General features: G+C 32.0%; 2 protein-coding genes and 1 non-coding gene across 3 annotated transcripts; 1 reads left to right on the top strand and 2 right to left on the bottom strand.

Moving 5' to 3' along the window:
• Positions 1-5,795: 5,795 nt before the first annotated feature.
• On the bottom strand, positions 5,796-142,978 carry Chat (Choline acetyltransferase). The gene is made up of 11 exons (XM_076387686.1): positions 142,894-142,978; positions 100,833-101,024; positions 33,665-33,837; positions 23,217-23,397; positions 22,232-22,406; positions 20,079-20,308; positions 18,337-18,548; positions 18,120-18,242; positions 16,681-16,867; positions 11,610-11,810; positions 5,796-7,323 (listed from the first exon to the last, which is right to left on the bottom strand). Exons 2-11 carry the CDS (start codon positions 100,974-100,976, stop codon positions 7,114-7,116), a joined length of 1,836 nt encoding a protein of 611 aa, XP_076243801.1. The 5' UTR covers positions 100,977-101,024; positions 142,894-142,978; the 3' UTR covers positions 5,796-7,113.
• On the top strand, positions 54,653-54,725 carry Trnaf-gaa (transfer RNA phenylalanine (anticodon GAA)). The gene has a single exon. It is a non-coding gene; the product is annotated as a tRNA-Phe (tRNA).
• Positions 142,979-174,198: 31,220 nt separating the features above from the next.
• Vacht (Vesicular acetylcholine transporter) lies at positions 174,199-181,214 on the bottom strand. The gene is made up of 2 exons (XM_076387697.1): positions 181,090-181,214; positions 174,199-180,017 (listed from the first exon to the last, which is right to left on the bottom strand). The coding sequence occupies exon 2, from the start codon at positions 179,862-179,864 to the stop codon at positions 178,104-178,106; it is 1,761 nt and encodes a 586-aa protein (XP_076243812.1). The 5' UTR covers positions 179,865-180,017; positions 181,090-181,214; the 3' UTR covers positions 174,199-178,103.
• Positions 181,215-266,923: the final 85,709 nt, after the last annotated feature.

Raw genomic sequence — 266,923 nt, forward strand, 5'->3', positions numbered from 1 at the left:
CTAATGACTCAAAAATTTGTTCTTTTTTTTTTGAGTTAGTGTCACAGATGCAGCAAATGAGTGATACATTCCGAGAAGAGAGTCGAATTGTTTCGCTATCGACAGAGTTGGAGTACTTAGAAGAAGTAGCTTTAGTTACAGTAGTTATTTAGACGTAGAAATATTAGTGATAGACAGATAGAGCTATTATCAACGTTCGCCGGTCCGTTGAGAAAGGCGAATCGCTGACCTACCTAAGAATTGGACAAGAGTTTACTGTGCGGGCGCCAACACACGAACGATTGGCCACGTTTATAATGTGTTGCGACAGACGAGGTCCGTGCGCTAGAAATCTCTTTTCTATTTAACGAGGTTAGTTCTCTACGCGCGTATTCTGTCCCTTTTATTACGTCTATCGTAGATACTGTACGATAAAGCAATATCTCTATTATCAGAGAATCTGACTAATTGAAATTAACATTGTTAAATATAGACACATATTGAAGTATCCATGCTTTGACATGATGACATATTTCTTACAAATAATACATTTCTGGTTTATACATTGCTGATCAGTCATTTTATTGCGGTCTTTAATTAGTGGCCATGTGCTTGCCCTATACGAAATATCTAAGGTATAGGGTAACTGGTGGTACAATAGAACGGAAGGTAATTTTACATATGAAAATAAGTAAAGAAAAAAAGAATCATATTTTTCCGTTTGTGGCTTCGTTTTCGAGAAAATCAAGTTTAAAAGTTCACTGAGTATGCATACATTTAATCAAACTTCAACTCAATGGATTTCACTCGAGTATTTTTCCTCTTGAGTGTCTTATTGAAAAAACATTGCTATTCTACTTAATTTGCTCATATAAATTGCTGGTGTTATATTTTTATGAATGTTGAACAATTAAAAAAAAATTGTTAGAGGGTTTGAAAAATTGAAGCTAGACAATACCGTACAAAATTTCCGTAAAAGTTTAACAAAAAGAATATTCAACAACGTAACGGGGACATCATTTCCAACAATTTGTCAATTATAAATTCATGAAAGGTAATCTTTTTTTTTTAATTTTATCATTCCATCTATTTGATGCAAGTAAAGAAACTGTACTGTTCTGCGTTATCCTGTCATTCTGCATTCAATGTGCGCGTAGACTTATATAATTTTGACGAACTTGCAAACTCAATTTTTTGGAAAACAAAACAATGTTATATCTTTTTTTTGACTTAGTTTTACATGTGAAATTACCTACATACTATCCGGTTGTATCACCAGATACCAAACACCCTGTTTCAGAAAATTCTTATAAATCGCTTTAAAACTTTAAACATTAACTAACCACACATTCTATATTCGATGTTCTGTTCGTGAGAATATCCGTTAATATTTTTATGCTATACGATCATTCGGCAAACGGAGAGCATTTTCTTAAATGACAGTGAACATTTCTCTAGGTCGCTATACTCGCACAAACCTATCAGATCCCTGCGAGATTACTACAAACCATGAATATAAAATGAGAATAGTAAAATGAAAATTTCCATTTGTGCACTTAATTACTGCGTTATGAAATACAATATGTTAAGTACAACTTACTTAGATATCTCTTGTTTAAAAGTCTAAATGATGGTAAAGCTGTATATTAAAAGATATTTTAAGCAATTAAATGAAAAATGAACAAATTTTTTCGTGCGACAGTAATTGCTCGTCAAATACTGAATATAAGAATGTATACTTCGTATCTTACAAGATATCTCACGGAATGGCTTAAGGGTAATACTTTCCATGGGACTTCTCGTGGAACTTGAATGGTACTTATGATTACTTCTGTTTTTAGTTCAGTAAACATAAGTTTTTGACCTGATACGACCGCAATGTGCTAATACAATATGCCTATATGTCTGTAAGTAAATATCGCATAAAATTATTTCGAAATAGTGAAAAATACATGAAACGTGAGACGTTTTATTGCCTCCTTTCGTAAAAAGTGTTACGTAGGAAGTGTGATATTATTTGCATTGTTTTTTTAACAAAAGTGCTTTTATGTTCAAGGGTGTTAAAATGTATAAATAAATTATAGCGGATTTGATGTCCGCAATTAGGAATTTGCAGAAAAAATAAGTTTGAACAATTTCGGCTCCTCAACTTCGAATCCCAAATTAAGTATTTCAGGATAACCATTTTGGCTTTTGCAGTCATTAAATAAACATACAGTGTTCTATAAAACAAAAAAAGATTAATTTCAAGTGACCTTTAAACTTAAAAACAAATATTTAATTAGATATTACAATAAATTCTAAACAAAGTGGGATGATGGTTTCGTCATAATTTCACGTATTTTCTACTATTTAATTGATCCTATCATTTTTGTGACGATTATCTAAAAATATATCTTAATAATAGATAATAGATAATAATAGATAAAATATATATCTTAAATTGGAACATTAAATTTTACATTATACTCGTTATAAATAAACTTTGAACGAGATACATATATACATACTTATAAAGAATAAATATACATAATAGGGTGCCCAATGTAACTTGAGTTCTTCCAATACTTCTTTGTATTTTGATGATACGAAAAGATATCTACAAATTATTTCTTTTAAATAGTAAATATTCTAATGAAGAAATAATTGTTTTCAAGGTTATATTTTTGAGATTTCAAGGTCACCACCATTATTCTTTTAAGTTGAATGTTACAGTTTTATTATTTACAGTGCGTGGCTTGTTTGGTGTGACGCGAGATTTGGGATAAACCACAATTTTAGAAAACCTGTAGGTAATTGAAAATGTATTTTTAAGATTTTTGCCGTTGTTTATGTCATAATTGTTTTATTTAATTAATAGTTGCACCTTACAAAGTTTTTAGGTTTTTGTATTCAAAACCATATGGGAGTTAACATATGATAATAAAAATGTAAAATTTCATTCAGAAGAAATCATGATGATTTTGAAATCTCGGAAAAGATGAATTCAAAAAGGATTATTTTCATAACGATTTTCACCTTTTCGAAGGGAAAAAGTTTATCCTTTAACATCTTTTCGCATTATCAAACGTTATAGAGATATTGATACTCGAGTTAGATGAGACAGTTCATAGTGTATAGAGTAAAGATAACAAAATTGCACATAAACCTATAAATTTGATGCTAATTGTAATAATTACATTCATAAAACTTTGTTCAAATTTAAGGTGATCATAACAATCATGATGAGACAGAATACGATTCTGGGGGATTTTTTTACATGCAGGTAGTAAAATATGCACCTCGTCTAGAAGCGATCAACAATTAAATTTACGCTTGTGAAGCTAAAAACAAACCGAAACTTCGTAGTTTTACAACGTATCAAAAGATGCCGTTAAGGTAACAACTTACGCTAAATTATATGAAATCTATGATAGTTTACAACATTCTGTTAAATCTTCGGCCTAATGTCCCGACATAGACGGCCTCTAAAATGTCCTTTTAAATACCACTAACTAACTTCCGTTACATATACATAAACGTACCATTTGACTAGAATATTTAAAGTGACGAGATTTAAAAACCCGTCAGATCACGAACAGCTTGACGACGCATTACAACTAATAATAATTATTAACAACGTTTGAATTGCTAAGTGCAGCTATTCAACTGTTTTAACCAACAAAACAACAAAATTATTGTTCACTTTCGGCTAGGTCACACGAGCATTGAAAATACGGGTATTACCCTGTACGCTGCAACGTTGTAAAGCAGCTGGCTTTATCATCTTTCCAAGTTTACACGGCCCATCGCCTGCACATTGCCTTTAAGGCCCGATACCACATTTAGAGTGTTAATTACATTCTACTTTTATCGTATTTAGGCAACTACCTTCTAGATCGGTCCATGAGAATCTGAGCCCTTCCGATTCCCGCTAAAATTTCAGAATGCATACGTCATCGCCATCAACATACAGAGCGTTTCATAATAGGTTCCAGAAATTTTAAAGAGTAATTCTAGATGTTAAAATAAAATGAAAATCAAGAATGACAAACTTGCGTTTAACGCTTAGTTTCAGAGTTATTAGTTATGAAAATGTTTAAAATTCGTGTGAAATGTGTCTGACTTCGGACAGATGTGACTTCTACTGTCGATTTGCGCTAGCCAGGTCAGTAGAGTAAGTGCCAAGTCAGACACGAACTTTAGACGTTTCATCAAGAATTGATAACTCTGAAACGAATCCTTAAACGCAATTTTGTCATTCTCGCTTTTTGTTTTATTTTGTCATGTAAGATCACCCTTTAGAATTTCTGACACTTGTTGTCGAACATCCTGTATAAAAACCCTGGACTACGCTGCCTCGTACACTCTTTCATCATTCAGAACCTAAAACGTTACTGTGTATCGTGTATCCGCGACTACTGCATAGTCTCTTTCGACTGTAAAACAGTTTATCTTTGTCTTTATTAATAAAATATATCCATCGTAGCGTTAAGGTGCGAACACATTACTGTTACGTCACGTAAAATCACGTTGCATATTATAGCAAATTTGTTTCATATTATAGCAAAATAGATTTAAAACAAGGGAAAAACATTGGTTTACACTATGGATTTCGTATAGTATGTAACGTGAGTTCACGTGACGTGACAGTAATGTCTTCGCAGTTCGCAGCCTAAATTGTTTCAGAGAACAAGATACACAAGCAATGTTCGTCAAATTTTGTGTGTGCAACGACCATAGATAACAAAATAAATGCTTGTGCGATTGCAGCCACGTCACGATACGACATTCGTTAAATTCAGTGTCCATTATATAATGTCCGTATTTTCAACGCTCGTGCATTCCCAATTCCTGGCCTTCAAAGGAAAGGAACTTCCAGCGCTCGGACGATAACGTTCGAGAATTTTTGTTAACAGGACTAGCATTTCACGATCTGATGATCGATTTATATTGCCTACTACATGCAGCGACTAACGCTTAAACATTTTCGTCTTTGTTAATCGAATTCGGTCGCCGATTACCAGACGAATGTTTGCACGTGCGTTTATTACAAAGGAATAACAAGATCCTAGTATCCACTTTAACTTTAAGGATAGTGTGACCGTCACACAGTTTCTTGTACATATATCGAGTGTTTGCTAGGAACGATAGAGATATTAATAAAGAAGCTTCGTTTAGTTTTTTAGGCTTACGAGTTAACGTAAGTACAGTATGGTCGAATGAAACGCTGCGTTTGAGGGGGAACTTCTTAAAGTAGAAAGTTTTCCCCATAGGGAGAAAACTGTTTCGTGTTCATCCAGCTTAAGTGTCATGTTATCTGTTATCGATGATTTTAATGCGAATTTATTGGATCTAGTGATGGAATCTCGTTAATCGTAATAAAATGGCAGCTATAATAAGAATAGGAGTTTCGGCCTGCATTCATTGGTTAAAATGCAATATTTGAGAAGCAATGCCATCTTTCAACTGATGTATTATTTGTACGTATAGTATTACTTATGCGAAAGAGTAACAAAAGAAATAATCATTATTTATAATGTCCCGGGCATTAATGTGAATAAATGAATAAATATATTCATATTTTGTCAATTCTTTACATCAGAGGTTTGACCATAATTCTACACTCAAATTTTAACTAATACGCATTGTTAGAAAAAGAATTCGTATCGTAATTATATCATGTAAATTTTTAATTAATTTATAATATCAGAAATACGTAACTATACGTGTCGTTTGGAGAAAACCATATAGAATTATATATACAATTTACGATAAATTCATTCTTAAATTACATAAAATTTTTTCCCTGATTTATGTTATCTTTATATGCGTATCTTATCTCTTGATTATAACAATGCAATAAAAAATTTTGCATTACTTTTCGTAAAAAACAATATCGTCTTTAATTTCAACATGATTATCGAGATTCTTCGTAAGGATAGTATTGTTGAGATCTGTTAAAATGTATGTGAAATAATTGATAATGTTTCATGATACTTTATCTAAGAAACACCAAAGCTGGCTGAGCGGTGAGAAGAAACTTTTCACCCAAAGTGGCAAACCTTACCTAAGACAATCTGTGCCCATATGTGCATAGGGAGCAACTTCATTATAAATATGAATAAACCGATGATTTTCTCAAAAACCATCGAAACAACAATCTACTCGCGAACGTGACGAATCTATCGTCGATTTACGTTTGCCCCGTCGTTAACAAATTGACCGTACTAGGAAAGCTTTCGACTACTTTTAATGAAAATAAACTATTCTTACGTGGTGATATGTAATATCGTTACTTAACGAGAGAAACATCCTTCCTATCCTGTCATTTTTTACCTATTTTTGCAGGATGTTAGATTACAGACTCTTGTTGCAGTGTGCTCAACTAGAAGGTATATATATGTACTCAATTATTTTAGAAATGTAACTAAGCAAAATTACGAATCTTGAAAAGATATTAAAATTAATATAATTTATAATATCTCAAAGGGAAAAACATCATTTTTCGTGAATAACAGATTTCAAGCTGGAATGATATAAGTCATACTTTCCAAAAAATGCTTATGCTCCAATCAAAATTTAGAAAATAGATTTTGTATATTTAGCAGGAAAAGTGTGGATTGAAAGAACTTATTTCTTCACCTATAAGAATGTAATAAAACAGAAGCTCATAATACAGATATAAATTGAACTATTTAAGTCTCAAACATTATTAACTCTGTACACTTAACCTTGTGTGGATAGCAAAAGAGTTCTGTAGACTATCATATTGCAATAATCTGTTAGAGTCAAAGGAGTCAAGTTAGGTCCTTTTTTCATACGACTCATTTGTCTAAAATAGCCTGTTCCGAATGATTCAGAAGGTTCTCGATAAGATGTACGCTTCGATATGTGGTTTTCATCCCTTTTTGACCAGAGAGAATAGCAAACCAGCAACGCCTAATAACTTAGCGCATTTGAATTATAGTCAGTGTTGACTATGTCTAATGCAAACAATTTTTTTAAACATTTACTATTCGTATTATGATAAATACTTTCACGAATAAGATCGAGCAGTTTTTCGATCTTCGTTTGATAACATCTTTATAATTCTTACCTCTATGTTTATACTTTCGTTTAAAGCGAGTATTTGGTGTTCAGTTTGTTGTTCGTTTATCGCTGGACAGCGTTCTTCAACATTGATGCCATGTCTCGCAAGCTTTGCTCAAGCGTTTGCGCGAATCGCATTGCGTTTGTTCTGCCATCGCTATGAAAAGCGGATACAGAGAATATGAAGCCGTTGTTTCTGATGTTGTAGGCGCAACCATAGCCATCTGGTACCACTGGTCCGTACCCGACAATCGTGTCGTTCTTTGTAGTCACCTGAAAACAGATATTTGTGTTTTTGTTGTTTTATTGTTTTATTTGGACAATTTTACTAAAATTTCATCAGTTGAAATTTATTGGTTTATTCCCAACACTATGTGTTATGTGATCGTCAACATCATAAAGGTGCGTATAGAAATGCAATGTGTCATTCGAAAATGAATATTCTAATTTTCATCATACTATTTTACGAAAGTACTATCAACGAATTGATAAAGGTATCTCGAGGAAAATAAGCCTAAATAAAACATAAATCGGATTGTTATTAGGGGAGATCGGAGTAAGATGGTTAATGTTAGTTTTTGTTTCTATTGGTAACATAGGCTGATTTTCTTTAGTATGCCATTTATGCATAGGAATTGATAATGTAATTTTGTATGATAAAGTAGATAGAAGATGATGTAAGAAGATAAAGACAATAAACAATGCATATCGTAATATAATGATGAAAGCATTATAAAGATATATGGTTTTCATAAAATCACTCGTTTTAGAGCTCAATTTCACACCAAATGTATTCTGACTAAGTTTACTATCATTTTGTGTATAGTGTAAAAATTAAACATTCTATTTTATCTATATTTTGTATTTTGATTCATAGTATTCACATACAAATTTATAAAAAGATCGATCAACATTTTCTCAAGGAAAACAATAAAAATATACTATTTTTAATATATTTTTTAAACAAAGTGATATTTTGAAAAATTGTTTGTATAGGTGGATTCGTCGTTGAAAAATATGCAACTGTTCCATTTACATCATTTCGCTAGACGCAATAGTTTTCGAGATATTAAACCAAATATGTTTTCCATCCCAACTTTGGGGGGTGGTTTTTACCATTTTAACATAGATACCAGGAGATAAAAGAAATGTGTGTTTAATATTTTTGGCTAATTTACAAACATATCAAGTTTCATAAAAATCGGACATTTACACTTCGGGATGTTCTCTTGTAAGTCGAAATCACATTTAGAAAATATAATTTCGGTCATTGTAATTTGCTGAAGGTATGTGTTATATTCCATTTTGCATATTCGAAGCATTAATACCTATAGTGGCTTAAGAAAGTATTCTAACGTTCGCTATTGAAACCTTAAACAACAAAAATGTACATGAACTTAAATTCTGAAAGGAATGTTATAGCTACTGTTATAAGATAAAAGTATTGAGATTGTTTGTACAAAATTTGAAGTAAATCAGGTAATGTTTGCGAAAGTTGTGAAAGGATGTACTGAAACAGGGTCACGAAAGTATTTGAACGCGCAGAGATCAAGTGAGTAAACAATATTAGATTGCAAAAAATATAAACATTCCTGGGTTCAGTTGATGTAAAGACATCGTATAGTGAGTTTTTTGCTTCTCTGTAAGTAATATTAGTTTGTATAGTGATAATGAGTTCATAAGAAAACGGAAACGCAGCATGTGAAAGGGAATGAATATTAAAAATACACGAAGAGGGAAAGTCTGAAGAGAAATTGCTGAAATTGTAGGAAAATGTGTGTCTACAGTGCATTATATTATACAAACATCAGAAACCGAAGGAATGTTAGCAAATAAGCATCATACAGGCTGGCTAAAAAAGCTGAATAATAGAGAAGAGTGCATTATTATACGCGAAATAAGAAAAAGATCCAAACATTTCGGCTACGAAGCTCGCTCAGATAGCTGCTGATAACTTTAAAAAGGATGTTCTTTCTGAATTATGCCGTAAAATTTTGCGAAACAATAATTTTCATGGTAGAATTTCAAGGAAGAAGCCATTTATTAACAAGAAGAATCAGTCTAAGTGTTTAAAATTTGCGAAAGAATACGATAATAAAAATTATGCTTTTTAGGACAATGTTATTTTCTCTGACGAGAGCAAATTTAATGTATTTAGATCGGATGGATGTCGTTATGTCTGGAGAAAACTCAATTCAGAAATGAAGATTAACAATTTACGTCTTATTTGTAAAGCACGGTGGTGGTTCCATGATGTCGTGTGGATGTATGGCGGCAAACAACATTGGGAATCTTGTTTTTATTGATGGTACTTTGGATAAATATAAATATTTCAACATTCTAAAGAACAATTTAAAAGAAAGTGAGACAAGACTGAGGTTATTGGAAAATTTTTATTTCCAGCAGGACAATAATCCCAAGCACACGGCCGGAATTGTAAAAGAATGGTTATTGTATAATACACCGCATATGTTACATACACCTCCACATTAACTCCATTGAATAATTGTAGGCGAAAATCGGCAGGAGATTAAGAAATTACGACAATAAATTCGAAAAACGTCGAACAAAACGTAAAACAGAAAATTGTAGAAGTTTGGATTCCTATTGAATCTAAAGTGATAAAAAAGCTAGTACACAGAATATAGCAATGCTTTAACATGTTGACTGCCATGTCACCCATATGTGGGTGACAATTTTTACATGATTGTGAATAACGGTAAGTTACATAATCATGAATAATAGTAATATACAGAATTTCAGCGACACTTAGTAAAAGAGACAAAACATTTTAAAATAATCATGAAAATGAATTAAAAACAATTTTCTTTAAAGTTGGAATCACAGCCAAAGTGATAGAATTTTTAATGAAGTTAAAGTGGCAGTTAACGTGTTAAACCAGTAATTGAAGCTAAAGGAGGTACAACTAAGTATTAACATATGTATGTATAACAAATGCCGTTTGATTACTTTCGTGACCCTGTTTTAGTACATTCTTACACTGAATCTTTCATAACTTCTGTAAACAGTAATCGATATACTTCAAATTTTGTATAAACAATCTCGACACTTGTATCTTACAGTAGCTGTAACGTTACTTTCAGTACTTAAGTCTAACGTGTATATTTTTATTGTTTAAGATTTCAATTGGAAGCGCTCGAATATTGTATCAGTGTGGCTTCAGTACCTTTTCAATGAGTTCACACCTTCTGAAGTACCTTAACCTTAAGTACTTAAAATGAATTAAATTGAAGAAGTCTGATATGTATATTTAGTGTTACAAAATAAAGAACACGCTTTAATTTGTCGTTAGTAGAAAAAATAGTAACAAGTACAGTACTTTTACCATCTTTCCTGATTAATATCTTGTTTTAGTGAACAGATAGTGTTTTTAAAAAATACTGCAGCGCAATATTGAGAGTCAAAATTGAGAAAAGCTGCGCTAAACTACAGATTTATCGAAAATATTCTTAATTTTTAACTACTAGGTAAACTCGTAATATTTCATTCAAAATATTTATAAATTCATTTGAATATTGCGATTTTATTGTATCAGTGTCAATTGTTAAACATTTTCAATAAACATTCGTAATGAATATCATGTGCGGTAAATTGTAGAATGTCTCATTTTTAGTATTCTTGAATTTTGAAGCTGTTGCAATGGAGGGAACCCTATAAAACTGCTTCGCCTTTAACAATTTCAGCCAACACTCTTTTCTTCTTTCGTTCACCGTTTCAAGGATCGAGGCTATTATAGTACTTCCGCCCTTGAAATTCGACCTGTGAATTGCCACCCTCGTTGCCGCCTTGAACCCCAAAATGGGCATTTTCCAGACAACTTTCCCCTCGTCACTATTTTCAATTGATATCTTTGCTTCCAGATATAATAAGAATTGCAACTTTAAAAGTTTAATCTACTAATAGAATATTCCATTTGTTGATAGAAAGCGTTTGAACGCATGATTTTAATAGCTCAATTGTCTTATTTGCGAATATTACAATTCTAGGGATATTAGATATTTAAATAAAGTTGAAAATAAGGTAATCAAAATATTCATTTATACCTGTGTAAAGGATGTCTAAAAAGTCTCTATTTTATACACTTCAACGAAAGAAGAATGAAGTTCCAAAGATTTTATTAAAGGAATGTTTTCGTTAATTGTCGTAATATGGGTACTACTAATATTTGTATACAGGATGTTTAGTTACAAGTAGAGGAAAATTTAAGAGAAAATTCTGCATATCAAAATAAAACGACAATCAAGTATAAAAAAATTAAATTTGCTCAAGTATAGAAAATATTGTACATTTCACATCACTTGTATATGTAAACTGACCTTATTGTAATATGCAATTAGGAATCAACTATTTTGACGTTTCATATAATAATAAATGATGATGACGATGATGATGATGATGATGCCGATGATAGCAGACTAGGAACATCGTATACATATATGTATGTATATTCATAATTTATGACATTCGAACGTAGTGTTTAAGATCGTTTAGAAAGGTATAAGAGTTTCAGATGTTAATTGATGATCTTGACCACTGACCTGCGATGTCGAGAGGGCAAAATGATGAACGATCCTATAAGCCTCATCCGTGAAGATATCCGGAACTACTTCTCCAGCTTCTTTCGCGCAATAGTGAAGCCCCATTAAATGGTTGTCAATTCCTTGTCCAGTTATGTTGTCATTCATCTCTTTAGTCTGCCTCTGGACTGCTAAATCGAACAGCTCCTTGATTCTCTCTTGCTGAAAAGTGAAGAAATCCCGATCGTTTCAATTACGTATGACCTAGAATTTCAAGACATGTTGGAGGAAATATTTAGTATGTTTTCGTTTATATGTTAGCTAATGTTAGTATATATCAAGTAGATATTACGCTGGTTATTGACAAAAGAAGCAGATTTATATTTTGGAACAAAAATTGGAATAATAATTGTCCACACTATATAAATTCTGTGAGTATTTATAATAAATATTTCCAGCAGTATAGAATTTTCTGATATGTGTTCAATTAGCATTTTGTAATTGTTTATTCATATATGGAGGGTAAGGTTATGTGAAAGTATATGCTTGCGTGCTTGCATATCTCTATTCGAACTTAAGTAGAAGTGAAGAAAGTGACAATTGTAGAATAAATGTAATCTTCTTTGAGCTCTTAAGCTCTAGACAATATTAATTTTAAGCTTAATCTTACTGGATCGGCATTTTTTGCATTGCCATCGCTTAAAGGCCTTCATTTAATATCGTTTAAATTGTTTACTTTCCTATTTGTTACTGTTATACTAGAATTCAATATATATGTACATAGAAAAAGAGTTGATTATTAGAGAAAACAGTTAACAGTAGATTGCAAAAAATTTAGAAGATAAGAACTCTTAGAATTAATTCCTATTTGAGGAATAGAATGAAGACCAATTCAATGCTACAGAATGTAAAATTAAGAGGGGTTACAAAATTTATATTTCTGAAATTACTTAATAACTACATATTGTAAGTTTTTTACATTAAAGATCTTTGATATTTAATTTGTAAATCGAAACACGTATAGATCGTCAATAAACAATTAACAGAGAATATAATCTCATTTAATTGAGGTAATAAACATTCGCATTTTGTTTAATAAAGATTTAAAATAACAATGAGAATAGGCTAAAACGTTGATTTAGTCTTAAATTGTGACTTAATATTAATTACTGAATATAATCAAATTAACCAGTAAGGGGACATTTCAGATTTCAATCTCATGTTAATCCAGTTAATTAAAGTTCTGTTATAAATGTACTATCACAGTCTTAATTTTACAGTCTGTATCTTTATAATTGGTCAACACAAATATGTTGCAAGACAGTCGATATGGAACAACAGTTTATCTTGCAATGATTAATTATAAAAATTTAAAATCATATGCTTTTCTTTTCACTAACAATAATTCAATTTTAATGCATTATACTAACAATAAGAGAATTATTTTTTTATATCTCCATAAATTATACTTTTTACATTCCTTTGTCACTTCTTCTTCCTTTACTTAAATATGTACAGTTAGTTACAAAAATAGTCAGCCATTTGCATAAGTATTAGTTCGTGTTACACAGCGTTACTTATGGATAACAAAAATACAAAAATTTTTAATTTATAACATTATTATTGAATAACTTCATAAATTTTATAAACCTATGATAAATAAATAAACTAATAATTTTTTATAGGAATGTATCATATCGTTTGATATATTTTTTCTTCAATAACATGTTTTAAGTAGTTTGGTATGTTTACAATTAGATTTTGTAAACGATCGACACTGTTTTTTATTCCTCTATTTAGACGATTTTATCATTTCTCTTTACTCTTTATTATTTCTGTTACCAATTCTACAGTATTAATTATTTTCGTAGGAGTAGTCTTAGGTTTGTAAATATAAAATATAAATCTGTAATGTATTTGAATATTTTTGCAAAATCAAAATATATTTTTCGTCAGTTTATTATCTAGTACTCAAATAATAAATCAACATATTTTTCATTTTTTAGGTATTTACTATTTACATATAGTACTGTAAAAATATATGACTTACAACATCATATAATACAATAATAAAATCGTCTAACAGAGGAAACAAAACAGAATAGACCATAAATTTCTTAAAACCCACTATTGACTAAACGGGCATCCAAATAACGAATTTCTGTTAAAAATTATATTAATTTTTTATCGTGTGTTTATAAGATGGTCAAATATTTTCGTAAATAAATGAAAAGTTCTTGCATTTTCATTATCTATAAATAACCGTGCGTAACATAAAATGCTTTCTTTGTTCGTTGTACGTTAATTGTAAATGCACAGCATTAAAGTTCAATTATACCAGTACTCAAATATTCTTGCAACTATGATATTTTTGTTCACTCTCATATTATTTCGTTCAAACTATTGGAACCATAGAAATTACGATAAAGTCAATGAAGACAGGAAACTATACATACAATGAGAGAGTCAATTTCATTATCGTGCATTTTCAATGAACATGGGGGTAATTGTGGAGAAAGGAACGGCTGGAATAACATTGTGATAAACGAGAAACAACAGCTCGGTTGCCGCGGTTCTTTCCAAACGAGGGTAGACCGTGGATAGAAAGCAAACGGAAAATCCCCACGATACACGCCTGAGGCCACTCGAGGGTCGCGCACAAATACGTACCTACTTGAACGAGAAAGAAGAAACGAACACGACCTGCTCTAATTGATTGCTCTTTTTCGAGGGTTTTTCTTCGCCCATCATTTCTTTGTTTTTCCGACGTGTAGCCCTCTTAGCTCTGGGGATCCGTATGCGTATTTGTACCTATTCTCTTTATTTTTGTTACTTTTACGGCCACGGTACACACAGGGTGTAGTGCGGGATAATCGATTAAACTTTCTACATAGTATAACAACGTAATAAGCCATCCTGACGATGCGTCAGAAGATACTGCACAGGACGTTAAAAAAAGAACATACAGGGGGGACAGTATCCACTACCCAAAATTACAGTGTTATTTTGTCCATGACGAAGAAGAGAAATATTTTGTTGTATATTATATTTATTATTACATGTATGTATATATTATATAAAGTAGCTTTAAGACAGTTTGGAAAACTAATTTTGCATTAATTTAATTTAAAGATGATTTAATATTTTGTGGAACGTTTTCTTTATAGAAAGATTTCTTTTAAGCATGCTGAAAGTTATTTTTTTTTAAGTATATTAAAAATGAGAATTCAAACCATAGTGAAATATTATTTGGATAACAATCTGAAATGTAAAGCACGAATTGAGCAAGAATATGTACATACTTCATCATTGCCCAAAATTAGTGTCGCCATTTTCTTACTCTCTAGACATAAATTTCATTGAACTAAATTGTAAATAAAGATTTAAAAGAATTGAAAGAAAAATACAATGATAATATTTGAAAAAAATAATTTGCAATATGTTCCAATATTTGAAAGTTATTGGGTAGGGATATTCCACAAATTGAAGCGATCGGAGTAAGAAAGACATCAGCAACATTTTAACTAAAATCGAGATATCTACATAGAAACATTCTCAAAGGTGATTGCAAACCGTCTAACAAAAATTGGTAAAGGATAGTAAAAATTGGCGACACTATCGATTTTTAACGTTAGAAATTTTTGTTGCTCAATTGAAATATTTACGTTATTTTGAGTCAATAACGACCTAAGTTACGTACTAAGGTACGTATTGTTCCACAGCATTAAAAACGATATAGCCGATGTCATTGCTCGGATATCGATTGTTTACCGAATGTGAGAAAAAAAAGAAAGTTTTCTGAAAACGCGACAGCTGAAGACCATCTTTAACAAATTGAAATGAGTGTTTGAATTTTTGTAATTGAGTGTTTGAATTACTAAACTGAGAATTGTCACTTTAAAGACGTTTATTTTTAACTATTCTTTACTAATTGTAAGAATAAGTATCTTTTAATTCGTTTAATGTGCACCGCCTATTTTGTGTATTCTAAATCCTTTCCCACGGCGTGCGTATTATTATGTTTGTTCCATTACTTTTCAGATAAACATGATAATTGTTCACAAGCATATTCGTGATTTCAGTTATTCAGCTGTAGTGTTACAGTCCATTGAATTTAATTTTCATATCCTTTGATTTGGAATGCATATTATAACTTTGTTATGCTATTGGAGTTTCTAACTTTTCTGTAATTATACAGTGTTAACAGTTTAACAGTAAACAGTAATTGTATAGTATTAGCAGTTTCAGGACTTGTTTTAATAACTTCACCGTGTCTGGCCTGGCCGTGTCAGACATATTTCATGCAAATTTTAGACGTTTTCTTAACAATTAGTAATTTTTAGGGGATCCAAATTCGAGCATAAAATATCCTGTGACATAATGTCTGATTTATCTGATAATGTCTTCGTTTTGCAATAACAGTACCTTAAAATTAACATATCTAGATGCTAAATTAACAATCAGAGGATTCTACAATTTTACAAATGTATAGAAGTGGAAAAATAGAGTAAAAAAGTCTGAATACATTTTATTGTATCTCTTACGGTTTAACTTTTATAAAACTTTAAAAATTTTCAACCTATTTCCTACGAGCATCTCAGATTTTGAAGGCCGTATAAAAGTTAAACTGTAAGACACGCAACAAAATCTATTAAGACCTTTTTTGCTTTATTTTTGATCTTTAATACATGAATAAAACTGCAGAATTCTCTGGTTATTATTTTAGCATATAGTTATATTAACTTTAAGGCATTATTATTGGAAAACGAAGACAGATCAGGCACTACGTCATAGGACATTTTATGTTCCAATTTGGATTCCCGACCACGCTCTAAAATATCGAAATCTATATTTATTTTACCCTGTGTATTACAACATTAAATTCAAGTTGTAAGTAAAGAAACGTAACAAAACATAGGTATTGATAAATATTTGGGAGTACTTTTAACGTGGAAAGTGATTGTATGTCACAACACAGGGAAAGATTCTGCTATATGTATCTCGTTTATCAAATGTTCAAACTGTGACTAGAAATGACAATCTCTATGAAATACAGCCAAGTTTCAGTTACACTGTAAATGGTGAACTGAACTCTTTTGGTGCCTTCGTCTGGGGCGCTGTTTTGCTGATTCGTTGTTTGACTTTCAGGATCTCCTTGGCACATGGCCTTCGCCCATGCGAGAGCTTCTGGACTGGCCGCCCTGATGCAGTCTACCCTTCCAAGCGCAAATCTTCGAATGCCTGCACTCTCGTAAGTTGCAACTAAGTTTCCATGCAATCTGTGCAAAATGTAGCAACATTGTTAAAGGGAATCACAGTTTGCTGCCAGGGATATCATTTGAGTATTAACCTTAAAGAGCTTTTTTCGTGAAGCATATACTATTCATGTGTTACGAGAAGTCCTGTGGAAAGTATTGTCTCTAAAGAGTTCCTATAAAGCGAGGTATGCCTTGCGACAAGCGGTGGGTTTGATACCACTTGGAATTATTTCAAATTTCTTTGTTTTCTCGAAGAATCAATAAGAGTCAAAACGATTCGAAGTAGTCTGGTTCCATTACTTGTCGTGAGATATGCCTCGAGGCAAGTTTCATCGTATAGAGCCCGCTTAAGGCATTCTACGAGACATCTTGTGAGACACGAATGATATTTAATATCTGTTAAGGGCGAAATTCTAACATTCTTATTTGTTATAACGATTTTAAAGGAGTATAGTATTTTGAATAGGTATTTTAATTCTAATTCTACAAAGGTCTAACTTGACGAATTTCGAATGTATGCACATTGCATTGCTCTTATGGGAAAACTGTCGCAACTTGAAAGCATAACATTCTTAAGAATAATGAAAAGATTATTCCTGTTTGTATAATTAATTAATGATTGCATTACCTAAAATTTATTTAGACATCTATTGTCTAAAATTATAAATGGATTAGATGATATTTTGCACAATTTAATGAAAATTGAAAATATTTTACTTCTAATATATTACAAATTATATTTATGTCATATCACATTCTTTACTGTACATTGTACCCAATTATTCCAATAATTACATTACGATCACCAGAATCGCATTTACTAGAAAACGCATTAGGTGCAAGCTGGAATTAATTTTATATACGGTTACACTTTAAATTTTTACTCCTTACAAACAGCCTAGTGTAGGAAATTTTTTAAAAATAAAATATATTTCTTTGTCTCAGCGTCTTGATACGACAGATGTGTTTATTTTACCTGGGCAAATTCAGTCATTACTCTTTTTTAATTTATTTGAATTGATTTACTATTTTTAGATAAACTTTTTTAAATGCAAATATATATCTTAATATCTAGTTATTTTCAATAACATTAAAAAAAATGCGTATGAATTTGATTAACTGGAATAGATTTATTGTTGAGACCTTATAATGATATTGCTCCTAGGGCTCTCAAAAGTATAAATTCAGTCCTGACAATGAGTTATAATGAAATTAATTTTATGATTACTACAAATGTATCTATTTTTGCTATAAACACAAACTCGACACTCACCTAAAGTGTGTAAATTGCAACGCTAGTTGTATGTACACATCAGGGCTAATTTTACAAGATTTTACAAATTCTTTCGTATAATCTTGGAACCACAGAATACAGAGATCCAAGTCCTCCACCAGCCTAAATGATTAGTTAAACAGGGAAAGAGTCAGTGTTAGAGACAGCTGTATAAAGTCACAAAATAAGAGTTGCAAAATCGTTTAGAGATACTCACGCGTCGAAAGAAGTCATAGCATCTCTGATATAATTGAGACTTTGCTCGGACAAGTGCCACTCAAGTTTCTCTGGCGCAGGCAAATGAGATGGTACTGTATTTTCGTCGGGTGGTGGCATCGCGTCGACCTTTTCTGTTAATTCTTCAAATGCTTTGAAAATTGCTGGTGCTTCTCCGGCTGAATGCTCGTAAGTCAATCCCCACATGCCATCCTTTGACAAGTAAAAGACAGGTAATCAGAAAATTTCACGATGACTTGAGCTCACGATTCATTATCAAACGCAATCGAAACTTCGCAAGTTTCTTACGCGTTACTTCATAGCGATAGTAACTGACGATAATATTAGCAATATAGCGCGACATTTATTGCTTTTATGTATTCGCTAAACGAATTAGAGCGTAGGAAGATCATTTTACTTGCGAGTAGCGTTTAGACAACATCACTAGTTTGATTTTTGATTCTTATTCGTGGATACTTTTTGAATGTTCTGATACAATACTTATTAACTATACTTCCTTGTAGTAAGCTATTCCTGCTTTCACTTAAAGGTATAATTTCGTAAAATACCAAGTTTACTTATGTAGTCACAGGGTTCTAATCATCTTCTCCTTAATAGACATAACCTAAGCTTATTGTTAGTCATAATTCTATCGTAAGCTGTGTATCTATATATAGGCTGTTCCAGAACTGATAGTACAAGTAAGAAGCCAGTAATTCTACATGAAAAAAGGAATCGAAAATACAGAATAAAAGGTTTTGATATCGTATCTTGTTTTTGAGAAAATTGAATTTGAATTAAAGTTAGTTACAGGTGTACATTTTTAGGCGCTTGAAGGGTATGTGGCATAAGGGAATCATTCACGAAAATGCCCCTTCAAAATCTAAATTTGTACTTCGGTACACTCATCTTCAATTAAAATTCAAAGTCAATTTTCTCAAACACGAAGCATGATATAAAAAAATTTATTCTATATTTTCGACTTATTATTTCAGACAGAATTATTTCTTTTCCGCTTATATCATCAGTCCTAAAACACCCTGTATAACAGTTAAGGAAGTACTTTCAAGAGCATTGTACTCACAGCATTTTCTTTGATAGGATATACTAGTCAGTTTCATTCTAAGTTTTATTGTTATTCCTGTTTCGAAAATTTTATTTGTAAAATTAAAAGAATCTACACGTGTGTATTTTATTGAGTTCACAGATTTCCAACAACACCTTTAGATGTTATTAACTGTAGGTATGATTTACTGGTAAGAATTAAGAGATAGTAATCAGAAGATGTAAAATACCTTTTAACCGGCCATATAACACGTACATATATTGCTGTTAGAATAAAAATATGATGCAAACAGAAAGCCATTCACATTTATCTGTGATAGGGTTAGGCTATAATCTTTTTTAATTGCACATCTTTTTAAGCGATTGTTACCTTGTAAGTTTCAATATCATTTATTTCTACGATAAAAACTTGTAATACAGTGCAATATAGAGACGTACATGTTTCTCAAAAGCAGTAAGTATTGATTATTTTCTTACGTATCGTATGTATCGTTGCATATATACTGTAATATTATTGATTAATAGCTTCAAATTTACCATGAAGCTTTAGAAACACTGGATAAAAACGAGTATAGCAAACAGAAATAGTGCTTCGATCATTGAATAGAAGTTGTTACTATAAAAGTTCAATCGATGTCTCAAATCTTCAGGGATATACATATGTGCGTAGATGCATACCTTGCCAAGAATAGCGTGGAAAGTTTTATCGAACCATCGATTTGCACCTAAATGCCTAGAACCGCCACCGTGGAGAGTATGATGAAGCACGTTTGCGTAATCTCGATCTCCAATCCATCGGTCCTCTTTCTTCAAGGGATTATTGAAAGTCGTTGGCAGTATGTCATCGTCGATGCAAACCACGCAAAGGCACCTTTCCAATAACTCCAGATTGTGCCGATTCTGCTCGTCTGCAAAATTTCCATATCTTTATCTTTTTGGGATACTAAGTTCTTGAAGTTCTAAGAACGTGTGCATGTGTCGAGTCAACACATAGTTAAATGTCAGTTTAAAAACCAGGTTATTTATATAAACGATAATGATTAAGATTGTTATTTTTTGACCATCTTTTATGATAAAATGATACGACCTGAAAATCGCCCTATTTAATGTTAATTTTAATCTACATATATAGTAACGACTCTTTTCTGCGTTACAAAATTTTACAGAGAATTCTATGAATATTTTTTAATACTTACGAGGAGCTATCTTACATTTTCATTCATTGATTTCGAGGAAGATTACAAGATTTTGAAACGTCGATAAGTATTTTTATATTTTATGTTCAATCTATTATATATATATTATATATATATTAATGGAAATTTCAGGGAAATGGAGCAATATTTTATTTCCAACATTAACATGAATATGTTAAATTATTCAAATGAATGGGAATTTCTACGAACTTTTTGGAACAGATGAATCATTAGCTAAAAATACGAATCGTTTCTGCTAGCCTTTGAGATATTAATATTGAATTAATTTCCATCACGTTGACACGAATAATCGTCAATGGAGAACGCCACGTATCAATTTTTGGTATTTAATTCTGGAGTGAGGTTTTGTCAAAATCAGTGAGTGATGTTTCAACGTATAAGCGCCTTCAACTTCTACCTTCGTAAAAATGATTAATACAAAATGTTTTGACACTATTGTGTGAGATATGCTAATATTACATATACTTATTCGTTTTGATTTTCAAGCATTAATAGGTTTCTCAAGATAATGCATTTTCAAGATAACTGCTGGTTTGCCGCATAAGCGAGCAGGTCCACCGATAGTCATTAGCTTGTTATACGACGTTCATTCGATTTGCAGACGTAGGTCGCAGGTTCTCGTTGAGTAAGCTTGGGTTAGGGGGCTAATGGGAATATTGCGAATATTGGTGAGCGTAGAACAGCCGGTTAATTATGAAGGTAGGCGGAAGTGGAGGGTAGGTGGTGGCAAGGGTTGCTGGAAAACTCGAAACGAGATTACTGCAGCTGCCTGTTAAATGGCATGAGTCACACTTTCAGCTGCGTGAAGTACAACAATGAATACAAATTGGCCACTTTTTTCTTCGAAACGTAGAAAATAAGCAAATGAAACAATAAAATTCTATTTAATGGAATCGGTGGTGCAAGTTTTTGGATTGTGTGTTCCATAGGGGATGATATAATTAGAATGAAATAAAAAATGTGGATTTTGTTTGTTTTCAACAGTATCAGTTTTCAGCTTTCATTAGAGGCCAATGCATGCATGATTTTGTTGCGATCATAAGTTTTTCTTTGTTTCCCAATTACAAACAACGAATACAGACAAATGAGCACAACGAAATGGTGCGTCAAAATATCGTTCGTGCATCGGGCCTTAGTACGATTTCTTTCATTATGATTAGTGTTGTTTTCTATTTAGTATAGGTATATTTCTAAGCATTTAACTATAGAACATTACATTCACATTTTTCTACTTCAATTTCATCAATGTTTTGAAGGTTCTAAGTCAAAGCTTCTATATAATAGTTTTATAATGACATATATTCTTGTCTTCACATTTTATTCATAGAAGAGGTGTCCTATTGTTCAATGTAACGTCTAACTAGCACCTTGTTAATTTATTATTTTTCAATCTCTTATTCTCTTTATAATTTCATATCCTCTGTTATAGCTTTTATGTTTAATTGGAAAAGGATTCCAAACTATACATTCTCAATTATAAAATCAAACGAACACAATACAAGTTTGCAAATTGAAAAGTTGAAAAAATTGAATTGAATTATATGCAAATTAGTGTCAGTTTAAGTATAAATATTACAGTGAATGGTGTTGCTGAAAACAAGTAGTCGGACATACTTTTGAGCAATTCTTCTCTGGCTTTTGCCCAAGCTGGTCTCTTGGCAGTTGTTAAAATGCCGACAGGCGGAGTTCTAGGATCAGCTTTAGTTTCCATAATCGTTAAAATTTGCTGGACTAGCTCAGATTCGGTGATACGACCTCGGTCAGATGCCCTAACTGGCACGCTGTAAAACTACAAGAAAAGCAGTTGCTTTTATGTCAATGTTTAAAGCAAAACTATGTATTTTTATTTGCTATAAATGAATAATCGCGTAATAACATAATACAGGTTTAATACACTTTTTCTCTGTAAGCTTGTAACTAATCGTATGATTCTTTAGAATCATTTTCTTACTCTTATTTAGTTCTTTACTTGGCAAAAAAAATCAGTTGTTAGCTCATTATCAATATACATATATTACAAGCTACACTGCAGGACTACAAGAGTTTGAAATCACTTGCTAACACTTGGGCAGACTGCACATTGACACGCAGACAGCACAGGTGACGCAATTTGATGTAAAGAAAGAAAATGCGAATAAGTAGAACAAAAGCTAGCATAGTGCAAACATACAATCTACGCTGCTCTATGCTGCGTCTGCGTCTCAATGAGCGCTTGGTCTTATTAAAGCTAAACAGCATTGCAAACTATTTTCTACTTGAAGTTAGTATTTTGAATAGTATTTGCAATTTCTTTATATCAGTACGTACGAAAAAATTCGTACAATCGTTTTGTTATTAGAGAAGTTACGTGTTTAACAAGGCGACCTTCGTTTTCCGTATTTAAAGGGCGATTCCAAATTTTCGGCTACTAATGTATCAATGTGTCGATCTTACAGCAACAGATTCTGTTTTTGATCATAAATTGGTAGCTCACTTTTGTCTTAACAAAGATATATCTAAGTAAGTAAAATTGTATAAAGGTACAATTTGTTTAAACTAAATAATTGTAACATATACGAAATATAATAATAACTTATTAATGAAAGAAATTTTACGATACCTGGTTATGGTGAGCAACGATTATGTGATCGCCTGACGAAGCTCTATCGAGAATGACTTGCTCATCCACGTTTATACCTGGCCGTCGATAAATTCGGAACATTTGATAATGTTGAGCCATACATAGGCTTTGCATATTCTTGCCGTCTTTCGATTTAACTCGTTCCACTTCCAATCCATTTCTGTAACAAGAATGCATCCCACACTTTCATATAAAAGCCATTGAATATTCGATGCTAAACAAGTTCTTTCAGTATTTAAGGTTATCTGGGTTAAATTAAAATTGACAAAGTATTGCTATACAAAAATTTGAAACTAGAATTAGTTTATTTATATCTTGTTAGTATTATAGAGTGTAGCTAAATAATATGTACCTACAAGCTGGCGCGAGAAGATACATTATGAAAAAATAAGAAAGAAATATAGGATGCAACTTTTTTATTGCAGACTTAGTTTCTGAGAAAACCGAGTTTGAAGCTCCACTTATTTACAAACATGATAAGCATTAAACGTCGCTTGATGAACCTTATCGGATAATTAAATTTCCGTTATGTGCTTGTTGTTAAAAGAAGAAATTAAAAATTTACTATACAAGCTATGAAAGTCTCAAATCTCTGATTAAGCTATTGTGTATTATACAATACACTGTATATTATATGCTTAAACGAAAATATTAAATCTATTTGGTCCAGGACAAGCCATCAAATCCTAGCCAACTGTCCCCTGTTCTACAATCAATTTAAAAGACTAAAAAATATAATCAACTTCACTCACGTAAGCGTATCATACTTTCACAGGAAAATTGTCACAAATGAAGAATTTTCAATCTTCATTCAATTGTACAAAGTATCTTTTAATGGGTAGGTACACTATAAAACTATAAAAATTTATCAATATTTATAGTTTTAATCAGTAGATATTTTAGTAAATTTTAACTAATATCATGGTTTATAGTGCAGTAATTAAATAATTATGCAAATAGAAATTTTCTTTTGACTTTTCTTAAGACTGATATGTTTTCGACTTCTGACAATTTTCTTGTACAAATGCGATATAGGTTCTAAATAGATGGCAAAAACAATTATGAATGTGAAAGATTTCTTTTACATACCTATTATTCCTAATCTATAATTGTAAAAAGTATTCAAATTGTCATTTAATATGCAGAAACTGATTTCTAGAAGGATACTTCTGAGTATTCTCTTAAGAAATAGCAGCAACATAAAAAGTCAACCTTAAATCTAATAACTTGTTTCTACATACTATCTACTAAAATAGATTTTTTAATTTGACTGATAGTTATGTATGTTAACGAGATTTTCGTTAATAATTAAAAGTGACTGATTTAGTCTATTCGGGAGCAGGGCAGCAGAAAAACTGTGAGATTGAAGGGGAGTCGTTGAAAAGAGCAGCGCGTTTTAGTGGAACATCTCGATACGAATTTGCGTTAATTCTTGAGAAGAAAGGAGGAAGCATTCCTGCCTCTAGTACTTCCTTCCCAAGCGGATACAGGATGCTGAGGGCTTTCAGCCTCTTCGTGCAGAAGCATCCTTTACGTTTCTCTCGCGACAAGTCTCTTTATGCTCGCGTTCTATGGATCTTAGAACCCGGATTTCCTCGTAGACGTGCTCCCTTGCTAAATTGATTTCGGTGCGGCTTCTTTTTGTCCTCCAACGAATCAGCCACTCGAACCCCGCAGCTCTTCCTTCGAGCGAGACGCATTCGCTTTCTTTTTTGATTATCGAGCTTCGTGTTAGCGATTAGCTTAGTCAGCTCTTCGTCGAGGGTTACACGCGCGTCTTGAAGGAGAATTTCAAGGTGGATTTGGAATCGTTGAAACAATGCATGAAGGACGTTTAATCATTTTTTTCTATATATTCTTCAATTTAAATCTATTTCTTTTTAGGTTTATTGGACGATATTTTTAGTGAAGTCTTTAACGATTTATCTTCATCAATTACAATTTCTAAAGCAAATTTTTCGCATTACTTCCCGAATTGTATGGTTTCAGAAGATTTGCTATAAAGTATATTATTGTTTTGTGCTGGTATTTATAATCAGTGATAATTTAAAAATACATATATTTAAATATATTTATTAACAATTCAAACTTTTTTTTTTTATGAATATCAATAGCTATGACTAATAATAATGGTTCATGATAAAAGTTCTATTGAATGCTAAAGTCTATTATAGGATACAAATATTTTAATCTCTATTAAGATTTTATTATATACTGGGTATTCGATTTTAATGTATAAATGAAAATTACTTGTTAACTACCTACTCTATAAAAAATGTTTCCGGTAGAATTTAAATGGTTTCAAAAGAGATATAATGATGAGTCTACATTATTCACCTGCTCACGAGCACAGCCACTCGCTAGCCTGCCTAGGCCAGCTCTAGAGCGCGTATTTTCCTCTCACGTAAAATGGTGAGGAAGAAAAGGAAAAAAACCAAGAGTGTGACGAATCGAGGGATTGTCCTAGCATCATCTTCCTCATTTTGTATTTTGAGTCTATTCATAAGTTTCAGAAGTGCATATTCGTGACGTTGACTTCGAGTTAAAATCACCAACAGGACTTGCGAGCAAAAATGTATTGTCCCAGCCGGCTGGCAGTTTGGATCATTGAAAGTTAGTTTTTTAAACACAAACATATATGTACTTTTTGTACTCCTCTTATCCCCGTACTTCTCTGTCGACATCTTCTGAGCTTTCAATACTACGAGTATGACCCTTCTCCCATGGCAGTGACAATCTTCAATTAATTATGCAACGCAAATGAGCTATACGGAGTGTAAAAGGTTTGCATGTATGAACGGTTTAACTATTTAATGTAAAGACATATTGTTTTACAGCCATACCTAATTCTGGAAAGAATTTAATAGGCTGAAATGGCTTCTGCAAGTGGGTTGCTGTACCAATTCCTAAAAGCAGTAGGTACTGCAAGATAGGTCTCTCCGAGAGATAGTATCGTTTATCGTATTGATAAATAAATAAACACGACCTTTTCGAACTACCAGTACCATGAAAGTACAGAAAATATCTATGAAAGACCCACCAAGTGTCGAGTAATAAAAGCGGGGCTCCCAGGAGTTAGGGAATCTCCAGAGGGCCTTCATATTTGCAAGTATCATGAACAGCTCGAATGGGCATTCATAGCCGGTGAATGCCTATGGTCTTCGTGGTCTTCGGTGCTCGTGGTCTTCGAGCCTATATTCGCTGATGGGAAGACAAGTGCTCAAAAGTGGGTTTAGGCAGGCTCTGCTCGTGAACAGTCGAATAATGTAGACACACCATAAGATAATATAATTAGTTTTTCTCTAGCTGGTCGTGTAAAAGGCATATGAAGTTCAACTTTTTTTTTTAATAGAATTGTATACTTTTAATGCACTAATGGATCCAGTTCGTTATTTACTACAAAAAAGATATTAAACTATAAAATACATGAAATAACATTCTAGTTGATTTTGTCTGATTGCCCTTTACTCTTTGGAAAAAATTGCCAGTGTCAATTTGGAAAATGTAAATAAGTGTATTAATACGATTTGGTTGATTTACGAGATATTTGTGGTTAAATATCTCGTAAACTAACAATTTTCCGCATTGATATTGTTGCGAGCACCAATACACAGCCATAGCCAACTGGGGCTCGCGAGAAGAAGACGGTCGATTATCGAAAGGGATTGATTGCGATGACAGCTGTCAAGCTGCCAGTCTAGACCGTGAATGCATTACATGTACGCGAAAGTGTCAGACGTTAAAATTGTATATATCTGTGAATAAAGTAGTGTACAAAGTGTAAATGCCTCGTGGTATTCCTTGAGCGACGGTGGGTCGATCGTCGCCGCAACAATATTAATAGTAGATAATGTATTTATTTATTTACGAACAGAGACCCTTTGGTATACAATAATTCATATCTTTACTGACTAATTACTGTGTAATAATAGGGAGTAGTTTACGCTTGGAGGTGTAAAGAGAACAAAAAAGTTTATGCTATCGCTGTATTTGTTTACATTCACGATGATCCTGTTGACGCAGTTATATTGTAGATAATGTGTACGATGAGTTTCTGGCTGGAGAAAATAATTATGTCTTGAAGAAAAGCGGGATACCTGTAGATTGAATAAAGATAGATTGTCAGGACTATTCACAGATCCGTTTAATATCCCATGAGTAAACATTAGGTTATGTATCAGGCGTCTACGTTCAAGAGTTGGCTGATTTAAGCAGTTAAGTACCTGTGAATAGCCATGATCGTTTAGGGACATTGAATTACCTAATACACGAGTAGCTAAGCGTAACAATTTATTTGTACGCGTTCAATAGTGGTAATTAGCACTAGAAAGACGGGAGCTTAGTATATACCTATATTGCCTGAAAGCAGTCAAAATGACTGCATTGTGAAAAAATAACTAATGCGTAAAGAAATTTGTTTAACAGTAATTTTTAATATATTTTATATCACTTACAGTCATATAACAAGTTATTAATAAGTATTAACAATAAAAAAAATGTATTTCACACTCAGAGATCCTCCTTCCCATCTGAATGACGTTACAGCGCGTTCAAAGGGAACAAAGCGCGTGGCCAGGCCTGGCATAAAGATTCGAATAACAAGTACGAATAACAATAACAATAACAATAACTTTAGTTATTGAACAACTGCAACTTATCAAGAATATGTCGAAATCGACAATTTATCATGAACTTGTATGTTATCGAACTGGTCTTTTCCAAGCAGTCAAAATGACTGCTTTTCGGCAATATAGGTATAACACATATATATTCCGGAAGTGAAGGACGGGGGGGGGGGGGGGGGGGGGGGCAACAACAATGATTAATTAACCCATTTATATGTTGTAGAAAAAGTCACAAAATTATAAGAAGCTGTGTCATTATTTAAATCATCATTTTCTTAATTGAAATTCAAAAGCAGTCAAAATGACTTGCTTAGGCAATCTAGTGTTAGATACCTATGCTGTTCCGTTCGGCGAGGCAATCGTTGTTTATTGTTGCCAGATGTGAGAATCCGAGATTCATTTAGACAATTGTCTATTGAGTCGTCCGTTCGAAAGTTCCACATCTGGCAATTCATAAAACAATTTCGTGCTTTCGTCGAGCGGCGTGTTCCTTTCGAGTTATAACCATCGAAGGCTGTATTGCCCCGCAGTCGGTACCGTTACGCCAACTCATCGTCCGTTCGAATTATCGGAGGGTTGACGCCGACTCGCGGGACAATACCGCCATAAAAACATCTGGAAAACACTCGCGTGGGCCCGTTCGAGCCGCGTTATTCCGGGGCTTGTTCTTCCTCCCCAATCTTCGCGAACCTTCGACCTGAGGGAGAGGTTCCTCCACCACCACCGCCGCGGAGTGACCAGGAGGAGCCGTTCCACCCCTATCGGAGCGACTGGGGATCCTCCTTCCTCAGGTCGATAGACAAATCGATTGCGAGCTTTCGTCAACGCCCAAAAACTTTGACACCCCCGAACGCGCGAATCGGGAGAAGAAGAGCTGAGGAGGAATCGAACTCCGGAGACAAAAATCAGTAAACGAAACGAAACGATACGAACGAACAACGAAACGGTTCAACGAAACGAAACGAAACGATTCGAACGAAGACCGAAACGATTCGAACGAATAAGGCTACGATTCAACCGATCAGGAGAAAGACTAACGAGTCATTTAAACATCTCCGAAAAAGTCCCAACCGATTCGTGGGAACGACTCCTCTATCAAGCGTTCGTGATAGAGTTAACTAGTTATTTCAAAATTAATTCCGCGAAATAACGCGTTGATACGAACAACGGTCGGTTCGTCAACATATGCTATGGCAACCAAATAATAGAACAATATTCCGAATGAGGTCTTACCAAGGAGTAATAGAGTAATCTTGGCGTATTAACGTTCCTAAAAAGTTTGGACCTTCTGTAGATGAAACCTAGAGTCTTGAATGCAGTACCGGTACCTTTATTAATGTGAGCAGTGAATGAGAAGTCTGATGACAACATTACACCGAGATCCCTAATGTTGGATTCATATGGTAGAACGCAACCAGAAATGACGTAATTATATTTGTGAGACAATTTGGCATGAGAGAAATGGATAACAAAGCATTAGATTGTTGATATTGCATTGGATAAGTCTATGACTTGCAAGGCTATCTATTGAATGGAATATCTTAAGATCATCTGTAAATAACAGATAGAAGCAATGAGTAAAATAAGTATAAATATCATTGATAAACAAAATAAATTATAAGGGCGCCAGATGTGATCCTTGTAGAACTCCAGATTTGACTACAAATTTTTGGTAAGACATTCTGAATGCTAATTGGTCTATAATTTTTAATGTTAGAGGCATCACCGTTTTTGTGGATGGGACAAATGAGACATATTTTCTATAATTTGGGAAATACACCACATGAAAGAGACTTATGGAATATAATCCACAGAATTTTCCATAGTGGAAAAATACAGAATGTAGCAAGTAAAGGATGTATAGCATCAATTCCAATATTGAAATGAATGTTTAATTTGACAATACAGTCATACATTTCGCCTATATTAATATTAAGATAATTCAGTTCGAGATCAACATTGAAATTGAAATTATATGGGCGAAACCTGAATCATCGTCATAAACCGATTCGAAAAAGTTTGCAAAATTATTGGCTATGGACTTGTCATCGTTTAAAAGGTGTTGCTTATATTTTATATAGGTTGTTAAAAGAAAACGCCCTAGCACTTTCATTTTTCGTTATCTTAATGGGAGCGCGACTCCGAGCAACTGGGTAGCAACCACGACGCTGTACCAACCGTGAGAAATTTTCTTATGTGGAAATTTCTAACGAATCACCACTCATTTTTCGGTCTATATAAACTCCGAGATTTTAGCCCTAACGAATTTAGAACAGTATCGTTACGTTGACAGTCAAGTTCGTCAGAGTTGATTGCTATTCAGTTAGATCGAGCTAAAACTCCCTTTCGAATCTATAGTTTAACCTCATAGAATCCGCAAGTCGGCATAAATTCTAGCTGGCAATTTCTACGACCACTCTGTAAGTCCCTGCATCGCCAGTACGTTAATACCGAGCATTAAGATCATACACGTTAAGCGACAAAACTGCACTATACATCTGTACGTATAGAGTGATTTTAGAATACACTAAAGTATTCATTGCAATTTGACTAGATTGCTTTCAAACCTATAATTACCATAGGCGATTTCATTCGAAGTTGACAGATCCCCATGATATAGCTCAGCAGCTCAAATTGTTTGAATGAATAATTAACAAGCTACGAGACTTACTAACATTTCCTGCGGCTCTCTGATTCCACATCAGATTCGTCCGCATGTCCTTACTTCCAAAGAAAGCTGTATCCAACCTAGTGGCTCCTCGATTTATTCGAGTTCGTCCACGAAAGTTAATCTATGCAGCAGCTATCTGATTTTACATCAGATTCGTCTGCATCCTACAGCTACCTGTAAAGTCAGCTCCGATTTTGCATCAGGTTCGTCTGTTTGAACTTGCCAACCTCCTTAATAGCACCTCAATTTATTTTGAATTCGTCTGTGAAACAGATCTTAGTGATTCTCTGATTTCACATCAGGAGCGTTCACGAAACTCAGACTCCTGCAACTCACTGATCACAGATCAGTTTCGTCCGTAAGCACATCTATCCTCAGAGGCTCTCTGATTTTACATCAGGTTCATTCTCGTCTACAATAATCCCAACGGCTCACTGATCTCGCATCAGTTTCGTCCGTTGTACCAACTAACACTTCAACCACTATATTCTTTGGAAATATGTCTATCCTCACCGGTCTCTCGAGCTGCTCGCGTCCCGTTTCGTAATAGTTGAATTACCAGAATGCCTTAACATTTGATTGGATGTTGTTTCCCATATTATGTACAAAATTGTGCCAACATTGCCTCGAAAGGTAATTACAATCAAATCTGAGCTTACGAAACTGCAAATAATTTAACGTAGAGTTGGAAGATTTATAATTCATATGTGCTACTTTCTTAGCTTTAATTAAAGAAATTAGTTCAGAAAAGAACCAAGATGGGCATTTAGATTTGCGAATTTTTTTATGTGGATCAAAACGGTCAATAGCAGTATTTAGATAGGTATTAAGAATATCAACTGCTTGGTTAGAGGATAGTTCAGACAAAGTTCTATCAAAATCAATTGAGGAAAAAAATTCATCGATGGAAGCGTAATCGGCATGTCACAAATTTTTGACGATGGTAAACGAGGTAAAAAGAGAAGTGCGTTAAAAGTAGATTGAGAAAACAAAAAATGAGAGCACAGAACGTTGTCACTTCGACTTACGCAGAACACTGTCTTTAAACAGTTCGATTTGCGGAGCAAAACAAAGTCACCTTAGACTATAGCTATCAGATTCGAACTGATGACATGTATCGTATTATAATATTCAGTACCTACAGTATGCAGTTATTTTTTCTTTAAATCAGCTGTAACCTAACTTAAACCCTAATATAATATAATAAACAATATTCGAAATTCTTTTGCATATACGTATACTGAAGACTATAGCTAACAATGAATGACAGTAGGGTGCGAAGACACTATTATCACGTCACGTGAACTCACGTTACGTACTACAGGAAACCCACAGTGCAAGCTGAGGTTTATCCATTGTTTTAGGCTTATTTTGCTGTACCTAATACGAAACAAATTTGTTATAATACGTAACGTGATTTCACGTGACGTGACAGTAATCTGTTCTGACCTTGTAGGGGTGTGACTCGCATATTCTAATAACTCGATATTCGAACAGAGCCAAGACTGGCTTTCCGATTTGAACCGAGTACTCCAAGGAACCAAGCAGATCGAAAAAATCAAGTAGCCTAAATTTATTCGAGCGGCTCAAAAGAATTGGGTAACTCCAATTATTTCGAGCGGCTCGAAAGGATTGAACAGCTCGAAAAAGCTAAGCAGCGCAATTCGAGGTTTTATTTTTTATTTTATATATTTGTAATAAGTGGTTTATTCTGTTGATAGAAATATCAATATAAATAAAAAATTTGCAAACATTTACAAATATTTCATAATTATGTATATTTATAATTGGATAAGTATATATTTATATGTATATGTATGTATATATCAATATTTTTTGTTAATAATCGCAAAAGCCGAAAACAACGTTATGAAAGAAGTAGAAAAGCAACTGAAAATTGAAAAAAGAATGTTGTTAGCAAATGTTAATAGAAAAAAAGAATGTTAATAGATAATACATAGGCAGCTCTTCTATTACATCGGAATTCATAGTCAAAAACAAATTAAACGTAGGAAGTAATTGTTAGTAATAATTTGTTACTGCATAACTTTTTTTAATATACAGGATGAGCCACCTAAAGTTTGTACCTCAAATATCTTTATTGTTTTTAAAGATACACCAAATACCCCAAGGACGAAGTTGAAGGGTTAATGGAGCTCACACAATGAACAAAATTTTTGCTTTTTTTGTCATTTTTTTTAGAGATACCTTAATATGTTTACAAATCTCATTCATGATAAACGTATTTTGCTTTTATATTTTAAATCTTGTAGGTTTTCTCTGTCCATGACCTTAAATGACCTTGAATAATTATAGTCACTGAATTCCTAATGAAAGGGACTGTCGTTGTAAGTGTTTAAACAGGGGTGGTTCCATTTTAAAAAACGGAGCTGATCTTGATATCTCTAAAAAAATGACAAAAAGAAACAAAAATTCGTTTGGTATTGTATGAGTTCCATTGAACCATTTAACTTTCTTCTTGAGATATTTGACGTATTTTAAAAAACAACAAAAATATTTGAGGTACAAATGTTAGGTGACTCACCCTGTATAGTGTATATTGTATCTAGGAAAACATCCATTAATATCTGAAACATTTATCACATTTGATATAACAGGTTGTTTGATAATATTCATTCACCTAAAACATGTATGACATACATACGATATCTCAAGCTGTAGCAATCTGAAATTTGCTCGAATATCGAACTGTGCTGCTCAACTTTTTCAAGTTGCTCGATCCTTTCGAGCCATTTCGTTGTTTTGAGTACTCGGCTCTGATCGATTATTTGAACCAAGTAAAACTCGGTTCGCTTTTTCCGTATTAATTTCCCATTTCTCTGGGAAATAGTTCATACCCTCATACATATACATGTATACGTATGGTGAGCGCGATCGCTTTGTAAATAATAACCAAGCAAATTACATATCTACATGATTTTTTAGAATCAAGATGTTCTTTCGTGTAATCCAAACATTCTAATTCTGTATTATTATTACGTCAAAGGTTATTTTGATTTTGTATTTAAAGCAGATATTTCCTTAATATTTCGTGAAAATGTTAAAACTTTACGTTTGCTTGTAAATATGAAATGTAAATTAAAAGTACACGAACATTTAGGTACTCTTACCTATCTAATAATTCTTGGTAGTTAAGCAACTCTGTTAGAAATCTTGCGAGAAATACGGCAGCTTCTTTCTGATTACCAAACTGTTTTGGTCTTGCTGCTAGACCAGGATTGCTGTTGATTGGTAAAGCCAGAGGAACAGAGAGATACATATCATTTAACCACCAGTCGGTTGCCTGTGAACAGAAAATAAGAATAATAGCTATTAATTTAAGTTAATATCACTAAATTATAGAACAAACATGAATAAATTAGTACATTATATTATATATTATACGTTATATTTTGAATTGTTATTTTTTACCTATATATCATGTTTAATTATAAAAATTTCGCTTTTATTTCATATAGTAAGAAAAAGATGAAATTTAATAATTCCATTAATGTTGGTAATATGAAGAAGTCTTGTTAGATCAAATTTGATTAATTTTGAGGAAGACATTATCTGATGTCACTAATTTTTTTATAGGTTCAGATATAAAAGTCAATTTTATTGTTTTAAATTGAATCATATATTTTTTAAAACATTAATCGTTACAGTTCAACTCTTTCTACAAAAACATGCCTACTAAACCACTTACGGCAAAAAGTTATTAGTTCAACAAATATTTTCATTTGAAGAGTGCAAAGTGCTACTGATATACTAATCTACACCTATGCTTTTTAAAGAAATATATATGATGGAAACGCGGGGTAAGATGGGAGTGTTATGAAAAAATTCCTCTAAAATATTACACTTACTGATATCATATCTATAACAAATATTAAATTTAGTTCATGTGATAAATTTAGTTCAACTCATTTCATTATTTTCTATTATTTTGTAGAAGAAAATATTATGTATTATTAGAAACAGCATAAGTATAAGTATATGCAAATATCGCTTCGCCATTTTCAAACTAAAATGTTTTTTAATCTAACAGGTTTTCCTCATAAATGATTTAAGACTTTTTTGTAGTGTTACGTTCCGTAACGATTAAAATTTCTTTCTTTTTCTTTTCCTTTCCCACGAGAAATTATCGTCGTTGCGACGGTTGGTCGCCACCCGATATTTGACGTTAGCATAAAGTAAGTCGCGAACATCTCTCGAATCCTGCAACGAGCTGCCGTTGCAGCAACCCGATATTGACGTCCGGTTAATATGTAGAATCTTTGGACGCCCAGTGGTTCTCCAATAAAATTAATAATAATAAAATTGCCATTCACAACGAATGCATCAACAACACACAGTGTTATGGGCAATCCCTTGTTGATTGCATTCGTTCCCGTTATTTCCATATGAACAATAGTTTTGCGAATATTTCTCAAATCGTTGCCGAAATACTGCCTCATTGGTAAAATTATAATGTTCATCTTTGTATTATTATCCCCTTAATTTTATATTTCATACATATACATATTTTTATATACATATATCCGGAATTACTATTGTGCGAATGAATGCGAGTATGTAAGAATGTAGACTCAAAATTTAGAATGGTTGAGAGCATTACCAAACCTACTGGTTGAGGAGTGCAGAAATCAAAAGAACACGTATACCATGCACACACGTGTGATTTCAGGCGAGCCTCGTGAAAGCGACCGCGACTTGCCGTCAAGTTACAATAATGCAGCATCAGCTTTTTGGTAGCTAGCCCAGCCTGGGTCCCGCCCGAGTGCTCCAAGCCTCGACACTCTTCGTTGACAAGTCGTGAGGTACGCGACGAGGGGCCCGTGGGCTAATTATCCTGTTTTCTATCAGTTTTCTCTCAATAGTTTCGAGTAGAGATTCACTCAAAAGTGCAGTGAGCCGGGAGTGAATAGACTCATAGTCGCACGTAAAATCTCAAATAGTTTTAAAATCTCAAATTGTTTAAAGTTTCAAATAGTTCTAGAATTCAAACAGTTTTTCTTTTTCTTGATTATTTCTTACTATCCTATAATATAGTATTCGGCTTAATAATATAGTAATAATATCTTTAATCGTGTGTGTGTATGTGTGTGTGTGTGTGCAGTTTTCCAGGTGTATTCAGTCTATAGTACTCCAGGTTTTTGGAAATCGAATAAAGATCGGATAAAGTAATTCAGGGAGATATATAAAATTTGTATAAGAAGTAACCAGTAGATTGGTGAGTCCATCATTGTACATTCTTTTCATTTCTTTTATGATTGTAATTCTTTTATTATTATTGTTTTACTTGACTTTCCTGTTTAATGTTCTTTTAAAATGTGTTTATCATCAGAATATATTACCTATCTTAATATTGCAAACGCAATACATTATATTTAATAATCAGACCTTCAAACAAGCCTCCATCCTTCCTCGAACAAGCGTACACTACAGGTCCTGTATAGGATTAGACGAAAACGAAACCACAATAGTAATTAATCTATAATCGAGGGTGAAGTAACTGCTCTACTTCATTGTCGAATGTACTGTTAACGCGCGTAGTGTTTGAGCAGAAAACCAACGCCGACCAACGCGACCGCGCTACGCACGTTACAGTAGAAAATTACGAGATGGATTTGTTGATGTGTTAAAAAATACATAATATTGTATAAAAAAATTAAGTCCATCTTCATATCTTCTTTACACTTCCACCTACAGAAGTAAAATCAACATCATGTTTTATCGAAACTCCAAAGTTAGATACTACAAAATCTGAATATTATAAGGGTATTAATATTTTTCGACAATTCGGCCACTAGTTCACTTCACAAACATGTGTTAACTAAGATTTAAGGGTGCAGTGTGCTGTCTTACAGTCACATAACTTTTACATTGCTGTAATAGTTTTAGTTTTATCCAGAAATCTACCGATAATTACAATACTTAGGCAAAAGAATTCTACGAAAAGTATTTTGCGGCCTTCGAATGAGCTTCTTTGATTCCATTTTTTATTGCTGCATATTTTGCTTCCAGTTGAATCCCAGTGATCAACTTCTTGGTATATAATATACACATATAATACAAATAAGTACCCAAATTTGAGAATTTTATCTGGTCCCCCATAGGAGATATTTTGTCTTAAATTTTGTGAAAATCACGGAAGTTGGAATATTTGAGGCTTTGTAGGTAAAAAAAGGATCGAGCCTTAGACTTAGGGTTGAAGCCAGTTATTTATTGGCAGAACCAGGTTTAGATTTCGATCATTAGAGTTATATTTAAGCAAAACGTATATAGAATAAAAATTGTAGCTTGTTTTTTCATGAAACATAAATTTTTTTCCATGTGTTTATGACCAATAGATATTGAGATATTTTAATTTCCACGAACATTCGAAATCGAAGAAAATAGCGATCGCCATGTTACAAGTAAGATTCCTATGTGTATATAAAAAATGATCAGGTTAAAATAAGCCTAAACATATACAATAAATTAAATTTTCTTAAAATGTGCGAGCAACAACATTGGATCACTTTACTTGGAATAACCCTTATATTACATATTTGTGCTATTATTTCATTGCTAAATTAGATCTATATTTTTTGTTACAGTAAGATGATTTCATTATTGTGTCATAATTTATATTTATATACATTCTATGTTTATAACTATCCACTAATATAGTCACTGTATTACTGTCTTATTCTACTAGTTTTAAACAAAATTACTTAAGTATGTACGCCTTTACAAATTACAGATGTCATAGAAACTACCAAAATAAATACTTAGGAATTTTATTAAGTCATGATATACCTACCTATTACAAATTAAAGATTTGTAATACATTTTTTATTATATATCTAGTTGTGAAGTTTTAGTTGTCGCAATGAATCAGCCCTTGTCACTTCAACTACTTAACGCGACTGTCGACTGGTAACTGTGACTTTCTCAATTTTTTCGGCATATGTTTGATAACGGGAGAACCTGACAGGCACATTTGGTGTAATAAGGATTAAGGATCTAGGGTAGTCACGTGACTTTTCGAGATTGCTTGGTCGTTATCTGCAGCTACAGCTTTCGTTAGAGGAATAGTTTTACCTACAGTGGGAGTAGAAAGTGTTAGTACACTGACTAATTTCGAATAATACATTGTGAAATTGTAATTTATTAACTAATTTTTTATAAACAACGAGTTTGTACATATTCTCAGAAATCTCCAGAACAAATACAGTGCAAAAAAATTAGTTGGTTGAATGATTTGCAAATGTTATCCAGAAAAAAACGAAATATTGTCCGAAATATAAGAGCAATAAGTATTCGTACAGTTCTGATTTCGAACTATCTGCAAGTGAGTTTTTAATGTAAACATCTTACATGATTGTTTACTAGTTATGATTGGCATCGTCAGTATGTTTAGAAACATCAGACAAAGTCGAAACTGTGTACTATTTGAAACTGTCGTTGGAAATGGAACGAAAACGTAGGGAAAGTACGCTAGAAAGAAAAATTATTATTAATTTGCATAATCAGTGCAAAAGTTTATTGGAAATTTCGCGGATTATAAACCGACTTTGCTCAACTATACAAAGTATAGTTGATAGATACGGATTACGAAAGAAGCTGCAAAACAACTCAAAAAGTGGACGTCCGCGTAAAATTAACCAACATACAGAACGAGCGATTATTAGAATGGTAAACCAAGATCCAAGGATAAGTGCAATAAAAATAGCTGAGCACCTTAGAGATAATTTAGATATTGATCTCTTGGTCAGTACTGTACGTAGTTTTTTGAGGAGTCAGGAGTACCTCGGTCAGGTAGACCGTAAAAAATATTTCGTGAGTGACGCAAATAGGAAGAAAAGATTGGAGTTCGCAAATAATAATACCACATCAATGGAGTACTGGAACCGAGTAATTTTTACAGACGAGAGTAAATTTAATATTGTCGGGTTTGATGGGCACTCTACTATATGGAGAAGAAAAAATGAAGAACTGAGACTAGAAAATTTACGACCTACAGTAAAACACAGCGGAGGTTCCGTACTCATTTGGGGTTGCATGAGTGCAGCTGGTGTTGGAAAATTAGAATTTATTGATGGAATAATGAACCACTGGGTTTATATTGACATTTTGAAACGGAATTTATCTGCCAGTGCAGAAAAATGGGCATTAAAGATGATTTTATCTTTATGCACGATAATGATCCAGAGCATACGGCGTACAATACGAGGATGTGGATATTATATGTATAATACGCAAGCATGTATAAAAACTCCACCACAATCTCCTGATATTAACTCCATCGAACACCTATGGGACTACTTGGAACGTCACGTCAGAAAACATCGAATATCCTCTAAAGATTTAAAAATGCTCTTATGGAAGGATGGAATAAGATCCCATTCAGCGTAACAGCGAAATTAGTAAATTCAATGCCAAGAAGAGTCGCAGCAATTATAAAATCAACTTAACTTAAGTGTTTATTTTATTTTTTCGTTGTCAAATAAATATAATTTCCACGTTTTTCTCATGAATTTCTAATGAGTTTTAAAAAATGTAGCAGTTGTACAAATACTTAATGCTCTTATATTTCGGACAATATTTCGTTTTTTTCTGGATAACATTTGCAAATTATTCAACCAACTGATTTTTTGCACTGTATTTGTTCTGGAGACTTCTCAGAATATGTACAAACTCGTTGTTTATACAAAATTAGTTAATATACTATAATTTCACAATATATTACCCGAAATTAGTCGGTGTACGAACATTTTCTACACTCACTGTATAGACATGTGGCCGCCAAATGAATGCAAGATGGATCCGCTGTGTGATTCCCCCTCCACTACACACACTACTACATGAGTCGCATGTATGTGAGTACGGCTCCTCGGGCCACTTCGGATAACTTCGGAAAGTCGAGGGAGAAAGCGAATGTTACTTACTCTCTCACTCTTGAATCGCTGAATTCAACTATTTCAGTTGCCGACAAGCAGCACAAGCCACGAGCCACGCAACCTTCGCGGTTATCCTTATATTTTCACTTTCCGACTTATGATAAAAGGAGATTTTTCGGTCAAATTCAAAATCAAAAGATTTTTGTGACATTTTGAGGGACGAGTTTGAAGATCAAACGATGACATTCTATAAAATATTTTGTGCCAATACGCATGTTTTATGAACAATTAAAACAAGTCTATAGACATGTTTAAAAGATAGTAGATTTCTCAAGGAAGACGGTTCGATAACCGCAGATGATCGTTTCTTCGTAAGTGGCAAACCTTGGTTTTGATATCTAGCATGGAAAATTTATTTTCTCTTTTTTTTAAATATTTAAATTATTGTATGTAACGTTATTTTATAAGTATTGTAATTTTTTTTATACCAAGTTTCATTTATAAATACGTATGTGATAAATATATTTCAATTCTTCTCTACAATGAGTACATATCGTGTGTACATACGAAGTTCAAACATATCAGTTATATATGGATTTATAAATAAAAATTTGTATATAAAAATTATAGTATTTATGAAGTAATGTTACATGCAATTTAAATATTTTAACAGAAGTTCTTTCCAGACTGTGTATCGTATCTAGAACATGTCATTGGTTGTATCAGTACTTATCGTGACGTTGGCACTCCTTATTTTTCCATATACATACCAGATGAATCTTTAAATTCAATTTTCTCAGAAGTTAAGCATCTTATAAAAAATGGCATTCTTTATTTTCAGTGTATTGTCACATGTAGAATCGCCTCCTTGGTTGTATCATGTTGTACATAAAGTTGTTTTAATTTAATTGTTCATAAAAAATACGCATTGTTACGAGATATTCCACAAAATGTCATTGTTTAATCTTTAGACCCATTCCTCAAAATTTCATAAAAATTTTTGGGGATCTCACTGAAGAGTCTTTTTCCGAGTCGGAAAGTGAAGATATCTAGGATATCGAAAAGATCGCGTGTGACTTGTGCCGTTTGCCGATGACTTGAAGCTAGTGGTTTCAAGTTTCTTTCCGAAGCTGTCCAAAGCTGTCCGAAGTGGTCCGGAGCGCCGAGCCCATCTACTGTTCATGCCACAGTGCCACAACAATTTCTCTCGAAGCGACTTTTCACGGAACTTCTTGTAAGTAAGATATGAATGATACACGCGGCTCGTGCAATAGTAAATGTAGTGGAGGAGGATATTCTTAATAACTCGCGTGCCAAATCTGGGCATCACGGGCCTCGTAATTAGGCGGCGTCTGTAGTGGAGAAAAATCTCTAGCTTACGTAAAAATGCGTCGATTTTATGGTTTTGAATTGTCAGTTTTTGCTTTACTTTGAATACTCATATCACCGAACATCATCAGAATCTGACTAAATCATAATTCGATCAGTCTTGATTGAGCCTTCCTCTATCGAATGAGCCCTTTCCCAGCTCAAAATCTTCTAATACAAGGATGAAAAGTACATACCCGTAAACTCATGTTTTTGCTTAATTTTGTTGGTAATGTCTCTGCTCTGACATATCTAATCCTAGGCCCTTAATATTACTTAGTATTATGTAAATATAGAAAGGTATCACATAAGTAAGCATGATATGCCAGTCAGTGTTAATGATTATATTTGACTTTTCCACGTAAAAATGAAAGAAAATTATAATGTATAGATATATCAATTTAGTATTATTTTTTTTTCAATTCCGAACGTTTAGGAATCTAATATTTTTTAGTGTAATTATTTTTGGAATGCATGGTACGTGAACGAGGTATATGAAAATGAAAGCGTCGCGCTCGATCGAGTTCCATTCTTTAATCCGTATTTAATGATGCGGCGCTGTAATCCCTGTTGCGTTTTATAAAAACTGTCACAGCTGCCTTGTGTGATCTGCAATTACCTACTATGGAATTTCTATTAGCATTCCCAACGGATTTTAATTATTACGAATAATCTTACAATAATATAGGATGGTTTATATAAAGTGTTACGATTTATTTTCTCTAAAACGATTGTAGATATTGACATGTTGTTTCTTTTTTTAATTAAACAGTTGACAGGTCCCAATTATTTAGGGTACAACAATTTTGTTGATTGGTGCTCTTTAAAGTCCAAAAGATACTCTGTCTCATTTTTTTAAATAGAACTACATATTCAGTTTTTATTATTTTGATAGCTGCCATCGACCCTAATAAGCTATTAATAATTGATACTAATATTTACATGGAACATTGTGTTCTAGTTTGCATAATTAAAGGATGATTTATTCAAGAAAAGCTTCAGAATAGCTTCAAAAAATATTCTTTGAAAATTGTTTTATTAAACGTTCACAGTGTTGTTTACCCAGTTGCAAGCATTTATTCATTTTATTTACAAAATTAATTTTTATTTTATTTATCGCAGAATAAAATGTTTGTTATTATTAAAACTATTTTGTCATTTGCTTGCAAAATTTAAGGAATGGTTCAATGTTAATTAGATTGCAATTGGCCTTAATTTCCAGTTTAATTAGTAAGTTTCTTGACTTTCATTGTTAGGACAGCTAAATGTTTCTGATTATTGCTGCTGTTTTTGTTATTATTTTGTTTTCATTCTAATATGTTGTTATAAGACAAAAATAAGTTTTAGCATAAGAAAGTAATTTTATAAAGTGAGCGTTCTTCAGCTCAAAGTGTTGAGTACCTTCATTGTCGTCTTTATAAAAAAGAATGTTTTCTAAAAATTCAGATAAGAATAAGTACTCTTAACTTTTAGAACAGGAAACTATTATTAAGACCGTTACATGTAGAATTTAACCGTCACTAATTGTAAGTAATTTTAGTACTTCATTTCATTAAAATGTTTACAATTCCTATTTTTCATGACAAACAGTTTGTAGCAAAAGTAAGTTGGTAATTTCTGCATTAACTAATGTAATCTGATATAGTATACGATTCTGAGTCATGGATTTAAGTATAATATTTTTTAAAACCTAACAAAAAATTCGAATATATATTATGAAATCGTGCAACAATCTGTCTGTTGTTGGAGTATATAAGATGTTTAATAACAGGTATTACAAATTCTAAGGAATTTTTTTTTTAGATACTAAAATATTAAGAATGAGGAAATGTCGTATAAGGCTTCATTATGAAGTTATTAATTATTGCAGAAATGCCTAAAATTCATGTAAAATGTGTTTGAATTGAGACTTATTCTACTGTTAGCGTGTATTAGTCAAGTATACATACATATAGTTAAGTCACACACAGCGAAGTTAGTAGAATAAGTCTCGAGTCACACACATTTCACCAGAATTATCAGTGAATGTATATAATTATTAGGCGTAGAAATTAATTTGGTGCCTTTAAATTAAATCAATTATAACTGTGGTCATCTTTTTTCGTGAAGGTATTCGGAAATGACCTGAAAGGTGGAACAAAGTTATCGAAAGTAATGAAGAATATCTTGAACACTGAACTTTGTATCGTTTTTTATTACACGATAAAACTTTAAAAAGACACCGAATTAGTTTCTACATCTAATAATATTTAATAATTATAATAATTGTAGTGGCATGACCATGTGGTGTGTGGGGCAGGGGCCCTTGAATGTGGGTAGACGTGGTTGAACCGCGTGGCGCGCAGATCGCGAAAAAAGGAAGCGACGCGAAACGGGAAGAACGGCGGCGGCGTCGCGAGGAGAATCGACACGTTTTCTTACGAATAAAATCCTGACTACGGTTACTTATTTTTCTAATGGTTGCCTAATCCACTACATAATATAATTATAAGTCAGAAAATTACCTCTTAAATTTCTGACATCTGTAGTCAAACACTCTATATACATGTACTAAATTTTGTCTGACCATATTGGATATTTTACGAACTTGTCTATTCATATTTTAAAGAACTTTAGAGTCTGAAACTATAAACTCAAAGAAAACATTTTTACCAAGAATTGTCAGTCGTCACAAGTCTGGAATGTAATGTGTTTGAATTGATACACGGCGTTATACAGGATGTTTTCAAATATGTTGAATATTTTTATTGAATAAGTTCTAGACACAAAGACAATAAAAAAAGTTCAAACGTGCACATGTCCGAAAACGCTTAGGTTTTTAGTTACATGCTATTTCGTACTGCATAAAACACTGGACTAATATTTGTTTGTACGGTGTGCTATCTCCTAAAGATCCTACTAGGCTCATTGCCAGATATATTCCAGCATTTTAAATGAGTGGAGCATGTATCTTAAAGGGGGCATCACTAAAACCTATTCTCCGAAAGTGTCCCACGTTTTTGTTATTTTTTACGCGTTTTGAATGTTGCGCTGTACGCAATGCATTACAAAAGTAAGCATTTTCGAGCAAATGTACTTATAAGCTTCTTTCATTGTCTATGTATGTAGATCCACCGTCCAAAAATTTCCCGCATTTTCTGATTCATTCTGTATAACGATCAGCATTTTACTACTTACTGACAATCATATTTGTCAGAACGAAACTGTTTCAGTGTCACTTCGTATTTAAGCGCATTATACATACTCATATCGATGACATAATATCAGGGCTTGAGAACTGTTATAATATCGATTTCGGTACTTCAAACAGTTACGAAGAATTTTATTATGGTTCTACGTCAGAACTCATATCGGTTTTATAACCGTTATTTTTTCGGTTCTATATACAGTTCTGTATATCAGTTCGAAACAGTTATAGAATCAATTTTCGTATCGATTTTATTACGATAAATGAAATCATAACATGCTAGGGGTTACGACTCTAGATGTAGATTAATATACATATACATAAGTGTATTTCTTAGAAAACTATTATAAACAATAGGTAGATGTATACATATATGTTACACATATGTTACATATGTATGTTGTAATATGTCGTTAAGGAAACAACACGACGTGATACGGTATTTACGTTAGTGTTCTATGTGAAGAAAGCTCAAACACTACAAATGAAATATGCTATAGTAACTAAACCAAAGAGACGGTTGGAAGGGAAGAAGGCGAGCTAAGAGTTCGTGCAGTTCGAGCTAAGATGTCATGCAGCACGCACATCCACGCACACACACACGCGCCCGCGCGCGTTGTGTATTAAGCCATCGATATGTATGAACTAACCTTATCTGGTGTTTGGATAATCGAATCACTACTGCAATAACGATTGAGGTATCAAAGTAGCACGCGAAACCTTTTTTTAAAACACTTCTGGGTTATTGAGAGAGACACCCGCAGAGAAAGCATGCATGATTCAGTATCATGTACCTACGCAGGTATATGTATATATGTAATGGATTAGGTTTTCTTTGGAAATGCCTATAGTTAGAACGACTTGGAATACGAGTATTTCTAGAACTCTGGTCGGTGTTATTATACTTGCACAGATCCTAGGGGGATAAATTTGAAATGGGAGCGATCGAAAGTTTCGTCACGTCACAGATGAATACTTACGCGAATAAAGTTTATATCTAATGTATTTCTTTATTCGAACTTTGAGGAGTTCCGACCGGTTCTGAGAGACTTTAATGACCACTCACCATTTTCAAATCATTCTTTTTGTTACCGAATAAGTAAATATGTTCTTCGTGCATTTCTTATTTTATTTTAGCTACATAAGTGTATCTCAGAACTATAGATGTGTAGGCGTAGGTGTAACGCCTTGCTATTACACAGTGTACGCTTACCGCAGTCATTATTCTTTCGTGCTTTGTATTACTATACTCCATGATTCGAAGCTGAATGAGGAAGTTAATTATAAACTTTCGAGCAATGTCAGAGATAGTATTTATAACGACACTTCCAACACTTTGTTAGTACATAGATTGTTCAGGTTCGCCTGCACATGTATATATTTCTCGAAAGTGATCGTTTAACTACCCATTTCTAAAAGTAATTGTAAGTTCTTTAATCTAAGGTTTGATAAATGTCTCCTCTGTATAAAAGGCACAGATCTGCTAATTACATTTGGACAAAAGTACTGATACTTTTAGCTCTCATACTTAGGATTACGCACTTTCATTGACCGTCACATAGTTTTTAAGTAGATACGTTTCTCAATGTGTTTCCTATATAAGATTACATTTTCAAAACAAGTTTGATTATAATTGCAATACTAACTAAGCTAAAATAATGTAAATATTTCGATTAGTAAAGAGTAGTCATACAAATATGCTTCATAAATATAACAATACCTATACCTCAAATAAGCATTAACCTGCTCAATAATGTGGTAATTAATTAATTAAGGTAACATTTTTTTTCATGACACTGTATTATATTTATTTACATTTTCACGTGTACTTCATAAAAGGGAAGAACCAAACTTTATTTTACTATACCTACATGTAATCAAACCATATATGCACTATGAACTCATACATACGATAAAACAACAGTATTTCACTATGGCCTATGAACCATGTTTTCTCGCACAGCTATTCCGTTTTGGCTATGAACACATATGCATACATATACGCTCGTATACACGAGATAAACATAAGAAAGCAGTAAGAATGCGTTTTACCCTGTGCGCTTATGAAATACTTTAGCAGAGCTGTTGTACAACTCAGCGCTGAGAAAATTAAATAGTTAACACGATTAATAAATATACCTTGTTATTCATTAAGCATAAATTATATTATTAAAAATTGCAAAAACTGAAAACTAAGAGATGTATCAATTTGCCCTAATTTCCCATATACATACTACCTGAACTATCTTATACGATAAAAAGGATATTACATCTCTCTTTTTGCACGGTCAACTGAGCGTGCGTCGTATGGAATTACGTAAATGACGTGCAACCAATATTGCACGCTTAATGCGGTTTAACGTAATGAGAACGCACAAATCGGGTCTGCAAAACTCCATGGAGCAAGATTATGTCTAGCTCAAGCAACACAGCATTTTTTCGGCAGTCACTTTGATTCGCTTGAACTCGATTAGCCCAAGTGCGAGCATCCAGATGGGAAAGTATCATCGAGCGGCGCAGCGTGAATCGTTGCACCATTCGCAACTGCAACGATTCGCGCAACGCTTGAGCGTATGCAGTCAAACGTGGAACTATGCGTCGCGACGCTGAATAGACACGCTGATCAGGACAGCTACGAGAACCAGATTCGTAGCGATGATAATCATCTTTCGCACGTACCAGCTTTTTCTATCTGAGGTTTCTTGTTCAATATGGACCCACGTCTATAGTCCAGTTTCTTTTGTGCTTACCTTCGTCGGTCCTAACAATTCCACTGTGCTCGCGGCACTCTTTGTGTGTCTGACAGATTTGACGATGATCGGTGACACAGTTTGCGATTCAAAAAGGAATTTTCGTTTTTTCTTGTTATAAAGAATTGATTTCGAGAAAAGTTTTATTAAACAGGAAGGAAATACTAAGGTAGACCTTTTTATATGAAAAGCGACAACTTGGTAATTGTGTGTCTTCGTTATTTCTGGAATAGGAAAATAGGACAGAACACGAAGTGCTATGAACGTTTTAGAATGACATTTGGAGTGAATTGTTTAAGAGGACAAACTTTTAAAGAAAAGTGTTGATGACAGTTAACATATAATGTGCTCGACGACTGGTGTTAGCAATGTTAGGAGACGATTCTTGTCTAAGGTGTCGTTTCAGAATTATTAATTTTAAGAAAACGTCAAAAATTCTCGTGAAATGTGTCTGACCTCGGACTTAATCTACTCCCGATATACACTAGCCAGATCAGGTATAGTAAAATCAGGAAAATAAGTCTTGAGGTAGGCACATTTCACACAAATTTTGGGCGTTTTTACAATAATTAATAACTCTTGTACGACGAATGTGGTTTAGAGTCACTTTAACCCTAAATACAGTACATGATGTCAAAAATGTAATAAAATTATTAGTAAGAATCATATATAAAATACACTTATCTCACGTATCAGGTGTATAGAAAATGAAAAAGAAATAAAGTGTAGGTATGGCGTTCAAAATACGTTTTTGCATAAAATTTCACCTCAAAACCAGTTAGCAATAGATATTCTATTATGGGTCAGAATTATCCTGGATTCGTCTTTCACGGCCATCAAAAACCATTTGCCTTTCGCGGGTTAATAACTCTGAAACGAGGTCTTAAATGCAATTTTAGTCATTTTTGATATTTGTCTTCTTTTAATGTGTTAAACACGCCTTAAAATTTTTAACACCTCTTTTCGAACATTCTGTATGTTTACAGCAGTTTAATCAGTTTCTATTATTCAAACGAACATTTCAAATAAGAATATACCAGTGTGTTTTGTAGTTAAAAATAAAACTAAAACGTCACATAACAAGATGACAAATCCATAATGCTTTCTTAAGAAATACGAAATACTATACTTTTGAAATTTCACTTATATGGTACCTTAAAAGAAAATATATATATATATATATATATATATATATATATATATATATATCATATATATATCTACTTGAAATTAATTAATTAGATGAAATCATGACGAAATGCAATCTATGGCTGACCGAAAATTAAATTAGACTGAACGGATAAGGGTAAAATTTTGTGGTAAAAAATCTTATCCATATATTTCAAAAGTGACATGTATCTAATATATGTCCTTAAAATTCAAAACTATTAATAATATATTGGCTATAGTATTACATTCTTTTTATAGTGCATACAGAACATACACATCTGTATAGGTATAACATAATATCTATTTAGAAATATTAATAGCACATAAAGTTTAATTATATTTTTACGAAAGAACGTATATATACATACTCTTATTACTGTATTGAAGAATCTTAATACGATATAGAAATGACCCATAAAATATTTAATAATCGTTCGAAAAGAGCTATAAAGAATCTAGGTATGTATCTCGATATGTACATTCGACGGAAGAGAATTTCATAGCGTAGATCAGAAATATGTCACACGAACAGTTTTTTATTACTTTTTGTGCTGATGTTATTATATTTTGAATCATCTAGTTTCCTGCTTTCTTGATTCAGGTATCTATATTTTCACGTAGAAGATTACTTTTATACAGTACTTATACTTTTATACAGTAACGGAGGTGCATGAAATTTGTGAAAATAAAAATTTGATGTGTTGATTGTTCAATTCAAACTTCAGACCAAATTATATACATGAATGCTTATTTTAGTTCCAAATTCTAAGATTGCAATTTTTATTTATTCAGTTGTTTATTTCCCAATTTTTTTTATATTTTTGTAACTGATAAAGATTTGTCTTCTTTTTCTAATCAAGTCAATGTAAAATTAAATTCTAAGCTTTTATTTAGTTGCCGTTCGATTTAATAACGGTTGATAAATAAACAGCTGTTTAAAAGTGATAATAATTGAAAAATGTGATCCGATAAATCTGCTAACGTCTATCGTTGAGACTCTCTCTCATTTTACTTAGGTATACGTTGCGAAATTGAAATGTAGCATTTCTTAAATATTTGCAAGTTTTTACAACTTAATGACACATTAGAGTACGTAATCGATAGGTTGAAGCGTTTTCGTGGAACAATTGCTGACGATCCTTTTAATCTTCATTTCGATTACATTATTTCACCATCAGACTGATGATGCTTAATGTGATAGTTTGTAGGGTCGAGCAGTAACGAGAAATATTTTCTTTGATATACAAGGTGGTTCATAATATGAGGGATTTACTTCGGGAGCCGACTGTATGCCTAAAAATAATAAAAGAACTTCATATAAACACATGTCCCATCTGTCTTTGTTTATGAGATATAATGAATTTCCAGTTTTGATTTTGTGTTACCTATACTATAACTACCCTTACAGAAAATGCTTAAAATGACCATCTTGCATTTGAAGGCAAGCCTGTAGGACTCCATTATTATTTCAAATACAATCGTATACGATAATACGAAATGTTATACAAAATATACAGTGCTAAGAAAAAATACTCTTATTGATAGTAAGAACTGAACTGATTCATAAAGTATTGCATTTGCTGAATCCTTAAATAGTCGTATGAATGACATTTGCGATTTCTTGCTTACAAAATATTGTGGTCTATGAACAGAGAGGATGGGCAAAGAGTTTGCTCTGCTTACAATTTTTTTTTATGTAAGTAATTTTAAGGTTTAAAGTTTAAGTTCTAAGACACTATTCTGCAAGTTTACAAAATTCATTATGTCTCATAAACGAAGACAGATAGGACATATGTTTATATAAACCTTTTTAGGCATACAATCAGTTCCCGAAATAGGTCCTACATGTTATGAAGCACCCTGTATAGCAGCATCTCGATTATCTGGACTGTCAAGTAAGATGGCACTTAGATAAATGGAAATGATTTAACATTAGATAATATTACATAGTATTGCGCCAGACCAAATGATTTATTTGTCAAAATGAGTACGACAATATTTAACCAACATAGCACGCTAATTGAGTACTTGCTCAAAAAGATGGAAACACCCTATTGTAACAACTGCTATAAACACAAGTTGACCATTACAAAATGGTTTACTACCTTCTATATGAATATAGTACTACCTTCTATATGAATATAGAAGGTTTGAACTTTAATGGCAAGAACATGGAATCAAATTGTATACTCTCTTAATTTCTTAAGAATATACGTATAAAGAACCATGATATACCTGACCAAGTCAACTTTTTATTATAAACTCTGAATGTCTCGTAGATATGTAGAATGTCGTCGCTAACGACCTCGGAATTGATGCAACAATTATTCTTCATATGAAATACATACTTTTAGCGAAAATAGTCATTTTCTCTGTCAGTAATGCGTATTAAGAATTTTTATAGATATTCCACTTTTGATTGTAATACAATGGTTAGAAATTAATAAAATACTTAAGAATCTCTGTTATGCATGTATTTTTATACTATAAACAATAATTAATCAGTATACATACCTATATGAATAGATATTATCTCTTCTTACTTTTCGTGGTGGTTTAGAAAGAAAAATTCGAGAATTATTCAAAAAAAGGAATTGAGTATAGAAATTAATTCTTATTTATACTTTGATTAATAATTAATCACTCTTTCATACATAGAAGAATTTATACAATGATGTTTTTCAACAATTTTCTAAATCGTTTTTGTCAAGTGTAAATTATTTAATACAAATTGTAAATTATACTTTATGAGTCTTAAATATGCTCATCATTCCAGCACACGGTTAATCGTTGTTGGAGTAAATCAGAATTTATTATACCTATATTGATAGAAAAATTTTGTAAGTATCATTCAACTCTTACAATTATCACTAAACATGAAGTAAATACTGTTAGTTTAATGGCGAAATCAACAGTGTAGTGTAAAATTGAGAATATCATCTATATTTAAGCTTACATCACGAGTGATTTCAACGAATGATGTATGAATAAGTCATGCTATGCTACAATAGAATCTCAATTAACTGAATAACTGTTCCCTGAATGCTTCTTAATTGTACGTTCTACTTAATTCTAGAGTATACGAACGTGCTCTATTATTCAGACAAGACATGTCTTCATAAAGTGCGTGTTCTCATAATGAAACATTTCTTTCATTCTGATTACGTCTTAATGATGGCATATAGAGATTATATCGCAAGGAAAATTTGTGATAGTTACTAGCGAAATAAAATATCACATAATGAAGATTATAAAAAATAAGAGTCATCAAATCGCAACTCTTCTAGATACTTATTATGGTTCCTTGATTGTCACTGTTAGCATTAAAATTGATTAAAATGCGATTACAATAAACCTGTATTTTTAAAACGACATTTTTCTACGTACGACATTTGTAATCTAACACATAACAGTCGAATTCAAGTTTAGATTTAGAAAGTACGGTAATGAGTATTAAATTAAATTAAATTGCTGTAAATTACGATTATTTTTATAGAGATTAAACTAAAAATAACAATAATCATGTCTATTACAATAGATACTTTTCACCATGTAACCTATTTATACATATTTATACATAATCTATTTATACCTATTTTTATATAAAAATATGCGGTTCTCAAGCATTTCCGATAAGCGAATGTTTGACTATCACTGTTATACAAAGAATGTTCTGAAAAAGGTATGGAAAAATATACAGCCACTGAGATTGTTGATAGTATTAAGAAAATCTGTATTAATTTTATTTTTATATATATCGTGTTTCAGTCAGATACGTAGTTTGAAGTGTAACAATGTTACTTACACATACATATTCTCATTTTTATTATATATTGATTATTATTGAATTTTCAAGGTGGACATAGAAATCTTCGACAGAAACTTTCTGAATTCCTACACACATGTAATAACGAATAGAACAAAAATTAATATTATAAGGCTAAAACCAATATAAAAAGACGCGAGTCCTTTGAGAGTACTTTTGAATGAAATTGTAGGGTAGCTCAAATTGTACAAAACTACGTTTATTCACTTGCAAAGTGTACTGTATTGTCTTGCAATTGTACTGTAACATGAAAAATGACACAATATGTAATAAACGAATGTAAAAAGCTTCAGAAAAAGCTGCGAGAGATGACTACGACTGTTTTGGAAAGTAGTTATATGGAAATAATTCTATCTATTTTCTCATTATGATTTAAACCCACAATGTTTAATATTTTAAAGCTTGTAAGAATGAAAAATCATATCTAATGTAGAAAATTATTAATAATACATTTGAATTCCGCATAACGAAATATGATGAGATTTATTTGTGAAATACTTCATAAAAAAATATTAATTTTTTTTATTAGCTAGTGTAATTAATTAACTTGGACCTCCTATTATTAAACACGAAATAAGAAAAGATTGTTGGAGATTTCGGGATATGGATGAAAGAACTTGGTACGATATACACATAATGGATCTTTGCTGGTCATGAGAAGATCCTGAACGGATTGTACACATCGGTGATGGATACCGCGACTTCGTATTCTGCAATAGTAGCTCGTAAGTAGTTTAACGAGCCTAGGTGAAATCACGAAAAGAGGTGCACGTAATATAGTATATGCTTGTAGAGCACTTGCTTGTGAAGAAACAGCTAATGTAGTAACATCTCATTGCCTTTGGTAAATAATTGAGGTATCCTTTTGATGCTTTTGATTTCGTATCCAATCAAATTTATTGTAATTTGATGAAATTACGATCGAATTGAAGGAGGATACATGCCGTATGAAAACAGTGACGTTACTTCATCTTAATATAGATATATGATTGACACGCAATTGGTGTCATACAATCACAAGTCTACATACAGGATGCATGAGGACATGTGTTAGGCACATGCTATAATAAGGCGAAAATAGAAATAGGCCTAGTTAAACCAGTGGACAAATAAAAAAAAAAATACTCCAGACTCAACACTCTATAGGGGTTCAGTGAGTCTAAGTTGACCCAATGGACAAAGGTAACACAAACCTAACTATCCTACGCACATGGAATGTAAGATAGATTTAAGTTATCTTAGTCCATTGGGTCAAGTTATTCCATATATACTACTATGATTGTATACATATTTGTAAGCAGAATTCAATGTAGTAGTAGCAGCAGTTTTTTGCAAATATCTCGGAAATTGAGACCGACCGCTGTTTATACATACAGGAAAAATTTATTCAAACCATTGATTTTTATAACATATTTAAAATTCATTCAAATTGGTAATGGTGTGACTAATCTACAGGTTCACCGAAACGTGTAGGTACAAATCTGTAAATTGCGGGTAATTTTTTAAAAGGTATTTTAAAGGTATTTTTTAAAAGGTTTGTATAACTTAGTTAAACAGTTTTTTTAGTGTAGTTCAGTTTGTTTTGAAGAAAAATAATCATATTTTCTCATACTGTATGTCAAAAAATTACAAACATTGTTGCTTATATATAATATGTAATCGGGTTGTTAAAGACAAAGAAATTTTTACAATTTGACAATCCTTATAAAGTTATCGAACTTTAAAGTTTGATAATTTTCCATTAGCATTAAACTGATAGAATAAATTTGGCCAGTGATGTACCTAAATAGATAAGAAAAATGTAAACACTTTATGATGCACTATATGCGCTTTTTTGTATTATTATATTAGATACCTATACGTATGTATGTACTTATATCTAATAATTTTAAATGATAGTGTAGTTTTTTTATGGATATTACTACTTGTTTATTGCTTATTATTATCTTTTACGTTATCCTTTCGACGATAATCGTATAATATAATATAAACTTGGTTATTGTCAGCATTTGATTGAAATTTATTGTACTACATTTGTCTACATCCTTGAATGACTTCCACGAATCATTGTAATACAAAGCGCATAAATTGTCCCGCAATATAAGTGATCATTTAATATTATTTCACTGCGATTACGAGATGGAAATATCTTTTGTGTAATGTAATAGGTCAGTGAATAATTTAGAGAAGCTTTTATACTCATTTCTAATCTTTTCAACGAAAATAATTTGATAATATATTTATCGAATATGAAATGAAGTAAAATTGATACGTAAGTCTATCTATTATATTTTATTGAATTAAAAATAAATAAATAAAACACTTTTGTTAAATATAAGTACAGTATGGTACTAGATTCATTATTTTAATATGTATATTTCTTAAAATAAACTAAACTATTCGCTACAAATGTAAATAGGCAAACATGAAACACAAACAATATTCTGTTTTCATATTTTACAGGAAACTGTATTGGTAAAGTTAAATTTTAAAAGTGTTTGCTATCTGAATAAATAAGTAACTATTGTATTGTTAATATAGACAACGTTAAATGTAATGTAAAGTAATTCAAAAGTTTATTGAGTGGAAGAACAAAAAGAGAGAAAAAGAGATTAAAAGAAATTAAATTTAATAAAAATAAACGTAATTGCAGAAATTCATTGAATCGTAAATATTTATGGACAAAATTTGTGTTAGCATTACGATTTCAGATATTACATTATTATATTCTATTAAGTTTTTGTTAAGAGCGTAGTTATCATAATATGTGGTACTGTAAATGAAGCGAATAAACAAATTGGGTTAGGTTTGTTTAAATCGTCGTAAATTATTTGAAAAATAATTGTATAATGATATAATTTTATATATACACTTGTAATCTTTTCTAACTTCTAGTATATTTTTTTATAGAAACCGAAACAACAAGAGCCGAAATAGCTCAGTTGGGAGAGCGTTAGACTGAAGATCTAAATGTCCCCGGTTCAATCCCGGGTTTCGGCAAAAGTTTGAGAAGTTATTTTATTAACTTTAAAAATCTATTTTTTTGTATCGGTAACTAAATTGTAATATATTTTTATATGCACAATTTTGATTGCGTAATAGATCGTAATATAGACATGTAATTTTAAGCGAATCGTAAGATAAACAGATGTTAGAATTTGTATAATAAAACGACTTATTCATTTGTATAATTAAACGACTATTAAAATTCTTAAAATTGAAATTTAAGTTTATATTGTTTGAAATTTATTGAAAAATTAAAAACGCTAAAGTATATGATAAAATTATGATTTAAAAATGTTTAATTATTCCTGATAATTGTAACTAAAGTAATTAAAATAAGTTTGTATCATTAGTATTCAGTAAAATGCGTGTACGTAGAAAAATCAGTTTCATATTATGTACCTATATAGAACATTATACAATCGCAATCGTAAGGTGAAATAGAAATGTTCCTTTGTTTTTAAGGTTTTGATGATGCATTGAATAGTATGTAGGTACCTATTATTATATATTTCTTGTTAGATAGATTTTGCTGACAAAGCAATGCAACATAATTATGTATCAACAAATAGCATTAAATATCAGTACTGATGTTTCCGCATAAACGTTTTTAAATATAAAAATTACAACAGTTCATACAGATGTGGATTTAGGTATAGACTGAATACGTTTTAGGCTACAGAGGCAGATTTTAGGGTGTGGCGATTTTTAGAGAAAATTTTGAACAGTTATTTTCAACTTAAAAGTGTATAAAAATTATTTACAAACAAATACAAGTTAAGAATCATTACACGTATTAGCATAAGTAAATATAGAACACGGAGTTTTAAATTTTACTGATTTTAATTATTTCATAAATACATTTTGCAAAACCTACGTGTAGATTTGAAAAGGTTTGCAATTATACATTAATAATATTAAACAATCTTAAATAAGGAATAACATTTTATAAAAACGCTTTCGGATTTATCTGCCTCTTCCTCATTCTTGTCTTTCGACCGTAAAAATATAATAGCCTAGGGCGATAAAAGTTTAAATCCACCCTTGAGCGTATGGAAAAGTACATTTATTTTTTGATAGAAGATAAACTGACAGCCTAATAAAGCTGGTCCTCTGAAAGTTAAATTAAAAATTTTAATTTGTTTTTTAACGTTATTTAGTTATATGAAAAATTTGTTCACAATGTAAAAGCATTCTTACGTAAGTGTTCTTACTCAAGTGTAAGCATTCTTGAATGTTAAGATTCAAAATGCTATACATTTTATACAATTGTAAACTAAATTAACAGTAAAACAATTGACAAAGCGTCAAAAACTTACAGTGGTTAAATAATTATTGCCGTATTACCAGAAATCTGGAATACGTTCTAAATATATCTATATGTTGTATTATATATTCCAACAAATTTCATGAACTAGACGGGAGATGTCAACTACTTCTCCATCAGAGTAATAACGCGTATTTTATCTTAATTCTGCAAGGTAGATAGGCTGACAAATGTGTCAAATGTCAACTAGAATTTGCATTGGAAACTATTCGGTAAAAATATATTGCCCATCAACTTAGGCCACCTTTGTTGGGGTGTAATATCAACTCCGGGACATCAACCCTCTTCGGCAAAGTTCATGTCGGCGGTGTCAGGTTACGGAGATTTCAACAGAAGCTCGAACACGACGCCGCGGCAACTTTCCATTTAGCTCGAATCTCCTTTCGGTCTATCTCTCTCGCTCTATCTACTCTGCGTCTCCAGTTTCACTTCTCATCTTTTTCCTATTTTTTTCCTTCATCTATTTTCAGGGTGTTTTTCCGAAGTATCGGTTATTTTTCTACCCTTTTCGTGGCGGATCCGTTTATGCCTTTGATATTTTACCTGTCGTCTTTTATACATATCCACACATACCTACGTATGCATGTGGAATGTGTTTAACTCGCTCTGTGGTTCACTGTCAGCGCAAACTCGGCGTTATCGACCACTCGACGGAACGGAACCGCCGACATTTGTGTATCTCCGTGCCAGTGGTTTCCAAAGTGCACCTCTGCACACCTCTGCGCACCTCGCTGCCGATGCCACTCAGCTGGTGCGAGGGTTTCTAGTTATTCTTTTCAATTCAATGCTACACATCTTTCTTCAGTTTAGCTGATATCTACCATATTTTGCTGACTCTATGATGTATGAGAAAAGTGAAGGTTTTGTATCTGCTATTTCAATTTAATTTAAATACTTTATAGTTCTTCATTTTTAAACATTTTCTTTTTCACGCGAAAACAATATTTGAAAGTGAATATCAAATTTTATTTTGAATATCTATGTGTAAATAAGGTCTTTTCCTATTCTCTCTTCTTTTTCTACATATGTACATACACGATGTAGAAGATGCAGTTATGTAGCTTACATTTATAGTGAAACTTCTTCTGTCAAAAATTTTATATTCTCTCATTTTTGACAAATTGATAACACAGCTAAAGAGTTCTTAAGAATAGTATTTTTCAAAAATAGAACTATTGAAAAGCTATTTAGGAACTCTATGGTTCGACGAAAGAAAGTTAGAGGAAAAATGTTATATTTCTCAAATAATCTATAATGTTAATAAAAAACAGTAAAAGTGAAACGTACCAGAACTATCGTTCTGTCACAGCAAGAAACTGTGTATGTATACATGTATTGCTATAAAAAAATTTCTTTTCTATCTTCTAATAGTACATGTCCTTTTAAATACTTCACTCTTTGTATCTACTTGTCTCTATCGATATTTTCCTTCAACTCATTCCTACAAATGTTCATATAAATTTATATTAATAGTCTTTTACTAATCCATTTTATTAATGGTCCAAAAGCTTTTACAATGTAAAGTTTTTGGTCCATTAATACATGATGCATACAAAAATACATACATATAACACAATATACAATGTACATAATTGTAAAAATGGCAAACCTATATGTTTTGGATTCCAGAGTTGAAAGAAGAAAAGACTTCTTCATTTTTAAACATTCTTAAAATAAGTTACTATTTTTTTAACAGCTTCTTGTAATAAATACTTTTGGTAATATGTAATAACTCTAATTTATTTTAACGATTTATAACATTGGGAATTACACCGTTGTGTTTGGAAACCACTGCGTATTCAGAAATATTTGGCTATCGGCTTTCTCACGTGAAATTCGACGAGTTGGTGCACCACGCGATGATAGGGGTCGATCGGTAGGGTTCGAGAGAAAGCTCCAGTAGGACCCATCGATTCGGAGAAACCTTTTCCACGGCACAACTTGACCCGTCGTTTTCAGCGTGGCTAATGAAGTATCGTGTTAAACGAGAAACTTGATACTTCGCGGCACCGACTCTTCCTAGGTATAGGATCGGTTTGGTAAAAAGGGAGGAATTAAACAGAGGTTGATGTTCGTTATTGGTTCTCTCGCAGGCAGAAATAATTATAAACATGTTAAATGCGTACTTTTACTTTTCATTATAATATTAAGTGAAGAAAGTAGGTTTTTGATTAGTTCGATATAATTTAATACTTTAAGTGTCATGTCACCTATATGCGGTTATCAATTTTATTTGCATAAGAAAAATTTTGTTTCGAAAATAATCGTCTATTGAAATAGACGAAATACTACAATTGTTAAAATTCGTCTAACAAAAATATACTACAGCCCAAAAATTTAGGATATAAATGGATATAAATTCATACAATTATTTACTGCTATTTTAATTGTATGTGTTACAAAATAATTTTGTTTCCTTGTTTTGGAAAATGAGCAGTAAAATTGTCGAAAGGCTAAACACAAGCGGATGGTACATATGAAGACGAAAAAACGAATCACAGTCAGTTTCATTCTGAAGCGTCTATTATTTTATAAAATATGTATTAAATAAAGGAAAAACATAGTTATTTTTCAACCCGTGATGCTAACGAAAATTTGTATACATACTGGTAGCTTAATAAGATTTGATAAGCAAGAAAACTACATTTTTTTTAAAACTTCAGATTTAAAAAGGGAACTCGAAGGATGTACATAATACGTATGTACTTATTGTTAATATCTACATGATGCTTAATCAACTTGCTATTGAAATTAGTTTTGAGAACTAATTTTTTTGATAAAATATACATGTAGATGCAATAGAGCAATGTCGTAGGTGTTTAGTAGTAAAGTATTAATATGTAAAAAGTCTCTGTTATACAGATTCCAAAAAACTCACCGTGAATCGATATTTTTCTGAACTTTTAATTTCGTAACTTTTAATGCATGTCATAGGATAGAGTTGCTTTTGCAGTGGTAATCTGAATATTTGAAACTGTGATGAAAAAGTAACAATGAGCACTCTGGAAATTTTTGTTACCTTCTTATACTCGAATCCACTTGACAGTATAAACGAACTGCCAGCAATAATACACACGGCAAACCGCACGTAATAATGTGTACCTATACCTGCGGCGATATTGCAAGTGTGAAAGCGACTATTATGCGAGTCACTGTTCCCTGGCGCGACGAAATCACAGCGATTGCATTTTATTACAATGTTTAATCATCTGTGTGTACGTCAAAACAATTGGGTAATAAAATCGACTGTGATTGTCATAATTCGTACCATTGCGGTGCTTTCTCGTTTATTAGGACTATGATTTGCTATTTGCTTTTAGACAGTAGAATACTGCTGTCTAATATAATTTATATGTGTACATATGTAATTCTTTTTCGCACGAAAGATCTTCATTTTCTAATTATATCTTGATTTACCAGAAACAAGTAGAGACATTCTTCGTCTTATTTTAATGCAACATTGACATTCCCTCCTTGTAATTTAACCAGTATATCAAATTTGTATCGCTATCTTATGTAGTTATTGGAAAATTTATGATTTTCGTGGCTGTTAGTTCTGTAGTTCCAATTTCTATAAACAAAATACGTTATAAAAATGAAAATCATAAAAAATGGATATTTCTCGGTTTTATCCTGATTATTCATATTGACTTTGTCACAAAGTCTTTTATTTCTTTAACATCGATAACTTCATGAACGAAAACAAATTTTGAAAAACAACGTCGCGACGCGTATTTTGAAAACATTCGATTTTCAAAAAACCTTCAAACAACGTCTCCAATATCACTGAAACAGTGAATAGAAGCACTCTGCAACACTATACGCTCCAAAAATCCAAGAAGAATTCTACAATAGAAATTGAAATAGATCACATTTAATTGGAAACAACAAGTATCTATTGATAAATCGACTTACAAGGCATTGTTAGAATGGGACAATTGAAACTGACACATTCCTATTTAATTTCGAAAACTGACCCTCCAATCGATCTTGTGTCATATTTGTAACTCCGAAATTAAACTAGAACATATCCTTCTGAATTGTTCTAAATTTGTAGAATCCCGTACGAAATTTCAAATGAAACCTAATCCTACACAATAACCTTGTATATATTGCGGAGCGGTTAATTTCCAGAAAACTGTGTCGATGTGGCTGGCAATTTTTGTCTCGTTTACCGCAAACGCAGTTTCGTGTTTCCGGTCTTACCATGCATTTCTATAAAAACAAGATTTCTCTTCTCCGGTCAACAATGTGTTAATAGTAGTAAGCAAGTATCTCAAATTACTTAACTCCTAAAATATTTTCTGCTCTCTAACAATTCGTTAGAAACAAAAAGCAGTTGCATTTTAAACGACAACTGTTATCTATTACGTGTAGGTACTATTTAAATTGAAATATCATAATCCCTGCTTTGAAAACATACACGTAAAAGCTTCACCTAGCCGGAGACTTGAATACCACCGTTCCTATGTATAATCGTAGCATGGAATGCAATGTCAAGTAAAGCTCTACATAGCGTTGTAAAGGGTTAATGATTTCCTCATATGCATTGGTGCCACGTACACGTGACGATGATCGTTCGTGACCCTACGCGATTGGACGCGAAGTTCGATCGATTAGTTGGTACGGTGCACGAATTGCGGAGACCTCGACGAGGAGACTTCGACAGGCTTGTGAATCGGGGATACGTTGATCCACGAGGAAAACAGGATCAGAAAGTTGTTCGTTTCGCTGGCAAGTCGCATCGCTCGTGGAGATTAACTAAGCGTACGTTCAATTTCGTCGAACCCCACGCCCCACGCCCTTCGAAAATCTCGAATTAATTTTCATCCCCCTCTGTCGCGCGAATTCATATCTCACCTTGCTCTTGCCAGCTTTTTCTTTTTTACTTTTTTCGTTTTCCATTACGGATAACCTTAAACTTTTATTGAAATTTGAAACAGGTAAAAGTGTATCTATTTTTCTGTTACCGTTTTTAAAGATTTTGTAAGACATATACTTACACGGAGTATTTACTTTACTTATGTATTTATATTTATTATTTACTATATGAAGTATTTCGAGGTTATCTATTGATATTCAGAATGGACATTACAAATTATAAATTGGAACTCAATTGAAGTAATAGAGTATAAAATATAACAAATAAAAGACGATAAACGATATTATTCGTAAAGATTTTCTTTGTCCGAATGTTTGCACAATTTGAATGTTAAAATAATCATCAATTATGTTCGTTCAATCAATTTTGCTCTCAATTGTTATAATATGTATTGACATTTATACATATTAGCTGAGGTTTTCCTATAACAGTGATTAATGAATCTATATACATATTTATACTTTGTTAATTTAAAGCTACCTTCAATGATCGTTAAATGTTTAATAAAAATTTTAATTCAATATAATTGACTTTAATTTTCTTTTATTTATTTTAGTAATGACAAGTTTAAATACATAATAATCTGCTACAATTATGAATATTTTAAGAAGAGGTCCTTCTTACAAACGTTATTTCTATCGAAGAAAGTATTTTTCTATTAAATAGTTCTGATTTTGATATTTGGAATATTTATCTTAAACGTATAAAGATATTGTATTAAAAAATGCACACTGAAGTATTTAGCAATATTAAAATGTCGATTAACATTTCAAATATTCTACATTTTCTAATAGATTATCTTTATAAACATAGATGAGTTTTCGGTTTGTTCTAATAATTAAGAGGTATGCTGTTTTGCTTATTAACAGACAAACAAATAAGGTTTTATAATATCTATCGATTGCTTCCCGTTCATTATCTTACCTAATATGAGTTAATGATATAACGACATAATTTGTCATCATTAGACTGCAGGTCTTTATGTACTCATGAGAAATTTCAATGCGCAGAAAGGTACAAAATTTACATGGCATGCAAAAATGTATAAAATATGGAGAATGAAGTGTACTTTATAACAATATATTTACTGGAAGATGCAACAAATCTTTAATTCAGTTTTACTTCTCTGGTTATATCTACGAAATAAAAATTTGCATATATTATAAATTTGGAAATTTACATATAGTTCCACTTAATAGAACCACGACCAGTTAATAAAGACTTAATAATAAAAAAAACCATAGAAAACGCATCCTAAGAAATAAAATTGAAGGTTCCTCTGGGTACACAGGAAACGTAATAATCCCTACGAGGGTAGATTTATTGTGGTCGTAAGTATAATATCCTCCGATATTGTTCGAATTTCTTTTAGATCCTTCGGTAAGTCGAAGATCTGTTAAAGCCAGGAGACAAGGAAGCCATGTAAGTCCTTTAGGGCTTCTACGAGCGGCACAGAAATTTTAAATCCACCTATCCGACGTTCTTGATGGCCTGGCAGACAGGTACATATCTGGTAATTTGAACAGTCGATAGACCTGCGGAGATAAAACTGTCTGTCACCGGGTCAATCGATGAGAGGAATCGAGCGACTATTTAAGCGGGTCGTAACCTCTAGCAAGTCCAGCCTTTGGGACGAGGTCGTGGTGACCCAGATCAGCCGGTCTTGCCTTACCTGTACGTACGATGGCTGCCTTTGCTGCTCCTGCAATCGTTACCCTGGATTCTGCGCACTTTACAGGTCTGCTGTAAGGACACCTTCACTACTTTCCACCTTGTTCGATGTATCTACATCGTACAATTTTGCCAATAGTGTGTATTCCTCTTTTAAAATGACCTGTATACTTGTTTGGAGTTAGGGCCAAACAAGTTGGGACCAGATACTAAATGCGAATGTTCAGAATATGGTGGATCATCGGCATACATTCGAGAACAGAGCTTTTTCACATAACCATTAATGAGAGTCATACATGTAATGTTGCATTCTTTTCATTGAGCGTGAAGATTTGTAACTAAAGATTTAAAGTGCAATTAAGGCTTGGTTCTGAAACGTGTCAAGTTGTAGGCATGTAAGTCTCACAATTTGCTTAAGAACCAACAAGTCAGCTGACTATTGCTGAACTCTCAAGAAAAGTATGGATATCGGACGTAAGATGTCAGAGGAAATTTTAGAAATTCTTTTCTAAATAATTATACTGTATTACTTATTATTAATTTTATTTATAACTGAAAACAACTCGAAGACTTAGCATACGTTAGATATGGTTTAATAGAAATATTATTTAAAATTTCAATATTGTAGCAACAAGTGGGAATAAAAACATTTCATACATTCACTATTCCCATCAAATATAAAATTTCAATGTTGTAGCAACAAATAGGAATAAAAACATTTAATAGATTCACTATTACTATCACATATTTTCGATGCCTTGACTTGTTCTGGTAGTCTAGTGTTATGTATGTGTGACACTGATAATTTTTCATTTCACATGACTCCAATAAATCATATTTTAGTTGCTTGAAAAAGAAATCGGATAACGTATTGAGAACACTAACCTAAATCACAAGTTTGACACGATATGACCTTTATTATAAGGTTACCTCGGTTCACAATTTCTTTTAGATGCAAGGATTAAAAAATAACGTACAAAGAAATTAACTAGTTGTTAAGCAATTATTACAAGATAAATGGAAAAAATATTAGCCATTCAATGATTTTAAATTTTCTCCTATTTTTGTTAACATCAACAATATGGATACGTAATAATAGCTACCTCGATATTTAAAACATATTCTGTATCATGAGTGAGACTCATTGTTATAATACGAGAGATTATGAAATCAAAACAAGATGATAGAATGTATAATATCGAATCCTGACAATTAAATGCAACATAAAAATAAATAATTGTGATACATTTACATAAACAAAAGATTTGTCTTTATGCTATTTGTTTAGAACAAGTAGCACATTGTGCACGCCTATTCAGTTCATGTCTCCAGCAACTGTTCTTCTGGGAGGTTAGAGCAGCATGGCATAACGATTAGGAAGCAAAAACTTGTATGCGCTGTCTTGAGGAACAACTGTTTTTGAAACAGTAACTCGTGAACTTCTTTTCATTATTCATACTTCTAATGCACGACAAAAGTTGCACTTTATAATTGCATTTAAGCTATTAGAATCTAAATTTGATTAACAAATTTTTCGACGCCGCAAATCATTCGACAATGATTATGTTTTTGAGCTCATACGCTTTCCTTTTCGAGTTTTATAAAAACATAATAAATAATTAAAAAATTAATGATATTAAATAACGGTAGGTATTCAAACCGTTTTTACTTCATGTCTCTCAACTTGAATGACTTTTGGCAAGAAATATGAAGAATTATTTTTTATCTTCAGTGTATAAAAATGTACAAGTTTTTAAAGTACATTTAAGCAAATAAGAAATAAGAATTTTAAGATCCTAATGGCTTCTTAAAAATTTTTTGTACGGAAATTAGTTTTTGAAGGTTTAACTGGAAAGAATTAAGGTAAGTTATTTTAGTTATTGGAAAACAATTACATCATTTTGATTGTTTCGTTCCACCCATTTCATAAGCACTCTGATTTCAAACTCAACTAGTTGAATCAGTTTGTTGCAGTGTGTATCAGTTAATTATACTTAATTTTTTTAATTGAAGTTTAATATCGCATCAACTATCTATAATGGTTACTGACGACAAAATATGAAAGAGAACGAAGAGTAAAAAAGAAAAGAAAAAAGAGAAAAAGGATAAAAATGTTTTGCAATTGAGTATTAAATTAGTATATCTAGTAACTTTGTTTCTTGGAGAAAGTTAATTATGTTAACAATTCTGTTAGTGATGAAGTCATCTTTGAAAGTTGATTCCATTCTGCTTTTCTGACGGCGAACTAGAAATTTAGGACAATCCCTAATGAGATGTTTAACGGTAATGATAGTATTTTCACGTTTGTAAAACGCCTTTGTATGGGGGATTTATATCTAGCTGGTAGGTGCAGTATGTAAGTTTTGTATATCTAATTTTTAATCTGCTCGGTATTTGTTTTCTAAAAACGTGATAAACATTTTATGATGAAAATACATCATCATCATTAAGAGTTACGTATGTTTTGCGAAGAATTCACAGCACGTCTGATGCAAATCGTGTTCATTTTAGAGGCCCTCACAAGCCAACGCGAATTTTCCGCAGCGGTAGCGAATTCTCGGCGAATTGAGAAAACAGACTTCCAAATTGATATTGGTGCAAAGAGGATGACTCGAAAAATTCGATATCGTTGCAGAAAATTTACGTTGACCTGTGGGAGTCTTTATGGAATTTCATGTGAAATGTATTGCATAAACATAAATAATGTGAATCATACAAAACTTTTGAATTTTTTATTTTTTCTAAGTTAAAGTAAATTCTGATAAGTAGAAACTGGGGTGGAATTAACGTAAGACATTATTACTCTTGAGAAAAATAAGTTATAAGTTTGCAATTTGATCCCAGTACAGACGAGTTCTCCAAATTTGTGATAAAAATTTACATCGGATATTAGGTCTATTTCATACCCTCTCTATAGGGACACTTTACGAAGGTGTAGGCGTCCGTGGGTAACCTGCATCGATCCACTTGACCTGGCTGTGTCGCTTCTTCTGTGTTTGTACCCGAAACACGAACCAGCTTCCCTCGTTACATTCATGCAATTTTTTTGTCAGAACATACTGAAATTTTTCACCTCTAAATTAAGATTTATTATCCTGTTTATTGACGACTACAACACTAGGTTTATAGGATATTCGTATGTTATTTTTTTAAGAAGGTATTTTAAAAAGGTACGTCATTCACGTTAGTATTATGTTAAAGTAGAAGTTGTATTTTTTACTTTTAGCGTTTATTTTTATGGTAATTTCATTAGTTCACCATTTTTCATCAATTATGTTATCATCAATATCATTAATAAGTTTCTTATTGCACATACGAAATTCAGATTTTAATTTGTAATTTTGAATATTATGAGTACAAGATTAAGTTTCTTATTATTTAAGCATTTGATACAACTATGGTGATGAAACATGGAAATTTAATAGCATATCTTCGTAGGTTCACTCACAGGTTTTCTGAACTTTTTGTGGCTTATGCCGAGTCCGTCTCGATTAAGTTCAAAGAAAACAAAGAAACGTGGACTAGCTGAAACAAAATGGTGATATAAGCTCAGATCACAAAGGATGAAATAGAAGAGTTACTAATGTATTCTGGAAAATGCATCATATTTTTTCATTCTCCCTTTCTCGATTTCTTTCATTTTCATCTAGACATTATTCTTCATTCCTGTCAACAGCTATATACATATTAGACGCAGGTTTTTTATTCCATTTTAAATTAAAAGCAGCGCAGCTTTTTTGCAGTCTAATATTATTAAAAGTTCATTCTCTGTTTCAAAGACATACACACACACACACACGTTTCTTTTCAGGCTACACGCAATGTGACTCACTCCAGCATTGCAATCTCTTAGGGGAAAATAGCCTGTGGTAATTTTACTCTCTTATAATAACGTTTTACAAATCTTTCTCGATAAAAGGACAATTTAGATATTCGAATATAATGACACCATTTTGTAGTGCTGTCAATATCGGAGCGATCCGTGTTCCACTTTGCCTTGTGAATATTTCATCATACCAACCGATCGAATATAATTGTCCGATAGAATTTGTTTGAACATTCTTTGAATATACACAATGATCTGTGAATAGTCCAAATCAATAAACGGGGAAGTGTATTATTAACTCTTATTTTTGCAAAAAGTGCTTATATTTTTGCATATGTTTTCTTATGCGTCGTGATTGAATTGTAATATTAATTTACAAATTTGATTTTACTATTCATTCCTTATAGCAATAAGAAAAATTGTTAAACAACTGATAATAGAAATTATGAATTTCATTGTTCATTGAACTTGCAATTTATTTAACGAGAAAACTGACGTTAGTAGAAAAGATAATTTTATAGTCACACACATTATTTTGATTTTCCACTGTTTAAACTATTTTAATTGTATGTTCCATTCTGTTTATACTGAATTTATCAATTTTGGTTTCTTTATAATATTGACATTCGTGGTACTTCTCGTACCTATACCTACTTATTTATTATTAGACTGTAGATGTTTATATATTTATAAGAAATTTAAGTTTGCAAAATAGTACAGAATATACATAACTTGGAAAAGTATACCAAATATCTAAAGTCTACGTTATAGTATTATTTTCTGAGGGTGGACAAAACCCGTACTTACGTCCCATTTCTTTAGTCATATTTATGGAAACATAAATTTGCATTAAAACTCGCAATCTATCTACATATTACATATATGCAATTATTATAAGTAGTGACGAAATCTATAGATAGAAAAATGATAGATTTCATATTAAACGCGAATTTGTAAATTTTTGAAACTTGATTCTTTTATAAATATACAGGGCGGGTGGAGCACGTGACAGTTGAGACTATCTCATTTGTATCTTGTCATAAAAATCGTGATTATAGTCGACGATCGTACAACAGCATTGAAGAAATCATTATCAATGTTCGTAAACACCAGCACGGACAGAAACAACTGGTAATAGAATACATGATAAGTAAATCACATTGCAGAATTGAGCGACGTTGAAATTCGATTTTCTTGAAAACAGAGCCCCGGATGAAAAAATTCAATACCAAATTGTTTCCTTATTGTTTTACGTAGAATTACTCCCTAGCCGGTTGCATTCCGATTTTCCATCCACCCTGTATATAAATGTATACTATTGGTCAAAAGTTAAACTCACATTTTAATAAAAATGTAAACGACACTTGAAGAAAAATAAATATAAAATGAAAAAAGACGTATTCATAAAACGGTTCGTATATTAAATGCAACTAGAGATTAAATTGTTCTAGCATTTGTCCATACTGTATAAGAACAGGAAAAGTAATAAGCAGTTTTCATTATTGTGATTTTCAGATGTAAGCTGCAGTCTTTTGAAAGAAATTTTCCACTAGGAAAACTAGGATGATTCACTATTTAAATGTATCTGCTTACCAATTAAAAGCATTTTTAAAAGCATTTTTAAAAGCATTTTTAAAAGCCTTAAAAGCATTTTTAATTCGTCAGTTGAATAATTGTTAAACCGAAAGCATAGATTCCTAGAAAATACAGAGAAACGTTGGAGATAATAAAATAGTAACAATATCAGTAGAAATATAGGCTATCTTTTAAACCCAATTTAGAACTTTCTCCTTTTAAGGTTTTAATTGGTGTTACATATAAGTCATGTAAACATGTTTTTCACATTAAAGATCAAAATGACATCATTGAGGAGCTAAAATTTTAAAAGCTTAGAAATGAAACAATAGGCAGGCGGAATTCGTAGTTCTTTTAGAAATGCTAAATTATAACAGAATCAGTGTTGATGTTAAGTTACTTTTGTACTTTGATTTTTTTTTCAATAAAGGATATTACACCATAAATATTAAATTAGTTTTAGGTTTAAAATAAGTTTTTTCAATAATCAATGTTTCAACCCAGACCTGTAACATTGTTTAGGTGAAAATTAGTATACTATAACACTGGTTCAAGTGTGTCTTCTAAGTACATACATAGTAAGAGTTACGTGATCGTTATTCTCGAATAGGTCAAATGTCTTTTCCTCGTGACACATGATAACCCACATGTGCACATTTACAGCATTTATAAACAGTAGATTCCATCTTTCTACTATTTCTTGTCTTACTTGTGTAGCACTTAATAAAACTATAGTATTGCAGGGTGGAAACTATAAACTAGTAAATACAGGGTGGAAATTATAAAGCGTTACAGATAAATATCTCCAAAAATATTGATTATACGCAAAAATGTTTCGGATAAAAGTTGTTCAACAATGAGGGGAATATCATGTGGTGGGACTTTTATTTTTCCCGGTGGACACGTAAAGGTGAGGTGAAGGTCACGACCATTTTTTCAAATGGAGCCGTACTTTTATTTTTTACTAATATTGTAGCTTATTTTAAGACGAATTTGAAAACTATCTACAGAAGGTCATTCAGGGAAATGCCGAAAGTGATTAAAATAAATGTATTGTTATAAATAAATGTATAATTTAACGTAATTACGTTTTATTTGTGCTTTAGTAAGTGTTCAAAATGATTACCTTGTACTTCAATACGCTTAATAATTCTTTGTTGAAATGATTGTCTAACCTTGCGCAATATTTCAACGTTTATCTTATCACTAGCTGATGTGATTACGCGGTGCAGATGGAACCTATAACAATGTAAAGTGTTCAATACAGGTGTATGACTGATTCCATGTTCTCTTGCAATCTGTCTACTGCTTGCATGAGAATCCACGTTAAGTCACATTTCGAGGTCGATTTCTTTTTACTTGCACAGTACCTAAATGAAGAAAATGTTCTCCTAATCTCTTAAATACCATATACGATTTAGATGGTCGATCTGGGTAGTATCGTACATACAAATGTGCAGCCATTCTGTAAATTTTCTGTAATATAAACATATTAAAAGAATTTTGAAATTTCCATTTTTACAACAAATTTAAGAAATACTACCGTTCAGCGAAGTATAACTTAGCACGAACAGTGATGAAAGTAAATTTACTATCTTGTAAAAGAACACAACAATACATAACTGCGTTTGTTTTCGTTTCATTCATAATGACTTTGATGATGTCCTTACAATTAGTATTGCTAATACTGAACATATGTTATTGTTTTAGTGTAAAAGTTCGAAGGCACGAAACATGTGAATGAAACGAATACACAATAAACTTGTAAAGCGAAAATCAAATTATTTTTCGGAAATCAATTGAACAAAGCATTGTTAAGTGCATTGAAGTACAAGGTGATTATTCTGAACACTTACTAACGTACAAATAAAACATAATTACGTTAAATTATCAATATATTTATTCCAATCATCTATTCGGCATTTCCCTGCAAGTTCGATCTTGAATGACCTTCTATAGATAGTTTTCAAATTCGTCTTAAAATAAGCTACAATATTAGTAAAAAATAAAAGTATGGTTCCGTTTGAAAAAATGGTCGTTTCACCTCGCCTTTGCACGTCCATCGGGAAAAATAAAAGTCCCACCATATGATATTCGCCTAGGAGCTGAACAATTTTCTTCTGAAACATTTTTGCGTATAATCAATACTCTTGAAGATATTCGTTTGTAACGCTTTATAATTTCCACCCTGTATGATTTATATATAGTTTGTTATTTGTTTAACTGAACAAGATCTACATTGTTACCAAAATATACATAAATATAACTATATACATGTACATATTGTCCGATCCATACTCCAATCTAAACATTATGGTAGATCAAAGTGGTATTTAATAATTTTATTCTGCATGATGCACAATCAGGTTTTGCATCTCTCCCTTTAATTTTCCACTCATACGTGGCACATTTTCCAACCATTTCGTACGATTTCAACGTAGAAGATCCTTCCTCTCAGAAGATCCGTTTCTAAAATTTCATTTTGATCTTGTTACTGCTCGATGTTGGAACTTCAAGGACGTTTGATGTGAACGTTGAGGACCCTTCTTCAAGGTCGAGAAGGGGCTGTCAAATCAGGATAGAATTAAAGGTTAATTCCGCAGGGTATACGGCAGTCTGCGAGGGACGGATTTTCCTCTTCTTTCCTCCTTCGCTCATCTCTTCTGCATCGATAGAGGGTTTTGTTTTTTGGCCAAGATTTTAAGATACCATAAATATTTGCGCCCTTAAGTGCCTCTGGAATATAAGAAAAGGCTGTGCGACACGAAACCCCTTCTCGTTTTTCCCAAGTCTCTTTATGTTTGATAAAGCGACTACCTCTTTATGTTTGAGAAAGTGATTGTTGAGTTTGATTGTTTAACTTGAAGATGGTTAAGTTTTTCAATAATTTTATTTATTTCATACACACTCGTATATTTCTAACATTTTTTCGCTTTCAATAACAAGTATAAAAATTCAATATTTTATTGCGTATTATTACCAAATACTTCCATCGTAAATAAATTAAATATTTTTTATGTATATAAATGCATATAAATGCAAAGAATTATGAAGTCCTATTTTTCAAATTTAAGAAATTCAACATTTTTCACTATTTGCTTCAGACGTTAATTCAAGTTAAAATTGTAGCTAAAAATCTGTTAGCAAATATTTCTCCATTCCAAAATACTGGACGAAAAATGGTACGTGTCCAATATATTTCATGCCCTCACGTTGCATGCTTGTCGGTAATACCTTAAATTTCAGAATTAGCCACGCGCCCCTATAGATCATTTAAGGGTGGACATCCATTCTGTACTGATGTTCATCGCTTTCGGTAAATCTCCAGGGTAAAATTGGCTTTGTGCCCTCCGAGAACGATTTACCCACTTCGTATCGAACACATATCGAACGATTTTACAAACGACATCTCCTTTGCCCATTTCGACCGATCCTGTCTCTTGGGCACACTTATTGTTAGCGTTTTGATTTTCTGAATTTTTTTCTTCTGACTCTTTGGAAAATGCAACACCTTTTATTGTTTTCACTCAATAAACGCTTGTTGTGAAAATTGTGAGTGACAATAGAACGACTTGAGCAGTTATTCTGGAGGCAAAGTACTTAATTAATACAGAAGGGGAAACGACAATCACAATTAGTGGACTGCAGAAGTTTAAGTAAATTAGTATTTTCATGAATATACCCAAAGGAATGAAATCCAAATAATGATTTATTTTATCTTTTTTAATATTGCAAAGTAGACTTTAGATATATCATTTAGAATTTTTTATTTTTTTTTCTTAAACAAACTTACTGTGCTAATCATAAGACATCTTCATTGGAAAAATATACCTAGATATGTATTAGTCTTTAAGATCAGTGTTGTTTACTACCATGGATATACATATACAAATATTGTATCAGCTAAGTTGATATCTATAGTTTACAAATAAAATAAATTACGCACTGCTGCTACTTATTATAACATCATAATATACAAATTTTACTTTCAGGCCCATTTAAGAATTATCGACTTTTATCTTATCAAACGTTAAAATAAAAATAATATGAAAAAATAGCTTTCAGCTATCAAGAGGCTTGCATTTTAATGACTTACACAGAAAATTTTTTCTTGCCAAATTGTATCATTGTTCTAAATGTTTCATATTTTATCGTTTCTTATTTTCCACAGGTGATCTCGCTAAAGCCGACAAGTAACAGAATTGCGTAAGGACAGGAAAGACCGATGAGAGTTGTAGAAACCACCGGAGACAACTGTGTAGGAGGGTTCGTAGCCCTTCTAGGCGTTTCAGTCGTATCGTTGTTGCAATCCCACAGACAATCCGAAAGGGCTTAACGCTGCCTCAACAAGGGATTACCAACGCTTCCCTAAGCTGTACGATACGCGATCTGCCGTGTCCGTATCGGGGACAAACATTTAAATTGTCAAGATTACCTACCAAGTGTAGTTGAGCTGACACAGCTTCTTTACCATTACTGATAAACTCATTGGGCTTCCTTTGAATTCGTTGTTTTATCAACATTAATAAGTACGATAACTCGAATACAACATATTTTGGAAGATGCGAGATTTTTTATTTTGAGCTTTGACATTTTTTATGTAACACAGAAACAAATAATACGTATTTTTTCTTTAATTTAGAATTATAGTTTAATATATTTTGAATTTTCAGTTTAAAACTTCAATTAACAACTTTTTTTAGAGAGAAGTATTTTTGTTTCAATTAACTGTGGGACCGACAAACTGTGAACGCAATTGCAATACTTTATGTCTCTTTACAATTTTTCTAACAATAACATTATTTTATAGTATCAATAAAAAAATTGACTATATAATAGACTAATTTTATGTACAGGGTATTCGATTACAGATGTCCAAAATTTTAAGGTGCGATTCTATAGGCTTAAAATAAACAAAAATGAAGATAGATAAAATTCTGTTTGGGGATTTGTTTCCGAGTTATTAATTTTTGACAAGGCGTCTAAAATACGGGTGGAATGTGTTTGATTCGGGACATATTGTACTGACTTCGCTGTGTCTGACAAGTACACGTTGCATTGGTAATAAGCCTTGTTCAGATTAGTCAAGTTATTGGAATTGAAGCAGCTTGAATGTAAATGATTTGAAGCAACTGGATCAATGTGAATCTGTTATTTTACTTGGCTTGAAATATTCCTTCAAGTTTCTATTTCATTTAGGCACGTTCAGATGAGTTAAGTTACTTGAATTCAAATGCTTGAATACAAGTGATTTAGGGTAGTCTGACCAATGTAAACGTGTTACATTACTTTACTTGAAATATCTTTTCAAGCTTCAAGTGAAGTTGACGTCCTTACAACTTTTCCTTGTCTTGGAATACACATTATTAATTGATATATACCACGATGTAAATTGTACCATATAGCGCAAACTTTAAGTAAATGGACAAACATGTAACGTCAAGGAAGCTGTTAAAAGTGCATGTCTTGTTTGGAAAATACATAACCAAATATGTAACTAGTATGAATCACCTTTCCTGACGCCATTTTTATTATTTTGACATGCCAACTTGAATTCAAGTTACATTTAAATTCAAATTATTTTAATCCAAGTAACTTGTGCAAACACAAACTTGACATGAAACTACTTGATGAAAAAGAACTGATGAAAAAGAACAATTTACTTAAATGTGTGACACATTTTACATGAATCGGTCAAATGTTTCAGTTGTTCGAAAGAGAATACAGTTTACGTTATGTAGAATTACAGTTTCCTTATACGAGAGTTCCTACTGTGATTTATTTGAATACCTGTGTTCCACTACTTTAAGCATAATCTGCTTAACATAAAAAATTCTAATGATACGATGATCCCTAAACGAGTCAATAGATGAAAATCTTGTTCCCAACTAGGGAATGTAACAATACATGTTAATAAATACTGTGAAAACATTTGCTCAGATATAACAGCGTTTCGTGCAAGGTTTTAATTCGTTCGTGTTCCGCTCAAGGCGAACATGTACATATGTATATACAACAATTTGCATCATAGAATATTTTTGTCCAAGACGTCGTGTATTGTCAGATCGCGTGCCTGTAATCTTTCGACTAAATTTTCAATATCTTTCACATGATTTTAGATTTAAGGTGAAAACGTGGGATAGATGTGAATTTCGTTGATTATAGGTGCTTCGTGTTGTAAACTACTTGAGAGCGCAGGATATTATTTATTGAGCAACACAGCTGATTGATGTCTATAGACATACTGAAATATTCTGTCAGAGGAAAATGTCTTAAAAATATTGAAAGGGTCTATTACGTGTTAATTGAAAATGTACAATGGCAACAGGTCATTATTACAGAGTCATTTAATGGTACAAGTGGTAAAGTGAGTAATAATCATGTGGAAAGTAAATAATAGTTTTCAATGGAATTGATAATTTTTTAAAGAGATGCTGAGTGGTTAATTATTTGCATTTCCTGGTTTTCATTTACATATGTTCAAAAATGTTTTCCCACATGTTTATATATCAATAAAAAATTATGAGTAGCTAAAGAGTGATGATTTTTTCCTGCGTAATTCTTCAATGCTTTTCACTTAAAATATCTTCGTTTCCTTCAAGAATAAGATATTTCCAAATTGGATAGAATTATTCTAAAAGAATATAATCGCATCGCAGATTGTATTATAGTTTTACTTATTTAAGCTAGTTTAAGCTTGCCTACAAGTGAGGATGATGTTACAGACGCAAACGAATGTTAGGCACATTGCAATATACGGCCCATTAGTAAATACAGTTATTCTTCTTTAAGTTCGTACAGTGTGAACAAGCCATTTAAATCTATTCAACATTAGATATTAAAGATAAACATCACAGTCGTTTATCCGGTATTGAAACACTAAAATGTCGAATCACACATCCATACGTTCACGGTCCACTCACGCTAAATTCTTGAAGCTACACTCTTCCAATATACGGTTAAACCGAGATTGGAGCATTACTCATTATGTGAACAGGTATATTTAAAAAGTATGAAATACAATGAAATAATATTTGATCAAACTGAGAGCGGAGAGTGAGCGGACCCTGAGCATATTAATAGTGTGATTTAACTCTAACACTAATTTTATTTAATTTTAAGTTTAAATTCTAATGTAATAAAAAAATAGTATTATAGAATAGTATAGTATTTAACTACAGAGACGTTATAATTCAGGCATTTTTAGGTTGTTCACTTACTGGGACCTTTGACGTCTTAAGCGTTTGAGTATTGGAATATTTACTTCTGGAACTCCAACGAATTTCCTGTACTCGTAATATAGTGTACTAGATGAACCACGCGCTGTTCATTTATTCTCACCTGCACTCCCTTGTTTTCGTTCACACTCCTTTTATGTCGCATCTACACTGACCAGAAGTTTTCGCGAATAGATCGCAAGCAGTTTCAGAGTACGACATTGTGTTCATACTGAAGCTTGCGAGCAATTTACGAGCAACTCAGCATTCACGGGCAGCTGGTTGTTTAGTTTGCTCATATATTCATGGAAGTAAAGCTTGAAAAATGTCTGAATAAGATTTATTGCTTGCATCGATTGCATATTCAGTTATGAAGGTAAATAGAACTAAGAAAGAGCTTTGTTGCCGACAGAGAAAGATTCTTTTAGATTTTATTTTACATTGTTAATTTTTGCATTCCACAAACATAGGTGATCACGACTTATGTGATTTGATTAATATAGAAACTGTAGAATCGTTCCATTTCTTAGATAATGCTTACCAGTTGCAGATCAAAAATATAAACTGAAATTTGACTTCAAACTTATTGGCAGAATCGCCAATATAAACAAGAACAGGCGTTTTATTGTATTGTTTCCTAAACGAACTATGTTTGGTGTTCGCGACTAGTATGGAAAATAAATTTCCTTGGAATTATCTAGTCGTCTACTTGTTTGCATACTGTTATTAGTGTTCACAAAAAGATCTCAATAAGTGAACAACCTAAAAATACATGTTCTTATACCTGAATTATAATATTCCAGTGGCAAAGTTCCTACTAAATTATTCTGTGATACCATTTTTAAAAATTACATTAGAATTTAAGCTTAAAATTAATTAAAACCAGCGGCTACTGGGACATTTACCTTAACGGTTATAACAAGTTTGTAAACTGTTTGCAAACATTGCTTATGACGCCTGACGTCTGGATGCGGCATTATTTCTCTAAATCAGGGGTCAACAAACTACTCACAGTCACAGGCCGCAGACCAAATACGGTGTATTTTATGAAATATATTTCATGAAATAAATAATTTAAATTTATTCCATTAAATTAATTTAATTTTGAAATCAGATTTTATATCGTTCACCTGCTATTTCGCTGTTAGTAGAGTAGAAGAATAATGGAAGTAGGGCATCTTTATTTCAGGGCAGCCAAAATAATTAAATTTTTTTGTAATCTAATAGTATTCGAAAAGTAGAATCCAAATATTACTACTATTCTTACTACTTAGTACTATTTTTAACTTTAAGTTAAAAACTTATACATTTATAAAACATAGTGTTTTTAGCTTGCTTTACAGGTTACAGTGACGTCATATTGGCTTCTGTATGGAATCTGATTCGCTGATGTATAACTTCCGCTTAATGTATACAAGTGCGCAACTATTTAGAATTGAGAAAAGTAATAGGACTCATCTGAAGGAGGCTTCTCTTTGTAGAGTCTTACTCAGACTCATTCTGATCCGTCCTTCTTCACGAACTAAGAGAATAATGTAAATTTAGAAATATTTATAAAAAATATTTGTTGAGTACGTGGTTAACATAGGGTGATATATGGAGAGACGTTTACTTGGTGATAATCTATATACCTAATCTATTTAATTACCTACTTGTAAATATTTTATTAAGTGGCAGTAACATCCGTCAACCAGATTATCGATAGGAGCCAATATAGCGTTAAAGTAGTTTGTCAAATACGTTAAAAACATTGAATTTTACATATTTATATCTTTGTAACCGATTAGTTCCTTAAGCTAAGGGTTGTATTTGTTAATCCTACTCGTAAAATACTATAAGAACATATAGAAAAAGTTAAATAATAATTTTGGATGCCCCAAAGTAAAATATTTTCTTCGGGAGAAATTTGATAAAGAACACAGTAAAGGAATAATTTTTCTTCTTTTACCATGCACAGTTATTGTAAATAAAGATTATAATAGTCGATGGTAAATTAAATTATTCTTTTAAGAAATAGGCTTTGTATGGAGAGCTTTGAAGTTTCACAAATCTCTATTATCTATTATGTATACGTTTACAGAACGTGTTCTTGCCCACCCTTCTCTTTGGCCCTCGAAGAGCAGTGTTTGCTTCTGAGATCAAGCCGCAAAAGAGGCTCTCTAACTGAGTCGTGGTGAAAATACGATTCGCCCGAGATCAAAGACAGAGTAGAGCCAAAGAGGAACACTCGTGATAATTCCGTTTGATTGCTCATTTGGATCTAACGCATTAACTACTAAAGCAGTCGTCACATTAAAGGATTTGTTACAGAGTTGTTTAGGGAATCGTATATCGTAATGTTGGCAGCGACAATTCTAATAGAAACGAATATTTTAACTAAACATATCGCACATGTACTTCAAAAGTGACACTACTTCAAAAAAACCGTGATTTTTGAATTGCAGCTATAAATAAATTTGGTAAATGGACCTTTATTCACTATAAAAAGTTTACTAGTTAAAGATCAAAATTATAGAATTTATTCAAAGAACTCTTCAAATGTAAATTACAAATTATTTAAATAATAATAAGAGAATCATTTAATTCATGTAACATAATTATTTTTCAGACTAATTATTCAAGTAAAATAACTTTCATTCATCATGCATGTGCAATATGTTCTCATTGTAAACTTGTTGCTAGTTTCGTAATGTTTGGTGTTACTATTCGTTATTCATTTTTTCTATATTTTTCTCTTAACAAAACAAACTGAATCGCCTGTATAAAATTTGGGAAAAATATGGGTTTGCGGGAGTTAACTTTTCGTCCTTATATAAGAAGATTCTGAGCTGGAAAAGAATTCATTCGAAAGAAGAAAGTTCAATGGAGTGCACTCTAGTCATGATTTAGTTCAGAGTATTCTCTAAATTACATAAAACTACTTGAATTCCACAGCTGTGAATGGTTGATTTTCACTTTATACTTTATAACACTTGTACTACTAAATATCAGCAGAATCTCATTAAATCATCCAACCAGAGTACGCTCCATTGAATTTTCTTCGTTCGACTGAACCCTTTTCTAGTTCAAAATCTTCTCATATAGGAATGAAAAGTTAACTCTCGTAAACTCATGTCTCAGCATTGTTTTTGATGGGTTATCGATAAAACAGAGTAAAGCATATAATAAGTTTAGTTAGGTTTGTGTAAATGAGGCGGTGCCCAATTAAGAAGGCTGCTGATGTGAAATGGGAATCTATGATAGCCAAATTAGCGACGCGAGTTACTGAAAATTTCCTCCTCCACTACGCACACTACCGAATCAGCAGTATTTACATCAACTCGGCCCTTCGAACTACTTTGGATTTCGAATTGTTTCGAAAAGTTGAAAGAGAAGGTGAATGTAAAGTGAACCTTACATTTTTGCTCCTGGAACTGAAATGTTGTTCAAGTGCGGGCAAGCATCACGAGCCACGCCCGATCTTTTCGATTGCTCAAATATTTTCCCTTTCCAACTTACAATTGGAAGGGGACTCTTCAGTGCGATCCTTATAGAGTTATATGAAATTTTAAGGGATGGATCTAGAAATTAAACAATGACATTTTGTGAAATATTTCGTGTAAATGCGTATTTCTAAATAACAACTAAAACAAATCTGTACGCAGACTGTAGCAGGAAGCGTAATACAACCGGGAAAATATACATAAAATAATGATATTAGCATTGCTTATTCTTCCATATATGCATGTGTGAAGCGTGGTGATAGTCAAGAATACATTCATCGGACGAAGTTTAATTTCTCCTGCTGGATACCAAACACAGGATCCGTCACTTAGAATGGAATCGAAATGCTATTATTAATTTAATGTTATTATTAAACTTGTTTTAATTGTTCATAAAAAATACACATAGGAATACTTCACAAAACGTCATCACCCCTAGACTCTTTCATCAGAATTTCATAAAAATCTCTAGGGATCTTACCAGTAGCGGATTTACGCGTAGGCGGTCACCTTGGAATCCACAAGACAGGGTCTTGAGAAACATGTACGTATGCATTATTTCACCAGAAATTCCGTACGTGCAACAGTGCAATTGAACAGAATAGTATTAGCAACAACTACCAAAAATTTTGAGCAAATTAGATGAGAATTTACTGAGTTATTGTTAGCTCTTAGCACCTAGAAAGTGGATTATATAATTTCATTATTATCACGATAAATGTTGCAAACAATACATGTTGTCTGTACTTTATTTATTGTAATGGAGCTCCAAAAATTTGTAAGATCTCGGACCTCTTGAAGAGTAGATCCGCTACTGCCCCCTGTTAACAAATCGGGTAATTGAAGAGATCATTGCCAGCAACTTGAACAGTTAAACCTCAGCGTTTCAAGAGCGAGAGAGTAAAAGTCACATCTGCCTTCTCTCTCAACTTTTCGCAGCTGTTCGGTGCGCCAAGCTCACGTACACGTGGCTTGTGTATTAGTATATGTACGGGGGGAGATTTTCTAACAAGTCACATCCCCAACTCGGAGTTATAGAGTGTCTCCATCTCGCCTTTATTAGATAACTACGTGTTTGCAGGTAATTCTGACATATCTGTAACAGCAGATACCGACCTGTCAATCTCGAAATGTCACGTGACTACTCTACTCTCTTAACCTTAGGCGTCTGTCGTTTACCCTATGTAAACGCTCACAGTACATAATATTGTAATATCCATGTCGAATACTTATTTTGTTGACTCCTTATCGGCAAGTGACGTCTGTGGCATATTTTGAAATTCCTATGAATAAAATGCTTTTCTACCTAAAATTACATATATGTATCAATTGCTCGAAATCCAGATGAGAAATGCAATAGACAGATTATATTTTTACAAAATATTACATGCCGATAACGTTTCTACAAATAATATCTATTACAAGTAAATATTAGGCTACATCGGTTTAATGTGACTTGAATTTTCTAATTGCAAGTGGATTATAACAAAAGTACAGAATTTGAGTACTCTGTAAAAATGAATTAGATTACGTAGAAAGTTCGTCAGACCATAGCTGTTTGATGGGGAGAAGATAGCTAGAATCTTTAGATTAGGAGATGACTATCAATTACAATGACTAACGAATTTGTATTTTAGAATGGAAAGGGTGATCATGAGTAAACTCTTTTCGTTTTTTCCACCATAAAAATGTATAGTTAGACTTTAAAATAAAGACTTCGTCATGAAGATGCATAGTTAGGCTTTAAAATAAAGTCTATACCATGAATTGACGAATTCATTACAAAATTAGGAAAAGTATCCTACGATATTTTTAACATGAAAGTATTGTATTGTATGTATTCTTTTTATTTATTTATACATAAAATTTTCTTGTTTAACAATATGTATGTTGTTTACACAGGCATAACTTATTTATCACAAATGTTTATTTGTAAGTAATTACTTAATGAATATACGATTAACATGACATTTAACAAGATAAAGCCGAAGCTTCCAGATAATCGATACGCCTCGTAAAAGGGAGTCTCTTTTCCTACCTACGTTTTTTAGCCATTTTTAGATGGTAAAAAGATGAAAAGGAATAGGGATGAGGAACGCTCATTGGTTGGCTTTACTATTTATCAACTTGATTAGATCGCTTCATTAATAAGTAATTCCTAAAATATTAATATACAATATATTTAACTTGTATTGAATATTATATGTTTGATCACTTACATGTTGGTGAATCGGTATAAGTATTTTTTTGCATGAATACTTCACATTATTTCATATTATATTTTGATCGTTTATATATTTAAAGTTTACTTCCGATATAGATTATCACGACGAAAAGATTCATTTTGTCTAATGCAGAAAAGTTTCAACAGAAGTTTCACAAAAAGTTTAACATAATTATTACTTTTTCATAATCGAATACAAAATCTTTTAAGAGGTTTTTGTATATTAAGTATACAAAATCCTAAATGTTCAATTTTGGTTGTTAATCAAGCTTAGAAATAAGAATCGATAAAAAGTAATCGATTACCAAAAAGGGTGTACAGTGTCAGACATTCTTTAGGTTTCAAATAACTGATCTAATGAAGCAGTAAAGCCGGCTTAAAAGCGTTCCTCGCTTGACAAAGACACCTTTGTTCCTTCCTATCTTTTTACCACCTTTCGCATCTTCAAAAGATCCTGAAAATGGCTAAAAAACGCAGGTAGGAAAAGAGAATCCCTTTTAGGGGGAGGTATCGATTTACCAGAGACTTCGGCTTTATCGCTTCTTGCGTCGGCGAATCTACATCGTGCTGGTATTCTTCGAGCGCGATAAGAACGGTAAACGCAGCAAAAAGTACACCGACAATCCGTAGTATTACCTCGCGTGTCGAAAAGCCATGGTTCCCTTCCTTCTCTCAAGAAAAGGAAGAACGTGGCTGGGAGAAAGTCGTCAGTTGAATGCAGGAAGAAGGGAAAACTTCGGCCACCCCGTTTTTCCTCGTTTTCCCCTCCAGTACGGCTGTCCGTAGGGATTCATAAGAAAAGTTACGTACTTCGGGGTGATTTTTAACACTGGCTTCTCCACGAACACCCTTCCTTGGAAAAATACAGATTCGGTTTGAGTTTTCATCCTCTCTCTTTCGTGTGAATCGTTGCCGCGTCGTTATGGGATCAGCCATTTTCCCCCAACTTTAGACGAAGCTCAGGTACCATCGAAATTCTTTATCTCTTTCGCCGTTCCATCGGTTTTAGTGTCTAGTGCATTTTATAGAAGTTACACAAACTTAACTTATGGGTTTGCATTTTTATTATAAGTAACTATTGGAATTTAATAGGTATTCTTAAAGACGAGTTGTTTATTTAGTGTAAGATGTAACAAAAATGGGTGTACTTCACTTTAGTTTTGAGCGAATATAGGGGTTTATCAATTTTTTACGAAGTAATCTTAGCTTTACTATCTAAAATATTACCGTTACTTTTAAGAGAACAATTTCTTTCCGCTACAGTTTTGCAATAAGGTATCAGCAACGAGCTTTATCGTATCAGAAGTAAGACAAAAAGGAAATAGGGCAGTTATTTTAAGAAGCAGCGGAGACAACGACAAAGTTTAAAATAAGTATTATAGTCTCTTTATACTTTATATTCATGTTAGTCCATATCAGCTTGGATCGATACGCCATTTTTGACATTACAATATTTAAGACAGGGTTATTAATGATTCTCTATGGGGTAGAATGTATTTTCTTTAAGTACTTATAAACAATATTATGATAAATTTAAAGATCTTACATTTTATAGTTATACTTTAGCATTTGTTTTCAAGATAATAAATATTTTATTATTTCGTCATTCAAAAATGTTTACATAAAATAACGTCTACGATTGAATCTGTTTGTAAGATGAAGCTTATTAATTTAATAGATGCGTCTATTATAATAGTAAAACAAGTCAGTAAATATATCATTTTAAACATTGCATAATTTGTATAAAATATCATTATTTTGTCATTAGGAATATATTTTTGTAAAATAAATTATTGTTACTTATATTAATTGCTATTTTAATTTTTCTACAAGAGTTCAGTTTTTAATCTCTCGATTAAATGGTTTCAAAACCAAGGAACACGTTTTGTTTCTATAAATCAACTACTTCATGAAATAAGAGAAATGTTATATTATTGAATGTTGAAAAAAATTATACGTTTGCATAAATTCTTAAAATGATAAGGAAATATAATGCGTTGTATTAGTCGAAGTGTTCGGAGAAAAGGTACCACTGGTTCCAGAAACATCGTCTGAGACATAAAACTTTATTGCCTCCTACTTCTACGTCTCTCCTTTTCATTCTATTGTTAGAGAAAGTAGAACTGTGGTACTTTTCTTTCCAGTATCCCTCTGAGTTTTTGCACACAGACATTTTCACTTGTCTACGATATTTCTTGGGATGTGTCCATCTGGTTCCCACCTATCTTCTTCTTCCCTCACATATACTTGTGTTATAAACAGCTCAACTTTATCCGTAGACTAATATTTCAAATTATAAGCCTGAGTCCCACAATTTTTCTTCTTCAACTTCAACTTATTTTCATTTGTTTTGTATTAATATGTATGGATTACGTGGACTCGTTTTTAGTCTGCATTTTTTTTCTTTATTTGAAAACGAGCAATTTTAAATTTTTCAAATAAGACTCTACTTGCGTTAACTAGTTATCTAGTAATGTTTTAGAAAATATGGATAATACATAAATTCTCAAATGTATAATATGAGTGTATTTTGATTCTGTTTCAAGATATTTAATTTTCTTTTTACAGTAGAGCTTTTAGGAATTGTAAAATATTTATATTCGTGTCAAACTTCATTAAAAATTTATACATATGACATTATAATTTTTTTGTATATGTATATGAAAAAAATGTTTATTATATCCAATAAAGACTAAAGGACTATGTAATAAAGGTAAATACAAATAATCAAGAATGATTTAAATGATTTCAAGGTGTGCATTTGAAAATAATAAATAGGTTCTTTCGAGGTCATCTTGAAGGTTTTTCTTAAGGTCACCTAATTGTTTGCACATTAATATCTAATTTGTGTTTATCTCAAATTTATAGAACATCAATATTTACTATATTTAATAGTCGATATTAAAATGGGTACAATGACTTATAATACCATGACTTTAAAATGACCTTGAAGAAAGAAAAATGTGGTACAGAAATTTGGGATTTTATGGACGGTTATTTAGAATTTAGAGGGTTCGGTACCTGGGACCACACCGGCCAAACGAGGGACAGGAACGGTTCGAAGAGTCAGTTATCGTTCGTCAATAGTCCTGTCAATTCAGCCAGAGTAAAATTGATTTTGTATACGGTCGAATAAATTGTTTTCTATATATATATATTTGCAACATCGTTCCGTCAAAAATAAATTTAAATTGAGTATTTAGTCTCATAAGGTACTGTTACAAAGTCTGTATCGTAAGAACACTTTGTTTATTAAATTTCACAACGTTTCGAGTTCAGTAAAATTTAAATATTAAATTAACAGTCGGGATTGAATGTTCATGGAATCTTCCCTTTTCAAAGTTACTTCAAGGCTATATGGTATTACAAATCACGGAACGTAATTCGATGTCGACTGCAACATTAAATTATAAAATACATATGTTAAAGTGCAAATAGTATTTCTAACGTATACAATCAGCATAGGTCCAAAAATCGATCCTTTCGACGAAAAATCGACTATTAATATTTAAAAATATTCGGTAGCGTGAGTGAGTTTATCCGTGACGCATTGAATGTGAACAGAGGAATTGATTCAGAAGTATGTTCAAGGTTATCGATACAAGATTATTAGACTAGCATTAGGAAGGATTAATTAGTAAATGAATGCAAATTTAGTACAAACCTTCTTTGTTATAGTAAATGTTCGATGTGTTTCCTTCTGTTGCAATGCAAAGTTCACATCTATTAGGCTCACTACTACGCTCAATACTAAATGAAAACTGAAAATTTGTACTACGTTTGAAGCTACGAAATAATCTTTGTTGAAGCTAGTTTAATAATTTTGTTTTGACAACCTGAAAGGTACTTCAGAATCAATTCCTCTATTTACATTCAATGCGTCGTGGAGAAACGCATTCACGGTATTAAATATACGTAAATAATGAAAGTCAATTTTTCGTCGAAAGGATTAACTTTTGAACCTATGTTGATTACACATTTTTTACTCCTCTCGCTGTGTACTACAAGTCCTTAAAGTTTTGAACCCTTTTTTTTAACACCCTGTATAGTACTAGTCAGCGTATTCTATTCTAATATTCCAACGTAAGTTTACCACTGCATGACAGCGTTAAGACTATATGTACATATGTTTACATATAATATGTCTGATCATACATTTATTTTTCTACTGACAGAACTACCTTTTCTGTTTAGTGAAGTGTACATACAATGAATAATGATTCAATCTCCTTTACAAAATTACAGTCGTTAAGAATTGTGCATATTATATTAAACATAAATTATACACAATATATCTTCAATAAACAAATAAATGTGAAGTTGAAACGATTTTATTCTATAATTTCAAATTTTTCATTTTCATGTTGTAGAGACTAGAATTAACACTGAAACTAGTGATTTATGAATATCCTACTGTTTTAAACGTCAATATCTCAGTTGTATCGAAAATTGTTTGATTTTTGTCGAGTAAATCTATTTGCATATTTTAGTATTTATTCATTTTTCTATCTTTAAAAATTGTATAAAATTGTTAGGAAACTATGTGGAAAATTCGCTACTTCATTAAAGTAATTTTAACTATATAATGGAAATATCTGATTTCAAAATTAATTAACGTGTAGACATGAAAAATTTCAAATGTACGAATGGAAATCGTACAAAAGTAAAACAATTTTTACAATATAATATATTTTTGTGAGTTGAGTGATTTTATTCTATAAAAATTCTTTTCCAAATTTAAATATACAGATATTGGTTCCTTATAATTCGCAAATGTACTTTTGAATCCTTTCTTCTTTTGCCTGCTCTATTTTATTTTAACCGGTTTTTTTATTTTTTAGCTTTTACAACCTTTTTGCTGGAAAAGCATCATGTACATCGAAAGTTTTTAAGCTTCTTTTCCATGTTTTTATTATACATTTTGTGTATGCTTTTTATTCCTTCCTTTTTTCTTTGTTTCACAAAACTTTCCTTGGCACATAGAAATGTGACTACGTCAAACTTTCTCGTATTTCATACGAGTCTCTTCATCCGTTCGTAACTAACCGTATGTAATCTGTTACATTATTTTAATGGACATTTACTAACTTTTATTAAACTATTCCATGAGATAGTATTTCCAGAACTATATACTAGACATGCAGTGTTTTTATTGATGGGAACTCACACTGTGAAAGTTAAAAGACTTCTCAAATCTATAAAGAAATGACATTTCTTTATTTCAAACTATTAAATGCAGGAAAGAAAGTTCAATCACGAAAATTATACATGCTGTTAAAATAAAACAATTAACGAATATTACTCTTCATTCTAAATATTTTATGGTTTCTTTCCGATAATCTTAAATTTGTATGCTTATCTTCAGGCACGTGCATTTCGGATACCTTTTATGACAAAAGTTCCCTGACAGGAAGATTCCTTGTATTACATTTTCGTGCCCAGGGAGCTGTATATTTCTTTCATAATGTAATGTTACTTTGCTGCAGCATATACAATATACACGAAATCTGTGCTGTACGTACAATAGTAGGTAAAATTGTTTGCAATCATTTGTGTTATTTCTTCTAGTGGTACTACAAGCATGGAACCTCTTTTAAATTAATTTTGTAGCTTACGAGCAAGAATATTTTAGAAAATAAAAATATATAGGATGTTTGACGACAGATGTTAGAAATTTTAAAAGACGATTCTACACACTAAAATCAAGAATAATGAAAATGCGTTTGAGACTTCGTTTCAGAGTTATTAATTATTGAGAAAATGCCTAAAATTCGTGTGGAGTATGTCTAACTTCAGACTTATTCTACTGATTTTAGTGTGTCTGGTTTGAGATTTATTTTACTGACGTCGCTATGCCTGACTTGAGACTTATTTTACTGACTTTTCTGTGTCTAACTTGAAATTTAATCTACTGATTTCTTTGTGTCTGATCTAGCTGCTGAAAGGCTACTGGTTAAGACAGTAGAATATGTCCTAAGTCATATACATTTCACATAAATAACACAGTAGACGTTTTCTCAACAATTAATGACTCTATAATGAAGCCTTAAACGCAGTTTTGACATTCTTAATTTTCATCCTACTTTAACATGTAGAGTCAGCCTAATAAATTTCTAACACCTGTTATCGCATACTATGTATAATATAGTGATATTATAATAGGAATAATCGCGTAAATGAGATCGCTTAAATATTTTCGATATTTATTTTAGTATTTATAATATGGAAAATTGTGAATTTTCTTAGGGTTACTTTTCGAAAGATGTCAAGATAGTCTCTTACTAAGAATAGTACTTACGACTAATTGAATTATGTGCGATACATGCAACGTACAAAATTCCTGAGCACATTCTAATTTCTTGCCCAAATGTATTATTAAATTGACACAATTACGTTATACTGAATTCATTTAGTGTAAGAAGAAGTTCATAAGAAGAATGTTCATCTAAGTGAATTAGGATTTTTTTGAAAGATGTTGGAATTTATCGTCTATCATAATTATACAAGTTAAGTATTTCATGATTGTAAGAAAACGTGGTTAAACATCCTATTAAGAAGAAAGATAATAAGAGATAAATTCATATATTATAAATTCATTAATATAAATTTATATATTAGATAATAAATAATGCTTTATTCTGAGCGAAATTATGTCATTGTGACGACAAACGAGCAATATGTTTACCAAAGTATCTTAATGCTACATTTCTTATTAGATTATAAGCTAATGCTTTTAACTTATCAAAGACTTTATATAACAAGAACAAGTATTCTGATATATTTTCATTAAACTACCCCATATTTAGTCTCATATTTCTTTCTATATCTGACAGTCTAGGTATCTGATGAACTTCGTTAATTTCATTTAAAATATTGTTTTAATAAACTCTCCCCTCTTCTGTCCCCTTTCTATTGTGACAATCGTACGCTTATTTCCTTGATCGTTCTCTGTCGGATTTTCTGCTCTCCTCATCCTCCATGACCGACAATAGACTCGCGTTCTCAGAGGCGAGAAGGTCGCCTCTATAAAATCGTAGCATGGGGTGGACAACCCTAACGGAGCGCGCGCTTCATGGGTTTTGTCGGTAGGGGCTTTAGTTGTTGAGACCGTGGCGGCGGTAAGCTAATATTACGGTGCCCCGCGGCGAACTGGAAAATTTCATTGAAACTTCCATTATTCATCCGCGAACCGCTTCAATCCCGTTCCTCGTGTCCGTCTGTCCGTTCGTACCTTTCCTGGCGGTAAATTCAATTCGAATTACAAGTGCACGAATTAGCCTCCCGCCCCTCCAATGTCCAGACCCTCTCGGATGTTTCCCGATTTGCCGGCAATCTCGTCAGCTTGGAATCGCACAGTTACCAGCATTTTTATTTCTGTTGCGATGGAATCTCCTTGTTGAACCTTGACATTCACTTTCAGAAGATTGTCTTCTATTCCTACGTGTTTTATTTAGTACCTAATGTCTCATTATAGATAGATGTATATCATTATGTTCATTATTATCAATGTTAAATATTTGCACCAGTTATAGACTTGGCAAACAATTTTATGGTTTTAAGGACTGCTAATACGTTAGAGATTCTTTTAGTGGTAGATTGTCTCATAGATATTTTGTGTCTAGATGGTTTGGGTGATATTAGATGGTGATAAATACACGCTAGAATAATTAATTTCCATTCAAATCAATTTAAGAATATGAGATCATTTTAAGGAAATGAGAAAGTAATAAAATTATTACTTACTTTACTCCTTTCAAAATAATCTCCAAGAGATTCATCTGATTTGATTTAAGATAATTTATGAAGAAAGCTTTCACATATTTTAACGGATCTGACAGTTTGTAAAATTCGTCAAGTCAAATACATTGCACATCGGCACTGTCTTTATAGGACTCATGGCCAATAATTCATGAGCTAATATTAACAATTAGTTTTCTTTAGCGATTTGGAAATTGAAAAATACTTCAATACTTGAACATTTGATAATTAGGCAATCTTTTACGTTTTAACATTCTCAAGAAGCTAAGGTGCAGTAAAGAACATTAATCATCATATAATATTTAGTAAATTATTGGGCACATGCCCTAAAAGTGGATTTTATAAAATTTCATTTGATGCGTTTTGCAGATTGGCAAAGATACATGAAATAGTGATTATTACAATTTTAGAGCACTTCTCATTAGTTTATTTGTAAGTGCCTAAATAAACGTTCAGTATATTAGCATTACAATTTGAATTTGAATTTTTTTAAAGAAGTGGAATGTCTGAACAAAGAAACTTTTTCTTAAGAACTGAATTGCAGTGAAGTTCCACTATAAGAATTGACATTCATAAAATCGAGATTCACAAATTAGTCTCGTCTAACATAAAGGTGAAGTACCAACAAATATTAACTACTGAATGCTTTAAATTGTAAATTTGAACTTTGTTCTGTGCATATAAATAAATCTTTTGTCATTATATTTTTGTGCATATACAAAAGTTTCCAATTTGTTATTATGTATCTTTCCTTCCGTTTCTGTTATTGTTTCCCTTGCCTTTTTTCTGTTTTATCTTCCTACTACTTTAATTAAAAAGCGCTTGAAATTCAGTTAGAACAGCAGAATGAAACAGCTCTCTTGGGAAATACAGTGTCTGGAGATTGTTTTCTTCTCGATTAATTTTTCGCCACAAAGTAGATGTCTGAATGCACAGCAACGTTTCTTTTCTCTTTACTTTTAGTTTTCCGTAAACATGCAGCTGACGCTGTCGTTTCCTTTCGATGATCCAATTTTAGTTATCTTCCCTTGGGACGAATGCGTAAAATGAAATTCTTTTTATGTCTTAATATCATCTAGGAATTCGTGTGGAATGCATTCATCTCTTAAATTTTTTTACAAATTGCATAAGCGTTCGGTATAGATTATTATTCTATTAGAATAGATTATTTTACTAATATTTATAATATATTTGTTAATTTAAATGGAAACTATTTCTACACCGCTCTTCAAACATTTGTTCATTGAATGCTTGTATTTGAATTATTTTATTATAATAGTTTACTGTCAAATTAAATAATCAGAGTTACAATAATGTTTATTTCAATGAATATATATGTAAAATTGATTTTATAGTAATTTTTTATTTTAACTCATGTTAGACGAAATATTCTATGGTGAATATGTGTATAATTATACATGTATGAACTGTATTAACTTGAGTTTTTCCAACAACACGTACAGTGTGTTTATTGGAGTATGAAGTAAACATTATATCTACATAACGAAATAAAATAAATTTACTCAGTTTTTTTTTTATTAAGTTTGTGAGCTTTGTAACTTTTTATTGGTGTATAGTTTTAGTGAATAATGTACTTTCAGGTTACAGCTTGTGATATACATCTATATATTTAATTTATATTGTATTTTTAATGATCATTCTACTGGTAAATTGTCGTTTAAAATAGACTTGCCGTTAAGGTCCAGTTTCTCTGAACAATATTTTCTAAATTTAGAAATCATATGGTCTATAGTTATGGCATATAATTCCATTCATTACATTTTCATGTGGTCAATCTTTACTTTTGAAATTACAACTTACAGTTAGGGGAACTTCTCCTAGGTCTTGTTACATGGCCTAGAGTCTAGAGTACTATAGAAGTGATCTTTAATAGATGAAACTCTTAGACTATCTTTAGTAGTACTGTCCCATTCTCGACTTCGATTATGGTTAATTTTCTTTTTAAAAAAAGTACATTATGTAAAGGAATTTTATTTTTCATAAGTATATTTAACGAATTGCATCTTCAGTTGTTTTATACGATATAAAATTCCAATGATTCGTTAGTAATAAGAAGCTCATAAAATATACGAAATATGTTCCTGAAACTGATTATGACTTTGGTATCTCATTTTCGTGCTTGCGAAAAACAAGAATAACAGTATAAGTGCTAGTAGTAACTACGCACTCATATAGGAAAAATACTGTACTTCAGTTTTGAAATGCTAACATGAGAAGAAATTCAAATTATAATTCTTATATTGTATTTTTAGTTGTATTTTGTATTCGTAATAAGATTGCTGAATATGTTATATAATTTAAAGGTATCTCTCTGTACAAATATTTAAAAATAAAATACATTAAAAAACAAATAAATAAACATTCTATTGCAATATTTATGAAACTGATATAAAATAGAAAGCAAAAACTTTTCTGGATATACAAATCTAAAACTTTGGCTACTTAATAAAACCATATTTCTCTTATGTTTACTTTATCAATCTCATTTATCTGTTTTATAGTCCCGTTTCCGTGTTTTATAATAGACCGACGAGTATAAGAATTGTGACGAAAATAGATGTTGTGCTTCCGAACAATTGGTCACAGAAAGAAACGAGAAACGGTCGTGGATAATCGAAGGGTAAAGTTCTCAATTTGCCGGTATAACATCTGGAAATACATTTTCGTTTCTCGCCTTTAAGGGTTAGGGACAAGTCCCGTCCCCTCTGCGAAATGTCGCGAAAGCAATTTTCCTGACAGCAGCGAGTAGTCCGCGAATTGCCACTCGTTCGATCTTGCTTTTCCTTTCACGCTGCTTCTCCAACTTCGTCTGATCGATGGCCACGTCTAACCGGATGCATTATTCAGTTTGCAACGTGACGTAACAGGGAGTTCTTTTTGATCTCTATAGAAAACTCGACGAACTGAAAGAGTTGACAGCAGGATTCTTTGAGCATCTTCCTTTCCATAAGATAAATTACTTTGACTTAACTCCATTGTTAATGATACAAATTTTCTACGTTTTTCAATGATCGGATGTCTCGAACATCCACTTTTATACAACATATTAAAAGAACGGTATGAAATTTGGATTACAACTAAACAGATAAAAATTCATAATATCGTTATGAATTTATAATATGTAATGAATTTTTCAAAATTCAAAGTTATGAATTTTTACCAACCAGTCCTGTCCTGTGTTACCAATAACGAAAAAGTACAATAATGTCCCGACTAAGAACTACTCACTCTGAAATTACTCATGTATCTACGAGTACATATCTACATATGTTATAAACTGTTTATTATAGTTATATAACAGTCGTAATCGTATAATAGTTCATCATCTCCCGTATAAGTATGTATAAGTAATTCAATGAACAAAAGCGAAAATATAATATTAATACAAATATAATATAGAACCATTTAATCATCATGGTCCCTTCACATCACTTAAATTGCATATAAAATATTTTTTATACTATCACAATTGTTAGAATCTTATCTAAAACATCGTTGATTTTCTTAGAAAAGAAATAATTTTCAGTGACAATATTTAGTGGTGATCTAATGTGTAGGTACAGCTTGCACTGAAAGACACTTTAATCAGTAAACTATATAAACAAAAAATTATTAAAAAATAAGTAGCGCGTATTGTCTAGCTTTTATCGAATTGGTATTTGGATACCCGATACTTAAACAAACATGTTAATATATTTGATCTGTAATAGTTTTAGTATGCAGATACAAATCAATATAACATTTTTCAATGAATGAGGATCTAGGTCAGTTTGTGATGCTTTAATAAAAGCCTAACAAATGTGAAATTAAAAGCGGGTAACATACGTGTATCCAATTATTCACAAAAGAGGTAAGTATTGTTCCTAATGTTTGAAGTCTGTCACGTGTTTAAAGGTAAGTGAGAATTTTGGCATTGAGTGTCGAATGCTCGATATTTCATCTTTGTCGATCTCTTCATTTCTCTGTAAAGACGTTACGTGTCATGTTGTCGTAGCAGGTACTTTCTTTTAGGTGCTTTCTATGTATATAATATTTTGGGCAAGTTGAGTTAGTAGAGTTCTTTAGTTAAATCGTTGAGATGATTGTCTAGCCTTGCTTTGTGTTCTGTTGCTTACATGTTCTACTTCTTCCACTAAAATTGTTAGAAATAAGTTATATTTTTTTATGTATGCGTTTTTATTTTATTTCTAGTTAAGGCAACGCTCGTTTTATTTTTCTTTTGACGCCTTTTTGTTCTTTTACCTTACAACTGCGTGTTCACTTTTGGTTGTATTGTTCCCTCTATAATAACGTATACCTTTTAGTGATGCTATGTACGTGCATGTATATATGTATATGTGTGTGTTACGCACGTAACTGCCATGATGTGTTGTCATGAAATAATGTACTGCAAATGTGTATTGAAACCTTTAAAAATGTAACAAAAATCATTTTGAAATTTTTTCCCATTTCATTATTTCATACATGACAATAGAAGTTGTATAAGAATAGATGTTATTCTTTATAAAGCTGAATATTCAGATTCTGTAAAGAATAATTAAAGAGAAGGTGTTATCATTATCCGAACTGAAGAAAAAATACAAAGCACAAATTATATGTACAAGATATTTAATTAAGCGCACTATTATATATATGAATACTCAGTTACAACGTTCACAGCTTTTTCAGTTAAAAGTTCCATTAAAAACTTACAAGATAAATTGGAGTAAAACATGTGGAAAACAGCTATAAGGTTAAAAGAAGGTTTTAAAAAATATCTTACAAATGAATGACATCAAATGAGTTTTACATGTTCAAAAATTAGAGATCTAAGAATGAAAATTGATTTGTACAGTTGCTTCAGAGTAGCTTTCTTCGCTTCATGCTTTAAATTGATTCTACGAAGTGTTGGCAGTTGGCATGTGCATAGAATATTCAACCACAAAGAACACTTTGCACCAAGGTTTAATAGCACATTTAATCACGCAAGACATATTGCTACTTGGACACGAAGTGTTACGAGAGAAGAATGATTTCAGCAAGCCTACTTATTGGCATTAAAAATGTTTTCAGATTGCGTTGGCGCGCGTAGGTGACTTTCATTCAAGTCGTGTTTTCGTTTTCCCTTGGACGACCATTAATCAAACAGAGCATCTACTTCGTTTCTTGTGTCACCGTTGCACGATAAAGTAGCAACGTTTCATCTAGGTAATGTAAAGTGCATACAATATTAGAAGATGATTCTACTTTTTTTTATCGAACTTAAATTTATAGAACTAATTTGAGTCGAAATTTTGGATTGAAGTAGAATTAATTAATTGAAACTGATGTTTTTGATAATAAATTTTATTATTAATCATTGCCTTGCCATGGCGTTATACATATATATACATGTACATGCTTTCAAAGAATTTTACTATTTTCATATTCGTAAAAATGAATAAATAAATACAAAGTATATTTTTGATTCTATTTAACTAGTTTTGTAATAGTTTTATGGAATTTTTCTTAAATGAATTTATGTTCTTTTCACTGTTTATGCACTAATAATAGTAACCAGAGATAATGAAAGTTGAGAAAATTATTACTTTGTGTTTCGTACATCTAAATATTTAGGATGACAAATAGAAGTATACATGTACACAGCGATCCATTAAAAGGCAATTCTAAATGAAGCATTAGAAAATTACGTAATAGCAAATGCGAGCTTGCCTTTAAAGTCTTGACTTTAGAAAACCTCACAATTAGTAATGTGAACGCACTGCCAATTACGGATGATCTTTGCCTTCCTTCTTTGATGTACTAGACCTCTTAATGGTCATTCACGTTGTGTATCCTTAGTTTACAATTAGATTAGGAATACACGTGAAATGATTAATGCACACTAGTTTCATCAGTAAACCGCCTACTAATGACTTTCAGACTAAAGTATTTTATAGGTTGAAAAAGTGTATACGTTTCTTAACAATTTCGTGCATTAATCGCTCATATCTCTTCACATCATTAATAAAGTACACAGAACAACGTCAATTTAGTAAATAGACAATACATGTAATACGACACGCTTTAGGTAATATGCTAAAATGTTGATTTTTGTAATGATTATAGCTAATTCTCATTAAAAAATTGTAAGAAATTAAGTAATCGTTTTATGGGGAAAACATATTTAACTATTAATTTATAGCATATGTATTTCTATCCTAACATTGTTATACAATTGTAACTATGACTATTCAATTATTATACTGATGAAATGTGTAAGGTGAGGTTTGTAAAGTGGTAATTTCAAACTCATATATTGTATTTGCTAAATCAAAAAATGAATCACAGAAAATAGTGATACAGAGTACAGTAATCAATTTCATATTCTTTTGTTTTTCTTCTGACAATAAAGTATGTAGGTTAGTTTCTGTTTTTTACATGGAATACTCAATATTTTCTCTTGATTTTGGATAAAACTTTAAATTCTACGCAAAAAAGTATTATACAAATAAAAAGTAATCAATCTTGGTTAAATGTATAAGGGAAGGGATGATAATATGACCTCCTACTTTCATATTTCTTTTCGTTTCTTTTTCTTTTTTATATATTTTTTCTCCTTACTTTTAAAATATAGGTAAACTAATGAGATTATGCGTGAAAAGTGGAAGCAGAAAAATTAGCTTAATTGAACTTAACATGTATTATGAAAATAAGAGGTTAATATGGACCCCTAACCCTAACAAAATTCATGACAAATAATCCTTTGGTAACATTAGAGATCAAAATTGAATCAATAAACTAAGTTCTATTGTTTACAAATAATAGAAAACACATCCTTTTACTCGTTGTATTCAGAATTCAGAATTCAGCCATTTAATTTATATTTGATCACGTTGGTCCATAGAATAACATCAGAAATGTGTTACGATGACTTTGCATTTCAATTCTTGTATATTGTTGAACAATTACTTCCATTGATTAATTTTTAGTAGGTGGAAGCGAAATATTTTACTGAACTAGTTTACTTAGATGTAAAAAATACCAAGGGGTAGGTCAATTTTTAACAATTTTTAACATTCCTGATTATTACTTGAATAGTATTACTGAATAGCCATTGTTTCAATTTTTTGACCACTATCATTAAATTAGGAATAATTGAAACAAGATCCGCCAATATCCCACTATTCTACTTGCTTGTTTAACTAGACGGTAAATAAAGCTTGGAACCGAGATCGTAAAACAAGATGGACACAGACCACTAGCATCACTGAACCATGTACCTACCTTTAACCCTTTTGTCTTAACCGTCCCCTTTTCGCTCTTGTCGTAATATTTGCATTGTTTCTATGTATTTTGAAGTGCAAGGGACCCATCTTCCGTCGTTCCCTTCCCTTCCTGTTCCACCGAGCCGTTACGAGATGAGTCGGTGCGCGAGCCCTCGTAAATCCATTTATTTATTTATTTATGTGCTACGAGAGCTCGGAACACGGTGACCGTGGGGACGCCAAGGCTTATGGCGGGACATGCATCGAACTGGGATTCCCGTGGGACCGTCGAAACGCGATGGGGGGATTGCAAAAGTCACGGAGAACGCGCGGATATTTCGTGTAGACTGATGCCAGGAGAAGTAAATTCTCCGGAGGCAACGTGGACTGAAACGAAAATGCTGTTGCGCCACTTAAACGGAAAAAGGACGTCCCCTTACCCACCCTTTGTCTGTTATTGCTGGCTACGGGATTCTTCTTTCGTGTCTGATTTTTTGCGCTTTTATACCGTGAATATTTAACGATCTTTTACTCTTCTGACGTAGGTAACTTTCTGCTGACTTTTAACGAGGGATGGGATCAGGTATATTTTAAGTAAATTTGAATCTGCCTAGATAATTTCGAGCCTTTTAGGAGTATTTTAAGAGAGCATTTTTATCAAGGTGGATAGTTGTTAGTTTACTTTAATCATCGTCTTTAGAAATAAATAATAGAAATGAATTTTAACACTGACATTTTATTGCAGTGTATTACAGAAAAATATTTTGACAAAATCGTGTTTAAAGTTTTAAGCAAGTACTTTATTGATATTTTATGTATCTACCAGTTTACGGACACGTGTTTAACTAAAATTGATAGTTCTTCCATATTTATTACATATGATCGGGGTACTTAAGAATGTCTTTTAATTTTTAGCATTTGAAGGTTGGATAACTAAGGACTCCAATATTATTTCCGCAACACATTCGAATACAAATTTCGAAATTCTTAAATCCTTAAATTTTAGAAAGCAGACATAGTCATCATCATTCATTGTTTCTAACAATTTATCAATCCCAAATCAAAAAATCAAAAATACAAGGTGATTCATAAATGCATGTTCATACTTCAGAGAGTGAGTCTAGGCAATAAAATATGTAAAATACGTCGCATAACCTCTATTTGTTATTTTTTGAACCATGAAGAATGAAACAAAGTATTGGAAGTGTTTGACAGGTGCCTTAATACATGCTAGTGTACGACTTAGTACATTTTATCCTTATTTAATGTTTACAAACAATATTGTCGACACTATAGAATTTGTGAACATCTTCGCGACCGGTAACGTAGTACTATTTCTTTAGCTGAACACTGGTAACGTAGTTTTAATGGCGTAGAACTACATAACCAATATTCAGAAGTATAACATAGATACTACATTACTGGTCGGGATTGTGTTAATAATTCAAACTCACAGTCAGTATTTCAATGTCGTGAGTTTAATACAATTCTAAAAGTGGCGAAAAGTAAGGAATATAAAATATATGTTCATATAACGTTTTTTGTTTATTTTAGTGTGTAGATTCATTTTATGAAATATGGACATAAAAACGTATCACCGCGTATTTGTGTTAATCACCTATGAATATGGCTACTACCAACACTATATGTATGTATATAAAAAGAAATACTGAAAATTGTCAATATGGTGGCATTTAAACGAAAAGATAGCAAACTCATACTAAGGAATCGATTAATTTCTCTGCATAAAAAATAAATAATTGCAAATATTTTATTAATTATGACCCCTGTCATGAAAGAATATTTGTTTCATAAATGTGTAAAATATCATGAAGATGATTTCATTAATTAATTTCAGTACTTTTAAGCATATCAAGTACAACACTATGGTGCTATGAAAAACGTCTTTAAATTTTTATGTTTGAATTGGGTAGTATAACAGCGATTCCTTTGTAAGTTGCAGAATATACTAGGAACGGGATAATTTATAATTTTAGTGTTATGAGAATACTAAATTGAAGTTCGAAAGTCAAAGTACCTGTCCTTTTTTTACATTTATTACATATGTATGTATCTACAGTACACATTCCTCAAACGATTCTGGTTGCACCGACACTTTCTCTCTCTCTTTCTTAGATGGAAGTCACTGAATAAGAGAGTGTCGAAGCGGCCAGAATTATTTGATGTGTGTGTACATCTAGTATAATACCTTCGTAACATTAATATTAAATGATACATTAGCGGCAACGAGTTCAATATAAAAAATGATACACAATTTTTCGATGTACTGTTCGTTTTCTCAAATTAGTAGCCAAACAAATATGCAGTTTATCAATTATAAGAGAAATTATTTCAGTATATCATTTTCGTCATTTTTTATATTCGTATTTATGTTATATCATTTAAAATAGAAAGTGATAATTGATCAGTGTATTGTGGAACAAGAAATAATTCGTCTAACAATAAGATGCAGTGAACGCTGAAAGGAAAACGATGCACTGCCAAGTCAGGAAGCACAATATGTACGTTCTTGTTATTATCGACAAGTGCTTAGCTTTCGTGTCTTATTCTGTTATGCCTTTTACGTTTGGTATCTTTAATTAAATATATTACATGAGTTACGTCTTGTTAGTGGTATTTTACCTTCTGATTGCGGCACATTGCAAATGGAAACGCATCAATGCATATGTTTTTACTGCTTCATACTACCTATTGCGATAGAAACCAAAAAACAAATAATGTTGAAATCAGTATGTACATGTCTCCGATTTCACCGTAGCAAGTATTTGTAGTCTTTGAGGAGTCCACTTCATCAATAGAGGTAATTCTGGATATATGTTTAAATAATTTCCAACTATGACCCATATTGCATTGTAAAATTCAGAATAACACAACCGCAAAACACATTCAGAATTAGAGAAAACAAAGTATGAAGTTAGTACGAACGTGAAGATTTAGATGTAGATATTTATTTGTACTTTTAACTTCAATTCCAGTATTTCCTACTTTCTGTTGGCATATTTTTTAATCTTAAATTCAATGAATTCAAATTCTTTATCGCTTACAAACTCAAAGCCATCCTATATACATATTTCCTTGTGCTTTCAGATAATGGGATACAATAATAAACAGGTATACGATTTATAAATTGATTTTATTATAAAATATAACTATATAGTAACATATTACACAGTGGATTAATCTCGAATATTTATTAATTCTCAATTTTAGAAATTTTATGAAATTTTGATTTGAGAATAGAGGTAATTTCAGCACTTATTCATAAATTTTCAGTGTTTTTTTGTATAATATCATAAATAATGTTACTAATTTTCATGTATTATCATTATAAATAAAAACGTTTAGTATTGTGCACCTCTTTATCTGTGTATAAGTTCCGTACTATTTTTACTGATGAATTACATCGAATAAGGCATTGTATAAGTAAATAAACAATAAACGATGTCAAACATTTGGAAGAATCAGCAGAACAACAAGCACTTATAAAAACAAGATATTTATCTTGTACAAATGATAAACAATTTTATACAACACATATAAAGTATTCTTTTACTAGATATTTATGTTTCCAGCTGCGATTTTAAGAGAAGTCATTGTAATAAATATTGAATGTATCAATATTTTATTCAAACTGCTATTGATTCATTTTTATGTTTGCGAATATATTTTACACTACATACATATATGTAAAATCATAAAACCGCGTATTTTTTTCTCTGCTTCAGTAAATAACAAAGTAAACGGAGCTTTTGATAAAATAAATAATATTAATCGTAAAGTTCTATCAGTTGTAAATCTGTATTTTTTATTTATAAGCATATAAAACCGACAATTTTTAATTTGGACTCACATATTTTTTTACGTGAACATTTATTTCTAAGAATATATCCATATTGCTTGTTTTGACTCCAGTGTAAGAATAACTGTATATTCATTTATCTAATCATATGTTTTTATTGTCATGTGTTACTATACACTTTTAGAGCGAAACGTATTGTAACATTTCTAACATGTATTCAACAAAAATGAGTGTATATCAAAATTAATTTAAAATCCTCGAAGAAAAATGTTCTCATCAAAACCTTTAATTCTATACAACCTATGAATTCATTATATTCTAATTTTCAAAAGTATGAGAAAAGTATGTCGCATCTGAATAATAAAAAAGCCATAAATAGAAATTATCTTGTTTATATTCAAAATGGAACTATTTATTTCATATTAAATTTTTGATTTTATGTCATTTTTGTTATTTAACAATCAATATATGGCAAAGTAGTTTGAATGAAAAACAAAAGAGCTGTTATATACTTGTAGTTTTTGCGGTCTTTTCGAAGTTAAACTTTACTGATTTAACTCTACGTGAGTGATATTTATTAAACGAAATGACTTGCAAACATTGGAATGTGGCGATTCCTCATATTTTAGAAAATTTGACGAGACTGCTGTTTGAGGAGTAATCAACAAATCAAGTTGTGGCATGCCAATTTCTAACACGTTCAAGAATCGTAGATTGAGCAAGTAAATTAAGAATTTGAATCTCTTAGACGAATAGATGAAATATTAAATACAGTAAATTAAATAACTCAATAGCGATGTAACTGTTAATGGTTTAAATATAAATGGCTTATTTTGTAGTACACTATATAACTTTCCTTTTCTAAAATCCTTCTTTTCAATTTAGATTTTTATTTTTCGGAAACTTGACGTCAGAGAGTAAACTTTTTTAACAAAAGTGACTCTTGAATCTTTAACTTAAAGTTTGTTCCAAAAGGGAGCAACAATGTGTTTTCAGAAGAGTGTAATATTTTCAACTTAATCCATTTTTATCTCTAATTAAAAACTTTACACTATAAAATATTAGCCACACTTACCCAATTAGTCTTCTGTTGTTTACGTTCCAAGAGACGTTGTTGAAGCTTCGGTCCAGGTCCAGAAAGAAAAGCCTTGACCAAGCTCCTAGTTTTCTCCAGATGATTCGGGGCGATTACTTCAACCTGGGCCAGGTACTTCTGCATCGTCTGCTCCAGAGCCGGAACCGGGAGACTTGGTAGGGTTTCTTCTTTCTGTAATGCGAGGGTAGAGGAAATGGATGATTATAAGGAGAAGAATCGACTATTATATTAATGCGTAGAGAAGGAAATCGATTGAAACGAAGAGTGAATCTATTCGATTAAAATGAGACACACAGTTCACTTGCAACGTTCTTTAGAGATTAATTACTGTCAAGCTGACATTCAGTAATAAAGATCTATTGATGGCGGTAAATGCTGTATGTTCGAACGTTGATGTTGAAAAGGTAAATAAAACCAGACTCGAAGGGATTTCTGATATTTTCCATAAGATTAATGCTATTTTCAAAGATTGATAATAACTCACGAAAATTGTGTATAAGTGGAGAGTATATTTAAAAAATGACATAAATATAGTACACAACAAATTCAGATTCGCTTTGTGATCCATTAAAACGTACATCCTTTATGTATAATTATTCTTAATTATGAACCTTGAAATTTAGAGCAATAATAATGAAATAGAACATATAACTGCTTAGATACACATTATGAAAGAGGTTTTGCATTGTATAGTAGTAAATGTTTGCAAATAAGATATTTTAGTATTTTCAGAAATTATGATTGAAGATTTTCTTTGTAAACAATTTATTTGATTGCAACCATCGTTTTTATCTAACAATTTAATGAATTAAGACACGCGACAGCGTCTCGCGTCAAGTAGTTAAATGGCGCGTAACGCTAGCAATGTGTCTTTTCTGCGACCAAAACGTCCAAAAACTTTGATAACGATTTATTCTTTTGACGCAGTGTGTAATAGATTTTAACGATTGTAATTTAACATGCTCAGTTTCGTCCGACAGGAATACTTTTTTTGGGCTTTCATATTTTTGCCGCTAGATGGCTTCAGCTATGCAGCTAGGAAGCTGTCAAAATCTGTCAAGTTTTGAACGAAAGAATTAATAATAAAAGCTAATATATATAAGAATAATAACAAAATAATAACAGAAGCAGTAAATAAAAAAATCCAGGAACTTTGTAACATGTCCCAACGCGGAGGAAGTTGTTATACAATAAAGAGTGAGTTAATACAATGTTAAATTCTGGAGGAGAGGTTGCTTATGAGTAATCAGATATTATTAATAATCGTTTCAAGAATTAATAAGTATAACATCAAAGTTGTGCCTACTACGATATTGCAAACAGTTTCGAAAACGTACAAAGTTATTAGTGTTATACCTCACCATGACGAATCTATTCATAAAGGATATTATACCTGTCTCCTAAGGCAAAAGAATTCTACATGCATGCATGCTAAGGATTTTAACATTCGTCAGACGCGTTGGTCACGAGGCGCCAGAAACGCTTATATTTGTCTTGCAAAAGATATCACAATAGACTATCAGGAAGCACAGTACATACGTATAATATGTAAGAAAAAGACATGTGGACACGATATATTGTATAGAAATAATAATTTTCTACATATCAATAACAAAAATAAGTGAAATCCCCCCTCAAGAAACACATTTAAAACGTACAACCACCAAGTAGTTGAGTACAGTTTGGATTCTGACAGACAGAGTTAGAACTATCTATCTGCACGTTCAGACAGCCCTGAAATGGTCGCCTCGAATGTTGCCTATGTACTCCTTCGAGGATTTTCGAGTATTTTCGGTCATCTCCGAAATCTTCTAACTCTGTCTGCAACACGTCTTCTGCATTTATTTATCCTCTCAGAGTGTTCTCAGCACAGTTCGCGTTCGCGACGATCCTGTCTGGACGGGGCCTAAGGTTTAATAGACTATATAGGTTTAATTTTTCTGGTTTTCACATGTGTCCTTTATTTGTGAATCCATTTAAAATATTAATGTTTTCTCGTAACTTTCTAATCAACGTGTTGTGGGCACACTGTATAAATGTAGGGGAAACTACTTTTGATTTCAGTACCTTCTTTAAGTCAAATAGATTAACTTTCTGGCGGATTCGTAATTACAGAGATTTAGAGCACCCTTATAAAATGGACAAATACTTTTGATTTCAGTACTTTTTTCGAATCAAATGGCAATAAACAGTCTTTGGAATGTTTTTTATTATATTTTTTTGAAGTTTTGTTGGGTTTCGTTTTTGTGAATTAATATTTTTTGAAGGTACTTTTGGAAGATGTATTAATATCTTTTGGATGCTTTTTGTGGGTTATTTAATATGTTTTGGATACTTTTGGGGGATTAATATATTTTGGACGCTCTTTTGGAAGGATTAATTTTTTTAGAAATTTTTTATGGGCATTAAATTATCGATAAATCATAGCAAAAGGTCGCTGTTCCTTTTAATATTTTATATGTCCGATATTAAAGAAAATAGTTTTTAATGGAATATTATTATAGATTAATTCAGATCTGCTTTTTCTAGAAAATTATGTTACGCTGATCATTTTACAATTAGTTTGATACATAGTTACTGTTCTTAATTTTTTTATGTTAATTATACCGAACAATATCCAATTTTTTAACTTCTATAATTACTTTTCTAAAAGTGTCAAAATACATACCTTATAAAATATTTTAATAAAATTAGTTACCTTTTCTCATAATAAATACCACAAATTTTTAAGTGAACTAATAAATAATTGAACTTCTTAAAAGCAAGCGTAATAATACATTATTTCGGAGTCTTGCATAACAAGCACTGCCTTGTCTTCATGACCGTATGTTTGGGGTCGTTACCTTACTGAAAGCATGCCTAATTTAATAGCACTTTTGGGTACATTAGGTCGCAATACTTCCATTAGTAAAAATTATGTTTCCAATCGCATTATACGTCATACATCTCTTATATTGCGACGTGTTCCCCATTGTATTTGAAGATGAACAAGAAGAAAATTTACTTCTGGAGTCGACTCACAGTCAGTGTAATTGTATGATAATGTTAATCGTAATAATGCACAATCTGTTAATTATGTAGGTATAATGACATTAATGGGTCAAATACTTTTTCGACCTTCGAATTTTAATTTTTGTTATATTATTTTTCTATAACGCAATATTAATAATAAGTTATAGATATTATTTTTGGGAATTGGTTTTGTTAATATGAAGTTACCGCAAAATAACTAAATGTATAACTACTTTTTTAATCACTATCTGTAGACGTTCGTTTTAAGGAAAAGTCACGTTACTGGCTATTTCAGGAGGCCAGAGAATTAGAACGTAAAGTAAAGGAAATTACTCAATGTGTAGTGTCTGTTTTACAACGATATCATTACATAAGACATATACTCATTGTCGAACTTAATTGCTTGCTTGTTTAAGATGAATTATTATTTCAACACATTGTTTATTGGCTAATTTACTTAATCATAGTTTTAGAGTGTAAATTTCTTTAATATGGAACATACAATAATAATAATATAATACAGTATAATGTATAATAATAATAGAATGGTCTAATATTATTTCATCCTCTCGAAAATAACAGGTACTATATTTAATTACAGTATGGTTCAGTTGAAAAACATTCTGTCAAATTTCTTTATATTTTATACACAATATGCAATAGATTATTAGCGCGAGTCAATTTTTGTGCAGTATAGACTAAGTATAAACATAAAGTGAGTTAGTTTTGTTCTGAAGATATACTTAAAGTATTTGCCTATATTTGAGTTTTATGACACAATGTTGTAAACTTGTATATTTTCCTGTTAAGGACTTCGCAACAACTTGTTCTAAAACAAGTTATTCATCATCACATTTTCCACTCTAAAATACAAATTCACACAGAAATAGATTTATTTATATATTATCCCAAGAATTGTATTTATCTTCTACCGTGCAGTAAACACACTTAGTCTATTTAAAATTTGAGAATAGTATTCTATAAGATAGTAGTGTTTAAGAAACGTTTTCTATACTCCATTTCATTTTTATAATATACTTCAGGTACTTTTATACTCCAATATTATTGTACTCATTGTTAGGGAATTTACATTTATTAAATCAATTTAACGCACGTACTTCTTCAGACGCATGCAGTTCTTTGAGACACTTGTTGCGGTTTCTTGTTCCTTAATATTAATTCTCAATATTAATATTAATTAAAATGAAATCCTATTTTCTCAGAAAGATATTTTCTTAGATACCTTTTTTTAGGATAACAGTGATAACAACGAACAATACTGCAATATTTAAACTTTTCCTGAGCATAATAACGCTTCAATAAAGAATGCGGGTCTTGAGTATTTCTGATAGGTGAAATGTGGTTCCCATTTCCACGAATCAACTGAAGACATGAAACTTAAATACAAATTTCATTTATCTTCAGAAAATAATATTGTAACGTGTATACTTTCAACATTGTGTATATTTTCACAAATTATATATGCTCTATACTATTTTATAAACTTAAATTTCTTATAAATGCATAAAGATCCGCAGTCTAATGATAAGACTTGGCCAGCATACTTCAGCATGGTAAAATCCAACATAGCGTATAAGGATCGATTCAAAACGCAGCAGTCAGAAGAATCAAGCAGTACCTGGACTGGAAATGAATACAGAGGCAAAAATCTATGAGGTCCTCGACACGGAGTTTAACAAGTTCAGAGGGGATGCAGTGTACACAGAGACGCGTTCTAACGCTCGTTGGCCTTTACGATGTCACGGCGATTGTAAAATAAAGAATCAATCGCGAAACGAAGCGTGTCTATGGGAGTAAGAGCCCTTAAGGCCGTCACGGTTGGTTGATCAGAATCCCCTTTCGTCGGTTTAACAAGACCAACTTAGTGAACCCGAACATGGTTCGACCCTTCTTCCTTCCTTCTTCATTACGAACACTTCCGGCGAGTGGAACAGAGAGGCTCGTAGACAGGGAGACATTCGTCGGCGTTCGGTAATGGTCTCTTCTCTCTTTTCGCTACGCCTGTTCGTATATTTAGTTTCATTAACTGCGTGGTCCAGGCAGAGGCATGGCAGTCGTGCTCAAGGACGATAAACAACGCTGCAGAATACAGCACGCGTTACCTGACTCGTGCCCAACGACAACAAGGAAGCAGGATGTCGGTGATTTATGTGACAACAGTGTGGTGAGCGAATGATACGCTTTCTACGTATACTTCTTTCCGTTGATTTACAGATAACGTGTTTAATAATAGTGTTTTCCAAGAATTTTGCTTTTGGCGAAATATGCAATCTTGTCCACTGTGACGTTTGTGTCGTAAGACTGCTCTGAGTTCCCAACTGTTCTTTGGAAGAACTAAATTGATTTTGAATATTATAATACTTTCACCATCAATGGAATCATTAGCATCATAACCTTCCTTAATCCTCGGAAGGCGGATAGTTTTCAGAAGACGGAAGATTAAAGAATAGGACTTTTAAACATTGATATAAAAACTCCACATAGGTGGGTATATCACAGTTCTATTATATGGATTATTGTATTTGATCGTTAATAACTGTTGTAGGTAGTTGATGTGGCATTAAGCTCTAATAGAAATAGAAAGACAAATAGTGTTTCTAATGGACACAGCGAATGAGTTTATTTGGCACAAGGACATATGCAAACAAGTTCCAAAATGCTATTTTAACGACTTTTTGTACACGATTTTTTTACATGGTATGTATTCATCGTGTAAAAAGGAATCTAACTATAGTGTGCCTTTCACCGGATAAAGATAGCAATCATTTTAGGAAGATGATAAAATTACCAACGAATTTAAGATGAACAAATACTTTGTAGTTTAATTTGTGACACTTTAGAACAGCATGTATAGATATTTTGGGATTTACTATTTGGTAGTGCATATAGTGATAGGTATTAGGTATGGGTAGTTTGAACTTGAACAGTGGGAAATAAATGTTTTTAATCAGAGTTTATCTCGAACGTTTTATCAAAACAGGGTGATATGTTATTGGTGTCAATCGAGCCACAAATTGAAAGGGTCGTTTGTTTGGTTTCTGAACGCGTCACTAAAAATCCGCAAAAATGGTGAAAGTGTTTAAAGCAGCACATAAGTTATTCGATGCACGAAACGAATCCAGAGAATGCTCGTAACGAGTTCGATTATCCTGCTTGCCATGAGTCAGTTTTGTTCCGAAGGCGGGCCCCTCCCTGTTACAGGGCAGCTCGTTCGTTTCGTACGAGTTTCTACGTAACGGGTGTCTGGATTCCCAGGAGGTTCTCTACTCCCCTTTTCAAGGTTCATTGCTATGCACCGCTCGAAACTCTACTAACGACCTTTGCACACCGGGACCCCAAACCTCCACCCAACTTTTCGATCCAAAACAGCTTATCGAGCCACGCGATTGCGTGGATTTGAAAAACTCGATCCTGGTATCTGGATTTCTTTCGATTTAGCTTTATCGTAGGGAATCAAGGAGCTTATTCCGAAAGTCATCTAAATGTCCTTTTTAAGAAAAAACAAAAGAGCACCTGCTGTTAGTTTTATTGGAGTAAGTCCCAACGTATGTATAACCTGAATGGGAAAATCAAAGTGTTTCGTTATAAAAATGAACCAGTTCTTTGAATGTATTTGGCACCATTAAATTTGGCTTTTAACATGTTGTATATGAATATAATTATTTATTCAGAGAGTAGATATTCGTAAAAGTGCAATAATATTATTGTAAAGGGTAGTAAAAGATAAAATTGTTTTTCACGTTTTTAATTTTTGAGACTTTTATTTTTGATAATTCGATAGATATTAAGTATTTTTGTATTAAAATTCATACGCTAGGATATAATGCGTATAAGTAAATATAAAATTAAGAACGATAACTCAAAGAGTTATTGTTCTAGAAAAGTCTACAGTTCTATAAAACTCTGCTGGTTTTGGCGCCTCTACGCACATGATATAATTTTCCTAACACATATATGTATTATACACAGAAGGGCTGGTATTGAATTATAAGGTCAAGATGTTTTATTCTAGTTCAAGGCATATAACCGTGTTACGACTATACAATTAACAAACTTCAAGGGTTCACACGGAGACAAATACAAGTCCCTTAATATTCATTTGACTCAAATACATCTCTACGATATCCATTCTACTATCGTCGTAAAATTTTCACTGCAAATTTGTGTAACGAAGCTAACTTCATAAGTTAATTACATCAGCCATTATTCAACCATTTATACAAAATTAATTCGGTGTGTGCGAAGTACACGTAGAATACTACAGAATATGCTCAAGAATTAAATATCAGCTGACTGTAGATTAACCTGAAAATTAAGTGAATTCCATATACATACACGCATATGGAATGTATGGAAATTTTCCATAAGTTACTTCTATACAAGTAGTCTGATATCAAGTTTTTATTCATACAAGACAAGTTACGTGAATCAATATTTAGGTTATGATAGTGTGATAGTACTCATCAATCAATGTGTATTTCAAGACAAGGAATAGTTAAAAGGACTTCAACTTCTCTTGACACTTACAAGGATATTTCAAGTCAAGTCACATTGGTCAAGTTATTTATACGATTATGACTGATATTAATTTAAAAAGTTATTGAAAATGAAAGAAAATGATTAAAAGTAATTTTATTTAAACTCAAAATAAGATAGCATGACATAAGTTCTCTCCTTATTGCTAGTTTCTCTAAGTATGTGTTCAAAAACGTGGTTTCTCTTTTACTTTTTAATGCAGTAGAGAAAACACTCTGTTTGAATAGCAGGATAGGTAATCAAATAGTAAAATTTGCGAATAATAAAATGTTGAGAGAGTGAAGCTTTTGTTTTGAAAATGATCATCCGAAAAACAGGTTATTAGTGACGTTTAAGTTGTAAAAAACCTGTCGCTCAGTAATCAATTAACGCGGAAGTTATACTATAGGCGTGAATGGAACGGTACACTATAGGTCTCGCGACGAAAAATGCTTGAATAGGTTTGATCAAGCACCCTCGTTTGTCCGATTCGATAATAATCAATCGGTTGTGCCTTCCATTCGAACCCAGTGAATTCGAAATAATTGCCTTTCCATTCCTGCTGCTCTCCAATTTCTTGCCGTTTCTCCCTGCATGTGCCGTGTTAGAGCTGCGAGTGTCACGTGAGCGTGATCACACGTTTCCTGCGTGCGGCTATTTGTTAATTACGAAAATAAGCCGTATCATCCTTTCGTTGAAAAGCTCGTCAAATACATGTCTGTACGTCCACTCCCACAGTACATTTTGGTAATTGGAGGACAGTAGATTTTGCTAACAATTTATGAGCTAAATTGGAAAATCTAAATTGATTGGAGGATTTAAGTAAAACATGAATAAAGTTATATTGTTGAAACTCGGCGTTTAAAATATTTCTAAAAAATAGTGAAATAGTATAAAATGTACAGATAAATATATTTAGTAATGAAAGTACTAAGTATAACCAGCTAAAAGTGTACACTTGCCCGTTTTTGTAAGATGGATTCAGTGGCGAGCCGTGTTCAAAAATATTGGTTATCAGAAGACAAAGTGAACTCACCCACAAGAGTAAAGGTGTTATTTACTTTTTATAAGAAACAAATAAAATTTTCAAAAAAAGGTACAATTAAAATTTGCAAAATAAGAAGACCAAATGAATTTGTAGGATAAAAGGGTGTAACGGCGGTTACATAAGCAATAATTGGTAGAAAACCAAAATATAAAATAATATATTTATTGAAAGTCACTCTTCATAAACTTAAATGTTTAAACTATTAATTTAATATAAAAATAATCAGTTTTATAATTATTTATTTAGTGAAATCGACAATTAACAAAAACATCGATTTATAGCGGTTACTCGTGATCTAAAATATTGAACAATTTTTACAAGAGTAATTTTCAGGTGAATGCCAACCAGAACATTTAGAATGGACTTGTAGACCAACGAGGTGTATCTGTATTATGTTTCGTTGATGTGGCCAAACTGATCACAAACGATGTATTGTTGATTTTATCTAGACTTTCACATTTCTGTCGTCATCCGAATTACAGGATCTTTTAGCCTTTTTCTTCGCTATTTTAATTTATTTATTAATTTTGTCTTTATTGTCGGTTTCTTATTATTTACTGCAAATGACTTAATAGTTGATAAAACTGAATATTAAATAGCGAAATTAAATATACCTATATCAAAGTTGACTGTAATCCTTTATCTTTATGACATACTGATATGTAAGGTTACACTGAAAAAGACCTTAAAAATTAATACTTTTTTCTCTATGTTATGCACGTGAGATATAACATCGACGACATATAAAAACGTAAAAAACTTGTTTTCTATGGTTGTGTAATAACGACTCAGCCGGGGACAGTTTAGAGACATAATGAATAGTGTTAGAAAACGTAAAGGAGTTACACAAATTAGAAATACCGTTTGTAATAAGAATATTGACTGCCATTCTCCCAATTCTGAATAATAACTGGTTGGAATAAAAAATACAGTATATTAGTGGTATCGAGTAAGTAAAATGTTTATATATATATATATATGTATAAATATGTATATATAATACAAGGCTGAAAAAACACCATTAAAAAGTTATAATTCTAACACTTTGCCTCTAAAAAATTTTGCATACAAAATTTTTATCAATAATAGCGTTTAAAATATTTTGTGTCACGTAAGTAGCAAAATTTGTTAATTTGTGGAATTCTATAAAAATGTTTTCAATTATTCTTTGGTTTGAATGCATGTCATTTCTGTGAACATTGTGACATCTATAAGAGTTACTTATAATAAGTAAACGTGAGCAGTAGGGAATATAATAGAATCTTATTTTTACAAAGGTTTTTTAAGTATTTTCATGTACTGTATATTTTATGAATATACATTCATTTCGACCCCTGTTTCGGACGCATGGCCAAGTTAACGATATCTACAGCGCCCGATTGGATTATCATGTGTGGAGTGGTGAAGCTGTGATTACAGTCCATGTGTTTTCTGACGAACGAACGATCTGACGAATATATCTGAATTGTTCATCGAGCAAATGTGACAAGCGATGGATACACTGGATGCGTGTTCTGAGGAATTGAACTATTGTAACATTTAAGGGCATCGAAGATTTTTATTTCTTAAAAAGTTTATTATTCCAAAATTTACTCCTACATAGAAGAAAGGCCCGTGTAAACAATATTTGCTACAAGAACAAAATTTGCAGACTTCATTTAAACAGTTAAAAACCAATAGGATAAGTTCTTTGAGTATTTTCGAATGTCAACTCAAACATTCTACTATACGACAAGAGGTATTAAAAATTGTAAATGGTGATTCCAGAGGGTAAAGTAAGACGAAAATAAAGAAAACAAAATGGCATTTAAGACTTTGTTTAATAGCTACCAATAGTTGAGAAAACGCTTACAATTCGCTTGAAATGTGTCTGACTTGAGACGTATTGTACTGCCGTCGTGCATTAATTAAGTTAAATAATCAGGTCAGGCACAGCGAAGACAGTAGAATAAGTTCCGAGTTAAATACTTTTTACTCGTTGTTTAGACATTTTGTCAACAATTAATAACTTGAAAACGCTAAATAAATAATTGTTATCCACAGTTTCTCAATTCTTAATTCTTCTCTTCAAGAAGAAAACGAAAAATTGATGTACGCACCTACGACATATGCACAGAAATATGCACATGTAAGTATTCTGATACAGAATGTAATATTTATCTGGCATTTCTCGGGATATACATAAATAACATAGTTTTTGTAGGTTGCATTGATTTATTATACTTTGACTTTTAATAGTATAAAGTATAAAAACATCATTTTCATCAAAAATATAATAAATACGAAAATGATTGAACACGAAGGTAAGATTACGATGGACGTTTTTAGTATTATTTTTATCTATTTTCCCAGAAAGGATTTTGATAGGCAAAGTTTTATGAAAGGGTGGTTAATAAGGGATTATAAAATTATACATATTATTAATTATATTATGAAACTGCAGGTTACACAGGGTGGGTGGAAAATCGTAATACAACCGGCCAGGGGGCAGTTCTACGTAAAAAAATAAAGAAAAAATGTGGTATACAATTTGTTGATTTGAAGCTTCGTTTTTGAGAAAATCGAATTTGAAGTTTACTCAACTACGCAACGCGATTTACTTGTCGTGTCCCCTGTTCGTGCTAGTGTTTAGAAACATTGGTAATGATTTTAGAGTTTAGAATTAGAGATCTAGAATTATTTTTCAACATGACAGTGTCCTGCCACATTCCACGAGACCAGTTTTATATTTCTTAAATAAAAAGTATTCGTGATTCTGGTGTAATAAAGATTTTTCTTTCACATCATTTGTATTAAAATTACTTTATCTACAGTTTTTTCGAATTAAAGATTTTGTAATTTGTATCACTTTTCTCTGAGCGCCGAAGTTACTGTTACGTTTTTATTTCAATACTCCCTTGATTGAATATAACATATGGAGATACAGCTTATTAAGAGTAATTGAAAAATACTCTTGAAAGTACTACTTACGTCACATCACTACTGCCCTTCTCGGGTTTCTTCGAAAGCTTAGAAATACAATATGTAACATTGAAAGTATTTTTGCACGTAAGTACGTATTTCTGAAACTAAGGTCAAGATTATTGAAAGCGATGATGTGTGTCTTTATCTGTGTTGCATTGTATACGAGGGTATAGCAGGGGTCGATTTAAAACACTAAAATAATTTTAAAAATTCAGTTAAACACATGCCTGACATGACCTTGTTTTTCAGTTACAGCGCCCTCTGTGTTGTAATACTTGTTTCAGAGAAATTGCTAGAAATGACCAGCACCAGCTTCAATTCAGACGTAAACACGTTACATGTCAAATTACTGAACTCGCTCGAACAGGAATACAAATTCGTTTAATCTCATGACCTACAAATAGTACAGAAAAACAGTAAACTAATAACAAATTCTTTAATAAAGGACTACTGCAATATAAAGTACACTACATGTGTCTCGGAAATAAAGTCAGATTGGGCATATGTCTATTTCAATGTTTTTTTCTTATTTTAGTGTCCTAAATTTACCCTCTTCGTGCTTCACACATACATATAATACAACACTTTATATAATTAACCAAGTATACTTCAGTAGAACCCAAATAAATAATTGTGATATGCTTTTACTAACATATGTAATGGATATCTACGTACCAGAATATAGTCTTAGGACCAATAGTATTTACTGACTAATACGTAACTTAAACTGAACAGTATGATGCTATCGAATGAATAGTAGCAAAATATTGAATATGTACTTATAAACATTTTGTATGATAAAAATGGAGCTCATTTGTTCTGAATTTTAGTTACATAAAATTTGCCTATTTTATCTGCAAATACCCAAGAAACAAAGCCGATTAAGTTTTACTCTCTTCAAACGATGCATATATTCAAACGGACCCAGGTGTTGTGACTTTATACAAATGCCCAAATCGTCGGTACTGCGAGGATTAACAAATAGACCGCCTAAATGAGATTACAAAAGTCAAATATTGAAAGAGTATAATGACATACATTAAACAACTTTCAATTAAATGATTTCCATTATTTTAAGCAATAGAATAAAATCCGCGTTCGATAGATTCCATAATATAAATATAACTATAATATTCCTTATTTTATCAAAAAGACAGCATTTCGTCTATACATATAAAGATAATGACATTGATCAGCTAAGTGTTGCATATATTCAAATTTAACGCACCGTATGCACGTTTGACTAAAATATTTAAAAAGTACGGATTAAATGTCGAGCTGCTAGTGCGAACACGTTTGAGAAATCCATGTAATAGAATCATGATGAATGGTACAGCCGCGCACCACAACACATAACAGATTCTCCATCGAGGATTTCATGTATTTCCTTTGAGCGGAAATTTTACGTACGCTCAATTTCCTTGCAATTCCCTCTCTTCTGACCCGATGTGGACGCGCGCCGGATAATATGTATGTACCTTCCATCACCAGTGGCACCTTGCGAACCCTCGCCAGAATTCCCCGTGGACCTCTATTCTATGCAAACAGGTCGGGCGGGCGAATGCAAAGGAAAATCGACAGCGGGAGATCGAGATATTCGAGAGGAGCGTAGAACCGGGACAATGGGAGAAAATGCTTGATGCAAAGGGTATAGGAAGCGGAGGATACATGTACACGGAAGTAATTGAGGGAATGGAAAAGTTCTTTCTGTATAACAAATATAAGCACTGTGCCAGATCGGCATGCACAGTGGTGTTAGATTCTCCAAAAGTTTACGGTAGATGAGGGGTAGATTTGAGTTGGATTTTGAAAGCTGTTGTGCTCTGACAATTTGTCAAAAGTTAGACCTCTCCTGTATAAATTTGACCTAATAAACCGACAAACGTGAGATTTTAGGTAAAGTGAAAATGTAGAAATCGGGGAGAACTTTCCTGTAAACCAAATAATACTTGTGCAAATAAATGGAAAAGCGTATAGCAAATATAAAATTTCAAGAATATGTATACGAGCCGGATGATAAATAAATGTAAAATAAAAATATCGCATGAATGAGGGTTAATGCTCAACTAAAGAGCTACTAGAATATCAGTGATTGACAGGTAAGTTCACATGTATTTCACTGTATCAATTAGTTCTAAAAATGACTATGTTGGACTTAGACTTTTGTCAAAAACAAAAGTGAATTATAATTTTAACACGTGACTCTAGTAACAGCGAGTAAACAAAATTTAACAGTATTATATACTGAAATATGAAGGAACATAGGTTTGCTTGAAATTTAATTTCTTTAACCCTCGGAAGGCGGACTAATGTGCACTGGCCAAGAGTTAATACTATAAACTTAAAAATGATAAGGCCGAATTGTGAACAAACATTAATTAAATGCTGTCGCTTTGTTAACATGAAATATTAATTTTTTAAGACTGGAAGAAAGTATATCCAAACGCAGTATATCCAAAGAGATGTATTTACAAAAGTATGGAAAAAATGCAAAAAAGATGACAAAAAATATAATGGTAAGTAAAAAAATGAATGAGCAGTGTTGAGAAAGGGAGAAAAGGAAGAATTAGGAAAAGGGAGATATGGATGGCGGGTAGAAGCGAAAGGAAGCCTAAGGGGGTTGTTCTTGGTCTGACGGCGCTAACGGGGCGAAGTGGTGGGAGGCGGGGGCTGGGTGTTACTAATTGGAGGGGTACCGAGGGGGAAACCTTGTTATCTCTTAATTGCTACGACCCTCCGCACTGTTTTGCATCGATAAGAAGAACCGGCCACTCCTCCTGAACTTTTGTTTCATCTGGCTGTCTGTAGCTAGCGGCATCATCGATCGATGGAAATTGCTTGTTGTTTTGGAATTGCGGTGACCCTTTGTTCTTTCAATCTCTTCCTGTAGCTTTCCTTTGATGTGTAAAAACATACTATTTACATATTCATTATAACAGGTTAATCAATAAAAATGTCTCCAACTCTTGTTTCATAGTTGGACCGCACTTGATGTTTAGCTTTTGTCATTTTGATTCTCATTGTTTCCATATCCGTTTAATAGATTTATACGAGTTGCGATATTGTTTGCTGTTTCGCAAGATACATTGAAAAAGGCATTTACATCAATATTTATTATCGAGTACATCCATTGTTCTGCGGATTACAAAATCTCTTGCTTCAAATATTTACGAAGAACAATATTACCTAAAATATTGGCGATGTATGGGATTTGGGTCATCGATTTGGTTCAAATTTTACATATGGCTGTACGTCATATACAATTGCCTATTAATTTTAAGCTGCAGACGGTATCGAATATGTTTCAAGCATAATTTTATTTATTATAATATTATTTTATAATATTATTTTATAATATTATTTTTTTATAATATTTTATTATAATATTATTTTAATTACATGCATATGAAGAAATTTTAATAAATAAATTTTCTACTTTACATGTGATGACCACATTACATATACATACATGTGTATATTGCTCATTTGCGGCAACAATGATGTAACTCAAATATTTATTCTTTTTGTTAATTAGTAAATAAATATTCGACCAAGGATTCCTGTACTAATACACTAATACAATTGAAAACAAACACTGTTCTACTATAGTATCATCATAATGACTTCATTAAAGACATAAAAGATATTAAAAGAGAAATCTAATGATATACCACAAGCCTTCAAGGCATACAAACCAAGTGTCAAAACTCCTAAGCAATAGTTATATCATATCATACATAAATTACAGAGAAATAACTCTTTGACTAAACCTCGCATGTATAAATACTACTGTCAGTTATCTAAACTGTTGTCAAAAATATAATTAGAAAGCTTTGTCGTAATTACAATTACGTTTGTTAAATAAGAAAACAACTACCAGCTTCCATTAAATTGATTTATTGTAATTTATTCTGATAAAGTAATTACTTTAATTGTTTGTTTCCAGCCATATTTACGGTTTAAATTTAATTAATTATATAAAGCGAGATGTGCAGTATAACGTATAATTGTTTCCATTTAATATTTTCGTAGTTATTGATCGTATCTCGCGAAACTGTGTCTTAATGAAAATAGTCAAATCATCCCTGTTTTGTTTGACCGATTAGATAAAACGGGATATTTATTCAAATCAATAAAAATTAATAAAATCGATGTCAAAATTTTCAATTCTTTTTTTTTCAACGACCTATAAACGAGTTGTGCATGAAATAGTGTAATTCATTACTATAGAAAGTAGTAACAGTTGTCTTAAGAACTTAAGCACGAAATACAGACATTAAACATTTTTATTTTTACATGTATCTCGTTTATCACGTTTTTAATAATATAATAATGACATTGGATGCGTGAAATAGGCAATCGTGTTTTGTTTGATAGTCCGATACCTTGCATTTTCCGAATATACTGTTCTATAGAGAAATGTCTAGCATTATTTAACTAAACAAGCAACAGAAACCATAGACACATATTTAGAAAGCCAGATAAAATATTATTAAAAAGATACTGCTTACTTTTTATATATTGTTCATCAAATATTTAGGTATAAACCCCGTTTATAAAATGTGAGAAAACTGTTGTACGAAATTATATAAAAAAATCGAAATACCATAACTTTCTACAAACTGTTGTTCACTAGACGTCCCTGCATAGTTTATAATTTTTAATCGTTTCCCATGTCTCTGTACTTCACATACAGAATATTTATATTGCCAGTGATAAGATAACAATATACTTGCGGAAGCTATAGCAGTGAGTATCCAGTTTCATCCGGCCTTTTAGTAAATTTTGGACACGAAGATAATGAAAAAAGCACATGTGCACATATGTCCCGAAGCATTTAGTTTTTTACTTATACGCTATTTTACACTGCGTATGGCGCGTCACACTTTCGTTCAGATTCATGACTGTGTGCCAATCATTCAAAAGGCCAGTCTCTCTGGCCCTAGTAGGACATTAAAGAAGATAGTACGCCGTGTAGGCAAGTAATAGGCCAGCGTTTTAGCCAATATTAAATACCGTGTAACTAAAAAAGTATGCGTTTTGGGCGTATATGCATTGGAACTTTTTTCGTAATTTTTGTGTCTAGAACCTATCTTCTAAAAATGTTTCACATGTTTGGGTACACCTTGTATAAGTAGTTATCATAAAATTTCGAAAAAATTATTACAAAGTGTGTTCGACAACAGGTGCCAGAAATTTTAAGAGGTGATTCGACACGTCAAAGTAGAATGAAATTGTATTTGGGATTTCATTTCGTTAATTGTTGAGAAAATACCTAAAATTCGTATGAAATGTGTCTGACTTAAGACTTATTCTACTGATTTTACTGTGTCTGACTTGACTAATGCACGCCAGTAGTAGAATACATTTCAAAGTCAACACATTTCACGCGAATTTTAGGCATTTTGCTAACAATTAATAACTCAGACACGAAGTTCCAAATACAATTTCGTGCATAATTCTTGATTTTCGTCCTATTTTGACGTATAGAATCATCTCTTAAAATGTCTGGCATCTATTGTCGAACACTCTGTATACGTATATCTACATTAATCGCTTGTATCAATGATTATAAATTGTGTAAATAGTTTTTCCTATCTTTATCATACTATTTTAACAATACATAAGAAATACAATATAAAGGTAAAGTCCAGCTATAGGTGTTACTAAATTTACTAATTCATTTCTGACGAAATGTAATATTATTTTTTTAAATTCTTCGCAAAAATTCAGGCATAAGAAACTACATGAAGTGTATGCATTGGTTATTATGTTAAGAAGAGGGTAATTTTTGTTCTGAATGTTCAATTTTTCTCAGTAGCTAATTCGTTTTGGTTCTTTCATATAATTTTGTCTGTCCTGAGGGAGCGCTCTAGCCAACGCTTTAATAAAGTTTCTTCCAGCGAAGAAGAATGGCCGAGGGAAAAATAAGTTTCCCTGCTATTTTCGAAACGAATAAGGGACTTCGTTTGTAGCAGCAATTCATGGCAATTTCTACTATGGAATGACGATCAAAGTCGATTTGCACGAGATGGAAGGACCAAAATTCTGCCTCTAAAACGAATAATATGCTTCATCGACTCTAATGAGTTTATGAAGAAAGTTCGAAGCGTTTCCTTAATCTTTAAATTCTTCAGTAGTTTCATTTATAGCTTTTCATTTATACTTACTGCTAGTTTTTACAGAGATTCAATTACTTACAATCTTTTAATTTTTAAATAGAAAATTTAAATAGAAAAAAATGTTTGTTATTTGGAAAAAAGTTTGAATGTTTGAAGGTCACAATTTGAAATAATTCCAATTCTTTTTTTACACTACTTGATCTGTTGTAACCAGATCGAATTTCATGCGCATGTAAAATTAAAAACGATATCTCATTTTATATTAAAAATCATTAAGATAGTTTTGTGAAAAAATATACAAAATACTTAAAAAAATACTTTTTGACGGTTTCCATGGAATGATGTTATTGAAGTATTAACAGTTTTATTAGTTACAGGTCAATCCTTCTACTCAATGCTGCTTTTTAATATTATAAAGTATCAAGCATGGTTTATTTTTACGTTTTAGCTAACAAGAAGTCTAGGACGCTGGTACTTTTATTATGTAGCTCGATATATGTATGTATATCAATCGTGAATGTTTTACCTAATATATGGTGAATAAATGACATTTCTATTTGAAAATTCATTCAAATTTACATTTTATATTAAACATAAATATAGACACCAGCATGGCTAAAAGCAGAACAGCTAATTTAGGTAGTACAGAGATTACTTCAAGCTATGTATCAGAAGTATAGCTATGTATAGAAGCATAGTTAGAAGCATAAACTATGCTTCTAATGAGACGCCTCCTTAGGTACTATAGAATAAATAATAATGTACAGTAGAACTTTCAATATGCGAATTAATAGGGAAACATGATAGCTTAGATAAGGGAATTTTCAGGTAGTAGAACATTATTTTCTCATTATAGCTCTATAAAAAGTAAAATATACTAAACAATAATATATGTATATCATTATAATATTTTTTTTCAATATTTAAAATTTCTATATCTTTCTTGCGGTTGAATCACATAAACTCTTTAATGCAGTGACCTGTGTTGAATTCTCTTCTATTTGTTTCTCGAACCATCTAAATCCTTCTTCTAATACACTACAAATGTTTCTGAATGATAAAGCGCATCTTCAACATCACTTTTATTGCAGTTTTTTAGTTCTTCAGTATGAGAATTTAAAATATTGCTAATAATATCTTTGGGAATCAAACCTGCAGCATTTTAGTCGTATTACGTTAGCATTGTGTTACGTCATTATTATTGGATTCTCCGTATCCAGAATATTCTGTGCAACATAGTAACAGTTTCGGTTACATCCTGAAATTGTTTTTGCTTTATTCTCTGCAAGAAATATCCTCCATGTTTTTTATGTATTCCCCACAACGCAGAAACAACCTATCGAATTCAATTTTTAATATCATTTGACTTTATCCTTGTTTCCTTTTCCAAAGCAGGAAGGAAAGTTTCGAAGTAAATTCTTTATATAAATTGAATAACTCCTTGACTTATTGGTTAGATTACAGATGTGAGATTAGATGTGAAAAATAAAATTTTGGTAAATGGACCTTCTCCATTAAGTTCATTACAGTCGAGTAACACAGTTGAGTATAAAGCTCAATGACTATATTACTTTTAACGTTTTGTTTTCCTTAAAATATTACACATGTATACAATCTGTAATACATCCACGGAAACAAATTGTATTACTTTCAAAACCCTTTTGATATCCCTAAACTAGTGTTTCATTAGAATATAACTATTCTATAAATTTTCTTACAATAACACATAAAATTACTGGTAATTACATTCAAATTCTAAAATTATTCCAGCTTATTCAAGAAACGTGAGTATTTTTGAACAAAGCTACATCTTTGATAATAACTAAACACTGAATTGAATTATTCAACGAGAATTGTTGGCTATTGAACGAAAGTGACGCCGCGTTTTCATCGAACGGATGACGAAATCCCTGAAGCGAAAGGAGGGACGGGTATTTTCAGGGCAACGCAAACACCAGCAAACCTAACAAATTGGCAAACAGTCGGTGATGTGCAACCGTGCGAAGCAATTACGGATTTTGCGTGAACGACGCGTGCAAACTCTTTACACACGTGCGAAAAGGGCCGAGAGAGTTTTCCTAAGCGACACTACAGTGGCGTAATCCACGGTGCTGTAGTTAATTGCGAGAAAAGAATTCGCGTCGCGAGGGAACTTGCCCGTGAGAATTCATCGATCCAAGAACGACTAGCAACAAAATGGGACGTAGGAAGTAGATAAGAGGGATAGGAAGGATAGAATGGAGAAAATATGCAGGAAAGAGGAAACGATTAACAAATTTAGCGGCTCTTGGAATTCCTATGGTGTGAGTGAGAACTTGTTGCACTGCACAACTGTAGGAAACATTCAGGGGTTTTAAGAAATAGCTAACTAAATTTTGAAAATGTATTAGGCAAACATTAATCCCACGTTCTTCGAGAAAATGTTCCATGATGTGGTAACTAGAATTTGGAAAATGTACAAATATTTCGTTCTAAAATTATAAGTTTAAATACAGTTTCCTTATTGTTTTTGAAAACGGCCATTTAAATAGGAAGATATGTTTTATTGTATTTATTTTAATGTATCTGAAAATTATAAAATAAATTTTACAAATACTATACATACTGAAGGAGCACGTAAAAAAAGTTTAAATTCCTCAACCATATTAATCTATAATACAAAATTCAATCGAATGAAGTAATCAAAAAGCAAATTCAACTTTGTTGCTAATAATCGAGAAGTTAATGCAATGTTATATCCCTAAAACAAAAAGTTCAGTATATCTTTTGCATGATATATATTATTAGACTGTAGAGAAGATGCTATCAAATATACCTATTTTAAAATGTTTTCGTCATTATTCTACCAAAAAGAGAAAAACTGACGTAAAGAAATTTCAATAATAATCATATTATTAAATAATAAAGCAAAATTCCTTAATGAAGTTAATAGAATGGGATACTAAAATATGAAGATAAATGTAAACGAACAACGTGCTTTCGTCAATGAGTATTCGTTCGCGTCGTGGTTTACGCCACTGCGTATCTCTTGAACCTGTTCTGAACCAGGAATCAGGAACGAGCGAACAGTAATTGGAGAACGAACAAGCAGGGGATTATGTTCGCGTTTCTAATGAGACGACCGAGAACTTGACCCCCACAGAAACATGTTTTGCGCTCTTCTCAAATTTATTTTTGCTATTTCACGATGAAAATCGACGATAAACTTTTATATTATATTCCTATATTTATGTGTATTCATGTCGAATTTCTAACTTTCTATTTTTCCTTTACTAAATACATACTATATTGAAACTGAGATCTATCAGTTTCCAATAGGTAATACTTCTAAATGACGTAGTTTAAGAAAAAAGCAAGGTAGCAATTCATAACAAGTGAATGTGCTTGTGAATATACTACTATCTGACTACAAATAGCAGTACAGATGGACTACAGATATGTTGTATTGATTATTTAATATAAATGATTATTTTATTTTGTAAAAATAAAACCTCCTTCTCACTATTTATTGATATTTGTCAATGCTATTTTGCAATTAAAATCTGATTACATCTAAGAATGTTCAGTTTGTATAATCCAATATTAAGCACATAATCACGATAAATCAGTATTCACGGCTACTTCCTGTAGGTTACAATATCCAGTCTCTTTCATGATGAGACTACAAGAACGTATCCGGCCTTCACAAAACGGAAACATAAATTTCCGTACGATTTAACCATAGTACAAGAAAGTAATTTGGCTAGCAATTAAGAGAGAATAGCCAGTGTGAAGTCGTAGGAAGAAGGGCAGAGAGAAAGAGAGAGATAAAGCTACTAAATGATAGAGAGTGCCTTGGCCTTCCCTTCAATTATCCCTGCGTACGTTTTTATGGTGTGGCGGTTCGCTTGAGCCATTAGGAACCTGATATCGACTCGGATGCGGGGACAACCTCCCTTTGATAGTTTATTTGGATCGTTTAAACTTTAAGGGAGATAACATTGGAACAGTAACGTCATAAAATTTCATGTCTTTATTGATGGTGTTCAAACAGATGATGTACTGCCACTAAATACCTAATATTAAAATATAATAGATTTATAGTTTACCGTCACATCAACTGAAAGATTATTAGCAATTCTGAAAGTCTTGTTTACAATTCGTCAGGTCATTTAGTGTCTGTTAAAAAATGGTAGAGATTGTATACTTTAGCGAAAACAAATTATGAGAAACTTCCTATTTTAGTTGGGCCACGTTACATTTGAGATATTCAAGGAGGTTATATTATGTTGAGAGTTTATTATACGTAATCGTTTAGTTTATTATACGTATTATTATTATATCGTAAGTCAAGAAAATAAACTGTTGCATAAAGTATGCATTTTTTTCTGCCCTATGCTAAAATCTACATATAAATATTTCAGCATTGAAAATACTTTATTAATAAAGAGTTTATTTAAATCTACTAGTTTATTATCTTATGTTAACGTTTTATGTGTTATTTCATTGCGATAACTGGAAATCTTGATATTTGTTGTAAAAATATGTTTCTGAAATCCTTCAGAAAATCTTGTGATACCATCCAATGTAAATTCTCAAAATTATGATATCACAATTAAGTTAATATCCAATTGAAATATTTTATCATGGTTTTATTCTATACATATATTTCTCAACGAAGTTGTATTATTGTTTTAATAAAGTATTTTTTACTTCGAGATGTAAGTTTAAATTAAATTGTATATCAATATACTGAATAGATTTATAATATATTAACAATATAATTACTTAATAATGTACACATAATTCAGTAGATAAATATTCTGTAAATTGTAAATCCTAATAGTGAAGTTTTTGTAGAGTGTCTACAATAAATTAACTAAAATTACTGCAAGAGATCAGAAAGCAAAATTGAGTCGGTCTCCAACTTTCAAGTAACAAGCACATAAAGGTAATGAAGAAGGATGCTGATACCCTCAAAAACGAACGAAGTCTCTACTGCAAGTGTTGCTTCTTGAATTTTAATTTCTGAGCGTCCATCAACAAATCCAGCGTCCCAGTTTCCTTTGGGAAGTAAGATAACTTAATTTAAGGGAATCCTTTGATCAATGATGAACAAAGATTATTCTCTCTAGTTTGAGGAGTAGTTTGTTGACACAGTAGCAATCAGGTTCGACATATATCTATACGTCGAACTCTTCATTGTTGTAACTATAAATTTTTAATCTTATAATTCTGCTCAGTCTATGTACTTCTGTTTTTAAGCATGAAGATTGTCTGTGTCGTTATTTCTTTTTTATTTTTGTTTTTATCTAGCTAGTTCTTAAATATGTACTTGTTGAACATTTTATTTCATTTTCCCTTGCATGGTATTGTATGGATTCAATAGCTGCAGTTTGTAGAAGGATTGTTAATTGTTCTACTGCTGCTTCTATATCGTGTTCTATCGTGATAGTTTGTCATCTAGGATATTCTTAGAACTTTCCCAATTTGTATTTTAATTTGTTAAATCTGGCCAGTTAGAAAACATAGTAGCTACAGGATGTATTATGAATAATATTGGTGCGTGGTCAGATGTAAATTCGAAGATTTCAACAGATTGGATATGATTCTTGTTAATATCATTGATGTCAAAATCTAGTATATCACATTTTACTAGGGTCTGTGGGGTACTATATAGGTTTTCCAGTAAATAGAATTGATAATTGCTTATGGTTGATTTGTCGGAATACTTTGGCTGCTTTAGTGTTTGTTCTTCTCGATCTCCAGAAGTAATGTTTTACATTGAAATCTCTAGTTACTAAAACGTCATTTTCTAATGTGTTAATGAAATCACCAAGTTCTTCTATGGTCAATCAATTTGAGAAGGTAATAGGTTATTGCTATTATTAGTTGCTATTTTAATATTGTTTTGATTACCGTGGCTTGTATTTTCTCTGTTTGTAGGTAGTTGGACATATTTTACGTTATTTTTAACGAAAATGCTTGTCCCGCCGGATGTTTCGTCATTAGAGCAAGGGGTACGGTAATACTTGTAAGATAGAAGTTTAAAGTGAGATTTTTCTGTTTGATGTATTTCAGCCGGAAGGAATATGCTGTTTTATTTTTTGCTGCATATTCTTTTAACTCAGACATTCTCTGCTGAAGCTCACGGCAGTTCCATTCTATTATATAAATCATTTTTTACATTTTTCATGTTATAAGTTTCGTTAAAAGATTTAAGATAGTTGTCATTTGAAAAGTTAGATTGTATATAATGTTAAATAATGACAAATTCGGATGTTTAGGGTGCTAGTTTTTGTATTAGATTCTGTATTTAGTTATCATTGTAAGTGGATTAACTGTTTACATTTGCCGTTTCTCTTATCCTGTTCTTTGTTGTCCATAATTTGGACTGTTGGCTATGTTGTTACTGCTTTTAAATTAGCCATTATACGACTAAATAATGGATAAATTTTTACTTACATTTGTTTTCTAATAACACATTCTTTATAGTCAGCTGGATGATTCCCTTGGAAGTTTACACCTTTAACGTTTTCAATTTGTCTTTGTTGAGGATACTGTAATGTTAAGTGTTTTTTGACAAATTTGACACACGCTGACTTCCGGTTATAATATTTCTTTGTTTCAATTCTTCTGTAACCATGTGACCAGCATCTCATACATTGTGGAAGATTTCTTTTGATCCTTGGTAGTTAAATAACAACAACGATATTGCATATTAAATTAATATTGTATATTTCTTTGTTTTTAATTGCTGAAGCTAAGTCTAAAAGGAACATTGATAAAGCTGTAAAGGTTTTCTACTTTTCATTAAATTTGTTATATTTAACGCTTGATGACCTTCTTTTCCCAAGTCGTGTTTAATTTTTTCCACATCAAGTTTAGCATGAAATTTTTTTACAACTATTTTAAATCGTTTGTCTTTATTTTCGTGGAAGATATGATATTTATCATTAACATCTTTTACTCTCAAAGCTTTTATTAACTTCTTATAGTCTTCGGGAGTCGTAGGTTGAATTTTCACCTGGTGATTTTTAAAACTTTTTAGAACAGGTATATGAATTTTGATGTAGTAGTTGTTATAATAATTTAAATAATGGATTTATGACATCATCTTTTACAAATATGGTGACGGTTTGACCACTCTTATCGATGGTTCTTTTAAATTATTTAGCACTTCATATCTATTATTTCATACTAGTATAGGGAAAAGATTTATTAGCTATTTAGCTTTCTTTACTATGCTGCCATCGTTGTTTTCATTTGGTGTGATTTTAACTAACCTTCTTTTCTTGTTATTTTTATCTTACTCCCAGTTAATCTGCTGTATTCTCATTTCATCTTCTGAGTTTACATAGTTTAGATCTTTCTTCAGCTCTGCGGAATTATACGTTAACAGCGTTGTGCTATATTTTAGATTTTAAATTATAATAGATTGGGTTTTTAATTTGAAAAAGTGGCGGCAGTTAGTTATATCAGCGGTAGTGTTTACGACTATTGTCTTCCTTTACGCGTTTATTGTATGTGGTTTATTTACTTTTAGTCTCACTGGCACTTCGCCGTGAGCTATAACAGAGTAATTTTTCGCACGTGTGTTCACGACGACAGTTGGTGATAGACTGAAAACTTAAAATATATCAACAAAGCTGACAATTTTTTCTTATCTATTGGATAGTATTCCATAGGTTTTTGAACACAAATAATTCTGTACATTCTTGTTTTGCCAAATTCTATTTCTATGTTCAGACACATCAACTTCATATGTAGGTATATTGTTACATTACGTTTGTAATAATATTTCCTTGTGCTATGTTTGGCATTAATAACTTCTCGGAGTCTAGGTTTCAGACAATAAACCAAAGTTTTAGTTACGATACTAACAATGGAATTCCGTATTTCAATGATTTTGTTTTCAACATCTATGTTGATGTAATTGCATATTTATTTATTCTGTCTTTCTGATTTCAATCCATAAGTTTTCTGAACTTGTATTATGCAGAAGTTATTCTTTCACATTCCAAGTTTTATGCTTTGAAGTGTTATCCGTGTTTTGTCATTTAGTTTAAGTCCTGCACTTTCAACTCTTTATTTGTTCTTCATCATGCATAATTTTGATTACGTGAGTTAAAGACATTTTTAGATTCATCAAGGAATATGGTACTCTTTCAAAAGATATTGTCTCTGTTGACATAATTTCTTTGTAATCTTTTCCTTCGATTTGCCTGACGAATGTAGGACTCTCCCTTGGTACATTACCATGATAATTATTAATTTCCATGTCTTCAAAATATAAATTACTTGTCAAATACTTTCAGGATCATATTTGACAATTTAACAGCTGAAGTAGTGTGTCTTTGATCTTTTTATCAACTTTATTGAATGGTCTGAATGAAATTTGTTTGACATAATTTCTTAAGTCTTTGATTTTTTGATTATGTAGCGTGTTGTAGATTTGTCTTTACAGAGAAGTTCTGCGAATTCGTTGCATGATTAGTAATTTCTCATCGTTTCAATTTAAGCATTGTTTTTCGTTTACACTTTTGCCTATCTGACTTTTTCGACTTTGTACTCATTATTATGTACATACAATGAACAATTCTACATTACTCTTAAATAAATGATGTTTTAAAATCAAATGAATGTTTATGTTTAGTGTTGATGCTTACTTTTAAAATTAAGATATGCATATGAAGAAACATCAATAATTTTGTAGCGTTCGAATACTTTTGTTAGTTATTTATGATGCATGTTTATGGTAAATCTATTATAAATACTGTATATGTATTTTATTCAATTATTTAACTTTCTTGATGTAATCCTAAGACTATCCCTGCTATAGATTCTTATTGTTATAAACACTTCAGTTTTAGATACACATTTCACATGTTCAAATCTCGTAAATATAAACAATTGGAAACTTCCGTTAGTCATTGCATTTGTATCCATAATTCACCAGTTTCTTTTCACATTTTCTTGCACTTTTGTTCTCTAATTGAAAAACTCTCATTCATGTCACAACATTGTGCCGCCATCTAATTGCACAGAGTGCATAAATAGTACAAATACACTCGGTATCGTTTAATGTTCATCAGGGAATGGATAGTTCCCGCTGGTGAAAAGGAAACACGCACTGGATGTACGCGTTATGTTTGCGTACCTCTTCCGACGCAACTTTAGAAGTTTACACTTAATCACGAAATGGACTCAGATTGGAAATGGCAAACTCTCCATCCTACGTCGCTCAAACTTTAGTTAGCGACATTCGATGCGCTTTGAAGTTGAACGAGCTTACCGCCACCCCTTTCACTCTCCCTCGATCGTGCTTATTACAGAGAATGCTTCGAGGATTTAACCTGTTCGAGGATACTTCTGTCATTGAACAGATTTGGTTACCAAACGCTATTTGACGTAACGCCATTTCTGTAATTAGAATGGTCGGTTTCTATGTGATACATTTGGCTCGTGAAATCCTTTAATGGGTATTGGGAATAGAAAATTGGCATAGCGATTTTTAAATAGAAAATTTAAATGGCATGTGTATTCTTTACCACTTACTCTTACTATGAAACTGTACTTTAAGTCTTTTCTAACTTTTTTTTAACAGTGATCAATATGTTTTTAATGGAATTTATGTTTGAAATCTCCATTTGACAATCGCTTTATACCTTAAAGATAAAACTTTTTTAATAGATGATTTTAGACTATTTTTTGTTTATTACTCTTTTTACAATGTATTATATTTAATTCTACATATTAATTCTACAATTACTGAATTATTAATTATCGAGAAAATGTCTAAAATAAATGTGAAACATGTTTAACTCGAAACGTATTCTACTGACTTTGCTGTGTCTGGAGTAATTAATGCCCATCGGCGGTAGAATAAGTTCCAAGTCAGACAGATTTTACACGTTTTCTCAACTATTAATAACTCTAAAACGATTTTCAATTTTCATTATTTTCTTCGTTTTATTTTGTAAAATCATCTCTTTAAACTTTTAACACCCGTTGTCGAATATCTTGTAAAGTAGACTGAGTCGAATCGGATCACAGGGCGAATCAAAATAAGAATTTTTGCCATATTTGTCCCATCGCAACTGAAACGAGCATTCTGATTATTCTTCATCTCTTTCCCCCGTACGTACTACAGTAGCTTCTTGATTATTTTTAATCGTTATTTTGTACTAGCGTACTTTGCAAATGAAATGGGCGAAGATTACAATTGTGGTGCGAATCTAATAAAGTGTAAATATCCGATTTTGATAAAACTTAGTATGTTTGTAGATTAGACAAAAATATTAGACACGTATTTTTTTTATCTGCTGGTATTTATGTTAAAGGGGTGAAGAGCACTCGCAAAGTTAGAGGTGGAAAACGTATTTGGTTTAATATCTCGAAAACTATTGCATCTAGTGAAATGGTGTAAGTGGGGCGATCTCATATTTCTCAACGACGAATGCATCTGTATAAATAATTTTTGAAAATATTAATTTGTTTAAGAAATATAATAAAAGATATCATATTCTTGTTGTATTCCTTGATTAAATGTTGATCATCTTTTTTACAAATTTGTACGTGAATATTATGAATCAAAACTCAAAATACAGATAAAACAGTTTTGAATTTTTATACTATAAATAAAATAATAGCAATCCTAGTTAGATTACATTTTATGCGAAATTCAGTCCTAAAATGTGTGGTTTTATGAAAAATATATATCTTTATAATGCTTCCATCGTTATATTATGATATATATTGTTTATTGTTCACTAAACATTTAAATAATACCGCTAGCGAATACTCGCAACGTCTAGCATTCGTTGCAAACAGTTTGATGAGTTCAGTGTAGGTGACTTTCGCATAAATGAAAATGTAGCAAGTGAAGATGGTTTATAAATCATTTCTCATGAATAATTATTTACCATATTCAAACAATTAGAGTTTTGCTAGTAAACATCGCTTATTTGAACGAATTTACAAGAAAGTACAGTAGCCGAGTGTGATAAGGTTGTGACTGAGGAGGAAACAGAATCGAAAAATATCCTTCCATCCATATAACGACATCAGATGATTCTGTCTTCAAAATTCAGGACAGCTCCAAAAATGATTTAATTATATTGTTACGAGTTCAGACGTGTTACGTAAAGCAACTCTGAAAGGGCTCGATTCAAAGCTCCTTCCGAGACCTTTGACTTTGCCTGGACGTCACCATGCAAGGGCCGATAGGCATTTCCGTTGCACCCAATTAATAGAATTCTGTGAAAACCAATACCATCGAACTTTTCTCGAAAACTCTGCGATGCAGTCGAGTCCCCACCATTTTTTCCATAGATTTTTGAGTATAAAAGGGCCAAGAAATTCGATCTAGCGGACTGATTTCTAATCTAGTTCGAGTTTAGTACGAGGCTTAGACTGGAAACAAGATCGAGCATTAGTTCTCCTTCGAGCAGAATCTTAGAGTACAGTACGTAAAGTAAAGTCACTGTAACGTAGTCTTAGCGACGCGTCCCCTGCATACCTCTGTGCGTAATCTAGAGAGAGGAGACTTAGTTCCGCAACACTTGAATTCATAAACACTTGTATTCCGTCGAGTCAAACTTAAACTCGTAATAATACATATTTTTATAAGGTTTGTTAAATTGGACTTAGTTCAATCGAAACCTTTTCTAAATCCAAGAACAAGCGAACGCGTAACGATCCCATAATATATTATATATTATATCTTTGCCGTTCGAGGTATATTATAAACTTGAAAGTTACGAGGCTATACTAACAGCTTCGCAATCCTTGCGAATGTTCCCTTTCTTAACCTATAAGTGGCTCCCGGTGTTGGCTGTTGCGCGCTGGTTCGTCCACGTCCTGTGGCTCCCGAGTACAAAGTTACCCGCTGGTTCGTCCACAGTCTTTATTTCATCCTAGTGGCTCCCGATACTCGCAAAGTTGAGTGTCGGTTCGTCCACAAAAACCTATCTAAACCTAAGGTGGCTCTCGGTGTTGGCCGTTGCACACTGGTTCGTCCACATCCGTGAAGTGGCTTCCAACGAGTGCAAAGTTATTCGTTGGTTCGTCCACGAAACAATAACAAAATTCCAAAAACCCTGACCCTCGGTCAGACTATCTACTCCTCGGCTCGTAACAATATATAGAATATGTTTAACTATATATATAGAATATATTATATAGAATTATTTAACAAAAAAATTGAAAAAGAAACTAAAAAGGTTATTCGGGAGAATCTTTATCGCATACGACTACTGTACTTCCTTGTAAATTCGTTCAATTAAACGATGTGTATTGGCGACACTCTAATTATTTGAATATGGCAAAGAAATTTATAAATCATCTTCATTTGTTATATTTTCATCTATGCGAAAATTACCTAGTGAATCCATCGAACTATTTGAAAATGAGTACTGATTATGAATTTATGAAAAAAATCAGTTTTTAATATTTAACTCTTAGTTTTTTACCATCAAATGAAAACTGATCTGATTCGACTCGGTATACCCTATATGTAAATATAACAGATGAAAAAAGGAAGACTTATCAGAGAAAGAAAAGTCCTAGACATTAGCACTTGAAAGTACAACAGAACCTCGATATACTGGATTATAATTACCTATTTGCAGTCTCTCTTACTCGAAATTGCTGTACGATAATAATAGTTAAAGTACAGTAACAAGCTTTTAAGATTAGATAGGTACTTGCGTATAACAAAATTTATTCGAGATACTAATCAAGATTATTTGTTTGTTACACATAAATGTATGTTTATGATGTTAGATACCATATATAATTATATTTATCGATAACAAAGAAATTTATCAGGTACAATTTCTAAATAGATGCAAAAAGTGTTTCACAGATCAGTAATGTAATGAATAACAAACATCTTGACGATATTGCTAACAAAATTTATTCACATAATTGTCTTAAACAAATATTTGTTTGAAATATTTTATTACAAATAATGTTTTAATTTGTGTCAACTATAACGTAGGTACATGCATAGGCTTTGTTACTTTGGCTAAAACAAGAAATACATAGGTGTAAAAAAAATTAATTAATAGATCTAAACTGGTTCATTGATGGCGAGGTGAATATTAAAGAACCTATTTTGGGTTGACTTTAAATTAACTTCTATTTCTGAGTAGAAGTTTTCATTAGTGGTGATTGCGAGTTGCGTGCCACATTCAAGCGTTAATGTTCCTGGAATTCTTTTTACGACCGGCTGCTTTCGTGATGAATTCGTTTACGGCCTCTTTTCATTGCAAGCTACATTTAAGATGAACATTACGTTGAAGAAAATTTTAAGAAAGGGTACACAACCACACTTTTCCACGTTTACTACTCTGTTCGACATGAATTTCATATTAGTTTATCGAGGTAGAATCAGCGACACAATTTTTTTAGCAGTTTTCAAACTAGAATTCAGGTTATTGTATTTTAAACTAACTTACATGTTTCATGACGTTTTATTGCATCGGACGATGAAGCTTATTTCCTTGCAGAATTCCTTAGAATACTATACAAGGTGTTAGAAAAAAGGGTTCGAGACTTTAAGGTCTTATAGTAGTCACTTAGAAGCGTAAAAAATATCTAATCAACTAGTTACCACAGGGAAAAGTAGTAGTTGTCTTACAGTTATATTCATTGATGAAAAACTTCCTTGTTATATTATTCAAATCAAAGAAAAAAACTACATAAATTGTGTAGGTAGAAATGAAGAACCTTCTTAGTGGCTAAATCACATGCGTATCGTGTTAAAAAAAATCGAGTCATCGAATATAATGATAAGAATAGTCTATATCATAATAGAGTAGCTAGTCTAGGGCAGATGGCACGTGACTCACGCGTGTGCCACCCCCGTGATGTATCCGTGGGCCACCCTCTCGCAACACCGATTCGTAAATAAATTAGCCTCTATCGGATCTCGAGATAACGCGTTATTTATGGTCAGACCGTGACGGTGCACCCTTAGGAAAAAGTGGCGCCCTGCAGGTAGAGCTGATCGCTTGACTCGCTTAATGCAATAGAAGGGATCTACTTCCTAGTATCGGGGATGCGCTCAGGTAGAATAAGTGGAGTTTGCGATTCGACGTTTAACGTTTAACTGCATTCTATCTTGATCCTGTCACGTGCCACGATTTTTTATTTTCTACCGAAGTATAGTATGTATTTAGACAGAAGCGCGTTCAAGTCACCGTTTAAATCTGTTAGGTGACTTTATATGACATAAGTGTGTAAAGGCAGGATTTCCTATACGCATCTGACGGATAACGTGTGATATACATGCCTTAATACATGAATAAATATAGTACTATAATGGCAAACGTTGGTACACTGAATGATGTTTCATGTTATTTTTACTTGTGTATCACTGATAATACAAAAATAATTGTGTGTCATAGTTTTATATTACATTTAACGTAAGGTGATCTTTTCTGCGCATCCCATTTTTTACCTCCCTTGTTAAAAAAATGTAAATCAAGTTATATTGTTGTATTATGATGTGTAACACTTTCGCGTAGAAAAAGGTTTCTCTGTCACGAAAATGACACAGAGATCATTAACAAATTCTAAGAAAGATATTATTTGTGCTAATGTATAATATCTTCCAGGTATTTCCCAGTAATAAATAAGTGTGTATGAAAACTTCGAACTGTTTAATAAATTTTTTCTTGTGAAATTCAGTGATTTGTCTTATTAACCTGATTTTTTATTTAATTAGCATATTTTCACTTTACCTATTTTTTCGGATAATGAACATTTCAATTACTTAATGTTCAATACGTAAGCTATGCGTAGTTTACACTTTGAAATCTATTTCTGATATCAGAAATTTTTACTAAAACATGACATAAATTAATGACTGAAACAATTTAAAACTAAAACAGTTTTACATAAATATAGTGATATACGCTACAACGAACAAATGCTATATCGAACAGTTTTGTAATATTAAAATGCGAATGCTACAACAAACGAATATGTTACAATCAGCTCCAGCTTCGTTACCATGGTAACGAGTCTACTGACAGTATACATTTGTTAATAACAGTCATGAATAACACTACAAAAACATCATTCTTTTTTTCCATTGTTTATGAAATTAGTTATCACTTTAATCGAGTCATCTGATTATGTGTCCTTAAGTATGTTCGTATATTTTAATGTATCTATATAATGAACGAGATTCTAAAATTAATGAGTTTGTTGTATACATAGAAACTTAATGTTTCGTATAAATGCAGAAAAATGTCCCTCTACAACTTGTCATTTCTTGGTGAGTATATATCCCCTTGGAATTTGTCGTTTCTTAGATAATACATCATCGAAATGAGGAGCGCCGAAAATTCCACACGCCATAAGGAAATTACTCTTTTGAGGGAGGTTGGCCAACATCTTATGGAGTTGAAGTACAGGAGGACCTGAACGTGGGGAAATATATTCGCGGGAGTGTCACTTCCGATATTGGTTTTCTATTGAATTTTCGATCGTATTTCACCGACATTAAGACGAGCCGACGATGTTCTTTGATTTTACGTACTCTTTGTGAGTGGGGACGTCGAATTAGATATCTGTCCCTGCTGGCGAATTCGGATCGAGTGATAAAAAAAGAGAGATAGATGGAGTCGAGTAACAGAAGTAGAAACAAGAGTGGGATACGTGACCATAGGAGCCTCTGGTATCGATCAGCAAACCAGGTGTACCACGCCCAGCTATCAATTAATAACAGCTCAGTCACATCGCAAACTTCACGAGAACCGGAAGTAGTATCTGCATGCTAATCGACAACATGCTAAATTGAAATATTACTTATGGATAACGCGTACATTAAGATTTATTATGTTATACAATAAAATGTTTAACAATTTCCTCTTACATAATTTTTCTCTTGTATAGGCTGTTTAATCTAAGTTTTTTAGTTGAAATACTTCTTCTATTGAATATCTCAAAAAAGACAGTCAGTGTATATTATTAGTAAGTAAAATCATTCTGAATAGTAAGTTATTTTTGTTTTAGGTTACTATCGAGTAACGAAAACTGTACTATACTGTACTCCACAATTATAAAACCAAATTAAAGTGCTGAAATCCTATCTTGGATTGACTGGGATCGAACAAAAAGTAAATACGTATATAAAAAGTGTCGAAATCTCGAATTATTATAATATTGCGAAAAATTTATTCTCATTTAATTTTAATCTGAACATACACAATTATAATATAATAATATATTTTAATCTGAACATACACAATTTTAATCTGAACATGAAATGGAAATGAAAATATTTTTAACATATAATATTTCTGAAAAGCTATGAGCAACGTGGATGGAACTTGTCTTATATGCTGAAGATAAGTGCATACCTGTGGAAATATGTGCAATATATAAGTACAAGTGAAAAAATAAGAGTAGATGAGGAGAATACATCAAATATTTTGATACGAGTCCCAGGGCTAAGAAGTCATTGGTTTTTAAAAGAATTAGTACAGAAAGGGAGACACACCTATATGAAGAAACACAAAGTTTTGGAAATAAGTTGGAAATCGGACTAACCCTTGACGAAATCGAATGGGGGTGTGGACGATGAAGTCACCCGTGGACACACCTGAGCGAGGTAACACATGGTAGCGACTAGGAGATTCAAAATTGAACTAGCCCGCTACAGAGTTATATGGGGACGCAACGAACATGTTAGTAAGGCTGATAAGTTTTACAGAAAAATATATATTGTCACATGAATGAGTAATAAACAGTTGAAAGTCTACTATACTAACGGTGGCCATTTATAGTCATTGTACTTTTTCGACTAACTGTGTACCTTTAACGGTTAGAGTATACTTTGTGTATTTTTCTTCTTGTAGTTTTTGTTTCTCATGGTAAAGACTAACAAGAATTTCTTTTATAATAAGGGAATTGATAATATAAGTGTATTCTATTAAACAACAAGGACTTTACAAGCGTTAAAAGTGTAATTTGCCGTAGAATTCTAGTGTTATATTTTTTATCTCAAACAATCTTTCTTTCTTGGTTGATGCTTCCCACTGATACATAATGACTATGGTTTAACACGTACTGTACGGTTATTTCTGCTTACCAGAGACACGTAACCGATCTTGGTAAAGAATTATTCAACATACTGAATCAAATTTAAAACTAACTTCAGTAAACCTTGAAGGGTCTGATAATGAAACTTTTTATGTATCAAACATTGGAATATAAAACTGATGGATGATGACTCTAGTAGGGCTGATATAATTGAAATTTACGCAGAAGAGAATTCTAGAAAATTCGAATTCTTCAATACTGCTGTAACTGTAATTATTTAGACTAAACAAGAGATATTCCAGCTCAGAAAAAGAGTTGATAAAAGCTTTAATCACAACAATTGAAAGAATAAAGATATTCGAGAAGTAGTAATTGTACAAGTAGAGATAATGCTGTGGCTTGGAAGAAAAACGGCATACATAAGTTTCATATGTTTAAAAAATTGAGTTTATGCTTTAATTTTTAATTGACAACTACGAGATGTAATTAATATTTTTAACAAAAGCAAACTAGATTAGAAGGAATTTTTTTCTTAGGAAAAGAGACAAGATATAAAACTTTGAATGTCAGTATCTCGAAACTAGAAATATGTGAGTTATGCTGTCTTATCTTACGACCATAGAATAAACACCTACAAAGAATTATAGAAGTTATAATGATATATACAGAAATAATTTAGAAAAGTTTTGAATCGAAAGTGACATAATAAATAGTTCATCAGGGATTTCCTCTTACTACATTTCCTCTTACCTATACATTTACGGAAACATTTTTATGAAATCTTTAATCATAAATTCTCGAAGCCACCATAATCTCTGAATTATATTTCACATGTTGTAGCGAACTTACTTCTAACAGTTCCAACACTTACATCCAATGTAGAATGTAAATACCTATATAGATGTAAGTACCTTAAATGACGTCAACGGAAACAGTTACTAATTCAAGTGCAATCGATGAATTCATACGCACAACCTTTGACCTATTTGAGAATGATAATTATTTCAAACTTGCGCTGTGACCTATCTGGTATTTTACGATGATATTAAAATTCCACTAAGGAGAAAATTAAATAAACATAAAAAGATCTCATTTTGATCCTTTTTGGTTTTAATTGAATATCAAAACGAATCATTTCCTATTTGCTGTGTTATGTATGGAGAATATTTTCTGTTACTCTCTCAAATATTTGAGTCCCTACCTGTTAAAAGAAAACGCCCTAGCACTCTCGTTCTTTCGTTTATTTTAATGGAAGTGCGATTTCGAGCAGCTGAGTAGCAACCATGACGCTGTACTAACTGTGGGAAATTTCCTTATATATGGAAATTTCCAACGAATCCCCACTCATTTTTCGGCCTATATAAACCCCGAAATTTTAGCCCTAACGGGTTCAGAACATTCCTGTCATGTTGACAGTCAAGTTCGTCAGAGTTGGTTGCTGTTCAGTTAGATTGGGCTAAAGTTTTCTTTCGAGTCTGCAGTTTAACCTCATAGAATCCGTAAGTCGGCATAAATTCTATCTGACAATCTCTACCACCACATCGCTTCAGTTTTATACGTTGTATCAACTAACACTTCAATTACTATGTTCTTTGGAAATGTGTCTATCCTCACTGGCCTCTCCCGCTGTTCACGTCTCGTCTCGTAACAGCTACATGGAACTTTAATTGAATTTTACTATAATTTACTAACGTGGAAATAAATATTCTTTGTAACTCTGAAAATATGTACGAATAAAACAGATACTGGAAGAATAATTAAAAAGGAAAAATTAGAATAGATTTAATATGTAGAATATAATAGAGTTACAAATAAAAAATCTGAAATAGAATAACGAAACATTTCTTTTGTATTCACAACACCTAGTAGTTTAATCGTTTGTTTATAGTTTGCTAATGGAGTTTGTTTTCTGATTACCAATAACTATCATTTATGCAATATAGAATTACGTTATTGTTATAATATTATATGTATTAATATTAATTTCATCCGCAATGAACGTAATAATCTGTTCATATTACTGTAACAATTGGTGCATGTTTCTGGAATACATTCATGCGTACATTATTATTTCGAATGATTGAGTAACACGATTATTTGTATTACTCTTTTGATTTCATATAAATATTACTGCAATAAATATATATAAATCGTGGAGAAAACCACAGTGATCTATGATATAAAGCGGAAAAATATGTGTAGATTCTGCAATCTGAAGTTAAAACAAGGGAAAAGAAACAAAAATGAAGTAATAGAAAGTTTAATATGTATTAACAATAAGTGTTGTATATTGTTCGTACCTATAGAGGTACTTATACAGGGTTCTCTAACGTTATAGTTTACAACAGCATTATTATTCTTTTTATACTTAAAACCTGTTTATGTGTATATGAAGTGCTATTCGTAGTCTCAGATACTATTTATCCACACTTTTGTGATAAAAACAGTCTGCAGGATTAGAGGTTTGACTTATTTTATGCAACAGCTAGGAAAGTCTACTGGTTGTAGGTAAATGACAGGTTTAAATTCCAAATATTATTTATTTTTTAACGACAGATTCAATTATAAACAAGACGTCTTAGAATATAAATGTATGTAAAGAAAGTACTAAAAATTTATAGCTGTGAATTCCTTTTTCTTACAAATTATTTAACAAAGTTAATACAAATTTAATATAAAATAATAAATATAAATATTTTAAGATTCTTTATGTTGACAATGAAATTTCGATACGTATAATAACTATATGGAGCTGGGTTCTGACATATTGTTCAACAAATTTTAACTTTTTCCTATTATGACCAATCACGTGGTGATTTGTATTTCTAACTATTTTCGATGTATAAAAAGTTGTCATTAGATATATAAAAGTCTGTGCGATGCTTTTCCAAGTAAGTCGAATTCATAAGAATATCTTAAAATATAATTAGAATCCAAACTTCAGTTTATAATTGAAATAGAAAATTGTCTAAAAAATTGTCTCATAGTTTGAATTTATGATATCTATGTATTCTATTTGCAAAAACTATTACACTTTTCTGTTCAGGCTGTATATAACCGAGTAAAACTTACAATGTGTGTAAAATCACGGACAGATAACAGAATCATAAAAATGTTCAAGCAAGTGTTAAGCAATATCCGGGAAATCCACTTATTCTATCTCAACGATCATGACTGCCCTAGACGGTATGTCATACCGTAATCCACTCTTCCAAGTGTTGCGGAACTTTTTCCCGGTATCATATTCATTTTACCCAGTACAGTGATAAATCACCTTCTTCCCTATATTGCATGTATGTTCTTCTAAAATTATTTGCTAAAAATATTATACATTACTAAACGAAAAGTTAAAGAGAAATACGAAGTTGATTTCATTTCATTTTCTATTTAAAGTTCCATCACATTGAATGTAAACAAATCTATAATCTCAGAAACATTAACGTACTTTTGTGAATAGTAGGAATCAGACATTTTTAATGAAGGGTTAAATGAACAGTAAATGAAATTAAAAAGATTACTACAATTATTTCATGTAGTATTTCACTGTTCAAATATGATTTTCAATATGTCTGATTAAATGTATTTGAGATAGAATTTAACCTTAATTTAACTTAATTTTAGTATAATGTATATTTAAAAAGGGTGTTTAAAAACTAATGGTATAAACGGAATGTAATAACTGGACATAAAGAAATGAGTCAAAAGTATAGAATAAAATTGTTTAACATGGCTTTTTAGTTTGTGCAAAAATGATTTTAAATTTTAAGCAAGTAAGTGTATATTGAAATACATAGGCATGTATACAGGGGTATCAGAAAATGTGGGACACTCTTGAAAGGTTGGTTCTACAATAGTTGGTTCTATGTTCTACATAGATAGACAGTGAAAAAAGTTCATGTGCACATCTGCTCGGAAATGGGTCTTTTGTGCTGCGCTATAGTCTGTTGCAAGAGTTGCTGGCTCAAATCCCTTAAAAAGTAAGAAAAATATGAAACACTTTTGGATAATAGGTTCTAAACGCAAAAGTGATGTAAAAAGGTCTTATACACATATGTCCAAAAACGCACAGCTTTTTAGTTACACGCTATTTTATGTTACCTAAAACGCTGGCCCATTACTTGCCAGCAGAGTGTGCTAACCATTCGGACCCATATTCGCTCTGTACGTTGCTACATGTAAAATTATCCACCATTCGAGCTTTAACGTCATACTAGGCTCAGAGATAATTCTGGTCATTTAAATGAGTAGCGCACAGTCGTGAATCTTAAAGAAAGAATCACATTGTAATGTGGTATAAGACAAGTATAACTAAAAAATTAAGTCTCTTGAACACATGAATTTTTTTCATTATTTTCGTGTCTAGAATCCATCCTCCAAAAATGTTCCACATTATCTGATACAGATTATACGTACGTGAATATACAATTTCAAGCGCTCGGGGATTGTGTACCTACATATGTGCGTGTGGAGAGGGGGACGCTTTTACTGATAGTAGGACAGAGTCAGTGGTCAGACTGTTTGTGTTCTTTTAACTTCATGTATTTTAAAATTATACTTGTATTTTGTCAATATTCAAATTCAATTGTGTTGGAAACGAAACGCAATATCAAAAAATAGTAATTATGCAATCTAGGAGATTCAGGTCAGATGACCTTGAACTTGGCATGATTAACACTTACAACCATTATAACACCATTTTGGTAAATATGGTCGCTTGTAAAATATTCTATTTTTAATGACTAATAACTTTAGTTTAGACTAATAACTTTACCTTGGATCTCCTGGAGATCCAGGAGAGTATACTCGACAACATATGTCAAGGTCAAAGTTATCGAAGCCGAATCCCCTAAACTGCATAATTGTCAAAAAATAGTATAGCAACTGTTTTAAGAGTCATTGAATATGTGGTAACAATTTTATATGTATTAATGATATGCTGATAATACAATAAGTATTGATGTTATATACCGCGATGTGTCACTACTTACTAGTAGACTAAGGGACAAATTTTTTTTTAATTAATGCAGATGTTGAATTCAGTTTTGTGTCTTAGCTTTTGCGTTTCTTCTTATTTTATGAAAAATTAATAATCAATTATTTCAACATTTACAATTCAGTCAGTAAACTGAAAGTGGAAAAAATGAACTTTATGATCGATAAAATGCCAAAAAAAGAAGAGGAAATGATCTCAGAACACGATAACTATCATGGTCCTTGATCTCCCTACGATAAATATTATCCTCCCTCGGTTGCACTGGTAACGAGATCGTATCTGACGGCGTTGCGTGTCATTTGCATATTTCAGCCGGAGGCATCGAGTAGATCCTTGCTTCTGGCAATTCGAAATGCGCGAGGGTGACGGCCACATTTTCATTTACATTTCACTATTGAGAGGACACCATTACCCCGAGGTGACGAACATGGTTGAGCCAAAGTGACGAGAGTAACAAACAAATTTGATTAATTTTCACGTCTCGGAGATGATAATTGAGTATCATCTATCCATGGGATTAGTTGATACAGGACTAATTTCAAATTATTGATCAAATTCCTACACATCTTTATTTATCACATTTCATAATTATGAAAGGTTGAGTTCGTGACTGCTTAAATAAAGATAAGCCAGTGGAAAATATGAAGTTAAATTGTAGGAATTGGGAAGTAGTTGAAGGTACTTTGCAAAGAAGATGAAAAAAGAAGTAATGTTTATCAGTAGTGTATTATTATAAAATCACCTAATAAAACTTTTAATATAATATCAAGGAACCCAGAAACGTCAATATTAACAATGAATGTCTTACATTTTCCTTAAAATTAAGAAAGTTGTTAAAAGGAACTAGAACTACGATTGGCTGGTAAAAAACAAAGAGCGTAGTAGAAGTCATGTAATGTAAGGGCAGTATTCTAGTTAATGTTTTTGTAAATCAAATTTTCCACAGTCACACAGACTTTTATATGATTGTAGTGTTAGTTAGGTGGATTATTATGTAATTGTAACAATGGTTACAGTAAGAAGATTTTGTGTTCTGCGTAGATATTTATGGGGATTTATATGTCATTAGAAGTAAACTACTTGAATTAGCAATCAGTATTATGCTACAAAATATTAAATGTAAACAAAAAAAATTTGAAATTATTCTTTTCCAAATCGAAAAATAATTTTTACATTACTTATGGAATTATTGTTTTTGATGCTATTTTGATAAGCCCAGCCCGCATTTATAATTAAAATTATTAAGTTTATTTCTTTAATTTTAATTAATTTTGAAAAAACTGTGTGAGTAACGTATATTTGGAGTATGTTATGTCATCAATATTAATTTTAAATCATTATTTACGTAATTAATTTTCAGTAATGAATTGAAATTTAATTATTTGCTTCATATTGCTACTTCTCTCGGTGCTATTATAATTACAAGTGACATTTATTTACTTATTATTTATTATGTCATTATAAAAAATAATAGATGAATACAGTGTAACATTTCACATGTTTTTTAACTTAGCCTTAGCCTTTGCAGTAATTTTTCATTTCGATTTTAAATAATTTTTCTAGTTACCTGTTATTATTCTTTCAACAAAAAAATATTGTTTTCGTTAAACTCAAGTAAAGCAGTAGGATTGCCATGTGTTTGTGTAATTTTTCTTACAAAATTTAAATTTGTCGAAAAATAACCATTGAAAAATGATGAAAAATGCATTGCAGATAAATTGCAAGTTATCAAAATAATTGTCATAAAACGTAATATTGTAATTGTGAAATAGTTATTTCAGTCTATGTAATATAAAATAACATTTGATCTATATATTCCTGTTTGCGTATGCACATAGCCACTTAATGTACTCTCCAATGAAATTATTGGTTCAAATTCAATTACTCAATCAAATTGGAGTTTCATTTCGTTTCCCATTACTCCTGTTTGCACTGAGTAAGAAATACTCATGTTAAAAATGTACCATATTTATAGAAAGATCAAAGTCGAGTTTTTGATGATTAGATTCACTTATAGAAAAATATATTTTTATCTAAGATATATAATGCATTTTTGCTATCGCAAAGATATGTAAAGTCAGTTGTAGATTTCACAAATGTGTAATATTATATATAATATGTAATACGCTGCATTTATATCAAACACAACGTACTTCCCTTGCTAATTATACAAGGCAAGTTATAAAATAAATCAGAGCTTCAGCGATTCATTATAATTCTACATTTTCCTTGCTGTAATTCTTTGTACAGTAATTGGACGAGAGTAAATATCACGAGTGCCGTCTCTGCGAGTTTTACTGACACAGGATAAACAATACGGCGACTTACCGTGGCAGGATATGGCGAGCTGTCCCTGGAGAGACTGCCGAGAGTCCCCAATAAACGACGCGGGGTCCCCAACACCGCGTCTCGCCATCCCTCTGCAACAATAAACACAGAAGCCTGTTATTTATCACGGTACATTTTTTAGATCCTGTGTGAGATAACATCTGTTTTCCGAGGAAGCTGGACTTTCGTCTAACAGTTGCAAACTTTTCTTTTACTGACCCTTCGTAGGACGATAATTCATTTCATTTGCACCATAAATCCATAATATAGTCACATTAATAAAAACTAATAGTTATTTGATTAAAAATTTATTTATTATAAGTTTTTATTTCAAACTTTAGTTGACGAATTTCTTCTCAAGAACCTACGCTATTCATATTTCCATGTAAATACGAGAAGTATGAAAGATATCGATATTGAAAAGAAAGAGATTTAGATTTAATTTCGTAAGAGAAATTTGCATTAAATATTTATCATATGCAATTATACAAGGTTTGTTCTGTTGAGTTTGTTTCTTTTTTATTTTCCTTGAGCAATAGTCAATATGTAGACGAATCTTTTATAACTATGTACGATTTAATCAAAAAGTTCAATCTGGGCATTGCATTTGAGTCATATCTCATATAATTTTATTATTCTTCGTCATACTCTTATTTCAGTCGTTTACTTACTAAATAAATTCTTAAAAATTAGTTAATATGAAAAATTTGCTTAATTTTTTCTGTTCACGGAATAGTAGCATGTTTAACAAAATTGTTACAAAATTCATGTTACATCTGAGATTTTGAAATAGGTTCATGCATACATATATTTAAGAAGAGGATAATTACAAATTATTTGTAGTACGTACAGAGTATCCAAAAATAGGTGTCAGAAATTAGAAGGGGTGATTCTACATATTAAAATGAGGAATGACAAAATTGCATTTGGGACTTTGTTGCAGAGTTATTAATTATTGTAAAAACGTCTAATTGCGTAAAATATGTCTGATTTGAGACTTATTCTACTGCCGACGTGCATTAGTCAAGTTAGACACACTGACCTCAATAGAATACGTCTCGAGTCAGACACATTTCATACGTATTTTAGATGTTTTCTCAATACATAATTAATAGTTCGGATACGAAGCCTGAAATGCAATTTTGTCTGTCTTTATTTTAGCATATAGAATCACCTCTTAAATTTTCTAATACCTGTTGTTCAACACCCTTGTGTTCGGTGGGCAAAACGAAACAACTTTTGCTTGACTCTCCCCTACTACTATTTCCAGAATATCCAATTCATATCTGTGGACGATATTTACTCTAGTTCGAGTTTACCGATAATTTATGAGAATATGTAACATCTATTGAAAAAATCGAAATACATGGACTTATATTTTGTAAACTCTCTAACGTATATTGAAATTCGATTTTATACCCAAAACACGCGCCATGTCTCGTGAAATATTTAAAGGCACGAGACATAACGCTTTGTTAGACATAAGAAAGCAGAAGATCGGCCACTGAAGAGAATTGCGAGAGGGTAGGCCGCAGGGGAGTTTCATATTGCTGGATTAAGCGTTCAACTTCCACCTTCGACTCCGCCTCGGTTTCCTTCCTCGATGTCTTAAGCCTAACCGTCCTAAGTTATGATCGCGACTTTCATTAAACGGCTGGATGACGGATCGCTTTGTCTCGTTTGTGTTATGGCTGGCGATGAAAACGGATTTAATCACCGAGACGCCGTTCAATGTTTGGAACTCCACCAGTATTGCTAATCCGATAGATTTAATCGTTTAAGCGGAGGTCGTAGGGTAATATGCGGGAACGCTATACGTGACGGAAGGAGCGATTTAAACGATTGAGATCGGTTTTTTTTTATATACCTTTCTGTCTGAACAGTTAGGGTTGGTTGAATTCCGAGAATATAGAATTTCCTTTCACAGTAAAAGTGTACACTGAGACGATAAGTCAGGTTGTCTATATGTCACATTTTTTAAAAAATTAGTGTTAAGGCCTTAGTTCGAATCTAGAATATAGAATTTATGTTTTGAGAAAGTAGAAAGGGCATAAAAAGAACTTCTTCACTTAAAAATAAGGGTTCAAGGAAATACAAGTTCATAAGACAGTATTGGAGTTGAAAGCTTTAAACGTCAGTATCTTGAAAATAGAAGTACATATGTGACTTAGGTCATTTTGCATTACGATCACAGATATAGTTTTCTGGATTTTTCATTTATTAATTTTCATTCTTTTTAATGATGTTAACTTTTCTGATATTTAATGTATACCTATTGCATTTTATTTGTCACAGTTATTGAAAATGAATTAAGTAACATAGTATAGATATGCAGAAATTACAAAGGCAAAGAGAAGAAGGATTAAGTTCACCAAAAATATGGTTTGATCTTGATTGCAAACTGACTTAAATTTTTCGGCATATATCTAATATAAATAAATATATATAAAATTTTCGGCATATATATATATATTATTAGATTCTTTTGTTGCACTTTCATCATTTAGAATCTATAAATTACATTGTACTATCATCTTTAGATATGTTTGACCTAGATGTTAAGTTTTACTGCAAAGTATTATATTTCATGCTAAGTAGCAGGATTAAAATAAAACAAAATGAATGAATATACCTATCCGGGTCCAATTATCTGAATCTAAATGAGAAGATGAGACATGAGAATATAGAATATTTGGCGGAATGATACTTAAATAAATGTGGTTTTATCATATCATGTAACTCTTATACATGTATAAAAGTATAGGCACATATTATACATATGTATATTAAATACTTATTCCTCGAATATTCCAAGCAATGAAAGTTGAGAAAGATGAAAGGAAAAGATATTATGTAATTTCAAGAACCAAGAAAAGAATTGTACAAGCTTTGTATTTTTTAAATAATTGATCAGTACACTTCCGCACACTTTCGTAGATAAAATAATGCAAAAGCAAAAAGATATTACCTAAATATTAAGAGGAGTAAAATTCTAGGAACTAATACCTAATATAAAAAACTAACGAAGGTGAATTCTAATAGGTCCTAGTTCAAAATTTATATTATGAAAATACCACTTAGCAATACAGTTATCTGAGCTTTTTATTAAAAAATTCTCATTATCAAATGTGGAATTTACCTTCGAGTTCTTTAAGAAGATAAAACTTTCATTTTTATTGTACGTAATCAAAAGGCGGAACTTCCCTGAAGTAAAGTACTAACACAATACTAACTGAATGGACTTTCCTGAGTTTTATTTACAATAATTCCTGGTTTTGTAATAACCGAGTAATCAACTGTGAAAAAGCATCAAACGAAGTAAATAGTATTTCAGAGGGTACTTTAATAGTGAAAAAATCCTTTTATGCATTCGATAATACGATAACAGGGACGCTGCAATTGTCACGTATAATTCCGGACATAAATTCATAACCCAGGATAACAATAAAGTTACAGGATAAAGGTCGCCACAAAAAAGAGGATACGCTTGCAGCAACGTGGCCACCAAACGGCCTCTGGATTAATAAATCTCAATTACGCGAGTTAATACCAGGGGCAATTCTCTCCCCTAGGCGTTTGCAAGGAACCGGATGCGAGGGTGAAGGCATTTCTATCAGGCATTGTCGCTGAAACAATGACGATGACGATTCAGTAGAACCGCCTTCACTTGTAAATCGGTTGTAATGTCGCTAAAATTTATCGCTCCTTCTTGATGGGTCTTTTGTCGTTCATGATGTTCAGCACAGAGGTAGTGAGAGAGACTAACAGCCGATTAAGACTTGTTTTACATTTATAATATATTGTTAATTGTTCGACTTTTACTTGAAATCCTGTTTTAATATTAAAATGTTTGTTAATTATGCAGGTTAGCGTCTGATGCTTGTAGTATATCGATTCAAGACAAGACAAGATCAACTGAATAATAATTATCGTATACGTACCTTAAAGAAATAATATGTATGGTATAAAAGTATAATGTATGTAAAATAAGAGTATGGAATAAATACTTACTCTAGTCATTCTGACTGCTTGATATCGTCTACATATTATATAAGTCCTCAAATTACTTAGAATAAAGAGTGCTAGGTAAATTGTTTCTTATAAGTAAAATGTAAAAATCTTGCGTTCTTTCACATATTAGTGATATATTGTTTACACCTTTCACGCTTTCCTTTTCCTTTTACACAGAAAAAATAATAAATAGGAAATGACTGAAGGCATTTTGTATAGACCTGGATTTGCCAATTGAATGTAAATTTTCATTTAGAATATCGATTATCCGAACTAATTTGCAGACAACACCGTTCGAATAAGCAATTTTTTGATTAATGGGTGTGGAAGAACCAAATTTATAAACATATCATAAATCAGCTATAAATTAAATAATTTTCGGAAATGAGTATTTATTACGCAAAAATACATGTCTAACAAAAGCATAAATTAAACATTTTTATTATCAATTATATATATATATATTTCTTTTTGATATTTTGCCCATTGCAATGGTCAATAAATTTTCAACATCGCTGGATGTTAGCGTTGTACATGAGCTAATTTTATCTCCTGCCATATCTGCATTTATGTTATCATGTTTGTCAAATACGAATGAAATAATATCGTCATCATGCATAGTTTTATATTCAGAATTATTTTTATCTATGAACATCATTGTTATTACAGCCTTTGAACCCAGGTAGGTATATTGTGTGTCGAAATTCAAATAATTGGTTATTCTGATAATCGACATGTAGCTTTAGTGTATCATGTGAAATCTGTACCAGTAGAAATGACTTTTTCTTACTACTTGGATAGAGATCAAAGAAATTATATTTACAATCAATAGTACTGACATTTTTGGAAGATTTAGCTATTTTACGATCCTACTTACGGAGCAAATTTAGCTTGTTAATTTGATAATCTCATATTTTTTGTAGCTAGAAGCCAGAAAAAGGTCAAAGGGTAACAAAATCAGCGACCTGCAATTTATCTCCCTAGGAAAGAGTACTTTTTTAATCGCGGGAGGGCGGACTTGTGCACTGATCGACCTACGGTTAAAGGCGCTTTATTGAAAAGCGCATTTTTATATTAAAAACCTTAAATATAAATTGATAAAAGAAATGCTTTGTATGTTATAAAGATGCATTCGTGTACTATGAAACTTGTACAAAGCTAAAGCATTTATTGATCAAAAAAAGGATGCCGAATACTGCTTATTTTTCTTTTGCCAAACCACCAGAACACTCCTCTGAAACTTACTTTTCATTTGATTAAGAATAAATTCAGTCTAATAAGTTGCTACTTCATTCAATTTAAGGTTAATTTGAATGTAAGTTCTTTCTCAAAGCTCATATACTTAAGTGAATAAAATCATTTAAAGGTTATTGTATAAATGTATGTTAGCTGAACCTATATAAGTGGCCTTTAACCTCAATCTCTCAATAAAATGAACAAAACAAGTAAACCATCCATAACTAATGTACACAAATAAAGTAACCAATTAACTAACAGTTCAGATAAACATGTAAAAGAATTACTATTTGTTAAAAATTTCCAGTGTATTTATCCTTGCTTTTGCATACGTCTACGAAATGGTAGAAACTGTTTGACGATTTAGTGCGCAAACATCGTTGAATATAAATGCGTCTCCCGTTTGCACATCGAATTAAACCGAAATAAATCATAAATATTAAACGAGGCTTTCAGTCCTGGGATTACGAGGGTTGCAGCTCTCCCCTAGGACGAATCCCCGTTTCTCCTTCTCTTTGTCTCCCGTTAGTGTCCTCCGCCATCGTCAACGCCACCGGAAATTGCACAGGTCCTTTCCTTCCTTCCTCCTTTACAGACCAGCCGGACGATTTCAATGACAATGAAACCCGATAAAGGTATATCGTGTGCATTTTGTGTACAACCGCCGACCACAGGACGAGCCTTCCTTGACCTTAAGATCAAGTGGACTGACCGCCTAATTCAGAAGCACCCTTTTGAGCTCTTCTCTGGCCCCAAAATCATACGGACATTTTGTCTTCAAAAGGCTAAACCGAGTATTTTGCCTAAAGGTAGTACATTAAATTATTTCTTTCAGTTTCGATTATATAAAAAGGTTTTTCAGCTTCATTTCAAACGTACCAAAGGATGTTGCATAGGAACTTATTATTCCAAGGTCACTGTTTCCTGGATATTTTAATCTCGTCAATGTTTTGGTGTGTGGAAGTGCATACTTTTTTCCTTGCGTATTATAGGCGATGTTAAAATGCATTTAGAGGTATATAATTATATGACTTTGAAATTAGTTTCGCCTGAAAAAATTAGACTTGGAAATGAAATTATTCATTTTAAACATATCTACTACAACGCTATAAATACCTGAAATATTTGATCATATTGAAATTTTAAGTAATTACTTTCTTAGCAATCATGCTAATACATAAATGTTTAAAATGATGTTCTTCCATAACGATATGGTCTACCCATCGTTACAAAATTAATTATTTTATCTTTCAGTTCTATTGGCGTTGACAGATTTAGTTGAAAATAAATTTTATTTTTGATACGATTCGATTTACAGCAAAATTGAGAGTCAAATATTATCTTAAGGTTATGTATATCATTATTAGTGCTACTCGAAAGTCAAGACAAAACATTAGTAAGAATATTGTCTTGCTCTTGAAAAATCTTGAAAATTCATATATTTTCTTGGTCTTGGTTGAAAGAAACTTGTATTGTCTTGGTATTGTCTTGACATTATATGCAATTTTAAGATACAATTTGTTAAGCTAATTTTAAAACATAACAAACTAGTCACATTTATAATGCGATATATTATTTAATTTATAACTTATTTTTTATAATTATATATAAATATAACCAGCGTAAAGCAAGTAGCAACCGGATCGAGCTAAGAGTGTGAACGTCTTTTTAGAATAAAAGGCATACAAGATTTTAATTTAACTCTTTAAATTACAATATAATCTACTATGGGTAAAAGTGTCAGAAGAAAATGGTACGAACCAATAGCAAAGAAGGAAACACATCTAACATCTTGCCTACGTCACAGCCAACTCCAGTGCTAGCCATGCTGAACGAAAAACAGCAACAGTACGAGAGTCCGATTTTGCACTGGACAGGCAGACACACAATGCTGCATACTCTTTCTAGCAAATGCAAAATTGCAGTCTTGTAGTATTGCTGTTTTTCGTTCAATATGGCTAGTATTAAAGTTGACTGTGCTTACGTATCAACTGTATTTTCGTTACAAAAGAAGTGTAAATATTGAAATGAGAAGTGTACTTAAAATGAAAAACAGTAATATATCAGGCCTCAAATTAGACATGAATAAGGATAAGGAGTTATTATTAGAGATATTTTATATCTAACGTACATTTATGTTCTGCATCAACTTACATAATAAATTAGTCAATACTTCGTTTGTTAGTTATGAACGTTTAAAAATCTAGTAGAAATAATCAGAAATTTGCTCGAGGGGATCCCTCGAGTAGTGGTTATCCGCATGGTTGTGTAGTCCTGACATAAGAAAGGTGAGATGGCATTCCCTTGCATCAAGGCCATGCGAATAACCACTGCTCGAGGCATCCCCTCGGGCTAATTTCTGGTGATTTCCGCTAGATTTTTAAACGCTTATAACTAACAAATGAAGTTTCAAACGCGAAATCATTATTCTTAATTTTCGTCTTATTTTTATGTCTAGAATCTCGGGCTTATTGTTAGTCAATATTCTTTTAATAGTTTGGATCAATATTTATACACACAATAATACTTTTACTTCATATTTAAGTATTACATACATGTATTCAAACTCCATTACTTGAAGAAAAAATATAAGTTTAGACATATATTGCTAGCACAGAAAAAGTCAATGTAAGTAACAAGTGCGCCTCAAAATCTGATTCTATTTAATAATATAAACGGTGAATGATAGAATAATTTCACGAAAATATTAACATTATAAGCCTGGAATAATTTCTTGTAACACAATGGTCGAAGCATTAAATGCCAAGCATTAGAATTCATTGCATGTACCTGTAGGGAGATTTCATACGTTATGACTCACTACAGTGATGTTAATATTACAAGGACTTTCAAGTCATCTAAGCTTGTCATTTTTTCATCTTTATTAATTTCATACGAATGTGCATATCGTGGAACACTTTTCGTAATATAAGTTTGGTGAAAGTGAATAATACAAGAAATGTAATTTGTATGCTTTTGTATTTTAAATGAATTGATATTTAGTAAAATAGTTAAAGTAGTTAAAAAGTAATTAAAATTTACTTTAACCAGCGATATACTTCTTTTCATGGTATAAACAAATGATTTCAGTTATAAGTCATTGAAAAGAGACAGTTGTGGAAGAGCAGAATTTGAAATATACATATAAATAAAATGCTCTTTCGGACTAAATTGGAAATACTTATGGTTATACATATACATGTATTTCAATTGAAGCTAAAAGTAATAGAGTTCGTTTTCTACGTAAATATAACTTACGAACTTGAAATAGTTATTGTATATTGGGCCCACAGTTAATATAACATTACTATTATGTGAATTTTATATTTGTTTTATATAGAAACTGAGGTTGATATTTGTTAGAAAATTACTCGTTGCCTAATTATTAAAAGTATGTTTTCTTTATTAAATCATACTGTCGTCATGTAGCTTGCTAAATATTAGTAACTATATATTTTCCATCATTATCAAGGTCAAAAGCAATATTAGACTTTGCGTCATAGAGACTAAATTAAAAACCTTTTTCACCATTACTTTACACCTATACACAGAGTCATGCAACAAAAATTTCTAAGAATACGTTCGTCTATCTAGGCCAGAATCGCAAGGTTTAGGAGGAAAAAATCCGTGACCCCAGAAATCGAGATTGGCATAGTGGAGGGATTTCCAGCAAAGAACGGTAAGAAGAAAATCGATGGTCGTTCAAGCCGTATCCTCATTCCGGTCTCGCTGGAACGAAATGGCTTGATTAACTGACGACGCGTCGTTACTGCGACCACCCTGCCGGTCCACTATTGCCTGGCAGGGGTAGTTGATGCTTTGGGGGTGCCTCGGGCAACAAGAAAATGTAAGGGGGCGTAACCCCCTTGCTCTTTATTCGCCTTTGCACGATCCGTCCGCGGTTTTCCTTTACGTTCAATAAAAAGCTTTTTCGAGGACCAGCCTAGCCGCGTTCGTAGCTATTGCAAAGAATCTGTGCTAAAAGGATGCACAGTTCTTGAAAGGACCTTTGACGAGATCCTGAATATCGCCAGAGATAGCACTTCAGTATCGATCGAAACAATTTAACTTATTGGAAGCTGAATTCTTCTCAACGAACGTTTCTAGTTCAAAAAGTGATTGACGTTTCTTCCTTACTGGAAGAAAGAAATAACAGATAGGAATTGCTGGACACAGTTCTATATTTTAACTTCAGTTTTAAATAAACAGCTTGAAAAGAGGGATCTTTCATTTGATTATTGGATTTATCGGAAATCTATTCGAGTAGCGATCTCTTTATTGATACTAAATAATTTATAACTGATTCTAGAAAACATATTTCCTTTTTCGTTCACCATAATTATTATTCTCCTGAGAGTAATTGATGAGAGGAATTTCATTGTTTATACTGATTAAGCCCATTTTGGAGTTTGATAACATTTCGAAAAGGTATTCTGAACAGAGAGTACTTCAATGATCTGAATAGTTAGGAGTAAGTTAGAAGGAACAGTGTTTGGGGAGTACATCTGACTTAACAGAATTTCCCAGCGATACTTGGTTGTTTGTTTAGCTGTATAGTAATATGTACTGAAATGTTATCATACTGCAAGATAACTAGTTGACGTCTAGTGCTCTTACATGGCGTTGCTAGATCAAGACTACCTTACCAGTTTAATTAGTTACTGTAGTATACCACAGTAATAATTTCTCACGATTGTAGGATATAATGGAAGAAAGACTCCTTTCTTATAAGATAAACTATGCAAAAGAATACTATTTCTATATTATATGTTCTATAGGCACTACTCGATAACAACTAGAATTTAGCTAGAATATTATTTGCTTGAACTAATCCTCATAAATTTTAGTTCAAATAGTCAAATTTCAATTCACTAACTCTAGAAGATGATACTTCCAATAATCGTCATTTCTCAATTTTTCTAACCATCTACAACGTAATTTGTAGAACTTCCACTGCTTCAACAGCTGCCCTTTACTCAATCGATCTGTTATACTTCAGACATTGAATATTTATTCTTGTTACAAAGCTACAATGTATGTCATTTTTTCCTTCCGTCACGTCTAAACTGGTTCCAAGGTTGTTGACTACACGAACGTTGCTCTTACTATCTACTCGAATAAATGGAACCACTAAGCCAAAGCATATGGGGGGAAGCGCTAATACCGTTTTATGTGCAGCTTAATACCCATAACGCAACATGGTGCCCCATAGTAGGCCGTGTTTCCCGTTTGGAAGTGCGCGAGGAGAAGACACTTGATGTCATTGCTGGTGGGAATGGTTGTTGGATGATATTCAGAGGATACATGTGCGCGGTGAAACTTCTCACTTTATTCATAAAGCGAGGATTCTGTAGGCAGTCCACGAGACGGGGACAATAAAGAATAAAGTTATGGTGAATGCGAAAAGATCAGGGTGGACTGTCTCTGCAGTAATAAATGTTTAACTTCCAACAGGATATCAAAACGAGCGCAAACTTTAAGTTCCTTCGGTGCTCGTGAAATTTGAATGGGTACACAGCAAACTTTCTGTCTTCTAATAATGAGCATACTATGACAGCTGCAGTATAAAGCGTAAAGTTGGCCATTTTCAATACTTTATTTCTGGTCATGAAGTCAAGTTGACGAAAGTTACAGAGAAGGGAAAAATTTAGAAAATACTTTGTTCTGAGAACGCATATAAATTGATACTTCGTTAGTAATCAAGTTGTAAAAGGAAGTTGAAACTTTGAACAAGATAGACTGTGGAAGTACTTTTAATGGTATTTAAGAATTTTACTTGCTGTTCAGAATTAGAGACGCAATTTTATCTGATTCGTAGAACATGGCTACAGAAGACTTTACTACAGTGATAATCATAGTACTGATGCAAGGAATGATCCAGAAAATTTGGTGTCACAATCCTCAAATAATAAATTCAGTCAAGAGTATGCAAAGGTTAAAGTTGCAACCGCTAAATTGATAGTTGCAGAATCAAACGTGACAGCCTACCTTCACATCTTTCCCAATTAAAAGAGTCTAGCTTGTATATCTTGTCATATGTTATTATTAAAGTTAGAAAACTAGAATTATGATAAGATGTAATCAGATGTAATTCACATACTTACATGCCAACAGATGCATACTTAATATATTCTTGTAAACAGAAATAATTTAGTACATTAGTATAATTTTTTTTATTAGTATAATTTAGTATAATTTTTGTAAACAGAAACAGTTCTATATGTTTGAAAAATTAAAAAAAATATCTTTCGTTTAAACTTCTTGCGTTTATGAGTTTTCTACATAAGATTTTCCATCAGACATACGACAAAATCACTGTACGCTGTCATGTCTACGTAGTGCATAAGTAAAGAAAGTAAATTAAGATAGATTAGGAAACATTAGTAAGACAATTTATTCATTCGCTTGTTTTAGCAACATGTAATATGTTTTCATTTTATCGTTACGAGCCTAGGGAGAGTGGAGATTTGGCGTGATACCAAGGATTGGTCGTTTTTCGAACGTTTGTTAATAATAGACAAACCAGTGTCTGTCTAACACAGGGAGCTGTAGGATTTAGATAGTATGAAGAAACCCATGTATGGTTAATATCATGAATTACAAAATCGGAGACACGCAGAGACAAACCAAAGTATGGTAACATCAGAAGCTATAAGAAAAGACGTGTGGATAAACCGATATATGGCTAACATCGGAAGCTACAGGAAAGGGGTAGCGTGGATAAACCAGTGTATGGATAAAGCAGAATTTACACAGGTCTGTTCCGTTCCGTTTCGAACCGTGCCGGTGGCAGAAGTATCTTTCTTATCTTTAATTCATCAAGCACAGTTATGTATGCAGCAACATGTCTAACAGTGCTTGTAAAGAAATAAACTTCAAATTCGATTTTCTCGAAAACAAAAGCTGGGATGAAAAAATTGAATACCAAACTTTTTCTGTATTTTTTTTTATGTAGAATTACTCCCTGACTGGTTTGCTACGATTTTCCAGCTACCCTGTATATAGAATATATTACAACAAATCAAAGGACAGTTAAAAATGTTGACTCTAAATTGCTGTTACGGTAACTTGTGCTTCCTCTTAGCACGCATGTAACCAGTAATACTGAGGTCTCAAAGAATAACTATAGTCTAACAGTAAATTTAGGTACTGTATGGTTATAATAAACGCTTCAACATGGACCATAACCCCATCTTGCAAAGAACAGAGAGACAGTGTAACGTTCTTCCTAATACGTAACCAAAGATTCGGTTTTCCAAGAAAATCTAGACATAACTACAGCGGAAGCTATGTTCTTACTTAACTAACCCCAGATTACAATTACCATTAATACTAAAATACCCTAATAGGGATTAGAATAGGTTACGAAGGACCTCAATGTGTAATGTTAGGTATGAACTAATAACATTTCAAAATATGTTACGTAATAATTGATTTTCGTTTTAGAATGTTCTCGTATAAATATCTTACGTAGAATAAGCAATTCTCTGTTATAAGCATCTACATTTCATTGTTTCTATTCGAATCTAGGATACATTGTACGTGAACCAAGAAATTGTATTACATGGCTTTCATACCAAAGATAAGCGTTTATACAGCAGTAGAATATCTGAGTCTTAAACTGCTATATTAATTAAAGATTCCAAACATGCACAGAACATGGACTATGCTGGAAATTAGTTTCATACTGTAATAGTACATACTTATCCCGTAAATAACTATTATTATCTACTCTATTACGTGTGCATAATTTCTGAATGTATGCTCTGGTTTTTTGTATTTCTTTCAAAACTAGAGCTTACAATTAATGGATATTAATTTTTGAACTATAAACGCTTTTAAAACGTATATTACTGTAGTATTTAGTACGTATTTTCCTAAACGAGTATTATATCCAGTACCTGGTACCGGACATTATCGACATGTTTAAAATTTAATACCTGATCAGGTCCTCAATTGTAAATGATATAAAAGAAATTGAACAAAAGATGGGGAGAGGGCTTCTTTCATTTGTTTGTAAAAGTATTGTATTTAGCAAATTATAGTGGTTAAAAGAACGTGAATTATGTTATTCACAGACTATTTTTAGTTTACACATTCCTTAAAGTTTTAAAGTACTTCACAGAATTTTGGTATTGGCTGCAGAAAAACATTTCATATAAAGTGTTCGTGACCTTAATGTCGAGTTACATTGGAAAATGCATTCAGTTATACAGAACAATATATGCGTGTTTAAGTGAGATGAATAAGAGGATGCATCCAAGGATGTGCTATAAAAGACTACTCGAGAAAAGTGCTTACGTATATATAATCTTAAAAGTTGTGAATATTCAGAAAATTACTTTTTATTTATTCATAGATTATTACCTTGTATTGCTTCGTTTAGTTAGATTCTTTCATTTATCTTTTAATCATTTATTGAAGATATGAAAAATATTCACTAATGCAATTTATAATACTTTCAAAGTAGATATTCATTTTTGTTGGATTTTACAATTATAGTTTATGATTATGCAACGAACATATCTTAATAAGTGAAATTAAAGTCTACGATACAAAATGTTTAAAAACAGCTTTTTCTGTTTTCAACAATAAAATGTTTGCCACAAATTTCAAATGGGACGATGAATTTAAAATGCATTATAAGGAAATTGAAACTCAAAGAAAATGTTTCTTATACAGACTCTTAACAAGTCTTAACCCTCTTAACAAGTAATTATTAGTTAGAATAGTTAATTAACAGCTAAATTTTTCAGAAGCCAAATTGATCGAATTTCATTTTATTAATACCCAAAGCAAATGGTCAATAATCAGGTTTCACAAACCGAACATTTTATCTACATAATTGTATCCTCTGCTATGAAGTAGATAATTTTACTTATTATGGAGCAATCATAATTAATTTTTTAATAAAAACATTAATACCTATAAATTAAAAAATAAACATTGTAATTTTCCATTATAAACATCCTCGAAAATACTTCACATGAAGCCTCAGATTTCACACGTGAGTCACTGAACGATCAGTTTACAGTAAATCGAGAGAGTGGCTAGTAAATGTTCGGGAAGCGTCAAACGACCATGCTTCCGGTTCGCGTGGCAAAGTGTTTCCACAGCTTTCGAAGGGAGGTAACCCCTTCGTCTCATCGGTGAACGTGGAGGGTAAAGGGCAACAATGCTGTGAGCAACCACTCAAACTGTAGCCTTTGTCTGGAAATCTCACTTGAGACCTCCTTTCTCTTCCTCCCCTTCCTTGCACCCTTGTGCTCCTTTTTCATTTTCCTGCCTTTTCTTATGTCGACCCGTGAATGCGAGTCATTAGCCCTCGCAATTATAACATACGCGAATTTTTAAGTAAATTCCTTTTTCTCTTTGACGCATTACTTCTTTGGTAATATGAGACGAAACCAAGACGCCGAATATTGTCAACACATTTCATTGAAATGAATATATGTATAAGTATTAACGTTTGCTATTTTTTAAAATATTGTGGAATGAGTGAGCTGTATGGCATGGACTGAAGTCATGTTAAGAGTGAAGTCGAAGCGAGTGGTGATCGAATGGTTGTTCTGTTGTTTTATCGTTTGCCTGGTTTTGTCAATAAGATACATTTTGCCCGTTTGAACCGTGATTGCATTTTTTCTGTATCTGATCCTACAATATTTATGTAAAGTTTTGTGTACCGTTCAAAGTAGTATCTATACAATAATTAATCCACTATGTGCCATTTATACATATGTGTACGTACATCATAGTATTGGAACAATTACAATTACAAATAGAAAATGTCTGTAGTTTTAAATTGAATGGTTCAGATAAAATCATTTGAATTAGTTTTTTGTTATGAACCTTTTGACATTTAATATTAAACATTTTTTAACGAATTTATTGCAGAATTATTGATCTACAAACGTCAATGTTTTTTTTTTTTCAAGAATCTCCAATCTTCGTGTTCTTTAGGGTTCTAATATGGAACGCTACTACTAATTTATAGTATTAATATTTCTTTACTTTTATACATATCCAGTAACACCTAGCAACCGCATATATGTATGTACATATTTCTTATAGTTTTACATATTATGGTATACATTTTCTTTAAACGTGTATATTCAAAGACTGAATAAAATATAACAAGATATAATAACATTACCACTATCAATCATATTAAACAGCAGTTATGCAGCTTTAAAATCTACTCATAGTTTTATTTGTGACTAATACATATTTTTATTCAGTATAAAATTAAATTACAAAAAAAAAATCGTTTTATTTGGCGAATTTTAATAAAGTGTTCTTGTCTTGTCCTTTTAAATTATTCATTAGAGAAACAATACTTACTATCCAGAAAGTATTATGATCTTTTAATGTTTAATAAGTGTATGTCTCTTTAACTAAAGAAAAGCTTGTTTATCAGAGTATTTTCCCATTTTCAATAAACTGATTTAATAAACTAAGTAACTTAATTACTTCTGAGTTTTCCATGAGATTCATTTGAAATTTCAAAATCAATCAACTATCTGCTATTATCATAAAATAAAAAATTTTAAAAATATTTTTCATCTCTTTGCCTGTTAAATATGTGTAGTTTCTCTTTACTCATATCTATGAGTTATTTTTACAGTGAATCTGTATTAAAAAAAATGACTTACAACGGTAAGTTACTATTTTGAATATTTTTTAATAAACTTCTACTAATACGTATAATACACATAAACGCTTTAGTACATATAATTTTAATTTAACACACATTTGTCTAATAAAGTTTAGTAATTAACAGGCCAATGAAAACTACACTTTTAATTACGGAGAGAGGATTATTTGACTCAGAGGAGAAAAAAATCTTTCATGTGAAAGCCTCATAGGTTGAGTAGATTCTTCAGATAAAATCTTTATGAATTTGAGAATTGACCTACTCCTTTCTTTCACCGGTTTAAATGTCTCACGAAAACACGTTCCTCATAAATTAAATATGAACCTTGTTCCCTCATATCTGAAAATTTCTCCTCTCCCTTCTTTGTCATACATCTGGAAACTTAATCTCGCTTGAATTTTCCACATACCGTCATTCAAACAATCTCATTAAAACCTTCAAGCTCCGATCCCTGAGAGAGGAGACCGTGTCGGGAATGGCACAAACCTCCTCATCCTAAGATGTAGCTTAATAAAATTGTTCCATGAAATCCTACGTTTAATTGGCCGTCGAAAAGTAATTACAGAGACTCGTTATCCCTCAGCATCTCGCGTTTCATGTCTCTCAGACGGAAGGAAAAGTTTGCAAACCGAGCGAAAGCCGACGACAAGGTCCGCAAAATAGAGTCCTGCGGTCCATCGACTCATTCTTCCCGAGCGATGTACCAATTTCTTTCATCCTCTGTCTTTCACCCTCGTAGCTAGCCCCGAGACACGATCTCGTTTTATCTCCTCGACCCCTTACACGATCCGCGTTTGTTACGGAGTCCTCAGTCTCGACCACTGTGCCCGCCGCTATCAACCCCGTCCCCAGCCCTCCCCTACCGCCTTTTTCACCCTTTTCTTCGTCTCCCCCGCGGCTTGTTCGAGGGCGGCTAGCCTCCAGCAGACCAGAGTCAGATAGGGCACGCGAGCTGCGTCGTTCAAGGGGATACACGCGCTGGTTCCACGGCCTCTAAGTAGATTTTGTCTTCGGGGGTAACGTTCCCTCTCGTTGCTCTCGTGCATCCTCGCATTGGGAAAAGGCAGGGGAATGCGTTCGTGGAAGTTCTGATCGAAATGTCAGACGCACGAGTTGCTTCGAAGTATTGGAAGATCCTTGTCGAAGGTACACGCGTAAAAGTTATAGGCGGAAGAGGTGGAAAGTTGAAATTTCAAAGGTTTGAAACGCTGTAGGTTACCTTGCGTTCGTTAGTACTACTTTGCTTGAACTTGCTTTAATAGAGGAAAGTTTTCGAACTTGTTATGAGTTAATGGGTTTTGTACTGTGAATTTTTCTTGAATTATATGTACTTTTTTAAAGTAATGTAAGTAAAGTGCACATACGTGGAATGCATAAAAAGAGGCAGTTTTACATTATCTTTATAGTTTGCAGTCGAAATAAAGATAATTCCCAATTTAATATAACATCTATTAAGAGCTGGTATAGTGACCTTTTTGCAATACTTTTAATTGTATAAAGTCTTTTAAATTGAATATTATTAATAATTAAACTTCAAATAATGCAAGCAAGTTTTTATACATGTAATTTTAATTAAGTTTTCTTGAGTTATATAATTTTTGTAAAAAAATGTTTGTGAAACATAGTAGTTTATTCTATTATAACAAATTAAAACACAGCATGTTCTAAAAGGGCAGTAAATATACAAACCATGTGATACAAATTTCAAACCATCTACTGGACAACCGACACTACAATAGATTTAGAAAACAGTAGATATAAGCTAAAGGAAATCTTTTTCATCTTTCTGTATAATGCCATTCTAACTATCGATAGTTTATACTATTAACCATTTATAGCTATCGAGTAAAACGAGTTAACACCATTAGTAACATTTTTAATTGTTTTCAAATGTTACAAATTAACGTCTGATAAACAAATGAGTTAATCAAAGCTTGAAACATAGAACAAAAAAGTAATAAATATTTATTTTTGTCAGAAGTTTCTAAATTAAGTTTCTGTAATAGATAGAACGCGTGCGAACATAACGCGTGCAACAAACAGACCCAAGAAAATAAAGATAAGTTGCGTTTGCGGCATTCTGGTCTGCGTTTCCGAAAAAGGCTATGTATCTTCCAAGAGCAAACTTTCCCCGTTTCTTCTCCGTCCTATTCTCCTGTAGTCGTTTACCCCTCGCGATGCTCTTACAGTCGACCTGGTTTCCCCCAGTCAGACCATAAGAGTTATACAAGGTATTAGCGCGGAAACAGATGTAGGCGTATAGCGACGCATCTAGAGCTCACCCTTCGCGTGGACTGACAATTTGTCACAACCGCGACCATCGACAATGCCACCCTGTTTGCTTCTCGAGTGCGCGACACGACGATAAACCTACGCTTGATAAATCGCACGATACATGGCCGTCATTATCGGGACTCCCTCCATTATCGCGCTTATCGCAAGAATAGGATAATAGGCACGCGTTCAATACGATCATCGTCGCATATGTGCATACGTTAAGACGTATTCGGAACAAGTTATTTAACTAACCGTAACCATGTATTATGTAAGCGATTAGCCTAACTGTTACTAAACTTTACGGAATGTTACTTAGCGTAATTAGGATATCGCCTTCTGCTGCAATTTTGAAGATAGAATTCAATACTAAGAATAGGAGAAGCATAGAGCCATTATTGTTTAGTATAATAATGTTTCTATTGTATATAGTAAATCAAAATTTGTCACAGTATATCGTATATGTATTACAAAAATGACACAACCCAAAAAAGTATGTTTTTGAAAAGAAGTAAAAAACTATTTATAAATTTAAGAGAAAATTATTTATTAAATGTATAACATTGATATAAAGAGTAGTTTTACTTAATGAAAGTTATTTTACTTGAATAATTAGTCTAAAACATAGTTGTGTTTATATAATATTTGCATTAAATGATTTTCTTATTATTAGTTAAATAATTTGTAATTTACATTTGGTGAGTTCTTTGAGTAAATTTTATAATTTTTATCTGTAACTAGTAAACCTTTTCTAATGAATAGAGGTGCATTTACCAAACTGATTTATAACTGTAATTTAAAAATCACGTTTTTGGAGGTATGTCATTTTTGAAGTACATGTGTGATATGTATTACGAGTTTTGAATTATTAGATATCTGAATTAAGGAATAGAATTATTTTAATAATATTTTATAAAAGGAATACATTTATCTATTAATCTGCATAAAAGGAAATCTTTTTATGATAAATATAATTGAAAATTGAACTCAAATTTTTATCATTAAAAGATATACAAGAGCTAATTAACATTTAACCTTGCCTGCGTAAAATTTTATATAAAAACAGACGTGTACTTTTAATCAAATAAACGATTCAATTACTTCAACAAAGAAATCAGACATTATTGCGTAGTCTTTTTATTTATCAATCAGAAAGCAATTGCTTTTCTTGTTATTTATCATTATAATTTGTGCCATTCTTATAACCACTATCCTTATTTATAAAATCATTAATTTAACAAGAATATTTCGAGATTTATTGTTATCCATCAGTATTCTAATCAGTATAATTTTTTTACCGCTTTTTTTAAACTGTAATTTGTTTTAGAGACATTTGACAGTTTTCTTTAACTGTTTGTATAGTATTGAAAGCACGTACGTATTTTCCCAATAGTTCATACCGCTTAATTAATTTTTAATTAATTTCCTTAGAATAAGTATTTTATATAAATTGTTAACTAAGATATTTGGGTGGTTGGATAGTGTCTGCCTGTATCTCTTTGCATGGTTCACTTTACTTTCTCGACCTATTCTATTATCAGGCCTTTTCGAAGTTCCTCGTTCCTAATATACTAGGGGACATTAACGATAGTCCGTGGTATGATAGATTATAATGCTTCAACTTTCTTGATTTGGCTGGTAGTTGCCGTGCCCCCGAAATCAATCTCATATGTCTAAATTGGTTTTACAATTGCTTTATAGATTAAGAGTTTATTTTCTATATTTAATTTTGAATTTCTACCTGCCGGGTAGCCCATGTTTTTTCTTTTGGTTTTTAGTTTGGCTTTCTTCTTTTGGTTTGGTTTTCTAAGGTAGCGTGCTTGTTTCTGATGTCAAACAATCAGTATCATTAAAATATTAAATTAAAAAACCTGAATTAATCCTTGAGTTATAATAGGTGGTATTTTTTATGATACTTCATTTATCCAACAAAATTACATTTTATTATGTTAGTAGCTTAAGTGTTACAATTATAAGCTTTTATTTCGTTTCTTTTTTTTCTAGTTATTACAGACTTCACATTCCCTACCCAAAATCTTTTATAATTTTAAATCTATCAAAAACATAACTGGTACTTTTTCTATTATATACATTAACACTGCTAAATTTTTTCTGTAGGATTTCACAAAATTTATTTGTTTTTTTTTATAAACATAACTTAAAATGATAGTACATCGGTAGGTGTCGTTAATTGTATCTTCTACTCTTACATCCGAATATTCTTCTGCTCAAACAGAATGTTTTTTAACAACCTTGCCTTTTCTGGTACAAGTATATAGTACATATTTACATAATATAATATATTTTCTTGCATTCATAGCAAAGTATGTACCGTAGATATACGTGCGATGAAGACAATAATAGTGACCATAACGATAATAATGACAGAGTGACAGTAATAGAGATATTGTGAATATAAACTTTACACAATTCGAAACAGCAGACATTTTTCACGTCGAAGCTATCGAGGTATTTGATAAAAGGCTGCAAATGTTTGAAGCGCACAAAAATGTAGGTGTCTTCCTAAGTACAGAATTACTCATATCAAGAGATTTATGTGATTTAATAACTAGAAAGACACAGGATTCTTGAATATTACAGAAACTGTTAATTGTATTGATTTCCATTTGAACAACTGAAGTTTAATATTAGACAAACAATTGCCCTATAAACCTAAAATTTTTTTATTCAAGCAGTTTTACCTCCTCATTAATTCAAATATGGAAGGCTCTTCTGTAATCATGATTTTTGTTAGTAAATAAAATGGTAACAAGATCAGTCATTTTTTCATGTTATGGAAAAAAGTTTCAAAAATTATACCTATATTGTACATAGCTATAAATGTATATAAATTAAAATACAACTCATGTTTATTAAAATTACTAAAATCAAATCAAACAATAAGCCATATAGAACCGACTTATTATTTAATATACTGAAATATTTCAATAAACGTAAAGCATTTGTTATCTCCTATTTAAGAGGATTTCAATTTTCGCAAAACGATTTACCCGTTGTTTTGAACTCTGCGAGCTTGAATTTCGTGAAATTAATTAGTTAGCCTAATTCAATTTGCCACTGGGTTAATTAAAATGTACATATGTTTGCTTCTGAAATTGCTTCTAACGAAATCTTGATTGAGGAGTGGAACTATAAACAGTTTTAATGGATCAAGTTGTGTGTAATCAATAATTAAATTAATTTATTTTTTTTCATATATCAAAAGATTTCTAAAGCTTGAATCACTGTTTTTATATTGACGAAAATCAATTTAATTAATATGATCCGGTACAATATTACGCAAAATAGTATTAACCATCAAGATAGATCGTTGATTGTTATTATAATAAAGTGTAAAAAAACAGTTTTGAATAGAATGAAGTTTAACAAAATACTTTATTTAAATTAATTGGATTAGTAGCGATCAATCTGAACTTATGAAATTGAAGAATTAATTTGTTGATAGGAACACGGGATATGCTATCGACATTCAACTTTACTAACATTTAAAAGAACATTTCCTCATTCTATGGACGAAATACGACATATAAATTTAGGTAATCTAAAATTGTATTATTTTCATATAGGTATGTATATTTTTCATAAAAAACTTTATCAAAACAAGTACTTCAACTATCAGTGATTTAAACATCAATTCGATATCGCTCATTCCTGAGAACGCATTGAATTTATGATTGATAGAACAGAGTCTCACCTCTGTTGAAAATGGTATACATACGCATATAGGAAAATATAATAGCGGAAATTCACGCACAATACTCGGCGATTTGTCATACTCTCACATGTTTTTTATCTGCCATCGTCGCAGCCCCGTTTCCTTTTCGAGAATAGGGCACATCGACAAGCCTACGTTTGATAAATCACATGATAGGCACTGCTATTATCGGAACCCAACCCTTATTTCTCTTCAAGAATCTTCTTGTCGTTTCGAACCACAGTAAAATATCGAGCATGTATTTCTGAATTATAAATCAGAATGTAGGTTAAATAAACGATTATAATGATGGAACAGTAGAATATGAACTAGCACTTATCAAATCACTGAATTATTTAGAAAGTCTGGTTCAATGAAGGAAGTTATTTTAATTATTATTTGTGTACGTGTATGGTGACCTACGATCATTTCTAGCGATTTCTTTCATAAAGCAAATGAATTCGTTTTTAAACTGCATGAAAAAGAATATTAAACGTTACAAATTTCTCTCGCTGAAAAGAAATAAAATACGGAATATTTATGCTTTATGGTACATTTGAGACCTGGGACATTAGAGATTATATGATAAAGAACGATAAGTTTACACGATAAAGTTTATTTTTTCTTATGTACGTATGCGGATCAATTGAGGACATTTTAATTGTTCTAAACTGTTTTCTAGCATATTTATTCACGAGAATGTGACGCGAGCATAACAGCTGCACATGTAGTCAGACGTACAATAGTATGTGTACATATTGTTCACGTAGTACAGGGTGTTTGGCTACAAATAGAAAAATATTTAAGAGAATTTTAGACTTCAAAATGAGACAAAAATTAAGAAGAACCAAATTGCGTTCAATCTTTTATTTATTGATAAAATTATAAACGTTTAAAGAAAGCAGTGACTATCATGATTCTTGATGTAAGGTAGTAAGGGACCACATAGTGTACAAAATATGGTATTGTATATACATTTAATATACATGCATAATGCTTTTTATAAAAAAACTCAGTTCGAAATAGTCTCAAAATGTTTAGTTTTGAAGCACTTTTCAGTAATAAATTTAGATAAAAATAAACGTAAATTAAAGTTGTGTAAAAATAGTGATATGTAGAGTTTAAGTTATGTTTTTGTGCTGGGCTGATGAGGATCATGCCACGTCTGAAATTCCTGAAAATAAAAATTCGAAGAATTCTCTCATTGTTGTCAAATAAACAAAGTTAACGTACTTCAACTTGTAATGTACACAAACATAAACAATTAAATTTAAATAAAATTAAAAGAAAGTATAACATTAATTAGGAGATATGTAATTTATGAATGAACCTAATACATAAAAATATAACAATTTTCAAACAGCCTTCAGAATGCGGAAAGAAGTAGAATATGTATCGAGGGATGTATCTCGCACATCATCAATCTTCAGAGTGAGAGTCTGACGGTTGAGAAGGCATATCAGGAAAATGTATCTCAAAGACAAACGAGCCGACAAATCGGATTCACGAGATACCGGACATTAGAAAGGAATTCGGGGTTGGTGGCGTGGATTGAGTCGAATTAGGTTCTAGCGCCTCGGCCTGCGTCGTTGCCCTTCCTGCGACCCTTCGAAATTGGCGAGGCACGATTAATTGACAGCAGACCCTTTGAGACTTCTCCACGAGATTCGAAAAGACAGTTACGCATTCCAGGAGGGTGCAAAGGAAGGCATAAAGATGTAACCGCGTCGTGTAGCTATCTGTGTCAGACGTCGACTATTCAACATTAAGTCCTGAATTTTATCTTCCTGATCTTTGACGTCTGCTGCTTTTCAGACATTACTTCATTAAGATTAATTACTGATCTTGGAACTACGACATGGCAATAACACAGTTTTGAAATTGTAGGGTAGTTTGGCTTCTCCTAATCTCGGACGAAAGAAAGATTTAGAGATGAATATTCTGAAGTAGAGGCACTAAACTGTTTTAATATGATGAAGACAACAGTATTAAAAATAAAGGTTTCTATAATTACGTATTTATAATTACAATAACTTTTTTAACTCAAATGAAGTATTAACTACGAATATTTACATCTTTAAATGTCTTAAAGTACAATAAAGATACCTGCATCAAAATATGTCTAGTTTTATTGAAAAAAAAAGCCAACATGATGTTAAATCATATATGATGAAAACTTCAACAATAATTTAATGTATACATACACTTAAACTGTATAATGTACATGGCATTTGAATCAATGCTAAAGATGTATTTACTTTGTTATTTTTTTTTAATTTAAAACAGTCAAGAATTTGTCAACCAATTATCAGCCGACACTATTGCTGGGAAAGCAAAACCGGAAAAATGAATGCAAAGGAGGGCAGCTCTGTAGTGGCAAAAGAAACATTGATTGGTCGCAGAGGGTGGCAAGCTGGTGTTGTCGAGGACCGATGAGGCGAATAATCGGATTTAGGGATTACTAGCGCTCTTCGTGTTGCCCGCAACACTGTTAGTCTAGCATTGTCATCGTTTTCAGCAATCATTAACGCGATTACTAAATCTGTTTAGGTAACGACTGATACGATAATTAATCGAAGGTGATTTAAACTTCAGAATGAAAAACACTGTTAATATTTTTAAAATTTTCATATTGATTAACTAAAGGTAATTTTTGTAATGCTCTTTACATGAACACTAATTACTATTTTCGTTAAAGAAATTAATTCTAAAAAATAATAGATTTTCGAATTGCTGTAAGTTTATCACAAGAAATCGTGCAATAGCCTTTGGATTCATTTTAAAAGGTGAAGTCTCTACTTTCACATTTCAGAATTGAATTTTTTCAAAAACTCAAAGAGTTTTTGATATTAGAAGGTGTCCCGCATTTTAAAAAAAGTTTACAAATGTTTACAATTTTGTAAAGAAAAACCTCCGTTTTTAACAACCCCCTAAAAATTAACATTTAATTTAAAAAATGAAGTATTTCTTTGTGTTTGCTTTATTCTTTAATAATCTATGCATTATAAATTACACTCGGTAACATATAATAATGCTTTTTTTATTAATTGCATGTTTACTGTAAATCCAGAGCATTAAAATTAGATTATACCAGTGTCCGAATATTTTTGTGACTAACTATATGATGCTTCGTTTAAAAAAAAATTACTTAAAAAAGATTTCTGTTGTAACATGTATATATCTATTTCTGTTCGTATTTCTGTTTATTAACACAGATATTGGAAATAAAATTAATTACGACGACTTGTTCCTCCAAATTTCTTTAATATAGATACACCAGCAATAAGGAAAATAGTATCAATGACAGCAAAAACAAAGAACCCATAATGGTCATAACCAATTATTTATCAAAATTATGTTTCTCATTTTCCTTTTGCTTTTGTTTTTCATGAGGAATCACCCATGCCCGATTGTAGTTATAACCGTAGTTATTTGCAGTGACTGTTGCAACGCATCCCTTCTATTCTATCACTATTGAGGTTACTCCTTGGTGTTCGCTGCGACTGACATGTTCATTGAAATCATCGGTGAGTTCGTTGAAATCTCCACGAACGTTCCCTCTACACTTTGTTTTTCCTTCCTACTTTCAATTCAAGTTAATAGAACTATATCAAACCAGACAAATTTTTTGCTCGGTGTAATTTTGACATATTTTTACACTATTAACAAAAAATATTTATTATTATTGTTAAAATAAAATAAAAATATTTACTATTAAGAAAGCTCCAGGAGATCCGAGGATCACATTATGCAATAATTTTGATGTGATAAGAATTAGTCTTGTAATGCAATTTTATAATTGCACATTATGTTTGAATGTAACTTTATCTAACAAGTATTTTTTGTGATCACGGGCAGAAAAAATAGTAAAATGATGTATTACTGTTCTGCAGTTCTTAAAATAAACAAGTCAGTCGACTTAACCGAAATAAATAATTGTTTATAATTCTAAAAGTATTTATTTTCGGACTCGTATTTATAAAGAGAATACTTTCATCTGACGAATATTACCTACCCTTAAAGTTCTGAACTCTTTCTTTACCACTCTATACATGCAGCTGTATGCATGTAATATAAGTAGAAAACATACGAAATTGTATTTATGAATAGCACGTCGTCTAATTGTCGTTGGAGATAGGTATATTTTTTGCGTTTCATCACAATGGTTAAGCTATGAATTAGTACAACATAGTGAGTTTCCATTACAAATGTATCACAGTTAGTGGTATGAACTAAGTGTATTGTTGAATATTCTTGATAAATATTTTGCTATCACAACGGAAAAAGTATACATATATACTCTACATTATACCCGGAATTTAGAACTGATCTTTAGCGAACAATCAAGCACTGCATATAGTAGTTAGCGTAATTGAGATTGGGGGGCATCGACTACATTCAACAATCATTATCAGTCACTAAGAGGTATATCCTAGGCGTCCATTAACTATAGCCATTGCTCGTGCAGTCATTTCATTCGACTGTGGCCATCGAACTATAAATACATGCTAGTGGAAGTATTTTGGATCAATTGTAACTGTATGGCTTTTCTCTGTGTGTGATTAGATTTGTGTACCTAGATTAAAAATATTGTAAAGGATCAGGATCTACCATCAATACCGATATTGAATAAGTTCTCAATTGAGTCTCATTTATAATCTTACTGATTAGATTTATTAAATGTGCACTTGCCACATGTTTCTGCCAAATTTTGCTAAAAAATTTTAGACGTGCTTTTAGTATGCCAACATACTTTTTCCTTATTTCCTGAAAAACTGCGAAAAGTACTTCTGAAATTTGCTTACCTGTTTTAACACTTGTTTGAATTATAGAGCCGCTGCGGCCCCATACAATTTCAGAGTAAATGTTCTTTGTGTATATGCATGTTATGTATATTGATATAATTATTTAAAAATGTACATAATTCTGTATTATTTTACCAAGTTTCTAGTAGTTCAAAAGAAAGTTACTTGTATAAGGCACATTGGAAATCCGAAGTCATATATGCCTTATTTCCGAATTGATCAAAACTTTAAATTACCGGAAATGTGCAAATATGTATATAGAGTAAACCAATTATATTTCCTAAAAAAGGGGAATATTGTCTCCAATCTCTAGACGATATTGCTACATTGCTAACGTAGCTAAAATACAAGATAGTAGTATACATAATAAACAACACATTAAATTTGGATTTAATTAAATTTTTTTACCAAGTCGTTCCGTGTAAAAATACGTGATGTAATAATATAACGAATTAAACTACTGGAACATTTTCGGAAAAAGCTCGCAATGTTCCCCAATAATTTTCAACATTGATTTTTCGCCTAGTATTTATACACTGGTCATTGTTACTAAAATAATCTAGGCAGTAATGACAGTATATCGTGTGACGCTTTTCGTTCCACGAAATTTAAATGAAATCTCGGTCATAAACTGACGGTAAAAATAGAAACATATCGATATTCTCATTTAAGAAATATATACGAGGAAAAATAACTTCAATATGGGACAATATGCGATCATATCTCCAGCGACACCCTGAATTAACCAGCGCGCGACAGGTTGGCAGGTACCGCGACGAGTGCTGCGATCAATATTACGCAACCCGTACGATGGCTATCGATATTATTTAAGCCTAATTACCAGCTAGATCGATATCTGGAATGGTGAACGAGCAAACCACTCGTAACGTATCGGGGAGTTTCCAGGATATATACAGGGTAGTCCGCCACCCCTCGAATACTTGCTTCCCCTGCACAAACCCCAACCATGTCCCTACCCTCTCAGCCGCGCCCTAATATAAATATTATTACACTTTGATGGGGTTAGGTTGACACTGGGCTCCGCAGACATCCCATCAATGCTTTCTCGCCTCCCTCTTCCGCCCGCGCGCTTTATACTCGCTTTTTCATTAGACCCGAATTCCGCGCGGCGCGTGCCTCTATTTTTGAAGGTTAAAGCCTGGTAGCTTAAGTCCCAACTGGTATCAAATCGTTTGAATATTTTAGAACGGGAATTCAAGAGTTTCATTGGCGATCGAAATGACTTGTTCGAAGATTCCTTTGGCGAAGAGGTTCGTTAAGTGACACTCGAAACAATTATTTATCGATCGAAATGTTTTTTGTTTTGGTTTCCGAATATGTTTTTTTAAGAAATTCGAGAACAATGAAATAATAATTGCTTTCGTAAATCAGCTGTAGTATTTTTCCAGAAATGCAAAAGACCTTAATACGTTACCAAACCTTTAGATGTAGATATGCAATTGATTAATTTCAGAATGTATCACAGAACTAAGTGGCAAGTCTTATTTATACTACACTGTCTCATATGCTTCGTATAATTATGGTAAGTAATAATAATATTTAATTGTTAAACGTAACAATTCTTTTATCGAATTGTTAAACGTAATTGTTCCTCAAAGAAATAGCGCAAAACTCGTTACGCCATTGATGAAATTTAGATGAAAGTGAATAATAAGATTAAGGAGTACAATGCATAGTATTCTTCGGTAACAATGACATCTTTAATAACCGGTTCAACAACATTACAGTATCATAAGTTTCAAGTACATACGCAATTTCGATACTTGAGTTCCATAAATATATATACATACATGTGTGTCCTCCTGTATATGTAGTCACCTTATCACGTGTATTTCTGCTTTATGTTTTGTATTATAATATTTATATTTTGTGTTCTTTAACATGTCTGTGTATATATACTCGTTAGTACGTGCAGGAGTGCTGTTCGTTTAAGTATACAATTGGCCACAAAATACCTTGTACTCTAGCACAAATACATTGCTAGTACTATAACCTTGTGATTGGTTCTAAATATCTTTTCCAGTCCTGCGATTGGTCGAATTGATGTGGCGTTTATCTTAAAGCGCAAAATATTTTTTGGCCGATTGTACATGTGTATGCACAACATAAGTGTGACTGTATTATAATTGCTATGGGTTTGCTCTTTTCTTCCACTTTTAACCCAGTCTCGAACTGCAACTGTTACATTATCACGCAACATTATACAACATTATGCAAGAACAGACAATGAACTCAACTACTCTTCATATTAGATTGATGCAAGATTAGTAGAAGTTTCTCAAAATGTTCGTTTAATCGTACGATGATGTAGATACCTTTTCTATTTACTTAATATATTAAAAGGACAAATTTGAATTTAATATTTAGAGTTTCAGCTTCGAGCAAAAATATATGAACGTATTATTTGATAGCATAGGTACTTTAGTTACGATGTTAAGAAATAGCAATTTATCTTATTTTTAAATGTAGTAAGGCTTAATTATGAAATAATACAAAATGGCATGAAGTCAAAAACGCCTCATAAATCTAATCCTATAGTTCTGTTTAGGTCCATTCAAACTGAGATGATTTTTATCCATTTGTAGATGTAATATTAACTATGAAATTCTTCCGACCAGTTCTACTATCCTATTATACTTTTATTTTCACAGTCAGCAGTTTCTTTTAAATAAGTTCTGTCAAAGTTTGACTTTGGCGTGATAGAGAGATATTTTTGCAACGAACTCGTCTGTAGTTATTCAGAGTCGACAATTTACATCTATCTTACCAAAGGTGTGGCTGATATTACATTCTACGCTAATCTCTAAAAATGAATGAAAATCACTTGCAAATCACATCTTAGTGAAGATTGTTAAAAAAAAGTGAATGCATAAATAATAATAAGGAAGAAAGATTGCAGCTGATATCAATTCTTTGCATTCCAAACACCACTTGCACTGTCACAGTACAGTCGCATTTAAAACGCTTCGCAATGCAAAGAATTAAGAGCTAAAGTTACTTTCTCGTTTCAAACTATCAGTTCTTTATTTCCAGAAATAAAACTTCCATTACTTTTGCATCAATCCGATGTACTCCAAAAAACGCAACGATCTCAAGTTATTGATAAATCGTGTAAGCATTTACGGAACCTGTGCGTTCTATTTGCTTCGTTCATTTCCCATAGGATTTCACAAGGAAAGAGAATGAACACACGAATTTGAGAAAAATATCGCGAGGAACGTAAACGTCTATTCGCATTGTTCAAGACATGTCATTTCCTCGGTTTCGCTGAAAACACAACGCACCCTGTTCTCTCTTCTTTCCTTCTTATTTTTATTCTCTCTCTCTCGTTCTCTCTCTTTCTCTCTCTCTCTCTCTCTCGCTCTCTTTCATTCTCTCTTCTCATTCCCTCGTGAGATTTGCATTTAGATCACTCGCATTCACCGTAAACTGCACACAAACGATATGTTACATGTAGGCAAGATATATACGCAGGTCCCTCGTGTGGAAAAAGGGAGAGATCATCGTTCCTTTTATTTTTATGTTTTTTTTTTCTCTTCAATAAACACGCACGTGTAATGTATTTACAAAAGACAAAAGAAGCTACGAGTATACGTTTACACGATTATACGTATATACGTGTATACATAATATTTTTGCGATATAATTTGCGATATAGACATACAACGCCTTGCTCGATAGTTATCCTTTACGCTCGATGGAGCGAAATCATTTTGAGACAAACGTAAAGAAATTCACTCTTTCTTTATCCACTACTAATCCATACATATACATGTAATCGTAAATATAGAGTTTACACGTACGATATATTTTTATATACTCTTCATATAATATTATATCCGTTACGTATACACGTATACATAATAAGATATAATACTATATGTATACTCTTACTATGATACAAAGTAACCTAAATTATATAGGAATAGATGCATGTGATAAGTACCAAAAATTTGTCCTTTCTCGCGATGATATGCACTCTAATTCTAAAAAAACTTCGTTGTATATTAGTAGCACAGAATAGTATTCAAGAAAATCATGAACAAGTAACTGTTTCAATAGAGGTATAGTATTAAAAACAAGGTAAACAACTATAGGTGATTGATGAAATGTTCTTTAACTAAACTATTTAAATGTCAAAGTCTTTGAAGATCATGTTTGTTAAATATTCCTGTTAAATGCGATAAACAATACAGAAAAGTAATAAGGAATACTAATCGGATATACAAAGTTACTTTTTTTATTAAAATATGTTATTAAGTACAGAAACTTATAGACTCGGAGTTTCTTATTTGTCTCCTACCTCAAATTCGATTTATGAAACAATATCTTGAAAATTAAAGACTATTTCATAAATGAGAATTTACTATAATAAAGTTTAAGTATATCGAGATGTATCTTACAAAAAATATAAATTATGAAGCGATTCATAAATTAAACATAAAAATAAAGGTCAAGAGGGAAGGAAAGTAGAATAAAGTACTTACAATTGAACTGAAATAAATATGATAGATGGTAAATATATTATCTATATATAATAATAATAATAACAATTAAACTGTATTTTATGTAACAAAACAATGTGCATACTATCGACATTAATTTCTGCAATAATCTGATCAAACTGCTATTTTACGATAATTTAATGAACTCGTCTGAATTTAGAGATAGATATGTTAATACGAAAACAAGAACAAGAAAAAATTCAGTAAAATTTAGTTTGATTGAAAATTGAAAAATCGTAATGTGTTAATAATAATTCAAAAGTTCGAATATAACACGTTTTTATTAAAGATTTTCATCTTCAGAGTAAAAATATTGAATAAAAACTATTGACAGATATTGAATATTTCTATATTTATTTCATTTCATCCATACACAAATAACAAGCGATTCCTTAGTGAAACAACTGCTGCTAATCCAGTTTTTGCTTTCAGATTCTTCTCCCTTCCCTTTCCCTTTCGTCACTAGTTTTAAAATCAATTCTTTAATTATATTCTAACGACAAGCCGTATTTTAAAAGTTGCAGTCTTTTCATTTTCCCAAATTATAATTGTTCACAATCAAGAACTACCTTGTTCTTAAGCTTCTGTGCTTAACACATATCAGGTAAGAGAAATTTATATTATACAGCACCCCTTTTAAGAATTCTCTCTTAATTCTAACGAAAATTGTTCTAATTTAATTTTATTTTATTTTCTATAATTACCACGTAGATTCACATAAGGGGCAATGTATAAATACCTCATTACAATAAATGTTGTAGTTGACTCTACAGTTGACTCTATGTTTTGCGTTCAAATGCAATTTTGAAAAACAATCCCATTCACGGAAAATCATAAATGACCTTCGCGAGAAACGATTTCTTTTCGTTGATAACCATCGGCAAGTGGCACGTTGTCATTTTCATTAACCGTTACGCTAGATCTGTAGTCGTAGAGGCCAGCTCATAGAAATGAAATTTACCGTTGCGAATATACGTTTAACTTTTCTTATATCGAGATAGAATTATTTCATACTACAGAAACAAAAACTGCGTTTTCTAAGACGCAAGGATATGCCTAAGATATGTGTCAAACTTCGCTAACGCTGCTTCAAGTAGGTTATACATTTTTGGGGATCAGGAACGTGGGTACGGTTCGCGTTACGATGGCAGAGAAGAGGATAAAAACTTGAAAGTTCAGGCACTGTAAACATAAAGCACTCGCGACGGTGTGCAAGGTCACGACGAATGATCAGCATTAAGATCCCAGACGGTTTCTCTGCGACACACTCAACGATACTGCCAGCAGAACCCATTTTAGACCTTCAGATTGCTCCGTCGCATCGACGAAATCTCAGTTCGGTGAAGGACACCGAATTTTCCAATCGCTTACATTTCTGCTGCGACGAAACTTTGTTTACAACGTCGTTTTTTCGCGACATTTCCGAACATTGACGAGTAGGTACGAACATGCGATGGACACGAGCGTAAAAATTGACGAGCCTCATAAACACACTTTTTCTGTTGTCCTTCCAACGGAGTTAACGCAAAATAGAATCTCAAATGCTTTTATCTTTTTTTTTTACCAAGTGACCGTAATATGCAATATTTTGCAAACGACAATATTTCTGACCTTCAGCATTTGAAATTAGGAGTGCTGCATAAACTGATATAAGTAGACTCGATTTTAAAAGAATACGAAGACTTCTTTCAAATTGAACATGATGAGGATGAATGCATAACAGAGGAAAGCTAAAAAGGTAGGAAAGTTTTGGAAAGACTCGTAAAGCTTTACGTGCGAGTCACTGGCACATCATATTCACTAATACGTGCGTCTGTGTATATGTTAATATATACGCACACACACGGCTACGTATTACCTAAATATTGCACGATTTCCCATGAGTCAAACAGGCGAGATTCAAACGAATATTTCTACTTAGAAAACTAAGCTCATGAAAATACAGATATGTAACATTCAACATACTTTTATCTCGGATATGATTGATATTGCCGTATCATAGATGACAAAGTACTAGGAAAATGCTAATGGAACGTTAACTAAGTTCCCTCGATATTTACTCGCACTTAATTATAAATTATAAATATCAAACTGTATAAAATTCTGACTTTTAAGTCGTTGACTGATTAGTAAAACTTTTGATCAGCATACTGGTATACTGAAACAACACAACATATTTTAACGTTCCTTAAAATTTGATGTTCTCCATTCAACGTTTAATTCAAATTACTAATGAAAATACTGTTCGGCTATTAACAATAGGAGATAAAATTGAGTAACAACGATATGTTACGTGTTAATGATCGTAACGTACTTTGCCAATATCAAGTTATACCGTGGCTGACGTGGATCTTTTCCACCTCGTTGCCATATACTTTCCCTATACAACTACCTACACGAAAGCTTTAACAGCTAATTTATTGACGCCTTAATTAGTGATATGATACTTCGATTCAGCAGTAGAACGCGAACAAAACAGATAAAAACGGAAAAATTGCCATTGGCAAATCGCGAATGAAGGTCCTTGCTGAGGGGAATCCTCCGTCACGATCAAGTTGTTCCTTTAAACCTCATCCACAATAAGTGGACAATCTTCTATCGGAGTCACCTTTAACGTCGATTTCTCTATAACGTTAAATCGATGTCCATCTCCGTTTACACGTCCAAGTATTACTTTCATATTGTTAACGAGAATACGTAATTCTAAAGAGTTTTCGACGTTCTTTATTTTATGTTCCTTGTCAACAAGATGTCTCTCACTTCAAAATACTCCGGTACTTCATTATGTGCTTTTATTTCCATGCATACTATTTGTGTCATCTGACGTAGAGTTGAAACTTCTTCATAGATGTTTGTTGCTTTCAAATATCTTCTTATTTTCGATACCTTGAAGGCCACATTAATTCTCGTAGGGATCCAATAATAAGTGTTTCCGAAAATCAAACATACTAAAGTAGGACCTCCATTATTCAATATTTGATTTTGCAAATCATATTACTAATGCAGTATGGAAAGTGCAATAGGCAACTGTATCAATTTGACAGTGTTGAAAAGATATGCAAACAGGCAGCTTAAAAAAATTAGGGAAGTAATAAGTACTTATTTTTGCACCCAAGAATTATCATGCACTTATTTTAAGACCAAATTTTCACCTGTATTCGGTTAAAAAATTTATATCCATACACATTTCAAGTAAGAACGTATGATCATAAGAAAATAATATTAAAGTTTTAGTTGAAAGATTGTGACACCTAATCCGATATGTAATAAATTTTAATAGAAATATAAATTAAAAAACAAACACTTGAAAATATTTTTACCTTGTTAAAAATTCTGACAATCAATTAACATTAATGAACAAATAATACGATAACAAATAGTACGACAAATTGCTCTGATATTTTAAAAGCACTTTTTCAGGCTTAATAATCCAACATGGCACTGTATGCATTCAATGTTGTTCACATGTTTTTCACAAATCAGAAACACTAATTCTTTTTTCCCTCTTATACTACACTTTCATTTTCTCTTCTTTGCATTCTCTTTTGATCAAGAAAGGCTTATTTCCCAAACATAAAACACTAATTCCTAAAATCGGCGAAATTCTTCGACACTATCACTTGGACTGATCCCAAGACCGGTGAAAATAATATGAGCATGAAATCTCGCAATGTACTTTTATAAGATAAACTTCTAGTGTATCGAAATAATCGTTTTGGAAGTCGTCACATTCTTCTTGAATAATTCATAATCACAAGATGATACATTCTCGATGCACTTCGCGGTCACTGAAAAATCAAACGTCGATCGTCTTAATCCTCAGATGATAATCAAAGTATATACGACATTAATTTTCTTGATAATTGGAAGCCTGTCTCGAAGACTGTTCTGTGATACTCATGTCGTCGTGCGAAGATTGTGATCGAAAATAAATATTTTCAATTGCAAACGATCAGGAATACCCAATATATGCAGATTTAAGAACCGCATTAGTACATTCCTTGTCTGAATGGATTACTGTCTCCAGGAGGTCTCTGGTCGACATTTGGAGGAGGAGGAGGTCTCCTGAATGGATTAACATCCACCTGACCTCCTGGCTGCGGTTCCTGTCCGTAAGGTCGTTGCTGAACGTAACCTTGCGCTGGCTGCTGACTATAATTAGCTGGCTGCTCGTACGTTGAGGCTTGGTCATACCCTCCTGCCGCTTGATTATTCCCAAGGGTGTTAATATTCTGTCCGTATCCAGCCTGCTCGTAACTCTGTCCGCTTTGATAGTTCTGGTCATAACCTTGATCCACGTTCGTCTCCATGCGCGTTTGAATCAGGTGATTCTCCACTTCACCTGAAAGCACTCTTTGCTCCTGCAGCACATAAGTTTGGTATTCCTTGTCAGGTGGATCTTGCATGAGAACGTCTGCTTCATCTTGGAATGGCTTGAAGTCATAAATATGTCTTAGATACATCAACACAGGCGCGTAAAGCAGATTGGAGAAGGCTATACCGATGTTCAGAGCGGTGAAACCGATTACTTCTACGACACCACCAGCTATTATTGGTCCTACTGCATATGCGACACTGTACGAGATATCGGCTATGGCGTAAATGCTACCATAGACGGAAACGTACCTCACGTCTACCAAATAGCCCAAAGTTGGCAACAAAGCGGTATCAATGAGAGCTATACCGAAGCAAATTCCACATAATGGAATCATAAGGACCATGTAAGTGGAAGAAAAAGGTATTATGAAGCAGCATAAGCCTTCCAGTGCAAGACCAGAAGCAGCCATTAACCATTGATGCTGAGGATATTGTTTAGCCATCTTGACAGTGATTATAACGCCAAATACGTGAGGGAAGAATGCAGGTAGCCATATCATTCCCATTTTCCAGTTATCATGAGTTATATTGTCCTCCATCCATAGCGAAATAGTGGGTTCCAGAAAGGCCAATGCAACATTTGACATCATTAAAGCTCCCGCACACACGGCGATATACGGATCCATGAGTAGCCGCCAAATAGGTATTGACGGTGTCTGACTTGCGTGTGTCTCCTTTAGTTGCTCTTTCAATGGTTTCATTACTAACAAAAGCATAAATCCATCAGCAAGACTGATGAAAGCGAGTATTAGAAAGGGCACCTCTTTACCCGCAAATTGATATAGAGCACCACCAAATGGTGGAGCTACCAGGCATCCAAAACTAATGAAGGCTAAAGCAATACCCAGGGCTTTCGAACGTTCTGACTCTTCGGTGTAACGATCCGCTATCATAGCCAAACCACTGGTATCCGCAAAGGCAGAGCCCACTCCTTGAAGACTTCTGGCGAAGAATAGGACACCATAACTTCTGCCGCAAGCGAAAACAGCAGTTGACAGAAACATTATGCAAAGCCCTATCATCATAGGTATGTCGTAACCAATTCTATCTATTAAGGCGCCCGAGAATGGATTTACCATCAACTGAACGATAGCTTTTGACGCAAACAACACTCCTGTGGCTGAATCTTGACCATGATGAGAAGGCGGTCCCGTTGTATTCATCGGTTCTTCATCTCCAAATGCACCAACGTATTTCAAGTAATCAGGTATTATCGGCACGATCACCATATACAACATATTATCGAGCAGCAAAGCTATCGAGACGATAATTAGAACTAGCTTTCGTTGAGCTTTCGGCTCCTGCAACTTCATCCAAATGAGCTGCTTGAGCTCACTGAACTCAATATTGAGTATCGGTATCGTCGTCGACATGATGATCGCTTTAGGTAGCCGTCTTTAATAGAACAGGATCGTCTTCCAGGATTTAGTAAGAGGAACTAAACGCGATCACTTTATGCGACGCTGGAAGTGACGAAGAGATCGTCGCGATTGGGACGGCGCGCATCAGGCCGGGCCGGGGATAACCTACAACAGATCACCGAATTGGCACGGTTAGCTCCCGAGATCCTTACGCGATCGATACATTTTACTTTTCAAATTTCATTTTCGTTTCTTTTCTCAACCGTAACATCCCGTTAGTCCTGAATTCAATTTGCCAGATTCAATTTTGTTACGCTGTGGGAATGCTCTTTGCATCACGGGCCAATGTGTGATTTCAGGCAAATTCAAAAGAAAGGGGAGCCCTGACCCGGCCTGATCGGTCGCTCACCGATTCATCCCACCCCAAACCGACCTTTTGCTACCGTCGACGGCGCAAACAAGTTCATCTTCGTTTGATGAAGGCTTTCTCTCTGTCTGCCAACAACACACCGTGCAGTTGATTCCTCGGTTGCTTCTGGCGGATATAGAAGTGAACATAACACCGGGTGGAGGCTCCCCCTCGATAAGGCTGCACGATTGGTACCTAGCTACCTATGTCTTGCGTTGCGCATCGTGTTACAAGAGATAAAAACATGGAGTTTTGCCGGCGACACGAGGGTGAAGGTCGAATTGTTGATGGTATGGCTTTACTCTATAAATGGGGTTCACGATAATTATTTAATGAATTTCGTTAAACGAAATAAAAAGGTACCTTGGAGTGTGTATATTCTCATACAGTAACGAAGCTCTATTTTATATTCCTTTAATCTTACTTCCCAATAAAATGTTGAATGTGCAGGACAGAATAATTTTGTCAAAATTAAGTTAACTAAAATAGTTATTGTTCATTTAATCTTAACTAATCTTTTATTCAGTCTTCTCTTCATTCTATTTTAATTTAAAATATTAGTGAACATCATGTTTTACACGAAACATCTAATTAGTATGTCTTCGTCAAATTAGATTGAATTAATTATTTGCATCGAAGGTTCATTCGTAAACTGACGCCCCTCCTACTGTTGTCCGGTACATGTTGACACCCTCGTTTATTAATTACGATGACTGATGGGCATGCAGGGAACCCTAACTTCGTCAACGATCGTAACGAGCCTCCATAGACACGTAGATTTCCACGGCAAGGGGAACGCTGTGGACCGAAGTAAATTCGTAAACTTACCGGAGTTATTGGCGAACTTCTGCCTGAGGGAGCTGGCGAGGCGTTGGGGACCCGCCAAAGACGGAAGTCCAGCGAACAAGTTACTCAGAGTTGAGGTCACGTCCGGTCCTTCCTCTTCCTTTGAGTCGTTTGCCGACTCAACTCCTCGCGTCCCCGGGCCCTCCACCTTTTCAGTCGAATTCGTAACCGAGTCTGAAATGCATATGCAACGTTTTATTATTCTTTCAGAGCATGCTATATTTGTTAATATTTCTGAATTTCGTAGTGAAGCAATTAAAATGTTTCCAATCATTAACATGTTTCTATGAGATTATAGCACCCCGACATTAAACTCTTTTTATCCATTTATTCTTCAAAACCGACACCATTTTTCTTAACCTATTTATTAACTTATGCGCGTGTCATTTGTGAACTATCTATCTTTAGAATCTATACATCTATCTATAACATTTGCTGCTTTCTATAGCTTCCTGCTTTTGTAGCAGTGCATTACACATTTGCACGGATTCCCAAAGTAATTTCTTATGTTTCACGTTACAAATTAGTTATTTGATGATCACGTATTACTTATTTTACTATTATTTAGTTAATAAATCAGAACAGGAGTTCTTACTGTTGAATTCTTCTTTTCTATGTTTTGAATACGCTTTCTATTTTGTGGTAAGATACATAATTAGATAAAAAAATAAATAGTTCCATTTCAAAAATTATTTTCTTAACCTATTCGGGATCAGTGTATCTTGTCTAGACTGTCCTCAGTGATCGACAAGTCTTTTAAGTATAAAAATGATTTAAATGTTGCGCCCTGGACTAATGAAGAGAACTATCCCACGACCCAACGGGTGAGTTCATCGGTCTCGAATGTGTTAAAACAACCCAACCCCATCAATTCTTTATTTCAAATTTATTTTTTTAATATAATATAATATTCGACTCTTTTATCCATGTGTGTCATTATGCTATGCATTTTAATATTATATAATATTCGATTCTTTTATCCACAGATAATAAACTTGAAACAATGCAGTTTGAAAATGAATTTTCTTAAACTTTATTCGTTTCGTTCCACTAAAAAAATGACAATATCCGTATATATGAACACTATTAATGACCTACAAGGACAGAGGAACATCATCCACAAAGGAAGACATAAATACGAGGAACGAAGCACTAATTTCGAGGAAATGATGTTTATCTAACAATAAATGCAGTGAAATACGTTGGCAACATAATGTTAGGAGATCAAGAACCTTGTTAACAATCAATACGTTCGGCCCTCTATACAGATCAGCAGAACACCTCCCGGTGATCTCAATACCAGTAAGCGAAAGTCACAGAACTTTCGTAAAAGGAACTATTCAAGCATTGTCCCGCCAAACTGAGGAAAGGCAAAAGGCAAACAGTGAAGGGCGCGTGTAGACAGACTACGTGCAAACAGGCAAAGTCATTCAGGATACTTACGGATACCGAAGGGCTCCCGATGGCAGGGGCGTCTCGGCGTGTCTCTCCGTTGGGGTAGCTTTGGAACGTCTGCCCTCGAAGTCCTCCCCGCCACCGTGTTGTACAGCACCCTCTTCCCGTCCCCATGATCCCCGCAACCGAGGAGGAAATCGTGACAGGGCGCAGTCGCGGTTTCCAGGATCCAGGGATTGGCCACGGCACCGAGGCCGTGCGTCAGCCCCCAAACCCTCCACCATTGTACAAACTATCCGCATCCCCTGCTGACCTCTTCTCACCCCTCGTGCCTCTTCACGAGAGGGGAACGGGGGCGGCACAGCCCCGGGGGAAGAGGAAGCACACCAGGTATAAGGTCGATGCTGCGCTGTATTTCTGGCGGCAGGTCGATATGAGCTTCACCTGTACGACTGTGGGCTGCTGGCTGCACCGAGAAAAAGGGGTTCTCGAGCGTAGTGAACGTGAGGGCCAGCGTTTTTCGACCAGTAGCACTTCGACCTTACCTACCACTATTCCGTCAGTCCCCTTTGAACGAGGGTGCACTGTTTAGGTATAATGCGACCAGGAGAAATTGATTTCCGTGTCAGGTAGCAAGTGTGTGGCCACAAATTCGTGGTATACAGTTTGTATACAACAAAGTATATAGAACAAGATTGAAGAACGTAAATTTGAGAACCAATTGTTTCCGAATTGTATATTTCTATTATCATTTCTTCACGGGTGATTAACTAATTTCTGAATATATATATCTTTCGGAGATATCGATTTAATAAAAAAACATACGGACAGAGGTGCCAAGCTATGTACTCAGATGGATGATAGACATTTTGAATACCTTTTATCACACGTAAACCTAACCTTATTTTACAACTTGAGAACAATTAATTTTTAAGAACTTGTTTTTTTATTACTTTTGTATTTATTTTCATGCTTCATACTGTCAAACTTTAGCATAAGCACTTATGTAATCTTTGATTACAGTTAATTCCCGTATATACTACTAATTATTACTTCTTGGCTTTCTTATTCTCATGATTTTTTGATATTAATTTTCATACAGAATAAAGGTTTAAGACAATCTTCACCTGGCTTTCCCCAAGTATGGTAGCCGGAAGGTTTTAAATTATAGCTAATTGAATTCATTACCATCTGTTAACTTTGAAGAACAAAATTCGTTAAAAACCATTTTCTTCGCTTATAGCCGCTTTTTTCTAATTGTTCACTTAATAGCCATAGAATTATGCATTTACTAAACTAATTTATTACAGGTAAATACCCATAGAATTTATAGATAAAAAAAATATTTTATTCTTTGTTAATATTTCATAGGCTAAAAAGATTCCCCAAATGGTAATGATCGTGTCCAAAATTTATTATTTTAATTATACATTTGTTTCAACAAGAATTTATCGAGTTTCTACTCTTAATACTTTTTGTAATAGTGGCATAGGTTCAACTATTCTATAAATAAACATTGACTGTTTATTTATGAATTTCAATTGTGATCATATTTCAATTGTGAAACATTGACTGTTATGTCTAAATACGGATGACCTCAGTCATATACCTAAGTATCAGTTACGATGTTCCTTGTTAATCAAGTACGTACCATAAAAGACACATTGAGGCATAGCAAAGAGAAAATCTATAGTAAAATGTTTTCCTAAATTCGGTGTCCACGTGTATTTAGTGCACAAAGCGGGAACATGACAATACATTACTTCATCCCTAGTTTTGAATCGTGAAATTTGAATCAAAGAGAGAATAATGCAATAATATAGGTATTCTCTGAGGTCCAGCTAAATTCACTTACAATTAACTCTGCTAGCGGTAATGGGAAATATAATGACAGAATTGTCTCCGTAAATAGATATTTTTCGTATATTATATCACAGAAACCCAAAACTCAATACAATAGTAGTCAGGTGAGACTGACTGATGATGAAATGATATCACGCGCAGATGCTGACTTGAACATCCAGACAAAGAAAATGAAATCTATAAATTAAGTAAATAGAAATATGATATTAGCACTGCTTACATTATTATTATTATTACTGTTCTATTTTAATCACCATAAATATTCATTACCTTTATAGACCTGTTGAAGAAGAATTTTCTAATGCGTACTGATCACTTAAGTCGTATTAATTTACTAGTTTATTAAAATTAGATTTAATGAAAGATACATGTATCGAATAAATAACTCTAATTATAAGTAAACAATAAACAAGCAAAATATCTAAAGATATCAGTTACTTTGTATATGTTATACGCATTACAAAAATTTAGATATACTTAATTTTGTAGAATTATTTTAAATTCTAAAAATACAATACAAATACAGTAATTGTACTGTAAAACCATTTGAACCTTAATTGTCATTAGAAATGTTAGTCAACTTCTTTTACGTGTGATTAATAAAATATGTATTTTGGTAAAGGGTTAAATATGTAAAATTAAATATAATTCATATGATAAACATAACGCAACAATTTTCATATTGATTTTTGCATAGAAATCAATACCTATCAAGTTAGTGATATAAAAAAGTATATAATTAAATTTTAGCAACTTTTATTTGTTTTCAATTTTAACTTGCGATAGCTACTTCGTATAATGTTGAATTGTTAAGTGTATATTAGGTTAGTATCGAAGTAGAAATACGCATAGATATGTCGATGCTATGATTTTCTTCATTCCCGGCACCTAATCACGCTCTCATGTTTCGGATGATCTATTTAAGAAAATGTATGATTGCCTCTCAGAATATTTAATCGAGCCAAGAAGCTGGTAAATTTACCGCAAATGCCGAATATTTGCTGGTATATATTTGCTGGCTCCTCTTACTGTCCTTGAACTTTGTTTAGCTACTTACAAATCAAGACACGGTTACGTCTCCTAATTAGCATTCATATTTGAAGATGCGTTTTTACACTTTATTAATGTAACTGCGTTCAAATCATGGAATAATTGAAGTAATTGTTGTTTTAGTACTATTTTATATACTAATACTAAAATGCTCAAAATATTAGATTTAAAAACTCTTAAAGTTACTGTTACAGACAGACTTCATAACTTCAATTTCCTCTACATAATTGAATTCAATTCAAAATATTTAAATTCAGCAATTTAAATCACTGAAATTAGTAACATTCTGTAATTGACAGTATCGTGGAATTTGTTATCTGTGCTTTACTCTGTTTTTTCCTCCTTTTTCTGGAGTAACGCGAATAGAGACTCATTGGTCAGTCCAGGTCAGAGATGGTTGACTGGATTTTCGGGACTGGGAAAACTGAATAGCGAGTGAGGCTATTTTAACCACTCTATGCTAACTTACGATCGATATTAACTACCAGAGTTAATTAATTACATCGTGCATCGTATTGATTCGGTATAAAATCTTCGATGCTAAAATAACACGAAATTATCGAAATATTGAACGATCAGAATAATTAATTTTCTACTATTCGAGTTATTAAATAAAATTAATTACGAACAAGAGAGGGATAATATTTTGAGTTGCCTAAAGTCTAATTGATTAGAAATACTTCTATTTCAGGCATTAATTTATTTTTAGAAAAAGTGTATACTTTTGCATATAAAAATGAATATTACATTCAACCATTTTGTTTTTATTATGTAACAAATATGGTAGCAAGCACTGCATTTGTATAAATAACACAGGCAATAGAAAAAAGAGTATATCACATTTTAGAATTTACAAAAAGAAATTAATATTCTATTACAAATAAGTAAACAGATATTTGTATATAATTTACTTAAATGATATAAAAATATAAGAATTTAATTTCTAACAAATTAAAATTTTTTCAAACTTTTTAAAAACATCAGAGATAAAGTCTTGAAAATTCTTCTTTTTGATTTTTCAATTTTTAAAAACAAAATTGTTGCGATAAGAAGTATAGACTCGGTTCCTGTCGATGTTTAGAGACATATTTCGGCATCGCGATCCTCGTGGAGATTCGTTCTGCCACGCACCACTCTACTCGCATTCATTGAAGTTCCCAGTAATGCGAGATTGGAGACGATCTCTCTGAAGAGTTACCATTGAAATTTCCATGGTGAAGAAAGATGTACATACCCTTAAAGTATCCCGCTGACTATCTGAGTAGATAAATGTATCCTTAATGAATGTAAATGAAAATATATCAAACATCCTCAATTATGGCAAATGAAAGCTATTTTGAAAGTAATAAAAAGAATGTTAGAGAAACTATGTGATTAAAAGCATTACAGTAAGTCTTCCTACAGATTAATTAAGTGTAACATACACTAATTGCAAGTATTTCACAGAATTAAATTATGATATTGTTGGTGAATATATTTTATAATTTTGTTTCGTAATATTTAAACTAATCAAGCGTTGTACAACTGCCTGTAAATCAGTTTGTGAAAATAACATTTGCTGATGTGCTTTAGTATATATAATGACTTTGAGATAATACCGATGTGAAATAATATAAGCTTTCTTAATATATCAATAAATTTACCATAATTTATCATATAGGATGCTCTTAAAATATTACAGTCTTCTCTGTAATACTATTACGTACAGAATCAAGGATCTCTTTTTATATTTTAATTTTTAATACTTTTGTATTTTTTTAAAAGAAATTATATAAAAATTGTTCATTGTCAAACCCTAACTAAATCATTTTCTCAATTTACCAACGTTTATTAAAAATATTTAGTTTCTTGTGTATAGTTAAATAAGTAGTCCATAAATCATTTTTGAAAGAAAGTTTAAAGATAGAGTGACTATTGGTTGTATAATAGGTAATCCGATTTATCTGAATTTTTGAACAACTTATTATTCATTAATAATAAAGCTATTTTATAATTCATTTATTATTGACAATTGACCCAATTGATTCTGATCGAGTTCAGTGAACTTCGACACCGAGATAGAATATCGAAAAATATTTTACACGTATTTTGTTATTTCTCCAATAACATATTTTTGTTCAATATTTCGAAAACTACTTAACATAGAAATAAATGTAAAATATAAAAAACGTACATCTTTGTATATGTAACAACAAAATATACACAAAAATTGCGCCACATCATACCTGACGTTGTGGTAAAAAACTTATTTTTTTCATAAATATTTGTCACCTATCAATAATATTCTTCTTAATTAAAACTGGGTCAAATAATTTGGCAGGATGTAGCAATAAGTAGACGTATTTTATCAATTTTGCAATTTGCTTGAAAACGAAAAAAGTACCTTAAATGTACCTTACATAACAAGTAATTTAGACTAATATTATTAAAAATGGAAAGAATTATTCGAAGATTTTCTAATGTTGTATATGAATACCTTTAGATACTAGCAATAATATTAATATCCTGAATAAGTAATTCATACAAATATTACATGTAATACTAGAGTATCGTTAATGTGAACATATGTAGATACATGGTGATGATGAGTGGAGAAGATAATGGGTGCTTGGTTGGTTCTTCAAGGAAAATAATAAATAAAACTCTCGAAGTTTTCGAGATATCATTTTCTACTACTACACTTTTTATGCAAGAATAATACAATAATATTCTACCCGCACTGTGTAATTGCATCCAAATGAAACTAAATAGATATTTTTGATGTAGAAACGTGCCAGCATAAACTATACAAAAAATGAATTATCAACATCTATGAATATTCACAATTGTCAAAAATTTAAACGTTTTATAACTACGTATGAAATTTGTAAATTTATATAAAGTGTACCAAAATGTATTATTGAATACTAGTTATTAATCACTTAATTTGAGTTATAAAGATGATAATAAACCACCACTGTATTTGTGAAAAGAAATTGATCTTTAAAAACGAGATCGAAACGAAAACGAGACATTTTTCAGTTATTTGAATCTTTTTCTTCACTTTTCTAACTATATTTTTATTAGGCATTGAAGATTCTACTGTAATATCATTACCATCTAACAATATGTTTTAAAATGAACTAAAAAATGTATTTATTTTATTTTTCTTCATTTGTTTGTACATACAAATTCTCAAGTGCCGTTCTAATTTATACTTAATACTACTTAGGTCATACAAAATATTGATAAAATTTTTTCACACATTCATAAGTTACATTCGACGATCTTTAAGTTTGCATAAACCTAATTGCACAATGCAAAAGTTGCAGACCCGAATAACATACTGTCTGCATTCGGTATGGAATTTCTCACATAAGTCGATCTGCATGCAGTCACAGACTTCTTGACGCATAGCGAAAGATGTCTGCGATCTTAAGCCGATCCTCCTATTAAGTTCCCTCGGTATAGTGAAGGGGATGACTCGTTTGTCTGACAGCTCTACTTTTTTCGTATCAGAGCAACCTGGGATCGGCAGTCACGATTCACAAATCACGATTCATGATGTGAAACCGAGGAAGGATGTATACACACGCGTGAATCACGATTACTCAAACGCAAAAGCAACATTAATAATGATGTAAGACATTATTAATTATGCGGATTATTGCGCATAAATTGTGGATGCGTTGGACAGTACTTAAGATACATGCATTGTTACTAAAGTATGTTACGTATGGGGTACTCTTGCATGCCCCACAACTCTTGGAAGCTTTGACTATTATTCCTATTGTAATTATAATTTACTAAAAGCTTTGTATAACAAATGAAGACTATAGAAGAATGATATAGTAAATTTACTTCTATTGACTTTTTCGCAACAAGACAATATAGTATACTTTAAGTAACTAAAAAGAACAGTTAAGTTTAAAAATATAAGCCTTTTAAGAATAGGTATATATACATACTTGGAAATCCAAGTGGAGATACTAGGTAAATTTACGAAAAACTTAAGATTATTAAATATTGAATTATTAAGTTCAAGACTATCTATTAAACGAAGAAAAATAAAATGCAAATAAGAGTCATTTATTGGAAAGGTTAATAATTTGAAATATTAATAATGATGCGAGGATACCCTAAGAAGTGATTGTTTGAAAAAATAATATGCAAATCAGAGCTGATAATCTAATAAATACACATAACTTTATTTTAAATCAAAGAAATAAGTGACATGGTGACTAAGCTGAGGATGTTTACGTGAATTCCTATTTTAATAAATACAATGAAAGGCGTGTAACCTAATTACTGATTTGTTTCACCTTCTAAATACTATAAATTGTATTTCACTTTGGATATTTTGTAGAAATTTGTACATTAAGTATAGGGATTCTAGAAATTTTTGTATATCAACATTTGCTACAAATGCATAAAGATCTGCAATCTTATGATAACAAACAATATTGTTTAGTCTTTTTAGTCATTTAATAGATCATAGAAATTTTTCACAAGATACACGGAATATTATTCTTTGTATTGCATTTGTCCCATGGATATAATTTATATATACGGATATAAGTTATATAGATATAACTTTAGTAAGAAACAAGTGTCTATTGACATTCATGCATACGTATAAGTTAATATACACGTTAATATTATTCTATATATATTGAGTTATCATAAACAAGATTACAATAAATAAGAAATATTTACTGTTGTATCAATTTTATTTATTATCCCTGTAACAGGAAAAAAAATAATTTACACCAAGAAACCAATGTAAAAAAAAAAGATTATATTATTAATGATCATCTTATGATAGTAAAAAGAAGAGTTATGATAGTAAAAAGATTCTCACGAAATCTAGCTTCATAAACGAAACAAAATACACTTCTAAATTTATATTGCATAAAAAATGAAAAATTTAAAAGCATCATTTTTATTAACCCTAATATTCAAATCTCCTTCTCCTTGATTCTCATCCTTTTAAGAAATGCAAACTGGTTAAAAAGGAGATAAATATTTCTTCCAATCCTATCACCTGATTCATCACACCAATTGGGAACACTTGAAGCACCTAGATCTTCCCACGCGCGACCCGTTATCTTTCTCCATCCCTGTAACGAGATAATCGAAACGTTACTTTGAAATTTAGTAAGACAGTGAGTACAGAATATTCATCGAAAGGAAACGATGTGGCAATCTAGTTGCATACTTGGCAATGTTGCTTAAATATAGTTCCCAAAGGATTAGAGAGACCGTGTACGTCGAAAATTAAATAAATTAATGGAAATCTGGCAACGGTCAGATAACGCGAACATGCGTTACCACTGGAAATGTAACAGCACTGTTCTAAGGAATCAGAGCTGCTTTATGCTGGCATTTATGTATACTGTGGTCACAGTAACGAAAGATAACATTTTGCTAAATCGTAGCTAATTATAATCCTGCTTCAGATATTTTATAACTCAAATCCTACAAGGAACATCCAACAATGAAATGGAAATTCTACGTTAAGTGACTTTAATTGCACAATCTATAATTGTAATTACGTTTCAAATTGTGAAAGTCTATTATATGTATCAATAAAACCGAAGCAGGAGGAATGAAAAGATTGCATAGAGATATCTGATTTCTTCAACTGAACCGGATGAAATTATTAACCTTTAAGTAATTTTATTTTTTGTCACTAAATAGTTTTACTTAATGAAAGTTATCTTACTTGAATAATTATTCTAGAGATGAGTTGTGTATTACTTGCATTAAATGATTTTCCTGTTATTACCTATTAGATAATTTGTAATTTACATTTGAAGAGTTCTTTAAATGAATTCGATAATTTTGATCTTTAACTAATTAACTTTTTGTAATGAATAGAGGTGCATTTATAAAACTGATTTATAGTGATTTATACTGATTTATTCCCTTTTGACTACTATACGACATAAAAAATAGAAAATCAAAACTGAACTTATTAAATTCTTAAACAAGACCTTTAAATACGGGATTAATATTTACAGAATGTCCAACATTCGTAAAAGTCTGTGTTAAGTTTATGTTAATATTAATTTATCTTCAGAATAAGTAAAAATACCTTTCAATTGAAGTTACAGAATTAACAATCCAAATTATTACGTTTGTCCCTGATCTCTCCGATGTGTGTGATACGTATATTTACAGTTTTTAACCTCAAAAGTTTATATACATTATATGTACTATAAGGAGAGTCACATAATTCGAAAATTTTGATTCTGATGAAAATTTCTATGCATGTCGAATCTAATCAAGCATAAACGTTTAGCTTTTTTAAATATACCTAACTTTGTATTAATATAAGACACGGCAAACCTTTCATGTAAAAACTATTCAGTTTTTGGTATTCTGCTGTAAAAAAAATTTCCAGACACAATTGTGTTCAAAACGTGAAAGAAAGATGAAATGGGGGTTAATTTCACCTCCTCAAAAAGGATTTTCATCAACGAAAAAATTGTTCCATGTGTATTATGCTTTACATCCACACACATTTTCATTAAAATCAGAATTTTTGAATTAGGTTAATTTGCTTGCAAGGTAGTGTATGTACACTTTTGTGGCTGACTGTAGAAATTTTAAGAGCGTATTCTGAACCTAAAAATTAACAAAAAGTTCTATTAAATATATATATTTGTACGTTTCAAACTGTTACCTTCTCAGATACAGATATTTTTATTTAAAAATAATAATGATTATGCATAAAGGTTGCAGATTGTTGAAACACATTTTTTAAAATTTCAACATGTATCACCCTTCAAAAAAATAAATGTATGTATATCATAAGTAGACTATGAATTTTTATACAATTTCGTATTTTCATAAACACAGTTAAAGAAATGTGACCTACATAAAAATACATTTATCTTTCAAATACTATAATTTGCTTTCTATTTTTCATATTTTCTATATATTCTTAATGTTGTATGCATTCTGTTTCTATAGGTTTCAAAATTCCATAAATGCATAAAAATCCGTAGCCTAGTCATAAGATAAATTTTAGAATCAATGCTAATTTGAATGTTTCTATTAACTCTAAAGTATGAAATATGCTTGCAAATTGTGAAGTCAATTTTTGAAAATACTTTCTATCCTTCAGAAGAATTATTTTAACCAGAGATAATTTACTTTTACAATATGAAGAATAAGATTGACAATCAGTTCATAAAATTTAAATATTTCGAAATATTACAAGTAAATCGTAACTCTACAATTCCTGCTAACCAAATTATATTTTATTATCTGTTATAATATCTACTTTTAAGGAAATACTTATACAACATGATAAAAAATATATCTATAAAAGAGAAAATTCTCTATACATCACAGGGTAATGTAAAAGACTTAAAAATCGTATTATCAAAATGTAGCTATATACATTTAATAACTGACAGTTTAATATTTCCAACAAATCATCTCCAAATGTTTATTTAATAGATTCACTCGTTAATACTAATATACAAGTTAAGAACCTATGTATAGCGGACCACTTGACCTGACTATACCAATCTATGCTAATATCACCAACGAGAAAATGTCTACTTTATAAAATCACGACGTAGAGAATCATGTTATATCTACACAACCAATTCTGTAATTTTGTATTTTTAACGGTAGAAATTGGATTATAGAAACTTTTCCTTAAAAAAATAAAAATGTAAAACTAAAATGTAACTTCATTAATGAAGAATAAAGTTCTAAACTTCAAGCGCAAGTATCTCGAAAATAAAATAAATCCTTAAATTTTTGTGAAACCTCGTTTCATTCGACACTAATAAGGATTCTGTTCTATTTCTTCAGTGAAGTCACAATGTAGGTTATAATAATAAATTAATTTTAGAATTTGGAGTGGGAAGCTTAATTGTAAAACGTTTTTCTTTATTTAACATAAGATATCTTAAGATATAAGATATCTTTTTTTACACATATAATCAAGTTTAGGTGTAAGCATTAGCAAAAAGCTAATGTTTCCTAGAATTTTTCAATTTAAATACAATATATAAATGTGTAAAAGAATAATTGAATTAACTTCGCAGAAAATGGTAAAAAATGTGAATTATCTTTTTAAATTTTCTCGAAGTAGCCTATTTCGGGTAATCACAGGTTATTTGTAGTGACAATTTCCGGAGAATTTATTCACTCTTCATAACAGACAGTTATATGAGCCGGGGGTGATAAAAACTAAATATAAAATATGTAAATTTTATGAGTTTTTCTAGAAAATAATTATACTTGAATAAATACAAAAATTTGAGACTTAACTACATAGATAATTACGAGTTTTACATAGTCCTTTCTTCTGTACACTTATCATATCATCCTATAATTATTTACAAAAAGGAATGTATAATCAACCGTGCTCTTATTTGCTTGCTCAAATATTACACATAATAAATAACCAAATTTCAATATTTTCCTAAAACATTAAATATGTGTATAAATATGCATAAATATGAAAGTTGAGAGAGCCTTATAGAATATTTTAATTATTTCTTCTGTTTTCATATTTTTGTATTATATTGAAATTACATAGTTGAAACGTGGAATGACTTAAACCAGGTTCTTTACCGTCTTAACAATAGGGAGAAGTTTGTTAGTAGCTGACTACGATACCAATTGTTGCAGCATTAAATTTCGAGTCACGTTTCTGATCATAGAATTCCCCTACGTGGAAAAAGGAAACAAGAGGGCAGACAGAAGAGAAGAAAGAAGATACAGAAAGGACCGTTCCAGGGTGAAGTGTCGAACGAACAACCCGTGTAATTCGGTTCCTTACGATCGATTTCACTTTGGTTCTGAATGGAACGACGCAGCGCCAAATCTCTCGCAAAATCTCGTTAGAAAGGACCGAACCGAGGAAACTTAATCTCGCTGGATTTTCGCGATACTGGGATTTTACAAACTTGCATGGCAAACTTGAAAATTCTCCTTGTCGAATGATAAATCATTTCCTGGGATCCGAAGTGATTTGCAAACAATTATATGATACAGTAATAGTAAAATAAAATTTAACGTCGATATGGATTTATACTTTCCTGTTTATAAGTGTTAAAACACCTGTAGTTTTTAATACAATTCTGATATTTATTTTGTTTATGAAATATGTACTATTTAACCACAGTAATTACATAGTGCATGTAATTTCATATGTTCAGTATTAGTTCTACAATATGAAAATAATGATATTAATTATTCTGTAATAAGAATTATAAAAAAGTATATTCTTATTGGTTTTTGACGAATCCGATATGTTTGAGAAATGATAATTTGTTATTTTCATTTGCACTATTTTACATTTGCGTTGTATATTTGTATGTACAGACATATCACGCTTTGGTTTAGGTTTCTGAGTTAATTACTGTTTACGGAAACATTTTGACATGATAAAGAAGCGTGGTGGATTTTTCGATGAGAATAAAATATAATTACTTGTTTTATTGTTTGGTGAGATTTTCAAGCTATGAACACATAATTCTTTCCTTCATACATGTACTATTAAATGAAAAAAAATTCTTACTTTTTTCTGCAAGACTATTTGTTTTTTTCAAACTTAAATGCAAATTTAGTACGTATAAAAGAATTTTTATTCGAGATTATGTAGTTATGTTTTTCATGTCTGCGCGTGAAAACCCTCTAGAGAAATGCTAATTTTGTTCCGAAAATTAGAATTGAAAAATTAAAACGAATACAAGGACTTTAACAATTTGAAAATTTGTTTGTTGGAACATTTGAATATTATAAAATGTTAATATTCCAATATTGGGATATCTGAACATTTTATGGAATTATTTAAAATTAGAAATCGTTCGCCTTAGTAAAATAGAAATCAATCAGCTTCCTAACTCTAGGTACATACAGTTCCTTGCTGTAAAAGTATAGCACTTCTGCTATTATTTAGCTCTTAAAATTTCCTTTCACCAACAATGTGGATTATTTGATAAAACTAATGGATTTCCATCATTACTGGCTGTTTTATTATTCCAGTTTAACTACAGTGTATGTAATATGTCTTAGAACACAAAAATCGTTACAAATACATTCAAAATATAAATATTCTTGAAGAGAATATCTTACAACCGAAATAGAATCTTGATTAAGTGATTCTTATTAAATTATTTTCTTATGTTTGAAACCTCATTAATATTTGTAAAAACTTAAATTAAATATTCCATTGGATGAAGAATTGCTGGTATTGTATACGTGGAGATACCCAGCTACAATTAATTTCGTGTTGCGTAACTATAAAAATAAAAGAAATATTCCCCGAAATACTTTGCAGCCAACTGTATTTTCTAGATGAGGAGCTTTTTTATTCTCGTGATACTTCAGAAATAAGCTAGTAACAAAGATTAATGCTCTTGATTAGTTCTTTCTTTGTTGCTTTTTGAAATGTAGTAGGTATGTAGTGGAGTAGATTTTTTATGATTTGTAAAGATCTATGTCACAACTTCAAGGAAAAATCGTATTAGAAATCCTGTTGCTGGATGGATGCATTAGGAAAGGTAACATCCAAAATATTGTAGATGGTTGTATTACTGGTTGTACGTTATTTTTGAATTATTTATTTCAAATGAGGTTTTTATATTATTTCATGAATGTTTTTTACCAGATGGAAATGAGTACCTGGATGTATTAGGGTGTTCGTCATTGGGTACCAGAAATTTTCGAGAGTGATTCTACAAATCAAAACAAAAAGAAATTCAAAAGTGAAGTTTGTTTGAGGCTTTCTTTTCGAATTATTAATTATTGGAGACGCAACTAAAGTGAGTGTGTATTTGAAAATACATACATACATACAATTTGGCTTGGAAACAGTCTACTATTAACTAGGTCAGACGCAACGACGTTAGTAGAATAAGACAGTAAAACAAGTCTACTCAGATAAATCTTACGTGTGCCTTAGGCGTGTTTTCAACAATTAATATCTCAGCAACGAAGCCTAGAACCCAATTTCATCCATCTTCACTTTCGTTTTATTTTCACATGTAGAATTATCCTTCAAAATATCTGACACCTGCTGTCGAATACCCTGTATAGCTGAAGTCAAAGATGTGCCTCTTACTATAAATTTGCTGTCAATACAGTGTTCACATCATTATTAGCCAACGTTGCTCTTGAGTAATAAGTGTTAAAAGAAATTAAAGAGGAAAAAGTTTTACAGTCTTTTATGACTAATTTGATAACGTGGATCGATTTTTTATATTCATTAATTTTTTTGAAAAATAGAGATAACCTTTTTGAATAATGACCTTCAAGAATTATTCTGAATTTTTCATACTACTCACTATTAATAGTAAAAGTTTATGAAAATTGTTCATTAAGTCACAGGAAATGTTCAATACAACTTCCTTGTGTATGGTTGTACGTCACAGCTTTATGAATTATATTTTGAGTTGTTTGCATTAATATTGTCCAAGATATAGACGCACATGCTTATTTTATTCTATTTTTTAAATCGTTTATACCTATAGGCGGTATCCCTGTAAATAATGTATTCAACAGCTACCCACAAACAAATTCCAAAGGTGTCTAATCAGAATTAGGAACAAACAGATCTGTGAAGTGACCTCCAAAAACTCCGTCCTTATCACCTTTGGACTGTTTTATGGAGAGCTCTTAAATACACCATTTACAGGAATGTAACCATCTACATCAATAGTTCGTACAGCATCTGTAATGCGCAACCACGCACAAAAAAAGTTGTATTGAACATCTTCTATAACCTTCTGAATAAGAAATTCTTATAAACACAACAGTATGAAAAATCCAGAATATTTTTTTCATTCCTAACCTCGTATGACCTTAAATATCATTGTGTAGCAAACAGTTGAATTTGTCTTGATGTACTATTTAAAAAAAGATCATTTTCATTTTTCGAAAAAAATTAACAAAATATGAAAAATCTGCGCCATAAAATTGGTCATAAAAAATTGTAAAACTTTTCCTATTTCTTTTTTTGTAATACCTTTTACTTGCACGTAAAGCGTTGTCTAGTAATGACATGAACACTACATATACTTCAAACTTGAAACTACTGTTACATATAGAATCAAATGTTTATTCTTAAAAATATGTTTATTTTTTTTTTTTTTTTGTCCAATTACAACTATTCTACGTAATATAATTAATAGTTAAAAGCTTTTGGCTCCTCTTTTTAGTCAATTTATTTAAGAATTTTATTAGGATGAGTAGTAGTTAACGTGTAGGTTTTTTCTGCTTTGTTCGTTGTGAATTCTGAGCTAAGACTGACTTGAAAAAAACATATGGAAGTTTTTCCTTGCGCAATTTAGGAGAAAGGGAAAGTCCAAGTGCAATACCAAATACAATGCGCCCACCCAAGTTCAGGCAACTTCTATTGTTAGAAATATCGAGACACAAACTTGTCGAGACACTCCAACTCTCCAAAACATCCGAGCACCATCAGTCCTAAAGATTTTAGGAATCTTTGACCGCTCGCTCTGGTCAATGTCAGGATTATTGCATTGAACCCAGGCGACCCTGCTTGCACAGTTCAGACGCTCCTACAGCGCACGTGTGCATTTCTTTCTTTTGCACTTTCCCTCTTTCCTGTCAATGAAATGAAAGCTTCGTTACGGACGTAACACTATATTCTTAAATCTTGAAATTTCAACAGAATGAAAATAATTGACTTATTGCCTTTTCAACGGTAATGTTTTATGTTACTTTGTTACTTTAACCTGCCAGGAACGAAAATCGTACATCAAACCTTTACTTTTTCATATATTACCGTCAGATAAAATGCGTACACGTATTTATTTTCATTATGTTTTGTACGTGGAAATGTTTCCGAGAAAAGTTAAATGATATTAGTTTCAAAGAAATCTATTAATTGGGTGCAACGGAAATGCCTATCGGTTCTTACATGGTGACTTCCAGGCAAAGTCAAAGGTCAACGGAAGGAGCTCTGAATCGAGCCCTTTCGTAGTTACTTTACGTAACTCGTCTGGACTAGTAACATACGCTAAACGTTTCTATTATAGCAGTGCATCGCATCGTATTCTTAAAATCGCTATAACTTTGTCATTTCATTGAATTCAAGTATACAATTTTAAAAATACATTTTTGAAATGTTACACTTCAAAAAAAAGATGTCCATTTTTTTAATCCTTACAACGGAGAATACTCCCTTAAACTTCTAATTCGAAACCTAAAGAGCGTTTAAGTTCTATTAACGATGTTCACTGTCGAGATAGAGAGAAAGCAAATAAGTTCAATTTCATTACATGTTGCGTGAAAGAAACGCTTTTGAAATAAGCAATTTTCTTTTGCAATAATGATTATAAATATTTCCAAAGAAATAAATATCAGAAAATAAGAATGAGAAAATATACTTATTATCTTTGAAAAGTAATGATTTAAAAAGTAGTTTATCCTCTAAAATAAATAAAAAGTACTTATTAAACGTGAATCAAAGAAAGAGGATTATAGAAATTAAAAAGTAAAAATCTTTCTTTATCAATAAATATCACGAAATATCATTAAATCAAGAAAAATAAGAAAGGAATTAGCTAACTAAAACAAATCTCTTCAGAAACAGTCTCAGCAGTGTGTTTAATTGGCATTTGAAGCATTTATACGCAATAATGTGCAATAACCACAATAACTTAAAAAGATTTCGTTAATCTAGAAACAAGTAATTTCACTAAGTAACAAAAGCTGTGTATAAAATTGACTAAATACGTGGTTCTTTATTGAGAATAGTAAAAATTGCAAATAGTACGAAATAAAAAAGTTATATACATGTACATAAATTTCCCTATAAAGTACCAAATGTAAATACGGAAATAATTTTATTATAAACAACAATAGATACCATATACATAAAATTATTTCGAAGAATCTAGAATAAAAATTATGTAATATGAGATTAGACATTAATCAGTTACGCCCTATGAAAATTACGTAACAATTACAAGCTTGTGTATAGAATCTAATTTCAATTACTTACCTATACAAATTTCAAACTAAATAATAAACTTGCTTAATGTGCTGTAACATCTCATTGAGTAGGTATGGAGGTATGACATGCAGTATGCGAAAGGAATAAGCTAAGCTAAGGAATTTGATTATGAATTATAAGATATAATAAACGTGAATTTTAGAGAAAATACCGAGAAAATTTTAGTTTGAAATTCACAAACTGATGGAAATGCCTTTAACTTATGATACAATTATATTTTGTAGTAAGATTGATTTGAATCGATGAAAATGATAAATATGAATGTATTAAGTATGTTTCACAAGACAATTACATATAATAGAAACATTTAGGTATTACGGTATTTTAAATAAAAATTTAGCAATTTTCTACAGCTTCCTCTCTTGTTTCTTTCAATCTTTCTCAGCAGCTAACTAAACGATACTGAGAATCTTTGGAGCGACAGTGTCTCTTGGACCAGGTAAGAGTGAATGTAAACAGTTAGGTTGCATCCTAGGCTTGGCACAGTCCTTATCATGAGTGGTGGTCCATAGATGATGGAAACAATGAAGCAGCTACTTAATAATGGTCTACTGTCGTTGCAACCACCAACGATTTCTATTTGAATTAATTGGCTGCACATGGTAGAATAAGCAAATTGCTGATTTAACAAAACAGTTTCAGCGGATGTACATCTATTTATATGGGGTGTCCCAGAAGTAGTGGTACAAGCAAAAATAGGGTGATTCTACATCAATTACGTAAGTTGAAAATATAGAATAAAAGTTATTGATGTCGTGCTTCGTTTTCAAGAAAATTGGCTTTAAATTTTAACGGAAGACGGGTGTGTCGAAGAACAGTTTTAGGCATTTAAGAGGCAAACGGGAAACGCGGAATACTTCTAGCTTACCCTAAAGACAGTCAATGGTTGGACCATGAGTATTCCCCTGACCCCGTTTATCCTTCAAGCAACCAGAACTGTACTTCTGTAAATGGCAATCCAAGCTCTATCTTCGTGAAAACGAAGCACGATAGGTTTCAACAAATTTTATTCCATTTTCGATTTATTTTTCGTGTAGAATCGCTACCTTTCAGCTTGTATCACTATTTCTGGGTCAGCCTGTATATTATAAATTTACGAATCATGTATAAACTTACACTTTCTTATTAAAAATATTCGATAATTTGGTGCGTCTACGAAATTTAACAATTTTATTCCTTTTTAGTTTGCAACCTAATCCCCTTCTAAATCCATGCAACGAGCAACGATCATTAAGCTTCTAAACTTTGTAAAAATCAGATGCTGAAATATTATTAAGGCCATGCGTTACACTGATCTAAACGTCATGAACGGTGTTGAAATGATATCCCTTCAAATGAGATTTCATCTTAGGAAATAAAAAATAATCTGCAAGTGACAAATTGCATGTACAAGGAGGGTGGTTGAGAGGTGTAACACTTTCCTGTGCAAGAAATTTCTTAATGATAACCGGGTTATGAAGAGGAGCATCGTCATGCAACAGGAATCAGTTACCATCTTTTGCAACTTCAGACCTAACACGCGGAGTTCTTTTAAGAAATTACTCCATAATTTTTATATAATATCATGTGATTACTATTTGTGATCCCAGTACAAATTAATTCTTTGTATATAATTCCCTGCCAATCCAAGAAAACCAATATGCTTTTATTGTTAACGCGAGATTTTCCAAATCAGAGTCTCTTTAGTTTTGGCAAACCTTCCTTAATCCATACAAATGACTCTCGTTTTGTTAATGGATAAATATGCAAACATTTCAATTATAATAACACGATACTACAGTACTATATTTAACAAAAAGCTATGTCCAAACGCATGTGGTAAGATTAAAGAAAAAAACTACTGTGCTCCGCTCAAGAGATGATCCTCGAAAGGTATGCAGGTTTAATTGGTTAGAGTGGAAGAGGACACGCCCCTTTCACATATACTTTCAGCTCACGCATACGATTTGCCACAGCAGCCACACACACAATGTAGATCGAGAGACCCCTCTTACCCCTGTGCCGTCTCGGGGATCATCTCTTGAACAGAACACAGTGGATAACTTTATAATCGAAAACGAAAATTAAATTGGAATTTAACTTTTAACTACGAACACCTAATTTTAAGATATATAGACATTAATTAAAACTTATTGGTATTAAACATTTTTAAAATTAATATGCTGTTAATTGAAATGTGAAAACGAGATATAACATATGTTCCCAACCGTCGTTATGAAAATTTTGATATTTAAATGACAGCTGTAACAATGTATCATGCGGAATCTACTAGACTTTATGTCACTAGTTAAGTAAGAGCCACCATTTAGCATCCTAAAGCGTAAATAATGCTAAAATAAAGTGGAACTCAAAGTACCTAATTCAAAATTAGTCAAGTTGTACTAACTGTTGAATATTTCAATCGCAATATAAAATGATATAAAATATAATATTAAGAAATAGGTACTTATAATGATTATATTATGACTATACTATCGCATTACTATCGCGTACGCTAAAGTACATAACTGGTAATGTTTACTATGACATTAAATAATTATTCACACTGACATCAAATCAGCTAAGATTAATCATTAAGATTTATAAAAATTATCTATATTTATGTTCATTTAAAATAGGCCTCATCTCACAATAAGTAAGATTCTCAAGTAATAACTCATTACCAGACTGCTATATCTCATAAAAATTTTCCTAACAACATACATAAATCAGTGCATCAGCGCATACAACGATTAAAATCAGGAAATTTGAAAGATTGCTCATTAAACCAGCTATCCTCAGAAATTAGTAGACCGTCTAATGGAAAGGGGACTAAATAAAAGGAAGGAAACAATCCGTGTCCTGTTTTCAGTATAAGAGAACAACACGCTTCTGGGAACTGAATGAAGCAAGACTCGCATCAGAACTAGCAGAAGTGAGGAGACGCAACAGGAGAATATAAATCGCGCAATAGCGGGACACGTCTGCCGCCCGCGGCGGCATTTCCTCGTAGCGCAATTAAAAACGTGGAATATGCGCACGAGCAACTCGTTTCTCTGATAAGTAGATGGCAGAAATACTGTGGCCGCACAATTACTAGTATATAAATCGAACGTACATGTGTCAGAATATCGAAGCAAGTGAAGCGACGAAAATATTGGAAGAAATTTATTTCATTTATTAACACTCTGAACCTTTAAAATTTATTCACATGAACTGTGATACGTAAATGTTAAAATACAAAAATAAAGGTAGTTATTAGCGTACACACGTAAAATTAGAAGAAAGAAATAAGTTTACAGACTTCATCATCAACTATACAGAGTGTGCGAGAATAGGTGTCAAAAATGATAAGAAGTGATTTTACATACCAAAATACGATGAAAAACAAACATGACAAAATTGTGCTTAAATGTAAACTGCGTCTGATGTGAAAACTCATTCTAGTCTCAGCATGTAGTAACTATATATTATGTACATTAAGCTCACAATTACTACTAATACAGAAAATCTTTTTTATTCTTTATTCTCTTGTCTTTATTTCTCTTCTTTATTATTCTCTACGACAGTGTTGTAGCTACCCAACAAAATCTTATTTTCTAGTCAAATAGGTAACATACAGTGCAGCGCACAGTATTCCGAAATGGCTGTTTGCTTCTGTACTGTGTCATGCTTTTGCATTCAGTAGACTGTGATACTCATATTAAATTATTTTATGTTGTATGGATTTTATACAAAAATTTTTGTAGTGAAAAGTATTGAACAAATTAATCCTAGTATACGTACTCAAAAGTATCTACTAAATTGTTTCAAGCAATTATTTTAGTTTTTGGAGCAGAAGTTATCATATTAATACAACTTATTGTTAGTCAAATTGACATCATCGACTTGTAGAGTGGGTTCAGTTCTATGGTTTCCGAAAAATAGTCTGTTATTATTTATAATACCAATTTGAAGTTTGTAGACGGTCTGCTAACTGCCTATAGATTTGTATCAATTAACTATTTGTAATTACCAGTAAACTATACATTACGTATATGCATTATATGCATTGATAGACTATCCTTGAAAAAATGATTGTTAATTTCATTATTAGTAGAACTTTCTTCATAAAGAAGACGGTTCTAAGCATTCTTTCTCTGTAACTCAATTTCCAATTATGTAAATATTTCCTTTCGTCGGACATTTAATAGCTTAAAAACCTCAAAAATTCTTGATAACATGTTTTTAGAATAAAGAGCATAATGAAGTATTCGAGACGTACTGTAAACCGGTAAACTGGTAATACATTTTCAGAACCTTCGACTTTTTTAATTAAATACACTCAGTTTCTGTTTTAAGTATTTGCAGGTCATGACAAAGTTAAGGAAAGTATTAATCTTTAGTGAGTAATGTCTTCGGTAATTACATCTTTTTAAAACATAGTTCCTCACGGGCAAGCAACGGGCATTTGAACACTAAGCAACGTTACCAAGTAAGTTATACTTGACCTGCCTGACGTGCGTCAACAGCAAAATAAATCTCCGCGTCAAACACGTTTTAAGTGTACTTTGACTTTTTTTTTAATAATCAGTAACTTAACAATAGAACCTGAAATGCAATTTCATTATTTTTTATGTCCATCCTATTGTAACACAATCTCATCTCATAATAATTGAATTATTGTTAGATTGCACTCTAACTGTACTTAAGCTAAAATTTGTACTTAAAATTGAAGTTACTTTGACCTTTTTCAGGACCGTAATTAGGAGTCATCATCTACCCACATTAATCGACCGCACATTTCTGTCGACAATTACACCTATGAAAAGACATCGTGGAGTGACGCAAAGATGTTACGCATGAGAGCAACCAGCAAATAAGTCCCCAATGGAAACTGATTCATTTGTGGTCGCACCTGTTTCCTCCTTTCCCAGTCTCTTTCGTTTCATTCATTCTTTTCTTCTCTTTTTAGTGTTATCTAGAGAGCCTCACTGATCATATTTGATCCTTCCGAATGACGCGAAAGGTTTTAATCGCTTTGTCAGTGCTCGCGAGCAATTCCAGCGGATGTGCCGAACGTTGTTAGGTCACGGTAATAAAGACGATGCTATTAGGTAGAAGTTGTGAAAAATTTTTCATGGGAACCAAACGAGACGAACCAATTTGTGTGCAAATATAAAAGAAAGAGGCCAGAAGAATGGAATACGAAGGAAAAGACGTTATCTGAAAGATTGATTTCCAGCGGAAATACGGTAAAACAGCTAAGTATTATTGGAATTAATAAGTAAATGAAAGTGTTTAAGTATGCACATTTTTTAATGGCAAGCTGTTAACGTTTTACAGTATTAAAAATGCTTAAAGAAGCAAGTTCTCTTTTAATCGTAGAAAATAAATGTTATTAAATATTCTTCTAACACAAATACTCCATAGTGTCTTATTGGAAAAATATTACTTGAAATGGAATTGAATATGTTAGAATTGATTTACTGCTGTATAATTTTAAGGTTGAAGAATAAGTCTAAAAATAGATACATACGTCTACGTGAAAAAATAAGTCGTAATTTAACAGTTTATAATAAATTGTTACCAATACAAGTAAATCAATGTTGGAAACTCACTAAATATGTTTACACATACGTACTTGATCTGTTATTAAGTACCTTGTATGACTTACTTAAATACATCACTGCAGTGCCTTTGTCGATGTTTGAGCTTCCTGTATTAAATAGTACAAGATGAAGAATAGAATAAAAATACGTTTTCTTAAAAATTTGTTTATTAGTGGAAGAATTCCCTCTTTCTGTTTGCGGAATTATGCCCTCTGTATTACACCTCTGCGAATACTTTCAAGAGGATTTCCCTGTCTTCAAATGTTCGAATGCAAAAGTAATTTTCTCTTTCAGTTATTCTGTACACGTAATCCCGCCGTGCCGTGGTACACAAGAAACTTGACGTGGCATAACTACTAGCCACAGATACGTTGTTGCCACACGCACGTAACGTGAGGATCCAAGCTTGTGAACTCCTCGTTTATTATACCCATATCGCGTGACAATCAAATTTTTAAATTTTATTTGAAAAATTAAACAGATGTCAGACCAGCGCATTCAAAGCAGTTACTTTAAAACATCCTTCTTTGACTTATACGACAAACTCACTGACACCCTGTATACATTCATATATCGTACCATTTTTTTACATATAATAGTATTCTAGGGTGTAGCTAAATAAATTAAAGTATAGGCAAAATAACAACTGTCACAAAAGTATTGAAAAACTCAAGAGTTACCTTTTATCGTAATGTTCTCAATAGCTAAATATATTGCTCGTTTCCTATTTTCATATTTACTATTTATGTCTTTCAAGTTGTATCTCACAGAAGATGTCAAGAAGTTGAAGATCCATTGAATTTTTAAAGAAAGAAGTTGTTAAATTAGGTATTATATGTATATTACTTTCGTTGTATAAAATCCCTTAGCTCTTACTAAATACAGGAGTGTCATAATTTCAAATGGAACTTATGTCATTGAAGACACCTCAACGCCATAAACAAAAAGTTCCATATACAAGGTTTTGTATAACAGGTGTCAGAAACTTCAAAAATAGAACGAAAATCAAGAACTGAAGCTTTGTTTCAGAGTTATTAATTATTGCAAACACGTCTAAAATTCGCTTGAAATCTGTCTGACTTGGAATTTATTCTACTACCGGCATGTATTCGTTAAATAGTCAGGTCAGACACAGCAAAGTCAATAGAATAAGTCCCGAATCAGACCCATTTTACGCGTTTCGTCTATCTTTATTTTCATGTTCTTTTAGCATGTAGAATTATCCCTTAACATTTCTGACACATGTCGTTGAACATTCAGTATGTACGTTATTCAAGCAAACGATATTTTCCCAGATTTTCTTATTCTTAAAGATTTTTCCCTTACTCTACTGAATGGCATGATGAAATATTACTCAATCAAATTAAAAATTAGCTGAAATAACGAATGGAAAAGTGCTACGTTTCTAAATATTTCTTTCGCCAAGAAACGGTATTTAACCTTAAAAATACAAGTACATAGAGCTATTACTAAATTAAAAATTTAACAAAGTATCCATATATTGCTACTATTAGATACAGTTAAACACTTCATCATGGATTGTTCTATTTAGAACAATGTTACCTGCTTACTAAAAAAAATATATAGAATCAAATTTTAAAGACAGTTTCATCACCAAGAGAGTCACTAACATAATAACTTTCCTTCAGAGGACAAACTTGTTTGAAACATCAAACTTCAATTGTAATACTCTTCAGTTCTGTTCCATTTGTCACTAATTTATAACCATCGTAGGCAGCTGATGCGCCATAAAACTTAAAAAAGAAAACTTCAATGAAATCATTGGGCGGAGTGTGCATTGTCGCTTAGAACGCTTTCTAAGCTGTAATCGCGGTAACTGCAATTTACACTCCAAAGTGACGACTGCATTTGACTTGTAAATTGTACAATTTAAATTACAGAGCCACGTCGACTTTCTAACAGGCCGTAGGACTCGAAACCTTTGTGATGTTCATTTATTCTATTAATCTTCGCAGTAAAAATACGATACCTATGAAACACTGCTTCGTTTTGATCGAGCCGAACTAAATTTTATTGAATCAAACGGAGAAATACAAAAGGAAAAACGGATCCTAGATTAATTAGAAGAAGAAAGTTTCATAATGTTATCTTCTCCGTTACACTTGAAAAATTGTTTAAACAAGGTTCCATTTTATCTCAATGTCTTTTAAGAGATTAATATAATTTAGTAATGCCTAACTTTAAAGCATTGTTACTGCAAAAAGAAAGCAGATCGCACACTATGTTATAGGACATTTTGTGATCCAACTGGGGTACCCTACCACCCCGTACATAATACTCAATATGTAATATGTACCTATAGCCATAAAATCCTGATAAGAAGAGGTACATTAGTGGCATTTTCATTTTAGTGATTGATTGAATATTCTTTATGTATTCGGTAAACATATTTTTTAAAACACGTAATACATATTTAAGGTACTACTTCTTTCGTAAAAACTTCTGTGCCATTTTTCTCGTATATAGCACAAGCAATAGTACTTTTGTGGTGTTTATACTGTCTAATTTGAAAAGGACGCATGCCTCAAATTGAATGTTGTATATAGTCCGCCTCTAAACTCCCCAAAAAAAGGAAAAAAGAAATTACCTTATGTTTACCGAAGTTCTAATTTTTTTTCTTAATGTACAGTAATGTGATAGAAACATCAGAAAGCATATTAAAATCATTAGCAACAATAAATGTAAGGTGTTTAAAGAAAAACCAACTTATAAATCACTCATTTCTTATGAAATTAAAAACTAGCAAAAGGAAAGAATAACTTAATGTAAACAAACAAGTGAAATCAAGCAATATAATTTTATAAATTTGTGATACGTAATATCTTACTATTTTCAAAGAATTCTACTACTTGGAATTAGTTTCTAATAGTATCTATATAATTAAGTAGCAGGTCCATATGCAAAATTTAAAGATAATGTTCTTCAGTCTTGTGTCTCATGTGTTCAATAATAACAAAACTATCTTTCATTTATACGAGTACATGTACACCTTTAAACAATTTCACAAAAGAATATAATTCAAAAATCTTCGAAAAATATAAGTAACAGTAGCACATTTTACTTTAATCCATTTAGTAAATATTTCGAAAGTGATGTAGCAATGAAATATATGATTTCTGTATTATTTTATATCTAGAAATATTTTATGTTTTACAACTATAAACTAAGACATATAGATGTATAAACTTAAAGAAGTTAATTGTGTCTTATATTATGAGTAGGAATTTGAGTTAAGCACACATGCAGAAACATTTATGTCACATCGTTAGAATACATATGCTACAATGCGCTCAGTATGTACTTCAACTAATAAGAATCGACAAAGAGAATACTCATTCGTGCTAATTAAACATACCTTTTGACATGGATGTTACCTACTTTCTCATCTTAATTTTGCTATTTAATTATCCTCTAATTCTAACTTTGTCTAAATATTGTTCATTTACAATTTTTTGTGTCATTTTACAGTGCTGAATATGCTATTTTAATTCTGCGCTGTCAATTTCAATACTAATCCTTGAACGTCATTGAACATTCTCCTTTTACCTTACCCTTTATTTTTATCTATACCTTTTCCCCTACTTTTACCCTTTGCTCTCACTTTTTATCCTTAACCCAAAAAATTCTTTAAAAGCTTCGTGTTAGACTCATTATCAGTTCATTATTACTTTATTTCCTGACCGGAAAGTACTCAAAGAATTACCGCTTTAAGCTATAAAATTCTTGACTATCTTATTCAGTGGCGTTCTAAAATTGAAGTGCATCCCCAAGCAATGAAAAATTGCCTATATTACCATGTTGTAAAAACCTGCAACTGATTCACATCAAATCACTTCTTATAGATCCATTTCCCTCCTTCTGACCCTATCAAAGGTTTTAAAGAAAAACATTCACTGAAAACTAATAACAATTATTGCAAACAGAAAATTGGTTCCTGATCACCAATTTATCTTCCATAAAAAAAAATACTTACAGCCATCGAAAATAAACCATTATGAAAATAGTATCTTGAAATTTGTCAAAATTTTCAGCTTTTCAAGTTTCACGTACAATAATTCTCTTTTGATTATAATACGATATAAATAAAAAAGATAAAATGGACGAAAATGGAGTTACTTAAGTTGTGTTCGACCTTTTTAAAAAGTTTATGAAACTTAGAAATTATGGAGTCAAAAATCCAAATTGTTACGTTTGTCCCCTAGTCTCCCCTACGTTATACACTGCAGACATTTCCAAACAAGTTTATTAACATTCGCAAATGATATGGTGATCCTTGCTACCGACGAAGATCCAGCAATAACATCGAAAATAATAAAATAAAAATAAACGAAGAAAAATCCAACCACGTCACATTTACATTAAGAAAGGAGAAATCTGCATCGTAGCCATGAATAGAAAAAAATACTATACATCAAACAAATGTAATAAAATACCTCAGAATGCATCTATATACGTACAAAGCCATGAAAACACCATACACAGAAAAAAGTAAAACAATTTAAAGGAAAGAGAAGATAAATGTACTGGCTCACAGACAAACATTCACATTAATTGAAAGTGATGATCAAACCTATATGAACATATAGCATCTAACAATGGAGAACAGCAATTGGCAGTTACTTTAAAAAGATTGAAACATTGCAATTCAAAATACTACGCACAGTTATGAATGTTCCATGGTACATCTGCAACGAGGACTTTCGGAGAGATTTAGGAGTCAAATTGGTTAAAGAAGAAATAGAAAGTTACTCGAGAAGATAAAAAGCCAGATTGGGTAACCACTCAAACAATCCAACGAGTAATCTGTTCAAAACGAATATACCTCATTGCCTCCGTACAAGGAGATTGCACAAAATACATTCAAACGATCTAACATCTTGACAATCTAGCTTGTTTACAGTCAGACAGGATCCAATGAAAGAGCATCTACGTGTTAATTATACCAAAACCATAAACCAAATTACTTAATGTTTCAAAAAAATAACTTCCGATATAATTTCAATCCTTTGATATTTTCATGAATGTCAATCTTATTACTAGTACCATGATACATACAATAATATCGTAAGGAAACATATAGATAGTTATTAAGGTACAATGTCAGTAAAAGATAAAATTATTTACAATCGACTAGCAATTCACAGAAAACATAATTTATCCTTTTAATTTGAAAAAATTAAATTAATAAACTGAATTAATATATTAATAAAAATTTAATTTTTATAATACCCTTTGATACCAAATTATAAGTTATGCGTTTAAAAAATTTTTTTCATTCTTTAATAGTTTTCAATGTAATATTAGAGAAATGAAACTTTGAAGTAGCTATACATAAATAATATATGCCTACATTTAATTAATGTATGAGGTTTCAAAGTTTTGTCAAAATCGACGAATGAAACTTCATACACACTTCTCGTGAATTAATTTCATAAACTTCATAAGTTATGTTGCATACATGCAGTTCTTGCAATCTCTTCGGGATCATTTTATTAAGGCGGTCTTTATTCAACAAAAACAAGAATCTGTCATTTTTGGAATTCATTTTATTAATAAAAATTCAGACAAATGTTAAAGGCAGGTAATAGGAAAAAGAAGCAAAACTTGGATTCATTAGTTCAATTTTCTCAATTCTAATTTAACATTTGTAGTAATCAACAAATCGATTTGTTGCACACTAGTATACAAGTGTAATAATTGTACAATATAATCAACTATGGTGAGTGATTCAGTTCATTGAAAAATTGGTATGTATCCAAGACAATCACGGACAAATAAATACTTTCTCTATTAAACACGAAAACCATAAAATCGACATCACATTTGCATTTCGGGTAATTGTCTGTTATAAGAGCCCCACCTCCGATCTTGATCATTTTCTAATATGCTATAAAGGGCATTATCTTAAGCAATTTTTTCATTTGAAAACATTTGGGGATGATTTTAATTTCCGAGATATTTGCAAAAAACTAGTTTTAGTACTTCAGTAATTTCTGCCTGTACGTACACGTCACGTAAGCTCGATGCCACTGCTTGTCTATTTTTTCTACGAACACGTTACGGCAGCCGGTAGGCAGCTTATATAACAGGTAAATTAAAAGATTAAAAATTAAAAGATTAAACTTGGCCAATTTCAATGTTGAATTTCAACGAAAGATTAATATTTTCCTAAGAAAAAAATAAAGACTGATCAGAGTTGGTCTAGATTAGGTACTTTTACAGGGTGGGGATGCAGAGTCCCTTCCCCGCCGTCACATCAAAATTTGGAATTTCCCCAAAGATAAAATGTTTGATGAGTGTGTGTAAAAACAGAATACAATGAAATAGCAACAATAGTTTTTTGCAAATATCTGGGAAATTAAAAACCTAACCTAGACCTAACCCAACCAACTAATTGTAAAAAACAACAGGTAAATGGTGGTCACGCTCTCGGAACGTTCCTGCGAACGTATGTGTATAAACAGAATACAATGTAGTAGCAGGAGTTTTTTACAAATACCTCAGAAATTAAAGGTATCCGCAAATTTTTTCAAGAGAAAGAGTTGTTCAGTGTAACGCTCTTTAAAACATATTTAAAAATAATCCAAATTGGAGGTGGAGCACTTATAACAGATAATTACCGCATTTCGTCCGCGCAGATTGTCTGCTCGTAATTAAACGAATGAATGAACAGCTCAAGTTATATGAGTTCAGATATACCCGTTTTGTCCGCGCGGAATCAAGCACTTGAATTTCCCATACCTATTTGATGGTGTGTCCAAACGCACACGACGGTTTTCCATATATATACGATCTACTGTATTTGTTTCTTTATTATCTAACATCAGACGTATATGGAAAACTGTACATGCCTTCACAGCCAACGCGAATTTTCCGTAGCAACAACGAATTCGCGGCGAAATGTCCGTGGCATGCTCTTCGCACCAACATCAATTCGTATGTCTGTTTTCTCAACTCGCCACGAATTCGCTAGCGCTGCGGAAAATTCGCCTCGGTCTATAAGACCCTTAAGCCTCCTTCTGATTGGTCAAATTAATTGAATTCAGGCCATTTCAAATCAAGTAGCTTGATATCAAGTTTGTGTTCACACAAGTCACATTACTTGGATTCGAGTGATTTGAATGCAAACTGTTATGCAAAAATAGTAAAAATGGCATCGGAAGAGGTGATTTATGCTGGTTATATGGTTATGTATTTTCCAAACGAGACATGCACTTTTAACAGCTTCCTTGACATTCGCATATTTGTCCATTCACTTGAAGTTTGCCCTACACAGTACAGTATACAGGGTGTTTCACGCATCTGGGCCAGGCTATAGCTCTTAAACGGTAAGAGACAGAACAAAATTTCATTAGACAAACTTAAATAGTATTGGATGCGTGTTTCCGTGCATGTGTTGTGGCTCCCTGTGTTAACCATACACAGGTTTGTTCACACTTTTTTTCTCCTGTGGTCTCCGTGATAACCCCACACGGATTAGTCCACACGTCTCTTTCCTAGAGCTCCCCATGTTAACCATGTACAGATTTGTCTGTTACTGTCTCTTATCCTGTGACTCCCTGTGTTAGCCATACCTAGATTTGTTCACATCAACCATTGGTGTGAACACCAATCACACCAGTGAAGGACATCAACTTCACTTGAAGCTTGAAAGGATACTTCAAATCAAATAATATAACACGTTCACATTGGTCAAATTGCCCCAAATCACTTGTATTCAAGCACTTAAATTCAAGTAACTTGACTGATCTGAACATGGCTAGACAAAATTTGAAGTCAAGCTTCAAGTCATGTAAAATAACAGGTTCATATTTGCCAAGTTGCTTCAAATCACTTGCATTCAAGCTATTTCAATTCTAGTAAGTTAAATAACTTACCCCTAGTAACTTACCTCGTGACTATAATGATTGACATCGAAGTAAATTGACTGTCGAATTCGATTGAATATGCTTCAGTTGAGCAAACCGCGCCAAATGGACAGACTGCGATATATTGTGAATAAAAATCTGCTGCGCGGGTCAATCGTTCTAGTGTGACATCTCTTATAAAATATTGTGTATTACTGAAGTGCAGACAAGCCGCGGGCGATCGATTCACGCAATTGAAGCACAAATTCGGTGCTAGTCTATGCCACAAATAAAAATCCACCCCGTAAATCTATCACTCTAGTATGATACCTCTCATATGATTTTATGTGTTTCTGAAGCGCGGACAACTCACACTCACTCGATACACGCGGATAAATCACATTCACTGGATTGGCGCGGACGAAACACAAATGTAGTATCAGCCTAATCCAGTATTATTATATTCGGGTAGTATTACTATATTGAAGAATTTAGGTACATTGTTCTTTGACACAAACCTTGATCCATCTAATGAGTGATATATAAATTTATCATTTACTGATAAAAACAAAATCTTCGTAATCTATTTTCTGTGATAATTTTTATCAAGTCCAAAAGACATGTTATTCAACGACTACCAAAAGATACCAAAGAAATTGTACTGAAACGTGCTTTAAACTCAAACATCCCATCAGAATAGATCTCCATCTTGGCAGTCCCAATTAAAAACAATTCTGAATCACGTCATGTGTCAAATCCAGGTGACACCTGAAACAGGAAAAAAAGGGAAAGTAAAGGAATCATAATACTTTGGAACAGTATCGCAAACACGCTCATCGGAGAAGGAAGAAGAAAATCATCCCGCTACATTCAACGACCCCTCGCTTCGACGTCTACCACCCGCGTGATTCTCACCACCCCCCAAGCGCGACAGGGGGGCTGGTAGTCGTGTGGTGGGGGCGAGTTACGAAGTAGATAGAACGTGTCCCTCTGTTTGATCCGCAAACACTGTAATTGCCTCGAATATTATATTAGGTACGCTGTCGTGGATGACAGGGGTGGCGGGTATACGGAGGTGACATGAAAAGAGAGACAGCAGGGTTGGTGGCACCCCGGCGAGCACCGACTACGCCGAAACAATAATTTATTTTAGTTTCGCGGAAGGGAACGCGGCGTGGCATGCTGTCGTTAGCAGGTACGCGTTAAAAAGTTCCTTCTTTCTATCGCACGTTTATCCTTTCTTCTGTTCCGTCATTCTTCCAGCTGTTTCCTTCTCTCGCCAAGCGTTTCCATCTTTTGTAGTCATAGGCACCACATTCCATTATACCGGCTTACTCTCGCATTGCGTATGTTTCTTCGCGAAACGTAACGTCCATTTACTCGGAGATCATGTTTACATCGGCAATGCACACCGCTTACGTAAAGCCCATTAGTCTGCTAGCAGATAATTACCACGGCTGTAGTGTAATCGAAGCCCCTTTGTTACTGTATTATAGAAATAGAGAAACGCGATACAGTGTAACAGCCGGTTTCGTAACTGGTTAACACACGATTTAATTTCGGGCCCGATCGATCATTAGGAGCATCCTTGATCGCCAACCAGACGTTGATGATACATTTTTCATACGTTGGTCTAGCTATCGACCGAACATCGAATTGGAGCACCGACAAGGGGTCGCGTTTGGATCGTGACGGCGGATGCGAGCACGTTGCTCATTAGTCAAGCTCCATTTTTCTAGTGCAATAAGTGCGAAGATCTTTCGTTACTTTGCTTGGTATCATGAAGTGAAAGCTAATTAAGTCAAGACGTTTCAATCATCAATATGAACGGTTATTTATTGTGCGAATCTGTTTTAGGATGCAACTGGACTACGTGATAAATCTTCTAGATTCTAGATGAAAAACTGTCCTTTTTGTGGATGCCTTTAGAGTTTGGAGCTTGTATATCGTGTGTAAATATGAGTTAAGAAAAAATATTTATTGAAGAACGCAACAGAACAATAAAATAACAATTTTCGTGAAAAAAGCTTGCAAGGGGTATATGTGTTCTTAATTACTGTCTTTTCATTTTATTACTTTTAATGTTATGATTGGGGTTATGTACATTAAAATAGTATATTCTCAACATAACATCTTGACGCACCTATATAGATTAAATATAAGACTGCAGCAATAAAATAACTCAAAGTAGTTTATATTAGATCTGTTAGAAAATTCTGTTTCATTTCTACATTTTGCGTTTACTCAAAATTAGACATAGCTTTTCGGCAGACCTAATGAAATAATTTTACAAGATAGAATTATACAATATATAATTTTGCATTAATTAGCAGTTATTTCAAGTTAAAATATATACCTATCACGTTTATCAACAGAATTAAATATTATAGATTGTAGATATCACCAGAACAAGTAAGCTATGAATTTATAAGGTGACGGAATTGGTATATGTACATAGAGGGATACAACTAGAAGCCTACCTGGAGGGAAGGGAGAGGGGGATTGAGGGGGAGATACATACATTTTTAAACTTTCTTTTATACAACTTGAAAGCTTCAAATTCATATTTTAATATTTCTATCTAACACTATACCCTAAGCCTAAATAATTAATTCACTCTAAATGATTGAATTTATATAGATTATTTATATACTAAATATATACCTAATGTATACTTACATATTCTATCATTCTGTAAATTCAATAAAACTGACAACACAAAACTCCTCTAGATATAATTTGATACAACACCGATTCATACATGGATTGAAAGTGAGGTGAATTATATTTTATGCAGAAACATCTATCTACTTAGTACAAACCAACTTTGAAAACTTACACTTTCTTGCACACTTCAATCCGTAATTCAGCAGTACATTTAATTACTTTAAATTTTCGAAAAACGGAATAACAAAACGGTAATTTGCTTTAATCAGTTGCTTCTGTATTGACTAATGACAAATTTATATACCGAATTTTCTTGTATTCGTTTGAATATTCAAAGAGTGTTTTCGGTAATAAGTACTTTTCAAGTATAATTGAAATACTGAATTCCTAAGAGAAAGAATCAATGCTTCCACGTTGAGAAAGGAAATAGCTATAAGATGTATCATATACATGTGTAACATATGTTACACATATGTATAATATGTAGTAAATTTTTATTATTGTATTAGGAAATCGTTTTTTGATCAGGCAAAAAAGTAAACTACACATCAAAATCATGTTAGTATTTCTGTCTTTCACTGCAATTACTCTAGCCTTGAATGAAACATTAAACTACAATGACCAATAATTGCGTTAAATTATAGGAAACATTCGCAATATTAGCATAATGCGACCATAGATAAAATAACGCATGATTATAAAGTGACATAACTAACAATAAGTAAATGACCGCATGCTTACGTAACAAAGGCCAAGGTTAGCGTCGCTTATAGCAAGAAGCAATTATGCGCACGTTCAACGAGTTTCACTAATTGAAATACTGTCTTTCTTTAACGAACGAGTCAGGACTCGCTTAGACCCTATAGATACATGAAACTGACTTTCATCTTTCTTAAAACAAATAACGTTTTATGACAGAGAATTAGATAATATAATTAATAATTATATATCGAAAATGAAACGATTATCTATTAATCAATCTTCAACTATTATGATGTTACTATTATAGTATAAGTTATCCATTTCAGCTATTATAACTGTACTGTAATAGATTTATTTATTTAATTTAATAGATACAGATTTAGAACATGACACAGTAATTGTAATTCTGTACAATTTTATGAAAAATACAAAGGGGAAGATACAATAACTTCATCACACAAATCAATGATTAATTACATTTCTTTGAATCATTAGAATGAAACTCTTTGAGTTCAAGTAAAATAAATTTTTCAAGTTATTTGTCACATTAATAGAAAGAAAAAGATATTTGTGCAAAATAAAACATAATAAAAATGAAAGAAACGAAAAATGATAGAAGCCGAACACAATTTTTTGAATTAAGTCAAAATCCTGTTTCGGTTGTCAGCTCATGGTCACTGAAAGTGAGAATTGAACACCAAGAATTGGTTTTTATTCATTCCATAGATTGACATTTAATTTATAACAATGAACGTATCGTGGAAAAAACAGCTGAGGTGAAAAAACAAATTTATATCGCTCTCTATGTTTTATATATCTTTGGATACATATCCAAATATTCACATATAGTAAGAATATAGTTTCTGCTACTCCAAAGACAGAAATTATTATATTTAATTACTAAACAATACAGACCGATGTTGTTTGCGCAAACTATTAATATCCTAATCATAACTTGAAAAGATGAAATTTGATTATTTATTATACGTATTAGCATTTCAGGCATCATTATGTATAATGTACACATTTACAATTAGAAAAAGAAAGCTTCAACATTAATAATAGATAATATTTATTTTAATATATTATTTATAAAACAAATGAAACATGTAAACGATGAACTACAGTGATTTTAAATATTAATTCATTATGGAGCCGTTTCATTTGTGATTAGATAATGGAGAAAAGGTATCAATTGATTAAGGACTCGTATACGATAGAATTAATTCATCACAAAAATTAACCTACTTCTAAAATAATAAGCATTGCTTAATAAGTTTTAATTTATAAGAATTCCATACACAAAGTTTATAGAAGATAAAATAACATTTAAACTTATTCAAAAAGTTCGAAAATATTATTTATTGAGCTTATTTTTTGTTAAAACTATATAGTTACAATTAAATTTCATCGAAATCTCTTCCGTAAAATGTTCACTTTAAGGAGCGATACGTATATCAACCTCGTAAAGGAAAAGGCAGTTTAAACTTTAAAGTTTGTTGGAAACTAATGGCAAGGTGAAATTGAAGGATCAAGAGAAGGAGACACACGTGAGAGGATTATGTACGATGAAATGGACGAACGGTTAGAGAATCAATTTTAGGATAAACATATAGACACGCACATACATAGGTTGTTATATATGCTAGACATGTACGCTACCGGGATAAAAGTTCGTGCACTGTTCGATCGATCGACTTGTCAGTGTTCAGGACTCGCGAGGGTTCTATGACCTGCAAATACTAATAACTGATATAAAATATTGGACTAACTTTGAAAAGTGGAACAACAGATTTCTTTTATCTGGACTAAACAAAACTATTAATTAAGTCACATATTTGAATAAAATTATTTCTTTTAAAGTAGCATCTCTGGTAGTAATTTCTTTTGACAAATGCTACTTTTTCTAAACAAAAATATAAAAACAGTAAATAACTAAACCAAATTTTGTTTATACTGTTCATTAGTTTATATGTCACTTAAAATTAATGTCATAATTTTAATATGTATTAATTATAATACATATAATATGTATTACAAGTGACATTCTGTAAGTACATTTACAATTATCTAAGAACAAAGTTGAAAAATTCCTTCTCTTGTAAATCAAGCATAATAGGAAATTTTTGGATCAGTACTTTAACTACTTTGAAAGGTCTTAAACTGTTGTATGTACATTCTACATAACATTCTACATTAATCTGCGACCACACCTAATCTTACACAATTAATATTAAATTACTTCTTAAATTAAATACTAAGAATCTTACAAAGGAACCTAAATGGCTCCTCCCGCTAGCTACTATTCCTACAAATTCTCTTAAAGAAATATCAATCAGACGTAGTTTGCCTCCAAGAAACTCATCTCAGCTCCTGCCGAACAATTCAAATAAAAAATTTCATCTCGTTCGTCAGAAACAGAAACTCAGAAACCGCCAGCGGAGGAGTAGCCATAGTGACAAATAATTCATTTAGTGAATAAATCCAAATCAGTACATATATGGAGACAATATCGACTAAAATACACTCATCTACGAAAATACACGTTTGCAATATGTGTATACCTAATAGATATCAACTCAACGAATCCGAACTAAACAATTTAATTAACAACCTACAGAGACTTTTTATTTTTAAAAACTTAAAGCAAGTGCAAGGAAAACCATTAAAACAAGCAAGAAGCAATCCTAGATTTTCCTATCTACAATATATAACTCTATCTCCACAAAGACAATGTGGAACAAAATTAAAGCAATCCAAGATACACATTTCAAAAAAATATCAATGCCCTAGTTAAACCTGTCAAAACAATAACAAACGACCACAAAAGCATAGTAAACGTACTAACTAAGACATTTGCCAAAAACTCTAGTGACTTAAATTACGATAGCAACTTTCTTACATGTAAAACAAAAACTTAGATGATTCTTTCTTTAACGAAAGCACAACAATCCCATTAACTAGAAAAGGACAAACCGACATAACTCGTATGAGAATTGGACAGTGTAGAATCTCCCACCTCTGCTTATTATCAAAAAAATTTGCTCTGATATATGAAAATTGCAACACACAAATCACAACAGACTACCTAATCCTAGAATGTCCAAGATATCATGTCTAACGCCACAAACACAAACTGGAACCCCAATTTAAAAAAAACCTCGCCACCAACAAGATATACGCCTACTGGAGTTCATAAAAAAAAAAACATAACAAGATACCATTCGACAGACGCTGCTAATAATCTCATAGTGGATGCGGTGCGGCATAAAAAAACTGTTAAATTAAAAACAAACGTATAATTTTCTTCAAAGCTAAGGCTTTCTGCAAAAATAATTTATTCAAATCTTCTATTTATTTTTTAACAAACAATTACCCATTTTCATTTCTACCATGCTTTTTGCAATATATCATATGAAGAGATCTTCAATCATATAAAAAATTAATACAATGTTCATAATAATGGAATATAGAAATATGGAAAGTATAATTGTATCGAAAAGTCTATTTATTTTAATTTATAATAAACACCGACGCTTTCGCTTATAGGTATATACAGAGCAAAATACTCCCTTTTATTGTTCGCCTGTCTCTTCCCGTGAACTTCCCCTTTTCTTAGGGTTGAGTCACCCTGAAGGTATCAAAATACCTGCGTGACGAGACTCGACAATTCAAACCTCCTTCTTGCTGTCTACCTTTGAAAGAACACCGTCGATTTGAATCGCAGAGAACAGATACAGAATGATCGATAAAGGAATAAGAACAGTGTTATTCTTAAACGAAACGCGTCGTTTTGAGGACAGTGGAAATCGATTCCAAACGAGTCATGGTCATATAAATCCATATCACGTACACATAGATACCTAGAAAGGTACAACTTAAGCCATAATCGTCCATAAATATAAAACTGTTTTCTTATCTCCTTTATATCTTACATATCCTATTCTAATCTACGATTGCAAATTTATCATTCTTTGCTTTAAGACTTTTAAATCAATAAATTATGGCATTTGCTAAGATACACATGTGTTTAAATTTACGTTTAGATGTAATTATGTTTCTTTGGGGTGAATCTTGATTAATTTTGACGAAAACTGTAGAAATACCTGATTTCCTATAATACCATGATCGTGACTTCAAGTAAAAAAAAACCGTGATTCAATCATGCACGTGAAATTCTTAATCAAATATTTCTTCATGGTTGGATTGGTCAGGGCAGCATCGTAAAGTAAGCAGCAAATGTATTTTTGGCCATTCTAAGTGCCATCGATAAAAAATGGTCGAACCATGATATCAGCAAAAAATACCATACTATACATCCATGTATGTACGATTTGTCAAAGTAAACTTTCCTTTACTCCTCTCTTTATCATAATTATTTCGTTATTCGCAGCTATTCTCAAACATTTCTAAATTTTTCGTACTCAACTCTACATAAAGGTCGTAGTAGTTATATAGATTCTTTTTGACCTCAGCATCATGATAACACAAATACGTACTTTTATTTAAAAATACATATTTATCCCTTCAAATGGAATAATATTTTCTTTCGCATTTTTTCCTGCTTTTAAAACCAAATGAGGTATTCAAGGTAATCCACTACATATTTATAAAGAGTCGAACACCTTGCCATAAAATCTGTTAAAAATGTATACTGATAAATTTATTTTACAAAATGTATAAAATATCACAGTTGGAATAAGTTACTGAGCTGCATTTTTCAATTGTTAGAAGTATACATGTGTATGCCTTATTATTAGAGGGTACTTTAGATTTTTATATACTGAGCATGTACAGGGTGTAAATTGGGTTAGGGAGATTCTATGGCTGAAAATGTGACGAAAATCAAGAATAACGAAATTGCATGAGAAAATTAGTCGAGTACGTATGCATCCGAATAATGACTGATGTTACGAAATTCACTATAGAATTTGTGAATGCTGTAATCGATTTGATACAACTATATAAAATCAGGGCTTAGTTACGATCAAGATACTACTATTGCCGACTCGTCTCGATCACAGCAACGGTTTGGAATGAAATTTGTAATATTAGTTATCAGTTAGATGCATGTGTACTCGATTAATTTTTAAATACATTTTTCTTGAAAACCTCCCACGCAATTTCGTTGTTCTTCATTTTTGTCTTATTTTAAGCCATAGAATCTCGCTAACCCAATTTGTACTATAAATTTAGGAACACCCTGTATAACTGTTGTGAACAGATTGAATTACTATTGAGGTAGGGGTTTCGACCTAACAGTCAGTGCAAATCAGCTAACTTTTTTTACAAATGTTTTACATAACATACTAACATCTAACACATAATATGTATTGTTCGCTTTACTATTCTTTCATTATCAGTAATTTATCTTCGATAAACTTCGTTATTTTTTTTTATTATTATTATTCTTCATACATATGTTACTGAGAAAGAAAGATAAATCTGATCATTCGTTATAAGACATTCTTTACTCCAATTGAAGTTTCCTGCTATCCATATCAATATTTCACGCCAGAAATACCCTATATTGTACGTATTGTCTTGGTGGAAAACAAAATCTTCATTACTAGTCAGTGAAAGAAAATATTATTGGGAGCAGTTCGAATTGAACCTGAGTATATTTTGAAGAATCTAAAACCGAAGAAACGATAACGTACATTGACCGATCTGTTATCCAATGCATATGAATGAGTAATAGCGATGTATTATACAGGAACACCCTCTATGGTTAAAATTGAAAAGCATTACCTTTAATTTATGGTATCTTCCACATTAAAACTCATCTTTTCCTATTGTCTGTATTTCGAAAAAAGATCCTTGAGCAATGCCAGATGCGCATTTCCCGCAACGTTGTCAGATTGTGTAGATGATCGGATCTCTCTTTCTGTTTTCAAGAGCAAGTTCGTCTGTCTCACAGACCCGATAAAGCAAATTTCTCTATCTGCAGATAATTACACAATGTAATGACGCCCGTGTGAAATCAACTATTTTATTTTTATGAAATTTGAATTCTAATTATTAGTCACTTTTTCGACAAATATCAAGGAATTATGATCACGATGCAATATTATATACATTCAAATGAATTCTAGTCCATATTATACTATTGTATGTGATCAAAATACATTTATTTTATGTAACAGTTATTTAAATTTGTATAGTTTACAATATCTACCTATCGGAGGGATTCCTCTACTTCCATATTATCTTCTTATTTACTATTTATTATTTGTAGTTTATTTTTTATTTCTCAAACAAGGTAATACACGACTAACGGTGTGTTATTTATATTAATTTAATTCTTCAGCATTATTTAAGTGACTGTTACATACAAATATTTGCAATATGTATATTTCCATTACAAAGAATAGTATAACTCGAACTGCCTCAGGAAAACACATTCTTCGAGTTGTCCTACATTTCTTCAGTACGACACGAGCCTTCCTAAATTACCAATAGAATTCAACACTTTTCTCAGTGGCCACAGAATGGACGTTGGGGGTACTTGCGCAGAAGAGAAAACGATAAACGCCACATAAAGACAGAGAATAGGTCAGGTCCCAGAACTAAGCAGTCGTAAGTACAGTAATGCCGGCTTAACGGTCCGTAAATCGGGACCATATCTGGACCATTATTATTAAGAATAGTCCTAGTTCTAGGAATACTCGAATGTTTCTTCTCGAACTCGCTTTCGTCTGGGCGGGGATGAAGGTAGAGTGAGAAATACAGAATGTAAATGAAACACGGATACTCTTCAGGGGGTAGCGAGGTCATTGAAGCTTGTTATGGGATACTTGGTTTGTCATGTGTCACTCAGGGGTGTCAGTTCCAAGAATTGGTGGGGATAGAAACGGACCATATATCTGGGAGAATTTCGGACCGATATGCCAGCACCACTGTAATTGGTTAGGGGTCCTAACTTAGGACCCATTGAGAAGGGCGCGTGCTGGGTGGAAGAAATACCACTCACAAGTCAGGAAAGCGGCAACACCGCAAATTAGAGACCAACGCCACCAGGGATCTTTTTTCGAAATACAGACAATAACTGTTCTTTGAAATCTTCACAACGACCAACTCACTTTTGTATGCAGATGATCTGAAATTCTACTTGAAAATAAGTAATTTTCCCGATCACAGAACATTGCAATATGGTCTAAACAAGTTATCTAACTGATGTAATGTTAACAAGTTACACTTAAGTTTAGCCAAATGTCAAGTAATGCGTATATCCCGTAACAAAAGTACTTCACAGTTCTTCTACCTTCTCAATGACTCGTGATTAAAACGATAAAGAATGTTTACGATTTAGGAGTATTTTATGATAACAGTTTCTCGTTTTCCATTCATATCGTCGACAGTTAATAGCGCCAACGAGACACTGAGTTATATTTTTCGGTTCTGTAAGAACTTCAAAAAACCAGCCACACTGAAGACCCTTTACAATGCACTTGTACTTCTGCTATTAAAGTATGCGGTCATTCGGTCACATTGTTCGCATGACATCAAATTTATCGAACAAACTCAACACAAATTTCTAACATTCATATCCTCATTAATGGGATGGTGAATGCACAGATTTAACCATGACTGTAATCCTATTTTGCACAAAATGTACATGTTAACATTAAAGCGAAGAAAACAAGTTGCTGGTCTTTTTTTTCTTTTTAAAATAATAAATAATTATATTGATAATTCACCTTTATTTCAGTTGACATGTGTTAACGCAAATGTACGATTTCTACGCAGAGCACCTACGTTCCATGTTGATTTCTTTAAGACCAATGTCAGATTTCATGATCCTGTCACAAGAATATGTATCCAGTTAAACAAAATAACCGGCACAATAAATTTCTTTTCTGGCTCTATTAACACATGTAGACAAGCGACTATAAAAAATATCAAACGACATTATCTACTACAGATACGCGCTATCTGTTACATTTAGTTTAACTTTTTTTAACAGTTTTTATATTATTTTAGAATCCAATTATTGTTTAATATTCTCTAATACCAAACATGAACTTCTTATTGCTCGTAAATAAATAAATACATTTTTCTTAAAAATTTGGAACTACATTTATATATTTTTTTAAACACTAGAAATTTGATTTAATTTAGTTGTTCAGTTGTGTGATTACATTCACATTCACAATTAAATTTAGGACTATGTTTTAAACTGTGGTAAAATGTATTTGTTTATTCTGTTACACTGATTTCTTCTCAGTAAATCTTTCGCAAACTTAATATGATGTTCTCAGCACTCTTGACAGGAAACATTCATCTCTTCGTGAAGAAAGAAGGCAGTTGGAGATCTATTTCATCATCAAGCGAGACTTGTAAGAATATAATGCGATATTTCAAAATGTGAAATATTTTCTTTGGGAAAGGTGCAGCCTTCTCACATTATTCTGATTCGCAATATATATTCCTTGACGTTAATAGTAATGTAATTATATAGGTCATAATCGCTTAATAACTAGGTTACATTGCACTAAAGAATCACTGGATCACGTTCCAGAACAATTTAAAGAATGAGATCAAGCATGAAAAGTGTAAAACAAATTCAATGATAAAATCCTGTTTCTATTTCAAACTCTTAAACTTCAAAAACTGTATCTACATTATTCTTAGCACTGTAGTAAGGACATCTACCTTTTATGTTAAAAATTATATGATTTGTTAATAACAAATATTAAAATAAACTGAACAATTCATAGATAAAAATAATACAATAGCTGCTATAAATACTATCCTAATTACTAATTATTTATTTGTTATTATACTTTAGATCAAAGGACTTATGGAAGATTTTAAAATCAATTCTAGTAAATATGTGTAGAATACTTTATGAATGGGGCTATTCCGAAAGAGATAGCTCAGCGAGTGAATATATTCGAATTTTGCGTCATCTATTATGATCTTAACAACTATTGATTAGAAGCCATAACAATCGTTTTTTTGTTTGCTTAAAATTAAGAAGTTAGGTAAATTATTTGTATTAGAATAGTTGAGTACTTTCAAAAATTTTTTGCATGTTCCGCACATTTTAATTTATTAACGTTTTACTAAAAAGCTATGGCTTCTTCCGAATGCAGTATACAATATTTAGAGATTATGTTTCAATTGTTACAATGAGATATTATTTATATCATTAGGTAATAATATAGATGGTTCGCTTTTATAGAGGATATTTGGTCTACACTAGAACTATGCATAATGGCTAAATATTTTGATTATATAAGGATTAGTAAATGTTTGTTCTCTTACTGTTAGTAGAACATAGAGAATCAATACCTATCTTACCGTGAACAATTGTTCAAACTTAATTGATAGAACGATGTCAATGACAGACATACCAAACATGCTTAGTATTATAGATAGAACTAATCCAATCCCCAGTATATCGAATCTTCAGTAAAGTAGAAAATCCCCAAAACAAAGTGCTCTAATTTTTATATCTCCTGACGACATGAAAAATAGGAGAAGCAACAAAGACAAAAAATGCACAAAGCATATAAAGCAGCAAAAGTATTAACATACGCTACACACTCTTCTAAACGTAACGCTATGGAAGAGTTATCTCCAGGTGACATTTTTCTGATTTCCTAATTTAAGAGTCTCAAAAAGAATAGATAATACCAAATGCATGTAATGCAGTGACCAATACTGTGGCACGACAAAAGCAGATAACTGGATTCAATGTTTAAATTGTAAAGAAATGGTCCTATGAAGGACGTTCCAAGTTTTTAAACTTCTGCTTTGTGGAAAAGTTTTGTCCAAACGGAAAAAATAATTCTAAAATATGTATTTACTGAGTTATTTTACTCGGCTGACCTTTTACATATGTTGCAGTTTCTTTTTTTCCTAAACCAAAGAATATTTTTGAGTTGTTAATGTATATTGTAATTCTACATGTATTTTTCCTTAGAAATATATTTTTGTGTTTTACTTATAATTACTTGTATTATATACTATAGCATGCTAAAGAAGATTTGGCCATCTTACCCAGAAGTACCCTATGTAAACATGAAGTACCATAAGAGATGCAAAAATTCTTTTCAAACTTGATACCGTATCGCCTACACAACACAATGTTCATATAAAATAAATAAAATTTCTATTTTATTTCAACAACATTTGATTGAATAACATCATTTAAATTTATTTCGATAAATAATAGGCAATAAAAAGAATAATACATACAGAATACAACGAAACTATGTATCATAATTGGTTATTAAGCGTAAATCGATTAATTTAAATAATGACAGCCGAAAGAGCATTAAGTTATACAACATATGTAGTTGCAATATTTATTTGTGGATAAACACTTTTTACTACTCATACAAACATAAGCGCCATAGAAAAGTATTTATACTCACTTAATTTAAATTATTTTTCACATATGAATCGAAAAACAGAAATCGCTTTTAACAAATGTGCTATTTAGTTACATTTTGAAATTTCACATGAATGTGTAATAAAATATTATCCTATGTAATCTTACAGAATACTTTTTACAAATAACATGTATGCATAAACAACAATATTCTATTTCTAGTTTTATCTTATAGAACGAATAATTACGCGTGCTCTTTGCTTGCAAACTAAATAGAGCTAAAAGTAACCCCAATATACGTCATCAAATATTCTCCTTGTGCTTCACACAGGAAGAATCAACAAAGTCGCGTGTTTTACAATACTATCCGATATACGTGATAGACAGTCACGAAGGCCAAGGACGCGAAAAATCGAGAGACGGTTTGAGGTTAAAATAACAATAAACCTCGCCGTTCTTGACCGCCAGTGTGCGTGATCCTACCTATCTAGATTTCATTTTACAGACCACGATCACAAGAAAATTGCGTGACCATCAAGCTTCCCATGAAGTCGCTTGCGTATGGCTATAAAGAAAACTAGACGCTCGGAAGTATCAAGACATTCGAAATATTGCATGATATAATCACATTCAGATTTCTTACTGATATTGAAAAAGAATGAAAAGTAAGGAATCCTTTATTAATCTAATACGTCTCGTCAAACTGTAATATTTACGAAAGTATTAATCTATTAAATATTTTATCATTGAAGTTAGAACTTTAAATTTAAGGAAATCGTCAATGTATACATTAATCAAATAATGTGTTAATTTTCCTTAAACGAAACTATTCCATATGTTTATAAGAGTTCGAGTTGCATGAGTAGTTCAAGGTTTTTTGTCGGTGATTTCAAACTTGTGAAAACACATCAATGTTCATTAACAATGTTTCATGACAATGTTTCTTCTGATTCAAAGTTGATATATTTAATATGATGGTAGCATTATTTATTTCAAAATTTCGGTCAGTAATGTTCACACTTAATAGAAGAAAAACTATAAGAATAAATATAAGATATCACCACATAACCAACAGTAGAACGATTTATTTATCTAACAGTTTGTCAAAAAATCACACAGTATTCTTACATTAACTTTTTTTATTACATACGCTATTTACTGTTGTCGAAGGAAAATAAAAATTTCATGACGCGACACTACCCATTTTCCTCATTAGGAAATAACAAGATATCTATATTATAATCAATAGAAACAGTAAAACGATGATTCTATTGTAAAAAAATAAAAAAATATATCATAAAATTTCGTTGTAATACATTTTACTTTCAAAAAAATTCAGTTTGATCTTCAGTCAGCATGAGCACTCAGTCAGTTTTAGACGCTTGAGAGGTACACGGAGGTAAGAGGAATACTCATAGTCTGACTCTCTACGATAAACGAAAAGCACTCTCTTCTCTGTTCGTACCCCTTTAACCGCCAAGGCTGTACTTCGGTATGTGTATTCGTACTTAGCAAAAATTCAACTCTTATTTTCTCAGACACAAAGTACATTCTGTAAAAATTTTCTGTACTTTCTATTTATTTATTTATTTACCCCTTCGCTAATATCGCCGATTACAAAACATGTTCATTATGAAATTGTCGTTTCTATTTGGAGAAATACTTTACACAGGGTAATGCGTGTATTGAAGGAAGAAAATACAGTAATATTGAATAATTCTGTAATAAAGTGTCCAAAAAATTTATTGAGTCAGAAACTACTGGATATATGAATTAGTAGGTATAGATTATACAGAATATTAAAGCTACATAATATTCAGCAATTTAATATTAAAACAAATTTTCTTTTTAAACTACTTTTTGGAATGAAACTCCCAAACGTATATTATTTAAATACGTTACATATTACGGATAGCACTCTTTTTAAAAGAAAGACTGATCCAGTCTTTCCAGATACGTATACCAAGAGCATAGATCTAGAGTGTCTGCAGATAAATTACAGTATCCTAATGTTTTGTGTATGTCTGTACATCATTTATGTACTTCAAAGATGACACAATCCAAAGAACGTGATTTTTTAATTATTGCTTTAAATCAGTTTTATAAATGCACCTCTATTCATTATAAAAAGTTTACTAGTTGAAGATCACAATTATAGAATTTATTCACAGATCATTTAATAATAGGAAGAAAAACATTTAATGCAAGTAATATATAACTATTTTTTAACCAATTATCTAAATAAGATAATTTTCATTAAGTAAAACTACTTTTTATGTTAATATTGTGTAATACATAATTTTCTTCTAAACTCATAGAGTTTTTTGCTTCTCCTCAAAACCTCCAAAAAACAAAAAGTCCTTTGAGTTGTGTCACTTTTATAATGTACATGCGATATGTAGAGTATTAAAATAAGTAGTTTTCTCTTTAATAATCTGTCTAGTTTGTTCCGTTCATTATGAGAATGAAAAAAATACACAATTACATTGAAGTCATTTATCTTTTGAGTATAGTAAATATCAATTCACGTTATATCGAAATCTCCTCTATAGTGATATCTCATATAGATGCTATCTTAAGTCATAAATAACTCGATCGTAGACTTGAATTTTGATTTATTTTATTTATTCTAATGAGAAACTATTGAACGATTTTCCAGTCAAGTACTACTAACGAGAATAACGTCACTATATGTGACAGACAATACATACGTACGTACTAAATCTTATTAAATATTTCTAAGCCTCGTCATAGTAGATCCATCATTCCTCTAGTTGCTTCTAGAGCTTGATCAGTTCTTAATAAGGCACCTTATCAAGTGACAAACAAATTAGAAGCATACATAAACGCAACTTGTAAATTGACAAAATATCATATATATTACGTCTTACGACTAATAACTATGATAAAAAATAGTTTTACGTTGTACGTAACTTATCACAGAATCAATACAATGAAGTAGTCATCAAGTTAATTGTACACTAAAAATAAACGAGTAAATGACTTGAATACATCTAAGAAACAAAATAGTAAAAAATAGAATAAAATGACACTTCACAAATACTAAACTAGGGTCAGTATGATGTAGTACAATAAATTAAACTATCGCAGGTTGAATGTTATACTAACGAATAATCACGTGCTTATTTCAACACTCATACAACGATTCAAATAACTGGATTAAATCTTTTACAATAGCAATGAGATCTCATCTAAAAATATACTCAGAATAAATCATGTATCCATACGTGTCTAATTATAAACATGACCTCTTCGGTAGTTGGTCAGCTATTTGCATGTGTTCCAAAACACCCAGTATATAACGACAAGAAGACCAGACCCGCGACGAAAAGAGTGGAAGAACACAAAGGCAATTTTCATGGGTGGAATGATTCAAGGAACTGCGTGTGCAGACGTTCACGTGACCGGCTGCTACGAATGAAATCTCCTGCGTAATTCCAGAGGCCATGGTACTTTTGATGAGAGGCCGTGGAGGAGAAGATCGTAGCACGAAGAGGGACGACTGGAGGGATCGATGTGGTTTGGCAGAGTCCATGCACCCGCACAAAATACCCCTTCGGCCCCACCCCCGCATACCACCGCCAAAACCGCTTTTCGGAGTTGCTCTGTTCGGCTTTCAGCCCTGCGGACTCACCTCCGCACCTTCGACGTCAAGTACTAGCGGGGGTGGTTTTATTGATCGTACCTAACCACGCCTTCCACCCCTTGACGCCACGCCTACGCGCCTCTCCTCTCGCCGGGAACATGAACACGCTGATGCAGCCGGGTGCACGACGCCGACGACCTTCCTCGCATCGACCTAACCTGCCGCCACGATTATGAAATTTACCCACCGACGAATTCGTACACGTAACACCAGTATGACTGATCGAAACTAATACTCGAAGGAACTTGACCAACAAACTGCAACGAACTGCTGTGTTTTGTTTACAGTGTTGCGTCGACGTAGGCTCATAATTCACTGCCAAGTTTATAGCAAGGAACATGATTTTGCAGTAAATGCACATTTAGGATAACCCACGGTGACTTTATTCAAGGCGAATTTATTAATAGTGCGCAAAAATGAAATTCTTTTGCTTTAAAAAATGTCAAGTTATAGTAAATACATACAGAGTCAAAGTTATAAGATAGAGATACTGTTTTGTATTTTCTATCAGAGTTCTCAAATCCAATCTCAATTTGTAGATTCATTTACAAACATAACATAACCTTTGGATATATAACTAGATTCAAATGTCTTTTAATTTGGAAAGAAACTTGAAATGGGAAAATGCTTTTCAATTTTTTTATGGAAGTTGTTTAGATAACACATATTATTCCTTACAGTTTTTCAGTGAATGTCTGAAAAATAAAGGTGCTTGAAAAGGTCAGTCCTAGAACACGAACTTGTGATTGGAAAAGACAGAATTTAAATTAAATAAAAGTAAAATTGAACGTACGAGATATTGTCATTTATACCATTACATTATTTCTCTACTTAAAAGAAACATTTGGTAACACAACAATTTTAAAAATGTGAAATTTTATAGAAATGTAATTCAAGATACCCTGTTAACGAAATCATTTTCTATTCCGACAAAAGTACAATCTAAGGGTAAAAACAGCCTCGAAAGAAATTACGAGTCTCCATAGTATCGTAAATATCAATAAAACTGTAACAAGTTATGGAAGAAAAGAGCAAATTCAACGTTTCATGGTGTTTGATGTTCTGTAGCGTGACGACAAAAAACTTTCCAAAGAAATTTTTATTTCAAGATTTACACTCACCGTTCTTCGTTCTTTTTTTCAAATTCTAATCTTTAATGACATTTAAATAAACAGTCTTTTAAGAGTCTTTAAGTCTTTATCATTTTATAAATTAGATAGATTATATAATTGTTGGAACAGACAAAATCGCCTCTTCATAACAGAAAGTGCACTTATAATAAAGCAAACGGGGTGTAACCGCGTAATTATATTAGAAAGCAATGCACGCTATATCATGTAAATAGTATAAAGTATAATAACTTCTGCTTTCAACACTTTTTGGAAGAATATTATCGTTACTTATAGCACTTTTATAAAGTAACTATTTCATTTGGCATAGTCCCCCGCAAATTGTCGTTTTTTATTATCACAAAAACAGGTATGAACATAACTATGCACGCACTAACCCACATATTTGAATTATGTATTAATAACTTTTTCATGCATTTACAATAGTAGTGTACGATATTTTTCAAAAGACTGTATAAATATTAAGAATAGTACAGTAAAATTTCTTTTTATATTTCTAAAAATGCAGATTCCTTAATGACTGTTATAACTATCTTAAAATATTTGTTAAATTATTGAATTTATAATAATAAATATAAAAGTAATAATATTTTAACTGTTTACAATAAGCATTATTAAAATAAGCAAAGCTTCATAAAATTAAATTTTTCAAGTACTCTCCAAGTCGTTAAGACAAAAACAAGAAATGTTCATTTATTAATTAGAGAACTGAATACAGCATTTCCTTGTTATAAGCTCGCTGTTAACTTTGCTATAGTTTAAATTATAAACAATAAAATATTACCTGCGTACATTAGCACTTACAAGTTTGGTAAGGCGGGAACGAACTGCCATGAGCATAAGTTGCCCTCACGAATGCTGCCTCAAATGCTGTTTGCTTAAAATAGAGTAAAAATGTCCACTCGAAGTAATTTCTGGTCATTTCTCATGCATGAAATAAGTTAATGTGAAGTCCAAAGGAAATTGAATCAAACTAGTGAACCGAAATTGTATTGAATTTCAATTAGAGAATGCATCCCTCATGTAGAATGTGGTAGTTTTGATAACTAAGAGGGATGTGATGCAGCAAGTCATCCATTACTATAAGCGGTTAGCTTAGTAACAGTAAAAGCAGATTCACGTACCGTTGAATTCACAAAACATATACAAGGTGTCCTACGAGTACTGATAAGAAGTTCTAAGATCTAATAAACATAAAAAATTGTACTGCACTAAAATTAGGTTATATTTAAATCAACATATTTTTCATCAATCTGAATCTTTTTATCTACACCTTTTTTGAAGATTGAACGTTAACTTCTGTCTTTTTTTTACATGAAACTATAATATACTCCAAATATTTTTTATTTGCACAAGTCATAACAAATCCAATAACCAAACTCATAATACTACAAAGAGCTACAAGTTAGTTACAATAGCTGTTGAAAATGGGACGCATGTTATAAGTTATAAACTTTTACTTCGCATAGCACTAGAAAAATAAAATACTTACGCTAATACGCAATAAACAACTACATTCATCGTAACGTAATGCTACGATTAATATAATATTCAGTTTTAGTTTGTTCTACTGCGCTTTTTCAAAGGGTCCATTTATAATCCATTGTCTACACTATCCAATTGAGAACATAGAATATCTAAAGTAGGAAATTTGCGAAGTATGTAAAGAAGTTTGTCGTAAGAGTACTGCATATAACGGCAACAAATCTAAATTTACTTCATTGATTGGAGCTATACTTGTAAGAAAATGGATAGCAATTGCAACACTTATTATAGTCGAACGCTTACAGACAGCATGATATTTTGCAACTAGTATTGAAGTTTTGATTTGACTTACTCTGATACAAAGTCTTTAAAAAATACTATAGTTATTCTATTTGCAAAGTGAAAAGTAGCAAAATTACCATTGAAAAAAGTAACTAATTGTAAGATAAAAAGATCGAATTTAGGTAAGTTATTATTGAGTTAAATATACCTTCAGTTTTATTCCATACAATTTTTCATAAAATTTAACTGAAATTCTAAAATTTCCTAACAATTCTTATTTGCAATACGTAAGGTACTTTGAATACATACATATACGTGTATCTCTAAAATCCTAGAATAGCATGTATCTCTGATAGTCCAAGGGCTGTTAAAAAAAGTACAACTTCAAAACAGTGTAATGCTTAAAAGGAAATCCACGAAATAGTTTTTTTAATTTTATTATGCTGAAACCCCCTACAAGATTATTAACAAAAATTTATATAATGTAGATAAGTACATATATTGGACATACATAAATTTGAAATATTGATATAAAAATATTGTACATAGAACAGATGGTAAACTTAGTAACAACTTGTACAATAGATAGAACAAGATTACAAGTCGAGATCATGCTTTGGAGGAATTTAAATATAATTATCATAAGTGATATACGTGGTTGAAAAAAGAAAGCATCGATCGTGTAAGGAGGGAAATACCATTTGGAGCATAGCTAGTTAATCGTGGTCAGTCTGTCAGAATCCTATAGAGAACATTGTCATATAATATGATTGAGATCCTGCTCTGAATAATTAAATTAAAACTTGTATCTGGTGCAAGGTTAATTCTATAAAGTGAAGTAGCTAATTGAAAGCGATTAGAGCGTAATCTATTGGTAAGACAAACAAAATTCCTAGGAGGGGATTCATATGTGAACCAAGGAGTTAAGGAGTCACTATAAAAGTATGAAAAATATTTGGCACCCTTGTGTAACGCTTGAGCTTCAAACTGTCTCACAGTCTCATTCTTACCCTCTTTTTTGAAAACTTGAGAGTCGATGAAGGGAATCTGGAACTTCTTTCGCTAGAGTATCGATGTTGTCGTTATAAAGGATACCTACGTGTGATAGGATCCAATATAAGAAGATTTTAGTATTACGTAAGGAGAGGACATGAATAATATTCTTAATATCTAGCAAGATGGGATTAAGATTAACAGTTACGATAGACTTAGAGAGGTTGAGAAAAGCACTCAGGCAGTCCAAATAGATGGAAACAACATTAGAGGCATGTTCTAAATTCTAAGGCATTTTTAATCGCGAGACATTCTGCGGTAAAACTGGAAGACCATTTATTAAGACTGATTAAGAATGAGATCTTGATACGTGGGGAAAGAAAGGTAGCTCTAACATTGCCTGCATGGACTCGGTTTCCATTAGTGAAAAGTGGGATTGAATTTGGAGATCTGTTGTAGAGGTGTTCTAGGAAGTTAATGTTGGAGGCTACTGAGTTTTTAATAGAAAGACCCATTTCAATATTAACCTCGGCAGTAGATTAGAGAGCTTCGTGGCTACACTAGAATGAAGAAAAGTTTTTATCAACTTTAAGAGATAATGTTTGAGAGGGATCAGAGCGTTAATTTGTGTAGGGAGAATAGAGTGTCAGTTATTCACTAACAATAAAGTTCACCAAGACGAGGATGATAAAATGTTATGAATATAGTTATATAGATCTGTTCCAGAGATAGAAAGCTTCTTGACTAAATATTTTTTATACGGAAACTCAGGTCTGTTGAAGAAAGACCATATTGTTGATTCTCCTAATAGGATGTTGGTGGGATGATTCTATAGCCTAGGACAATGTGTAAAGCAACAAATTAAATTTTTTCTATTCTGAAAAAGCGAGATTCTGATCTGGGAAAATAGATAAAACAGTTATATTCAATAATGGGACGAATAAGGCTCTTATAAAGGGTAATCATGGGGTCAGGTTAATCCTCATATAATGCCAAAAACTTTAAAAAAAAATGATTCTAAGAAATTTGACGTTTGAGCTAGACTTAATTTTACAATTTTCAACATGTATGGAGCAAGAACCAGGAGGGGCGCCTTTTTTGTTAAAGTGTACTAACATGGTTTTCTCTGGACATGAGGATAGGCCCAAAAAATTCAGGTTTCTACTCAAGCAGGTGGCTGCCTTCTCGATGGAGTTTTTACAATGTGGGGAATAGCAGAGTACAACTTACTGTCCATCTCGATAGTGACATCCCTAACATACATATGTGAAGTATAGCTGCGGACTCAGCACTCCACCCTGGGGAGGGCTCTCTTAAAAACTTATGTTGGTATCTCTCTTATGTTGGTATGTCCATAAGTTTTTTGACAAGAATATCGCTCAATACATTGTCAAAAGCTATTGTCTAAATTAGTGTAGATACGTAAATATCATCATCTTAACAAATTCATAGAATTAATTAAAAATAGAGAAGTTAAATAAAAAGCTTGGAAACATTGAATAAATCGTTTTTTATGTCCGCGCTACGTTGTTTTTGTTATTCATTTTTCAAGGAGTAACAATGAGCTCATAATATACAAGGTGTTCAACGACAGGTATTAAAAATTCTAAGGAGTGCTTGTACGTGCTAAAATGAGGCAGAAAAGAAGATAGACAAAATTGTATTTGGCATTTGATTTCAGAGTTGTTGATTGGAAAATTCGTAACAAGAACCTCCCGTTCAATTTTTGTCCTTTCCTAGGAGAGCAAAAAAAACTATAACATCTTTAACCCTTTACCAGTCCAGCTCGTGACAATCACACGCGAGCCTAACGCTTGTACATCGATTAACCCGTGACTGTTACGAACTTATGCAATAACATACAATTTTTGTCATGCTTATTTATGAAAAGAAACGAGTATACATTTTTTGGACCGATTTCGTCAAATTTGAGGAACTGGCAAGGAGTTAAGAGCATTTACTGTTGTGTACATTTTGAAAACCTCTGAAATTCTGAAAGTTGACGAATATTTAGTTCCATTTTTAATATAACATGTACAAAAGCTCGTATGTTTAAGAACAACTTTAAACCAACATATACATGCTAATAAATGACAATAAATTAAAAGGTACAATAAAACTTTATTTAAAAATTCTTCACAAAAACTTTGAAGTTGTTTAAATTTTCGAAAATTCTCGATTAAAATTTAAAAACAGTTTAAAATTTCCTAGATTTAATACCCCGATATGAAATGTCTTAATAGCCTATGTTTAATATCATTAAGTCTTACATGTACACAGAATGTTAAGAAAAATATGGGACAGTTTTGGAGGATAGATAGATCCTAAACACGAAGACAATGAAAAAAGTTCATATGCACATATATATGTTTAAAAACGCTTAGTTTTCTAGTTCGTGCTATTTTATATTGCGTAAAATGCTGGCCCATTTCTTGCCTGCACGGTGTATCATCCCCTTTAAGGTCTTACCAGGCCCAGAGATATTTCGCTCCCTTGAATAAGTGAAACGCGATCATGAATTTTGAAGAAAGTGTCACACCATACACCATGTAACATAGCTGCATATGCACACGAACTTTTTTCATTGCTTTCATGTCTAGAATATACCCTCAAAAAATGTTCCACATTTTTCTTAACATTTTGTACATCTCGAACTAAATTTCTGTTCAGGTACTTACAATAGCTACAAACTAGCAAATGACATTGTATAATATATGCATAGACTTTAAAATACATATTACATTTTAACCCCTTAGACGGGATGATAATATTCACCAGTTCCTAATAATTATTTTGTATTCCTTAAAAATGTCTTGCATAATTTCTGTTTCGAATTAAACATAAGTACATGGTGATTCGTTTAACTGGAAACCCTTCGAGTATTGGCAGCGCTTATTGTAAATGCACTCAGCATTGCAAGTGCTGCCAACACTTATTAAAGGGTTTCCAGTTAAACGAATCACCCTCTATAATGCTTAACTGAAACATATCTTGCATAATTTCCATTTGGAGCTAAACGTAAATATAGTATTTAACTACTTTGTATACAGTGTAGAGTGTTGAAACGAATCCTGTTATGTTCAATAAACTGCGTATCACACAATTGATTTACAACAACAAATGTATCCGCCCTTTTTATTTAAGGAGTTAATGTATAATTTTCAATTACTTTGACTATTAGATATGTATAAAATATATAAAATATCAAAATTTATCACCTATTGAAGGTTTCACAATATTTTTGTGTACAAGTACCTTATAACATGTATAAAACTTTTTCATAATGTGCTTTATTTTCGAGGAAACTAAGTTTGAGTTTTGAGTGGGTATAAAAGCACTGAAATAAGTACAGCTCTTGCAGCTTGAATGCTACGAAATACGAAGGGAATGATTCTCGCTTACCGTTGGTAGAATCGTGGTCTGACTACAAGTGTTCCCCCTTACATTCGTGCGCCCCTCAAGTACCTAAAATTACTTTGACGCATTCGTTTCCGATCGCAATTCAAGCTCAATCCTTTTATAAACCAGAATCGTTAAGAAAACATTTATTCGATAATTTTTTATTTCATTTTTCTCCATTTTTCCCCTTGATAGTGATCCATATAGATACCTTGTTTTTAATAAGTTTCTGTTTATTTTACAAAAGTATAAAAACATTTTTAGTATAGTTACAATATGTTTTATGTAAACCACGTCCTAGAAATTTGCAGAACGAAAGTTTACAGTTTACACCCACAATTTGCCACCGCTAAGGGATATACACTTGGAAAATTTTAGACATATACGTAGCTATGTACATGACAGTACTGTCGGAAAACTAGAAGTTTACTTATTCAATAGCTTGAACGTGCTTTACAAGACAAATAGCTTCTGAATTCCTTTTGCCTCAGATACTTCATTTTGACGTATTTTCAGTTCTCAAGACAAAAGATAAAGTATACTAGATTTGTTCAATTTATGTCAATCTTTAAAAAGCAGATAAATATGAGAGTAAATTGGAAAGAGTAAAAAACTGGAAACATTCTATAAACTATACAGTGTCAACTAATTCTTACACAATTTCTGTACTTTCACACTTTTCTTCTAATTCTTTACACAGAGGCACAAATATTTTAAATTATTTCAATAGTAATGTAAATAATCAAACGATAAGGCCGTACATATCAGTACTTTAACAGAGCAATTTTGCCATAGATTTAGGTAGAAAATATAAATACAAGTATATACAAAATTCGAGTCAATGCTTTTGACCACTTAACTCATTAAAGCCCAAAATTACGTAAACATAATGTGATTGCAAAATGTAAATGTATACATCTTACACGTTATACATCTTATATGTTATGTTGTTGAAACGAGAAAATAAATATTGTATAATACTATACTATTCTAGATGAAAAAATTAAGACGAAAATGTAAAACGAAATTTTTTGATATTATGCTTCGTTTTCAAGAAAATTAATTTTGTATTTTAACCGAGTACGTGTACCAAAGCAAGTACACTTTTAGGTATTTAAAGGCCAAGCGGGAAATACTTCCAGTTTACCGCAGAGTAGTTAGTGGATATTTCAGTCTTCAGATCGAAGATGTTCCTCTTACTCCATGTATCCTTGAAACAGACAAAAATTTTCTTCCATACATTTGCGCTTGATAGTAATTCAAAGTCACTTTTCCCGAAAATAAAGCATGATGTCAAAAAAACGTATTCTATATTTTCAACTTATTTTTTCCTGTAGAATCATTGATATTCCGCTTGTACCATCAGTTCTGGGACATCTTATATAAACACCTAATAAATAAATAAAACTCATAAAAAAGTCTGTCTTACAAAAACTACTGCACTCTAGTACTACAGTGCCTAGTTATAAATACTTCAACTTTCAAAACGTACGGAATTTAGATGAGAAAGGAAAAATAATCGAAATTAATAAAATATTAATTCAATCTCTGAGATCCTCTTTCATAACAGTAATATAAAAAAAACACAGATTCAATAATATAAATCTATTAAAACAAGTACTTAGTGAGTGCAATCTTGCGTTTACGTTTACGTAACCTTAGATCCGCAAATGATCTTGATTTGATTTCAGTCCCTATACATAACAACTTTTTATTTGCAACATTAACGCTTAATATACCAAGGTGGCGTCACAGAGAAAATACTATTTTTTTAAACAGAGCATTTAAAAATTTTTAACTATTTCAAATATTCAAAATCTTTACTTTCAAATCTTCGAAATCTTTTTACGTATTTATTCCTATTTCTAATTTCTAATTCGATCTTAATACAATAAGAGTAAAAAGCACTGCTAACGCTTTAAAGTTTTGTAACACTCACAAAGAAATTATTTCATAATAATAACAATAATAATAACTAGTGAAATTTATGTAAATAATATAAATAATACAAATGATCGTAAAAATTACTCTCTCTTACTATCATTATAAAAGTAGCCTAAAACACTGTGCTTTACTAAACTCGCTACATCATTTCGGTTTCCTTTTTATTATGATCCAGATATAAAAATACTGCTTATCTCACAAAGTATTCGTATGCAATGATTTTTATCTTGCCAACAATACCATACAGTGTCCTATTTCTCTATAATAAAAATAACTCCAAGGTAAAGATGGTATTTTATCATATTGTTAAAAAATCTTTTTCAATATCAACAACGAAGTTAATAATGCGACCAGAATAATATTATTCAAGGATTTTGGCAACATTTCTTAAGCGATAATCGAAGAATTTGGCTGTATACTGACTATCATTATTTATGTAGAACTGCAAGAGCTTGACTTTCGTCTCGAGAAAGATTAACGTGAACCATAAGTGCTCAAAGAGCTTCCCTAATACGCGTTAGTTACTTAACGACAAGCTTATCCTACATTAAAGTCAATAAATTATTAAAATCGTTACTTGATACAATGTGATAATGTAGATATTAATTTTTATAAAATATTATAGTTTATCTAAAACAAATTCCTTATTATTGTACATGAACATGCAACAATTTCCCAGCTTGTTATTATCATTATTCTCAATCTTTAATTAAAATATAGATAGTATGTGTATAGTAAAATTTATCGCTCTGAATTTTAACACAAATAAGTCTACAGTACTATATTTACAACACAACCTATCGAACTTTATAATAACAAATGAATAAGCGTAAATAAATCTCATTAAAATGTTTAAATTATTTTGATGCTCTAATTACAAAAGTTACATATAGTTGCGTCCAATCTTCCATGATCGTAAAACTAGGTTAAACTCCTGCCATTGCAAAGTTTGATCATAACAAATAAGTAAAAAATTAAATCAGGTGCTCTAGTAGTGATGTGTCACGTGTACTTGATCCATTATGCTGTACCTTGCAAATTGATAATGTATCTAAACAATAATTAACTTTTACATTGATCGGTCTTCTTATATTTAACTATTATTGTAAATAATTAATACACAAACTTAATTTGTGTATATTATGAATAAAAGGAAAATAAAATTGTTCTGCAAGTATATTACTTACAAATATTTTAATGCTTAACAATAATTTAATTAAAATTTATGATTATTTTGCAAGTAAAATACTTTTAAGTCTCAGAGACTTGACGTTTAAAACAGAAAGTAATGGTAATCATTTTAGACAATTTTATCTAACGAAGGGAAACAGCAAATACAAATTTCACTATAAGATTATTATTTCATTAATAACTATATTTTAAAGTTATGCTTTACCTACTATAAAATAAAAATAATCATGTATAGTTTTACTATTTTTAATTAATCAATATGAAGCAGTAAATTTAGTATGAACATCACATAACGTATGAGGTACGCACTTAATGTAATCATAATAAATAGTAAACTTGGTGTGAGAATATGGTGGTAAAAGCGTACCAGTCATTAACTGGGTTACAGTGTTTTAGTAATTCTATTGACAGTTTTCAATAGTAGATTTAGAATAGTAGATAGTAGTAGACAGTTTTCAGTGATCAAGCAGTGAAATTCACAACGTAAATATTTTCGTCCTGATTTATTGTTCACGTTATGACCAGCATTAATGGCATTCCATAACTTCAGCACTTGTTCTTAAAATAGAGATAATCTGTTGCAATACTCTGAGAACAAACTGAATGACATCACTTTTCCCTACTGAAATCTTCCTATTGACATTATAAATCAATTGCAATCAACTTTTTCCGAGTACTTCAAGTATAAAATTTATTGCACAATTCTTTTAATAAACTCTCGTCTTTAAAAGGAGCCCTCTTGTTACTTCTTTTTATCTAACACTTACTTTACAGAACTGTAGTCCCGTAGGAAAAGATGTATTTAATTGTACTCTTAACTTTTAAAATATAAGAAACGTTTTACAAGTAATTTAAATTATTGTAAATGATAAACTTAATATATCTCTTTTTTTTTTAAATTAACTTACTGTGGTATGTTCTTGAAGTGTTAAACTTTCATTTTTGATTTCATATATAACACATAATTTTCACTTGTTTCTTAATTTCTTAAACATTTTAATAAATTCTACTTTCTACTTAAATTACTGTTATAATTAAAGAAATAAATTCTATAATTAAAGATAAATTCTGTGACTCAAATATACGCGTCCTACTTTTCTAGCTAAAAATTGCATTTCATTTTGGATCTGTAGACAAAAACTGTTAAAACACTCAAAGCACATGAAAACTTTAATTTAGTATCTAGATACCTATCATTATTCCAATATACTATATCTAGTCATTATCGTATTTTATCAGGCAAAATTACCTACACGTTATTACAAATCATACACCTACATACTTTTATTTCTTCAGAGTACCTATCTATTATCCCGTAGAAGGAAACTCTACACGAACAGCAGCGCTACATCACATTGAGATATTTGCGATCAATTATCGCATGCTTTCTCTACTGATGAACAGCAGCCATCCACGTGCAATGTCCTTGGAAGAGAAAGTAAAACTTATTCACTAATTTTCGACTTATAGTTACAACTCGTGAATGCATAGCTCTTACATCAGCAAAGATTTCTAAGGCCTCACAAAGATTTCTGTAACTGGTGAATACCTTTTAAAGAAAGAACTTCAGCGTTACAAACGTCTAAAAGAGCTTTAATATTCATTAGCTTTTGCGCAACAAATGTAGATGCATTCTACTTCATTTAAAAATTATACTCTTGTTTCACTGACTTCATAATGCACCTTTTCTTGCTAATTGCTGGTATATTCTAACCCATAGGTACATGCTGAATGAATTAATAAAGAAGGGACTTATATAGTCTGCTTTTATGTAACTTTAACGGAGTATTTGGAAATAAATTTATTATTAGAAGTATTATATTAATCTGAAAGAGTAAGAATAAGTTTCCTTCAATATTAAAAAATATTCACACAATTTTGATTGCTTAGTTCAACGTAGAGTAAATATTTTATAATCATACAAACCATTATCAATAATAGCAGCACAACAGAATTAACACTTTTCATGTGGAGTAACATGTATAATCAATATGTTTTTAATCACAATGTATTCTTCCTGCCAAATAATTATGGTTAGTGTAGTCTAAAACCATTTTAAATTTACAACCTTTTGAAATGTTGGTACACGTTGCAGATTAATAGCTCATCTTTCTTAATGAGGATTATCAACGCACATCACGTGCGTTAATGCGTCACTGTTGTGTCACAATGTCCAGCGTTCATTCGAAAAAAAATCACACGTGTTTTGCATGTAGCTGCATCGCCGCCCTTCTTGCTGGCAACATAATTTATTCGAGACACGTATATGTGTCGGTGATAATTTCATTGCAACACGTAACATAATATGTGTCTACCGTAAATATTTCTAGCCAATTCTACTTACTTCCTACCTCACCAGACGTATACAACTCTCTATACTCACACTCGCTGCTGTTGAAGACTCTAAAGAAAAGTAACGCCTAACTAACATTTACTTGGACGCTACTTCGGTGAAAGCACAAGTATTGTTTGCCATGTTTTAGAAAGCACTTATGTTATGCAGCTATTTCAATGGCTACTCTGTTGTATCCGCTGTTTTTTTTTAATTAGCCCTTAATTTGTTAGCACTCTCAAATTTGCGATAACGTTACAAACGAATACAGAAAATTAGACAAAAAGATTAACGAAATTTTACCAATGTTGAGAGAACATTTGAAAAGTATCTACTTTTAAATGAAATTAAATTGTCCCCATTCTTTAACCTATGTACATTGAACATGTTTACTCAAACACATGAGAAAATAAACTTCAGCAAATTTTTATCTGTATACTGAAGTACATATATTTATTCTATGTTATAAATTTATCATTTATTCATAAAATTACAATTCCTCATCAAAAATATTCAAGGAAGTCGCGTTCGAACTATCGACGCGATCGGTCGTGTTTACTACCGCTGCCTCGGTTCAACGATTTCGAAGTGAAAAGTACAACAGATCTGTACATACCTATATGTATATGTGTCAAATCAAACATCTATAGCCAAAATCGTCTAACAGTGGGATTGAAAATTCGCATTTTACGTTTAGGAAAACAAAATATAACAGATAAGGAGCCAGTACCAATACTAAAACAAACCCCAGTGATACTCAGCTCTGAAAAATACGTATCAGAGTCCTAATACATGGACACTGAATCGGAAAGTACCGCTGCAGACAGGTGGGAATTACCAAAACAAGTTAAAAGAAAGAAAAGGAAAACAATATATGAAGATGAAAAATCGGGTATAAAAATTAAGCTAATTAAAAAACAAACAAAGTGGTTAGAAGACCCAAAATCACCCAATAGATTTGAAGCGTTACAAAATCTAAATACAGGAAAAGAAAAGGAAACCAACGTTGTATCTAAACCGCCTCCTAAACTAAGAAGTTTAGTTTAGCTTAGAAGTTCCTAAACTATACTAAAAAAAGAAGTTGAATCGAAAGAATTTCTATCGAAGCAAATGAAGGGAAAACAACTCAAAATAAAAATGCAGAATCCAGACGTTTACCTTTCAAGGACGCGGGCTACTACGTGTACCAATTGAAGTCGGAAAGAAAATTCAAAATTGTGTTAAAGGCACTGTACCCAAAGATAGACATAGAATACATCAAGACAGATCTATAAGAAAAAGGACATAAAGTAAATACTATTATTAATCTCACAAAAAGCAGTACATCGGTATCCTCACCAATGTTCTTAGTAGAATTAGAACAAACAGATAACAATAAAGAAATATATGATACTACGATAGTTTGTAACACTTTAATTAAAGTGGAACTTCCAAGAGCTAATAGAAATATTCCACAATGTGCCAGATGTCAACGTTATGGATACACTAAAAATGATTGCAATAAACCACATATATCCGTAAAATGTGCAGAATCGTATCTCTCCATCGACTATCCCCTGGCCAAAAAAATCGTAAATGTCATCTATTCTAATTGCAAAGGCAGTCACCCAGCTAATTACGAAGGTTGCATTGTTAGGAAAGAACTCCTAAAAAAAATTATCCTCCAACTAGAAGCAGACAACAAACAAGTACTGAAAATACAATAGCAAGCAATAAAGTAATATCAACCCCCATAGTAATCAGTAAAACATACACAAAGACTAACGCAAATCACTTAACAAGTAACAAAACCTACGCAAACGCTACAAAAACAAACATTAACCAAGTAACAAATACACAAATTGTTAGTAAAACAAACATCATAGTTAAACTAGAAAAACTGATAGAAATCATATCTAATCAAATGTGAACAATGCTAAATCTACTAACGATTTTGATCACGTTGTAGGAAATTAATAAAATTCCCGGAAAATGAAATGGAACAGGAACGGGCTACAAAATGGATTATCCGAGCTAAAACTACTTCTTATAGTCATAAAAATATAGATATCATTCCTACCTCCGAAACACCGAATCAATCCGAAAGGTCACGCATAAAAATACCCAACTATATCTACTACGGTACTCACACTCAAATGGTAAAGCTCACGGAGGTACGGGAATCTTCATTAAAAAGAACATTAAATATTCACAAACCAAATCGTATAATATCGATCAAATTCAATCAACCTCGATCAATATCACTCTAGGCGATCATAACATTAATATTTCAGCAATCTACTGTCCACCGAAATATACAATAGATACCGCTGAATAAAATAACTTTTTCAAAACTCTTAAGGACAGATTCATAGTATTTGGTGACTTTAATGCGAAACATACATTTTGGGGCTCACGAATAAACAACCCCAAAGATAACAGCTTTTTCCGTTATATAATCAACGATAAATTAAAAGTATGCTCGCCAGGGAGACCTACGTACTGGCCACCTGTTACAAAAAAAAACACCAGATATCTTGGACATTGCAATTACTAACACTGACTATGTCATAACATCTGATCACACCCCCACAATATTCGAACTAGACGAGGTTGCAATAAACAATGAAAACATAATGCTAACGAATAGTACGACAGAGTGAACAAAATACAAGGACTACATAAGTTCAATATAAACTGTAATATACCATTAAAAAATGTACATGACATCGAAATGGCAACCAAAGCACTAACTAATAATACACTACAAGCAGCGGCGTATTTTTTAATAAAATACAAGGTTAAAACATATGTAGGTACAAAATATCAAATAGCAAATTATAAACCTAATTGATAAAAGAAAAAGAAATAAGAAAACTATGGCAATAAACGAGATGGCTACAACATAAAACCGAGTTAAATAGGCTAACAAATAAGATAAGAAAAGAAATTAGAAAGGTAAACAATGATAACTTTTCCAACTTCATCAAGAATCTAAATTATTTAGAAAGCACTAATTACACATTATGAAAAATTACAAAACATATCGAAAGACTTATCGTTCCTATGCCGCCCCTACAGAAACAGGGCGAAAGTTGGATTAAATCCATAGAAGACCAAGCAGAAACTATGGTAGAGTATCTAAAACAAATATTTGTTAACGAACCACATACCCATCCTATCAGTATTAACAATAACCTACCACTACCTTATAACAACAAAAGAGTTAAACAAGATGAAATTGTCGCAATTATTAAGAAATTAAAAAATAATAAATCACCCGGATATGATCTTATAACAGCAAAAATGCTAAAATTTAGAAATATGCAGAGATCGTACTTTTACAAAAACCTGGAAAAGTCCAAGCCAATTATCTTCTCATAGGCCGACTTCCCTTCTTCCTATTATCTCCAAAATAATAGAGAAAGTCATTCATAGTAGACCAATAAAGGAAATAAATACCGCATAAATAATTGAATGATAAAAAGAATAATCTGTTCTATGGAAGAAGACAAATACTGCACCGCTGTTCTCTTAGATGTAGAAAAAGCCTTTGACAAAGTCTGACACATATAGGGCTATTAAAAAAACTTAAAACCACTATATCAAACAATATATACCTAGTTTGTGTTTTATATCTAACCAACAGATATTCTTACATTAGGATCAAGAATGCTACATCTTCCTCAAAACAAATCCACGCAGGTGTACCCCATTCTTAATTCTAGAACGAATGCAATTTCGTCTATCTTTATTTTTGTCTTATTTTAGCATATCACTTATAATTTTTTACATCTGTCGTCAAATCCGGTATATACATGTGACAAAATTGACCTACTCTCCCTGAAGAACTGTTAAATAATAATGCATGTATGATTTGTTTTATAATATTGTAGACAGCATAAAGACGGATTCAACGAGCTCAACATATACGAGTGTTAAGTATGGAGAATTTTTTCGTTACTCTTCCAAATATTCGAGTTTCTGCCTGTTAAAATAAAACGCCCTAGTACTCTGGCTTTTTTCGTTTAGCTTAACGGAAGCGCAACTCCGAGCAGCTGAATAGCAACTACGATACTGTACCAACCGTAATAAATTTCCCTATGTGGAAACTTCGAATGAATCCCTACTCATTTTTTCGCCAATATAAACCCCGAAATTTTAGCCCTAAGTTCGTCAAGTTCGTCGGAATTGTTTGCTATTCAGTTAGGTCGGGCTAAAGTTCCCTTTCGAGTCTCCAGTTGAACCTCATAGAATCCAAGAGTCGGCATAAATTCTATCTGACAATCTCTACGATCACTCTGTAAGTCCCAACATCGCCAGTGCGTTAACACCGAGCATTAGAATCATACACTTTATGCGATAACACTACACTATACACTTGTATGTAAAGACTGATTTTAGAATGTACTAAAGTACTCATTGCAATTTGATTAGATTGTTTTCAAACCTACAATTACCTTAAGCAGTCCCATTCGAAGGTAACAGATTCTTCACGATACAGCTTAGCTGTTCGAATTGTATCAATTAATAACTAACAAGTTACAAGGCTTACTCTCTGATTCCACATCAGATTCATCCGTATACCCTTATTTCCAAAGAAAACTATATCTAGTGGCTCCTCGATCTATTCGAGTTCGTTCACGAAAGTTAATCTATCCAAGAGCTATCTAATTTTACATCAGATTCGTCTGCATCCTACAGCTACAATTTCCTTACAGCACCCTGATTTTGGATCAGGTTTATCTGTTTGAACTCTTCAAACAGACCTTCTCAACAGCACCTCAATTTATTTCGTGTTCGTCTGTGAAACTAATCCTAGTGACTCTCTGACTTCATATCAGATGTGTTCACAAAACTTACGTTCCTGCGGCCTATTTGTCACAGGCCATTTTCGTCCGTAAGCACATCCATCCTTAAAGGCTGCCTGATTTTACATCAGGTTCGTCCTCGTTTACAATAATCCCAACGGCTGACTGATTTCACATCAATTTCGTCCGTGTACCAATTAACATCTCAATTACTATATTCTTTGGAAATGTATCTATCCTCTCCAGCCTCTCGCGCTACTCACGTCCGGTCTTGTAACACGAGTTAGAAAGATATTCACTTGAAAAATAACCTACGCCAGAATTGTGTATTAACAAGAAACGATATAAGCTTTGCAAAACATCGTGACATGTGAAAGTAAATGTCATTTGCAGTTTATACAAATAACTACACAAATTACGTCATGCAGCAGAAGGTTGGACAAAACAGGATTTTTAGCCTAAACGCATACAATCGACGATTTTGTCGATCTAACTAAAGGTCGATTAACTTCAAGCTAACTTAGTCAGTCAACTCCAACTAAACGTACCTTTACAGACTTAACAGAGTTATATCTTTATCGGTTGCCTTCTTATGCATGAAATAGAAAAAGGATTGTTCAGTCTGCAATCGATCTTTAGCTTAAACTGAAAAAATAAACGGTCGTATTTGCCTAAGCTTCGACTTTAACCCTGCCCTGAGCAACGTGCTGTACAGAGCTGGAAGGAATCCATTTGGAAAAAAAGATGGATCTAATTGGCTACAGTACGTAGGATCGTCCAATGTCATACGCAGTTTTTAAACGTAACATATTATTAGTTGAAGTGACCATAATGGTGGCCATAATCTATGCAGGAAAATTACTATTATATCAACATATGTCTTGGGTAGAATTTTTCCATCTCTGCATATTATATACATGGATTAAACTAGTGATCCTGAAAAGAGTGATTAAACAAGGTGGTGAAAATTGTTAATTAGGTGAAAATTATTTGTGTCTAAAGCGAAAGCAGACAAAAGAAGAAAATATAAAAAAATAAGAATGGAATGTACCGCTATGTTCCGTTGTGTTCCATTGTTACATACTTCCGGTTTTGGGAGCAATTTACCATAACTGACTAAACATTCTCTCGGTGATTATTAGATTGAACTTCACTTTTTCGTTTAATCATGTGCAATGAGATGTCTAGTATTTATAACGTATAATAGTTTTCATTCAATAGTTCACTGTTTCCTGTAAAATTGCGTTTTTCTAAATGAAAAAAAGAAAAGGCACCTCATTTTGTGTAACTAACAATCTGTCAGATTATCTGTTATTTTTGTAATATCCAAGATGTTTGTAGAAAATAGATTGCGAATTTTTAAAGTTTTAGAAAAGATAAACTGTGAAAAATACAACAACATGAATTAAAACCTTTTTGCTCTATTTCTGAGACGTGTCCAAGTACTATGTCTGTTATCTTACACGTTATTGTGAGTAAGAAATAGTTTTTCACCACAAAATGTCGATTTAAAATGGCAAAACTAAACACGTCTACTTATTCTTCAAGTTTGAAACATATCATTATAGTAATATTACTAAATAGACTATGCTTTCATTGCAATTGGTTATCAATAACTATAATTGAATACTCACGATGGAATAGGTGAAGCACATACTCACAGATGCTCATTGTCAGCCATTTACAAACTCTACCCATATCTGGAAATTACTTATTGCCTGGCGGTAAAACGTTTGAATATCATGTCTGACATATGTATGTACATAAATACTTAACATTCTAATGTTATGCATAATAAAGCATGTAATTGGTTCACTTGTTTACAATAATATGCAAAAACATGATACAAGATTAAAATTCAAGACATTGAACGTCAGTATCTTGAAAATAGAACTATGTGTCCTATGTTGTGCCTTAGAACCACAGAAGTATCGTATTGTAATATCTTAGAAATATAATAATTATGAATCATAAAAAGAGAAATAAAAATAATGGTTCATCAACGCGCCAGTTGCATGTATTTACAACACTAAACAGATTTATTTTCTTTAAGGTAGATATATTGAAAAATTGTATTTTGTTCCTTCCTTTCAATTTTTTACAAAACTCCAACATAATCTAACGAAAATAAATTCTAATGTCTATTAAGATAGATACGAGAAAATTTTTTCCTTTTCTTTTCTATACAAAAATTGATATTTTTAATTTCGTAATGTACTAACTCATTACACATTTTCCTCGATTCACGAATCTGTAAAATTTAAAAAAAGGACATCATGTAGGCCGAGCTCAATAACGGTATCGTAAAAACATCCGACAATGAGGAGTTTTGAGTTAACTGTGTGCGCACAACACTGTTTTACCATGCTAATGTACACGCGTGCGCAAAATGAATACAAATTGCGAAAAGCGAAATGTATCAGCCTACGAAGAAACAACGTCCTCGGTGCCAGGGAAATTTCCTTTCTCCTTTGATCTCATTACCATCCTAAAACCAGTGATGCAGGTCGATTTCGTTCGGATTAATACTCCATTAAACCTAACGAATATTTATATGTATACATACATATACACGTTTATACAGAGTGATTCACTGTAATTCTTCCATAAAATAGTTTCCTCCTTAACGTAAAATCCAAAAACGTAAGTATCAGGATTACTGCGTGCACTCATTTTCCATTTGTTTTTTCTGGTAGTAAACAAACTCACTTTACGGTCTTTTTTTGCCAGTCGTAGAACAGGACGAAAGATAGGAAAGTGTCCTTTCACTTAGAATCTCGAATGTCAACCTACTAACTCATCCATACGTTCTCCTCTTTTTCTTCTTGAAGATCGATAATTCTTTGACCAAGAATAAGTCACACTTGAAAGAGAATAGCGATTTCAATAAAAATATTACGAGGGTGCTACCATATCTATTTCACTATTTTCCGGGCATAAATACTATCAATATCGCGGCCTGAATACTGAATACTTGGTATGTTTTAAAACTATCTTCCAATTATGGCATTAGTTGATAATATTGACTCTCGTAATCCAAATCGAGTAGAGTAGGGATTCTATCGAAAATTTTATCATGCACGTATACTTATAGTTTACTTATAAATAGCTATATATAAAATCTCACATGTATAGTTTAAACAAATAATATTGTGTACATAGTTATGTTGTGAATACTGACACCAATAAGCCATATTGTAACTTATATTTGATAATAAATGTATCTTAAATGTATGTCTGTACATGCATTAAAACATCAATGTTCCATGTTTCCAAAAAATTTATAATTATAACAACTTATATGTTTTATATAAATCAAATTATTTTCTTACCGTCTGTAATGAGTAACATCATTGTAAATAAAAATTGTTACATAATTTTAGATAGATATTTGTAGAAAAAAATGCTGACAATAGTCTTTATAATATTCTAGTTCATCAACATAAGAATTATTATTTGCACTGTTATTGTATTAAAGTCGACCGAACAGTTTTTTATCAATTAATACAAATAAAAATGAATTCAAAATAAAAGAATTACCAAGAGAGAAACACCATAGAACCATTTGTTCAATAGGAAAATTATTGTCTGTATTCAACAATTTGAAAAAATTAAGGAACATATTGAACTTCCTCATAGATTCAATACTTAATATCAAGAATGACAAAATTCATTTCAGAGTTATTAGTTGTTGAGAAAACGCCTAAAATACGCGAGAAATGTACCTGACTTGCGACGTATTATCCTGCCAACGTGCACTAGTTAGATCAGACACACTGAAGTCAATAAAATAAGTACCTAAAATGCAAATTTTAGGCATTTCCTCAACAATTAATAACAAGTAAATAAAACCTTAAACACAATTTTGTCATTCTTGAGTTTCGTCTTATTTTGACATGTAGAATCACACTTTAAAATTTCTAACATCTGTTGTCAAACACCTTATACAATATATATGTATTAAGAAAATTGTGCTGTACTATAATGTAAAGATAGGTAGTGTGGATATATCCAGTACGTATTATCACAATAATTCTCACTTACGCTGATATAAAGAAGAGTGTAATTGAAAGAATAATTAATTTTAAACTAACAATTTAGTTCTTCATTAAAATCAATTACAAATATCGGTAACTTCAAAAATAAATACAAGAAAAGCGATTCTCTGGTTCCTCAACCGTCTTGTTTGACTAATGTAATGTAACATAATTTTCCATGAAGACCGCAGAACATTTACCCTAAAAGACATACTTCACAAAATAAGTACATACATATGTACATTTACCATCGTTCCAAAATTCCCTATAAAAGCAGATACTTCTTCCAGATTTATTTTTGCAAAAAGACACGACACGTAGCTACAACATCGATTACGAAAGTATTAGTTAAACGAAAACAGAGAGTATCACGAAACCGGAACTCCGCGTCTTGTGAAGCGCACGCTTATTGCACGTGCATAAATCTCACGCATTCGCTATGCGCTGCGTGTAATAGCGGAGACGCGTGCAACATAGAAATTGCGATCGATCGGACGACGGTGCAGCACGTTTCAGGTGAACGTTTAATTACGAGGTTGCCGTCTGTCGATGACATCTTCTCGATCGTCGCAGTGACGTAAGCCCTGTCTCGACGTAGACCGAGCACATTCAAAAGAACGAAGGGTACAGCACACAAGCGCGCGGGTCGAATGGGATTGGGAATAGGTGGAAGGTCGATGCACATCGAGTCATTTCGAGTTGCAACTTCACTCACCGACCGGAATAAATCATTCTGACCATTTTCATTTCGAAGCCCTAAGCGGCACGATTATTATAGCAGGAAACCGACCTTTTCAACTAATTGACGCCGATCGCGATTTGTTGCCCGCATCGCATGACCGTTTAGGATTGCAAAATGATCCCCAGAGACGCAAACATAATGTTGCCACCTGCAACAGGAAAATCACAAACTTTCACGGTAAGTTCAGGTGTCTGAGACTCGTGGAAACTCGTCGATACTTTAGCTACCGTTTATCACTGGCGTAACTGTTGCCTTGTTAAATTTTACACTCCGACAGTAAGCGAATAAAAACTATTTACAGTATTGAAGCTACTGCTTAAAGAGAGACAAGGGAGACTCAGGAAAAAATCAAACACTAGTCATTTTTTAAAGACAAGTTTGAAAAGACATTGTTATATCATTTTCTACACTAAAGTCAATTATATAAATAAGGATTTATTTTGAAAACACATTTTTTCCATAATTAAATACAAAAAATGTTGACGAACTATGAGATAGTAAAATCCATATCATTATTTGTTTCCTATTACTATTACATACTACCTGTAAAAGAATCAGCTCGGAAACTTAATTTTTGTCATGAGTTAATTTAATTTTTAAATGAATTATTTACAGTGTACTTTATGCATTGACACAAGATGTATAATGAGTATAGAAAAACGTTTATTCTACCATTTGGCTTTGATCTATGTTATAATTTCACAATGAATAAATTACATTTCCTTATTTGTCTCTTGAATTTAGAAATTTTAAATGGTCAATACCTACTACAGTGATAAACAGAAGAAACGATAGCAAAATTTTCAGGACAAGCAAAATACTACAACGAACAACAATTAGAATTTTGTTCCATAAAGTGTTATACGAAATCCCTTTTTTGGTGATGTAATCTTCGATATCAAGAAATCAAACGAAACTAGAACCTTGCAGACATTATTACACAGTGACTATATATTCTTCAGTTTCAAAACAGATTCAGCATACAATTATTGCAATTTCTAATCTCGACAACCTTTATTTACATACCAAATGATTTGAACTGCAAATAGTATTATAAAAAGAAAACAAATTTTTAATTGCATTCATAATATATCTGAAATCAGCATACAAGGTATGTTGTAAATAGTTAATCTGTAAATTAAAACGACATTGAATCAAATGAATTTTTCGAGCTGAAACTTTTTGGTAGTTTATGTCTGTGACATTGAAGAAAGACAAGTATGAATTTTATGATCCAATCATTTCATCAAAATTTTGTTTACTTAAATTACGGAAAAATATTGTTTACAGAATTATTTCTTATTAGGAGAAAAAATAATACAAAAATACGTATTTTCAGAATTTTATCCGGAAAATTATTATTAGTTCATTTATATCTGAATATCCCACACGTATCCTCAGCCTTAACATAAAATTAGTACGCTAGATATTTAATCCTTACCTTAGTAACTTCACAATCGTGATACAAATTATGTTTCAAATAAAGCAGATGTTATTTCATCGTCGAACTTAGGATTAGCGAAAAAGGAGAAATTGTAGAATCTTTTACTGACTAATGGTAGCTAATTTAAAGCTAGTTTAGTAGATTATTTTCAGTAAATTCATTTCAGTATTTGCAAACTAAAAAAAATTCATAAGACAAACGGTTAAAAAGTAGCAATTACTGTCAGTTATAGTTTTCTGTTCCAGGCCTAAGTCTAAATAAGTTGTCTTACTCATAAATCTCTTTACATAATTTTATTTATGACTGTAATATTGTTTTTGTCTAGATTATCTAGTAATTTATTATAGCAACACTTACATAGAATAACAACCTAGTAATTGTAAAAGATGTTGTATTGAATAGATATGCTCTAGGAGTTAATTGTACATACAAAATACATTATTACAGTACAAGCACACTGATGACACGATAATGTATAGAATGTTTCGTATATCATGCATGCCTTAATATCTTCGTCACTTTTGCTGATACAGAAAATATATGTCGGAACAAGATTGTGTGGTTCAAAATAACGAATAATACGATTCTTACTTTTTCTCTCGAGGTCATTTCTCCCGAGTTTGGTAAGTCATCGACATTTTCTTACGTATTAAGTGAAGTGTAATTTTATAAGAATGTATAGTGCACACCAAACAAATTTAAAAACTTATAGTACTATGACTGTCAAATGATGTCGATTGAAAAAAGATCACGCTAGTTAAAAGGCAGTAGAGAATTTCGAAATTCTTTGTTTTCTGTGCGGAATTTGTTTATTCTACAATAAATGTTCGATACATGTATAATTTCAATTCAAAGACAGGATATAACATTTTTTAACAAGGTGGATCATTAGTTAAAGAACGGCATTGCAAACGTGTAAAATTCTTTCTTTCATATTTTCTGGTATGATAGGAACTTTATTATAAACTTGATTTTTTATGTATCCCCACAAGAAAAACTCAAATGGAGTAAGATCTGGTGACAAATTTCACATAGGAAACAATGATGAATTTCCCCATCGCTTTTCAGCTAGCGCACTTTTTTATTAAAGGTCATTTGAAGGTCATACTGTTGCAGGTCTTTCATAATATTCGTTACTTTGAACCAAACAATATTGTTCTGATATATTTTTTTTGTATTAGCAAAAATAAGGGACATGTTAAGGTGTGCAAGATGCACGAAACACCTCGTATAATCGGAAAATAACTTTTTAGTATAAGTATAAATATTTATGAAAATGTGATTATAACTTGTTTAACCACGTTAAATAGTATGGATACGTTTAAGTAATCAATGTAACCTCTACATTAAACGTCAATTATTATCGTTATCGAACTTGAACTGTAGACAGACAGAACTAGAGAATTTCAGCACATGACGTACATTGAGAATTTTTATTCCTATTTTCACCATTTCATTATTAATTTTACTGCTTTCTATGTATTTAATTTGCATTTTAATCAGATTCTTTTTTTTACACATATCACTGCTTATACAAATCCCTTCAGCGTCGTCTTTATCACTCGTTTTGATATTACATATTATGCATTCGTAAGTTAGTCTCCTGTGTCAATTTTCTTTTAATTTTCAGTATTTACTATGCTTTTAACATTATAAAAGCTAAATGTCTGCTATTAAGAAAAAGTATTCAGGTAATCGAATGTCGAATTGAACAGTATTCAAGTATTCGATGTATTATTACTAGACTGCAAAACTTTATGAATTTATAGAAAATTTCAGTATACAAAAAATACAGAATCTATGTCGCAGAAATATACAAAATATCAAAAGTTAAATACCTACGTTTTATAATATTTGAAAGATGAAACAAATCTTTCATTAGTTTCTATTTTCCTAACTATTATTATGAAAATAGAAATGTGCACAAATACCTACAGTCTAATTATTACATATTAAAATTTTGGGAAAATAGAACTTTTTCTCCGTGATTATAAATACTACATTATCCGTATGGACTATATCGTATGAAATGGTACAACAAAGTATTTTCTTCGAAGGTGTTAGAGACAGCTAAGAAATTCTGCTGCTAGACCATACTGAAGGTTAAAAATATCTTTTCAATTTTTTGAACGAAACTGCAAACACCTTCTTATCTACCTAACATTTTAGAATGTATGATCAAACCATAACCACGTTTCTAATAGTTTCAGAAACAACATCTTGTACCACTACAGTATCTACAATACATTGTGATCACCATGCATATAAATGACGATACTTTCTGTATACATGTACGTATATAGATATGAATTATGTTAAGAAAAATTCCAAATAAGATCTATTAAAGTATAGGAAGTACTATATAAAGTTAGTAGAATAATAGTTAACAACTTTATTTACAGTTGGAGTTATTTCATACAGTCTCTGATAGATAGGTATTTTTTGTGAATTTCTAATATAGTAATTACTTTAAAAAAAAAAAAAAGAAACAAACAAATATGATCCATATTATGTTTATTAGTTTATATTAAAACCTAGAAAATAAGCAATATAGTACTGTGTACTGCTGGTAGGGTCCACTACAGATGAGTGTTTTTTTGCTGCCACGGAGATTTGCTGCAGAGCGTTACAGCAAAAGGACAGTTCCCGATTTTCAGTTGTAGAAAGCAAGGAAAGACGTAAATGCGGCACATTTGGGGCAAGTTATAGCGGCACATTTACGCAGGATCAGGAACAGGATCTGCATTCTGTTGAAAATACGCAAACGTGCCAGCTAGTTGCCGTATTCGTGTGTCTTTCATTGTTTTCCACAATTAAAAATTAGAAATTGACCTTGTTGCTATAATGCACGGCGGCAAGAAATCACTCGTCTGCAGTGGGCCTAAGTTGGCAATTGGTACGCCACCTAGTCCTATCTTTGTTACCGCTACAGGCACCGATTAGTAGATGCATCTGATTCAGACAAACAACGAAAGTTCACGTGGATCAATTTTATAATTATGTCCGAGTCGGCTAACTTATTTCACTACGATCAATTGCATAAGCATTTCTTCTGGCTACCAACTTACCTGCCGTGTATAGTACATATACATATAAGGTACTAATTTCGTTTTCTTCAGTTTTATAGGAGGCCATAATTTTCGCACGATAGTAAACTTATTACATGTAGATAATATGTTAACAAGAAGCTATACTTTACTTATCCGATAATTATAGAGAAACTATATGGAAGTACCAATTTGTTCTCTATGAATGCGATTGCTCCTCTGTAGATGAATCGTAATTTCTTGTTTCATAAACGAAAAAAGTAAATATAACAGATAGCAAAATAAAAGGAACTTTGATCATTTTCATAGATAATTTATGATCAGATTCTGTAATTATAAGACATTTTTTCGTAACTGTCAGGAAACCTTGAATCTATCATGAATGTTATCCTATGAATCAGAAGGAAAAGGAAATGTCAAATAATCAGTCTAATAGCGTCGATTTAGTAACTACAAATAATTCCACGTTAATATAAATAGTACTTCTCTAAACAACTAAAATTGTATATTTAGAATAACGAAAACAACAAATAATCTAGTTAAACATCTAAATTTTTTTCAATGTTGCCAGTACCTCTTTCAAAATGTCCTGCACTTCTGTACTTTTAGAACACCACAGCAATTAGTATTGTATTCTTTTTTCTTTTCTCTAGTGTTTATTGTCTCGAATTCTATGTAACTATTTACTTGTATAAGGACTTATAAAGCTCGTAAATAAATAAATAAATTTTGTATATATATATAAAAAATTGCATTGCATTGCTTCAAAAACATTATAATGTTTAACTCTTACATGTGCAATAATCATTTGTTATTGGTCATTAAGGGTTTGAATTACTTTTCTGCCCCAATATTCAATTCGAACAAAGATATTCGAATTTAGCGGAACTACTACGTTTACAATGTATCTTCATATTGGCCAGAACTGTAATAAGTGACTTTGCCCTATATTAAGAATAAATATTTAATTAACAGCCTTTCAAATAATTAAGATTTTTCTGCTGTTTTGAAAATATTGTGTGACGTAGAATCCTTTTTTCTCCAGGTCAAATTTTAATATTTATAAACTTCTTTTTATAAATTTACAAATATTACATTGTACAATTTAAACTACTTCAATGGAAACAAAAGAATCTCTAAAAGTACACACAACTGCACATGTAGAAAATTGAATTCTCTTGCACACTTTCGTTGTAATTCAACTGGATATTCAATTCTATGTAATTAAATAAATTAATAAGGACGTAAATTTGATTGGATTCCTTTGACATTTAGAAAGTCAAACGAGGACAACGAAAGTTTATTTGTTATTCAAAGGTAATTAAAGTTTTCACTCATTTCATGAATAAAGCGTTCTGGATCCCTTTTATTAATTAATTAAAGATTCTTGTACGGTTTCGCATTTTTTATTGTGAACTGCACAATTCTCGTTTATTACTGTACACTAAAACTCTCGATTACTCTTTCTAAACTAAAATTCAAAATTTATTCAATCATGTAGTAGAATATGAAGATAAACACATTTCTTCGAAGAAGGATAGTAAAGAAAAGTAGACTCACATCAAATATTCATGAATAATGTAGGTACTAAAATGTTACTTACAGAAACGAATAACGAAATATAAATATAATTGCATACCTAAAGCATAATTACAGTTAAAACGTTAACATTTATTATTTAAAACTGAAACAGAGATTGCATTACTTCAGCTTAACATGTCGAAATAAAAATCTGTTTCCAAACTCCTTTAAAACAAAAAGCATGTACCGCTGTTTCATAACGCTTTTGTTCACAGAGAAGAACCGATGCGATGGTTTGACGAGATAAAGCAACACGGACAAGAAAATTACTGAATTTAGCAATGTTCACTTTTTGAAACATTTTCATTAGCGGTACTATATCTGGGTCAAGATGTCAGAGTTTTTATCCTTATTTGTGCCGCATGACATCATGCGAATTACTTAATTTCTTAATACTTCACGAATTCGCTTAATTCCTAGTACTAATTGTAAGTAGCTGGTCATTCTCATAGTTGCAACTTATAGCCTAAAAATGAAAGCGACATATGATTCTAATATTTCTTTGGTTATGTTACACTTTTACTATAAAACTTAAATTTCTGTTAGAAAATAAAAACGGATATACATTTCAGGCATTTACATCAATAATGTTTCCTACATCTGACTTTAATTCAAAATGAACAGTATATGTATCTACTTAATATTTCCTTGCGATTAACACATTCAAAGCTACGTGTACACGAGAGGCAAAAAATGGTAGAGTTCTACAGGAAAGAGAGATTTGCTCTACCACAAGCGTTTACACGAGACTGTATCTCTACCATAAATTCGCTCTACGTGACAGTCTGTAGAGAATTTTTTGTCAGAGCACTACATTAGCACTCTACTAGCTGTTTTGCACAGTCTACTCTATTTTCTTGTCTAGTAGATACATGGTAGAATGTTAAACGACATTCATTTATTGATGTATATAATAAATCGATTTGATGTCAGTCTTTCTTGAGTAAAGAGCCGTTTAAAATGAGTTCCCAACAAATGGAAGTTGCAGCTGCTACTATTGTTTATTCGTTAAGTGAAGACGAGGAGCAGAAGCGAAGTCGAAAGTGTTGGGTTCGCGAATGGATTCAGAGACGAGAACATTGTGGGTTTTATAAACAATTATTGAACGAATTGAAGGCTGAGGATTCGAAGACTTATAAAAACTTTTTGGGGATTTATCACATCCCATAACTCTGGTTGTAATTCAAATAACTCAATCAATTTGGATGTCTGATCCTTCGATCAAAGATATTCACTGCATCCCCGACCTCTTTTTAAAAACATTCTTTTCGATTTATTAACAAATTACTGAATGTTAGCAGTGTTGTCAAGAAACAAAACGCATAAAACGAATTAGAACTCTACCGAATTATACATCTCGATGCACAATTCATAGAGGCGATGTCGAGACAAAAATTTCTCTACTGAAAGGTGTTTACACGTTAGAGAAATCTCTTAAAAAAGACTGTCGTGTAGAGATACTGTAGAGCTCGACGGTGCAACTCTACATGGTGTTTACACATCTCTACACGTCTCTAGCGAGATTTTTTTCTAAACTCTACCATTTTTTGTCTCTCGTGTACACGTAGCTTAAAAGTCTAACAAATCGTATGCGTCGCTTACAATGACGGTTAATTTACAAATTTTCTTCATATGGATTGCTACATCACATAATAAAGAATGCCTGTTTTCAAGCATGTTAAGATTCCATTATATCTTTTGTTTACATATTTTTTTGTCATATAATTTTAATATGTTATAACAGTGACCGATACAATTTTTATAAATAAGTTTTGCAAATCGATCACATATTAAAAAATAATAGTTTCACATTAATCAAATCAGTGCAACAGACATATATTTTTCATTTTTTAAATTCCAATTCTTCTTTTATTCTATCTACAATACATAAAAATTTGGGCTTAAACTTAATTTATTAATACCATTGGTAAGTAGTCTCACATAAGAAAGAAAGAAATGATGAATGATAGAACTAGAAATCTAGACATTTGAATGTAGGGCTAGTCATAAAAGTCTGTATGCACTGTGTACTATAAATTATAAAATCAATTAAATTAGACCATTTAAATAGTTCAATCATTTAAAAATAAAAGTAAATCGATAAATAATAATATAATATTAAATTTGTTTATAAGAAATCATTAATACATATATATATATATATATAATACGATGTAGAGATTGTACTAGGTGTACATAACTTATTTTACCTTCAAATTTTACAAAAATTAAGTAATAAAAATTAATTCAATCTATTACGATTTTTATCTTAAACGCTGTACTTTACCAATGTAGTTGCCCTCACCAAAGATCGAATCTGTGGTCGCGAGTAACCATTTCTATTAGCAGAAGAATTAAAATTAGGAACGTTCCTATGAGAAATCAACCAGCACCAATTACTCCCAACACTAGCAGTATAGCATACAATAATACGTCAAATCAGAAGAGGACTGTACGTGCTAATTTTTCATTCCTTTTGTTACATCTACAAGTACTTATAATTGAATATCCAACAGTATTCTACAGATTCAATAGAACCAGACTAACATCCTGGAGAAGAATTTATAATTATCAAGTCCAAACTCATCCATTAACATAGACGGAATGACAATGTTACCGAGAACGAGCTACTAGAATTTACGTAGGCGAATACTGAAAATGCAAGAGGAATAATTTTAGCCTTTGACAATTCATCTAATGACACATGAAAGGAATCTATGTTCGAAGCTTTCAGTGGTGACGTAAATGTACATCGAAAAAAGATATTCATATTTGTCGAGTGATCGGGACAAAAGGGTGGAAAAATCAGGCATTGCGACAGACGGTCACGACATGACAGCTGTCAGAGACGCGATCGGTGACGAGTCAAGGAAATCGGCCGTAAGCTGGCCGACGTTGCATCCTGCTCGGCGTTGTAATAATAATCCCTTTAATCAATTAGCTCGACGGGAAAATGAGGCAATCGACGGCGTGAAGACGATGCTGCGGTGCGCAACCCGCAGAAAACAACCGACCACGGATATTAATTATCTGGGGCAGAGATGCGCACAATGCTCCGTCTGCCTAGACTCCGATTGGTCTGACATGACTTTCGCTTTTTCCTACTCGACGCTAATCTATCCTCCTTTCCATCTGCACTTCTTTCCAGCGTCCCTGTTCATCTGTTGCGTGCTATAGAAACCGTGGCGCGCCGAAAACGAGAACACGAGATCTCTTCTCGCTTTTTCCTCGAACAAGCGTCCTCTTCGCCGCGGAAACCTGTTGGCACCGCACTGTGAACCACATTGTTCTATCAAAATCGGTATGCAAGATCGACTGAACAGAAAGCTCGTTAAAGTTGCGTGTTTCAGTAGGCATGATTCATAAACATTACATTTTTACGACTGCTCTGATATTAGTTTCAAGAATGAACAATTTGCGGAGAACTTTTATTATGGCCAAGTATGGAAGGTGATAAAAGGTTATTGAGGTTAAAAGGTGAGAAAGACACAAGCGAGTGATATAAGCTCACTGTTCATTGGCAAGTTTATAGTGTGAAGCATATTTTTGAGGTCAAGTGATGCTCATAGTATACCATTTTAGTTTTATGAGAAACTTTGACTGGTTATGCACACAAATAATTTTATTATTTAAAATTTTAAATTACAGCGAATGTAACAACCATGCTATTGCGAGGCAAAATTGTATGTGAAATTATTATAATTCATGAATAAAAATGAGTTGAGTTATACGTAATACCTATGCAAAATGAGACTAAACTGTGAAATACATTGATACTTTAAAGAAAGGGATTTGTGACGTAGAAACTACAGGTGTTCAAACCGGCAGAAAGTTCCTTGCATCTCAGCCGAGACATGATTATACGTATAAGATATAAGTACAACTTTTTATTCCTGATATCTTTAATATTCTTGAACGCCTGTCTTATAAAAGAACCTGAAAAGAAATTGGAAAGCAAGTACCTACTATGTAGATCAGATAAGAAAACAGAAACGTAGTTAAGAAAAATTAAGGATTATAATAAATATATAATATTTAGATAGAATAGAATTTATAATATAGAAATATAATTTAAATATAAAAGTAGAACAAGAAAAATAGAACAAGTACGTCGTTTATATTGAATTTGCATGAATTGTTGCAAAAAAAATTCCATTTAACGATTTTAGATACAGATGACAGAGACGTATGTGTAGTACCATTTGTGCTTATTATAACTTTACGACTCGTTACTATCCAGCAACGAACTAATCTAACGTAATAAATGAATTTCCAAAATTATATATGATAATTTGAATTTGTTGTAGAAAAAGTGTAGCTGAAAATGAGAAGAATATGAAGTAGCAATATTAAAAAGTGACGAAGACAATTGTGTGCTTACAGCGAGAAAATAACCTAGTTTAGTCCACATACTGAAAGAAAGATATGTTCATTCAAGACTAGATAAGGAGAATTAGTTTCAAAATATTATTGTAATCAAATTGCATTTAGCCAAGAAAGAAAACTTATCTACATTTAATCTTCATTATTTCAATTCACCTCAACATAATCAGTGAATATCTTGCCAGCAAAGGATAATATGTAAATAGATCGTCAATATTCGCATTATTTAAATAATATACGTATACAGACATTTTCTATTGAAAGTTAATAGCAATGTACAATAAATAAACTTGCAACATTTAATTATTTGGAAAGCTTTTGAACAGTTCTGTACCTTTAATAAATAGAATGGCATCTATACCAATGACATACATAACTTATACTATGTAGATACTGAAACGTTGTGATAGCAGACGTATTCTCAGCAACAGTAGCACGCTAACATCGGCTACGTTATTGCTACACGTGCAATAATAAATCGTCGATTTAGCAACGTTCTTTCAGCAATCATTGAAAGTGGTCTAAGTGTTGGAAACGTATTTCGTGAACACAGCGATGCACATCCACCTAAAATGACGGAAGGAAAAAACATACTGGTGATTCTTGCTACGTATACACGCCTCACGAAGGAGATATAAAATCTGAACATTTATCTAGAAACAGGATCGAATCGTTGAATGGAACTGAGCACGGTGCGCGATTCCCACGTTCGTCTGGCTCCACGGACGAGAAAAACAAAACGCAGGAACAGCTGAAAATTCATGCTCGGCCGAACGGGGAGTAGCAACGCAATCGGCCTGCTCAGCCGCCGAACTCGACTTGGTGCAAGTAAAATATATAATCGTGACAGGAGCCGATGCATCATATCGTCCTTCCAATTTGCAGCGTCTAACCAGGCGAATAAATTTACGCCGCGCAGATGCAATCAGCCGGCATAGATCATCGTGTCGGGAGGATCGAGTAAGAGGGTGAAACCTATGAGCGATCCACAATAATACGTCGATTTGCTAGATTACATCGGCGCATCTTCGTGTCGCGTCGCGGCGGTTAAGCATCCAGTTCTGTATCTATATTCGATTGACGGTACCGTCATTTTCGCGAATGGCTTCGTACACGTAGGCAGATCGTGTCCTCGGCCTAGAAATCGGGCCCGTCGTCGTTTGTGCTCCGTACATCGCAATGGGTCAGAGCGAAACGTGTTCCGGACAAGTGCTTGCCTAAGTAGCAACATTAGTCGTGCGCACCCAAGCAGCCTGCTAGCTCTTAATCCCAATTTAGTAGGAGTACGGTTTTCGATGAGCCTTCGTCAGGTTGCGCAAAAATGTGGTGCAACTATCATTTCGCTGTCGCTTAACAATTTATATTAATCGCCAGGTGCATTGTAACGTAATTAATGAAGTTTATTGAAGACGATTGTTCAAAAAAATCTAATAGAGGAACAATTTTGCAAATTCGATTGTGCTTATGGTACACGAAGTATACTGGATTCCTCGCGCAACGGAAACAAGCTATGTCTTCAAATGTTAATTAAACGTTTATTATTGACAATAACATTGCTAATTCAGTTTGACAATAATTTTGTCAATCCGCTTCAATTTAAACGCTTGAGTTACAAAATATCAAAATTTCTTCAGTGTAGACTGAATACGGTCACTAATAATGTCAATATCAAAAAGTATTGACAATGTTATTAACCGTGTGCGGGCCCCTTCATCGATAGAAAAAGGTCAGAAGATAAAATTATGTTATTTAGAATAGGTATTAATTGTGTACATTGATGCATCTAAATAATTCAACTATACTATTTTTTATATCGTACTCCATATTTTTAAATACAATAACCAATATCTACATTTGTTTCTTCTCTACAAGAAGATACTATACCTATTAAAACGAATAACTACAATTTAAAGTTTTCTTAGCTTGAATATTACTTACCGAAATTCATTTATACGTATTAGTTAATATCTTTATACTAACACTACAATAAATATTCAAATAAGCCTTCATCGGACATTAAACATTTTTTCTATAATTTTTTACTCTATTTAAGACACGAATTAAGTCTTTAAGAGAATGAGAGAAGAAATATAGTTCACTTAAAAATCTAGAGTACGATATAAAATATAGATGCAGTTCAATTGTTTAGATGCGCTAATACATAAAAAGGCATGAATGTAATATGAAAATGTGCTTCATTTTAAACGGTTTAACTTTATCTTATAACATTTGTTTCTATCTATAAACATTTTAAAGATGCATAATCGATGAAATAAATTGGGCACAAAATATCCTACGACACCTGTGGCTTCAGTAATTTTACATATGCATTGAAAATCAGAAATACAACAAAAAAGTCTTAATTCATTTTGTTCTATATCTTACGGCTTCACTTTTACAAAACTTTAAAAATCTGATTGTACGAAATAAATCTCGAATTTCTAAAGCTTTCTAAAAGTTAACTGTGCTTTGAAATTATAACATTATTTTAATATATGATAAAATATTACACTGCTTTAAAGTATGATAAAATATCAAATATTAACCAGATTGTAAGAGTTTAAAGATCCTTTATCAAAATTAAAAACCTGTTTCCCTCAAAACGCTTAAAGAGCTAGTAAAGCTTTCAACTGAAAATTATAACAATTTCTAAACATTTTTCTCCATTTTTTACATATATTCTAATTACAAATATATCTGAATCTAATATTTATCATAATTTTACTCGTACTTTTCCACAAAGAAAAAGAATTTTTCCTGAGATGCATTTGTTCGCCAAAAACATTGAAACACTAATTGCATCAATATAAAATATAACTTATATATTTTGCAAAAATTAATAAACAGTTTGTTCATTTACTACAATGACGACACATTTGCAAAATTTGTTGTTTTTGACTTATTAAAAACAAGCAACTGGTGATTATCACCGATGGATTATCACTAAATTGTAATATTTTTTCATTTCTTTAAAAATCACAATTTTTAAAAATTTTCGTTACAACATGCTGCAACACGAATTACGAATGTTTTGAGGATAATCTGTTGAATTACTTTTTTTAAGGCCCTCAAAATACTCAATTTTTGCATATCTCCAAAGCAAAGTAACTCTTTAGACCATAAATCTTTAACCAATTTTTAAACGAATCCTAATATAAAAGTTACTGAGTAATAATAAGTAGTGTTGAATAATAGTACCGTGTTTAAGTTAAATTACAGAAAACAACTGAATTAGTATTATGTTGTATTGTATAATAAATATTTCAGCGTTTATTCCCTTTCCTATTACGTAACATAATTTTCAATAATTCTCTAAAAACTAATACTAATACATATTAAGTCGAAAAATTATGTTTCTGTGGTACGATAAAAAACTAACTAAAATACACAGATTATTATAAACTTTCCCTTTGATCATAATTTATAAGATTTTTGGTTGATGTTTAATGTGTTCATTGAAGCACATAGTTCTGTATCATATATTGTTCAAATTGCAGGACATCCTATTAAGTATGCAAGTACTTTCTTGTTGGACGGCACTAGGTGCGGGAACTTTTAATCCCATTACATGCAGAGCACGATTTCGATAAGCGAGTGCTCAAAATTTGAGTAAGAATAAACCTCACGTTCTGAATGTAACAGCAGTAAAAACTACTTGAAACGACATAGTTACGGAATCTTCAACCGGTGCATTTCAAATCCCACTCTAAATATGCTCATTTTTCAACTGTGTACAATCAGTTTAAATACCTAACTTTTCAAGAGACTAGATGTTAAAAACATTCTTAAGTGAAAGCTCTAAAAAACCGAACTTTCAAATATCACATGAACTATTAAACATTTTATACCAAACCTAAAATACTAAGAATATTAATTATTTTATGTAGAAATGTAAACAAAAAGTTATTGTAGGAAACTC

Source organism: Calliopsis andreniformis, chromosome 2, assembly GCF_051401765.1.
Source record: "Calliopsis andreniformis isolate RMS-2024a chromosome 2, iyCalAndr_principal, whole genome shotgun sequence".
Taxonomy (NCBI): Eukaryota; Metazoa; Arthropoda; class Insecta; order Hymenoptera; family Andrenidae; genus Calliopsis; species Calliopsis andreniformis.

Coding starts and splice junctions, on each gene's coding strand:
- Chat (XM_076387686.1), bottom strand. CDS start 100,976: ATGCAGAAGTACCTGGCCCAGGTTGAAGTAATCGCCCCGAATCATCTG. Junction 22,407..23,216: donor TCGTTGCTCACCATAACCAG/GTATCGTAAAAT, acceptor CTTTTCTTGTAG/TTTTACAGCGTGCCAGTTAG. Junction 20,309..22,231: donor CAGAGAAGAATTGCTCAAAA/GTATGTCCGACT, acceptor GAAATTTTGCAG/ACGAGCAGAATCGGCACAAT.
- Vacht (XM_076387697.1), bottom strand. CDS start 179,864: ATGTCGACGACGATACCGATACTCAATATTGAGTTCAGTGAGCTCAAG.